This window comes from Canis lupus, chromosome 35 (assembly GCF_011100685.1).
Source record: "Canis lupus familiaris isolate Mischka breed German Shepherd chromosome 35, alternate assembly UU_Cfam_GSD_1.0, whole genome shotgun sequence".
Lineage (NCBI taxonomy): Eukaryota > Metazoa > Chordata > Mammalia > Carnivora > Canidae > Canis > Canis lupus.
In genome coordinates this window covers 4,807,034-5,091,862 of record NC_049256.1, presented here as the reverse complement: position 1 = coordinate 5,091,862, position 284,829 = coordinate 4,807,034, and the positions used below count along the sequence as shown (strand labels likewise).

At 50.8% G+C, this 284,829-nt stretch overlaps 2 protein-coding genes, 5 long non-coding RNA genes and 1 pseudogene across 12 annotated transcripts; 2 read left to right on the top strand and 6 right to left on the bottom strand.

Annotated features, from left to right (window-relative positions):
• Positions 1-19,765: 19,765 nt before the first annotated feature.
• Positions 19,766-66,885, bottom strand: LOC119867637. Its single transcript, XR_005384219.1, has 4 exons — positions 66,608-66,885; positions 39,776-39,849; positions 21,523-21,577; positions 19,766-19,781 (listed from the first exon to the last, which is right to left on the bottom strand). It is a non-coding gene; the product is annotated as an uncharacterized LOC119867637 (long non-coding RNA).
• Positions 66,886-92,167: 25,282 nt separating this feature from the next.
• On the top strand, positions 92,168-255,551 carry SLC22A23 (solute carrier family 22 member 23). Of its 6 annotated transcripts, none has more exons than XR_005384216.1 (11): positions 92,168-92,779; positions 127,878-127,981; positions 133,908-134,062; positions 210,569-210,737; positions 230,386-230,513; positions 239,189-239,291; positions 241,067-241,299; positions 242,889-242,921; positions 243,053-243,072; positions 244,127-244,250; positions 254,528-254,553. XR_005384216.1 is itself a non-coding variant. In XM_038584042.1 (11 exons), exons 1-11 carry the CDS (start codon positions 92,168-92,170, stop codon positions 254,883-254,885), a joined length of 2,043 nt encoding a protein of 680 aa, XP_038439970.1. In that variant the 3' UTR covers positions 254,886-255,551. The 6 variants fall into 6 exon arrangements, 5 of the variants coding, with proteins under 5 accessions (XP_038439970.1, XP_038439971.1, XP_038439972.1 ...); XM_038584042.1 differs by having other exon boundaries at positions 243,053-243,076; positions 254,528-255,551; XM_038584043.1 differs by lacking the exon at positions 243,053-243,072 and having other exon boundaries at positions 254,528-254,885.
• On the bottom strand, positions 161,052-161,165 carry LOC119867762 (annotated as a pseudogene).
• On the bottom strand, positions 187,820-190,362 carry LOC119877873. The gene is made up of 3 exons (XR_005384221.1): positions 189,500-190,362; positions 188,666-188,865; positions 187,820-188,512 (listed from the first exon to the last, which is right to left on the bottom strand). It is a non-coding gene; the product is annotated as an uncharacterized LOC119877873 (long non-coding RNA).
• LOC102152505 lies at positions 199,296-200,567 on the bottom strand. The gene is made up of 2 exons (XR_005384218.1): positions 200,138-200,567; positions 199,296-199,708 (listed from the first exon to the last, which is right to left on the bottom strand). It is a non-coding gene; the product is annotated as an uncharacterized LOC102152505 (long non-coding RNA).
• A 5,171-nt stretch (positions 255,552-260,722) lies between the features above and the next one.
• On the bottom strand, positions 260,723-274,438 carry PSMG4 (proteasome assembly chaperone 4). Its single transcript, XM_038584047.1, has 3 exons — positions 274,222-274,438; positions 263,663-263,738; positions 260,723-260,927 (listed from the first exon to the last, which is right to left on the bottom strand). Exons 1-3 carry the CDS (start codon positions 274,393-274,395, stop codon positions 260,806-260,808), a joined length of 372 nt encoding a protein of 123 aa, XP_038439975.1. The 5' UTR covers positions 274,396-274,438; the 3' UTR covers positions 260,723-260,805.
• Positions 263,757-274,110, bottom strand: LOC111094031. Its single transcript, XR_005384217.1, has 3 exons — positions 273,696-274,110; positions 270,369-270,466; positions 263,757-264,029 (listed from the first exon to the last, which is right to left on the bottom strand). It is a non-coding gene; the product is annotated as an uncharacterized LOC111094031 (long non-coding RNA).
• A 4,428-nt stretch (positions 274,439-278,866) lies between the features above and the next one.
• Positions 278,867-280,173, top strand: LOC119867603. Its single transcript, XR_005384220.1, has 3 exons — positions 278,867-278,974; positions 279,120-279,236; positions 279,615-280,173. It is a non-coding gene; the product is annotated as an uncharacterized LOC119867603 (long non-coding RNA).
• The last annotated feature ends 4,656 nt before the right edge of the window (positions 280,174-284,829 follow it).

The window sequence follows — 284,829 nt, the reverse complement described above, 5'->3', positions numbered from 1 at the left end:
AACAATCAACAAAACTAAAAGGCAACCTACTGAATGGGAGAAGATATTTACAAATGACATATCCAATAGAGTTAATATCCAAAATATATTTTAAAAATTTATATAACTCAACACCCAAAAAACAACTAACCCAATTTAAAAAATGAGCAGAAGACATGAACAGACATTTCTCCAAAGAAGACATGCAGATGGCAAACAGGCACATGAAAAGATGCTCATTACCATTCATCATTCATCACCAGGGAAATGAGAATCAAAACCACAATGAGGTATCACTGCACCCCTGACAGATTGGCTAAAATCAACAGCACAAGAAACAATAGGTGTTGACGAGGATGTGGAGAAAAAGGAACCTTGTGCACTGTTGGTGGGAATGCAAACTGGTGCAGTCATTGTAGAAAACAATATGAAGGTTTCTCAAAAAATCAAAAACAGAACACCCCTACAATCCAGCAATCACACTATTGGGTATTTACCCAAAGAATACAAAAACACTAATTCAAGGGAGTACATGCACCCCTATGTTTATAGCAGCATTATTTACTATAACCAAATTGTGGAAGCAGCCATTGTATCCATCAAGAGATGAACAGATAAAGAAGAAGTGGTATATTTATACAATGGAATTTTATTCAGCTATAAAAAAATGAAGTCTTGCCATTTGCAACTATGTGGATGGGACTAGAGGATATTATGCTAAGAAATAAGTCAGAGAAAGACAAATACCATATGATTTCACTACAGGGGAAATTTAAGAAACAAAACCAATGAGCAAAGGAGAAAAAAGAGAGAGACAGAGAAACAAATTCAAGAAACAGACTGTTAACTGTAGAGAACAAAGTGATGGTCACCAAAGAGGAAGTGGCTGGGTGGATGAATAAAACAAGTTATTAAGGGAATTAAGAAGACACTTATCATGATAAGCACTGAATAATGTTAGAATTCTTGAATCTTTTGTACACTGTAAATTAATATAACACTGTAAATATACTGGAATCAAAATTAAAGACTTAAATTAAAATTTTTAATTAAAAAAAAGAGTTAATATCTAGTCTTTTCAAACTATTCCAAAAAATGGAAAAGAACAGAGAGCTTCCAAATTCATTCTATGTCACCAGTGTCACCTGATACCAAAACCAGGAAAGACACTACAAAAAAAAGAAAACTATAGACCAACATCTCTGATGAACATAGTTGCAAATATCCTCAACAAAATATAGTAAACTGAATTCAACAGACATTAAAAAAAATATTCTCCACAATCAAGTAGAATTTATGTCAGGGAGGCAAGGATGGCTCAATATTACAAACTAATCAATATGATAGATCAAATTAATAAGAAAAAAGATAAAAATCAAATGATCATCTCAATAGATGCAGAAAAAGCATTTGACAAGACGCATCTAGTTATGATAAAAACTCTCAACAAAGGAGGTTTAGAAGACACAAAAAAAGGTCCAGAAAGAGAAGTACAGCTAGGTCAGGCTACAACCAGAACAAAGTGGCATCTGAAGTTTATGTTTGAATATCTGCTTTCAAACTTTTAGGTACACCAAGGAGTGAATTTTATATTTCACTTTTTGAGGAATCACCAAACTCTTTTCCAAAGTAGCTGTAATATTTCACATCCCCACCAGTAATGTGTGAAGATTCCGGTTTCACTACATTCTGTCATTCATTCTGACAATGCTTGTTATTGTCTTTTTTATTGTAACCATCCTAGGGGTGCGAGGTATTATCTCACTGTGGTTTGAATTTGCATTTCCCTAATAACTAATGATGGTGAGTATCTTTGCATGTGCTTCTTGGCCAACTGTCTATCTCCTTTGGAGAAATAGTTATTCATGTCCTTGACCTATTTTTTAATGGGCCTTTTGAAATTTTGTTATGAAGTTGTTAGAGTTCTTTTTTTTTCCTTTTTTTTAATTTATTTTTTATTGGTGTTCAATTTACTAACATACAGAATAACCCCCAGTGCCCGTCACCCATTCACTCCCACCCCCCGCCCTTCTCCCCTTCCACCACCCCTAGTTCGTTTCCCAGAGTTAGCAGTCTTTACGTTCTGTCTCCCTTTCTGATATTTCCCACACATTTCTTCTCCCTTCCCTTATATTCCATTTCACTATTATTTATATTCCCCAAATGAATGAGAACATATAATGTTTGTCCTTCACCGACTGACTTACTTCACTCAGCATAATACCCTCCAGTTCCATCCACGTTGAAGCAAAGTTCTTGATATATTCTGGATACGAGGCCTTTGTTAGATAAAAGATTGCAAATATTTTCTCTTTTCCCTTCTTGATAATGTCCTTTACTGCACAAAATTGCTAATTTTGATAAAGTCCAACTTATCTATTTTTAAATTTTTTGCTTATGCTTTTGTTGTCTTATTTGGAAAACCATTGCCAAATCCAAACTCATAAAGATTTGTTTCTTTTTAAGAGTTTAATAGTTTCAGTTTTTATATTTTAATACCTGATACACTTGAAATTAATTTTCATAAATGGTATGAAGCAGTCCAATTTCATTCTTTTTCATGTGGATATCCAGTTGTCCTAGCACCATTTATCAGAAAGACTATTCATTCCCCTATTGAATGGTCCTGGTTCCCTGGTCAAAATCAATCGACTATAGACTTAAGTTTATCTCTGGACATATTTCTATTCCATTGATCTACATATCTGTTGTTACATCAATACCACATTATTTTGGTTACTATAGCTTTGTAGTAAGTTTTCAAGTTGGGAAGCATAAGTTTTCCAACTTTGTTTTTCTTTTTTAATATTGTTTTGGCTATTTAGAGATCCTTACAATTTCATATGAATTTGAGGGTTGGTCTTTTCTGTTTCTGCAAAAGCCTGTTGGAATTTTGGTAGAGACTGATTGAATCTGTAAATTGCTTGGGGTAGTTTTGCCATCTTGAAAATATTAAATCTTCCATTTCGTGAACATGGGATGTTTTTTCATTTTTTTAGGTCTTCTTTAATTTCTTTCAGCAATGTTGCATACTTTTCAGTGTACAATTTCTACTCTTCCTTGGTTATATTTATTCCTAAGTATTTTATTATCTTAGATGCTATGAAAAATGAAATTGTTCTCTTAATTTCTTTTGCATTGTTTATAGTTGGTGATTTCTGTGTGTTGACCTTGTGCCCTACAACTAACTCTGCAGACTTTATATGCTCAAGTAGTTGTATATACATTATTTAGCAATTTCTATATATGAGATAATGGCATCAGCCAATAGAGATTATTTTGCTTCTTCCTTTCTTATTTATATGCCTTTTGTTTGTTTCTTTCTTTCCTTCTTCATTTTCCTTACCTAATTTTTCTAGCTAGAACTTACAATACACTGTTGAATAGCAATATCTTGATTCCCAATATCTTGATCTTGGGAAATACAATTTATTCTTTTTCACTGAGTATGATGTTAGCTGTTGAGTTTTTCATAAATGTCTTGTATTATGTCAAGGAGATTTCATCCTATTCTTGATTTTTTTAATGTTTTTATCATGAAAGAGTATTGGATTTTGCTAGATGCTTTTTCTCTATCAGCTAAGATATCCATATAAGTTTTTAAATTTATTCTATTAATATGGTATATTATATTAACTATTTCCACATGCTAAGCCAGCATTGCTTTCTTAGATAAATACCACTTGGTCATGATGTATTAACCCTCTTAATAAGCTGTTGAATTTGGTTTGCTAGTATCTTACTGAGAATTTTTTGCATCTACATTCACAAAGGATATTGGTCTGTAGTTTACTTTTGTTGTCAAGTCTTTGTATGGCTTTGATATCAGGGCTATGCTGTCCTCATAGAATGAGTTAGGAAGTATTCTCTTCTATTTTTTGGAAGGGTTTAAGAAAAATTAGTATTAATTCTCCCTCAAATGCTTAGTAGAAGTCACTTGTGAAGCCATCTGGTCCTGTGCTTTCCTTTGGGGGAAATTTTAAATTACTGATTCAGTGTCTTATTTGTTGTGCATATCCTCAGATTTTATATTTCTTCTTGACTTTAACAGAAACTAGAGCCTTATAATGTAATATTCAAAATGTCCAGGATTCATCCAAAATTAAGTGACATAGAAAGAGAAAAAATGTGTCCAATTCCCTGTTGGAACTACCAAAGTATTTAAAGGCAGCTATTGTAACTGTACTTGATGAGGTAAAAAGGAACACTCTACACGAACAGGAAAATAGAAAATCTCAGCCAATAAATAAAGACCAAATAAGAACTAAATGGAATTTTTAAAACTGAAAAAATATAACATCTCCAATTAATAAATCATGGGTGGGCTCAATGGCAAAATGCAGATGACAAAGAAAAAGTCAGTGACACTGAATATAAATAGAAATTATACAGTCTGAAGAAAAGAGAATAATATTGGGGAAAAATGAACAAAGCATGAGGGATCTGGAGAACATTATTAAATGTCTTACATTTGTGTCACTGTCCTAGGGGAGAAGAGAAAAGGATTGATGAAGAAAAAAATGTTTTAAAGAAATAATAGCAAATTTTCCAAATTTGTAGAAGACATAAATTTAAAGATTTAAGAAGTGCAACAAAATGTAATATGAAGGAAACCATACCCAGACTCACCTAATCAAATTCTGAAAACCAGAGATGAGGAAAATGTCTTGAATGCAGCCAAAGGAAAACAAAGTATTACAAAAGGACAACAATTTGAATTACTCTGGATTTTTCATCAAATAACCATGGAGGCTAGAAGACATTGGAGCACATCTTTAGAGTGCTAAAAGATATTCACCAATCCAGAATTCTATATCAAGTGCAATATCTTCAGGAATTAATATGAAACATATTCTCAATGATTAAAAACTAAAAGTATTTGTCATCAAGAGACATCAACTAGAAGGATGCTGAATAAAGCTCTATAAGCTGGAGGAAAACTTGTAACTTCAAGAGTCAAGGAAAAGCAATCAGGTTGGCAAAGATCTGTATAAACATTAAATTACTTTTCTTTCAAATGTTCAACCTCCCTGGGCATCAGGGAAATACAAATCAAAATCACAATGAGATTCCACCTCACACCAGTCAGAATGGCTAAAATTAACAAGTCAGGTAAGGACATATGTTGGTGAGGATGTAGAAAAAGGGGAACCCTCTCACCTTGTTGATGGGAATGCAAACTGGTACAGCCACTGTGGAAAACAGTATGGAGGCTCCTCAAGAAGTTAAAAATAGAGCTATCTTAACACTCAGAAATTGCAGTACTAGGCATTTATCCAAAGGATATAACACAGTGATTCAAAGGGGCATATGAACCTCAAAGTTTGCAGCAGCAATGTCCACAATACTAAAATATAGAAAGAGCCCAGAAGTCCATCGACAGATGAATGGATAAAAAAGTTGTGAATATTATATATATAATGGAATATTAGCCATCAAAAAGAATGAAATCTTTCCATTTGCAATGACATGTTTGGAACTAGAGGGTATTATGCTAAGTAAAATAAGTCAGTCAGAGAAAGATACCATGTGATTTCACTCATATGTGGAATTTAAGATACGAAACCGATGAACATAGGGGAAGGGAAGGGAAAATACAATAAGGTGAAAACAGAGAGGGAGACAAGCCATAAGAGGCTCTTAACTTTAGGAAACAAACCAAGGGTTGCTGGAGGGGAGGTGGGTGGGGGGAATGGGAGAACTGGGTAATGGGCATTAAGGAGGGCATGTGATGTAATGAGCATTGGGTATTGTATGCAACTGATAAATCAATAAATTCTACCCTTAAACTAATTTTTAAAAAATAAAATAAGATAAAATAGCTTCCTGGGTGCCTGGCTGGCTCAATCAATAGAACATGCAACTCTTAATCTTAGGGTTGTGAGTTTGAGCTCACATTGGGGGCAGAGATTACAAAAACTATAAAATAGTATAAATAAATAAATAAATCATCAAAATAACCCAACTAGATACATTAAATAAATAAATAACTTTTCTTCCCTTACATTCTTAAAATATTTATGACTATTGAAAACAAAACAAAACAAAATAAAACAGTACAATGTCTGGTGGCATTTCCAATATATATACAGGATTATATGAACTACATAGTTGTATAGCTTCTATGTTATATTTTTATTTATTTATTTATTTTTATTTTTTTTATTTATGATAGGCACACCGTGAGAGAGAGAGAGAGGCAGAGACACAGGCAGAGGGAGAAGCAGGCTCCATGCACCGGAAGCCCGACGTGGGATTGGATCCCAGGTCTCCAGGATCGCGCTCTGGGCCAAAGGCAGGCGCTAAACCGCTGCCACCCAGGGATCCCTATGTTATATTTTTAATGGTAAAAGTTGATAAGTTGACTATATTTTTAAAAAGCATGTATATTGTACATGCTCTAGAACATGGATCTAGAACAAAGGATCTAGAACAATACTTTAAAAATTCAAAGATTGGGGCACCTGGGTGGCTGAGTTGGTTAAGCACCCGACTCTTGATTTTAGCTCGGGTCACGATCTCAGGGTCATGAGATCGAGCCCTGCCTCCGAATCCATGGTGAGTTTGGACAAAGCTTGCTTAGGATTCTCTCTCCCTCTCTCTGACCCTCCCCTTCCTCTTTCTCTCTTTATCTCTCTCTCTCTTTCTCAGAAAAAAAAAAAAAACAATAAAAATGCAAAGATCTATAGACAAAAAACGCAAGAGCTAAACAAAAATAGAATGCTGAAAAAATTTTCCAAGAGTCCAAAGACCGGGAAAAAGAGAATAGAACAAAACATGGCAGAGAAACGAAAAACCAAAAACAAATAATATACTAAATAAAATAAAATGACTCTCAAGTACATTATGCTAAATGTAGAAAGCCTGACTAATGAGGTTACATAGTACATAATTCCATTTACACGACATTCCGGAAAAGGCAAAACCATAGGTGTGGAGAATAGATCGGTGGTTGCCAGCAACAGGGGTAGAGTTTGGTTTGATTACAAAATGGCAAAACAAGGAATGTCTTTGGTGTGATGTGCTTGGCATCTTCTTTGCATGCTTCTTTCCTATCCTGGGTGTCTCCACCAGAGTCTGGCTTGAGAGCTCAAGTCAGCTTGAGCTACTTAAAAGTCAGCTACTTAAAAATTGTAAGTCAGCTACTTAAAAATTCGAGCATTGTAATAAGCAGACATTATGTAAATAGGATAGGCTATTTGAGAGGGAAAAAAATCTGTTTAGCCCATTAATTAGCAGGACTGCATTACTAATTATTCCAGAAAACCAAATCACTCTTTCTAAACATTGTTTTGAAAAGCCACTATCATTCCGACCTGGGATGCCAGGAATACACTTATCCTAGTGCAGTCTTGGCCGTCAACCTACCCTCCTACCCCCTGCCCTCCTGGGAACCCAGAGCGGGAGGCGTCCTAGGAGTTGCCAAGAGGGGAAGAGATTTGCACTGATCGGGCAGTTCCTCCTAAGTGGAAGCAGTTTGTTCCAAATGCCTCCAGAATACTTGGGGGAGCCAACATGAGGTAAGCATGGTAACAAAATAGAGTAGAAAAACCATAGGAGGGGAAAGTAAGATGTGTTTATTTTCTAGATGGAGTGAGACAGCTCATTGGAGACTGTGTACATAGTATAATAGCTTATTTTCAACAGTATCCACAGTGTGTACTTACTCTATGATAGAATGTCATCCTCCTGCCTGTCTTGCTGTGAGTGTTCCCTAAATGAGTCTGTGCCTCAACTTTAATACTCCCCCTGCCTGGGCAGGACTCCACGTGAAACACAGTGGAACTACTCAATTGGCACTGCTTGGAAATATTGTTCCGTTTGCATAATTAGAAATACTTACATGACAATTGGCTTCTGAAGGCCAATGTGTTATCTATAGGAGTCTGCTCCATTTTCAGTGGACAATTTTTAACTCAAGGGCTATTCATTGGTAGAGCTTTGTAGATGCGATTGCCACCAATTGCTAATGGGGAGTCAGCAGGAGTGTCCATGACATGACCGGAAGAGGACAGGGCGATCACTCAGGCTGATGAAAGGCAGCCACAAGCAGGCTGCCATTAATTTAGAATGACTGCTTGGACGTGCCATCAACCTAATTAAAATATCTATTGTGCCTTTAAGTGTAAATATCATACTTATGATGACTTATTAAGCAGGAATTCTTGCCAGTCACTGGCTTCTCTCTGTCTTCATGTTGGAAAACAGCCCAGCCTATTGTGACAGTGATAGCTAAGGCCAACTGACCCTACATTCCTTATCATCCCCATTATCCTCTCCCTATGCTGGGAGCCCTGTGGGCCACCTATTCTCTTGGTACTGCCATCCCCAAGCAACTATCCCAACTTCTTTCCACTTGATATAACAATATTTCCATATTCCCTACCCTCTCTTTGGCACCCTCTGGATTTTTGTCTCCTGAGATGTTTTAAACTCTCATCAAATGTTCCTGCACCTATGAAAATCTAGCTCCGTCCTGCGGATTTTGCCTCTCCAGCCCCTCCATCCAAGTGTGCACGTCCTTTTCCCACGTCTCCTCATCCTCAGGACAGTCCACCCAGTCCCATTACTCTTCTACAAACCAATAATCTTCCCCTCATGGTTCATGCCACCAGGTCTGCTGTACGCCTCCCAAATAAGTTCTAACATTCCTTTCCTGGGCTCCAGATGGTCCCCAGCAGTGTCCCACAGCCCTTCATCCTTAGCAGGTCTCAGAGGCTCCTCACCCGTGCCCCAGACCCACTGCCCCTCCTAGCCTCTCCTTACCCAGTCTCCAGCCAACTGGCTCATGCTGGTCCTTCCTCCTGGCTGTTCACTTATCCCTGTGACAAACTCCTGGTCAGCCTTTGAACTCAAGTTGGAGTCACCTCTATAATAGAAATCCTAACTATTCTCTAACTTCCAGGAGGTGTGAAGATCTCACTCCTCTCTTAAACACTATGCATTGTTGTAGTATAACAGTTATTGAATGGGTTAATGTCGTCTCTCCTGATTGACCCAGGACATACTGAGGGCACTCTTTTCCTCCTCCTCTTCCTCCTGTTCTTCCTCTTCCTCTACCTCCTTCTTTTCCTCCTTAATTTTCTTCCCTTTTAATATTTTATTTTTGTGCATAGTTCCCTATCTGGCTATGAGTCCTTACTGAATGAAGATATGAATAATTTTGGTAGGATTCACGATGTCTGAAATATCTACCTTCATTTAATGGATGAGAAAATTGAAAGAGAAGCCCAAGGAGCAGATGTGATTTCTCAGTCACACAGCTTGTGTCAAACCAGTGCTGGAACCCAGATGTTCTGAATCCTAGCCCTAGGGAAACTTCATAGTGCGCTACACTTCCATTCTGTATTTAGAGGCAGTTCAGGTTATTAATTAATGCTTTCAATCATTAAAAATTATAAAAAATATATACATAAAACATTCACTCTATTGAAATATTTTGGAAGACTTCTCGGAATGGTAATTATATCTATAACTTTTAAGAAAAGAAAAGAAAAAAAACTACCAAACACATAAAAATGAATCATAGGAATTATAACTACACTGAAACTAAGGAAATCTGTCATTTTTACCAACTTGAAAGACTATTAGCCAAAGGAAACACAGTTTGGATTCAATTAAATGCCATCTTTATTCACTGGAATACAATGTAATATGTTGAATGAATCATCTGTCAGGGAGGCAGGGTAGGCAGGGAGCCACTAGGACACCTCACAGGCTCTCAAGCAAAGTAACTGGTTGCCCTCTTTGAGTCTAGAACATTCTCCAGTTAGCATCTTCACAAGGGTGGGAGGGCTGGTGTAGATCAGCATGCTCTTGAGAGAGAATTACGTATTAACCTCTTCTAGGTGCTAAGAGAGTCCTACGAGCCCGAACTATAATTTAAAAATATGAAAAAGCCAAGGTAATTTACTAGACTCTTGAGGAGAATGAGCAACCAGAAAGGACAGTAAGCCAGGCAACCAGCACAAATGGCTCCCAATTAAAAAGATTTAATGTGAAGAACAGAAGATAATCTTTAATAAATTCTGAATAGTATTCACAGTAACATCCGAAGCCTCCTCTGAAAAAGAACCCACCAGAGACATAAAAAATAATTGTAGAAAGAACAATAATCAAATAAATATAACATTTAATCAAGGAACTGAGCAGCAGAAAGAACATTGTTTCTTTTTTTTTAAGATTTTATTTATTTATTCATGAGAGACACAAAGAGAGAGAGAGAGAGAGGCAGAGACACAGGCAGAGGGAGAAGCAGGCAGGGAGCCCGACGCGGGACTTGATCCCAGGTCTCCAGGATCAGGCCCTGGGCCGAAGGCGGCGCTAAACCACTGAGCCAGGCACCTGGGCTGCCCCAGAAAGAACATTGTTAAAAATAAAATTTTACAATTGGTAAATCAGTGGAACAAAGTACCCCCTCAACATGATGAAAGAGGAAAAGAGATAGAAATTACAGCGAAGAAAGGTAAAGAACTCAGAAGAAGTTGTGAGAGAGTCAATACCAACATCTTCTTAATAGCAGTCCCATAAATTGAAAATGTACACACATGATAGCAAAACAATTATTAAGAAATACTAGATTATTGACAGTAAAAACTTTTATTTTCTTCCGAGTTGCCCTAACCCAACCCAACACAAAACATTAAGTCCTATTCTCATGGGCCAGTGAAGATAATTCTAACCACCCACAATACTCTCTCCCAAACACTTGGGCATTCCCTCCTGAACAACCCGCACTGGGACACCACTGGATCAAAACAGCCAGATCTGTGCAAAACCCACTCATTCCTTCTACATGAGGTGGAGAAAAATCAGCCTTGCATAAAACCCAGGTTATAGACCAAACTGTTCCTGGATAAATGACTTGTAAGACGTACACACCACTTAAGAATAGTGATTTCCACCATAGATGAGTCTTAATGCAGTTTAACAAATATCTACTGAACAAAACACTTCACATCTCAGTCTGAGTCAGCTCCATGTGGGCTGACTCAAACTTTCCCCTAATGAGTACTTTCTTACGTGACCAAAGGAGTTCACCAAATTGTTCTTTGTAAAATGAAGAGTGGTATACACTCCAAAATGATTTTCTTCTCCATCCTAAAAATATTAAAACTACTGCAACTTCCAATCCTCATAATTATGCACAACATTGCAAATTAATGAGTTTTAAACTATTTTCTGAGGAATGAATGGGAGGAGAAATATGAATAAAATTCCAGATTATTTAATAAAAAACAGGTGATAAGGGAAAGAAAAGGGAAGTAAGTGCATGTTGAATTCTTGGCTATATGAAGGCTGCTGGTTATAAATAATGTTTAATTCTTAACTTTGATAGAAGAATGTAGGAAAAAATATGTTTGTAATAATTTAAGAGTAACCATAGTTAGACTAATATTTAGGTATAATATTTCATATCCCTAGAGCAGGAAAAAAGCCAAAAAAATGATCAAACAAAGAAGAGACAGGGAAGATGAAAAAAGGAAGCAATAAGAAATCACAAAGAACATAAAACATAAAATAAGATGGCAAGAGAAAGATTAAGTATATCATTCATCACAATAAATAATAGTGCTCATGGATAAAATTATTCTCCTTGCCATGTCTTATATTCAAAGAAAAAAAACAGATTAAATAAAACAGCAAAAGAACGGCTAAATGCTACTTTTAAGGTACTTATCTATTAAAAAAATGTTAAAGGAAAAAGGTAAAAAATAAAAGTGAGCAAGAATATATCAGAATACTGCTAACAATTCAAATGGCAAAAATAGTAACCCCGCATAGAGTACATTTTAAGGTCAAAACATCAAATAAGGCTGAGAAGAACTTTATTGATAAAACATACTATCTCTAAATAAACTGTAACAGACAAACACTAAATTATATTGCATGGCAGTACTTACAACAAAAAAAATTAGGAATTCAAGTTTATTCAAATAAGATCATGATGAGATTTATAAATTTATGTCAAATCCAGTAGAAAAAGAACTAATATGATGAGAGCATATGAGTCGCACAATATGCTTTATTTAATAGTTATACTATTAAAATTAAGATTATAAAATTATAAAAAAGAAAATTATACAATTATAAAAAAGAAAATCTTTTCAAAATATTCATCTACTATTTAAAGAAATTGCTTATAAACTGTGCCATAAAGAAAATCTTAACAAGTTCATGTAGACAGATACATAGATGGCAATCAGACATATGCTATTTTCTGATAACATAGCTAAGGTAAACCACCAAAATATAGCCCCCAATCCACCTACTTAGAAACTTGAAAGCACTCATAAGTGCTTTGCGAAAATGAAATGAGGTGGGACGCCCAGGTGGCTCAGCGGTTGAGCATCCCAGGTGCAGGGATCCAGTCCCACATCGGCCTCCCTGCAGGGAGCCCGCTTCTCCCTCTGCCTATGTCTCTGCCTGTCTCTCAGTGTCTCTCATGAACAAATAAATAAAATCTTTTAAAAAAAATGAAATGAGGTACTCCATGTGGTGTCCTTCCATAGGGGTCTCTGGGGAGATAGAGATAGATAGATGATGATAGATGATAGATAGATAGATAGATAGATAGATAGATAGATAGATAGATAGATAATAGAGATGGAGAGGAAGAGAAGGTTGAGATTGATTGATTGATTGCCTGATTGATTGCCTGATTGATTGATTGACAGAGATTTCAACAGTGTTATGGGCTGGGTTTCATCCCACTTCCTAAAACTTACATGTTGAAGTCCTAATTCCTAAGTATCTCAGAATGTGGCGGTATTTGGAGATTGGGCCTGTAAGTGATAATGAAAGCTAAACAGGATCATGAGGCTGGGCCCTAATCCAATCTGACTGGGGCCTTATAAGAAGAGGAAACTGAACACACACAGAAACTCCCTAGGATAGACCAGGTGACACTCAGCATCAAGAAGTCCATCCAGGGGCACGTCAGTTAAGCATCTGCCTTCGGCTCAGGTCATGATCCTGGAGCCCCAAATCGGGGGCTCTTCCTCTTCCCCTGACTCTCACTCTTCCTCTGCCTGCTACTTACCCTGCCTGTGCAATGTTTCTCCGTCAAATAAGTACTTTTTTTAAATCTTAAAAAAAAAAAAAAAAGGCCATCTATAAGCTGAGGAGAGAAGCCACAGAAGAAATCAACCTGCTGACCTCTCGATCTTGGATTTCTAGCCCCAGAACAGCAAGGAAGCAAATCTGTGTTGGGTCAGCCCCCCAGCCCGTGGGACTGGGCTATGGCCACCCTATCAGATCAATGCAGCCAGTGCCAGCCAGCAAGCCTGCCCACTGTGGCGGTGTGAAGGGGCAGGAGCCGGAGTTCTGCGGTTCCCCTCAAGTCTCCATGGCTGGGTTTCTGGTGATGTGAGCCTCTCGCTGGGCCGTGTGTGGGCCTAATGCTGTAGGTGTGTGTCTACGCAACACCGCTCCTAAAGAAACCCATCCTCCTCACCGCCCCCCTCGCCCCCCTCACCCAAGTGGAAGAACAGAAATTAGATCCAGCAATGGAGGGAAAACCGTCTGTGCTGAGCATTTGTTTGCTGAGCCCAGCGCTCTGTCCACTGCACTTTATGGTCAATTTAAGAGATTTTCAGCAGCAATTTTGCCTATGTGCCACATTAGCCCTATACGCTACTTTAGAGCTTAACCTTTAGCCAAGCGTCACTCTGCAGGCTAGCATGGTATCTAGTTTGATGCTGCCAGACAAATGCACAAGATCACCAGAAACAGAAACCCACACACACACATTTAGTTGGTCACTATCTGACCAACTAAAAATATTTGCAACCTACGCGAATGTGCACACGTGCATTCACTGCTTGGAATGGGAGTTCCTAGCCCACAACTCAACCCTCCTACTTGGAGTTTCCTCCCCGAAGAAGTTTCCGTGCAACAGCTAAAGAGGCAACAAAAAATAACTCTCAGTAAGTGAGCAGGCATGGAGTTGCCCCTTCTTGCCAGGGCGCCATCAGTTGAATCTCCGGGATGGAGTCTACACAGCCAGGGTCCACTTCAGTGCCTCACAGACCTCGACCCCTGAGGACCACCTTCGAACTGTTGACTCCTCTTCAGCCTTCCTGACCTGCCTGGTCAGAGTGGAGGCAGGGAGGGGAGGAGAAGAGAGAAAAGGCTGGTTCAGCCCAGCCCACTGCCCACAGGAGGAAGGAAGCCCAGAAGAGGAGGTGGGTCTGCCGAATGGGCCGATCCCGGCAACAGAGCGAAGAGATGACCACATGTAAGCTCAAACGTCACCTCATCAGTATTTCAGGTGTCAAAGCCTGTCCAATCACAAAACATGACTTTTCCTCTTTGGAGGAAGAGCTACCAAAGGGAGTGAGGAGTGGGAAGAAAGAATGGAAATGAAGATTTCACCCATAGGAGTCTGCGGGAATCCAGTCGTGTATAGACTTGGCGTTTCACGTAAGTGAGGGAAAGGTAGGGGCCTCATAAATGATGCTGGCACAATGGGGAAGGTGGGAGGAAGAAATGTTAGATGGTCCCCCTCCACCGCCTAACTTGCTGCCATGAGGAAAATAAATTCCAGATAGCCACAGTATTAAATATTACAAAACAATATGTAAAATTATTTAAAATACAGAAAGCAAAATAAATAAATTAATTAAATAAAATAATAAAATAAAATAATAAAATAAAATAAAATAAAATAAATAAAAAAATATAAAATAAAATAAAATAAAATAAAATAAAATAAAATAAAATAAAATAAAATAAAATAAAATACAGAAAGCTCTTGGGACACCTGGGTAGCTCAGCCAGTTGAGTCTGACTTGTGATTTCAGCTCTGGTCATATTCTCATGGGTTATTGGATCAAGCCTCATATCTGGCTCTGCACTCAGCAGAGATTCTGTTCGAGATTCTCTCCCTCTGTGCCTCCCTCCATGTGCTCGTGCACATTCTCTCTCTCTCCCAAATACATAAATCTTAAAAAAAAAGAAAAGGAAAGAAAATACAAACAACTCTTTGTGTAGGGGGAAATTCTTTTTAAGCATGAAACAAAACCCATAAGTCATAAAAAATTAAATTCATGAATAAAAACTGCATAGCTACTTAAATATTGAAGATTTAGAAATGAAATTAAATACTATCTGAACAACTAAAAATATTTGCAACCTACATGACAGATGGAGGTAAAACAGTATTTTCAATATGTAAAAAATTCTTGCAAATCTATAGTGAAAAGACAAAATAATTGTTTTAATGAACAGGTGATGGGAACAGAAAATCCACAGTAGAAGCAGAAATGGCCAAAGCAGCTCTTTCTGCCCACAGGTCCTGTCCCTATCCTTTAATAAAAATACCTTAAAAAAAAAAAAAAGAAATGAAGTGACCAAAAAGCATATGAAAAGAGACTTCACTCTAAACGAGAAAAGACAAATTATCGCAGCAGTGAAGTTCATTTGTCTAAATTGCTAGACAACATTAAGCGTCTGTGACGGTGTCGAGACAGGCCTTTCACTCCTGGTGGGAGGTCAACCAAGTACAAGAACAATTTGTCAGGATGTATTAAAATTTAAAAGAAACTCCATGAGGACACAGCTAGCCCAGGTGGAAGGCTCAGGTTGACAGGTGTCAGAGACACCCCCAGACACCCTAGGACCTGGTCTTGAATCCCTGGACCTTTCACCCTGGGCCTAGGTGGAGGCAGCAGCCACTGGAGGCTTGTAGGGTGGTAGTGGCTTCCCAGGGGTGGGATTCCGTGTGTGCACCAGGTGATACACTTGAGGGGAAGGAGCCAACTCCTCACTCCCCTGGCTCCTCCCTGGGCTTTGGGAATACTGGCAAGTCTCAGGGCCTGCATCTTCATTTCCCTCCTGCCCTGTACCCCCCAAACTAGGCCCATCAGACTTAAGGCCCCTTCAAACAGGCCCTCAGCCTCCCACCGTGCCAAGCCACCCATGTAGGGAAGCCATCCTGACTCTGCCAACCCACAGTCCACACCTTTGGGAGCCCTGCCCTCCCACTTCCACACCCCACACTGTGGACAGGCATGGCCAAGCATCCTTGATGGGTCTTGATCTGGACTCCTCAGTAGCTCCTGCATTGCAAGGTCCCAGCACCGTCAGCCTCAAGTCACCCAGTTATGTCCTAAGACCTCTACGCTCCATCCAGAGGCAGGCAGTCTTGGCGTGCAAGCATCTGTGCCAAAGTAAGCAATTAGTGTTTTGCTGAATTTATTAAAAATGTTATTAAAGTTCAAGCAGATGAACCCCCTTTGGGGTACCTACCCCAGAAAAAGCCAACACATGTGCCAAAAAGGGAGTGTGTTCATCTAAGCATTGATTGTAATCATGATCTTCCATAAACAACCCCAAATAGTCATCTTCAAGGGGTGATGTGCTGTGTCCATATTATAAAGTGGCACATTGTGTTTTAAAAGAACAAAGCAACAATATATGCACTGATATGAAAAATAACCATGTGTTTGAGTTAATCAATGGCCTTCAGAAAAATACCTATAATAGCATTCGTTTACAAGTATACGGATACACAGATACACGCACGTACGTGTATTTGTGTCTGCATGCCTGTGTGTGTGTGTCTGTGTGTGTGGGGGGGAAGCCACAAAACCATGTACTTTTATAGAAACATATGACTATGCAAGGGCATAGCTTAAAAATCCAAAAGAACAAAAACCAAATAAGAAGAGTAGTTCCCTCTGAGGAAGGGGTGGGTGGTCACAATCATATCTTAATTTTTCACAAGAAGGGAGTCTTTAATTAATTTATATATATGTATGCATATGCATACCTATATGTATACATGATTATATATATATTAAATCCACAGAACAAATAAAATTGGCCAATAAGCTTTTTAGCCATATCAACAAATAAACGCAATTTTTTCTTTTTTTAAAAAAAAAGATTTTATTTATTTATTTGAGAGAGAGAGAGAGTGTGTGAGCACAAATGGGGTAAGGGGCAGAGGGAGAAGCAGGCTCCTCGCTCAGCAGGGAGCCCCATGTGGGGCTCATCCCAGGACCCCGGGATCGTGACCTGAGCTGAAGGCAGATGCTTAACCGACTGAGGACCCCCGCCCCCCCCCCGCCCCGGGGCCCCAAGACATGCACATTTTTCACATGGCAAGGGTCCTCCTTTCATTTGTCAGTCCGGCAAGAAGTAAGCAGCATGAGGATTTCAGCTGTGAGCCAAGGTCCGGGTGACAGGAGCGCATGGGTCACCCATCATCACCACCACCACCACCACCCCACCCCCGCCCCGCTACCCACCGGTGCGGTCCAGCCGTTGTCGTAGCAACCAGCTGTGAGGTGCGGCCCGTGGCCCTCTCCTCTGTGGGCTCCAGTCTCTTGCCCTCTGTCCTGTCCCCCACCCCAGCTTCCTGGGCCCCTCTGGGCATGCGAGCCACACACTAGAAGTCAGAGGCAACACATTCTGGGGGCGACACCTTGACGGGAGCTGAGACCCCGTGCTCTCCCCTCCATCCCTCGGAGAGCAACTCCACGCACATGCTCCACAGCTCCTGGGCGCCCGGAGAGGGATGCAGCAGTGGCCAGCTCAGTAACCACACCCCCCCCCCGCTCCCCCTCCTTCCCTGCTGGTCCTCCCTCCTCCCCTCCCACTCCTCGGAATCGCTTTCCGAGGGAAGCCACCTGCACACCAGGCCCGACAGGCTCGAGCCTCTGAGGAAATCTAGGTCGGTCTAGGATGTGCTGGAGGCCGGGCGGGTTAGCACCACACGCTCGGAGCACAGCTTGGCGACTCGGAGTCCGGGGACGTGCGCATAGCCCCGGCTTACAGTTCCACTTCTAGAAATGCACACTGCGGCCAACGTGCAGCAGGAGCCAGGGGATACCTTCACCCATCCAGGCACGACGAAGCCACCTGCTGCACGTTCATCGATCTCCGTCCACCTGCTCGTTCTGTTGGGCCCCAGGCACAGGGTGACCGACGCAGACCCTTACTCCCCTGCCGTTAGGAAGAGCCAATGGACCTTCCCCTCCACTGTTCTTGATAGGAAAGAAGAAAGATCACAGGAAAGGGCTTAAGTGCACTCCCCTGCCTCCACCCATAGAGCAGGTTAGCCTGGTGCCATTCAAAGAAAGGGCCCGTGGGTCCTGACAGGTGAGATGCAAAACACCTGCTGCGTGAACAAAGCAGGACACGCATGCAGGGCCGCATGTCCGGTCGGATTCTATTTTTTAAGAGTTATTTTATTCACACACTCATGCTCGCACACACACCAGGATTACATCCCCACTATCACTAAGGACTTTCCACGCTTCCCTAAGCGCACCATGCATTAGGGTCCCATCTGCCCGGGGGTGATCGGGGTTTGCTGCGGGGGAGATCAAACCAGAAAGGGCGGCTCGGGAGGACAAGGACAAGGACGGCTCTCTGCGGCAGGACGGCTCTCAACCAGGGTGTGGTGGTGAAAGAGGACCTTCCACGAGGTTTCCTTCCCTTTGGAGTTCTCGCTCGGGGGGCACAAGGGGTATCTTTCCACCCCTCCGAGGGCCCGAGTCGGCGTCAGAGAAGCAGTGGCTGTAGCAGAGGGGACGGGCGGCCGGGGATGGAGGGGAGGAGGCCCCGGGCGGGCAGGGCGGGTGGCGGCGTCTCTTCTCCTCTGACTTGGCCCAGGCCCAAGGAGCCTCCGCGGGCCTGGGCCTCCGGGCTCGTGTCAGGCCTCGAGGAGCCCTCGCTGCCCCGCTGCCCCCCACAGCCTCCGGAGGGCCCATCCGCTGGCGGAGGAGCCGGGCCCGCGTGGGCCTGTCACAGCAGACGCCAGGCTGGGCGGGCCCCGGAGGGAGGACAGGCCGGGGACATGTGGCAGGACACGCCCTCTGCAGGGGCAGCCGCGCTGGAGACCAGCCTGTGAGTGTCACGAAGCTCGGCGTCCGCCGCAGAGGCCCGAGGGCAGCCACCGAGGCGGCATGGGCCACCCCGAGCCGACGACGACGCAGCCCAGACGGCCAGGTCGCCCGTGGGGGCCGGCCGCTGCCCCCGCGACAGCTGCAGAAAGCGCGGCCACCCTGACCGTGTGGACACACTGGCCCAGAGAAAGTGAAACGATCTCCACAAACCTCACGTCTTCCGATCGGAATGCGAGTCACCTTGGACACTCATTTATGTTTTTGTTAAGTAAAAAGTAAAGCTTGATCAAAACTTCCCCGTGCGGACCGGCAGGCAGGACTCAGAAGGAGGCCAGAGGCGTGTCCATACAGCCCAGAACCTCTGCACCTCGGGGTGGCGGCGGGGGTGCCGAGTCGGGGCACATGCCCCCACCTGTTTGGGGAAGGGCCCCGGAGGGAGGGCAGGCCGGGCCGGGGCGGGCTCTGCGGACAGCGGGCAGGGGCTCCGGGCTGGCGCAGCCTTGCCCTCCAACCTCGCCGACCTTACACTTTTTAGGTAATTTCGCAAATCGGGAGAGGTTGAACTAGAAACACCCAACAAGTATTTGGAGAGACGATTGCTCTTTGGTAGGACGCCGCGTGCGCACCTGCGGGAGGGCCCTGACTGTCCTGCCCTCCGCGCACTTTCATCGCCAAGAGTCCGCTTCTAGGTTTTCCTCTCTCAGTGACCGGTCAGACCAGAAACTGCCACTTTAGTGTGCCTCTCGCTCTCCTTAGACTCTGGTCTCCCTTCTTTTAAAGTTGCAAAGCTTCTTTGGCACAAGAACCGCGATGTTAGCTCTCTTTCCCCACCACGTTTCCCAGGCCCGTCTGGCACCCCAGATCGGCGGCCGAGGCCCAGGCACCAGGGTAGCATCATTGCCTTGCTTGCCTCACCCCAGTTTTTTTGGTCCTGGCAATCGTTCCCTGGAGAGAAATCATATTTAAAGGACAATCCGAGAAAAGGACAAAAATAACTAAGCAGGCCTCCCGACCCCCGGCTCCCTGCCCGGCCACCCCGTCCTTCCCAGCATCAGCAGCCCGCCGTGGGGTTGAGCATCCAATCCCTCACTGCAGCTTTCAGCCACGTCCCCAGTCGCTGCTCCTCTGGGGGTTTTGGGGATCCGGGGGACGTTCCCCTGCCACCGCTCGCAGCTGCGGGCACCTGGCTCAGGGCTCTGCACTCCCCAGGGGCCGCTAAGGGGAAAGCCTTTCTGGAACACCCACCTAACAGTACAGGTCACCCGTCCGTGGAGGCTGGGCTCAGGAGCCCCGTTCTTGACAAGAGTCGTAAAAAGCTCATGTTGCAAGTAAGAAAATGTAATTCAGGGTGACCGGGTGATGGGCCCTGAGGGGGGCACTTGACGGGATGAGCACTGGGTGTTATGCTATGTGTTGGCAAATCGACCTCCCATAAAAAAATATATAAATAATATAAATAAATAAACTTTAAAAATAAAATTTAATAAATAATATATTATAATTATAATAATATAATTATTATAATATAAACAAAATAAATTGTAAAAATAATAGATAGATAGATAAATGAATGAATGAATGAATGAATGAATGAATAAATAAATAAATAAATAAATAAATAAATACAAGTACTGTAGTGGCCCTAAAAGCATGCAATATAGGAACCTTGGGGAGTACTCACTGTGGTGGCCACGTTCTGTGTGATACTTTATAATATGTGAGTCATTGCAGGATGCAAATGTGGGGGCCATGGCAGGCCACCTGAAATGTGTCACTTAGGCATATTGATTATTTAAAATAGACGTTTTTTAAGAGACAGCCTGTGCACGGAGGACACTCTGACCCTCCCATGTCCCCCTGAAAACAGGAATGAAATCTCCCATGTGAAAGGTACCACCAGGGGGTAGAGACACCAGATGCAGGACATTCAGAGCCTTAGAAGGCTGTATAAATAACTCTTATTACATTTTACTAATTTGCTGTCATGGACCAAATTCTGTTTGGAATTTCTTAATTAAAACTTGAGAGTCCAAAAAAAAAAAAAAAAAAAAGACAAGAAAATGTAATTCAGGTAGCCCAGCAGCTCCAGGGCACGGTCTGGTTGGACAGCTGTCGAGTGTCACGGGTGATGCTATCTCAGGCAGCTCCCCTGATCTCAGGACACCTCCCCCCCCCAGACAGGAGGGAGACAGTACTAACTTTGTGGCCTTCTTACCATCTGCGGGTCGCTAAGTACTCAGCACCCGTTCACTCCCGGGCCTGAGGCCCCTGGTAGGGCCCTCTCTGTGCCCCTGTCAGGTGTGAAGCCAGGTGAGTGACAGAGCAGTGGTGGTGGGAGGAGGGGATGTTTTCCAATTCAACCTGTCGCGCTGACCTAAGAATTCAGAGCAGGTGTTTTTTCCTTAAATTCACTGCCCAGCTACGTGGAGCCAACTTTCTTGTAACGCTACGACTTTGGTCGTTTATTCTGACGAATGACGTATAATCTCTTACGATCGTACGGCTTGAAATATGGGTTTTATCCTCCCTACGCTCAAGACATACAACACCGTCACTGGCGACATAGGCTTTTCCGGTTCCTTTCTGGGGTCTCTGGAAAGCTGGGCAATTTCTGGGGACACTGCTGATGGGCCTATGTTTTGGGATCTCCTACACCGACGCAAGGTGGAGAAACCCTCCGGGATACCTCAGTCATCCCCTTCACGGTTCTCCTTCATGTCCATTTGTCAAGTTGATTTAATCTGAAAAAAAAAAAAAATGACGGTGCAGCATAGTATATCTACAGGCTGACTGTCCCCGGATTGGGGACAGAGCGGGCGGGGGGATGGGATGACTGGGTGACGGCATGGACGGGGGCACCTGGCAGGATGAGCACCGGGTGTTGTACTATATGTTGGCAAATCGAACTTCAATAAAAGAATAATAACAAAGAAAAAGAAAGAGAAAGAGAGCGGGGCCTGTGGGCGGCTGCAGGTGCACCCAGCGCAGGCCGGAGCCGGAGGGCGGTCCGGTGTGTGCTCGAGGCCCCAGGTCCCGGCGGGCGGCTCCCCCGGCCTGGGCCTCCTGCAGCTGGGCCAAGCGAGCTTCGAAGTTTGGTTCTTTCCACTCGAAACGGCAGTTGGCTTTTCTTCCGGGATTAGAATCATCATAAAAGAAACCGTCCACACTGAGCTCCGCATTCATCCCCGTACAATGAAAGCTGAAAACAAAGCAAAACAGAACAAAACAAGCGCCTTTCCTGCCATTAGTGTCTGGGCAGAACCCAGGTCGCTGCCCTAACGTCCGGACGACCAGTGAGATCCCGCAAGACGACCAAAGGCCAGCAATGGGGGGTGGCCTCTCCCATCCTGTTACTAGACTAACCGCCCCCCTCCCTGGGGCCTGTGTCAGAGCCTCCCCGTGGGCGAGTGGGACGCCCTGGGCTCTCGTCGCCTCCCTCAGTCCTTGCTGGAGTGAGGGAGATTCAGAACTGGGGCTGCGAAGGCCAAGTTAGTCTTAAGTCAAACAAAGGAAGGCCCTAAATGGGACATGAAGCCGCGTGGTGGGAGCACCGGGGCCCCCAGATGGGGAGGGCGAACCCACAGCGTCCTCGGCAGCCCAGCGAACGCACCGCTGCTCCCTCGCCTTCTGCATCTTCCTTCTGCACCTTCTGTGCCTCCGCGGGCCTTCCGACCCCGTCAGCAGGGACAGAATAAGGAGCTAAGTCGTGAGACCTCTCAGCTGCAACCTCTTGGGAACCCTAGGGGTGTCAGCGCTTGCCCCTGGGCCGCAGGAATGGGCTTCTCACGCTGCAGACCCCCACCCTGTCTGAGCCTTGGGCACCGGCCCTGCTGGTGGCGGGGAGCGTGGCAGCTGAGAGCTGGGACCTGCAGGTCACAGGCAGCACGTCCAGGCCCGGTCACAGAGCAGCGCCGGTGGCCTCTCCTCCGAGGGCCGCGCCTCTGCAGGGCCACCCCGCTCTAGACGTCCCGGTTGGAACCAGGCATTTTGCTGACCACACTAGCCAGGCTCCTCCGAGCCCACTTCTCAACTAGGCACCCACTGTGGCCTTGAACAAAACACCGACGTGGTTCCTGGCAGCTCAAGGCCACATCCCTCTGATGATCTAGTGCCCCCCAGAGCACCCACCGGAGAAAACCTGAGGCTGCCGAAGGAACTGAATCGTTGGCTCCAGCCAACACCTGAAGAGAGGGTCCCCGCTCCTGGCCTCTGTGGGAGGGTAGGAACCTGACTTCAATAAGCAACAAGGAGCAAACCCAAATGGGTTTCACGCGGACCAGAGCCCACCAACCTGCCTCTTGGAACTCTGCTCTCCCCTGACTAGTGAGCCCCACTCATCCCTTCCCTCTCCCCTCATCCTCCCTTTGAAACACCTGAATGCCTCCGTATATCTCTCTACAAGCTAAAGTTGAGTGCATTCTGGACCTTTCTCAAGATCCAGGAAGAGCTGATCTTTCAGTGCAAGTCTGAAGGCAGGAAGAAAGCTGATGTCCCACATCAAAGGCAGTCAGGTAGGAGGAATCGTCTCTTGCTCAGGGGAGGCCAGTCCTCTTGCTCTATTCAGGCCTTCGACTGATTGGACGAGGCCCACCCACATGAGAGTAGACAATCTTCTTTATTTGGTTTACCAGTGTAAACGGCAACCTCACCTACCATGGTGGTCCTTCAGAATAACGTGTGACCACATATCTGGGAATCCCGTGGCCCAGTGTCAAAGTGACACAGAAAATAATCCACCACAGACGATTAAGACTAATTAACTCAGACTGTTGTTTGGGCTGCCCAGTCTGTGGTAAGCACAAGGCAGCTCTAGCGAACTAATATGGGTTTTGTTTTTGTTTTGTTTTGTTTTGTTTTCTAATATGGATTTTGGTACTGGGAAATGGGGTGCTACTCTAATAAATACCTAAAAATCTGGAAGTATCTTTAGGATGGGGTGATGGGGAGCGTCCCAGAGAAGGTTTGAGGTACGTGTTAGAAGAACCGAGATTGCCTTGAGAAATTCTTGGTAGAAATAGGGACGTTAAAGACGATTCTGGTAAGGGTCTAGAAAGAAAAAAAGGAGAGCTGCAGAGGAGATGCCCATTGTCTTGGGGAATACGCACAGCATCCTGAACAGGATGTTGCTGGAAACATGAACGTCCCAGTGCTCCTGCTGAGCGCTCAGCCAGAAATGAGAGAGAGACGATGAGAGATGGTTAGAGAGGTGGTCCTTACTCCACGGCTCCGGTCACGGCCACGCACCCTGAGCTCCCCACAGACCCGGGCCTCTGTGCAGGAGGAGCACTTGCCGGAGGAAGAGGATGGATGCAGCCAAGCCAGGCTGCCTTCCACTTCCCTCCCCCTCCCGAGCCAGCAGCTCCCCCAAGAAGGCAATGGGGCAGCCGTGCAAAGAGGCCACGCTGTTGGCTGGCGGGTAGCAACGTCGAGTGGCCAGGACCCCCCGGGAGCAAGTACCTCATCCAGAGCTCCGGCCCCGAGGAAGGAAGGGAAGATGTGCGGGGCAGGTTTGCCAGGGAGCCTTGCCCGGGCGGCGAGGAGGGCCACGGGGCCTGACCCCCTGCCTCCCTCACCGGCCGGGATGAACGCGGGGCTCCCTCGGGCCCGTCACCCACTCAGCCACTCGAGCAGCTCCCTTCATCTCGCCCAAGGTCTTAGAGCCTGGCTCGGGCGACAACTGTCACGTTGGCCGCCGCTGCCGGCCTCCCTGCCAGGCTCTCAGAGCCACTCTCTCCACTTCGGGTTCCCCAGGGGCATTTGACCCTACATCCAAGTTTGGCTCCATGCCCACGGCTGCATCCTCACAGACCTCCAACCTGCTCATTCGTCCTCTGAGAAAGAGGACCGATCATCAACGTAGACTTATTAGTGTCTGCCTGTGTGGCCTCCTGCGCAGCCCTAATGCACTCGAATGCAGGTGCTTCTCCCACATCTGCTGGCATCACCTCATCTGGCCACCAACACCAGTCCCCGTCTGGATCACTGCACAAGTGTCCCTAACCGGGGATGCCTGGGGGGCTCAGTGGTTGAGCATCTGCCTTGGGGTCAGGGCATGACCCTGGGGTCCTGGGATGAAATCCCACATCGGGCTCCCCACACGGAGCCTGCTTCTCCGTCTGCCCGTGTCTCTGCCTCTCTCTCTCTCTCTCTCTCTCTCTCTCTGTGCATCTCTCATGAATAAATAAATAAAATCTTAAAAAAAAAATTCCCTAACCACATCCTCCCGGTCCTTCCCTGCAGCACGGAGGTAGGACTGCAGCCCAGAGGTAGATGCCTTTCTCTTTACGTGCAATCTTTTCTCCATCATCCTGTTGAAAAGAGAATCACAAAAAAGCAGACTCTTGACTATAGAGAACTGGTGGTTGCCAGAAGGAAGGTGGCGGGGGGGCGGGGGTGCGTGAAATAGGTGGTGGGAATTAGGGGACGCTCATTTTGATGAGCACGGCGAAATGCAGAGGACAACCGAATCACTATCTAGTACGCCTGACCCTGAGAGAACACTGTGTGTTGACTCTACTGGAATTTAAAAAAGAAAAGAACACCACCGGCTCAAAACGGTATTGCTTTTATCTCACGACCGCTTCAACCACCCTGAGCAACGTGGTTCCCCACCAGTCCGTCAGGAATCTTCACCAATGATAGAATCTCATCGCCAGGGCCCTCTCCACCGCCCAGAGGAAGGCCCCCACCTAGGAAGACCCCTGCCATCTCCCCAAGGGAAGGTGACCTTGCCTGAAACAATTCTCTCTGTCCCTTTTTTTTTTTTTTTTTTTTTGCTAACGACCTTCTGGCCCCATCCACCTTTCTACAAAACCTTTCTTTTTGTACCACTCCTCAGAGCTCCCTAATATCTGCTAGAGGGGGATGAGGTGTTGCCTGGTTCATGAATTGCTTCATAAAGCCCATTAGATCTTCAGGTTTACTCAATCGAATGTTGGTTTGGTTTGGTTTGGTTCCACGGCTCCCTGGATCCTGCGTGGTTCGGCCTCCCCGATCCCTCCGGCTAACCGCTCACGGCTTGCCCCAGAATTCGATGCTTCGGGACTCGGCACCTTTCCTTCTGTTTCTCAGGTTCAGTGTTTCCCCTTCATCAGGACGATCCCTTTTGTCCTTTCCCAGATCCGGATGCCCCTGGACAGCCTGGCCAATTCGTAGTCTTCCTTCCAGCGACAGCTCTGGGGCCACCGCCTCCAGGACCTCTCAAGTCTAGCAGGGAGAGTCCTTCTCTGCTCTCGAAACTTAAATGACCCCACCCAGGGTTCTTCATGCAGCAGTGTCAAGGCCTGTTCATTTTTCTGTAACCTCCACTAGACCTGATTATAAGCTTTATGAAGAGAGGGACTGTGCCTTTTATTAACTGTTGGCTGGCACCTTCCCCAGCGCTCAGCACATAGTAGATTCTCAACAAAAATCTACCAAACCCTAAAATATTTACCACCTAGCCTTTTATGGAAAAGGTTTGCTGCCCCCAGTGTCGATTTCAGTATAAACAGGTCTGACTCCAAAATCAGAAAAACGTGTTTATTAGCCAGGGCTCCATGGTGGGGTATTGAAGCATCGTCCAGCTAATTCACTCCCCGAGCAAGGATTTCTTTGATCTTTATTATCCAGATAATCTTATCAACTATCACCTGGCCTGAGATCCTTAGCAGTAAATACCTCACTAAGTGGAGTTAATGAACTCTTTCAGGCTCTACAAGGACATTTCTGAGAATCCCCTTGTCTGGGAATCTAACTGCCCTCTGGGGGTCCTAAGAGGTTTAATCCACCCTTAAAACAAACTTGACCATCTCCACCGTCAGCAGGGCTGAATCACCAGGCCGGGTGAATAAACGCACAGTCCTTTCCCTGGGGATCCCTGGAGGCCTTGGGAGCAGGAGCCTGGGGTGAACTCACCGCTGAGGGCAGGTTCGCAGACAGTTGCCGTGGCCCCTGGCCTTTCGGGAGGAGCTGAGCAAGTCTCTGCATCAGGAGCTGCAGGTGCACTGTGCTTCTAGATTCATGGCTGTCCCCACCCACGGAACACTAGGGAAGCCCTGTTCCCAGTCAAAGCCCTGGGAGCATATCCAGATTCCCCTCTACAGAAGAAAAGTCATGGGATCCCTGGGAGGCTCAGCAGTTGAGCATCAGCCTCCAGCCCAGGGCACGATCCTGGGGTCCTGGGATCGAGTCCCACATCGGGCTCCCTGCATGGAGCCTGCTTCTCCCTCTGCCTGTGTCTCTGCCTCTCTCTCTGTCTCTCTGTGTCTTCTCATGAATAAATAAATAAAATCTTTAAAAAAAATTTTTAATAAAATAAAATTGAAAAAAAAAGAAAGAAAGAAGTCTGTCCTCTGGAAGTTTTGCTTAATAACGTGACCAAGCCCTTTCTAGCAGGACAGTGACGGCCTGGGCTAGGATTGTTGAAATAGGCTGCCACGAGCTGAGTAAATGTCACAGGCAAAGCATGGCATTCGCGTCCCCTTCCTGCATACCTGCCCAGGGTGGGGTGAGGTCTTTGCGGACGGCAAGGACACCGTGGATGCAAAGAGGAAGGAGTTCCTGTGTGACCTCTAGGCACAAAAAGGACAAATACTTTGGTGCAATTCCACTGTTACTGCAGCTCAGGAAGACCGGTTGCCCCAAGTCTGAAGCAGGGGGCATCATGCACTGGTGCCAAAAGCAGTTATGCTCGATTCTGGGTGGGGAGAGAGAATTAATGTCGAAGTACCCACCAGTCCCTGGAAGGATGCCTTTTGTTTGTTGGTCTTACTGTTGGCCGAGTTCCCATTTACCAAGACTGCCTCACAGATGAAATGATCAGCCTAAAAATATTCAGAGACCTTACAGATGTTCACTTTCACGTAGAAGGATAGTCGCTCATTTACCCCCCAAAGGCCAGGCACCGTCCCGACGCAAAAGTGAAGAGATGCAATTCCCATCCTGAGAGTCTCACACCTGGAAGCAGAAGACGAGTGATACATGAGCGTCCCTACACGAGGAGCCCATGCACTATATAGCACTATAAGCGCTAGAGTAGAAGAGAGTTTTCTTTCTGTTTTAAGGGCAGAAGTCCAGAAGGGGGGCCGCAGTAATGCAAATCAGGAAAAGAATGTGTCATAGAGGGAATTTTCAGGTGGGTTTTGAGGGCTGAGTAGGAGTTTCCCAGAGGCAGGGGGATGCAGTAGAAGGCATCTGTCCAACCAGCGCAGGAGGCATATGCAGCTCTGTAGGGGTTCAGAACATTGCAGCATAGTCCACGGGCTTAGTCTCTGCCTGGAACATGGGTACAGGAGCAGGGCTGCGGGGACCGAGCTGGAAAACTTTGTCAGGACCCTCTTCCAACGATAGCTTCAGGCTGCCACTCCCGGTGACTCTGGCAGCTGCATTCCCTATTCTGCAGAAACCAAAATTAAACTAAATGAAATGCTTGGATTAACCAAAAACGCAGCCTTTGCCTCCTTAGCCATAAAGGAAGGCAGCGGTCTCTCACTTGATGAAACCCGAAAACCAGGCACCCTTTGCCCTAAACATCCCCTCTGCCCGCCTGACCCGACACGCAAGGGCCTACGTCCCGAGATCACGCACGTTCTCCCGCTTACTGGTCTGATGGCATCTCCTCATTTCGTCACCGGCCACTCGCGCTTCCATTTCCGTGAAACGCGCACTCTGCGCGGCGTGGCCTAGTTTTTCTGTTGGGTTATCTCTTCCCGATTCGGAGCACTTCTCCATGGTCTCTGGCCCTGATCCTTTATGGGTTACACACGTGGCAAATGCCCCTCCCCGCCCAGAGGCTCGTCTCTGATGTGGGAGCACCTGCAGCTCTCTGCTAGCCCCTCACCTGGGGTCATCGAGCTTCGTGCCTGTCAGGTGCTCAAGAGCTCGGGCGGGACCCGAGACGGCATCGCTGGCCTGCAAAGGAAAGGCCAGACACAGCCAAGGGGAGACACACGTCCAAGGGCCTGACCAGCGCGCAGCCGGCAGGACCTCAGCCGTGACACCTGCTTAGCTCTCGGGCCACGCTTGCCTCCTCTGCCCAGATGTTCCGGTGACAGGAAATTGTTCCAGCCTCTGAAAGCACCACACTCTCTCTGCCTCGGGTCTTCCCCCCACGCTATTCCCCTATAAGAGCTCCGTTCCTGCCTCCTCCCCCAACCCACTCTGCTGGAAAGTTCTACTGCCCGGTCAGTTCTCACCTACTTGTCCTTTCCCAGTCATACAAGGATCCAGGTAGGGTCTCTCCAAGATGTTCCTAAAAGACCCTGACTCACCCCTGCTGAGACGCTCACTTTTTCTTTTCAATCTGATAGTTTGCATATTAAGATTAAAGTAAACAGTAATGTTTTCCTCCAAAAAACATGTAAGCCACACCATCTCTTAGCGTTACCAACAAGGAGGCAGACAAAAAAAGTAAACGTGTGGCTGAAATTATCTCTTTTCCTCTGTGGCTGTTGTCCTGCTTCTAGTTTACACAAAAATTATACCTTTAGCTGAAGTAGTGCTAATACTGTCATATAGAATGAAGTTCTGGCCATTATACAAATGCACATATTTTCTTTTTCCTTTTTTTTTATTATTAAGAACCATCAGCACATGATTTCTGCAAAACACAGTACACAGAAAAATGAATTTTTGGCCAAGCCAAAAAAAACCCCAAAAATATCCAAATAAACACAGAGGGACCCACTTAACACACCACCACCTGCCTGTCTGGCCCCACCCACAAAAACGTTACCCTAGTAACTGTGTCTTTCACATCTCATAAATGTTAATTTCTTAAGCCTGCACCTTCTTCTGTGACCACTTATTGTCACATTACCAAAAAAAAAAAAATGTCAATCAAATACATTGTTAAGGAGATGGTTTTAAATCTGCTCTCTGAGTCAGCAAACTGCTTGGTACAGCACCATTTCATGCCTCCATGTGCCCACTTCCAACAAAACTAATGGCATGTACATGGTCTCCAGCTTCAGATACCCATTAGACAGGGCACTCTCACTTTTTACTTCCTTCCAAACTATCCGTTTATCCCCCCAAGATAGATTCTTAACTTGTATGGGCAACGCATTCTACTTCTTTTGCATTCTGCTCATTGTATAGCACCATTACCTATTTAATACATTTGTTTAAAGAACAAAATAACTTGATAAAACTAATTGGGAATGTAATGACACTTTCTAATTAGGCTTTCCTGACCACTAGCATAAATACAGTTGTTGTTTTTTTTTTTTTAAATCAGTATTTGTGGGACAGCTGGGTGGCTCAGTGGTTGAGCATCTGCCTTCAGCTTAGGGCATGACCCCAGGGTCCTAGGAGCAAGTCCCGCATCGGGCTCCCTGCAGGGAACCTGCTTCTATTTCTGTCTATGTCTCTGCCTCTCTGTCTCTCATGAATAAATAAATAAAATCTTTAAAAATAAGTAAAATCAGTATTTGGGTTGTAAGTCTAGCATTTTGTAGAGACAGAGGACAGTTTCGATTGAAGTTAGAACTTTCATCATCCGTATTTGGCTCAGAAGCTGGACTCTCTGTAGGAATTACCTGCAGGTAGGACAGGGACAGAAGAGCCCAGACCCTGGGGGAGAGGTGCCCCAAACCTACCCTGGACTAGCATGTAGTGGCAAAATAAACCATTGTTGCGTTAAGCCTTTACAGTAGCCGATGTTCCTTTATTTAATTTCCCTGACACCCCGCCCCCCTGCAAGGTGTCCTTTTGGTATTGCCTCTGAAATCTATTTGGAATATCCTCAGTGTTACCAAACCATTATTCCTTGAATATGAATAGATTCATTGATGTAAGTCAGTTCAACAAATATGTGTTGAGCACCTAGTATGCTCAGGATAGAATGACCAGGCCTGGGACAGATAGCAAGCTAAGTGATACCCTAGGGCACACAGGAACACCTCTGCAGCCACCTATGCCTCTGAAGCCGAGTGGAAGGCATGGCTGGGAAGACACCAAGAAGACTTGAGTCTTAAGTCATAAAGTTGTTTCCTTGGAAACCACCGTACTGAAATGAAAGTACCTGCTATCCTGGTGACTGGAACCACATGTAAAATCCATGGCCAAACCATGTCAATGAGCCTTATTTTCTGCCTGAGGAGTCCCACTCCCTAGCTGTGGATGGGGGGGTGGGGGGGTGATGAGACCACCTGAGAGGTGGTGTGGTCTGCAAGGAGACACGATGGGCTTGAGACTTCCTGTCTCAGGAGGTGATCTTCAGGTTGAGTTGTTCAGTTGTTGAGTGTCTCTTGATAAGCAAGTGCCCCAGACCAACCCTGGACCCTTGTGTGCCTCCATTTCCCAGGAAAGACCCAAAGAAGAGGAAAAACCCCTTTCTTTTGCATCCCCAGGTTGCATAAGGATAAGGAAGGATTGCCTGGTGAGGGCCTTGTGCTCAGAAGTTTTGTTGTGATAAATAAATCATGCTGAGTATTGACACCATTATTGATGATGGCTGGGCTCCCATAGCACTCACCTAATTGCTTTTCTAAAATTCCTCCCCAAAAGGGCATATTTGGTAAAAAGCAAAAAGATAAAGCTAATGGAGAAATGGAGGAATATGAAGACCGCCCCATTGGGATAAATCCAGGAGTTTACACCAGTAATCTGATAGTAAGGGCCCAAATACCTGATTGATTTTAGATCCTGTTCCAGACACTGCCCACGGCAGCCCCTGCAGCCCTGACAGCTGGACTCATCAATGCAGCTAAACAAATACACTGCCTGGTACGGTATGATCTATAATCTCGCTTTATATCTCTTATTTCCATTCTGGACACTACACACAAATTCCATTACCTTACGCTCTCCTCAGAGATAGACTGAGTTTGTCTGGAGTCCAGTTTCATCATTCCTATATAATATACAAGAAAGGATCAGATGGACTTTACAATACGTTCCAGCCCAAGTATTCTTCATAAAGCCAATCATAAAGCTCATGGCTTTCATGCCTTATCACCTTCCATCCTCACAACTACCCTTGATCACAAGCACTCTTTTCATTCCCGTCTTACAGATGGGGGATCTATGGTGCGGAAAGGTGAAGTCAAATCCTGTGTCTTTCTGATTCCAGGGTTCGAATTCTTAGCTATCATGCTGAATATTGCCTGTGATAGTTCATTTTATGTGTCCATGTGACTGGGTCACAAGACGGCCAGACTCTGGTTAAGTGTTGCCTGGGCTGTCCCTGTGAAGGTTTTTCCAGAAGACATTAGCATCTGAATCCATAGCCTCATGGAAGCAGATTGCCCTCCCCAGTGTGGGTGGGCCTCATCCATCTGCTGGATTAGATAGAACAAATAGATCAACTGTTGTCCCAAATAGAACAAAAAGGTGGAGGAACAGGGAGCTCTCCATCTCTCCCTGTCTGACTCTTAAGCTTGATCTTCTCCTGTCTTGGGACTTGGACCAGAACTGACACCACTGGTTTCTCTCATTGTCAGGCCTCTGGACTCACACTGGAGTTGCACTCTCAACTCTCCTGGGTCTCTGCTCTTGCACATGGACTGTGAAACTTCTCAGCCCCCATAATCACATGAACCGATTCTTTATAATAAATCTCTAATTAGATACACATACAGATGTAAATTGATCCTGTTGGTTCTGTGTCTCTGGAGAACCCTGACTAATACACTGCCTCTCAAGCAAAACTCATCCTTTGTGGTTCTTTTTTCTAAGATGAGGATGTCTTAATAAATGGATAAAAGCTTTTTAAAAAGAGAGAGAGAATTGGGAAAAGAAATTCCCTAGGCTGAGGATGATGAAATGAGGGGCACCTGGGTGGCTCAGTTGGTTAGGCATCTGCCTTTGGCTCAGGTCATCATCCTGGGGTCCTGGGTTCGAGCCCTGTGTCAGTCTCCATGCTCAGCTGAGCGTCAGCTTCTCCAGAGCTCTGCCCCTTCCCATCACTTGTACTCTCTCTTTTTTCTTTCTCAAATAAATAAATAGAAGCTTTAAAAAAAAGGCGGGGAGGGTGATGAAATTAGAAGTTGGATTGACAGTAGTGTCACCACTGACCTAGTCAACATCAGCTGCTACGATGTTAAACAGCTTCAACATAAGTTCATAACTTTTAGCAGTGAAATTCTGAGTTAAGATGGCTTTACAGAATTTCTCTTCCCAATTCTCTCTCTCTTTTTAAAAAGATTTTATCCATTTATTTGAGAGAGAGAATGAGCATGAGAGAGAGCACAGGAACGGGGACCAAGGGAGAGGGCCAAGCAGACTCCCCCATGAGCAGGGACCCTGAGTCAGGGCTCAATCTCAGGACCCTGGGATCATGACCTGAGCCAAAGGCAGATGCTTAGGTGATTGAGCCACCCAGGACCCCTCTCTTCCCAATTTTCCCAATTCTCAACACAAGCAAGGGAAAAAAATTAAACTGGCAAAAAAAAAAAAAAAAAAAAAAGGAATATTCCAAATAGCAACCAAGGAGGAAATGAGTATAACTCAAAAAAAAAAAAAAAAAAAAAAACCACATCTCAAAAATTGGAAGCCAAGGCAAGGAAGAATGTAGCATGGATCACAGAGCAGAGACCCAGCAGAGCCAGGTGGTCAAGCAGGCGCCACACGGCTCCCAGAGCCACAATTGTGGGTCCCCCAAATCCTGAGAGCCAGGTTAGAAAAAGAGCTGTCTCTGTCCTCTTCTGACAGAGGAGTAGAGGAGTCAGTTGTGGATGAAAATGGGCAAAACAGGGAAGTGGGTGAAGTAGGGCCTGACCTAAAGCGCTGGGGAGCGCACATTGCTTTAGGGCAATAACCTGAAACCCTCAGCACAGTTCCCACAGAGCAGGTATGCCCTAACCATGTGCAGTAGAGCCTGTCGCCACGTGGTGAACGCAACTTCCTCTCATGAAAGAAAGTCTAGGTAGTCCAACACGTATACCGGCTCACGTCCATTGAATGGACCTTCCCTCCACACCTGCAATTCTCTGAGGCAACAGACAGGGAAGTCCTCAGGCCTCAAATTGCTCATAGAGAGAAACAACTTGGTCTCAGAGAAGGAAGGAGAAATGTCAAGTTATCTTCTTTAGTTCAGAGCAAACAGAAGGTCTGTGGAGAGCTGCCGGGGCACGCGGCTGATGAGAGAATGGCTGGGCAGCCAAGCAGATACATAGCACAAAGAACAGGGTGAAGGACAGGGGGTGGGGGGTGGAGAGGGGGTGGGGGGAAGTCACCAAGACTTCCACGACGGGAAGATAAAAAAACCAGGCAAGAGGAAAGGGAGACCGCATGCCTCAGGAAACGGCAGGTGAACAGTGACTCCGTGGAAGGGTCCAACACACATCACACACCAACGAGAGCTGTGGTTCCCAACCAGGACGCGACGGACAGACAGACAATGCAAACTGGGACGATGTAAAAATAGCTCTCTGGTTGCTGGGGCTGCCCTAACAAGGCATCACCGACCGGGGGGGGCTTACGCAGCACGAACCTGTTCTCCCACAGTTCTGGAGGCTGGAGGTACAAATCAGGGTGGTGACCGGGTTGATTCCTTCTGGAGGCTCAAAGGAAGAATCCTTTCCAGGCCCCGGGGGTTGCCAGCAACACTGGGCCTTCCACCGTCGACGGTTATACGACTCCAACGTCTGCCTCTCCACGGCCCTCTCTCCTCTGCGTGTCGGTGCCGAAACTTCCCGCACCTTACGAGGACACCGCGCCCTGCGTTAGGGCCCAGCGTAACCCACCGTGACCTCATTAACTTCACTCCATCTGCAAAGACCCCAATTCCAAATAGAGTCACATCCACCGGGGGGCTAGGACAAGGGCCTCTCTTTTTAGGGAACTCCATTCAACTAGAAATAACAATATAACTGGACAGAATGAAGAGGAAGAGGAAGAGAAATGGAAGCACTAGGAGAATGCCAACATCCTCATCTTCATTCGGGAAGAGACGACCAGGGATGTCCTGAAATCCAGACATAGGGTTCCGGTGCGCACACACGTGTGTGTGTGTGTGTGTGTGTGTGGACAGCTCTAAAACCCCAAACTGTGAGTTTTCCCATAAACTCTTCTATTTAGAGAATATGTACTCAAGAAACACTTACTTAGGGTTCAAGCACTTCAGTTTATTTTTGTTCTTTTATAAAATAAGTAAAATTTAAATGCAATGATTTTTGTTCTTTTCCCTTTCATTAGTCTCAGGTGTATTTTTCAATAATCCATCAGCTGCATGTAGCACCCGGTGCTCACCCCATCACGTGCCCTCCTTAATGCCCATCACCCCGTTACCCCATCCTCTCACCCTCCTTCCTTCCGGCGACCCTCAGTGTGTTCCCCAGAGTCAGGAGTCTCTTGTGGTTTGTCTCCCTCTCTGATTTTTTCCCACTCAGCATCCCTCCACCCCTTAGGATCCTCTGCACTATTTCTCATATTCCACATATGAGTGAAACCATATCATTGTCTTTCTCCGATTGACTTATTTCACTCAGCATAAGACCCTCTGGTTCCATCCCCATTGATGTAAATAAAAAGTAGCCGTCCTTTCTGATGGCTGAGGAATATTCCACTGCACATGCAGACCACCCCGTCTTCGTCCATTCTTTCCAACATTCTAGTGACCACTCACGAGGTTGCTGCAGTAAGCACTTCTATCACGACCTTCCTCCCTGACAACCTCCAAGACCACGAGAAAGCGTCTAAGTCGGAGTCTGAGTCATATTTGAGCCACCGCAGCCAGCAGCGTGCCTGGTACACAGTTGCTAGTTAGTAAGTGCTCGCTGCATTGGATTGCCGTGCTGTTAACTATGCAGAGTGTTGCACCAGATGTCGTCCAACCAAACCAAGACGGACGTGCCCCCTGGAATCTTGCACCTGTACAAGTGCATGGTGCCCGGTCTTCAAAGACTACATTTTCATTTCTCTTTTCTCCCCAACACCCTAGCTCTGGGAGGTTTATCCCAGACACAGCCGTGGGGGGGTGCAGGAGCGGGGGAAGATGGCCCTGTTGTCCTAGATGGGCTGACCCCGTACGGGAAGGGAAACGTGAATCCCTTCTTTCTGTCTGGAATGTATTTTGTGTCCCCTGCTCCAGGCTCCTATTCTCTGGCAACGTGGCCACCCCGTCCACGACAAGAGAATCCGCCGGGAAAGAGGCAAGGGTGAGCCGGGAGCTCCTTGGGCTCAGCACCTTCCCCGAGGCACTGCTACCGCTGCAGAACCGGGCCCGGGCCTGGGATGAGCAGCCGCTGCTGCGGCCAGAGGTGGCCAGCTGTGCAGACCGATGGGCAGGTGGCAGCAGGCCTGGGCCTCCAGGGTCCGCCCTCCCCTCCACGCCAGCCCACCTCCCACTTATGTGGCGGCACCTGAGGCTGCTCGGGGCTTAGTACAGACACGGCCTGCACGCGTGGCACTGGCATTCGCGGTCACGAACGGCTTTTGGAAGGAAAACCGGGGCTGAATGCCTCTTGCTTCTTTATCTGTGTCCGTCTGGCATCCATGGCTCCCTCCTTCCCTCTCTCCCTCCCTCCCTCCCTCGCTCTCTCTCACTTGCACCCCAGCACCATCAATATCCTGCTCCATCACAGATTCGGGGCCTGACAGGCTGTGCTTGCCTGGCCGGTGCTAACTCATCCGGGGGCCCGGGACGGGCCAAGGCTCCCTCTGGCCGGAAATGCCCTTTGGTCGAATCTCGGACTCTGGCTTATCTCTGCTCCCATCAGTTTCCTTTTTCCTTGCCCCCAAATGTCATGTCGTCGGTCTCCTGTGCCCCGCCACCCCGGGGTCCCAGAGAGGCATTAACACAGGCGTGGGTGCGGGAACAGCGCTGTCCCTGGCCAGCATCAAGAAGCAGCTGCTGAAAAGGAGGAAGCACAAACCCTGCTGACCGAGGGCGAGCTCTGGAGCCCAAGAACACACTAGAAATAGCTGCCACCCGGAAGGGCATATTCTGTGTCCAGCTTTGCTTTGACTTCCTAATTTTGTGACCTAAGAAGCACTACGGGGGTGCAGAACAGTAAACGCTCATTTAAATTCCTTCCTAGAATGCCAGCTGTCAGGCGATGGAGGTTTCCAGCTGGCTGAGCCTGGGAGATGACCGCTTTCGACGACCTCTAGCCACGGAGGAGGAGACAGAGGAGGAGACAGAGGGATGCCCGGTGGGCCGCGTCTCCAAGGTCAGCCAGGGCACAGGGTCCCGCGTGTCAGTGCAGGGCCATTTTCCCGCCTCCTCAAGGTGTGAGCACTTTGTGCACCACCATCCGAACGTGAACGCGGCCACGCACCTTCCTGGGCGAGCCCTGCGGTCTGGCACAGCTGGCCGACGGTGATGCCCACAGGGAGCCCTGCTTGGGGACAGCGGGCCAGCCACCACGCTGCAGCCCGCAGCCTCTGGGGATGACGGGCCGAGGCTCCCACCTGCCTCTCTGTGCCAGTTCAGGGGCAGGGGACAGACAGGACGGCCTTACCCTGGAACCCTGGGGGAGGCCACGAGCAGTCTGGCCTTCTGCATCTTTAGGCCACCGAGCAGCATGGTCTCCTGGGAAGAGTCCTCCTCCTAGCCTTGTGGCCATCTCTGCAGAGACAGTGCTTGGCTCCCATCGGCTCTGCTCCCTTGTCAGTGACGTGAGGGCGGGGGGCGGGAGTGAAGGGTGACGAGGTGGGGAGATAGGAGAGGAGGGGGTGGCTGTGTGATGGGGCAAGGAGCCGATGTGAGGGCAAGAGGCCGAGTCTGGCTGATGTGAGGGCTGTGACTGTGGAAGCCGCAGGTTCCTGGAGCTCAGGGCAGGGCTTTGGGGGGCGCCGGCCCACAGACCAGGGGGAGAAAGGAGGGACCAGCAGGGACTCCAGGCCCGTGTGCCCAAGGTCTCCCGAAGGAGACTGTGCATAGGGGCCCCTGATTTGACGCAACTGTGGACAGGAAGTAGTCACCTGGGGGAGTAAGAGAAGACCCCAAGGTCCCTTCTGTAAGGCTGCAAGGGCCCAGGACCGTAGACTCGGGGTTGAGAGCCACCTTTGTGGCCATCTGCCCGTTCGTGCACATGTCAGACTGTGTCCTCGATCAGGGCTCTTCGAACCACGGCAGGAGGGTGCCCCTCTCCCTGCAAATGAGCTCGTCCACGCGCGTCGCCCTAACTGCTGAGACGTTCATCACACGGAGTCAGAAGGGGCCCCCGTGTCCTCTAGCCTTTTTTTTTTTTAAACCTCTAGTCTTTATTCTAATCCTTCCACATGATTCTCAGAAGTCAGATCACTAGACCTTTGTAACGCATTCACGGGCTGTGTGCGTGCGTGTGATGAGCGGGAACTCCCACATCGTCCATATGTATGATCCTGGCGACTACAAGCAATTAGCAAGCAAGCCAGTGGTTTGTTCAGTTAGAGGGTATCCGTGACTAATTCAAAAACCGTGTTTTTGTTTCATCAGTCTATTTGAACGTATGAATCCTGAAACAAGCCAAAAACACAAGCTCAGCCAACTCTTCCAAAGCTGATGCTAGAAATATTAAAACAAGCTCAGCCTTTTCCCAAGATGCATCCCCCATCTTCAAGAACGATGGATTTTGTTCAGGTCACTAAGCCCAGAACCTTCCAGTCTCCCTTGATGCCTCCTTCTCTTGCACCCCGGCGCCAGGTGCGCAGGACCCCTCAGCACTGAGCCCCTGTTCTGGCTTCGGTGAGCCCTCCAGGTCTTCCTCAGCCTCCAGGCCCCAGCTCCGGTGCAAGGCTGCCTCTCCGGCCACAGCACAGGGCCCTGACTCCCTGAGCTACCGCTTGGCATCACCCACCCAGGGGCCCCCCCTACGCACCTCAGAGGAGCTGGCTTTGGGTATGAGACTTTCTTTGTGCACCAGCCAGCCCTTCTCTTCACCATTCACCTACCTAACTCCTTGTGCCGGAGCCCAGGCCTCTTTGAGACCCCTCCCCGTAGCTGTCGGGCCTCAGCCCCTCCTCACTCCACGTTGGGGCACCCTGGGCCTCTCTTCTCTTTCTCAGGTTGACCCCCTCCCAGGTCTCCTTGGACTCCCTCTGTGCACTGATGGCCTCCACCAGGGAGAGACCCCACCTATGTCATTTGTGGCTGCTTCTCCCATAGCTAGCACAGTGCCTGGCCTGCACGAAGCGCTCAGGGCATGCTTGTGAGGGAGTGAGCGTCCCCTGGTCTTTACTGAGTGCAGCTCAGATCCCCGCGGAGCCATGACACAGGAATCCTAAAATCCCCTTCCATCCTTCCCTCCCACTCTGTGTCCTGGAACAGGCTACACCTAGCAGACTGACGCCTCTTCTCTCCTCAGGCTGGAACATTCCCAGCATGAGACCCTTGCCCACAATAATATGCACTGTGTATACGTACTCTGCATATATAACATCCTAGTACACAATACTGTTCGATTTTATACATTAACTAAATATATAAAATTAAATGGTAGTGTTATTTAATATATAATGCTTCATAATAAATTACTGAACTGTAGGCTATTACACATGATATGTTAATATAACAACATAGCAATATATCGTACATAGCATATTAACATAAAGCATGATCGTATATGTAACCATTGAAATAATAATGCATCACACATATCATATAAAAATGAGCTATAACCTAATCATTTATTATTACCCATTACTGAGTGCTCATATATCACAATTTAACAAAGTATGCACAACTACACGTGTGTACGTGTGCGTACATAAGAACAATACCCTCTACATCCTTTCTGGGCCAGCTACTCTCCCAGACACTCTGCGTGGAGCGTGCACCACTCCACTGACTGTCCACCACAGCTCTATGAGCTCAGCTGGTCTGCACCTCGCCCGCCCACCCCGGCTACTCAGGGAGACTGAATCTAGCCTGAGCCTTCCCTTCATGACACCAGTCCTTTCGTTGTGCCCCTTTGCTGCTGAGCAAGCCACGGAGTCTGTCCCCTCGTATATCAATTAGGACACAAGTCATAACTCCCAGGTACTTGGGAAGCACATCAAAAGCCAGAGGGAGGCCTGTTCCTTTTGTTTACCTGCAGCACAGGAGCTGGTCCATAGCTGGTCGGGTTGGATGACACGGGGCTCCCACAGCAAGCTAACACTCCATCTGGAGAGTTGATACGTAAACATGTGAGTGATTCATACATTTCCTGATTGTGTTGTGCTGCAGACGTTAGCTTGGCTAAACCTCAGGTATAGTCACTGGATCCATTAGCTGGTAGGATGGTCATCTAGCCTGTTAATTTGCTCATAACACGGAAGTTCCACCCAAATTCAGACTTAAAGTACAGGTCTGATGGGTTGTTGACATGGAAGGGGCCGGCTCCTCTCTCTCTCTCTACCTTGTAGAGAATGTTCCTACGCTAACAGATGAGATGTCATTGCCCAGGACTGCACCAGACCCCCTCCCCCAACTGTGACTGGTCCCACAGTCACGGAGGGTCCCCACTGGTCCCGCTGACTCCCTCAGGCCACTGGGATGGGCAGCAGACCTTCGAGGACTGCAGTGCCACAGATGGGCCTCCATGCACATCACTCCCCGCCCTGGCAGCCTGTGTCTTTCTTAGTTCCTCTTCAGAGAGCTCAGAGAAAACTCGCCTCTTTCTCACCAGGAAGCAAGGGCAGCTGGAGGCATGAAGGTGCTCCAAGAAAACTAACGTTTTAATGGAATTTAATACCATTCAATATCTACATCGAGGAGGAGCTCAGCGCCGCTCCAGCCTCTTCCTTCCTGTCCCCTCCCGGCAAAGCTCAATCTCCACACCATCATCCCAAGCAATTCTGCTCAGCCCACCCCCTCCAATTTATGTATCAAGCCCAGAAAACACACCAACAAAAAGCCCACAGGGACTGGATCTGCATTCTCTAGAAAACACTTGAGCCAGCACATTGGAGAGGGTGGGGCTCACCCCTCACACCCAAGTAAATAATCGGGAAATCTTTCCAAGCACATTGGGCAATAACCCTGAGTCAAGTTCTATAGGCAAATGTCATTTTTCTCTTCCTCGTTACATTTCTCCAACGGTGATAGTGGTTGTTGGAGGCCAGACTCCCTCAAAGCAGAGCCTGAGGCCAGGGTTTGTGTGCTTGTGATTTATTCAGGGTGGGGAGAGTGGAACAGGAAATGGGAGGCGGCCACAGTGGGCTGTAACACTGCCTCAGCCTGTTCTTCAGATCGATCTAGAGTGAAAATTACTCCTTGGACTTTGCCCTCTGTCAAAGCAGGGGACCTGGGTTTTCATACTCCTTCCCTAGAGAGCTGTTGCTAAAGCCGCACCCCCCCCCCCACCGCCACCACCACACATTAGTGGGACTGCACATGCAGGCAAACCTCTCTAGTCCCCCCGTGGGTTGTCCAGGCACAGGGGCCAGAAGCAAAGCACAGGGAGGCCGGGGCTTGGGCACTCAAGAACAAGTGGGCCTCTGGGGACTTGGGCAGAGACCAAGAGTGGCCGCTGCTGTGGCCCATGTGGAGTGGCACTTCGGGCAATTGCTGCCCAGCTGGGCCACTCCTTAATCTGGCTCTGCCAAGAATTGGGGATTAATAGTTTACAAGAATCCAGTTAACCCCGGCATCCTCAGGTAACCCAGATGAGCCTCCATGCAATCTGTGTGTGTGTGCGTGTGTGTGTTATGGGGATGGAACATGTGCACACACACGCTCCCGACTGCCTTCAGAGCGCAGCAGAAGAGCGGCCAGTAAATGCTGGATTTCATCTGCCAACGGCTTTGAGAAGCGTCGCCCAGGTGGGAGTCGGCTCCTTCCTGCTCCACATCCAGTGTCTCACCGTGCGGCATCACTGTCCCTCACGCTGCTTTTTCCTGTGCCCACCCCTTAGAGCTTCTGTGTCTGTTTGCAAAAGAGCATCTGTTTTCTGAATCCTGTTTCCTTTTGTCACTGGCCTTGTTTCTTCCTTTGCATCCAGAGGATTTATTTCTGAATCCTTTCCTGGAGCATGCACAATTTGTATACAAACCGTTCTCAAACCCTTCTCACAGGTTCCTGGAGGCCGTGTTCTTGGCCAACAAGGATTCTGATCCTCTGGAGCAGTGGTCCACACTTTATAAGGCAATGAGCTATCTGTTTCTAGTGATTATTACAGCTTCTCTCAATTTCACTGTGGCCAGCCCAGCGCCTGCTGGCTGGGAGGTGGATTCCTACCTCTGAGACTGCATCTGACATTGGGCATTGTGAAGATGCCACAGAGAATATAAGGAGCATATTCTAGAAGCAGATGGCCAGCTTTGAGTCCCAATCCTACCACTTGTTAGAGGGGGGAGTTAGCTCACTTTGCCCATCTGTCAAATGGGGGTAATAATAGTAACTACCCACCAGGTTCTTCTAAGAAAACAAGATCATGCGAGATTAAGTGAACAACACAAAGTCTGGAACACAGTTAGCATTCCAGAAATTAGTCGTGGTGGGCGCAGTCACGGAGGCCACTGTTCTTATTATTGTGGGGATTGGCCCAAAGAAGAACATCAGAGAGATTCCCTCTGGTTTTGTGAACCAAAATCAAATACATTTGCTGGTCATCGGCACTGGGAGCACTCAAATCCCAAGGGCAAGCTTGGCTCCCTTGCATGTTCTCTTGGTCCTGTGAGCAGGAGGCATTCAGTGCATGGCAATGCCCAATAACAACTCACTAGTTGGAGCTGCTTCAGGTGGAAGCAGATGTGTGTGTGTGGCTGTGTGTGTTGCAGTCAGAGTTGTGATTAGCTATGGGAATTGAAAATAAGATTTCAGGGGCACCCGGCTGGTTCAGTTAATTAAGCATCTGGTCATGATCCCAGGGTTCTGGGATCCAGCCCCATGTCTGTTGGTCCACTGGGCTCCCTGCTCAGTGGAGCACCTGCTTCTCCCTCTCCCTCTGCCCTTCCCCCTCACTTGTGCTCTCCCTCCCTCTCTCTCTCAAAACAAATAAAATCTTTAAAAAAAAGAAAGAAAGAAAGAAAGAAAGAAAGCTTGACTAATATTGATTAATTTGATATTCCTCTGGGTTTTAAGACAACGGGTTACAAGACAGAATCAAGCTCAAATTGGCTAAAAGCAGGAAGGAGTTCATACCTTTCAGCATTATCTTCTCTCTATCCGCTCACCCAAACTTTCTTTTGTTTTAACTTTTTACTTTTGAGTAATTTTAAATTTACCAAGGAGTCTTAAGAATAAAGCCAAGAGTTCTTATATATTTTCATCCAGTTATCAATTATTTACATTTTTTCCGTATTTACCTTATTACTCTTATCTAAGTGCATATGTGTATCATTTTTTTCTGAGTGTTTTGAAAGTGAGTAGCAAACACCATTTGCCCCTAAATATTTCATCATGCATTTTGTAAGAACAAGAATATCCTCTTACATAACCACAGTACATTTATCAAATTCAAATAATTTGACATTGATACCAATGTACTATGACCTGAGCGGCAGCACATATTCAATTTTTGTCACTTCTTCCATTAACATCCTTTACGGATATTTTTCCCTTGATCCAGGATCCAAACAGGACCACATAGTGCCTGTAGTTGTCATGTCCTTTGTCTCTTTTTATCTAGAACAACGTTCTTATCCCTTTTTGTCCTTCAAGATACTGATTGTTTTTCAGCTTAATTGAGTCGTAACTGACAATACTGATATTTTTGAATAGTATAGACCATCTCTTTCAGGAAATGCCCCCAGTTTGATTCTATATAATATGTTCTCAAGATGAGTTGTAGGTTAGACATTTTTGGCAGGAACATTATTCTGAGTGGTGTGTTCTCAATGCATCCCATAGGGAGGGACCTGATATCAGTCCCATTATTGTATATCGTAACTTTCTCATTGGTAGGGTAGCACCTGCCAGGTTTCTTGACAAATCGCTGTTTCAAAGAAGAAATCTACTGTGGTTTAGAGATGTGCGGCATCCATCCATAAATTTATAGATTTAACATAATCCTCCAAAATGTGCTAATAACTTTCCTTCCTTCAGAAATAGACAAGCAGGTTCAGCCAAAACAAACCAGTGAGCAGAGCCCAGGAAAAACCTAAAACAGAAAAATGAGGAAGGATTGGTCTCCCCAGATTTTAGAACCCATCATAAAGCCTTGGTAGTTAATACAGAATGGTACGTGAATAGACGAGGGTCCAATGCAACAGAAGAGAAAATCCAGAAATAGACCCAAATCTACATGAGATGTTCCATTTGACATCATGTGACAAATATGGTTACTCTAATCAGTGGGTAAAGGCGAACTTTGTAACAAACAGGGTTGGGACAAGTGGATAGCCATTAGGGAAAATATAAAGTTGGAACCATGCCACACCTAGTAAAGTATATCAAGGCAAACTCCAATGGGTCAGTTTTAAAGGTAAAAAATAAAACTGTGGAGGTATTACGAGCAGGCATTCTCTGACTGTGCTGGGTCTCCTCCACTTCCCACCCCCACCCCGCAGAGTTCCGATCCACTCACCATCCCTATTGTCCGCTGTGAAAGGCTGCTCGCATGGATGATTCCAGTAGGATCCTGCACCCTCTGGCCAATGGGGAGCCATGGCAGGACACAGGAGGGCCCGAGGGAAATAAGGGTAGGGTGTTCACTTCTTGGCTTCCTCTTGTAGGCCACTGTTTCCCCAACAGACACAAATGTTCTTCTCTAGCTGGCCTGGTCTACACAGCTATCTCTCCCTCTGGGCTGTAATAACCCCTCTGCTCATTGCCCCCTGAAGCCCAGGGGTAATGACACCTCTATTGCTCCTAGGCCCTGATTCTTGTACTGCCCTTGAGGGGTGGAGGCCTAAATCTTGCCCACACCCCTTGTAACTAATTCCTTTGTACATAAACTCTTCTGGAATTATCATAATTGGGACTCTGATTAGGACTCTGATTGATCCAATAACCTTGGAGTAGATTGGCATATCTGTGTCTCAAACTCCAGAAGCAACGGGGAAAAAAGCTCATAATCGTGACTGGAACCAAGAACAATCACCTCTATATAGAAAATGTCATCAGAGCACAACACAGAGAAAAAAGACAACTAGGGGAAGCATTTGTAGCTCATGACACAGAAAAGGATTTTTCTCTGAAAGATGTGACGAGCTGCGAGAAATAAAGAGTAAAGCCATAAGACCAGTAGGAAAATGGGCAAAGGTCGTGAGCAGTTCACAGGAGGAGAAAGTCCAATGGTCCTAAATATGTGTGAGCACTCATAATCACAGACATGAAAATTAAAACTCCACGAGGGCACAAGTTGTCCTTGGTCAAATTGGAAAACTTCCAAAAGTTTGACAAAACACCCCACTGGCCAAATGCTAGGGAAGCAGATGCTGTTCGTCCTCAGTGGAAGCCAGGAAGGGTACAACTCTCCCTGGAGGTGTCGCCATGGAAACTTCAAATACGCTTCCCCTTTGACCCAGCGACCCTGCTTCTGGAGCTACGCTGTATCTGATCGGTATGGACTACATCTGACAAGACCAGTCCTTGCAGCATCGTTTATGATAGTAAAACACCTGGAAACCACCCAAGTGCATGCCTGAGGAATTGGCTAAATAAACCTACGATTTATTCACACCCTAGAATAGCCTGCCCCTGTAATATACATGCAATTTAAAAAAAAAAAAAAAAAGGAGGAAGCTCCATGTGATCTAAAATAAAAATATCGCCTGGACACATTAATAAGTGAAAACAGAAAAATGCAAAAGTATGTAATAACGTGGTATGCTAACTTTGCGGTAAGAAAGTAGGAAACAGGAACATCATTTCTGTCTTCTTGTGTTGGCGGAAAGATGCCCTGAAAGGATACCCAAGAAACCAACGACGGCAGAGCCTCGGAGTGGAGGCAGGAGTGGGTGGTTGGGTGGCAGAGGAGGAGCAGGATTTCTCAGCGCCTACCTTCCTTGTTGGTTCCATTTTTGAACAATATGAATGCGGTGCCTGTTCCAAAAGATGAAGAAGATAAAAGAGGAGGGGGGAGGAGGCAGAGAAGGCTCAGATGGAGAAAATGAAAAGGAAGACCAGGAAGTAGACAAAGACAAAGAGGATGGGGATGGGGATGGAGATGGAGAAGTGGGAGAAGTTAGGAGAGCTGCAGGGGTGGGGGGGGGAGAGGTTAGGAACATGGCTTGGGAATAAAAGAGACCTTGGCTTGACCCTCGGGGCTTCTGCCCTCTTGCTGGCCGCATGGGCCCACCTCTGGGAGCCGCAGCGCACCTGCTGGGTGAGTGCGGAGAGTAGTAGGACTTCGCGATGGTGCCGCGAGGGCCCAGTCCGGTACCGTGGGTCCAGAGAGTGCTGACTCATGGGAAATACGAGACATTCTTATTTTTATAGCTCTCAGGCAGCTATGCTGAAAGGTAAGAATTTAATTGCCCGTGTAAACTCTTTTTACCGAAAATTCTCCCTGGAAAATGAAATTACTGTCTTCCAAATAAATACCGAGCCTTCTATTTCCAGATGCTTTGCTGAGGGCTCTTTGCTCTGCTGCGCTCCCATCATTTAATTAGTCTCCATTAAGGATACAGGATGTCGAGGCACAGGCTTCACTCTCAAGAATGCAGGGTGTCGGGGGTTTCCTCTCTCTTTCCATTCTCCCTCCCCCTGGCTCCTCTCTCTTCCTGTCACCTCTCCTCCTCCTCTTTATTGTCTCTCCGTTTTGGCTTCTACTTTCGCCTCCCTTGCTCTGGGCCCCTGTAGTCACAGATGACCTGGATCTTAGAGACAGAAGCGACCTTAGGAGACACCAGCCCAACCCCCTCTTGTAGCAAATCTAAGGTTAGAGAGAACAAGGGTTGACCCACGGGCCGCAAAGTAGAAAGAGGGGAGGGGGCGAGGAGGCATCCCCCCCCCCCACCGCACCGGGCCTGCTGGGAGGGCTCCCTCTCCAGCACCTTGCCCCAGCCACCCCCCAGCCACCCATCCAGCTCCGAGGAGCCACCCATCCAGCCTGGGTCATTGGCTCCCTTTGCAGCGCACCGTTTGTGGCATTCACTGCACCCTCGGAGCGCTACCTTTTCTAAGTCCCCGAGCACCTGCTCTTGCAAATCAGAAGCCATTTCTCCCAACACTACCGTCTCCGAACTTCCTTTCTCTTTGCCATGTCCTTTTAAAAGTCATCAAAGTGATAAAGTTCACAATTAAAATCAAAGAGAATAAGCCTTGTGATGAAAGATGGTACCTTGAACTCTTCGCTCTTCCGGTATTTGCAGCCCTAATTCTAAATAATATCATTGGATCATTATTTCTTGGTTTATTGATTTTAGACATTGTCTGCTGATCCCCTGCCATGAAAACTGCGTATTACATCACCTTGGCACTCTGTCTCCTGTCCCACACGCTCCCACCTTCCCTTATTGGTCACATCAATCATCTGCACTTACAATATCATGACCAGGAACTGTGATTTAATTCATTCCTTACACATATTTTTACATTTATTCCCCTGGATCTAATGATAGCTATCATTTCTAGAGCCAATCATATTTTTTGTTTGCTTTCTTTGTCAATTCTTCCCAAAATCCTCAACAAATTATGAAAACCTTCTGAATATTGTTACCCACGTGGCCAGGCATATCAGATATCTAACTTAACGATCCCATTTTTTTTTTCTAGGCTACATCTCTCCCAGACCCTCAGTCCTCCTGCCTCCGTCAGGGCCGGGAGCATCAGTCTGGCTTCAAATTCTCTGGTCTGGAGTCGGCCACCTCTTCCTTGGTGCACCCTGTTTCAAGAGCACATCCTCTAATAACTCTCATGAAATTGCTCATGAGACATCAACATTTTTCCACCACGCACATCTGACAAGTGTCTTTCTCCACCCCACCTCTGGACTGATCATCGGTAAGTTGAGAATCATTTCTCCCTGGTCCTCTGGCTTCTACTACAGTTTTTGAGAGGCCCCCATAACATTTGGATTCTCTTGGCTTTGCATGTGACCATTTTTTTTTCCTCTCTGGAAGCTTTCAGGGCCTTCTCTTCTTACTGGTGTCTACGCATTTTGGCAATGTGCTTTCTTCATTCATCGTGCTGGCCATTTCATGGATTTTCTGTCCAGAAAGTTATGTATTTTATAGATGACCTCTACGCTTAAGATTTGCATACTTTATTTTTCTTTAAGATTTTATTTATTTATTCACGAGAGACACAGAGAGAGAAGCAGAGACACAGGCACAGGGAGAAGCAGGCTCCCTGTGGGGAGCCGGATGCGGGACTCGATCCCAGGACCCCGGGGTCACGCCCTGAGCCACCCTTACTGCTGAGGTGTAACTGATGTAGTAGGTTATATTAGTCAGGTGTAGGACTCCGTGATTCAGATCACGTATGCAGGATGAAATGCTCACCGCAAGGTCCAGTTAACGTTCATCACCATAGAGTGACAGTGCTTTTTTCTTGCGATGAGAACTTTCAATGTCTACTGTTTTACAAACTTTCAAATCTACAGTACTGTGTTACTGTGTATGTATAGTCACAATGCTGGACATTATCTCCCCAGCACTGATTTACTTTATAAGCAGAAGCTTGTACCTTTTGACCACTTTTGCACTTTTCCCCCACCCCTGCGGCCCTCACCTCTGGCAACCACCAGTCTGTTCTCTGTAGTTATGAGCTCAGTTTCTTTTTTTTTACTTTTCCTTTTCTTTTCTTTTTTTTTTTTTTTAAGATTCCATATATAAATGAGATCATACAGTATTTGTCCTTTTCTGTCTGGTTGACTTCACTTAGCACGATGCTCTCTAGGTCTATCCATGCTCCTGCAAATGGCAAGATTTCCTTCTTTTTTATGACTGAATAATATTCTGTTGTGTGAATATATATGACAGTTTCTTTATTCAGCCATTGATTAATTAAAAGCTCATGTTCTTAATTAAGATTCTGGAGTGGTCCCCTGGAGAATTATAAAAGGGGTCAGAGAGGAAAGAAGGAAGGATAGGCCACCAGCTGCTAGAACGAGATGTCTGCGTGCCCTTGGTGTCACACCCCCAGACTTGAGATTATTTTGCTTTCCATTCTCACTCTTTCTGCGCCCATAGGGAGACGGTTAGTTTCAATCTCCCTGGTAGACGCAAATGAAAATCTAGGCTCCTGGATGCTAGAAAAAAGTATTTTAAGATTCGACGTTTCTCCACAGAATACAGCAAAGATTCGTAATCCATAGAATACCTTCTTAATGGGCAAAAGTATTGCGTTCTCCTGCACATTTGATTCTAAAACGTCATTTTTCCGGAACTGACCGCTTCTCCAACAACCACAGAGGCAACCCCGTGGGTTCTCTTTCCCTTTTGGGGGTGACATGGCACTCCTTCGTGTAAACATGAAGAGTAAACAACAGCCAACTGGGTCCCTGTGGATTTTCCCCACCAGGTGAACTTGATCCTTCTAGCTGATTCCCACTTAAGCTACCTATTTCTTTTTCCAATTCGGTGCTACAAAAGTGAAATAAGCATTCTGGTTTCTCGAGTGACACAAAGGCCTCAAATGAAGAAGGACTACTCTTGCTGTAATAGAAATGTGGAGAAAATGGAGGTAAATATTTCCCTGATAAATGAAACCTTCAACTGGATTCTCCTTCCACAATTAAATTTGCTAGCTTAGCCTCCTTGTTTTGCAATGCAGTGATTAATGCATTAAACCAATTAAACTCTAAGTAACTCTTCACATTTGTTTGCCTATTTTTTAGAAGCGCACACACAGAATTAGTCTGAACCAGAGGTGTAATTTATTTGTCTACAATGTTGAGTCACCGAGTTCCCTCGGGGTATCTTTCCACTGGTTCTTTCTCAATCTCAATGGACTATTTTTTTTTTCAAAGCATGTGGTTTATTTAGAAACAGGTTACTCAGCAAGAACTCAAGGCATCCCATGTTTTTTTTTTGTTTCAGAATGTGCTCATATGACTTAAGAAACGTCAAAACTATGCACTCTGTGCCTTTGCAGCTCTGCATTGGTGTGCAGCGGTGCATGATATTGCTGGCTTTGCTTCATCAGAGAAATCAGAAATGGCCACCCTCTCTGGATGTGCCTGTTCATACTGGAAAGGTAAAGTGAGAATACAGGGGTGAGAGTCTACACACACCATTTCAAGTCCATTAAACTTCGTTTTAAAGTTTTATTTTAATTCCGGTTAACATACGGTGTTCCATGAGTTTCAGGTGTACAATATAGCTATTCAACAGGTCCATGCAACACCCAGTGCTCATCACAGCACGTGTCCTCCTTAGTCCCCATCACCTATTTCATCCATCACCCATCCACCTCCCCCCATACCTCTGGTGACCATCAGATTGTTCTCTATCATTAAGAGTCTGTTTCTTGCTTTGCTTTCTCTTTCTTACTTTCCCTTTGCCTGTTTTGTTTTTTAAATTCCACATATGAATGAAATCATATGGTATTTATCTTTCTTCGTCTGACATATTTCACTTAGCATAATACTCTCTAGCCCCATCCATGTTCTTGCAAATGGCAAGGTGTCTTTTTTATGGCTGAGTAATATTCCTGTGTGTGTGTGTGTGTGTGTGTGTGTGTGTGTACATAGCACACCTTCTTAGTCCATTGATCATTCAATGGGCATTTGGGCTGCTTCCATACCTTGGCTATTGTAAATGATGCTTCTATAAACACAGGAGTGCGTGCATCCCTTTGAGTTGATGTTCTACATTCTTTGGGTAATACCCAGTAGTTCAATTGCTGGATCATAAGGTAGTTTCATTAACTTTTTTGACAAACCTCCACACTATTTTCCACAGTAGCTGCACCAGTTTGCATTCTCACCAATAATGCACGGAGGTCCCCTTTTCTCCACATCCTCACCAACACTTGCGTTTCTTGCATTGTTGATCTTAGCCATTCTGACAGTTGTGAAGTGGTATCTCATTGGAGTTTTGATTTCCATTTCCCTGGTGATCAGTGATGATGAGCACCTTTTCATGTGACTGTTGGCCTCTCCTATGTCTTTTTTAGAAAAATATCTATTTGTATCTTCTGCACATTTTTTAGCTGGATTTAGGATTATTTGGTTTTGGGGTGTTGAGTTGTATCAGTTCTTTATGTATTTTGGATACTAACCCTTTATCAGATATGTCATCTGCAAATATTTTCTCCCTTTCCATAGGCTGCCTTTTAGTTTTATTGGTTGTTTCCTTCAATGTGCAGAAGCTTTTTATTTTGATGTAGTTCCAATAGTTCATTTTGCTTTTGTTTTCCTTGTCTCAGAAGACATTATTTAGGAAAAAGTTGCTACAGCCCATGTCAAAAAAGTTACTGCCTGTGCTCTCTTCTAGGATTTTTATGGCTTCAGGTCTCACATTTAAGTCTTTCATCCATTTTGAATTTATTTTTGTGTCTGGTGTGAGAAAGGGGTCTAATTTCATTCTTTTGCATGTGGTGTCCAGTTTTCACAGTATCATTTGTTGACAAGACTTTTCCCCATTGGATATTCTTTTCTGTTTGTCAAAGATTAGTTGACTATATAATTGTGGGTTTATTTCTGGGTTTTCTATTCTGTTCTATTGATCTATGTCTCCATTTTTGTGCCAGTTTGTGCCTGTTTTGATCACTACAGCTTTGTAAGAGAGCTTGAAGTCTGGAATTGTGATGCCTCCAGCCTGCTTTTCTCCATCAAGATTACTTTCGCTACTCGGGGTCTTTTGTGGTTCCGTATAAACTTTAAGATTATTTGTTCCAGTTCTATAGAAAATACTTTTGGTATTTTGATAGGGATTGCATTAAATGTGTAGATTTCTTTGGGTAGTACAGATATTTTAGCAGTATTTGTTCTTCTGATCCATAAGCATGGAATGTCTTTCCATTTCTTTGTGTCATTTTCAATTGCTTCCACCAATGTTTTATGGTTTTCAGAGTACAGATCTTTCACCTCTTTGGTTAGGTTTATTCCTAGGTATCTTATTATTTGGAGTGTAACTGTACATGGGATTGTTTTCTTAATTTCTCTTTCTGCTGCTTCATTATTGGTGTGTAGAAATGCAACAGATTTCTGTGCATTGATTCTGTATCCTGTGACTTTACTGAATTTGTTTATCTGTTCTAGCAATTTTAGGGGGGAGTCTTTGGGTTTTATCTGTATAGTGTCATATCATCTGCAAATAGTGAAAGTTTTACTTCTTCCTTACTAATTTGGATGCATTTTATTTCTTTTTGTTGTCTGATTGCTGTGGCTAGGATTTCCAGTACTATGTCGAATAAAACTCGTGAGAATGGACGTCCTTGTCTTATTCCTGACCTTAGGAAAAAAGGTTTCAGGTTTTCTTCATTAAGGATAATGTTAGCTGTGGATTTTAAAGCTATTAAACTTTATGGCAGTGCATCATTAGATAATATGTTATCTGAAGTTCAAATGAAGGGTTTTTTTTCCCTAAACATTTACTTAGCTTTTGGCCTTAAGCTAAAAGAAAATCAAAGATATACATAATTATTAGAACCCAGATACCAAGATCAGTTTTTTTCTAGACTGACAACTCTTCTCGAATATTCATGAAACTCTATGGTGCACGGCCAAGAAGACATCAGAACTCAAGCCTCTGGTCTGCTACTATTTACGATATAATGGCGGATGAGTGACTTACCATTCTGGGCCTCAGTTTCCTGATCTATAAAATAGGGGTAATACCTGATTGGCTTACCTCACAATGTTGTGTTTGGATTCAAATGATTTCAAGCCTGTGGGGCCCTTTGCAGTGGGTGAGGTCATCCTGCCATGGAGCATTGTCATGTGGCTTTTTAGTATTGTTCTTTAAAGTCTCCTTAGAGAGGTCTGCAAAAGGACCCTGTGGTGCAGGGAGAAATTATCAGAGTGCCTAAAACTTAACTCTCAACTTTTAATTTCTCTTTTTTCCGCATATTTGTGGAGTGTGCTGTGTGTGTGTGTGTGTGTGTGTGTGTGAGTGTGTGTGTGTGAGTGTGTGAGTTTGTGTTTGACGAGAGACTGGCTAGCTCAGCATCAGTTCCAAGCTTCTGCTGGTTTGTCTTCCTGATTGCAAAGCGTAGAAAGCTGAAAAACGCTTGCTGGATCCCTCATGGCTAAGGTTCCACAGGTATTTGAGCTTCGTGTATGGACCATGTTTCTCATTTCTATAAACTTTCACATCTACCCTATGTGCACAAACTGAATGAGCCATATCCTGGACAGCCCAGTGATATGCCTGAGCCACCTTGTCTCGGCCTCCTACCTCGCTTGCCCATCCTCCACATGCACACCAGGAGGAGTCTTCCTGGGGTGGGGAGCACTTTCCAAACACAAACCATCTAATCAGAGCCTGCACCCCAACTGCCCGCCTCCCCTGTGGGCTCTCCCACTCCAGCCACAGTGCACCTGCTCTCATCACCCCAGGGCCAGGTGCCAGACAAGCAGGGACAGCCAGTGGGCCCCAGAGCCTGCAGAAAATTTCTAACCTAACCAATCCCAAGCCTGCTTACCCCACCTCATCCACTCTATGCTGCAGAAACCACAAGAAAGACTCTCTTATTTATGTTTCCCACTCTCTTCCTCTGCCTTCTGGATGACCCTGTTGCCTCCCTTGTGGTCCTGCATGGTTCGTGCTTCTCTTGGGATCTATGAGAAATAAGCTATCCTTCCAATGGCAATCATTTCCTGATGTGTTGGCCTCAATCTACCTCTAATTTTGTATTAATGCTCTGTATTGTAAAACATCTGCAATCAGCTGCAATCACAGGAGACTTGGATTTGGAAGGTTAAGCGAGGGAATAAGTGGGACATCCACTTCCTGGGCCACCCAGGTGCAGCATGGCAGCGACTTTCTGCTTTCTGCTTTGCTGCTAAGGCGCCCTGTTCCCAGAGCCCAGGGATCCCCTGTTCATGCTTCCTGACCCCACAATGCCCTGAGTGGCAAAGGTAGCAGCTCCCTTGTGAGCCTTGGTCTGCAGTGCATTCCTGGAGGCCTTGCCCATGTTCCAGCCTAGACTATCTTCCTCCAGCTTTTTTAAGCACCTGATTCTCTGGATTATATCTCTGCTTGGCCTTCCTGTTATGCACAAGCAACCCTGCCAGATACGATATTTCATAGTAAATGTATCTTGCAGGATCCCATCAGGAGACAGAAGCCACAGGAGTCATTGGAACAGAGAAAGTTTAATATGTAGAATTATTAAGTGGATTCACACAGAATTCACTCTTAAGAGGGGTAGAAAAAACACTGAAAAAAACAGAAGTAGCGAATGTAAGTGGCAGCCACTACTTCTATGGCTGAGGACTCAAATCCCAGGAAGCAGCGCAGTCGCACAGGGTTTCCCTCGCCCCACCATGGCTGAGATTCAGACCTCATTGCAAGGTGGGGTGAGGCTTACTGGAAGGTGGAAGAGCTCACCAAGGGCCACAGGCTGGGGCCGGACGCTGCTGGCCGTGGTGCCAGCAAAAGTGGCTAGAGAGGCTCCCTGGGGAGCACCCTCCGGATGTCAGGAAGACCTTCCAGGAGGTCACCTGGGCCACCACCAATGAAACCCCTCACAGGGAATGTGCTCTGCCTTGTGCCACTGGGGGGGGGAAGCTTTCCGAGGAGAGCCAGGGCACAGGTACAAGAGGAAAAGACCCTGAGTCCAGGCAGAGAAGCCCCTTCTTGCAATGTTATCCCTCTGGGCCCAATCAAGAGAGAGAAACCACCCAGTAATTTTAAACAGGCAAATTTCCACAAAGAGAATCATTAGCCATCATGGGGGAGGGAATGATGAGGGGTGGCTATGAGAAGCAAAGAGAACTCTAAGAACTCCAGGAAGCGCAGATGTGAGAGGGAGCCATAGCTGTCGGGCTGACCAGTGCGCTGGAGAAGGCCAGCGCGCCCCCTCCCCGAGCTGGGATCTGCACCCTGCCCCTGAGGTCATGGCTGCGGCCAGGCCGATAGCAGACAAGTTGCTAGGGTGCCTCTGCCAGCAGACTTTGCTGGAACTTTGGTCTCTAAAGTACCTCAGAAAGCTCCCAGACATCCTGGGAGATGCCTCGGTGGACTTCCTCCACTCCAAAGCCACCTGAAGCAGCACCGGTGGGGATTTGCTGACCTTCCGGCTGCCAGGCACTGCAGGACACAGATCCAGCTCCAGAATCAAGAAGAAGCTCAGAGAAGGGAAGATTTGGTGATACAAAGTACTAAATTGATCACTGACAACACTCGGCCCCTTTGGCTACTAGGCTTCCAGATGCATTCTTTTATACACATTTGAAGTGTCGTACTCAGCCCTTCCCTTCATGAGGAGGTGCCATAGCCATGGTCCCCATCACTGGATGTGGTCATTGCTCCTCCAAGTCAGTCACAGTCCCACCAAATGTTCTGTAGCCTAAGGACTAAATGATAAAGTTAATTCACTTATAAAATAACAATGGAAGGAGAAGGGAGAAGACACAGGTAAAGAGACATCTAAGCAAAGAGAAAAGAGGCAGAGCCACCTCAGGCCTCCTTCACGTCCCTGGTCCCAAGCCTGTAACTGGTGCCTATGGTTTCCTTCTTCCACCTCCCATCCCGTAGTTCCCTCGCCCTCAGCCAGAACTGCAACTGCTCGTCTACATCATAACCTGGTAAAATGACCCGAAACCTCATCGGCAAAATGGTCTGAATCTCAACGAGTTCTTCTTCCTTTTTTTGTGAGGGAGGGGGAGAGGTCTATAGTTCCCTAATAACCTCCACTACAAGCATGGAAACATTTAGAGTCACCCAAGGAACCCCCTGGCTTCCAGACATAGTCCCTGTTGCCCTATTGGGCAACAGCAACACGATCCCCCCTTGGTTATTGGGATTGATTACTCCAGCCATTAGAGTGACCCCTTCTTCTACCCAGTGGCTGGTGGCATAATAAGCCCAAAACAGCCCAGTGGCAGTCTCATCACAGAACTCAGCGATGTCCAATGATGGAAGCATTAACTCTTGGACTAAGACCCCCAACGTAGCAGAGCTCAGGGATGCTGCAACAAGAAGCACGATTTCTGCGGGTGGGTTATTAGTGACAATGGAGAGAAGAGCAGCTCTACTTCCATTTCTTGATTCCTGGATCCGCGGATCTTGAGAAGCATCCTTTAAGAGAGAATCCCACCTTCAGTGTGTTGTGTCCCAGCTGGCAGCCTAAGTCTGCAGCAAGCCAGCCCGCCCTTCAGCCCGGCCCCGGCTGCTTCCAGGTGATGGAGCATGTGCCTAATGAGGAGGTGCGAGGCCCTTACCACACCTCCCTCGCCATGGGGCCGTTTCCCGGGCCAGAAGCCACGCTGTGCGGAAGCCCGCGACAGTGAATGAGGCATGCCAGGTCCACAGCGACAGCGTGGCGGAGACAACACAGATGCGGAAGGCCTAGCTACATCCAGGATTTGCTGTCTACCCTTGTGAGCAGGAATCTCTGGCCCCTCCGTGAGGGAAGAGCCCTGATGTGACCACTCCGCCCCGCGTGGCTGGCTTGTCTCCCCAGGGAATGGTGGGGACCTCAGGGGTGGTCTCTGCTGCCGGTGGATTAGGCACTCAGAAAGTCACAGGCTTCCGCAGCTGAAGCCAGGAGACCCTGACCCCACAACTGCTAGGCTGAGTGGGACATAAAAGCCCGCTTCCCAGATCCATCCTATAGGGCTGTTCTAGGAATCATTTCTTGGCTCTTACAGCCTGTTCCTCCCCACCTCTTTCTAAGCATCTGATTTCTTGTATTAAATTCTTCCTGCTTAAATTTTCTCCTATCTGCAAGGAAACCCTGTGTGTTATGATGTTTGATAATTAATATATTTGTACAATCACATATGAATACATTTGATAAGACCGATTAGTTTCTTCAACTAATGGATACGCATGATTTAAGGTTTTTTGGAGACTTTTAACTGGAGAGCATGCAGTGGCCCCTCGTGGACATGAAGCTTTACAGGACTCCTGGAACACTGTAATAGTCATCATGGGTTATTTGAACTCATTTTAAGCTCAAATTTGCTTTAGGCTGATGAAGCACATAGCCTGGCCCTCTTCCACGGCCACGTGCTCGTGTGCCACCTGACACAGGCATGAGCAGTTGTTGGAACAAGCTGCCCCACTAGGGACACACCTCAAAATGCCTCCCCCTCCCCCTCCCGCCCTTCCCCCCCCCCCTCCTTTTTCTTTCTCTTGTTCCCCCAAATCACCCTCAGGTCAAATTCCTTTTCCCCTGCCTAGACTATATATCTCAGAAGCCTTGACCTTTGTGATTTTAATGAATGGTCTTCTGGTACAAAAAGTTCCGTGGGATCCAAATCAAGCCTTTAATGTTAGCTTAAGCCTTTTGCTGCTTTCCAGCTTCACCTGAGGCAGGCTCCGGGGCACACAGGGTGGGCAAGGGAGCCAGGTGGCTGCTTGGCCATTTCTCTGCCTCGAAGCTCCACTCCACTCCCCTCTCCATGTCACCTCTGGCCTGCAGGGTGGCCAGAGGGGAGAGAGGAGACCCAGGAAAATGGCACATTGGTGGCTTCTCTTTCTCCCACAGGTGGCCTTGTGGCTCCCTAGAGACCTCTCCTCCTAGGACTCTCCCAACGCCCCACCACTGGGTGTGGGCTGTGCCCCCCTCCGCCCGGCCACGCCAGCATCCTCTCAGCTGCCACTCGACTCTGTCTCTCCCGGAGGCAGGTCCCAGGCCATGGTCCCATCGGAAGAGATGGCACCGGCCACTCTCCACCATCCATTCACCCGCACTCCCCAGGTCCTGCCTCTGCAGATGCCGGCTCCCTGCGCTCTGCCGTTGGGGCAGCTCCAGCCAGGCCTGCCTCGGGCTCCCCCAGGCACCGGGGCCTTCACAGACTCTCTGAAAGTTCCCCTCACCCGCCCCAGTGTGGACCGGAGGCTCCCCCCTTCCGTGGCACCCGGCGTCCAACAGCTCCTCCTCGGAAGCCTTCTTTCCCCACCAGGCTCCTGGGTTCCGTACGAAGACCTGCAGGAAACAGGAGGTGGCCCACGCTGGCAGCCTCAGAAAACATCCGTCCTCTCTCCGGGGTTGGCTCTTCTCATAAGAACCTGTCCCTCTTTTTTGTTGTTATGTTTGCATTTGTTGGTTTTGGTTTGGGTTGTGCTTTTATTGTGTTGTTCTGGTCTGGGTCCAGAAAACAAGAAAATAGGAAGAGAGGCAGCATTCCAACACAGGGTCACGTTAGAATCTTCCTCTCCTGGCTCAAAACACATTCAGGTCCTTCACATGTGTATTGTTCTAATAATTCTCAGAGGAAAGTAGGCTCACATGTTACTATTAGACCTGTTTTTCCACTAAGAAAACCCTGACAAAGTGAACTAAGGGTCTTGCAGGGGTCACATAGGGAGTTACCACCTAAGGCTCATTTGAATTCAATTATTTTAATCTATACCCACAAAATAGCATTGTTCTTCCGCAGAATGTCTATCTGTAGAGCGACAGGAGCCAGACGGGAAACCGCTCACCAACCACCGTCGTTCACAGACGTGGTGTAAGGTGCGACAGGTGCGACATTCCTCACTCATTTGTAACCCACATCAGCGGTGGCACCATCGCCCTCAACGCCTCGAGTGCCCTTCGTGCCCGGCCTGCACCCCTGCTGCAGAGCGTGTCCAAGTTCAGTGCCATCGCCAGGCTTTCCCCGGTTCCCTCTGGCCCTGGGCCCACGCCTGCTCCGGGTGATGTCAGTCCACAGGGGGCCCGCGCAGCATCCCCGGGGCCCGACGTGGGTGCCGGGCCCCTCCTGGATCTCTGCCAGAGAAACCGCCCTGGCGCAGGGCCTGTGCGTGCCCAGCACACTTCCCGAAGATGGGAGGACACGGAGGAAGGTTTTACAGAACAAGGTCAATGCTCTGTTCCTGATGTTAGCTCAGCTCCTCTGCGGGCCAGCCGCGCCCTCCCGGGCCCAACCCAGGCCTGTACCCGCGCCCGGGTCAGCCCAACTCTTCATCCCCCTTTGCCTCATTCCTTCCCCCGCAATTGCTGCCAGGAACCACGAGTGCCTCCCGCCCTGGTTTGTAGAGCAACTCTTCAGCTCCCGCAGCCCTTATGCCCAGATCAGCCCTGGACTCTCCTCCTGTACAAATCCAAATCAAGAGGCTTGGCTGAAATGGGGGGGGGGGCTCCTCATTAATAGCACAACATCCCGTGTTTACTCCTAACACGTCCTTTCAGAGAATCCAATCTCTTAAAAAAAAAAAACAAAAAAAAACAGATGGATTTGATTTCAAACAGCAATTTGTTTCTTTTCTTAATATACTATATTTATTGAAGTAGGTCCAGGGAGACCTCCACTTGGAAAGACTTTGCATTTCAGCTGGTTAGATTTATGAGAGAGAGTATTTGAAATCAGGCGCATGGAGATTTCCAATCCAGCTGACCCCTACTCCCAGCAATGAATACAAAGTAGTGGAATCTGCTTGACTACTCTACAGGCGTCTTTCTCTTTGCCAAGAGGGAAGGGCTACAATCAAACGATCTTGAAGGGGCTATGAAGATTCTCAGGACGGATATAATAAAAGAAGGACTGAAAGAAAGCAAATTTCCTGCTCCTCCATCTCGCACGTGCGGCGGGGTCTTCCTCCCAGCTGATTGGGGCCCTGCAGACTCATTCCTCACCTCGCCCCCTGTCTCTCAGTAGGCTTCCTGAATACTTCCCGCTGGGGCATCCCTCTCTCACAATCCAGAAACAATTTCCTTAGTGTTGTCGTGAGTCAGTCTGTTCCCGGAAGCCCCCAAATGGGTTTCTCAGGTCTGCACACTTTAGCTGTCAGCTCTCCCAACAGACCCCAGAGCTCACTAATCTGCAATGGTCATTCCACAGGGCAGCTTCGCTTTCCTGCGTGACTCATAAAGGATCCCTTCTTCCTTCATCAAAAAGAAAAGGTAAAGTCAAATCCCATCTAAATCAACTAGTACGCTGCTCCTTCTTTCCGCTCCTGGTTTCTTTGCTCCTCTCGGTCAAGCTCTTATCTCTGCTCTTGAGGCTGATGCTCTAAATTAGTGCCAAAGACCCTATTTAAGTCACTTTTAAAATAGCAATGATGGAATTGGATTGTACCTTTTACTAGGAGGAGGAGGAGGAGGAGGAAGAGGAGGAGGAGGAGGAGGAGGAGGAGGGGAAAAAGGAGGAGAGGGGGAGGGGGAGAGGGAAGAGAGGAAGAGGAAGGAAAGGAAGGGAACAAATGGCAAGGAACCAGGCATGAAGGCAGGCCAGCTTTGAGTGTCTCCCCACCTCGTCACACCAGAGTCCTTTTTTCTCTCCCACAGACATGATTTCCATCCCGAAAGCCTTTCTCCATCAGTGATCTATTGCTTTCAGGCTAGCTTGGTGTGGAAAAGAAGTAATTTAGGGGCACCATAAAAGCTTATTGATTACCAATGGTCCACTCTGTGGTAGGTACTTAGGCAAGGGGAAAGAAGGAAAAGTATAAATAAGCCCCAAGTTTACTTCTGCAGAAATAAATGGACGAAATACCAATATGGCACCTTCCCAGCCCAGATCATTTCTTACACTCATTAAAATTCAAAAGCAGTGATCCAAGTGTGTCCTGGAGGAAACTTCCCAGAGCCTCCCTAATGGATCCCTCTAGCCTCCCGCTCCACCTCCAGCACAGGCCCTCGGAGGGAAGAGGGGAGAGAAAGGCAGAGGCTCTCCACCTGGGGCCCAGGTCAGAGCCCCCGCACAGCCTGTGAAAGCACAGCTCGCTGACCCCCCACAACCCCACCCCCACCCCCACCCCCACCCCCACCCCGGGGCCAGCCCAGCGACTTGCATCCTCCACAAGCTACTGCTGATGCAGGCGCTGCTCGCCCAGAGCCCCTGGGAGCCACGGCCCCGGAGCAGGAAACCACAGGGGTGAAGAACACACACCCGGCAGACGAGACCGCCTGGCTCCAAGTCCTCGCTCCACCTCCGTCACGGGGTGGCCCTGGGTGATTCCTGGTTGGTGCCTCAGTGTCCTCACCTGTAAAATGGGAATGAGGGCTACACCCCCTATGACAGGGCACCGTCAAGAGAACTGAATGCATTTACATGGGTAAAGCACTCGGAACAACACCTGGCCCGTGGTAAAAACCATGCACAAGTATTAGCTAAGATGATCAATTCTTAAATTTAGAGGATGGCCTTGTTTGCTTCGGTGACCCCAGTCTGGCCCAGTGAGCCAACCTGCCCTGCTGTGTCTTGCATGCGAACCCGCGTTCTCTCCTCAGCTGTTTGCTGTTACACTGAGACTGGTCAATCCATACCGGGCCTCAGTTTCCTCAACCATAAAATGGGGCGGTGGATAGCTGGTTTTGAGGTTCCTTTTTTAAAAGAAAAAAATTTTTATTTATTTATTCGTGGGAGACACAGAGAGAGAGAGAGAGGCAGAGACACAGGCAGAGGGAGAAGCAGGCTCCCTGTGGAGACCCGGACGTGGGACTCGATCCCGGGACCCCGGGGTCACGACCTGAGCCAAAGGCAGAGACTCAACCACTGAGTCCCCCGGGCATCCCTTAAGGTTCCTTTTAACGTAAACACGTAGCACCTGGAATGTGCCTAGGCTGTGAACTACACCCTGTCACACCTTCCTCTCCAACTTTCAGATGCAACAGGTGTCGGCACCGCAGCAGGTGGAGCGTGTGACGGCGTGCACTTGCCCTGGTGCTTCCCTTCTCTTTGCCAGCCAGGTCTCCTGCGTCCCCGCTGCGCTATAGCAGAAGGAAGGGAAGGAGCCGAGGCGGACGCTGTACCCCAGCATCCTCAGGGCAGCTCTAGGGGGCACTTGGCATCACCCCATGCTCCGGTGAGGGCCGGGAGCTGAGGAAGACAGCAACCAGCGCGGAGTCACCCAGCTGCCAGGCGACGAGGCTGCAGTCCGAGCCTGTTCAGAGACCCGAGGAGGGGGGCGGCCCGCAGAGGCAGGGGCACGAAGGACACAGACGAACAAACCAGAAGGCCCCCAAGGGTCCAGCGGGAGAGTGGGCGCTCTCTTCACATGGCTGCCAAACCAGCTCTCAGAGTCAATTTGACACAATCATCCCAGATTCAGCCATTCAACGAGGCGGGGGGCTGGGGGGTCACACCCCTCATCTCTGCCCTAAAAAGCTTGCCAGGAGAGCAAGGGGTAACCAGCTGCCCCTCCTCGTTGCTCCTTCTGCACAGCTGTCGCCCTGTGGTCAGGAAACCCGCGCCTCCTCCCTCCAAGCCTGTGCCCCCTGGGTAATTAGTCATCCTGAAGGCCTGGCCCCCACCCCTCTATGGGGTTTCTGCGCCCTCACCCTGCACTGACCCTTCCTCCCTCTAAGTAGTGTCCCTCCCATCTCCACCCCACACACACAAGTCACCTCTGAAGCCCTAACCCCAAGAGGTAATTAGGGTTGAGATCACTAGCACGGGCACCATTCCAGCGTGACTGGGGTTCCCATAAGAAGGGGAGATCAGGACACAGACTCACACCGAGGGAAGACCACGTGAGGACACAGGCGAGCGGCATCTACAAGCCAAGGAGAGAGGCCACAGAGGGAACGAACCCTGCTGACACCGTGGTGTTGGACTTCAGCCTCGAGAACTTGAAGAACTGAATTTTTGTTGTCGAAGCCACCCAGCTCATGGCATTTGCTACAGCAGCCGCAGGAGACTCATGCACCCACCTCCAACAAGCGTAATAAACCCCTTGTCATCTGGGAGATCAGTACTGTTCATCCCGGAAGCCCTCATGCTCGGGTCAGTCCCTGGCTCCTAGGAGGCCTTCGGTAAGTGGATGTGGACTAGATCAATAGACGTGTCCATATATACACTGTCCTGACGTTTCATTAAAAAAGCCCTGATGTAAGAGACACATGAGATCAACAGGCCTCGCACCCCTGCTCAGAGCTATGTTTGAAAAAAACCAACAGACAAACGGGATGGGCTGAAAACACACAGGTTTTACTTTTGCTGAATGTGGAGACAATTTTAACAGAGCAGCCCCTGACAGCCAGGTGCCGGCCTGGCCATGCTATCCTCCTCTCAAACGTAGCCCCCCATAGCGTTGGTTGGCACAGAACCCCAACCCCAGATATCACTCTGAAACCACAATTAGATGAGACAAAGCAAGGCCACCTCATAATTTCATCCAAGCGCAGACAAAAACGAGGTTGCTATACCACCCACAAAAATATTCCCCCGACAGGCCTCTCTTTGGGCTAAAATGAGCAACTGCTACTTTGCCAATCAGAGCTTTATGTTGTTCTAGTCTCCCCTCCTCGTAACGATTGACTGAGGAGCCCAAAGAATTGCTCCCACTTTCTGACAGCATCCAACCTCCAACCAGTCCATCTTAGAGCCAACCCCGGCTTCCTTATCATGCCGCCACATCCCCAATCCTATAACAGGTCCTTTCGAGCACCCTCCTACTGAGATCCCCAGGTTCCTCACAGGGAGGTTCTCACTGCAGCTAGTAATGAACCCCGCTTGCCCACGTGCAAGTGCACACCAAGTGTGCCCCCCGTGATCGTGGCCCGAGCCCCTCGACAATGCTGTTCAATTGGCTTTTGTTCGATGGGGTGGGACATGTTAAAAAGCCAAAATTTTAAGAAGAGGTGTCAAGAAGAAGATGAAGTGGAGCCATTAAAGATTAAGAAGGGAAGTTTGGTAATGTCCAAAGGGAGAGACAGGTTTGGAAGATATATTGAAGACGGTTGCCTCCGTGGGAGCAACCCTTTCCTCCGCCTCCCAACAAAACCTGTATTTTGCTAAATTCTTGAAATTGGGTCTGGGGTTGGGGCAGAGAGGGGCTGAGTCTTACAACACCTGGCTGAAGACACTGGACTATAAGCAGATGCCTCGAGAGAGGTGAGTGGCCCCCAAAACTATCTATTGGGTTACCAAGACTTCCTCCCAACCAGTCTGCAAATACTTTGGGCAGTTTGATAATGATAAGAATAATTTAGTCCCCACAGTGTCCTATAGAGTGTGCTGGCCATGGTGGGTGCTCAAGACTGATTAGGGGACTTGGTGACAGCAACATCTCTCTGACCATTCCAGGAAACCCTTCAGCCTTCTGAGAAAGCTGGTCATGGGTCCCACCACTACGCTACCCACAGCTGATGGAATTTTCCCTGGGCTTCGAGACCCTGGGCAGCCAATCTAAAAGCTGGCTAGTGGTCCATGAACTGTCCTGACCTGAAGGTTCTGGGGACCAGGAATGACAGTGGTGGATGGAGAGATTTTGGTCCTTTTGTGGGCAGTTTGTATATAAAATAGATAGGAGACAGCATGGGTGAATTTGTTTGTTTGTTGTTTGTTTGTTATGGCTGCTGTAATAAAGTACCACAAACTGGGAGACTTAGCAAGAAATTATTGTCTCTTAGTTACGGAGACCAGAAATCTGAGAGCAAGGTACTGGTAGAGCTGGTTCTTCCTGAGGGCTGTGAGGAAGAATTTGCCCCAGGCTTCTCTCCTGGCCTGTAGAAGGGCATCCCCATGTTCATATGATGCTGTCTCTATATGTATTTCTCTGGGTCCAAATTTCCCCTTTTTATAAGGACATCAGCCATACTGGATTAGCACTCACCTTGATGATGTGGGAGGTCACCCAATTTAATTGGACTTCCTCTGTAAAGGCCCTAATCTCCAAATAAGTTCACACTCTGAAGTATTGGAGGAGAATGATTTTGACATAGGAATTTGAGGGGATGCAATTCAGCCATGACAGTGAGTAACTGAGTGGATACCAAAGTAGACTTTGAAAGACATCACTTTGGGGGCACCCGGGTGGCTCAGGCAGGTAAGCGCCCGACTCTTGATTTCAGCTCAGGTCATGATCTCAGGGTCATGAGATCCAGCCCCAGGACAGGCTCTGCGCTCCGCAGGGACTCGGCTTCTCTCCCTCTTCCTCTCCCGCTGCCCCTCCCTTGCTCATACACATGCACTCACTCTCTCCATAATAAATAAATAAGTCTTTGAAAGACATCATCTTGTACAGCCCCCTTCAAACTGGAATATGCCCAGGAGTCATCTGAAGACCTCCTTAAATACAGATTCTTGATCCAGTCAATCTTGGGTGGGCCCTAGACTCCGTATTTTTAAAACAAATGGTAAGATGATGCTGATGCTGAAGCTGGTGGTCTATGAACAATAGTTTGAGTGTGGAAGGAATAGGACCTCTCCTAGGATCACTATTCTCTTTTTGAAGAGGATTTGCTGATGTGTGAGTAAGACTGGCCAATTCTCAACAGTTCCTTGTGTTCTGTGAACTCAGGGCAGCAGCCCCTTAACCTTCACAGCACATTAGACCCACCTAGGGAGCCTGAGCAAGGTCCTTATGGTCCCACCTTCCAGAGATCCAGATTAGTCTGGGATGGGCCTCAGAATTTTTAAAAAGTCCCCCAGGCATTTCCATCATTGCTTTCAGGTACCCTTCCCATGGGTCATATGTTTGCATTTTAACAGGTGTTCTTGTTCAATAATTGACCTTAATTGTGGGAATTTCAACCACCGATTTTAATGGTGAGAAAATATCTGTGGACAGACAAATCATTTGTTCTTCCAATAACAGAATGAGGTCATTTTAGTGCTTTATGAGGTCATCCTTGCCTGAAAGTACTGAGACATAGGCTATCATGTCAGTTCCCTTATTTAGAACAGAGACATTTACTCATTTTCCAAGAATGCACTGAGTTGTGCTCTAGCTCTCACCCTATATACAACACCTGTAATCCTCAAAGGACAGGAAATAGTCTTTCCGTTGCTGGAGGTGCTTTAACAGAAGGAGGATGTCTGGATGGAAGTGTGCCTTCTGCCACCAGTTCTCCAGGGACCATGACCCAGGAGGACAGTCCCGAGATCAGGTGCTTGAAAATCATCAAGATATTGGCCTATGTAGGCCTGGTAGTGTTGACAGGGAGGCAAGAGGCTGAGATCTGAGGAAACTGGAGAATGGTGTTCCAAAGAAAGGTGGTTTTGAAAAATCATATGGAATTTGAAAAAGCAAAACAAGCAAAGATGAAATGTGGCCCTACTGGCCTCTTTGACCAAGTGTAGGACACATGAGCACTAAGTCCCAAACAAGTCCCTGAACAAGGACTTTATTTAGAATGCATAGCACTCACTGCTGTAACTGCCTGCTGACAACTGTCTCTTCGGCTGACCATATTTCTTGTAAGGCCACCTTATGTGCCCCAGAGTCTCCAGGATCTAGCACAGTGCCTACCACACGGCAACATCACAGGAGGACAGGGTCTTTGCAGAATTGCTGCTCTATTCTAGCCCCTGGCACATAGAGGGGTCCAGCAAGTATTTGAGGAACGAGTATCAGGGCACTGAGGTCTCAAAAGTCAAGTTCTCACTATCCAGAGACATGCCCTACCCTCTAACACTTCTGATTATTTCATTTACGCAGATGGATGCAGCTTCAGCAGGAGAGAGAATGGAAAGGATGGGAGGTGGTTGCTGTGCGAGGCAGGGATGGTGAGTCATCTTCGACCTTGACCTTCCCTTTTCCCCTGAAGACAGTCTAGGCTCCGACAGCCTGGCCACCTTGTTTCCTGCCCACCACTGAGATCTGAGAGTCTGGAATCTAAGCTGCCTTTCCATAAAGTGGTGTTTCTGTACAAGATGACTGAAGAGTCCTTGTTGACGGCTCCTCCGTCTTACATTTCAACTGCTTCCCACGCAATGCTGCCCTGATGCTCTCAGCCTTGCCCTCAAGTGACTCTGCAAGCTGTCTTTTTCCAAATGAGGACCCAGCACATTTCTGCCACCGGCAGGTACCCTCAGGCCAGGACAGTGCATCCTAAATAAAATCAAAACAGCTCAGCTGATATTTTGGAAACTGATTAGCAACCTGATGTTCTTGTTCAGCTCAGCTCTTACGCTGATACCTATTCATATCAATCAACCAGCAGCTATGGAATATCAATTGCGAGTTCAGGACTCTGCTAGGTCCAAAGAAAGCAGAAAAGCATTTTACTGGTGGTCCACACCAGGAAGCATTCTCTCCCTTACCTGGGGAGGCCGGGTAATGCCGAGGACAGCAGCCAGGTGCTTCACTGTGCAGCGTAGGTGCTGAAGGTAAAAGCAGCTGAAGGACAGGGAGATGACTGGGAACAGCGGCAGGTGGAGGAGGAGGATTGGGACTTGAGCAAAGGAAGCACTGAGAGGGGGGATTGTGGGGTGTGAGGATGACATGGACACAAAGCACAGAGACAGGAAAGGCATTGTCTCGGGGACCTCTGGGAGGCCGGCCTGCCTGCACAGCAGGTGTGTGCTGGGACAACTGGTCAACAGGGTTACCCAGCTGGGCGAGGCCAGCTGACTGTGGGTGTGCAAAGCCTTGATGTACGAAGCAAGGCGGGTAATTCAGACTGGTCAGGAAGCAGAATAGGAGCAACCAGAGGTCACAGGGACACTAACCAGAGAGGAGTCGGGCAGGCATTAGGAGCCGCCGGCCTGGCCTGGCCTGGGGTAGCAGGATGGGGATGGAAAAGAAAGGACAACTCCAAGGTAAAAATGGCAGGATCTGGTGCAAAGGATGGAGAAAAGAGAGGCTCTAGGTAAGAGAGATTAAAACGTTTTGACTCTTCTGGGTCAAAAGTTTAGGGCAAATTCTTGTGACCTAAAAATTAGATGAAGAGTTATTTTCTTCCTTTAAAAAAAATATTTAAAAAATATTTTTCTTATTTTGAAAAATTGTGCTAAAAATACATAACATAAAATTTACTGTTTTAGCCATTAAGTATACAGTCCAGTGGCATCAAGTATAGTCACGATGTTGTAGAACCATCACCTCCACGCATCACCAGAACCTTTTCATCTTTCCAAATGTACCTCTCTACCTATTAATCACTAACTTCCCACCCCTTCTCCCCAAGCCCCTGGCAACCACCCTTCTAACTTTCTGTCTCTGTGAATTTGATTACCCTGGGAACCTCATATGAAGGGAACTATCCAGTATTAGTCTTTTTCTGTCTGGCTTAGTTCACTTAGGCCAATGTCTTCACATTGTAGCACGTGTCACAACGCCCTTTCTTCTTAAAGCTGAATCATATTCCATTGTGCGTCTAGAACGCGTTTTCTTTGTCCATTCAACCCCTGATTGACATTTGGGTTGCTTCCACCTCTTGGCTATCGTGAAGAGTGCTGCTATAACCCTGGGCATACAAATATAGCTGTTCGAGTCCCTGTTCCCAATTTCTCTCCCCTCATGCTTTACTGTAAGCGAACCAAATCATTTCTTCAGCAGTTTGGCTAGGAATCTCTTCAGCAAAATATCCAATTTTATTGCTTGCGAGTTTTACCTTCCACAGAACGCAAGAACACAGCTGAGCCCAGGATCATCTTTCCTCCAGTTTCCAATAACACATTCCTCATTCCTGTCCGTATTTCTGCCCACATTCTGTCCATGGTGATATACACATCCTCTAAGATGACAGAGTCTCTCTCTCCAGCTCTTCTCCTTCCTTCCTGACACCTCACCAGATTCACCATAACATCCTCACCTTTAACATTCACCTTTAACATCCATCTACCAACAGTCATGCCTGGCAACCTAGGCTGTTTTCTGTTACGCATCTTGAGACTCCTCCAGCCCCTCCCCATTACCCAGTTTCGAGGCCACTCCAGTCCTGGGGAATTTGTTGCAGCAGTACACCAATTCTTGGTACCAAAATCTGTATTAGTCTGCTCTGGCTACCATACTAAATGCCATAGACTATGTGGCTTAAGCAATAGAAATGTTATTTCCTTACAGGTCTGGAGGCTACAAGTCCAAGATCAAGGTGCTGGCAAATTCAGCTCCTGGCAAGGGCTCTCTTCCTGACTTGTGAACAGCCACCTTCTTGCTACATCCTCATGTGGCCTCTTCTCTGCACACATGTGGAGAGAGAGAAAGAGATCTGGTGTCTCTTCCTCTTATAGGGACACCAGTTCTGTCACATTTCATATTAGGGTCCTACCTTATGACCCCATTTAGCTTTAATTATCTTCTTAAATACCCCATCTCCAAACACAGTCACACTGGGGGTTGGGGCTTCAGCATAGGAAACTCGTCCCGCAACTAAGTCCATAACAGCATATATCTGTTTAGATGACATCGTGGAAGGAGCGTGGACTTCATTCAGGTCAACTTCTGCTCTCATCCTGGCCCTTCTTCCAGGAGGAAGCCATTTAACCACAATAGGTCTCAGTTTTGTTGTGGGAGGGGAAATGTAACTTTATCCTAGAGTATAAAGGGATAAATCCCATCGTGAACGTGGAGGCATGTTAGTACCCTGCACACCTAAGGAATCCCTAGTCACGGCTTTCCAAGATCCCATAAGTCTAACGGTCGAACAGCCAAAGTCCATCTCTATCCTCGTCCCTGGGGACACACCCTTCACAATGACCTCTTGCCTGATGCTGAGTTCAAAAAGGGCGGCATCCTCTTTTGTGTACTCTGTTTTTGGTTTTGTTTTTAAGATTTTATTTATTCCAGAGAGAGGGAGAGAGAGAGAGAGAATATGAGCGGGGAAGGGGAGGAGCGGGGAGGGAGAAGCAGACTCCCCACTGAGCAGGGAACCCAATGCATGGCTCAACCCCAGGGTCCCAGGACATGACCTGAGCCAAAGGCAGACGCTCAATGACTGAGCCACCCAGGCGTCCCCTGGGGACACGGTTTTAGAACAGAGACCAAGGAGAGCAAATACTGTGTTGTAAAGGAGTCTCGGCAGTGTTCAGTCTCAGCATGGCCTGGCTGGGTCATGGGGCCTGCCTGGGGCATTCGGGGAGGGCGACCTAGCTCAGAGTACCTGAGGCTTTGGCTATCAGTCACTGGGCTCTCGTGTTCTTAATTTTCTAGGTTCTCAGTCACCCTGCTAACACTCTCTGGTGTGGGGATTTGTTGTCTAGGGACATGGAACCATAATATCGGTTGGTAGTAAGCACTGTTTAATAATTAAACCACAAACTAACATCCCGTGGATTCTCCGTATTCCCAGAAACGAGCATAGAGCCTTCCACTAGGTGAAGGCTTGATGAGTGAATTCCCGCACACACGCACACAACACAGCATTGCTAAGGAAGCATTGCTAGATTTCATGCCTCAAGCATCATACCGTGAATTAGAAAGCAAACAGAAAACTGCCACACATCAACCCCAACAAGACAAATCCTTAAGATAATCAAACCAATAAATAGTTGCAAGCAGATTCACCTATGTTTACACGCACCTCACCTCTCTATGCTCTAAGAGTACTTCGGTCATTCCGTCATTTAGGATTTCCCATGGAGTATTAGAGTCACTAATTCTGTTTTGTCTCTCCCATTAAACAGCAAACTCCTGAGGGCCAAAGTCCCTCTTAATCTCTGCTGCCATAGCCTGGTCCACCATCTCCCACATCAGTGGGGTTGTGTGTAGGACGGACAACTCAGCAGATATACGGGAGGGGTGCTATCAAGCTCCCGGAGCTGGATATGCCAGCCGTGACTTCCTTTTCTCATTTCTTTCCCCTGTATCCCATCACTAAAGGAACCAAAGTGGCACCATGTGATTTATTTTGGTCTCTGTGTCTGCAAACGCATACATTAGCTGGGTTTTTAAAAAAGAGGTGGCTATTCAAAAGACTGGAATTAGATATTATTTTGGATGCTCACAGAGCTAATTATGGGATTAGAAAAAAAATGCCCTTATCCCGAACAAGAATTGTGATGCTTCCTATTTTTTTACTGTAAAACATGAAGTAAACATAATTCACCGTCATTTTTAATGTCCTGGAACGTTTCAGAGACCCACTTAAGATAAATGATTTTCAAATGCATGATCAGTCTGGTTTGAAAGCCTCTATGGAATTAATGTTCTATAATATATTCAAATCATTTTAAATCCGGGCCCCGCTTTGATATTTGTTTTTCTTTGCCATCATTGATAGAAGTACAAGTTCACATAAATAGGACATTGCCAATGGGATGTGTTCTGCGCCCGCCATTAATGCCAGTGCTCATTTTCTAGCTCAACCCCGATGAGTAGAGAAGTTGCAAGACAAGCCCCTGGAGATGTTTATTGTGAAGTAGTCAGGCAGGGAGGAGGTGGAGGAGTGCAAAAGTGTGTGCGTGTGTGTGCATGTTCAGCTTCAGATACTCATAGATACATACAGAGGAAAGACTTTGAAATCTGTCAGGTATAACAGAAAAGAGTTTTTAAAATAGATATTCATGGTTAAAACTCAGAACAAGTGAAAACGTTGATTTAACAATTTGTGTATTAAAAAATCATTCTCCTACCTCTTATTTAGTGGTTGCTGATATGTCTCTCCAGCGTTCCTTTGTACACATGGAGATATATTTTATTTCCTCCCAGAAAGGATGGTTATAAAGGAGAAGCGCTAGTTGCAGATGACATTTATTAGGTATTTATAACATGCTCTAAGTGTTCATTTAATCCTTAAATTAATTCTAAGGGATAAGTATTATTATCATCCCTATTTTATTGATGTGGAAACTGAGGCAAGTACAAACTGAATGAAGCACCTTGCCCAAGTGAGTAGAGAGGCAGGATTTGAACCAGGCGGGGTTGAGATCCTAACCTCTCCCCTCTTTCCATTCAGGCAGAGAGAAAAATCTGCAGAGTTTCTGTTCTCTCCAAGAGGAGAAACCATTTCAGAGTCAAATAAACCATTGATCCTCAGGTATTAGAAGAGAGGCCATTGAGGTCCCTGTAATATGAGGGTACGGGAGCAACGACTGTCCCCCAGCCAGAGAGCCACAGAGGGGTCATCACTGCCACAGGTAGTCTCTATATCTGTGTAGGAGACCTATGTTCCTTTTGAGGCATGTCCAAGGTGTGGTAGAAACAGAGATCAACCTGGTCAGTCCTTCTGTCTACTCCAAGATGAAGTCCAAGCCCACGGGAGCATCAGGACTCAGCTAGCAGTGACTCTGTAACCAGCACGTAGGGCAGTCTCTCACATATGAGATGCTGAATGAATGAATGCCCAGAATGAGAAATGGAATAATTCACTAATCCATTAGAAGAATGAGTGACAACCATTATGGGCAAGATGCTGGGCTGGAGTGATGAGAATACAGGGGTGCGTAGAACATGTTTCTGTCTCCAGGTGTCTACAATTTAGAGAAGAGCAAGCGTAGGCACTCAGGATGCTGTGATGTGGCGTTACAAATGTTGTGGTGATGGTACGTACACATGGAGGAACGAAGGATGGCCATTGTGTCTGCAGGAGGTCGCAGGTATGTAGTTGGGAAACAAATTCCCCCCAGATGATTCATCAGAAGGTGTGGGTAGGATTAAGGGAAACAACTTGGGGTTGTGGTATAATAAAAAAAATGTATTTTCTGGCACGGATCTTCTAAAATACTTGGCTTTTCCTGAGTGATGGGCATATCTTTCGTTATTCACAATGAACCTTTTGTGACCATACCTGAGTTTATGCTAATGAGGCAACTACTGGTGGGTCCCTAAACATCTTTAAGATGGTGGTGGTCCACAGAGAAACCACCATGTGACTAGAGGACTAGCACTTACAACCCCACTCTCTGACCTCTAAGGAGAGAGTTTGGAGGTTGAGTTCAACCATCAATGGCCAATCAATCATGTCGAGGTAATGAAACCTCCACAAAAACTCTGAACAACAAGGTTTGGGGGAGCATCCTGGTTGGTGAGCGTAGTGGTGTGCTGGGAGGCTGATGCCCCTCAACTCCTTGGGAACACAAGTGCTCGCACTCAGGGCCTCTGCAGACCTGGTCCTACACATCTCTTCCATTAGGCTGTTTCTGGGTTGTATACTTCATAATTAAACTTTAATTGTAAGTATAGTGCTTTCCTGAGTTCTGTGAGTCATTTTAGGAAGTTATCAAATCTGAAGATGCATTCTGGGGACCCCTGAATTTGTAGCCAAGCTGGACAGAAGTATGGGTCACCTGGAGACCTGGGACCTGCAACCGGCATCTGAAGCAGGGGTTGTCTTGTGGGGCTGAGTCCCTTAGTCGAAGCTAACTCTGGGCAGTTAGTGTCAAGATTGAACTGAATTATGGGACATCGAGTTGGTGTCAGAAAAATGGAGAATTATTGAAAGGATGGAAGAGAGAAGGTGTCCACCCCAGACCTGGACAAACAAGAAATAGGAGTGGAAACCAGGGAAAGAGAAGGCATGAGGAGAGACCATGCAGGCAGGAGAAGTCACTGTGTGCGGGGCTGGGCTGAAGATTTTGAAGGAGTAGGGGATTTTCCCACCTACCAGTGAGTAGCAGCCAAAGACCCCAGCAGTGGGCAACACACTTAAAAACTAAGAGAAAGATCTGCCCTACGACCCAGCAATTGCACTGCTGGGGATTTACCCAAAGATACAGATGCAGTAAAACACCGGGACACCTGCACCCCGATGTTTCTAGCAGCAATGTCCACAATAGCCAGACTGTGGAAGGAGCCTCGGTGTCCATCGAAAGATGAATGGATAAAGAAGACGTGGTCTATGTATACAATGGGATATCCCTCAACCATTAGAAACAACAAATACCCACCATTTGCTTCTATGTGGATGGACCTGGAGGGTATGATGCTGAGTGAATAAGTCAATCAGAGAAGGACAAACATTATATTGTCTCATTCATTTGGTGAATATAGAAATAGTGAAAGGGAATAAAGGGGAAGGAGAAAAAAATGAGTGGGAAATATCAGAAAGGGAGACAGAACGTGAAAGACTCCTAAGTCTGGGAAATGAACTAGGGGTGGTGGAAGGGGAGGAGGGCGGGGGTGGGGGTGAATGGGTGACGGGCACTGAGGTGGGCACTTGATGGAATGAGCACTGGGTATTATTCTATATGTTGACAAATTGAACACCAATAAAAAATAAATTTATATAAAAAAAACTAAGAGAAGATTAAGAAATAAAAAGTGTGGGACTCCAGGTGGCTCTGCAGTTTAGCGCCAGCCTTCGGCCCAGGACATGATCCTGAGGTCCCGGGATCGAGTCCCACATCGGGCTCCCTGCATGGGGCCTGCTTCTCCCTCTGCCTGTGTCTCTGCCTGTTTCTGTGTGTGTCTTATGGATAGATAAATAAAATCTTTAAAGAAGAAAAAAAAAGAAATAAAAAGTGTAAGACTTACCTTTATATCTATTGAGAAGAACTTACCAGCCTTTTTTGAGAAGAAGATCAAATAAGACCGCCTCTGTGCAGTAACTATTGTAAAGAGACATCGTTGTACTAACAATTCAGAAAATAGTTAAGAAAACCACAGTCAAGTTCACCCAAAACACTGTATCAACTCTTCTCAACCGACTCCTATTGTTTGCAAAATACTGAGTTAGCACAATTTCATTTCTTAAATAATATCTAAAAAGCACCAACAATAGAAGAAGATTGACAAATTGGACTACATCAAAATTTAATACTTCCATCTAACAAAAGGCCCCGTAAGTGAAGTTAAAGCCAATACGGACAAGGAAATCAGCCGGAGCCTGGGAGAAGGTACTCACAACGCACGTGAGCGATCGGGGATTAGTACCCAGGGTACTAAGTCATCGCTCTTAAGAATGAACAGTTGGAAAGGAACCAAATCTTCACCAGTAGTGAAATGAATGTATGAATTGTAATACATTTATAGAAATAATACTAAAATAGGGGCACCTGTGTGGCTCAGTGGTTGAGCATCTGCCTTCGGCTCAGGCCGTGATCCCGGGGTCCTGAGATCAAGTTCTGCATCGGGGTCCCCTCGAGGAGCCTCCTCCTTCCTCTGCCTGTGTCTCTGCCCCTCTCTCTCTGTGTCTCTCATGAATGAATAAACAAAAATAATTTTTAAGAAAAGAAAGAATACTAAAATAGCCGTTCAAAATAAATCTACTAGATCTTCAAGTGTCAACCGGGACAAATTTGGAAAACATAGAATTGAGTAAAAATGTAAGGTGCAGAAAGCTTATAAAGTGTTACTTACCTAAAATCCAAACACCACTAAATATTGATTATTCACATATTTTACATACGTAAAAGCATGGATGGAAGAGAGAGACCAGGATCAGAAGAGGGGGCTGCTGAGGGCAGGATAAGGGGAAGATGAAGGAGGGTGTGAAAGGAGTTTCAAAGGTTCCTCTAAAAAACATCAAGCCGAGGCACGTGGGTGGCTCAATCACTTACGTGTCTGCCTTCAGCTCAGGTCGTGATCCCAGGGTCCTGGGACAGAGCCCCACGTCAGCTCTCTGCTCAGCAGGGAGCCTGCTTCTCCCTCTCCCTCTGCCTGCTGCTCCCCCTGCCTGTGCTCTATCAAATAAATATGTAAACTTTACAAAATAAAACACATGAAACGGTTACGTTCACATTTGTAAAGTCTGTATGGTACATGCTTATATCACTCTCTGTACTTTTCTGTGTGTTTGAAACATTTCAGAGAGAGAGAAAGGCTCTTCCAGGCGTCTGAAGCAAAGCTACCCTGAGCCCTCTTTGAGGTCCAGCCACCCCAGGCTACTTGCTGGTTGGTCCCTACACGGCCTGTGTACACCTCTTCTCCTCCCCTTGAGACACAATGTGGGGGTGCCCAGCAGCGATCACTAGCAGCTTCTTAAAAAGGCAGATTTCAGGTGCAACCCAGACCTGAAGATTCAGAATCTGCATTTTAACAAGCCTCAGGTTATTCCTAATGTACAGACTTTAGTCTGAGCAGCCTCCATGAAACTGCTCCTGCTGCCTCCATACCTCCTGCCCATCGTCCCCGGTTCTGGCCAACTCCGAAAACTCTGATCTGGATATACTTCAACAGTCACCTGTCCTAAGGTTTCTCTGAACCCCTGTCTAGGTCGAGAGTTGTCTGTGTATGCAATACATCTATTTTTCTCAAAACAAACAGCCTTATCCTCATTTGCTAACTGGACTATGGATTCTTTGGGGCAGTCGTTCTTATCACAATATATGGTGAATGACATGAACTCAAAGAAAGTTATATGAATCAACTAGAATCACATTTGTTGACACCTTGCTCAAAGAGTTCATCAGGGAATAGATGGTTCTAAAGCGCTTTAATATATGTAATCACATCCAACCCCCTTTTTAAGTTCTAAATCTAAAATAAATTTACTTATAAAGTTTCAGCATTTAAGAAAATGTGCCTGCTTAAAATTTCGTAGCAAAGTGCTATGTGTGTGTTTTAATGGCACACCTTAGTAAATTGGTGTAAAAAAGTTCTCCACTTCAGAAACTCTTAGTCTTTCCAGAAGTCTGGGCCCCATTTAAAGCCTGATGAAAAATGTGGATCTTCCCCCCCACACACACACACACACAAACACAATAATTTAATTTAATTCCAGTATCTACAAACTCTAAGTCAAGTCTAAAAGATGGTGCAGGCCTTGCCTTGCATTGTTCTAGAGTTTTCCACAATGTCCTGGAAACAAAAATGTGTCTGTGACCATATGACACCTTTCACAGCAACCTCATTTCTCTTGCTACGGAAACAATCCCAGCAACCCACTGAAAATCATGAACACTTTAAAAACTTTTACCATCACTGGCTAAAAAAGTGTTGTTTTTTTTTTAAAAAAAAAGATTTATTTATTTGAGAGAGTGTGCACATGCACATGCACGTGAGTGGGGCCAGGGGCGAGGGAGAGGGAGAGAATCTCAAGAAGACTCCCAACTCAACAGGGAGTCTGAGGTCATGACCTGAGCCAAAACCAAGAGTTGGATGCTCAACTGACTGAGCCCCCCAGGTACCCCTAATAAAGTGTTTTAAATTCGGATTAATCCCACAGTTCCTACCTATGAGTCTAGAAGACAGGAAGTCAGCACTAGAATCAACACATTTGGGGCAGTCACAAAGAAGACACATGGGCCCAAGCAAGGAGTGAGTCCTGTCCTCAGTTGCCTGATCCAAACAGTATTTTATCAAGCAGCTTCCCCACCACCCCTTAAGGTCCTTGGTAGCAATCAGAAAAGCACCCTTTGGGAATCTTTTAGTCTGTTTACAAGCACCCTCTAAGTACTACATGGTGTAAGCATAAAAAACATGTAATGCCCAAAGGAATCAAGAGATGGGAGGAGCCATCTGCCTAAGACTCCGGTGATGTAAGAAGTCCTGATCCTAAGGTTTAACTCCTCCAGGTTGGTGCTTATTTGCCTCAAAGAAGAGTGCAATGCCCACGCCTCTCGGTGAGTGGCCCTCAAGCCCTTGGGGAAGAACACCACCTTCCAGAAGTACTCACTTCCCCTGACATTGAGTCTTTGTAGTAGAATAACAGTACTAATATAATAATGAGCATTTGCATTGTGTTTAGCTTTGCAAAGCTCTTTCACTTTGTGTCGGTCTAGCATTTTAATTCTGTTGCCAGAAAGAAAGAGGACCCTCTTTCTCCACCGAGGCCCTGGGCCCCCCTAACAAGCCGTTAGAGGAACCCCCAACCTGTGTAGCTCTAGATTAGTGCTGAGTCATGGGAGCCTGGGCTGTTTGTGGCCTTGTTTGTGTGGAGCTCTCAGATATTTGTGAAATGATTCCCTGGGGACATAAGTCAGCTCTTCCTAGAATCAGAGTGAGGTCAGAGGTTGATTGAAAAAGAGAAATTTTTAAAAGAGCAGAAATTTCAAGCAGGGCAGAATTCAGGAAAGAGGGTAGCCTTTTCAGAAGAACAACCTTTCTCTCTGGGACTCATATAATTAAAAAATCTGGAAATAAAGTGAAACTTTGAATGAGTAACATTTCATTTTGGATTTTGATTTATTGTAAGTATTGCATTGATGTTTTAAAAATAAGCCAACTTCATCAAAATAATAGAGGTAAACGATGGTGGCGGAACTTGCTTTCACGTGTGGCCAGTTAACTAAATTCGTTGACACTAACGGAAGAGTCCATGCCGTCCTTTGTGGGTTAGCTGGTTTCACCCTGTGTTATCCATCCCTCCACTCGCTATTCACTGAGCCCCTACCAGGCACAGAATATGAAGGATACACAGTTGGGTCTTCAGAGATTTTGAAGTCTCTGGGAGGAAGCCCATTTTAATTCATGTAAGCTATTTATTTTCAGAGAGATAACGTAGGAGAATCATCAGAGGTAAATGAAAATCCATCATTTCTGCTAAAGGGGAACATGAATGATTGTATATCAATGGTTTGGCTATTGATCAAGAGGTATTCGACACAAATTCAGTTTCCAGGGAGGCAAGCATCAAGGATGTCTTACTGGGAATCCGAAGAACTGAGCCCTAGTCCCTGGCTGACGTCTGATGGACTCTTTGATTTAGGTCAAAGGATTCCATTTCTCTGGGGCCTCAGTTTCCTCTCCCAGAAGAGGAGGCTTCAGGTAGGTGATGAGAGGTTCCATTTACCTTCCTTATCTGTTATCATTCAACAACTGTATTTCCTGCCTGAGAAAGGGAGCAGTCATATTTTGTTATCCTGCAAGCAAACCAGGTGTGGTGCATTAGCAAATCAGTAACAAGCCCAACCCGGAACAAGCTGCTCCTTCCCCTCTTATATTTTGATCAGCCACCAATGGTGGCCACCTACAGGCAGCTCTTGAAACAAATGAAAAGAATGTCCTCCTTGCCCTGGGCAAAAGTGCAAGTGGCTCTTTGCAAAGCTACATAGAGGCCTTAATTAGCGTGAGTTCACACTTGGGTCTACAGCAGAACAGCATCTCTTAGCAACAGAGAACTTGAAACAGTGAAGCTCAATGCCAGTGTAGACACTTCCAGAAGGGAGTGAGGAATCAAAGTTGAAGGGGAAAATGAGAGCCATCTGATGGAGTCCAGAAACCGTGGTAGCTGGAAGAGGAAGGGGGGCCACCTGAATCATTTTCCCTAAATGGCCTAAGTAGCTGATCAGCATGCTACCCGGAACCAAAGATCCCTATCAAACTACGGATAAAGGTGAGTTGCTGTTGAAACTTGCCAGCTCACCATCAGCGAGCTTGCACACCCTGGGATTTCATTAGGTGGGAATGAATGTGAACCCATCACATGTTTACTCCTTTGAGAAGGGAAACATAAAAAAGGAAGAGAGAGTGCAGAGGGAGAGGACTTTGTATGCTAACCTTTCATCTTCCCTCAGTTAGAAAGCAAGGCCCATCCGATTAGAGGCAAATATCAAACATGCCTTTATATGGAGGACACATGGGCAAGGAAAGATTTAAATTCTTCACCAATTCCTCCTGGGGCTCAGACACTCCTCACTCTCGTTAAATGAAAATGTGAATGATAAACACTCGGCAAAGATCAAAAAGGGGTGGTATTGTATAGTGGAGACGGAGAAGAAAGCAAGCTCTGGAGCAGCTAGCCAGAGCCTGATCTCAAATTGCCTTGTCACAGGGTGAGGGTTTCTCTCCCGAAAAGCTTTTGTGTGCCTCAGAAGAAAATCATTACCGTCAGAGCCACCGTAAGGACAACAAAAGACATTCTTCCTCTTTATTTTACACTCACACATCATTTTTAGCCTCAAATACTATTTTTCAGTTTAATAGGTAAACTTGGTTTCAATTGACTTTTAGCTACTTTTTCTTAAAGTCGAGAGCGTAAAAAAAAAAAAAATCACAAGAGAGACTATTCAAAAGGTTGTGCCACAGACTCCAAATGCAATTTCCAGAAGGGAGGGCCAACAAACGTTTGAACAATGGCTGCACTTTTTTATAAGACTATTGTCCTCCGTTGAAGAGGAGAGAGATTCGTATGTACACATTCAGGCCTGCTCGTTGGAAAATATCTATTTTTCTACGTCAAAGTCTCATCTGATGCAAGGCATTTTTAAATGAATGAGGTGGGGGGAAAGGGCAAAAACAAAAAATAGGATCATTGGTCGTGGAATTTAGTTTCTCCTTTCTTGGATCTTTCCAGTAGGAAGCATCCCCCAGGATCTTGAGATGTATGCTCGAGGACTCAAACCAGCTCTGGCTCCAGCCGAGGTGGTGAATCCCCAAGGCCTGGTGAGAAAGGTGAGGGATTGAGGTGCTTCACCTGTGCTTCTGGTTAGTTCTGTTTGCAACAGTGGGATTTTCTGAGCATCTCACACAATGAAGACAGAGAGGGAGACACAGAATTTTGTATCCTAGAGTCTTTTCAGTGGGAGAATGTTCAGAATGTTTCTGAACCTAAACAAAAGGGAATCAGGCAAATGTATAAGAAACTCTCATTGGATAGAGTTCTGTTTTGTTGACTGGCTAAAGGTTAATGCCGAAATCACCCCCTTGACTAGGTAAACAATTCCAGGAGAGCTCAAAGGGCTCAGAGATGTCTCCCGGGTGGGCAGTGGGTGACAGTAACGGCGTGAGGATCTATCTGTAAGTGGACATTTTCCTGTAGGGAAGCACTTTGGGGTTTTCCAAGGCCACTGGTGTTAGAGCAGAGAGGAAGCTGGTTCCAGAAGCAAGGGCACTCACAGGGGCCAAGGAAGCCCAGTAGGTGAGACTTGCTGCTGGGAGGATGCGGAGAGAGAGGGGCAGCAGCCTTCTGGCTGGGGATGAGCCCTGTGAGATCTGGACATTCATCCAATTGAATCACAGAGACCTGGGGGTGGGGGAGCTCCCTCCTACCAAAGTTTGGGGCGGGGGCCTGTAGTGGACTAGGATCCTGAGCTCTGCCACAGGGCTGCTCTGAATTTCGGGCCTGAGTCCTGGTTCTGCTACTGTGTGAACTTGGGCAACTTACCTAACATCTTTAAAACTAGGCCTCCTCATTCCCAAATGGCCCAGTGGTGTGCACCTCCATAGACGTGCTGGGTCCTTTAAGTGAGGGAACACACGTATGGTAGCTACGATCATTATTCAGGTTATTGGGAATGGCTCAGATTTCTGGTTCTGTCAAAGATGCAGAGCAATGCGTTTGCAGCAAGATAAGGCAAGCAGGATGAGGTAAGGCCAGGACCTAGTATCAGATCTGCCCAGTGGATAAAATCAGGGGCAGGGAGCAGGAAATGCTGGGCCGGATGGACGAGACACGGTGTCCCGATTCTCCACCCCTCATGATGTTTATTTAGTCTAGAAGACAAGATGGAGGACCGGCTCCTCTGCTGCTGGCCGAAGAGAGCCAACCGGGCATTCAGGACAATACACAAAGGTCTGGGCCAGCAAACGTTCGCTACCAGGAAGTCTGACCACAGGCAGCAAACTCAAGCTCTGTGTCTGTCTGACTCTACTGTAGAATTATTTAGCAGAGCTAATGGAATGAAATGTCTGCTGGGGATTCCAACCTCCTTCTCTATTTGATTGCTATTGAAATCTGACCTTGGGCTTGTGGTGATGAAGCGTCAGATACACTCAGTAGAGCTATCTCAGGTGGTTGGGGTCAAGATGACTGCTTCTGATAGCACCTAAATAATGCTGGGTGTTTGTGCCACTGTTTACATTCGCAAGTCCCTTGGTTCACATGATCTCATTCGCTCCCAGAGCAGCACTGCGTGATAGGCGGGTGAGGCAGATGTTACGATTGTTCCCATTTTACAGTTGAAGAATGTGATATGGCTTGTTCCAGCTCACATCACCAGACGGTTATAAGGTCTGGACAAACAGTCAGGAAGTCTGGCTTCAGATGTTCTGTTTTCCTACCAAGCATTTCTTGGGCTTGAGACTTTTATCCTCACGTACTTGGGCTTTGATGACTAAAAGTCGACCCTGAAATGAGGCTTCTTGCACCAGGAAGCAAGCAAGGGAATTGGGGTTTTTGTTGTTCCACACTCACCTGTCACAGGACAAGGGGGAACTAACTCCCAGAGACTTCCTCTTTCCTTGGCAAGTCAGCTTCAATAATCCAAGAGTGATGCTTTGGGGGAAAAAAAGTCTGAGTTGTGGGATGATGGAATTAAAAGCCCCTGAGAGCTGGCCTCCCTCTCTCCAACCCCCAGACCTCCAAAAATAGTTGAGAGGTGCCTGAGGGATCCGAGCAAAGTTCTGACGTCATCCCCCACCGTCATCCTAGCCGGGAGGGCCTTGGAAGTCCCTTTCCATCCCTTTCACCTAACGATGGGCCGTGTTAATAGTGTTCTCATATTTGCTTTAGATGAAAGATAGGGTTTAACTTGGAGTCCTTGGGGTTTTTATGGTAACAGTTCCCTCTAATTTCTTCACTGTGTTATCCTGAAAAGGAGGATGCTTTCCTGACACAGTTTGTAACTAACACCTCACCTACTTTCTGCTTTAGCCTGGAGGCCCACAATGATTTCTAAATATTTAGAAATCTAGAATTTGCACATAATCTCTAACAGGAACGATGGAAATGGCCATCGTTGTTTCTCCTTCCCGTACTGTGCCTGGGCTAGTCTACTATTCCACTTCAATCCTCATGGTTCGCACTAGGCTACGGCCACCTCTGTGACATGTTGGCTAAGCCTGCCCAACCAGAGCATCGTAGGCTGGGGACCACAGTGATAGTGTCAAAAATAGTAATGACCCAACTAGCCATAAATCAGAGCTAATGAGATTGGCTGTGATATCGTTGGAGCTTTTAGGAGAGAGGCATTCTCTTCCTGTTGGAACTGCCAAGCGTGAGCAGGGGAAACACAGCAGCGAGCCCAAGAATGAAGGTCACAGAGAAGAAAATAAATCCAAGAGGTGGAAACAGACCAGAACTCGGCCATGTCTAAAGCCACGCAAGCCTTGGTCTTCCCGGTTACATTAGCTAACGTGTTTGCCCTTGTTTGCATAAGTCAGTTTGCCTTGGGTTTTCTATAGTTTGGGTATGAAAAAGAATACTAATGCTCATCCAGTATTGGTAATTTCCTATACCTTTTTTTGCTATGTAAGAAAGTATGATGAGACCCTCGCATGGCACCTAAAAGAAATCAATTTTCAGATACTGACACGTAAAGAATTCACTTTAGCTTTAGACTCACTCGCCAGCATATCCTGTGGCATCTCTTCATTGTTACTTGCGTCCTCAAAGAATACAAGCATTTTTCTGATTTCTTAGACGTGTAAGCTGTTCCATGCTGGCTCAGATGATGCCCTCGCCAGCCCTGGGTTCTTTGTTTAATAGTGGTCATAAGGACAGTTTTTGTGAGTTGGTGACCTCCCAGGTATCATTTTCAAAAAGTGAGATAGGACTTTCTATACAATGCACAGTCTTACTCCTGGATCTACGCCCAGGAGAAATTTAAATATATGTCTACATGAAGAACCACATACGAAGGTTCTTAGAAGCTTTATTCAAAGTGGCCCCAAACTGGAAACAACCCAAACACCCATTAACAAAATGGATAACAAGTTCTAGCATAGTCACGCAAAGGAACAATTCTCAGCAATGAATAAAAAAGAATAAAATACTGGGACATGCAACAACACGTGGGTGAATTCCATAAGCGTCATGCTGAGTAAAAGAAGTAGACACAAGAGAGCACATGCTGCCCAGTTCCTCGTATTGTAAGTTCTAGAACAGGAAAAACGTATCTATAGGGAGAGAAAGCAGATCAGTAGTTGCCTAAGGACGTGTGTGGGGTTGGGGAATTTGTTGCAAAGAGGCACAACAGAACTTTTTTGGGTGAGTGAAATATTTTATATCTTGATTGGGGTGATGGTCTCACAGGTGTGTACACACCATAAAACTGCACAGTTAAAATGTGCCTATGTAAGATCTAGCTCAACAAAATTTTTTTTAAAGTGAGGTATTTCCCTAGGATTTTCTTAACTTCAAGGCTCATAATGTTTATGTTTAAAATAGTATCATCAAATTTCAGTCCATCAAGTATAACTAAATCATATTATAGAAATGCGTGAGGTCCATAAAATTTTCCAAACATGCAATTCTTGCTACTACTTTTATATTTTTATTCCTGCTGCCGCTTCAACTTGGAATACACTGACAAAATTTTGTCTCCCTGACAAAATCTTTTTTTTTTAAGATTTTATTTATTTATTCATGAGAGACACACACACAGAGAGAGAGAGAGAGAGGCAGAGACACAGGCAGAGGGAGAAGCAGGCTCCATGCAGGGAGCCCAACGTGGGACTCGATCCCAGGTCTCCAGGATCACACCCTGGGCTGAAGGCAGGCGCTAAACCGCTGAGCCACCCGGGCTGCCCTCCCTGACAAAATCTTATCTATTATCCCATTCTTCATTTATTCATTCATTCATTCCCCAAATATTTATTGAGTGCCAGGCCCTGTGACAGGCAGTGGGGCTGTCGAGGCATATAAATCAGGGACCGGGACCTTTAGGGACATATACTAGAAAATGGAGTTTTACTTGAATGCCCTTAGATTTATATTCCCAGCATTTTCTGGCTGATAAAAAGACTCTGTCAAAGACCGTTAACCTGGAGGCCACAGGCTTCTCTATTACATTTCCTAAAAGTGTGCTGGTTATCCCATACCCACGTATTTTGCAGGCTCCCTTAAGGTTCTATGTTAACTTTAAAGAAATGGAATCTTTGAGGAGGTTAACATGACAGGAGGAAAACATCTCTGAGAAGTTAAAGGGAAATTTGAGTGCATTTCTAGGTGTACGGAGAAAACATAGCAAACTATGGACGTGAACTCAAATGAAAGGGGAATCGAAACAAAATTATAGTTGCCGACTTTCTCAGATGGGGCTTGAGGCTCACCCCGGCTTGGTGGCCTTTCAGACAGACCAGAGCCTGGACCACAGCTGACAATGTTTTCTGGTGGCATCTTTTAACATTTTGGAGTATTTTTTAAAAAATCAGTCACTATAACAAGACTTTATTAACATTTTTCAATTATTTACATTTTCTTCTGCTCCCCCATCAACTCTGGGTTACAAACCATTAGATGTTTACTCGATTCAAAAGATCATCACACACACACAAAAAGATCATCATAGGGCAAAATTACTGATTTACACTTAAATGAAATATTGATGCTTGAAAAGACTGTTAAATCCTCTTTAAAAAAAAACCAGGTGTTTATTTCAGAATAGTTTTAGATTTATAGAAAAAGTTTCAAAGACAGGACAGGCAGTTCCTATATGCCACTTACCTCATTTGCCCTATTGTCATCTTACATTTGTCACAAGTAATGAACCACCACTGATACATTTTTATTAACTGAAGTTTATAGTTCACTCAGATTTTCTTAGTGTTTACCTAATGTCCTCTTTCTGTTCCAGGATCTCATGCAGAAGCCACTTGACACTTTGATCATCTTGGCTGGGATAGTTTCTCAAACTCTCCTTGTTCTTTAGTACTGGTCATGGTCAGGTATTTCATAGAACATTCTGGATTTGGGACTCATCTGATGTTCTCATGGTTAAACTGCGGTTATGGGTTTCAGGAAGGAAGATCACAGAGGTAAAGAGCCATTCTCATCACATCATGTGGAGGCTACATGCTATCAACATGTCTTATCACTACTGATGTTGATCTTGCTCGCCTGGCTCAGGTAGTGATTATCAGGTTTCTCCACTGAGCTTTTCTCTTTCCCGTCCCTCCCCTTCCATACTTTCTGCACTGGAAAGAAATACCCTGTACAGCCCACACTTGAGAGTTATGTCTGACCTCCTCGAGGGCCATGCATCTACTCACATTCTTTGGAACTCTTCTGCATGGGAAATATGTCTCCTCCTCCCATTTCTTTCTTTATTCAATCATTTATTTATATCCATATGTATTCATTAGTAGTTGTTTTATACTTTGGGTTACTATACAACACTATTTTGTTGTTAAATTAGGAGCTCCATAGGCTCCTGTGACACAACCCTGTCACAGTGGGGGGTAGAGGGGCGCTCAGCAATTTCTCACTTTGAGGCATCACCAGGTGCCCTGGGCTCAGCTTATATATTTCCCGGCCCAGTCCTAGAATCAACCATTTCTCTCAAGGAGCCTTGGTTCCTTTTATTGGAGAATGGTATTAGAAACCAAGAACCAGTACTAGGTATGCTCATTGCTACTGGGTTGTTTGACCTTTTGAAATAGCGAGGGTATTTTGCTCAAGTTTAAAAGCTTAGTTTCGTGTTTAAAATATTGTTAACAAAAAAGATGCTTCAGTGACTTTATATATTTATATATTACTTTGCTCTAGAAGCACTACATTTCTATTCAAAGCCCTATTCGGTGACCCACAATGTACAGTGACAATCCTATGCATATATGGCTAATTCTTTACAAATAAAGGTCCTTCAGGACCAGAGCCATAAATTCAAACTAATTCAATTCTAACCTTATTAGAGACCAAAAAAATTAATCTAAAAAAATTTTTTTTCAGTCAAAAGCTCTTGCCTCAGAAAGCATCTTCTGGGTCTATAATTTACCCCATTAAATTATTCCTTACTCTCATACTCTTGTAGCCTCTAGTCATTGAAGGGAATAAGCTTAATAGATTTAGATTTGGCTAGGACACCTAAACCATGCAGTTGAGAATTTTTCTTCATCTTCATTTAGAATTAGTAGGGAAAGAGTTGTTGTTTTAAGATTTTATTTATTTATTCACGAGAGAGGGGCAGAGATACAGGCAGAAGGAGAAGCAGACTTCCTGCGGGGAGCCCAATGTGGGACTTGGACTCAATCACAGGATCCTGGGATCACATCCTGAGCCAAAGGCAGAAGCTCAACCGCTGAGCCACCCAGGAGTCCCAGGGAAAGAGTTGTTTAAAGAGCATCATTTTACCTGTTTTAGGAAGTGGCAGTCTCTTTCTCTAAATCTTTGTTATTTGATTGTTCCCACACACCCTCCTGACAATGATGATCTTCAGATTGCCCATTCATTGCTGAGAGCCCCAATCCATACTTGACAGCTGAAGTTCATTTGCAAATTTTGGGAGGATTCTCCCAAGCAACAGAGGCTGTTTCCATGCGGGAATGAAACATAATGCTCACCTGTCAGTCCCGCGTTCTATCCTTTTTCTGTGTGTGTGAGAGAGACAAAGAACATTGTGAAGTACAATAAAGCAAATGTAAGTAAAAAAAAAAAAAAAAAAGTAAAAATCTGTGATTTTTTAGCAAACAGAAGCCAACATCAAATTCTAGATCAATTTGTTATACTAATTGTTTTTTTAATTCAATTAAAAGAGTTCACACTTAAATTTTGACCAAGCTTTTAAAAGTAATTTGGATTTATCAATCACATTTACAATTGAATAGCCTTTTGTGTGGAAGTCTTATCTTCATTTTGTTATTTATTTTACTTGGTCTTTTGATCAGGAAGGATGAATTTGGCTGTACTCACTGAGTAAGTTCTTAAGATATTACCTGTAGTTTTATTTTGGATAGGTTATGTGACATTTTTATTACTTCTGCCACTGAACAAAAGTAGCTTTTTCATTTTCATTTATGATAGGTCTTGTAAATGTCAACTTCCTTGTTAGAAAGTCAGAGTTAACATTCCAAAAGTCAAAGGATGATATAAGTCATGTTCAACTACACACATGTAGAGTTTGAGGTAATTTCATACCACTTTTTCCTGCCCCCCCAAATCAAGATAACCCACTTTCAAACAATTATTTGAAAGAGAGAAATCAAACTGCAGTAAGAAAAAAGAAAGACACCTGATATTCCAGACTATGGTATCTATCTAAATTTCAAGTATAAATAAAAAACATGAACATACAGAGGTGCCTGGCTGGCTCAGTCAGAGGAGTGTGTGACTATTGATCTCAGGGTCATGAGTTCAACCCCTATGTTGGGTGTAGAGATTACATAAATAAATAAACAAAAAAAAAGTGAACATACAAGTAAAATTAATGTGAAACCCATTTGCTATGACTAGTAGTATATATTCTAGGTTAATTAACCCTGACACCAACTCCTTGGAACTAACCTTTACAGAATTATGGAGGACTTAAAATTAGATCTCTATCAACTTTAGAAGGAAGCTAATTTTTTTTCCCTGCCATCATCTCCAAGGAAATAAAATTGTTCAAGTTATATTCATGACTAGGTTGTATCTTTCCTTTATTTTCTCCATTTTTAGGAAATTGCAAACTGATAGATTATCTAACATGGTTCCAAAGCAAGAGAGAAATGGCTCAGCTTCTTTACAGTGTTAAATAACAAAAGTTCAACACAGTACATTTTATTTTATTTTATTTTTAAGATTTTATTTATTTATTCTTCATAGAGACACAGAGAGAGAGAGAGAGGCAGAGACACAGGCAGAGGGAGAAGCAGGCTCCATGCAGAGAGCCCGACGTGGGACTCGATCCAGGGTCTCCAGGATCACGCCCTGGGCTGGAGGCCGTGCTCAACCGCTGTGCCACCGGGGCTGCCCCAACACAGTACATTTTAAAGATCAAATAGGCCTTCTTAATTCATTTATGAATTGGGCTACAGATTCATGCTCACAGATGAGAGCTCCAAAGGGCTATAGAAAGGAAAAGGTTTTCAAAGATGGCAATGAAGTCATAAGCAAAAAGTTTCTTCCAGGTGAAGATACCTTCTTTCGGGGACAAAAAGTCTTCATGCATGGATTATCTCATCTACCTCTGGAGGATGGAAAGGGTCCATGTGACAGATGACCTGATTGGTACTGACCAGAAAATTCTTGAGTGACCAGCTAAGACTACATTTCTGGAGGAGGCTCTAAGTGCAGGTAGGTGAGATGTTAAGCCCCAGTTTGACGACATGCCCTAGCATAAGTGACTCCATTTGGGTCTGTGGTTTTCTTTTTCATAATGGAGATGAATGAGTTCAGGACAATAATATAAATTAGGGTCAAAAACTCAAATGCTTTTGGGGGCCAGACAAATGGCATGCATGAAGGGTGTGTGCCAGGCAGGGACAAGGGGTGGCTGGGAAATACCTGCCCATCTACTATATTCAAAGGAAGCACAGCCCTGCAAAATGGGCAAAAGGGCCAGGGTTACTTCATTGCTGTTGTTGTTGTTGTTGTTGTTTTATGTTTTGTTTTTTTAAATGTTCTGTCTCCTGCTTTTCAAATGTTGACAGCTATTTTTTCTGGAAACATTGCATGTGGTCTGTGAGCTGCATTTGGCTTCCAGGTCAATTATCTGCAAGCTGATAACTGTGCACAAGAACTTCATACTGGGAGCTAATCCATTAACCACAATAACTTGTAATCAGAAATATAATTGTTCAAATGGATTCTCATGCTGGCTGATCTGAGCACCGTATATGAGAGACCAAGCAGATAGGAAAAGGTTGCTCCGTGACTTAAGAATCAAAGTAAACAGAGTTGTAGGGTCTTTGATGATACTATCAAGTGATAATAACTTAATATGCTAATGTATTCAGCAAATTGATTGTCTTGAGTGTATTGAGCATCTTGCATGTGCCAAGCACTGTTTTAGGCACCAGAAATACAGCTTAGTACAAATATAAAGGATGTATCTAGATGTAGGAAGTAGTAACTAAAGAAGTAAATGAGAAAACTACCACTTAATGACAGCTAGCACCCAGAAAAGTAATATGATAGTGGGTGCCTGATTGGCTGCCCCACACTAGCGGGTGAACATACTCACCCTGGAGGTTATCCGAGGGTCAAATTCCTCTTTCTTACTCCTTGCATTCTAGGTTCCTCTAGAAGTCATTTATGATATGTCTTAATGAATTGAAGGCCAGTTTAATTTTAATTAGTTACTTTTTTATCTTCTTGACTACATTTGGGGGGAGCATGCTGATCTGAGAGGGATTTAGGGAAACCTCTAATCTAATCAGGAACTTAATTACAAGTCAAGTCAGGGCCAGGTCAGGACGGCAGATGGCTAATTGCAAACATTTTATGTTGGTTCCTTTTAGCTTGGGTCTTATAGGGGACCATCTTCTAGTGCATCTTCTAATTTGAGGAATTTTAAAAAAAGATTTTATTTATTTATTTGAGAGAGAGAGAGAACAAGCATGGTGGGGCGGAGGGGTGGTGGCTGCAGCTAAGCAGGGAGCCTTGGTGGGGCTTGACAGCAAAGATCATGCCCTGAGCTGAAGGCAGATGCTTGACCAACTGAACCAGCCAGGCACCCTCCATCCGAGGATTACTATCACCTTTTTGGGACAAGGACTAATAACAGCTTGGCAATGAAACTTCGCCCCGGGGTTAGGGTTTCTCCCACCTAAAAATGCAAATTAACAAATATCTCTTAAAATTCTTCCTGGGGCGCCTGGTTGGCTCAGTTGGTAGTGTGTGTGACTGTTGATTTCAGGATTGTGAGTTTAAACCCCACATTGGGTATAGAGATTACTTAAAAATAAAATTTTTTAAAATTAAAAAAAAAGAAAAAAACCCCAAATTCTTCCTATAGTATTATAATCTGGCCCTGCATGTTAAAATAGAGGCACCCTGGAATGTTCAGTTAGAAGCTCTGGGTTCGAAGTCCGTTATTTGGCTCTGCTGTAGGCCAGCTCTTTGATCTGATAGGCATTTAACCTCTGGAGCCTCATCTGGGAGACCACCTCTTGGGGGTTCCATGAGGACAGAATGAGATTGTGTATCTGAATACTAACCCTGCAGAGTTTAATATTGTTTATTATTATGATTGGAATGGCCATCACGATCACTGGCAATGCTTATTTTGTGATGAGTTCTAAGAAAACAAACAGGTCCTTGTGACTTTCGGGTACAGAGGTAGAGCCCAACACAAAATAGAACTCTTCTGGAAAAACCAGCCACCAAACAGGAAATAAATATCTGTAAAGTCATATTTAAATTCGGAAATAGAATGTAGATTTTATAGAATAGTAACTGTGGTGGTAATAAGAAACAGCTAACATTTATTAAGCACTTTCTCTGTTCCAGGCATGGTAGTAAACACTTTGCATTGATTATCTCTCTCTCTCTTTTTTTTTTTTTTTTGGCTTTTTTTTTTTATCTAAGAGGGAGAGGGGAGAAAAGAAAAAAATCAAAGTAATAAATAATATGAATTTGGAATAGAAATCATTACAATGTGCCCTATCACCTCCCCCCCCCCCCCGCCCCCCTCAAAGCTCTTTAAACATGTGCAGGTTTTCACATCCATTTCTCAGAGGTTTGGCGTCTTCTGCAGCCCCGTGGGCCCCTTGCGGCCCACAGTTATCTAATCTCCCCTTGTCAGCCACTTGGGCAAGTCCATGACCTCCTCCCATCCCCAAGGCCCAACTCCCCTAACAGACTTCAGAAATAATCCTCCCCCATGTGCCAGTATTTTAGTAGTAAGCGCACGATGCCCACAAACAGGTTAAAAATATAAGCAAATGATGGAAATGCACACGAACGCGTTCAGCATTTGTAGCCCAGAGTGTGTCCCTTTGTCAAGCAAGAAAGAGCCTGTCTTCCACATTCTCCAACCGCCCCACCTCCCCCCACCCCCCCCCACCTCCCCCAATCCTACTGGAAATGGACTGCTCTAAGACTCCCATTAATAAACTTCCCAGAATGCGAAATGTCTCCAGCATGTGGGGCCGCCGGGGTGAGAGGTGCCGCGCTCTCCTCGCTCCTGCAAGGGGGAATATGCTAATGCAGCGGGTTGCCGCAGGCCTGGTGTTATTTATATAGCGAGGGCTGGGCAAGGTTCGAGCAGGAGCTCCGGAGAGGGGGGAGAGCCTCGGCTCCGTGTGCGTGTGCGTGTGTGTGTGAATGTGGATGTGCGCGCCCGTGCACTTGGCGTTGCAGACTGGAACTCGAGACCTCGGGGAGGGGGAGGGGGCGGGGGCGGGGGCGGGGGCGGGGCGGCCACCCCGGCTCGCGGCTCGGTGCGCACCGTGTAACTCGCGCTGGCGGGGTGCTTGCACCGCACGCGTTTGGGAGCGGGGGCGAAATGGCGATTTGGGGAGCCGGGGACCGGCGGCCTGAAAATTGGCCGATGCGCATTCCTGCCACGGACACACACACACACACACACACACACACACACACACAAATCAACCATCATCTGAACCCCCCCCCCAAAAAAAAAATCTAAAAAAAAAAAGAAAGTGCGAGGGTGTTGCTCCGACACGCCAGCCACTTGGGGCTCCGGGAGCAGGGCGTGGACGGCGGGGAGCGGGCCCCCCCTGGAGCGCGCCGAGGTCGCCGCCGGGACCCGGGGTGCAGGGTGCAGAGCGCAGAGCGCGGCCAAGGAGGGCGCGCGGAGGAGGCCCCCGTGTCTCCAGCGCTGCTCCCCCGCCTCGCCCCGCGCGCAGCCCGCCCGAGCCCGGGATCCTCCAGCCCGGCGGCCGCCGGGTGCCCGGTTTCCCCGCTTCCCCGCCCCCCGCCCCCCGCCGCGGAGCCCGGCCCGGCTGGAGGGGGCGCTCGCGCGCCGGAGCGGGGCGCAGCAGGTGCCGCGGTTACCTCCGCCGCGGCGGGGGGAGAGGGGGCGGGCCGGGGAGGAGGAGGAGGGGGAGGCGGAGGAGGGCGAGGCGGAGGGCGAGGAGGCGGCGGCGGCGGCGGCGGCCGGCTCCGGAGCCCGAGAGCGCGGCGGGCCGGGCAGCGGGGACCCGAGCTCGCGGCTTCCGGGAGCGCCCGAGGCCGGGCAGATCCGTCGCGGGCTCCCGGGGAGCGGCCGCGCGCCCCCGCCCCGCCCCCGCCCTCGCCCTCGCCCTCGCCTCCCGGCGGGCGCGCAGCCCCGGAGATCGCGGCGCCGATGAGCGGCGGCGGCTGAGGCCCGGGCCGCCGTCCGCCCGAGCGGGGCCGCAGGGTCCGGGCCGCGGCATGGGGGCGCACTGAGGCCCCGCGGCGGCCGAGCGCGTCCGCGGCCGGGGCCCTCCTCCCGCCCGGGCGCGTCTATGCGCGTCTGCGGGCGCCCAGGGCCCGGGCCATGGCGCTAGAGCGGCGGCGGGACGCGGCGGGCGGCGGGCCCGGGCGGCAGGCGCCCCCGGCCGAGGAGAACGGCTCGCTGCCGCCCGGGGACGCGGCGGCCTCGGCGGCGCTCGGGGGGCGCGCGGGCCCCGCCGGCGACCTGCAGCCGCTGCCCGCCCCGCACCCCGCGCCCCCGGGCTGCAGCGCGGCCGCGGCGCCCAGCCTCCTGCTGCTGGACTACGACGGCTCGGTGCTGCCGTTCCTGGGGGGCCTGGGCGGCGGCTACCAGAGGACCCTCGTGCTGCTCACCTGGATCCCCGCGCTCTTCATCGGCTTCAGCCAGTTCTCGGACTCCTTCCTGCTGGACCAGCCCAACTTCTGGTGCCGCGGGGCCGGCAAGGGCGCGGGGCCGGCGGGGGTCCCCGGCGCGGCCAACTGGACCGGGCCCGCGGCCTCGCCCCCCGCCCCCGCGCCCGCCCCGTGGGCGCCCCCGGGCAACGCGAGCCGCGGCGGGGCCGACGCGCCGCCCCTGCCGTCCCCCCCGGACAGGCCCGACAACGCCTCCCACTGCGACTGCCACGCGTGGGACTACGGCATCCGCACCGGCCTCGTCCAAAACGTGGTGAGCAAGGTAAGGGCTGCGCCCGGCCCGGCCCCCGGCCCCCGGCCCCCACCCGCACCCGCACCCGCACCCCCACCCCCACCCCACCCGGGGGCACGCAGGGTGCCCGAAGGGGACGCCACCCACGGCCAGCGCGTGCCTGCACCCGCCGAGGCTTGGCCCCTGGGTGGGGAGCGGGGCTGCTCGCTGCCTCCCCCGGGGACGCCGCCTCCCAGCCCTGCACGGGGCTCCAGCGCCCTCGCTAGTGCGCACCCCAGCTCCGGCCCCCGGTGCACGTTTGGAAGGCGAGCCCCGTCCCCCCTCCCCTGCGAGCTGTCACCCTCCCTCGCTCGCTCCCGCCGGCCCCGGGCGGCTCTGCAGAAAGGTGAGGCCGCCGACCCGCCGACCCGCCGACCCGCCGGCCTGCCCAGCGCTCGCCTGGCTCCGGGTCTGACGGCCGCGGCCCGGGCCAGCCGCCTCCTGCACACAGATACCTGCCCGGGACAGCCCTGTCGTGGCCCCAGGTGTGCTGCTCTGCGCGCGGCCTCTGCACCCAGGCTGGGTGTGCAGACTAAAGGCGGCCAAAGCCTCCCCCTAAGTTACAGCCGCAGAAGCAAAGAGCTTTTGCAAATTCTTGTTCCCTCCTCATCCCGCTCCTTGCTCTCCAAAGATGGGTATTTATCGACTTCACATTTTGCCACTCGAGTGTCCCCTCAAATGTTTCCTCGCGACTTGAGCGGCGTCTCTCTAGAGGACAGGAAGGAAACTAGGAATTTGTTTTGTCTTCCCTGACACCGAGGCTCTTACACAGCAGCTGCTTTTGTCTGAAACACTGAGCCCCTGGGAAGCTTCGGCTGAGCAACGGCCGCCGTGCCCGGAGTCCAGAGGAACCCCTCGGGCAGGGGTATCGCATTGTGTGAAAAGGAGCAGCAGTGTTTTTTGAGAGATGTGGGGCCCACAGAAAAAATGGAGACTGGGCACTGTTAGACAATCAATCCCTGACATGTCTATATTTCCCGATTTTTTTTTTAAACGTGTGAGAGCCATTTGCTAAGCAATGTGTGTTTTTTTGCCCCTTCTGTGTTTTAAATGACTGATTTGCATTTCAAAGTAAGTGTAGACCTTCCCCCTCCTTCTGGGCAGCAGCCGGGCAGAGTTTTAAGTGCTTTGTTTAAATGTGAGACTGAAATTTGACAATGTGCGTGTGCTTCCCCCCCCCTCCCCGCCGCCCCACCGCCCCAAAATGAGTGTTAGTAAACAGTTGTAGCTCATGGATGTGTAAGATGAAACTCTTACATCATCATAATCACTGTTTTAATCTTGTACCAACCTGGCAAGAAATGATCTGTCCTGTGGGAACTGACAGGATTAGCTGTTAATGGGGAAGATCCTTCAGGCTCGGTTCACCTTGACACCCCCACCCCACCCCCCCCACCCCCCAGCTCCAGAGCTTCTTTGCAAATGTGTTGCTGTGACTCTGTTTCCCATCCGCGCTGGGCAACATTTGTTTTTTGTTACCAGCATGGAAAAATTCAGAACAATGACTACAGTGACTATTTTAATACCCTTTGTATGTCTGTGAAAGTAAGGATTTGGCAACATTTTCAAATACTTTAAACCCCTTTTTAAAGGAGAGGAGGAATAATAGAGATCAAAGCCAATGTGTTTAGAGGGTGCTCTGTCCTGAGGTCAGAGGGGAAGGGAACTTGAAAGTTAGGAGGTGTGGGATAGAGCATCATTATCCTAGTGGTGGGGACCCAGGAGCAGCTATTCACACTCTGCCACGGATGGCAGGATGAGAGAACTAAAATAGTCCTTGAAAACAGGCTTTAAAGGCACAGTGGAGAGCTGGACAGTTTTTCTAAATTAGCACTCAGGAGAGTCAAAGATGGCAGTAATGGGTGCACTATGTTTTGGGGCTGCTTCGTGGCTACGTCACCGTTACCTGTAGCTGGCGGGACAAAACTGGGAGCTGAAGACCCCGGTACAACAGAGACACATTTTCTTGCAAGATAAAGGCTAGAAAGGACATATTGATTTTCACGCACAAATAAGATCTAAATAAAGGACTGTCCTTCTACAATGTTCTATTCCGTGACAAATGCCTTGAGGAGCTCGTTAGGCGCATTTGGCAGGTACTGAGGCCCATATCGCTTCAGCTGGCTGTGGGCACTGGACACTGTATCAGGTGTACAAATACGGAACGTGTACCGTGATGGGTGCAGTTCTAGAGGTCAGGTGCCCGTCAGCTTCGTTTCTAAGAGCAGAAGCAGAAAGGTTCACCTTCCGCCAGTGGATGAAAGTTCAGAGTCTGAGCCGTTGCCTTTTGTACCCTCTCTCCCCACTCCATACCACGATCGATCCACCTGCAGATAAACTCACGCAGTGTCCTTGTCATTAGGTGTCCCTCAGCCTGTATGTGCCGCTCCAGTCTGGGTCCTGTTCCTTCTGTCCCCAAGTGTGCAGTGGGCAGGGGATACAGAAAAACTGCCGGGAGTACGTTACATCGTATTATGAGTGTATGTTTTATTATGAGTACGTGTCGTATTACAAAGACAGCGTATTATAAATCCATATTATTAATGTATGCGCATGTCCTGCTATATAGTGTATATATATGTATTGCATATTATACTTTTTACGGCCCATCACCTGTAGGCTGTAAGTAGCACCTGCACAGGTGGATCTGCCAAGCCAGTTAGAATCTCCAGTTATGATAGTTCAAAGGGATCTTGGGGCCGACAAGCCTGTCTCCCCTCCTGATTACTATCCCTGACATGGGCACCCCCCTCCAGGCTGGGAGGAGAGGGCCCCGCTGGCTCGGCGGCTCACTCCGCAGTCGCTCTTCCTCGCAGGCAGGCGTGCTTTTGGGTGAATATAGCTCAGGTCACCTCACGCCTCTTTGTATGGCTTGCTCCCCTGACGGGTTCTTTTTCCTCTACATAATACATGTCCAGCTATCTGAGAATACCCAGGTTTCTTTTCCGGCTAAAAAGTCTCCAGCTACTTCAGCCGCTGCACACATGACACAGTCGGCCATACCGATCGCTGCACTTGCCATATGCGTCTCTTTAACGGGACACTGAGAACACAGCCTGGAGGACGCCGTGTCTCTAATCAAGAGCGTGGACGGACACTCGGCTTCCTCTGACGGAGCCTGCAGCTGATGCATGAAGGCTTTCAGTAAACATGACAAGCTGCTTCTATCTGGAGACCACAGGCACCAAATCTTTATGGGATTGCATCGTCCAGGATTTCTCAGGCTACACTTCTGCGACGTGGCGCACGATTTAGGCCTCATCGTAACAGTTTTGGGTTATTAGATCTCTCCTGTTAGGATCTACTTTATTTCTGTCGTGCGCCTTGGTCTTCGGTATTTCTTATCTGTTCCAAACCTTTCAGTGCCTTCAAAATAATAATGATAATAATATCACCTTTCTTTTCGTGCGACCCTATAAAGTTTTCCAAATGTTTCCTTTTATTATGTTACTTCCTTTCGTTAAGAATGCTGAATAACCCAAGGCCGGTCTGCACACAGAGCATTATCTTGGATAATCAGTTAACACATGCCTGAGTGGGCCTGGTGCTGTGTACCTTGAGCCCTGTGTTCAACTTCCTAGTGACATTCATACTTCCGCGGTTTATCTCCCTGCCGTGCCTTCCTGAAACAAATGCTAACAGAGTTCTGCAGTCAGTTAGAGGTCGGCTCTGGGAGGACCCAGGCTGGACATGGCTCCCTGTCCCCGCACCAGCATCCGCTGGCGGCTCGGATTGTCAAAGATTTTACACGAGGTTAAAAAAACAAAAAACAAAAACCATGCTGCTGACCTTGCAATATTCCTCTTAATAATTTGCATCATGACCCTGCGTTGTCCTGAGTGAACCCCCCCTTGGTTTCCAACGCTCACCACTTCCTTGAAGAGTCCTTGAAGTGTAGCCAAAAAAATCAGTGTCCGCCGCTCAACTTTCTAAGGTCCGCTCTCTTTCTGTATATATAAAGTTTGGGACGTTTGTCCCCAATCTTCTGTTCCTTCTTCTGTTCTCCATGAGGTCTCAAAGATTGCTGGCTTTCATCCTGTAAGTACATCTGAGGGTTGTTTAAATATCCTGGGAAGTAATTTGTATTCTTTTTCTGGGGCTCAAGTCTAAAAGTATTTAAAGCGATTCGGTACAATTTAATTAGGATTAAAAATAATTACAATTTCATTGCAATAGTAATATCTTAAAAATAACCCAGTGTCAGGTCATCCTAGGGGTGTTTTACTTATTTTGTCTGGTGTATGCAACACAACGGTGAACATCTTTATGCCTGTTTTTAGAAACTGATAGAGAATGCATGCACGTGGTGCAGAAAGCAGACCGTAGAAGTGGCGTTGCCTGCCATCTCTGCCTCCGGCTTCCCTCTTGAGAAGCAACCATGGTTACCAGTTTCTTATGTATCCTTCTAGAAATAGCCCAAGTATATTTTCATTTGTATATTTTTCTCTCACAAACAATGACATGATCTGCGCATTGTTCTGTGCCTGTCGCCACCAGTGTTGGGGATGCGCACCTGTCACTACGTGGAGAGCCCCTCCGTCCGCGTCGGTGACACGGTGTCCGAGCAGCAGTCCTCCACGGCGTGGGCAGGCCGTAATTGACCCCATTAGGCACCTAATAAGGGGGCGCTGAGGTGGTTTCCCCCCTCTTTGCCGTTGTGTACTATATAATGAAATCTGGCATGCGTGAAATTCTTCGAAGTGGAGGGTCAAAGTTGCGACATTTTAATTTTGATAGATGTTGTTCGGTGCTGTCCCTAGAGATCTTACCAATTTACACTTCCATCAGTAATCCTGGAGCTCCTGTTCCCCACACCCTCCCCAACCAAGGACTTAGCACACTTTTCAGTGTCTCCTAGTTTGACCTGGGAAGTGTGTTCGGTTGTTGTTATAATTTGCATTCCTCTTGTGAGGAAGGAGGTTAAACACGTCTCTGAAGTTTTTTGAGCCATTTGCTTCCATTTCTTTAAACTGGCTCCTGAGGTCCTTTGCCTGTGTATGTTTTTTTGTTTTTTTTTTTTTTTGGAGGGGGAGGAGTACACAAACGTTTCTGTGGAAGTACTTCAGGCATAAAGTAAATTAACTCTCTGGATGTCTGGTAAATGTTTTTGTCCTGGCTTTTTGTTTGTCTTTTTATTTTATTTATGGTGGTGGTGTTACACAGAAACTTTTGGTTTCTTTAGAGTCAAATGAATCTTATCCGTTACAGTTTCTGGGTTTTGCGTTAGATGTAGGGCTTCCATCATCCTGGGATATTGGGGGGGGAACCCCTACTTTCTCCCAATACTTTTTGATCTTGGTACTTCTGTGATTTGGTGTCGCAGATGCCCATTTTGCTTTTATTGAGCCAGTAGGATAAATTGCTAGAAAGGGAAATAAATATTAGGTCCCTGGATATAACCAGCATTTCATGCAGCTTTTGACTTGCTACAACAATGTCCTCGGCGCTGCATTTGGCAGCGGCGCCAGTGGGAAGACCAGAAGCTAAATGGTTGTTGGGCAGCCCTTGTCATCTTTGGGAGCCAGCACAGCAGTCTTCCTGCCCAGGCAGCGGGGCTCACCTTTCTGCATCTTCTCATTCTGATCTAGCTGTGAAACCTCTTTTTTCTTCTTCTTTTTTTTTTTTTTTACCCCCTCTTTTGTCTGTAGCATTCTTTCGCAGGCCTCAATTCATTTTGGTCTTCAGTCCAAAGTAGGATTGAGTCAAAAGTTGATGTCATTTAAAAACATGATGGGCTTTCTGAATGTCAGCCGTGGCGTCACCACAAGCCAGCAGTGTGCTAGAGCCAGCTTGGCCTCTGCTGACTCCGAGCCAGCGCGTCTCTATCCAACTGCGCACTCAGGGATGTCTCGTCGGTGGCTCCCGCTCCGCCATGGCGGGAACATTTACACCATGCAAGTGGCAAACACTACACATCAAGGTTTTGCAGACAATCCAGTCGTTACAATGATTCTTATGCCACTAAGTGAGACCCAGGCCACTCCTTTCCTTTCCTTTCCATTTTTTTTTATAGACTTTTTTCTTTCCTTCCTTTCATAGATGAGTCCCTCTGTTGGGCCAAGCTTTGTGCTATGTGTTCGAGATACAATGATAGAGACAGCTCCACTCCCATAGAGCTTCTAGACTAATGAGGGGGGACACACCTTAACTAATTAATAATAATCCTTTAATTACACACGGAGCTAAGTATGTGGAAAGAAAGGGAAATGAAGGAACAAAAAGCCCGGCCTACACCGCCTGGTCTCTGAGTGCAACTGACATCTGAGTTGAGATCAGAGGGCTGAGCTGGAGAGAGAGGAGAGGGAATGGCAGTTGCAAGGGCCCTGTGGTATGTGAGAGCTTAGAACTGGTAGGAGGCAGTGAAGGTGGGAACGTGGGGAGGGTGGCCGGGAGTCACGTTCAGAACACCAGCCATGAGGTGAACCAACTCAGCTAGGAGGATGAGTCGGGATGGAGGGCCGCAAGGCAGACCGGCGAAGTGAGGAGGCCTAGGATGGGGAATGGGGCCCTGTGGAGAAGCAGAGGGCAGGGGGGACAGCATTTGATGGGGAGACACAGCCTCATCAAAGGTCCCGGGGAAACTGGGTGGTTGGGGCTGTGGGAAGCAGGCCGGCCAGCCCAAGGAGAGGTTCTGGCGGGGAGCTGTGGGAAATCGCAAGGCAGCTGCAGGTCCAGGCCCGACCTGGGGTAAGTGGGCCTGGAGCCTCTTTCCAGGGCTATCGAGAGGAAGCAGCACTGGCCCATTGGAGTGTTCTAGAATTTTCTCCTGCCCTCCTGCTTGAAGGGGGAGAGTGCTGATGGACTTTGCACCAGGCCGAAAGACCCTGATATGGGAAACCATCAGTCTAGAGAGTTTACTTTGACTCAACCAGCTTTCCCTGTACCGAATGCCAGGTGAAAAATCGTCCCAGGCATGACTAGGGAATAATATTACCTCCTAGTCCAACATCCTCAGCTTACAGATGAGGAGACTGAGGCTGGAGTGAGTGTGGGGGGTGTCACTGACCCATCCAGAGCCACCAGCTCTTGGGGGGCTAGAACCTAGTTCCCCTCACCCTGCAGGGTCTTCTTGCCCAGGAGCAGCCCCCACCAGGGACAGGGGCCGGGAAGTGCCGGTGGGTGCTCCTGCCCATTCGCTTGGGCTCGTTCCTTGTAACTGGTCTGTCCAGGAAGGTCCTCCTGTCGCCACCTGAGAAGGGTCACACCCGTTAGGAGCTGCCCAGCAGGGTGGGCTTGGCTGTGCTGTGGCTTTGTGCCGACGGCCTCTCGGGCCGCCTTCCCTGACCTCTGTTGCATCTGCCTCATTGGCCCACTCACCTGGGACGCCCTTTCCTCCCTCCTCCAGCCAGCCAATCCCTGTTCCTCCTTCAGGTCTCTCATCCTCATTTCATGCCCCGAGCACGTGGCTGTGTCTCTGTCCTGACACGAGCCGTGTGGTGGCCAGAGTGGCACCTGCCCCTTTCCCCACTGGGGCTGTGTCGTCCTCGTCTTTGACCCACAAAAGCCTTCACCATAAATGTCTGAGCTCACCTGCATTTGATACCATGTAGAGAGGAGAAAGGGCTTTGCAGTTTGGCGGGAGTGTGTTCCGGTCCGGGCTGCTGCTTGGGACCAGTAGATATTACCGGCAGTGGGAGGTACAACTCCATCAGCTTTGTCTTTGGGAGCAGCAGGACGCTCATCAGGAAAGTGGGTCATCGCTCACCTGCCCTCCGGGGCCGTCGTGAGGCCAGAATGAGGACAGCTGGGGAGAGCCCACCACCCTCCCTCCAGGTGCCTGGGAAACCCTGAGGAGCCTGGGAATCTCGGGTCCCTTTGTCCCTCCTGTCTGCGGGGTGAGGACCAGCTGAGTGAGTCATCTGAGAAACACTTAGGTGGGGAGGAGCTGATAGGCCACACCTGAGGGTGATTTATTCCTTGGGCTCTCCAAGGCGCCTGTCCCCTCCTCTCGCCCCGAAACTGATAACGTGGCCAGCCAGGTGTGCCCTTCACACAGGACACCAGAATCCAGGGTGGCCTCAGGAATCTGACCAAAGAGGACCTCCAGTCGGGTGAAAAAAAAAAAAAGACCATTTAATGGCTTGGTTTGTTTTCAGGTCACTGGTCACAGGGCTCCAGAGGACCTGAAAAGGAAAATGCTTTCCTGGCCGACCTCGAGGAACGGGGAGCAGGGCTCTGCTGGGGGCTTCACACCCCCACGGAGGCCTTGGCTCAGAAACCTGAGATGATGCCATTAAATGGAGAGCGAGCTAAACGTGTTAACAAGTCCGGGCTAGCCGTGCTGGTGAAAGCGGGTGGGAGAAACTGGAGCTTTAGGGGAGTGGATGGTAACTCTGGACCTCACGGCAGGGAGGTTGAGGCACAGAGCCAACCCCAGGAGCAGGTGCCCCCGGAGGGCAGGTCCCCCCACCCCGAATGCTGTCCTTGCTGACTGCTCACGGGAGGGCCGGGACCGGCCTCAGCAGCCTTCAGACTTTGGTCATCTGTGACTTGAGGCTTGTCCCTTACATGCTCAAGGCTGCTCAGTGCTGCTCGTTATGTATGGGCAGACCTTCCTCCGAACAAGTGACCCGGAGATTGGCAAGGCCTATATCTCTAGGAGAGAGAGGCGATGGGTATTGACTGATTTAACTGGATTTCCCCTAAAATACACCATTGCTGGAATAGAACACGGCCCGAGGGCTCTCCAGGCCGCTCTGTTTGCGTAGCGTTATATTCCGCAGGACCTCTTGTGTGACTCTTGGTTGCAAATAATGAAAAAAATTTCACATTACATTAAGAAAATAGGGAAAGATGCAGGAATGGCTCAGGGAAGCTAAGGTGGGATCTGAAACCAGAGAATTGGGGTGGCGGTGGGGGCTGCGTGTAAGTCTTCCGGGAACTCTGTTGCCACCGCCCTTCTGTCAGAAGCCACATGTGCTCCCAGCCCTATCTCCAGAAGTCAGCTTGTTCCCCTACAGACTGACTTTGTCCAGGCTTTTGCTTACCTGGTCGGGCAGCGGTCGGCACAGAGGCCAGCATTCCTCTGTGAGTTCCAGATTCCTGGGGGCAAATCAGATGTCCAGGCAGGTTGCAGAGCAGGGGATGCAGTTACCCCGCGCTGGGGGTCTCCTCCAGACCATGTGATGGGGGTGGTAGGAGCTATTCTTCACTGGCGTGGAAGGGATTAGAAACGAATCTTTTTGCCAATGAATCGAGAATAATCGAATCTCGAGAATTTAGCCATTAAATGCTTTAAACAAAGCATTCTTTTTCTTCCCAAAGACTCGGAATGTAACTTAACTGGCCACTTAAGCTTAGTATGGAACTGGCAAGGATACTCTTTCTGAGGCTTCTTTTCTAGAAATAATGATAAACGGTCTCAGTTATTAGCTCCAGATCACAGAGAGAGCTTGGAACGAGACTGCAGCAGGCTTACAAATCGTTGCCCCCACCCTCGCCCTACCCACCCCCCACCCCCAAAGAGTGAGTATCTTTGCTTTTCCAAACCCTTCTGCTGGTCAGGACCAGCTACATAATTTGCAGGGCCCAGTGCAAAATGCAGAAAATGCAGAACCCCTTGTTCAAAAAATTATGAAGATCAACACATGACAGCCTAGCATTAGGCCAGACGTGGGCCCTTCTGAGTCGCGGTGCTTCTGGTGACCTCTAGCCTGTCATCTTTCACCAAGCCAGCTGTTATCTGCTGCAGAGCTAAGCAAGTATCCCCGAGCTCTTGCAAGTCTTTCTTCCTGATTTTTTTTTTTTTCAGTGTCTTCTCTGCTTCTCTATTCTTAGGTTGTGCTTTGTATCTTTTTTCTAGATTTCTTGTAGTAAAAGTGCAACATAATTCTTGTGGGTCTCTTTTTCCCAGGGAACAGCTTCACAAAGCCCTAGCCAATTTAGTTTTGAACGTTTAGTTCGCTCAAGGTGTGCAACAGCAAGAAGGATCCATGGAGCCTTCTTATATTTGAAAACACTGCCCCAGAAGTGAGACAGTTGGTTTACTTATCTGAGCAGTGAACCAAACAGCTGAGTCATAGGAATGTGTGGTAAAGAATGTTAAGTCATAGGAATGCTAGTTAAGTGTCTATCGGCCATTTTTGTTTTTTTGTTTTTTGGTTTTTGTTTTTTAAGTGGAGAGGAAGGTCAGTCCTTCCTCTAATTTAATTCTGCTAGCTAACCGCCACACTTTATTTCTTAGTATCATTTAAACCAGAAGAGCAAAGAAGATGATGCTGGCGTACAAGAGCCACAAGCGTCCCAGTGGTCATATTAAATTATGGATGGGTTATGCACTCCGCATACTAATTTGCACTACAGAGTGTTTCCTCCCAGATTAGATTAAAAGCTGCTTTTTTTCTGTGTGTTTAAAAGATGCTTTACAAATTGGGCACCCTTGATTGTTACATACTGAGGAACTCCACGGTTCGCCAATGAATATACATGAGCGTTTGCAGTGAACACAAAGTTTCTGTCCTACTTTTTTAAAAGTTTTTTTTTTTAATTGTGGTAAAATACACGTAACATAAAACTTGGCATTTTAACCATGTTTAAGTGTGCAGTTGAATGGGATTAAGTACAGTCACAGTGTGTACAACCATCACCATCATCCGTCTCCGGGACTTTGTCATCTTTCCAAACTGAAACTCTTCCTGCATTCACCACTAAGTGCCCTCCTCTCCCCCGGCCCCTGCCAACCACCACTCACTCCACTCTCTGTCTCTGGATCAGACCAGTCCAGGGACCTCACATAAGTGGAACCATTATAGTACTTGTTCTTTTGCGACTGGCTGATTTTACTTAGCGTAACGTTCTCAGCGTTCGTCTGCGCTGTAGCATGTGCCAGAATTTCCTTCCTTCTGAAGGCTGAACAATACTCCATTGTATATATAGACCACGTTTTGTTTATCCTTTCATCTACTGATGGACTCTTGGGTTGCTTCCACCTTTTGGCTCTTGGAAATAACATTGCTATGCACATAGGTATTGTCCTATTTTTGGAAGACAGTTACATACAACCCCTTCGTCCCTCCCCTCCCCGCTTTTAGAGGTGATTTCTGCAGCCACTTGTGTGGTGCCTGGCCCTGGTCCTTCGGCCAGAACATCTGCTCTGTAGGCAGGCCTCCTGCTCCGCCTTAGGTGGGTGACACAGATGGGCAGAAGATGGTCGCTGCCCTGGAACAGGAGCTCCTGGTGGAGCCAAGGCACTTGGTATATGGAGGATTCTAGGCCCAGCATGGGAGCAACTGGGACAAGTATGTGAGGGCCGGGAGCTGAGGGTGTGTGATGCAGAGGTGAGCATGCCCGAGAAAGCCCTCAAGATATGTGCTTAGCCCTGGAAATGCCCATCGTAGGCAGGGAGAGCCGGGTGCTGTGGAAGTTTAGCTGGGCCCTGAAGGCGGGCTGGGGTCTTGAAAGATAGAAAGGGCCTCATCTGCAGAGGAGCTGACAAAGGCTAGGAAGAGAGTAGTGCAGGGCCAGGGCTGGGGTACACATGCAGCAGAACATGGGGCCCAAGCGCACAGGCCCCCAGAATCAGTCCTTGGGGATTTGTTTGATTTTTTACCCCAGTAGACAGTGAATTATCTGAGGTTGTGGAGAGAGACAGTAGAGAACCAGGGCAGAAGTATGCCCAGGCCCAGGGTGGGTCTGTGCGTCACCGTGCCCTCCTGGCCTCTGTCTGGCTGCCACATGCTACCCCTGTAGCACACATACTAGTTTGGGCCTCTGTGAAGAACCATCACCAAGCCCCCATCACAGGTGTGGCCACATCCTAGGGATTGGTGCTCTTGGAAAGTGCTGGCTTTGTCCAGCATCCCTGCCTTGCCCGCTGGCCCTCATGGTCTCTGTGGCACAGATAGGGTCAGCTAGCAGCCTGCTTTGGTGATCTCCATCAGCCTCTTCATGGTATGGCCAGTGACTATTCAGTCCTTGACGCTCCCTCCTTATGATGGGGGAAGGCTGCTTGTCCTGATTTTTCTCCTCCGCTGGCTGCTCTTCTCCTTTGGGAATCCTTTCCACCACCCACTCCCTTCAGATGGTTCCCTAGAGTCTCAGTCAGCTCGGGCTGCATAACAAGTACCACAGACGGGGTGGTGGTGGTGGTGGGGCTTAACTAACAGACATTTAGTTCCTTTCAATCCCAAAGCCTGGAAGTCTGAGATCAAGTGTAGGCAAAGCTGGTTCCTTCTGAGGCCTCTCTCCTTGGCTTTTGCATGCCGTCTTCTCCCTGTGACCTTCCACGGACTTCCCTCTGTGTGCATCTGTGTTTTAGTGTCTTTTTACAAGGACACCAGTCCTGTTGGATTAAGGCCAATCCCAATGACCTCATTTTAAGTTAATTACCTTTGTAAAGCTCCCATCTCCAACTACAGTCACATTCTGAGGTCCTCAGGGTCAGGACTCAACATTTGAGGGTTTGGAGGGGGTTTTTTGTTTATCTTGGGAGAGCGGGCACAGGAGGATGTAGTTCAGCTCATACCATCCGAGTTCCAGCACACACCCTGAGTAGGGCAGCACCAGATCTTTATCCATAACCCAGATGTTTCCTTAGAGCCCTGGCTCTGTGTATTTGGTTACCCACCAGACTGGACTTCTCATCTGGCCCCTGATCTTATCTACCCCCCTCCCAACCTTGCATCAAATCCCAGTGTTTTGGTCCTAAATTGATGATGATAAGCTGTTTTTACTTCTGTGCTTCAAATCCATGACCTTCAGGATGAGTTTGGGCTTGGTTGGCTGGTTTTCAAGGTCCTTGATTGTCTGTACCCTCCATGCTTCTCCGGTGCTGCCCTCATCATGGCTATGCAGGGACCCTGTTCCAGACCTCAGTTTCTCAAGCAACCTGACCTTTGCAGGTGGAACTCCTTCAGTCTAGAATCCACCTCGCCTCCCCATCATACTCTCACCTTCTTAAAACCTTTCCTGGCTCCCTATTCCAATCCCCCTCCAGTCTTCTGCCCCTGCTTTCCTGGCCCAGATCTGTATCCCCAGAACGTGGACCTAGTAGGTGCTCAATTAACATTTGTTGAATGGCAAAGGTAAAGCGATAGTTGAGGGGTCCTTACTCTCATCTGGGCAAGGTAAGGTGATTTAATTCTAGGATGACAAGAAGAAGAAGAGGACAGGTGTCACATGGGTCAACTTAGACCTCAAGTCAAATTTCATGAGTTACTGAAAACTAAGAAACAGCAGCTAATCAAACTTGAATTCCTACTGGGCTGTGGAATGGGTTATTATGTTTACACCAAGTCACTGTTTTTCAGGACTTTAAGTTCCAGAGCCTTGTCTTCTCATGAAAGTGATATAGTGAACTGGTCTGAGTCTAGGATCACAGTGGTGGTGGCTGGAGCTCTTAGAGTCACCTGGGAGCTTTTGGAACTACCCATGGGACCCAGGCATCAGTTGTTTCGAAAGTTCTCTGGATGATTTCCAAGTGGTAAAGTCCCCACCCCCACCCCCCACTAGGGGACATTTGGCAGTGTCTGGAAACATTTGTGGTTGTCACAGCTGAGAAAGGGGATGCTACTGGCATCCAGCGGGTAGAGACCAGGGATGCTGCTGAATATCCGACAATGCACAGGATGGCCCCCGCAGCAAAGAATGATCCGGTTAGGCATGCCAAGTTTGAGAAACCCTGGTCTAGGCTAATACAAAAGTTCATTGTATTTCCTGACCTTACCCAACAGATGGCCGGGGTCAGCCCGGGTGAGACCTTGGCTCCTCTGTAACCCACAAGGGAAGCGTTGGTATGAAGGCTCGGGAGCTATAGAAGGGCGATTCATCGCACCAGGAATGATCACAGGGCAGCCAGGGCCCCTTTGCCCTCTGCAAAGAAAGGGTTTGCTAAGTGGTGTAACTGCGCGTCAGCGGGCAGGTGGAGCCTACCTAGGGAAGCACGTTATGAAACACTGCCTTAGCGTATTTATGTACAAATGCATGTTGCCAATGACCAAGTCACTCATTAAAGTAGGTCCTTTGAACCTCTGCTCGGAATAATGGTTAATTACTTGAAAAGGAAACATTTATTTGGAAGTAAAAGGTATTTATTTTCAAAATGTCTCTAATTCAGACTAGCCTTTTCCATAATTAATTCCCATTAAGGTGGTTTGATAATGTTTTCAGCAGCAGGAAACAAGAACTCCCCCAGGGGACGCAGACACCAAGTACTAGAGTCCAGAGTCGAACACAAACGCTATTTACATTCCCTGAGTAACAGATCGGGCTTGACCTCTCCCTTGGGCACAGGCAGTGAACGTGAAGTGGTCCTGGCGTGACACCCACCTGTGCTCAGGGCCAGCACCTGTGAAAGTAAGAGTGAGAGGTGTTAGCCGGGCTGCCGGGGAGATGCTCGCCTTCATTCACCGAAGCCAACCGTCCCACGTCATGGAGGTCCAGACCCCGGCAGCCTCGGCACCTTCCCCAGCGAGATCTTTCCTTCCTTGGGTGCTCATGGTATCGTCTGTCTGTCCTGCTCATTTGTGTTACTTTTTGGGAGTTTGTGCTTGTGGTGCTGGGTATCCCTACTAAAGAACCGTCGAGGGCCACAGATGGTGAGACAGCCTAGTGCCCTGGGGCTGCACAGAGGGTCTGCTCTGGCTCTCAGAAGGAACTTGCAAGTAGTAAATAAAGATTCTTCAGCTAGAGGTCAGCCAGCAAGAGGTGGTAACGTGCAGGAGGGTGATGTGGCTTCATAGGGGCCTGGCTGTTTCTGCAGCCAGATTGCTTGGTGAGTCATGAAACCTTCTGTGTTCCCAGGTGAGGCTTTTATTATTTCATTTTAATAGAAGTTTTATGTTTAGTCTTTTTCCAGGAAGTCCCATAAGAAGCAGCTTTGGAAATCTGTGCATCATCTAGGCGATGAGGGTGTTTGGGGTTTGTTTTTGTTTTATTTTTGGTTTTGTGTATCTGCTGATAACACGTTTGAGTTGTGGTTTAAGTAGAAGCGGTGGTTTCGCTCTGTAATTCATTTCTCATCTGCCGTCGGATTCTTCCCCATTTATGATTCTAGTTCTTTTTCGACAGAGTCTCAGATAAGCGGCTAACGGGAGGGATGGTGAAAGGGAAAACCGTGACCTCCATTATGAATCTCATCTCCAAAAGCAATTTTGGGGGAAACGGAAATGACCTTGAACAGGCAAGGAGGTTACCGGGGAATTTAGAGCCTCATAGTGTATCACACTGCAAAATCTGCAAAAGGCATTTTCTCCTTTCGTGTGGGGAGGCAGTGACGCACGGCCACCTCTTCTTGAGTGATGCGTGTGAGTCTACAGGGTCTATACAGTGGCCTAATCTCGTACAGTGCAAAGCAGATGCAGGGAAAATACTCCACAAGGAAAGCCCGGAGTCGTGTGTGATGTCCAGGCTCTGGGGGCAGGAGCCTGCGAGTCGTGCCTTGAAGAGCGGCCGTCCCCGTGGGCAGAGGTGGGCAGCAGGGGAGCGGTCTGCGCGCAGGGGAGCGTGGAGCAAAAGAATGGCGAAGACGAGGGCGGGAATGAGTGGGGAATAACCAGAATGTGCGTCCCTTGGAAGGACGGGGAGGGAGCACTGCTCTTCCGTTAGGAGGGGACACGTACAGTATTGGCGAGGCCTTGGAAGCTTGGCGGGGTCGTTAGGGTGCTGTCTGCTGCGCATCGTGGAAAACCTCAGATCAGACAAGCTTAAAACACATACAGAGAAACACCTGTGATGTTTCTAGAAGTCCAGAGATAGGAGAGGCTCCCCTGCATGCTTCCAGGCCTTGTGCGGTCTAATGCTAGAGGAGTCTGTACCACAGACCGAGTGGCTTCAACAACAGAATTTATTCTTCATGGTTCCGGAGGCTGGGAGTCCAAGACCAGGGTGTTGGCAGGTTGGTTCGTTCAAAGGCCTCTGTCTTTGGCTTGCAGATGGCCTTCTCTCTGTGTCCTCACACGGGCCGTCCCCTGCATGTGTCTGTGTCCTAATCTCTTCTTATAAGGACGCTGGTCAGTGACCTCATTTTAACTTAAACCACAGTACAAGCCCTTTCTCCAAATACAGCTACGTCCTGAGAAACCAGGGGGTTAGGACTTCCAACAGATGTATTTTGAGGGGATGCAATGCTAAGCTCCTGGTAGTGGCAAGGTGGCTTCCCCTGGTGGCAGCCGATTTGATGCCTCACCCCCAACCCCCAGTGACTTGGAAAAGAGGAAACAGCAGCCTTCTCCTCGAGCATCGAGCACGGTGCCCGAATCCTTCTCTGTCGTCTGCCCTCCGTCACCGCATACCCACCCCCGGAACCAGCACCGCTCACCAGGGGATGCCATCTGTGCCCTCGGATGGGCCACTCACCCCGAGTTACATGGGAGGAGGCTACCCACGCAGTTCGGTTCTGCAGAGAATGGCGCTGGCGGGAAGAGGCGTGTAAATGACCACACAGCCCGTCGCTCTCTGCAGAGCAGTCCGGACTTGGGCAGGAGATGGAGGGCACGGAAGGACTTCAAGCAGGGCCACGGTGGTGCCCTTCCCGGGCGCCCTTCCTCCCCCCGCCGTGCACCGGCTGCTGTGAGCAGGCCGCTCGTTTCCCCGTGAAACGAGCCAGTGGAGCGGCCCGTGCGCCGCATCTGCCAGGGGAGGACCCTGAGGTGGAGCCGCGAGGGAGCTCGGCCAAGGAACGCGTTAGCGAGAACTGGGGGTCATCACCCCAGCTCCAGCGTCTACGTGTGCCTTCCAGCGCCCCAGTGCCACGTTTTCAGAAGACAAGGCTGGCCACGCTGGGGGAGGCGAGTGGATGGTGGCAGCTGGTCCTGGAGACCCAAGCAGGTGCGCTGGAGAAGGAGGAGCCAGGCCCACTGGAGTATCAGCGAAGGCAAGGGCCACACGAAGCATCCAGGGGCTGTGAAATCAAGGGGTCGGTGGTGTGTTATGTGTGCTGTTGGGACCCTGGTGGGGACAAGGGGGCAGGTACAGAGAAGGGGTGGCTTCAAACAGGGTGGGAGTGCCTGTGGAGCACCTCTCGGCGGGGGAGATGGGGGGGCGGCCAGGGCAGGTTTCCTGGGCCGGGGGTCTTTCACGTGCCACCACAGAGTCCTGACAGTAGCCCTCCTGAGAAGTGGGCCTGGCTCCCGCTTACTCGTAAGGAACTTGGGTCCAGGGAGGCTAGGAGCACGTGGCTAAGCAGCCCCGGTAGGCCAAGTGGCAGGGGCGGCCTTGGGTCCCGGAGCATCTGCGGTCCAGCTCCTGCCCGGGCCCACGGCCTGTGTGAGCGGGGTGGGCTCCGCGGCTCCTTCCTGGGGTGCCTCTAGGCCTGGGGCTCTAGGGAGCAGCGGACGCCCAGGGTAGGGCTCTGGATTTGCTTGCCTTTGATATGCTTACAATCACGCTCTTGTTTGGGGCGGATGGACAACCTGTAACCGCACTGGTTAAGAACCACAGGCCTTGAAAAAGCAACTGAGAGAGTCGTGCGCCCTCTGTTCCCCGAGTGCCCGGCCTGGGGACCTGCGGGGACAGAGGGAAAGTGCAAACAGATGCTTCCTCTCCTTGCGGTTAATCCAGCTCTTGGAGCTAATCTGGCAGCGAGCGGTCGACGCACCTGCAGCCCCTTGCCCTTTGCCGCCCCCTCCGAGAGCCGCCAGGGAGGGAGAAGCCGGGAGGCCCCAGTCGGGTGGGTATTGCGGTCTCGTCTTTGAGGACCCATTTAAGACAATTGCCCAGATTTTGGGAAATGGGAGTGTAATTCACATGCCGGTCAAAGGCACAGATTTTCAGTGTCTGGCGGCTTTCGCCCCTGTTCCACCCATGAGCCCCCGGGGTGGGGGGAGATGGAGAGCGTGGCCTCCAGCCCGGCGGAGGCCCCCACGGGCCGCTGCTGCTTCACGGGCCCACAGCGGAGTCGAGCTGAGCCGAGCGTAGGGCATCGCAGAAGCGGAGCCACGCGGTGCGCAGGCCGCTGCGTCTGCCCCTTGCTCCAGCGCCACCTCTGAGCATAGGGACAGCAGTCACACTGGGTTTTGTGGCGGGAACCCGCAGCTGTCCCCTCCGCGGCCCAGCGGAGACCCTCAGCTTCTCGCCTCGCCTGTTGGCGAACCCCGTGCGTGCCCCACCCCCCCCCGTCTGTGCTGTCACACGGGGATGCCATGAGCACCGTGACCCGAATTGTGTACGTCCCTTCCGGTCCTCACTACCTCGCAGCTCTCATGTTGGAAAGTCGATTGACAGAATCAGAGCAGCTAGTGAGAAATCTGGTTTATCATCGAGGTAAGTGTCCTCCTTTGTCTTTTCTTTTTAGGGGTAGACGCTGGAGTGACAGGGAACCTGGGCGGAGGTTCTCTGTGGGGCGGGGACCTCAGGACGGTTTCCCGGCCCTTGAGAGCTGGGGCACCAGGGCTCCGGAGACTCGCTCCCCGGGTGGAGAAGGAGGCCCTAGGAATGAACGGGCCGGGGGGCGGGGGTGACAGCCCAGGAGTCAGGGCAGGCGGGGCGAGCCCAGGCCCGGGAGTGATGTGGCCAGCCAGCTGCTGTCCTGTCACCCAAAGGGCGAGTTCCCGGCTCTTGTGACGCACGGCTGACCCGTGAGCAACAGAGCTTTGAGCTACAAGGGTCTCCTTGTATGTGGAGTGTTTTTCAAGAAATACAGAACAGTGGGGCGCCCGGGTGGCTCAGCGGTTGAGCCTCTGCCTTCGGCCCAGGGCATGACCCCGGGGTCCCGGGATCGAGGCCCACATCAGGGTCCCTGCATGGAGCCTGCTCCTCCCTCTGCCTGTGTCTCTGCCTCTGCCTCTCTCTGTGTCTCTCATGAATAAATACATAAAATCTTAAAAAAAGAAAGGAAATACAGAATAGTAGCTGTATTTTCCTTATGATTTCGCTTGCACTCCTTTCCCCTGGCTTGCTGAATTCCAAGAATGCGGTTCACGGTGCGTTTGCGAAGGACGGTTCATCGGCCGTCTAATCCCCAAGCTTCTGGTCAGCAGTAGGGCTGGGGGGAGTTAGAGGCGAGGCAAGGGTTTTCGGCTGCATGGGGTGGGGCGCGGTCAGTACCCCACGACCCTCGCGCTGTTCAAAGGTCGGCTGTGGTGTCATCCCATCCCCTGTGACACACATAGCCCTTCCGAGCAGCCGGGGCTCCCTGGCCGTTTCGGGGCCACCTCCTGCTGGTGGGGACCTTGCCGCCACCTCCTTCCCGTCTGTGCACAGGGAGGCCCCGTAAGGCCCGTGAGGGCAGGTCGCTGCAGGGTCAGAGGACCTCGGGGCAAAGCCAGGCCCGGTGTGTGGGGACCCCAGGCAAGGGGATCCCCTCCCACAGAATCCTGTCGGCTCCCTTCCTCAGATCAAAGGGGGGGGTTCTCGGCGGCCCGAGGGAATGCGAGCAGGAGAACGGAGTCCCCCCAGTGGTCGCCGCTGTCTGGATCTTCCGGGAAGCCAGGACCTGTAGGCAGACACCCCCGCGCTTCAACACACGACAGTGTGGCGGGTTCACAGGGTCTTCACGTCGCTGTGTTCGCGAAGCGGTCGGCACGTGGTCGGGACGCCCGGCGGCGCTCGCACACCCGTGTCACCCACGCGCACCGCATTTGCTTGAGCAGGCAGGTGAGGCGACCGTGGGGCCCGGCGGTGTGGCTGTGCGGGGACCGGGAGCCCGAGCAGAGGTGGCAGCCCTTCGCACCCACACTGTCGCGCAGAGGAGCGCAGGCCGCGGTCCTGCGACGTGAAAAGAGACATTTGTAAGACGTGATTTTAAACGTGGGCTCACTCACGGGCTCCGCCCCCCCCATCTCCCCGGGGCCGTGAGGCGGGAGCGCTGCGGCACCACGCGGGCCCCAGGCCTCCTCGGGGGGCTGTGCGGGGTCGGGGGAGCCGGGGGGCAGGTGGAGAGCTGGCGCTGCCCGTCCCCTCGGCCGAGTGCCGGGCTGGGGGGGGACCCTCCAGGCACCGATCGCCGGGCAGAGAGGCCGCCCCGTGCGGGACTTCAGCGCATCTCCGGCCCGTGGGCCTCGCGGCCCTCGCGGCCGCTCCCACATGGAGCCCGCACTGCAGCCCAGGGGCCAGGCGGCCCGGTGGCCCATGGGGACCTGCACAGCCTCGAGCCGGCGTCTGGACGGCCAGCAGCCTCCGGGGCAGGGCCGCCCGCTGTCTCGCCGTGAGGGGCGTCTTGCCTCGCCCGGGCCCCCCTCTTGCTACCTGCCAAACTGCGCCACTCTGTAGCGGGCACAGGAGCGCCGGTTACGCCACAGGATAAATGACTGCTGGGGCTAGTCCTCCTCCACGCCTTTTTTTTTTTTCTTTTTAAAGATTTTATGTATTTATTCCTGAGAGACACAGAGAGGGAGAGGCAGAGACCCAGGCCGAGGGAGAAGCAGGCCCCATGCAGGGAGCCCGACGTGGGACTCCATCCCGGAACCCTGGGGTCACACCCTGTTATTTCCATGGGGTGTGGCACTCGGTAGATGAGTAATAAAGAGTCATTAACTACTGAGGCCGTGCCACCCTCTGTGACCTGCCAAGGAGCTCCCCGTGGGCCTGGGCCAGCCGCCGGCCGTGGGGCCAAGGCTCGAAAGGAGAAGGAAAACCAACTTGCGTGAGGACAGGACCCAAGCACTTGGGGTCACCTGCCTTGAATGTCCTGTGAGCTGAAGGCAAAGGTTGAGGGGCGCGGGTGACTATATGACATAGGAAGGTACAGTCATGCTTCCTTTCTTGAGAGGGACTTTCCTTTCCACTCCTCCACTCACAGGCATGTTTGAGGAGAACGTCTGTCTCGCTATGAGGTTTGGTCACTGTGGTGACAAGAGGATGCCACACCAGGGGTCTGGACCTTGCAGATTTTCTTGCGATTATTACCCATAGGACTGAGAATATGCAGGAAGGAAGAGAGGGCACCGTTACTTCCCGCTAAGACCTTAATTTGGGGTTCTCTTGAAAGTGGTAGTGCCATCTGTGTCCGAGTGATGAGCCCGTTTCCCCGGTTGCACATCTTGGGTTTGTCATTGATAGAACTGGAATACAGCTCAATGGTTCAAGCTAAGACTCAAAGATCCATTAAAAAAAAAAAAAGTTTTGGGGATCCCTGGGTGGCACAGTGGTTTGGCGCCTGCCTTTGGCCCAGGGCGCGATCCTGGAGACCTGGGATCGAATCCCACGTCGGGCTCCCGGTGCATGGAGCCTGCTTCTCCCTCTGCCTGTGTCTCTGCCTCTCTCGCTCTCACTGTGTGACTATCATAAATAAATAAATAAATAAATAAATAAATAAATAAATAAATAAATAAATAAATATTTTTAAAAATCCTGTTAAAATATACGTAAAATAAAAATTAGCATTTTAACCACGTTCAAGTATATAGGTCAGTGGCATTGTTCACGTCATTGTGCAGCCATTACCACCACACGTCTCCAGAACTTTTGCATCTTGCCCGACGGAAACGCTGCTCCTTTGGGGAACATAGACTCCTTTGTAAAGGACGAGGGAGGGTTTGTAGTTTCCCTGAGTACGTAAGTGCCGCTGCACCTGGGCTGCTGCTGAAGGGCCTCCCGCAAGAAAGGCAGAGATGTGCGGGGCAGTCACACTGCTTTTCGAGGAGGCTGAATTTTTACACAGCTGAGTGCCTCTTGTTGTGGTTGACCTTTTGCCTATCATTTCCTAAGAGTGTTTAATGTTTGTCCATCTGTTACCAATTAGCCTTTATAATCTCTTGCAAAGACAGAGGAAAATAGTTATCATTTTTATTTCCTCTAAAAAAATTTACTTATTTATTTGAGAGAGACAGAGCATGATGGGGAGTGCAGAGAGGCAGAGGGAGAAGCCGACTCCCCGCGGAGCAGGGAGCCATATGGGGGACTCGATCCCAGGACCCTGAGATCATGACCTGAGCCGAAGGCAGGCGCTTAACTGACCGAGCCACCTAGGTGGCCCTCCCCGTGCTTACTTTCAATGTCCTTGATTCCCCCCGGCTAGCACCCTGCCTCCCCTCGTGTGGATTGCCAGGGGTGACAGGACCGTCTCACTCCAGCCTTAAAAATCCCAGAATTGTCACGTGTTGTGATTTGCATTGCGATGAGATAGTAGGTCGTGAAGGGCAAACAAAATATACAATGCAACGTCTCTGATATCCAACAATCCAAAAATATGCCCTCTAAAGGACAAGAAGGTTTCCCAAGTCAAATAAGTCGGGGAAGTGCCACCTTCGGATCCCCCCTCCGCAGAATTCATGAAGCGTGTTACCAGAGTCAAGGCTCTGAGACCTCCTGCAAATGAGACCCCCGCTTCACCTTGTTTAGCTGGATGTCACATTATTTGGCCATCCCTTCGGGAAACGAACACCTGCTGGTGCCCTTTGAGGCCTGCTGCCTCCAGAAGATGCTTCAGCTGCTGACTCAGAGGTGACTGTGCTTCAAAGATGCAGTTACACAGGGGAGCACAGTCCAGGGGCAGGGTTTCACTTACGAACCATTCACCCTGTCATCTTTTTCTTCCTATTTGCCATGGAGAGAGGAAGAAGGAGGCACACCTAATAAGTGGACTTGGTTGACGCGTGACAAGCTTCGTAAAGGCAGCTCTGTTGCATCAGCAGTTTGCGGAGGATATTAATTTGGGTTGTCGGAGTCATGCCTTTTCAAAGCACACCGTAGGGGTGGGATGGAGTTCAGGTGCCCCGGCTTTTCAGGTAAGCAAGGCCACGTTCATGACACTGCAACTACCCAGTGGTCAGTGCTATCGCACAAAGACCACAGGGTCCCCAGAAGCAGAACAGCTGCTTATTGTGGTCACCGGAAGGGGCCTCTCATGACAAGCTCCTAGGTCCTGTCATTCCAGTCCATTAGCAGCAGGATGGTGACCTCTCCGCAGCTGGCCATCCCAGGCCTGCCGCCAGCCTTCAATCTTGCATAATCTTGTGACCTCGCGGCGGTGGGAAGAGGGAAGAGGGCTGAGGACATCCACCAAAGCCACACTGGGGCGCCACTGGTCACTTCGCACAGCCCGGTCACGGTGCAGCTACCTTGGCTTGGAAGGGCCCCGGTGCCCACTTTCTCCTCCTGCTGAGGTTCAGACTGTCTAGCACACTCTCCGTTTCCCTCTCCCACACACGTGGCCAGGCCCACGTGGGCTTGTGCCAGGTGTCCTGGGGAGAATTGATCCACGGTGGGGAGCAGGACCCCCCGGGAGGTGAGCCCAGCTTGGACTTGAGGATGCTTTGGAGTTTTGTTTGAGGCCGGAGCTTGGAGAACCGCCTGCCCGGGGTATCCGAGGCCCCCGCAGTGGAAGGCGAGGGACCCCTTGCTGGCTGCCCGTCCCCGCTGGTCCCCCTGGGCTCTATCTGCATGCTCGTGCTCCCCGCCGGGCTCCAGGCAGCTGAGGAGACAAACTGCACAGTCACACTGTGCTGTCACGTTGCCAGTTCGGCACAGTGGTTTTAGCAGATTAATAGTTCAAGGGGAAAAAAAATGTAAACACTGTTTTGGGTAGGATAGCATCGTCTGCTATCTTCCCCCCCCACCTTTGGTCAGAGGAACAGTGTATCTAAATAAATGATCGTGGGGTCTGGGAACCGGAGTGGTGTTGCTGCGCCGCTGACGAGGTCATAGTGAAGGGCACCGTGCCCGGAGGCCTGGTGCCCCCTGCACCCGCGTGCCCCCCTGCACCCATCCCTGGGGGCTCTGCCTGCCCCCTGGGGGCAGCTTCTACACCGGCCACTCCTACTTTGTGTGCAGGTGCCGCCTACGCAGATGGGACGGACACCCCTTCGTGCAGATCGGGTGGGGAGAGGCTGCAGGATAAGCAGACACGAAATATCGGAGCCCCTTGAGAAAGTAGCTGCTTGATTTCGCCCACGTTCAGATGTCACTGGCCAACAGAGGGGGCCCCCAAGGAGCTGCCAGAATGACAGGCAAAATTAACGAGTGACGACCACCTTGTGCCCGTTACTGCACGAGGTCCGCTCTTTGTAGGAGTCTGGTTCCTAAGGAGGCTACGTTACAGGTCTTGTGACGCCCACATCACAGACACTGCAGCCCAGGCCCCAAGAGGTGAAAGGACCTACCCAGGGTCCCACGAATGTCAGAGGGCGAAACTGGAATCTCACCTCAGGTGCCCCTGACCCGGAATCTGGGCTGTCAGCCCCACCACCAGCCGCTGGCAGGCCCATTTGGGGCCTGGGCTCAGCCCTGCCATTGGGTCCTAAGTCTCAAACTCCCTCCAAGGCTCTTCCTCGGATGGTGGCCGGCAGCCCTGCCCGAGTGCTGGGAAGACAAAGGTCAGATTGGTAAAAATTTTAAAAAGTCGTACTTTCCTCTCATCACACCATTTGTGGGTTCAGTAGGCTGGGCCAGGGCATGGGGCAGGTGCGGCCCCGACCTGTATGAGGTAGCTGGACGTGGGAAAGGGGATCATGTAGATTCACAGCTGTCCTGCCTTCCAGTCTGAGCTGGACAAAGCAAAAACACCCTTGTTTGAAGAGACCTTCACCTAACGTTCATGTCCGCTCAAGATGGTGAGAGCAGTGTTGAAACAGGGGAAAGGCCGGGTTAGCTTCTCAACTCCTCTGATTCATATATTATGAAAACAGATGACTGTGACAGGAAGGACAAGATTTGGTCTCAGTTAAGATGTTGACCTTGGCTTTTCCTAGCATTTTGGTGCTAACATTTCCTAAGAAAAATAAAGACACCGGGATATTTTTATTTTTAACTGCTGCCGTTTATGAAACACCTGCTATTCACAGGCTCTTTACAGGTTATTTTTGTTTAGTCACCGTAATGACAAAATAACACCAAAGCCTGTCCTACTTCCGCTATGGTACCGTGCTTCCGTATGGCAAGTGGTGTAGCCCCGGCAAGACGAATGCTGTGTAGCCCATGGCAATGTAATAGAAACCTGGGGATTGTTTTTATTTGCATGAACCAGAGCCATTTCTTTAAATTTATGGAGGGGAAAGAATGCAAGTTTTCATCAGACGAGGATTTGTAATCTCCTATGGAAGAGCCACTTGACCTTTGACTAGTTGCTTCACCTCTCTTGGCCTTGGTTTCTTCGTCTGTAAAATGGGCACATGGGTGATAGAATCATTTTGATGCCTGAATGTGAGAGTCTAGTCAGAGCAGCTAGCAGAATGCTAGACCATGGCAGGTACTTAACAAATGTTAGTTCCTTTCTTCTTAAAACAATGCTGAATTCGTATAATAGATTAGTTCTATTAAGAGAACTATTCGTTGTTTTAAACAGATTTCTCACATACCCACTATTCTGTTGGCTTTTATAATAAAACTAGAACGATCTCTCTCCCTGGAGGAAAATCGCTAATAGTGGAAAGGTAAGTGGAAACGTTTAAACAATATTGCCTACGTGAATTTTGTATAATAATTATGTATTAATTATTTAAGTTATAGTCAAAGAAATAATCACAGGGGAAAAAAAGAAGGTGCATGGCACAGTGAGCACAAGCAAACACAAGGAATGTTTCGACTTCTGGGAGTGGGAGCTCCTACACAAGATATACCTTTGTACCTCCTGCCACATGAGCTTGGGGACTAGGGCCCCTTTCTTCCAGGGACTTACAGTCTAGTTCCAGGGTTTGCAAGCTTTAACTATGAAGGGCCAAGTAATAAATACTTTAAGCTTTGCAGGCCATATGGTCCCTGTTGTAACTACTCAACTCTACACAAGCAGTGGTAGTGCCAGAGCAGCCAAAGGCAAATATGTAAATGAATGAGTGTGGCTGTGTTCCAATAAAACTTTATTTACAAAACAGGTGGTCTGGCCATATTGGGCCTACAGGCTGTAGTTTGCTGACCCCCCCGCCCCCCCAAGCCAGCGAGGAGAAACTTATAAACAATAGGCAATTACAAGGTATCGTGATCCATATTCTGGGTCTTTATCATGATCCAGGATGCCATAGAAGTACAGAGGAGGGGATCCCTGGGTGGCGCAGCGGTTTGGCGCCCACCTTTGGCCCAGGGCGCGATCCTGGAGACCCGAGATCGAATCCCACGTCGGGCTCCCGGTGCATGGAGCCTGCTTCTCCCTCTGCCTGTGTCTCTGCCTCTCTCTCTCTCTCTCTCTCTCTGTGACTATCATAAATAAATAAAAATTTTAAAAAAAAGAAGTACAGAGTAGGGGTACCGGACCTGTTTAGGAAGAAGACTCTCTCCGTTGAGTTTATTAAACTTGATAGAGATACGGAAATGTGTTCATTTGAATCTTTGTGACTTTGTACCCTTTTGCCTCTTCATTGTTTACAGAGGTAATATATGCTCATTGAAAGGAAAAAAACGCAAGCCGTACAGGGAGTCAGTGTACTGTGACCCACAGGTGATCTACAATGCTAAATTATTTCGGTTGAAATGAGTCTTGTCCTTGGAATAGGCATTAAGCCAGAAAAATTGGGGTATATGTGGATATTGTGGGGCAGGTGCAGAAGAGCAATGCAGGCAAAGAGCGTGAGGCTTTTTAGGGGCTGGAGGGGGCTTTGGTGTAGCCGGATCATGGCAAAGGTTGGCTAGCAGGTGGGACAGGTATGTGAATCGGGGGTGGGGGCAACTTGGCTCATAAAGGGAACTTCAGGGGGCTGTGTCAAGTCAGAGCATAGCCCACCAGGCAGGGGGAAGGGATGGAGGCGTTTGTTCTCAGCCAGTGAAAGATGGTTTTCCTTCTGCCTCGGAATTCTTCTGTGATCGATCACCTGGTCATCAAATTCTCATTCCAAAGCTTCCCTGGTCCCATGGTGCAAAGTTTCCCATGCTTGGCTCCTTCTGGAATTAGTGGCGCTATTTTCAATGTTAATGTTACAGTCCAGTTTTGCTCATGCATTATGTCACACCAAAAGATACCCTCTGGTAACATAGGAGGCAACTTCTTAATTTTGCAAGTCCAAGTTTTCCAGTTACTTAGTATAATTAGTGAGCTAGAAGCCCGTGTTGATTTCACTCGGGGCATTAATAGTTCCTCCTGTTTAGTGCTTAGGACTGTGGGGGCCTGCCTTATTTCCTTCCTTTCGGCCTTCCTTCCTTCCTGGTTTTGCAACAGGCCTCTTTAATTTGTAGGGCTTACTCTTAATTTCCCTTTTTAGAGGTAGTTGGTGAGGGCCATTAGTAGAGTATGCGTTGCAGAATTTGGAAAGACTCTCCATGGTTTTGGATGATAGAAGGACATTACTTATTTATGATCTTTGCTGCCTTATGGGATATATTCAGTTTCCCCAAATGCCATAGGGGGCATTACACCAAATGAATAAGAACACTCAATCATGTAAACCTCCTCTTAGAATACATATCTTTATTTCCTTTAAGAAAAAGTCAAGGAGAAAGCATGTCTCCCGTAGATGATGCTACATCAGTTACAAAGGGCCTGTTCGGGTGGTTCTTTTTCTGGTTCCTTTTAAAATCCTCTTCAACAGAGATTTTATATTTCTAGCCCTTTAAAAATAGTTGAATTCAGGAAGAATTGGGGAAGTCCCCAGTATCAACAGCTGAAGCATTGTAGCTTTTGTTTCTCTTCCAGGGAAGGTGACAGCCAAAGGGCAGCCGGCAGTAACAGGTGTCATTAGAAAAAGCAAATAAACAAGACTGACATCACCGCATGAAAGATAAAATGAGTCTAAATTACTGTATTAGTCAGAAATGGGACTATGTCAAGTTTAAGAAGTGTAAGCAACTTCAGTGCTGTGGTTTGAGTTTCTTGCAAATAATTGGAAATGCGGGATTTCGAGGCAAAGTGTGCCTCACCTCTAGCATGAACGGGCTTGCAATCGATTTTCAGCGCAGCTGTTTCCTTTCACAGGCCACATTTGGTTTTTCGGAATGAAAGTGAAGAAAAAAAGTTGAAAAGCAATTTGAGTAGCAATTAATGAAAAACAGAGAAACAAAACTAAAAAAAAAAAAAATTCTCCCAGAGTACCTGGCAAGGGCATCCATTATGTCATTTAAGGAAGTTTGCAAGGATGCCAGCTTTAATTGGCAGTGGTGTTGGCTACTGTTGACAGTGAATCTCCTAAAATTGGAGGATGAGCTTAGAGGCAAAAAGCAGAGAGCAGTTCAGGGTTTTCAAAACATGCAGTGTATCTTGAATTTTGCTGGAATCTTTTAGGAAAAAAAAAATCCACGTACTGCTAGATTAAAAAATATTTATGTTTAAAAACACAGGATGGCCTAGGCTGCCTCAACATGGAAAAGTTCATTGTAGCTGCTGTGCTTTATCAGTCTAGCTCACGCGGGCTGTTTTCTTCTGTCCATCCCTGCTAATCTTGTGAGTGGATGTGTGTGTGTGCGTGTGTGTGTGTTTGTGTACCATTTCTGTGGTTTCCAGTGAAGAAATGTGGAGATGGCCAGTCCGTGGTAAAGAAAACAGTGGTTCATGAGAGGCCGCTGAAATGCCACCTTGCAGGGAGCAACTGTGGCAGATGAATGCTCACCCTATATTTCTCTAATTCCTATAACTCAGGAGGTTTGTTTAAGCTTCTGAAATTTTAAGTGGCATTATCCCCTTTGCAGTGCTGAGCAGAAATGTTTCCTTTTATCTCAAATGACTGTCCTCAGGTTTAGAACAGAGGCCTGATGGGAGGATTGGTGAAAGCATGTGATTTCCAACAGAGTCAGCTCAAAGGGGGATCTCCACTACAAGAGATGACACTTGGGGGGAAATTTTCTTTTTTTCCCATTTCTAAGAAATGTTTTTTGCTTTAGTCAATGAGCGTTAACATGAGTAAACTTCAGAGTCTGAAGATCTGGTTTGCTTCAAGTCAGGTTCCAAACAAGCTTCCTCTAAGGCTCCAGTTCTTAGGTTGTGTTAAAATGCATATTCCTGAAAAGGTGGCAAGGTTTTTTGGGTGTTAATTTTAATCTTTAATGATTTTTGTCTTACCCTCACTACCTCCAGTTCCACTTTTCACCATGGGAGTTTACAGCATATTTACCCATATATTTTCTCTCATTATAAGATACATAGGTCAATTGTAGAAAATTTGAAAAAATCCAGAAAAATATGAAATCAAAAGATAAAACTCCAGTCTTGGGGTGCCTGGGTAGCTCTGTCAGTTAGTGGCTGAATCTTGCTTTTGGTTCAGGTCATGATCTCAAGGTCATGAGCTCGAGCCGCACGTCAGGCTCCTCGTTTAGTGGGGAGTCTGCTTGAGATTGTCCCTTTCCCTCTCCATCTGCCTCCCTCGTGTCTCTCTCTCTCTCTCTCTCTCTGTCAAATAAATTAATTAAAAAGAAAAAGAAAATACCTCTCTTTAAAAAATAAATAAGTAAAAATAAAACTCAGTTTTAATTCAACCCTCCAGAAAATGATCACTTTGAAGAGTTTGGAATACTTTCTAATAATTTCCCCTGTGTACCTAAATGTCTCTTCTATTCACTGGAGGTTTTTTAATTCTGAGGTTTTCTCATACCATTAACATCATGAGCGTTTTTCTCAGTCATTAATTTCCAAAGGCAAATTTTGTTTTAATTGAAGTATAGTTGACATACAGTGTTATATTGGCTTCAGAGTGCAACGTGGTGATTCAGCAAGTCTGTACATTACTCAGTGCTCATCACCATGAGTAAAGTTACCATCATCATACACCATTATTATGATATTATTGGCTCTATTCCTTATGCTGTACTTATCATTTACGTGACTTATTTATTGTCTACCTGGAAGTCTGTACCTCTGAATCCCTGTTCCCTAGTTTTACGCATTCCCCCACCCACGTCCCCTCTGGCAACCACCACTTTGTTCTCTGTACTTATGGGTCTGTTTTTGCATGTGTCTGTTTGTTCATTCATCTGTTTTGTATTTAGATTCCACATATAAGTGAAATTATATGGTATTTGTCTTTCTTTGGTCTGACTTATTTCACTTGATATGAGATCCTCTAGGTCCATCTCTGTTGTCACAAATGGCAAGAGCTCATTCTTTTTTATAGTGGAGTAATATTTCATTGTGTATATCAAAAGCAGGAATTTTAATGGCTGTACAGTATCACTACACATTTAGTCAAATTCCTGCTTTTTATTCTTATAAGTTAACAACCAGTGAACATCATTGGCACTGGGATCTCTGTGGGGCATCTCTGATCATGTCCTTGGGGAAAGTTCCAAGAAAGGGAGTTGTTGGGATAAAGAGTGTACACTGTTTGAAGTAATGTGATGTGTATTGTTAAATTGCCTTCCAGAAACACAGTGTCTAGTTTACACTCCCAGTATGGATTTGTGCCTCTGTGGGTCTCCTACATCTTTGGCCAATTTAGGGAAAAAAAACATTTTTTTTTCTTTTTGGAAAACAAAATATTGTGCTTTGATTTTCATTAGTAGAACTGAGTTAGACATTTCACTGACTGCGCCACTGACATGTCCCTAATGCATGGAAGTCTTAAACAATAAGTTAAATAAATAATTTAAGCAAAATTCACATAATTTAAATAATAATTTAAATGAATAGTCATTAAATAGTAAGAGGTAAACTGTTTCTCCCCTTAGTTCTTATCTTTAGGGATTTTATCTCTGCGTCAAAATTGGATAAGTTATCTGTTTTCTTCCAATATTGTTATGTTCCTGTTTTACATTTGCTTTATCATAGGATTTATTACTGAAAATGGGATTGTTTTCCTTATGTCCCATTTATTTTGCATCTTCTTTAGAAATTTCATTAGTTTCCTTGAGGAGTGTTTCTCTACTCTGGCAAGTCAAGCAGTTAGATCATTCCTTGGAAAATAATGTAAATTTTATTTCTTTTAGCTTATCCTTGAAATGTATAGGTAAAAAAAAAAAAAGTCTGCCAGATTTTCCATAACTTCTGCCTTTTTTTTTTGGAAACAACATGTGCAGCTAAAATTGAGACCACTTTTTAGGGTCATCTGTCTCACCATTTAGTCATGGCTAGCAAGTGTCACGTGGCCTCACCATAGAATGTCGCTGGTCTTGGGACAATGGCAAAGAAAGCAAGCCTAAGATTATGAAATGGGGCCATGACTTTAGCACTTTTGTGGTTGTGTTAAACCTGCTGATGAAGTGTTAACATGTTTAATTAGAGGATTGTTTTCATTGTTCTGTGGGGAATGGATTTGAGGGAAGCCAGAGTTAATGCACAGAGATGCTTGTATTAGTTCTGGAAGAGAGGATGGTGGCGTGGCCTACATCCTGTTCTTACCCTGCAAACTCCATCCCAAGGAAGTTTCATCAGAAACTAGGGTTTAACTTGCAGATAACAGAAACTAAGTGTTTAAGGAGACAGGAATTGAATATGGGGAAACAGTATTCCCTGAAGTGCAGGAGCAGCTATAGGCTGGGCCTCCAGAAGATTTCCTAGAACAACTCTGTAGAACTAGCCTGCCCAGGGGGCCAGGTCACAGGGAGGAAGCTAGGGAGTCAGGAGGTCACTGTCCAACTGCTGGTTCAAGATCACACCTGAGCCTCCTCCAGACCAACCACCGCCAGCTCCGAACGGCAAAGTGGATGTCCCGTGTATTCCTCACTGAACACTGTGATTCAAGTCATCCCCAAAACTAAGATCTAGCTTGTGTACTACAAGTTGTTTTGGGCTGTGCAACTGATTGACGGAACCTAAGTCACATTCAAATCCTTAGCTGGAAGGGAGTCCGGAAGTGGTTTGTTTTTAGCCTTCCAGCTCACCCTGTGGAACATGCACCAGGATGGTGAGTGCCTCCCTGGCGTGTCCAGATAAGTCAGATCGCCTGTAGTCAAGATGGAGTATGGGGACAGGTGCAGGATATGTTTGAAAGGGAGAACCCTCTGGACTTGATGATTGATTTGATGGTGTGCAAAGGGTGGAGAGGCAGGCGTGGTGTCCTGGTTTTGTACACTTTAGATTTTTTTTAAGTCTCTCAGTCTTGGTTAGCAAAATGACCAGTAGCTGTATCTTATCAAGAGTGGCGGGAACAAATTTCAAGAGCGAGGGTGATCTCAAAGCTTCCTCATACTTCTGAAATTCTTTTGGAGATATTACCATGTCTGAACATATTTTGTCTTCCCAGTTCGTTTTTGATCAATACATGAAGTGGAAGTCAAAGGGATGTCATCACAGTGGATCGCTCTGGCCCCACTCTCCCCAGCTTCTAGAATGTGCCTCAGGGCACGTTGAGGGTGTACAATGTGTACCTTGGGTGTAACACCAAGGGTGGTGTTACAGACAGATCCCCAGGCACGAGGAACCTTATCTTGCAGAGTCTAGAGTTAGTTTGTTAGCTTGTTGAGTCGGAGATGTTTTCTCTTCTTGTGCCCGATTGAGACGCTGGAGCCCCCACTGGCTGCCCCGTCCTGGGCCCCCCTCCCCGCCGGCTGAGGACAACAGTGCCCGCAGATACTTCTGGCCCAGCTTCCTTTCCTCACCAGCCGTGAGAACAGTGCTGTCTGTCTCTCTCATCTGTTTTCTCAGCATTGTTAATTTTTTTTTATTGGAGTTCAATTTGCCAACATATAGCATAACACCCAGTGCTCAGCATTGTTAATTGATAGAAGTTGTGCATTGAGGTGACCGCAGGACGTCTTATTAGGTAGCAACTAAATTGAGTCGTGGCTGCCCAAGGTCAGGTATGGTTATCGCTCACGTGGCTGAGTTCACAGCAGCATCAGCATTTCCCCCGTCTCCCTGAATGCTTTTATTAAAATCTCTTTTGTCTCCTGGCCATCGAATCTCAGCATAATGTGCTCTTTTGCATCTCTTAACCTCAAATAAACTCATCAATGGGAAGTCTGGGGTGGAGATGAGAGAGGGTGGTGGTTCGCCGCAACGGAGCCAGCAGCTGGTGCCCTCCTCCTCGGCAGCAGCCAGGGGACCAGGTCACTCTCCTGCCAAGAATGTGCCAGGCGGAGGCGCGGGACCGTGTGATGTGATTGGGGTACTAATGATTACAGGTGTTGGTGTTGTCAGCACCTCTTCTTCAGATTAGCCAGATGCGCTTAGAGACGTAGCTCTTACTTTTGGAACTGATTACTTTGTGGGCAGGGTCCTGGGCTGGGCAGAGAGGAGAGAAATCGATTCCGAAATGGCTTCAGAATGTATGAACCTGGCAGGGGAAGCAGGATATTACACATGCAGTTAGTTATGATGCTGTAACTCACACGAGAAAGCAGGGCCTGCGTTTCTGAAGCCGGGCTGTACCTTGCAGGGTGGTATTTTTTTATTATTAAAAATATATTTACTCCTAGAAAACAATATATATGAATGTTGGTTTTCCAGACTTGCCTCCAAAAGCGCACGTACAGTCTGGTTTTTCAGTCCTGCCTCTGCAGTACAAAATAACGGACAGGCCTGTTGTGCATGCTTCGTGCAGCATCTGGCCGCACCCGACTCTTGGTGGGTTGGTTGAACCCCAGCCCAGGACTGCAAAGCTCATTCATCGTCTTCAAAATGAGAGGGAAACGACGGGACAGGGCTGGCCACTGGTTCTCAGACTTGAGCAGGCCTCAGAATGGCCTAGAAGGCTTGCAAATTACATTCACTCCAGCGGGTCTGGGACGCAGCCCAAGAATTTGTATTTCCGACCTGTTCCCAGGTGATGCCGAGGCTGCTGGCCGCTGAAGCACATTTTGAGAACCACTGGAATAGACCCAGGAGGACGTTCACCTCCTAAAGAGCTCCTGTCTCTGAATTCTTAACGATGAGATCTGTGCAACCGGCAGCGCCCGTCCCCAAACACATGATCTTGACAAGAACCAAACCCAAACCGCCCATTGTTGACCAGGCCCCGTGGGGTCTGTGCTTCCCTTTCTTCCTGAGCCTGGCATTGGACATCACTCTGGAAGCAGATCAGTAGAGGAGTCATTTCCCCAAGTCTCTGGAATCTGGAAAGTCAAATGTGCCTTGGGGGCATCAGTGAGCAAATGTGTGTCCCGAGGAGTCCAGGGAGCGGTGAGACAGGCGGCTGCCTTCCTGCTGCGCCCAGGCCAGGCACTTCAGTCCCCAACGGCAGGTGCAGAAGCCTGGCGTTTCCCAAAGCCCGTGAAGTGGAGACCCACACACAGCTAAGGGCACCCCTTCCCAGGGTGGGGGGCTCCATCACCCTGACCAGAAGTTTGGAAATGGGGCAGGACCAGAGCTTCAATGCCTTGTAAGGACCCCCTTGCATTCTACTGTGGGTCCCAAGATGGGCAGACAAGGGCGCAGGGGGACATAGTGAGTAAGACAAAGCTAAGATCAGGTTTCACCCCAACAAATCCCGCTTCTGCTTCCAGAACTTCTGACATTTCCAACTCCCCTACCTCCTGGTGCGTCTCTCCACCTCCCCTGACCTGAGGTTCTTTAGCCACTTCTTTCAGCCAGAAGGAGGGCGTCCAGCGGGGCGACGTGGGGTGGGGGGTGCAGTCTTCATGGCATCACCAGCCGAGGCACTGCCGGTTTGCTCCTGAAGCCCACATAGAAGCTGCATGTAGACATGAGCGCCACGTCCTCACATGTCTTCCACTTGGACACACATCGCTTCCAGGGAACAAACGTGGGTTTGTCTCCTGCTTCTGCAGAAGGACAAAAAAATTTGGAGACTTGTTTTATTTTTTTTTTATTGAATAATAAAACAGAATTGTAAAAAGAGTCTCAGTGTTGTATTTACTAATCGATTGGCTTCCCCTCCAGGTGGAGCAGGTCCCTTTGGAATGGAATGGGGGACACGGAAGGGATATTTCCAAGGGGGAAAAATAAGAATGCTTTATTAGGTGATATTTCGACATTAACTATTAGCTCTATTTTTAAGACTACTTACGAAGCATGGGGGAGGTCTTGGGGATGCAAACACAGAGGTTGCTTTGAATTGCCTCGTGTCATGGTGCCCTGTTTGAGAAGTTGGCGGGGCCTTCCCTTCTGCGGGCGTGTGACAGCTCCGCGGGTGGGATGGGGTGCCGGCGATGAGGATCGCCCGGCCTCCTTACGGTCCCCGTGGTGGCTGGTGCAGAGGGACGCACGCCCCCACATTTCCTGGGCTACTCCCTCAGACTTTTATAAAACTGTCCCAGACTACAACGGTATGCTGCCTTTTGTGGGCAAATTCTCTCTCTTGTTGTTGGATTTCCAAACACACTGAAGGGAATCTTAATGGTGTGTGTGACTTGGTGCCACAGACGGCGTCCTGCACCTTACCGTAGTGACTGTATTATCCTTGTGATTAACTACAACTGGCATCTGTATATGTTTCTCTCTGATTTATTTTCTATTTGCCCCCTCTAGTGGGATCTTGTGTGTGATAATGCCTGGAAGGTCCATATCGCTAAGTTCTCCTTACTGGTTGGATTAATCTTTGGCTACCTAATAACTGGATGCATTGCCGACTGGTGAGTACCAACGTGCCCAGTGCACGAACCTTTGGAAGCCACAGCAAGCCTTTGCTGGCTGCAGAAGAGTGGTCAGTGTTAGCTTACTGTTACCGAGTCTTTTCTCAGCCCCGGTGTTGGTGCTGGCACAGAGGGCCGAAGCTGTCACCTGGACAATTCAGAACTAAAAGGATTGGCCAGTGCAGATAACAGAATAACAGAATATTTGAAGTGAGAATTTAAATTCATTGCAATGTTCCAGCTGCTAGAATCTAGCAAAACCTGCACGTGACCTACAGTCCCATCTGCTCCTGATGTTTGTTGTTTAGTCGGGAAGAGCTGGAGGGCAGAGGTTCAGGGCTCTGTGGGCTGGGCCCCAGGAGGTAGAGGTACGAGATGCATCCAAAATCAGGAAGAGGAGGAGCTAGGGATCCTACCCACATGAACTGAACGGGTAGGGCTGTGCCGATGGGCATCTCAGAACTCCACAGATTTCAGAGAGGCACAGTCCCGTAGCTGGCTTGGCCAGGAGATGCCTCTGCAGGGTCCGTGGGGAGCTAGACCTCGGCAAGTGGGCAGCATTTGAATAGCGGATGCTTGCTGCAGGCAGAGGATGGGTGGTGGCCAGAGGGGAGAATGAAGACGCGGGTGTTCAGACGTGGGTGGGTAAGGAGTTCCTAGACCTTCGCTTCCTGGAGCGAAGTGTGTGGTTCATGATAAAGCCACAAGGTTAGAAAGACGGAGAGAGGCCCTGGAGAGAATCATAGCAATAATAATCATGATGGCAACGATATCAGCCCCTAACTCACACTGATGGACTGTGGCTGCCAAGCACCGTGCTGACCATTGCCCCACATCAGCATGCCCCACCCTCCCAGCACCCCGTTAGGTAGGTACTGTTTAGTATCTGTTTACGGTAGAAAAGCAGAAACCCAGATGTCTAAGTAAAATCCCCAAGTTGACTCAGCTTTACGTTGGCGAGTCCACATTTGAACCCAAGCCCGGTGGCTCCAGAGCCTGCCTCCTCACGAGTGACTGCGTCACAGCACTTTTATTCAAGGGGCCCTGTGGTCACAAGGTCACAGCTCACATCTGAGCAGGGAGCCCAGTGCCCCGGTGTGGACGTGGTTTTCTAGTACCAGGGCTGCCAAGTTGAGAGGTGTGTGGGGTAGTTGCCCGCCCCACCCCCCCCCAGACACACACACCGTGGTGTTCTTTTATCTTTAAGGAAACTTTTTGTGAATAAGAACATCTTGACCCAATGTCATAAGAGCCAAGAGTGATATGGAGCAAACTCCTTCCATCTGTGGCTTTGCTCTGCGTTGCCCGCTGTCCCCTGGTTAGCTGACAAAGCTGGTCGAGGCACTCCAGCAAGAGCCTGGGGGCGGCAGGCAGGGGGGCCCAGAGGGGTTCTGAAACCACTTTCAAGTTCTGGAAATTTCTTCCCGAAAGCAAACATCTATGTGCGAGTTGCTTTGTATTCACGCGTAAGTGATTTCCTGCGTGTTCAGAATTTGCTTAATCATCCTTTGTAAAGGCTTCTTCTTAAGGACACATTCCCTGGGAGCAGTGATGGAGAAGCTGTCAGTGACCCCTGAAAACCTATACCAGGGCCCCCTTGAGGGTTTTTTGGTGTTTCTTTTGTTTGTTTTTGTTTTTGTTTTTTTTTTGCAGGGAGCCAGGGAGTGAAGTGGGGAAGTAGGGAGAGTGTAGCGTTTTTTTTAAACAAAGTGCTTGAGCTTATATAGGTTTTCAGAGTAAACTACACTAATCTGAAATATACTGGAATCCCAATATTTTAACCACGAGGACTTTGGTTTCCCAGTATTCTACACTGGAATAGGTTGTGAGGATATAATCATATAATCCATGTCACTTCTTTCTTTAAAAAAAAAAAAAAAAAAAAGGCAGACTTGGGTGAGGTTTTTAGGGTCCTTATTCAGAGACACAATCAGGAAAGTAAATCTGGCCTTCGGTGAATAGATCAGTCTGTAATGGCTTCAAGTGCTTAGAAGCTGCTTTTTGTAATTTCTTGCTTCTTGCACATACCTGGTCACCCCCCAGGTCTGGGGACAAAAGACAGAGGAGCTCGGAGGGCTTCCTCAGCAAGTGCCCAGAGCCTGGTGTTGGAAAGCCACAGCTCTGCGGCTGCTTTTCCACGGTCCGCGGTGCGTGGGCAGGGGCACCCAGGGAGGCAGGCCAGGCCGCCCTGTGCCTTGGTTTTTGAACCTCTTAAGTGGACCTCAGTTCTAGTTTGAAAGTTTGGTGTTTTCCACCCTGGATTTATTCATTTATTTTTGACCCTTTCTCCTTGCTAGAGCCTTGCTGAAAGGGAAATAAGCACATGGAGGGAACTCCAAACTTCACAGCTGTTTGCACCCATTTCAAGGCTGCATGGGGAAGTTGATCAAGTCACAGGTTGAGCTTTTTATTTTTTTTTTAAAGATTATTTATTTATTTATTTATTCATGAGAGACAGAGACAGACACAGGAGGAGGGAGAAGCAGGTTCCATGCAGGGAGCCCGACGTGGGACTCGATCCCGGGTCTCCAGGATCAGGCCCTGGGCCGAAGGCAGGCGCTAAACTGCTGAGCCACCCAGGGATCCCCTAGGTTGAGCTTTTTAAAACCGAAGTCAGCGTATAATGAAACTTTAGCAATAACACTTTTTTATTTAATTTTTAAAAACTAATGTCTGCACCAGCATGGGGCTCAAACTCATGGCCCTGAGATCCACATTCATGCTCTATTGGCTGAGCCAGCCAGGTGCCCCGGGACATTTTTTTCTTTAAAAAAAATCACCTTTCTTCCACACAAGCCCTGTTTGGGGATATACATTATGTCCTGCCCTGTGACATGTTAGTTGAGATGTTTGAGAGGGAGCAGCCCAGGGAGCGCTCTGGCGGGATGAGCTCCCTTGCCTCGGTGTTGGTTCTGTTCTGGATGGTGTGTGCTGCTCCCTCCAGAACCCCTCTGCACCCTCTCCAGCTGGCCCTGGGCCCTGGCCTTTCTAGACTGCCCCAGAGGACCCCTTGCCCTCTCGCTCCTGGCCAAGCCCGGGCCCGGGGACAGAGCACCAGCTGGAGGTCTAAGAGAGAGACCAGAGTAAGGGGGTCGGGGTTTTGTCCCAAGCTGGGCCTCCGCAGGGCCTCCAGGGGCTGGCTGCCTCCCTCCCGCTAGGGGCCCCTCCACACAGCGCCTCTCTCCCTGGGTTCCCAGACCGTCCTCCCTCCAACACCCCTCCTGTGGCCAGTCCCACGGTTTCTCTCACAGCCTGCCCAGCCTTTTGCAATCAATCCCTTTATTAAAATCTCCTCAAATCACTCTTTCTGAGCGGGCCATCTGTTTCCTGCTGAGACCCTGTGTTATTTCTCTATGGCTGCCGTGACGAATTAACACACACTCAGTGGCTTGAGTTAATGAACTTGCAGTTGTGCAGTTCACACTAGGCTAGAGTCAAGGTGCGGGCAGGGTGGTCTTTCTGGAGGCTTCAGGAAGGGATCCTTTCCTGTGCTATTTCCAGCTTCCAGCAACCGCCCGTATTCCTTGGCTCGCGGCCCCTCTCCTAGCCTCAAAGCCAGCAGTGGCATTTGGGTCCTGCTCACACCGCCTCTCTCTGCCCCCTGCAGTCAGAAGAGGGTCTCCAGGTACTTAGATTGGATCCACCTGAATCATCACCTGGTCTCAGGGTCTTTAACCTTAATCGCATCTGCAGAGCCCCCTTTGCCCATAAAAGGTGACATACTCCCAGGTTCTGAGGAGTAGGACGTGGACAACCCTGAGGGCCACTACTCCACCCACTTTAGATCCAAGCTCTGTGTTACGGGTTTAGGAGTGTGGTTTTGTCAGTCATCTCCGAGGGCATTCTGCTCTGGAGGAAGCCAGTTCGCACTAAAACTCCGATGATCATCGCACTGGTTGAACACTTGCTACATCACCTGCACATATTCACACCTGCCAACAACCCCGCTCGGCCAGCATTAGCCGGTACTCCTCCAAAGAAGACTCCAGGCTCGCCTGAACAAGCATACTCTTTCCCAAGAGCTTGCGTTCAAGACCAAGGTGTCCGCTCTTACGTGGTGAGCCTGTATTCAAGACTGCGCTGGCTGCTTTTAAAGGCCACATCTGCCCCATAGGGGCTAAAAATAATTTTTACTTACTGATCTTAGCAGCCATTTGGGAGGGAGAGATTTAGAATAGTTTCTTCGAGTTAAAAATAAAAAATCAAGGATCTTTTCTAAAGTATCAGAACAGGGCAAACCCTGCTTGGTGGGCATCCAAACTGTAGAGAGATGTAAGAAGGAGTCATGCGAGCTAGACATTTAACCATTCGCTCTGTGGCAGGCATCGTGCCCACATCCATCATCTCCCATAGTGATCTCAGTAATGCTGTGAAGTCAGACAGTTATCCCCATTTTACAGACGAGGAAGGGGAAATAACAACGGAGAAGTTAGATCTCATCTTTGTTTCTCCTCATTTCAGGAGGCCAGCCAAGCCATATCCTAAATTTATTTCTTTAAGTGAATTGGGTTCGGATGAAACTACCTATAGGGTCCTAAGTGACCAGGGCTTAATGGCCCCAGCACCAGTCGGGAGAAGCAGTGCCTAGTAAAAGCACAGATGAGAGTGGATTCGCATTGGCGTTGAGTTCATAGTCCTGGCCTCATTTCATTAAACCAGCGTGACTAAGAATTTATGAAAGAAATTGTGCTCTGCAGTTTCCTCCCCCAAATTTTCTTGAAATTGCATCCATTCCTTTCACAGGACACAGAGATGCGTTACTAATTGCTTTTTTCTTAACAGCTTTATTGAGAGAGAATTTACATGCCCTAAAGCTCACCCATTTCAAGCATGTAATTCAGTGAGTTTTAGTATATTTAGAGTCCTACAACCATCACCACACTCTACGTTTACAATATTTCCATCACCTGAGACGGAAGTCTCTCGTTCGCTTCCAGGCATTCTCTATTCTTATTCTCAGCCGTAGGCCACGAATCTACTTTCTGTTTTTGTCACGAGAATGTCACAAGGATGTCTGGGCCACTCTGAGCCATTGAGCTGCTCTGTAGGCGTTTGGGGTACCAGGTGTAGAGGTTTTTCCCTTGGCAGAGAGTCCCCTGTTCCCATTTTTCTGTGAGCTATCCTTCCAGTTCAAACTGAATTTGTAATGTTAATTTGTGTGATGGAGAGTTGGGGTTGTTTTTTTTCCCCCTACTGAGTTGATGAAGCAAGAGATGATAAGATACCTCTGGAAGGATGGAGAACTAGTGACACCCCTTGCCCTAGGACCCCCCCCTTCTGTCCTGCCTGCCATGCTCGAAGCGCATCGCCCCCTAAACATCACCAGTCTTGCACCAGCCCCTCTGTAACCCCCGCCAACCTAGCATGCGCGCTGCCCTTTCCAGAAACACAGTAGGCCGGGTCCTTTCCAACCCCATGGCTACCTGCCGGGGCGGGGCATGGGTGGGGGCTTCACTTTGAGGCCCATGCTCCTTAGTTATTGTTCAAACTCTCTTGGTTTAGTCTGCGATCCCTTAAAAAGCATTTCTTATCATGTAGTTGGAAGAGACCAGGAGCCATCAGGGCCCCGACTGGCGGGCCGCACTGAGCTCAGGTAGGACTGGTTAGCGGCCCAGAGAAAGGACGCGAGGCGACTTGGCTCCCCCAGCTGACTTTGGAGCAGATTCCAAGGTCTGGGCTTGGGGAGCTGTTATGATGCTGTCACTCTTGCCTTGAATCACCCCCTTATCCACACTGTTTTGACCTGTGCCCCCTTGAATGCAAAGCGAGGTGTTGGGGCTGAACTTGCTCCGAGGGCCCTTCCCGGGCTCCGCGTCGCTGGGCCTGGAGGCCGCAGAGCCTGCTGGGCTGCTCGTCCCGCGGGGTGGGCGCCGGGGCGAGCGTGTCCGCGGCGACCACCCCTAACTGTCGCCCTCTCCGTGTGCAGGGTCGGCCGGCGGCCTGTGCTGCTCTTCTCCATCATCTTCATTCTGATCTTTGGACTCACCGTGGCCCTGTCCGTGAACGTGACCATGTTCAGCACCCTCAGGTTCTTCGAAGGGTTCTGTCTGGCTGGAATAATCCTCACCTTGTACGCACTACGTAAGTCGGAGCCCCCCTGCAGGACGCTCCGGGCCGCGAGGTCACGGGAGGGGCCGCGGGCTTTGGGAGGCGCCAGCTCCAGGGGCCCCGGGGCGCCGCCCGCACCCCGGCCCAGGTGCAGCCGGGGCTCGCGTGGACGGGCCTCTGCGTTCCCCGGGGTGCTCGGTGCTCCCCCGACCCCGCGCTTCCAGGCCCGGCTGCTGCGGCCTGGCCCGGCTCGGGGTCCGCCGCTCCCACAGGTTGTCCTGTTTCCTTTCCCTGCGGTCACGCCGAGTCGAGTCCACGCTGGCTGCGCTCACGTGCCACCTGCTGCGCTCTGCGCGGGAGCCTCTGCCCCGTTCCCGGAGAGCAGCGGGCAGCGTGCGTTAGCGTCTGCCCTTTTTAGGGGAAAGAGAAGTTTCCTCCACTGATCGAACGTGTTTGTTGGCTGTATTAATGCCCTCATCAGGTGTGCTTGTATCTCATTTCTTGGTCGTTGGTGTTGACCAAAATAGCCACAAACCCACGGTGAGGACAGAGGTTTTAGGCTCTGATGTTTTACTGATTTTTCTGGTTTTTTTATTTGTTTTGGGGTTTTTTTTTCTAGATTTTTAAAAATCTATTCATGAGAGAAGTTTTAGGCACTGAAGTTTTACTTATTTTCTGTTTATTTTTATTTTTTTATTTTTTTAGATTTTTTTTTAAACTCTATTTATTCGTGAGAGATGCAGAGGGGGAGGCAGAGACCCAGGCAGAGGGAGAAGCAGGCTCCATGCAATGAGCCCCAAGAGGGACTCAATCCCAGGACCCTGGGGTCACGCCCTGGGCCGAAGTTAGACACTCAACCATTGAGCCACCCAGCGTCCCTTAATTTCTGGTTTTATACTTTTTCACTACTGGGTGGAAATGTCTGTTAGGAATAACATAAAATGATTTACAATGTATTTTGCCTGCTTCTTCCTCTTTGACAACAGGGGTAAGAGTCACACACAGAGACAGTGCCCAGTCGCTCTGATTCTCGGACATGTGCCTGTTTGAGACTCAGAATCAATTTATAACATCGTTTCAGAGTCACAAACCAGGAACGAGCTTGGGAACATGACAGATGTGTCCTTTCACATCTACAATTGGTGGTTGTGTCTTCTTCTTCCAACCTGGAACCGAATCGTACTTTCTTATAAATCACCATTTCCACTTTACTAGTGTTTGAGGACCCTTGTGTCCAGCAGGGAGGGATTCCTGAGGATTATGTGAGTTCAAGGTCATTGGGTCCGGGTGATGGCTGTTTGCAGGCTTTGTTTCTCTGAACAAACAACACGGGCAATGAGCTTGAAGGTTCCCAATGCCAGTGCCATTGTTTGGCCTTGCACGCCCTGTGTCCTTGCGTGCAGAGGAGCAGTTTCCATGCTCTTTTCTGGAGGAGAGCTGACTTGCCCTACACATGTACAAGGCCTGATGGGTTTGCTCCTCAGGCAGCTGTCCTCACGAGGCTCCTGGTTCCCACAGGATGGCAGGGGGCCAGCACATCCTTGCAGATGCCACTCATGGAGATGGCTCTGCACATTGAATGAGTAGAAGAGCTGCGCTCAGGAATGTAGCAGGAGCATTACCTCCTTGTCACCAGCTCGGTGCTTCTCAGACTCAGGGTGTTGATGGAAAACTGCCTCAGAGCAGTCCTGTCTTGCATGCCAGCCGCTAGCAGTTGGCCACGGCTGCCAGGGAATGTAGAGAACACTAAGGAGGACGCTTCAGGGCTCCCTGGGAGAGGGCACCCAGAGTCCTTGGCCGTGTCTGCTGTGCGTAAAGGAGGGGGTGATGGCACTTGCCACCTCTGCAACTCTCCCTGAATTAAGCCAGAGCTGGAGAGAATTGCCCCTCGCCCGTATTGTTCTAGCCTCACGTAGGGCTGTTTTGCTGGCAGGTGTTGTGACATCATGCCATCGGCCCCGTGAAACCCCTTGCTGGGTTGACTGCGGAAAACGAAGCTTCGGATGTGTTTTCACAGGATTGCACAGTGAGTGCTTTATCCTAGAGCGTTCTCTGTCAAAGAGTGTGCTTATCCTCGGAAGGTGCTTTGCTCTGCTCCCGTGTGCACAGAATCACAGAACCTGGTCATCTGCAAACGTTAGTGCAAACTAAACACTTTAGACTTTGCAGGTCTCCGTAGCAGCCGCGGACTCCGCCGCCATATGGCAAAAGCAACCATAAGTCATACCTAAATGAACAGGCGTGGCTGTGTGCCAATAAAACTTTACTTAACCGAAACAGAAAGTGGGCCTGGTTGGACCTGTGAGCCATAATATTTCAGCCACCGATAGGAGTGAGTCTCTGTCCTTCACTGGCCTCTAGGAAGCTCAAGAGCTTAGAATCTAATCCAGGCATGTGTGTGATGAGCCTGACGAGCTGAGCTTTAAATTCTGGCTTCTCTCCTAATTTCACCTGAACTTTCCTCCTTTCATTTTTCCTTTGTCCCATTTTCCTGTTTCCATAATGCAAGGGCTACTCTGTCCCCCGTGTGTGTGCAAGGAGCCTTAGGTTTCTTTCTGAAATAGACTAGGGCATAAATAAATAATTATGTTTCCTTAAGTTGGGGTTACCAGCCAACCATCATGACCACCATCACGGCAATGAGGATTCCCGGGTACCAACCAGCAACCTACGGCCTGAACAGATGCAGTACGTGATAGAGCAAAGTTAGAATAAAGCGAGAGGGAGCCAGTGAGGACTCGGGGTTCACTGAGGGGATACTGAAGCTCAAGTGTAAATTAGGGAGAGGTTGGCCGATGGCAGGAGAGCTGAGACTGGCAAGGGCAATCAAAACTGGAAATGAAGTTGTAGCGGGCACTGCGATTCGGGCAGGGTGCGGGGCGTGCTGGGCGAGAGGAGCCCACCTCTCTGGCAGCGTTAGGCAAAGACAGAGGCTGGTGCTGAGAAGCGAAGAGGCCGGCTCCAGGTCTAGGGCGCAGGCTGGGTCTGGATTTCCAAACTAGCGTGCACACTGATGTCCCATACGCGGGTAGTATATGCGCTTAGTTAGAGCTCGGGAACTGGTTTGGCTTAAAGGAAATTACTGAGAACCCGGTCACGGGGTCCAAGTATTTATTGACTCTAAAGAAAAGTTTTTTAAATTGGGGGCATTGATTATTTGGAAAATACATTTTTAATGGTCCTGCCGTTCCCCAACCCCTTCAACCATAAGGTTTTTTTGTTGCTGCTGCTGTTTTAATCTCACTTAATGCATCTGCTGGAAAGGCCTGTATTTTCTCAGGAGAGAAACTGAGTATCCTTCTTTGAGTCCTGCAGGTGCTTGGCAATGGAAGTAGGGGAAGTAATGATTTGTGCAGATTTTGTTCCTTGTGTAGCTTGCCGAGAGGGTGGACTCTTCGTCTTGCGAAATGCTGCTGACTTGTGAAAGTTTTCAGCTTTATGTGCAAGGCTGCCGGAGGGGTTTTTTTTTTTTTCCTGCTTTGGAATTTTTCTAAGGTACATTGCAGTTAAATACGCTCTCCTTTAAACTTTTGTCTCCTTCGAGTCATCAAAGGGAGACGTGGTCGTGTAATTAGGACATAAAATAGAGATTATTGGCATCTTCCCCAGGAGCCTTTACATGGGAGCAGAGTGCACGCTGGCGCGAACAAGAAGAACCCGTGAAGGCGGATGGCGTGGTGTAGGGATGCCGTCGTGCTTCCCATCTGCCCGCGAAGCCGTCGGGAGACACCGAAATAATTAAACACACTCGGGCTACATCAGTGGCTTAATTGCATCCGTTTACCTTGGGACTAGGGAGAAAAAAAGTGGGGGAGAAAATGTTGACTCTGCTGGGCAAAAGGTGGGGAACCACAGGTGGAGAAAAGAAGCAGTGGGTCATGTCTCCTTATTTGTTTATGAAAAGGAAGCCTTATCAGCCACTAAAGAAATAGTCGCTTTTCGGTACAGGCTGACATGATACCTAACATCAGAGGGTATGTTCTTCTTCAAAAGAAGCGCATGAGAGATTATTGCCTTTTAAGTTAACTTCATGTTGGATGTACTAAGTCCTATGGGAGACCGATTTTTCCAATATAAATACTTTTTCTAGTTTCTCTCTTCATTTGATCTATCTTCCCCCTTCCCCATCATTGACAACCTCCCCTAGTCGCTGCCCCCCTCTCCACCGCCACCCAAATTTGAAATAATGAACTCTGATCTACTTTTTGCTGGGGGCAGAGACCATATCTTACTTTGGGCAAATGAACAATCCTTTAATTTTGTTTTGGGACCTAACAACAGTGAACAATCTTTTTTTTTTTTTAAACTTTTCTCAAAGCTTCATGTTCTCATTATAATGACCCTCCTTAAGCCCCCACTGGCTTCACTGGATGAATTTTCACACATAATCAAGCAGTGACCAGAAATGTCACCGATGACTAAGTCACTGAGTATTTTGCAAAATCAGAAGCCAAGTCTAATTGGCAACGAGACTCAGGAAGGTCTTGAGTTTGCTCTGGGTGGGGTGATGTTCTATGCCCCGCACGGCACTGATGGCTTTAGCCTCTCACCCAAGTGCTTGAGTAATTCCTAACATGCTGATGCAGGGTGACTCTTCCTCACTACTGCACGTGTTTCTATGACTTGATGTCTTTCTGAAATATTACTCCTCAGAACATATTTCCGTCAACTGGGTTGTAAAGCATCAACGCCATGCTGTACATTAAAAAAAAAAAAAAAAAAGGACTAAACCAGAACTCTTCACATAACGAGCAGCTGAGCTATGGAATGAATAGAATGGTGATTACCACCGTCAAGTACAAGTGGCTTCCAGTGGCTTCTGGTTCACTTCTTCTGAGGAATAAATATTTGCACTGCATTTGGGTGAAGGGACAGTTTTGCACAGAATGCGTGCTTGGTCACTATGGCCTTCGTCTTTCCTCTCTCAGTCCTCCCCGTCTTCAGATTCCTGAGCCCTCCCCAGAGCAGCATGACGGAGCCAGAACCCCGTTCTTCTGGTGGGACCGGCTCTACTGACATAGCTTTTTTTCAACCAAGGAAATGAGTCAGAGTTTACCAAAAGCCTTTGACAAAGCCTCTTTTTTTTTTTTTTTTTTTTTTTTAAGATTGTATTTATTTACTCATGGGAGACATAGAGAGGGAGGCAGAGACACAGGCAGAGGGAGAAGCAGGCTCTGTGTGGGGAGCCCGATGCGGGTCTCGATCCCAGGACCCCGGGATCACGCCCTGGGCTAAAGGCAGATGCTTAACCACTGAGGCCCCCCCACCCCCCGGCGTCAAGATGGAACATGGGGTCTTACTCAGAGGAAGAGTGAGGGGCAGGATGCCATCCTTGTAACCCATGCACCCGTGTTCCTCTGTCCAGATGTTAGGGCAAGACAGCAGGTATACATTGCCAACGGGTATAAGTACGCCTCAGAGCACTTTTTTTTTTTTAATGTTTTAAATTTGCTGAAGATAATCTTGTCTCCAAATTGGAGGGGAAAACAACAGATACTTTGATATCTGGCATTTTGAAATGAGACTATTTGGATGCCTTTTCCACATAGTGGACGGTGTTACAAAAGCCATGCGCATCCTTCAGGACCGGGTTTTTCCCAGAATAGAATTTCAGTGGTGCTTCCGTTGAAACAAAGCAGTTCACCACACTAGCAGGAGAGATAAAAAGATCTGGAAATCAGGAGATCTGAGCAACGGCGGACCATATGCCGTGGACCTACTCCACGTCAGTGACAAATTGCTTTATCTGAAAGCTTCTGTCTCCCTTGTCTCTTAAGTCAAGGCACATGGGCCTTCAAATTACATCCTATGGAGCTGTGAGATCCCTTCCTGGAACTGTTTGTGGGGAAGATGGATGGAAAGCAACAACAAAAACCCCCAATGGATCCTATATGACAACATTTAATACTGCTGTAACAGTAAGGACAAAACCACATGAAAATCCACTGGTCTCTACTGCAGCTTCTATAGCTTTTTTTTTTTTTTTTTTTTTTTTTAAGATTTTATTCATTCATGAGAGACACAGAAAGAGGCAGAGACACAGGCAGAGGGAGAAGCAGGCTCCATGCACCGGGAGCCCGACGTGGGATTCGATCCCGGGTCTCCGGGATCACGCCCTGGGCCAAAGGCAGGTGCCAAACCACTGCGCCATCCAGGGATCCCTGGCTTTTGAGTTCTAAGCTTAACTTCAGCATTGGAGGGACATGAAACCAGGTGTACTCAGCCCTGAATCATGTGACTGTGCCATGCCAGATAAACTCTGCTTTAGATAGTTTATGTTTTGGGTTTTGGTGACGTTGGCGGAAACACAAGACTGCTTTCTCCTTCACACATTCACTCGGGAGACATGCTAGGGCCTACTCCGTGCCGGGGGGGAGAATGGCCTGAGCACTTACGGGGCACTGTCGGGTGCTGAGCTCACAGAGGCACACATACTTCTTGCCCTCCAGGACACTCAGATGTTAGTGAGTAAAGATGCAGGGACAGGCCTGGTTGAAGGGAGAGTGTCAGAAGGCAACCCCTGAGCTGTGAGCCTGGTGAGGTCAGGGAGAGTGGGTGTTTGCTATTTGCAGTGGGTGCTCAGACGCCAAAGAGCCTAGTATATTCTGGGCCCCGTGCTTGGGGCGGAGGCTGGGACAGCGCCCAGAGGTCCTGTCCTCCACAACCCTGGGACAACGCCAGGCTAGCCAAGGGTCTCAAGCAAGACAGGCGAACCATTGTATGCCTTGGGGGATCACTCAGGCTGTGGCAGAGGAGAGCAGACCAAGGAGGAAGGCCAGGCTCAAGGCTGGGAGGCTGCTGCAGGATGCAGGTGAGGGAGGAGAAGAGCCTCAAGACACCGTGGCCACAGCCTAGCTGACCGAAGAACGGGGGTGGGGGGAGGGCAGGTGACCAGCTTGGACAGCTGGATGGATTCCCCTCCAACTGGAGGGCAAAGGGATGCAGCCCTGGCACTGATTCCAAATCCTGTAGATTTGGAAGCTCCTGACCACTGCCTTCCTCTGGCAGGCTTGGCGGGAGCAGATATGATGACTTGGTGGTGCCTTCAGGACATCCGAGGGCTGATTTAGCAAGTGGTTGGCTACTCAGAAGTTCAGGAGCAGGATCCGTGGGTCCTGAGCATACAGGTAGCAGTCAAGGGCCGGGGAATAATAACTGACATCACCCAGGGACCGTGTAACACGAGGACTAAACGGGTGGAGGTAGAAGAACCAGTTGGGGAAGATGGGAGGTGATAGCCTGACTAGTCGGCAGAGAGTCCGAATAGGCTGGTACCTGGGGAGCTAGGGAAGGGCCCACAGGGTGGGACATGATGCAAGACCGGGCTTGGGAAACGCCCATTAGATGTAGCAATGACCGCCTGGTAGGTCGGAGGCGACTGGGCAAAGGCAAGCACCGCTCAACTTAGTGAGGAACCTAATCTAGTGACTCCAGTACAGGCTTCACTCTATGTATTCTGCACAGAATCCTGTCCTGCCCCCATGTCAAAGAAAATGGCTTTTTTATTGTGATTAAATGTATATAGCATACAATTTACCATTTTAGCCGTTAAGGGTCCCATTCAGTGGCTTAAGTACATCCTTGCTGTGCAAGAACACACCTTTTTAACAGTGGCAAATGTTCATTATAATTGGGTAGAAAAATTGAATCAGGGGGCAAATCCGTAATGACTATTCTTCCTTGAAGTCACCCAAAACAGTACATTTTCACGGCCCAACAACGGGGCCTTCCGAGCCCGGTGAATCAGAGATACGGTCTTGCTCTCTCCGAGATGTTTCGTGGCCCGCCCGGAAGGCCAGCTCGGAGGAGCGCACCCCAGCCTCTCAGCACCAACACACGTGTGCGCGAGCACGTGTCAGCAACGGAAAAGCTCCTGGGAGGGACCCCAAGGTGGGGTGCAAGCCGTGCCCCCACTCACCCACTGTGGTCTTGGCCACAGGGGACCTCACAGCCTGATCCATTGTCTCACCCGTGAAGGATCATGCACAGAAGGTGGATGTGATCACCATTGGCAAACCATGGTCCAGAGAAATGGGGGGCATGTTGCTTGGGTGTGAGCTTTTTTTTTTTTAAAGATTTTATTTATTTATTCATGAGAGACACAGAAGACAGAGAGAGGCAGAGACACAGGCAGAGGGAGATGCAGGCTCCATGTAGGGAGCCCAATGTGGGACTCGATCCCCTGACCCTGGGATCATGCCCTGAGCCAACGGCAGATGCTCCACCGCTGAGCCCCCAGGTGCCCCTAAACCTGTGACTTTTGAAAGTCTATCTGCCCTCCTCTATGTCGGGACGATGGCAGCTCTTGTTCTTGATGTGATTGGTGTGAAAAACGTACGCACCCAGGACAGGGGTGAGTGGGGCATGAAGAAGAGCTTTACTTCGAAATGGCACAGGGTTTTCTGTTGTTCTTTTCAAATGACTCTTTGGGAGGAAAAGCTGTCAGAGCCACCTTCCAGTTACTGGTCCAAGAGCGTGTAAGACCTGCCCCATATTTGGGGTGAGATGATGGACGGCACCGTGTTTAATTTTGGTTTTGCTGCCCCGTCTGGAGAAGTGTTCCTTCCACAAGAGCTAGCCCCCCAGCCCAGCATCCAGGCTCTCTTTTGGGTTGCGGGGACCCATTCAGCTCTTCTCCCTGGAGCCCCCCAAACCTGTGACAGGTGGGCCCTCCCTTGGCCAGGTTTGCGGCTCCTGCTGACCGAGACTGGATGTGGCACTTCTCTGTGACATTGGACTCCCAGGGTCTCTGAGCATCATTAAAGCTGTGCCCTCGACCCTGAGAGAAACCAATCTCGGGGGGGGGGGGGGGGGGTCCAAGGAACCAGGAAGCATCACAGCTGGGCCCCTGCGGGCAGCGTTCTCTGGTGGCCCGAGAGGGACAGCTCAGAGGCCAGCTGTGGGGCTCCTTTGGGCCTGCTGTGTGGAACACAGCACCTGGAGAGTCACGGGTCTCCCAACCACAGCTGCTGTTCTGTTCAAGGTCCCTTCCTCCTCCCCTGGGATGATTCTTGGAGATTTGATGATTTGATGATTCTTGGATGATTCTTGGAGAAAGGGGTACTGTGTGTCCAACCAGAGCTGGTCTCGCCCGCCCTTCTTTGAAAGCTGAAAGGTGCCTGTGTCCCTCCCAACCTGTGCCTTTTGAAAGCCTCAGGGCTTGATCTTTTGTTTTGTGCAAGTTCTGGGAAAGGGCTCAGAACTCTCTGGAAACCTTTGTCAGAGTGGGGGCAGGGCAGGAATTAGGGCCCCTTCTTCCGGCCCAGCCCACCACCCTTCTGCCATCGCAGCAGTTTTGCATAAGAAAGAGAGGACGGTTGCCGATCCTGGTGTGACTTGGAATTTCTGACTATTCTTCCCTGACATCTCTGTCATTTGTCAAGCTGGCATTGCTGTCTGCACATATGAGGCCCTGGGCTGCAACCACAGAGGCTCCTGAGATGGAGCAGCAGGTGAGGGTACAAATGATTTGTCTTGTTGATAAATATTATCGGCCTCTTTGTGGAGGGGGGCACCTGTGACTGCTTTTCCTTGGTATATGGGAGGTGGTGCCGGGAGGCCACCTGGCCCTCTGTCCCTGGTCACTGGCTCACTGTTTAGCTGGCCTCAGTGCTTGAAGCATGATTTTGTCTGCTATCTCATGATACCTCACTTGGTTGGATGGATGGATGGATGGATGGATGGATGGATGGATGGATGGATGGATGGATGGACAGATGGATGGGTGGGTGGATGGTTGGGTCGGTGGGTGGGTGGGTAGGTGGATGGATGGATGGATGGATGGATGGATGGATGGATGGATGGGAGGGTAGGTGAATGGATGGATGGGTGGATGGGTGGATGGATGATGGACGGACAGATGGACAGGTGGGTGGATGGATGGATGGATGGATGGATGGACGGATAGATGGGTGGGTAGATAGATGGGTGGATGGGTGAGTGGATGGTGGATAGATGGATGGGTGGGTGGGTGGATGGGTCGATGGATGGATGGATGGGAGGGTAGGTGAATGGATGGATGGGTGGATGGATGGACGGACAGATGGACAGGTGGATGGATGGGTGGGTGAATGGATGGGTGGGTGGGTGGGTAGAGAATCTCTTCTTTCCTTTTAGAAAGAATCACAGGCAGCCCTGACGAGCAAAGGTTAAACAGAATAGTTGAGGGAAACCTTGTGTGCTGACCTCCCTCCTCGTGTGCTCCAGCACATGCCTAGTGTGTATAGAGCACGGTGAGTAGGCCTCTGATGTGAAGGAATGAAAAGGAGAAACTGAAGAGTCATGACTATAGTTGTTTGGGGACAATCATAAGGTATTTATTGAACGTTTTCTAATTTCAGATACTACGCCAAGTTATTCATACACACGCATACCCCTCCACATGTATATTTTAAATTTTATAGCAACTATATAAAGTAGAGCCTACTCATGGCCCCATTTTGCAGATAAGGAAACTGAAACCTCTAGTCCCTAGACCTTGTCTAGTTCACTAGGGGGTCCTTTAAGCAAGAGCTAATACTGGCCTTTGCACTGCACACTGATGCCGTGCTAATGCAACATAAATCCTTCATTTCACCCACCCCACAAGTCTATGTGTGGGCACCATTACTTTCCCCATTTGACAAATGGAAACCTGACTTGTAGGTGAGGTAACCTGTCCAAGGTCCTACACCAGAGTTAAAGGAGCCAGGTCTGTGTGGCTCCGGGGTCTGTGATCGTTGCTGTTGGGTTGTTTCCAACAGTCCTTTTTCTTCGTCTTAAAATATGTTATTATAAGCTTATTTAAATGTGTACAGAGTAAGGAGTTTGCGTTAGTGTCTATAACTTCTAACCAACTGTAACATCAAAATGTTAACAACATCTGATTTGGAAGCCAATACAGTCCAAATTAATAGCAGTACTTTAATGTGATGGATGAAGGGCTTTCCATGAAACAGAATCACCGCTCGCCCTTGTTGGGTTAAATAGCAGAAAGACCTAGCTTCAGCTGCAATTCCGTATTTAATCTCCTTTGGCCTCCGGACTTGAAAAATTCCAGCGTACATGATGCCTCTCCACAGAATTTTGCTGTCTAAAGTGATGTTACCCGTGCTAAGGCTTTGCCGGCTCCCCCTGCTGCCCGATGCCTCACTCGCTCACACTGATGGGGTGCCTCCTTGATGCTCTGCTCACCTGCCTCCTCCTCTTGAAGATAAAGGTAGATTCATCATTATTGAAACATTCATTAAATTGGTATTTAATCCATTTATGACTGGCATCGAGACTAGAAACCTTCACACCTGCCTGTTCCTGGTACTCCAGTGCCGACGAAGTTGGCCTTCACAGAGGCGGCAGGTGCAAAACTCCCATCCTCTGCCTGACGCCAGGCCCCGCCGAGGTCCTTATGCCTGTGCCGTCGTACACGTGCGGCCACGCAGTTCTCCTGCCACTGTATGCAGACCACTTGCAGCCAGCGTTCATGCAGCCTTCGGGAGTGGACCTCTAGATGCGACGTGGGCTTGAGCATCTCAGGCCCACCCTGGGTTACAGGCAGCTCATCCGCATGAGCCAGGTTACACCTAATGTTAACATAGACTAACATTTTCACTGACAGTAGGACATAAAATTTAGAAATTCTTGTAGACTGCCAAGAATGCATCCACAGATGACCACGGTCTTCCCACCCCACTTCTGAAGCCGGTGTCCTAGAGGGTGGCCCCACCTGGGTGACCCACTCTCCCTGGTCCTCTCTCCTCCTGCTCCCTTTCCCACTTCATGATGGTGCAGACGACGTGCTCAGGTCTGCTCCGTGCTCCCCTGTCTCTTTCACAGGTCAGGTTCCGCCATGGCTCTCTGGCCTTGCTCCCAACATGCTGAGGGGAAGGCACCTTCTCAATGCTGACCTCGCCCCTCTCACTGGGGAGCCCGGCCAGCCCGGATCTGCCCTCTTGACGGTGGGAGCCATGCAGAGATGCCACAGAGGAGGGGCTGGGAAGGCTTTCCCAGAGAGCTCAGGCCAAGGAAGCAGGATGTTTGGGCTTTCTCTGTGGGCAGTGGGGAGCCATCGCCAGGTTTTTGTTCTCTGTTTTGCGGAGAGAACTCTAGGGGTCCTTCCCTTCTTGTGCCACGGGCTGCCAGAAAGCAATACTAGTTTGTGCAGTTTAACAAGTTTGACAGAACAATTCCCCCCCTTGAAGTCTATGGCATCCCGGGCGAAAGTTGACTGCAGAACACATCTTCTTAATCTGTGGTTCCCATAAACGAGATTTACCAAAACCACTCCTCTTCTTGACATTTTGTCACTGGATGGTCTTTGGAATCATCACACAGCTTCCTCATGTTCTAGGTGGTTTCTCGAGGCTCACACACTAGAGCCTGCTAGCCACATAGAAGGATTATTGTTAGAACTTTCACGTGAGCTCGGAATTGGTGGAGAGAAGCAAGTTACTCTAGGATACGTGAATCTTGCTCTTTAAAAAGGTTTAATTGAATTACGGAAGGCGCCACCCAGGGAGTCCCAAGCTGAAGTCCCAGGGTATCACGGTGCCCAAATCCCATTTTTCCCTTTGTAATCATTACCCAAGGACACAGTGGTGTTCTCTGACCTGTTCGTGGTTGGATCTTATTTTCCATTTCCTTTGTGAGGTCACTGGAGGGTCTTATTTCATGTTCTCTTCAGGGGATAATTGCTCTTTTGCTGTTTTTCCAGATTCTCCTTTTTGGCATTTTTCCTTTTGGTCTTGTGACAGTGGAAGCAAATGTTTGCACAGTTGGCTCTTCCACTCCATCACGGCTGCTCTGGCGTCGGTGTGGAGTGCAGAGAGGGGGCCGCGAGAAGGCCAGGCGAGGCCACTTCCAGTACCCTACGGCAACTCAGAATGAAAGAACAAATGAAAACCTAAAGTTGTGCAGCCCTATGATTTCCTCAAATATTGAAAATTATGACGAACAGTTTATAAAGCTGAACCAGAAGCATTTGGGCAAAAGAGGAGGAACGATAGCTGTTGCACGTCCGTTATAAAAGAAAAAAGCCAAACGGGAAAATGCATGCTCCTTTTTTTTCTGTCTAGTTCTCTTTCACACATAATCCCATGAGGCAAGGCAAATAGATCGTAATACTATTTCTTTTTTTTTTTTTTTTTTTTTTTAAGATTTATTTTAGAGGAAGAGAGAAAGAGCGAGCAGGGGCAGGGCCAGCAGGAAAGGGAGAGCGAGTCCCAAGCAGACTCCAAGCTGAGCAGGAGCCTGATGCAGGGCCCGGTCTCATGATACCGAAATCACAACCTGGGCAGAAACCAACAGTCGGGTGCTTAGCTGACTGAGCCACCCAGGCGCCCCATAAACTATCTCTGAAGAGGTTCGGACCAGTGCTTCCCAAACCAGCCTCTCATTGCTGTAATGAGGGAAGCGTTGTCTCTGTGCGCTGGCCAGGGCTCTAACCACTGGTCACCTTAGAGATGTGGCTCATGCGACTGAAGAGCTGAGTCTGTAATTGTTAATTAAAATCTTGTTCATTTTAATTAGTTGGATTTAAGTAGCTGCAAGTGGCTGGAGATCTACTCTATTGGTAGATCTGCTAGAAACACGACATTAAATCATCTCCGTATGATTTATATCATCTGTTTTGACCTCCCCACCAAGTTCTTTTTTTTTTTAAGATTTATTTATTTATTTATTTATGATAGACACAGAGAGAGAGAGAGAGAGAGAGAGAGAGGCAGAGACACAGGAGGAGGGAGAAGCAGGCTCCATGCAGGGAGCCCGACATGGGACTCGATCCCAGACTCCAGAATCGCGCCCTGGGCCAAAGGCAGGCACCAAACTGCTGTGCCGCCCAGGGATCCCTCCCCACCAAGTCCTAAACTCACATATCCAGCTGCCTGGTGGCTATTCCGGAGGCATTTGGTTCCACCGTGGCCAGCATAGACCCCTCACCCTCCCACATCCTCGGGCCTCCTGCTGCCTGGTCTTTCCTCATCGCAGTGAGGAGAACCACCACCCATGCAGGTGCTCAGGCAGAGATGTTCGAGTCCCCCTTTCCTCCCTCTTCTGTGGTCAGCCTGTCCCCTGAGCTCTTCCTCCAGATTGTATTCTGAGTCTCTCGATTTCTCTCCACCTCCACAGCAGCCCCCTGAGGCAAAGCCTTTCTTGCCTGGCGAATCACAGTAGCTTCCTGACCCATCTGTCTGCCTCCTGCCCGCACCTCTTCAATGGATTCTCCCCTTTGTCACCCAGGGTGACACTTCTACAGCGTGAATCACACCTCATGCTCGCCTGCTTCAAGCACTGCATGTTGGTTCACAGTGGCTTCACGGTAAAAGACTGAAAACCAGAACAACGGGGATTTAAACAGAGTAGAAGTTTATTTCTGCCACCAACGTAGTCTGTCCGGGGCTGCCAGGGGTCATCTCGTGACACTAGGGCTGCAGACTCTCCTTGTTTGCTAATCCGGCCGCCACGTGCATCCATGTCCAGGCAGCAGAGGGGTGGCCAAGAAGAGGAGGGAGCACTCCTTCCCATTAAGGTCACTTCCCAGAACTGGCAGGTGCCACTTCCTACATCCGTCTAGCCATAGCTCAGTGACCTGCCCAGGCCCAACTGCAAGCTGGAAAATGCTGTCTTGTTTTGTACAGACATATGCCTGCAGGAAAGGGGGGCGGTCAGGGATGGCTGGTGGTCTTTGCCACTCCCTCCAACAGCTTTTATCATGCCGTGTAAACTCCGGACCATGGCCCGAGAGGTTCTGTGTGGTCTGACCCCTGCTGCTCTCATACCATATTCCAAATTGGCCGCCTTTTGTTTCTTTACATGCTAGCTCTCACTTGTCCCCTAGGTCATTTATACGACCCTTTCCCTCTGCCAGAAATGCTGCCTCCCTGACCTCTGCGGGCCCAGCCATGTCTTGTCACCCTGATTCTGCTCATATGACATCTGCAGAGCTTTCTCAGACCATCTGTCCAATCAGCAGGCCACAGTTCCTTTAGAATCATCTGCCTTGTTCTCAACACCTACCACTCCTTGAAAATACACCTATTTATTTGCATTTCCGTGCATACCGCTCGCCCACTCTATAGAGTGAGCTGCACAAAAGCAGCCCCTCACCATTCTTTTTCTCTACTACGTCTTGTGTACCTGGTACAGAAAGGTTATTTCAATATGAGTTGGATGCATTGAATGAATTCATGGAACATGATGGAAATCTATGCGCAGTACAGAATAGATGTAGGTGTGTGATCGTAAAAAAGTAACGCCGGACGGGCCGGAGCTTGTTAGTTCAATTCCCACGTAGTAAGCGTAAGGGTGAAGGACAACTGAAGTTGTCGTTTGGCGGTTGTAAATAGTAGAGATAATGTGCTCGGATTTCTCGTGACCCCCTCGTGGGCTAGATTGATTTGGGCAGGACACCGAAAGAGTTGGTTGGATTTAAAAATGAGCTCAACCATGCCCCACCACCATTGATGAAGGAACTGGTAGCAGTCACAATGAGGTCTCGGTGACTTGGTGAGGACATTGGTGTGCAGATAATGTTTTAACGGGCGTAAAACTAGGGACTGGTCAAGAATGAGGATGTTGGGTCACCATCGTCCCTTTCCTCACCATTCTTAGTCGATTTCTCCGTGGTTCATTAGCAGTCTCTTCATTTTCCACAAGACAGGGGACAGAGCTGATCTCACATCCTCTATGTGTCCCATGGTGCCTGCCCAGTAGACCAATAACCCAACGGGAACTTTGGAGGGATGAGTAATACATCTCACGTAAAAGATGGGAAAAGACATTTCATCAGGGGTTTCTCGTAAGTTTGAGGAACTCTTCATCATTATAAAGAGTCAGGGTATTGTTCCTCCATATTCCATCCATGCAGTTCAGCAAATTCATTTAAGGAGTGGAACCAACATCAACGGCAAGTATTCTGGTTCACTCGTACTGGCGTGTGGGGCTTTTAGGCAGGACTCCAGCTTCTTGGCTCTAATGTTGTCCAGCCAGTGGTTTGACCCACAGCCAGCATTTAATTTAAGCCCATAGAACCCGAAACTAATGTTTTGAAAATAAAGAAAGCAGAATTCTATATATCCTGCCTCAGGGTCCGGTGATGTATCCCAGACTCGGGAATGCCAAGTGTCCAGTGTGTGGGGGGGGGGACATGCCAGCTCCCCGGTTTTTATCCAGCCTTTGTATAGAACACAGGTTGATCATGAATTGGAGACAGGGTGGCTGCAGGGGATGTCTCTTCGGCTCCGGCTCTCCTTTGCAGATATTTAAACCTGCAGGTGAGCGTGAGGTAGACCCCATCACTCTGGCTCTGGGGGAGAAATAGGTTTGCTCTGGGCTCTGAGGACATTTCCTCATGGAGGGCCTGTGGACTGAGGTCACTGCAGATGTGAATGGGATTCTGGGCCTGCCCATGGAGGGTTGGTTGGTTGGTTGGTTGGTTTTAAAGATTTTATTTATTTATTCATGAAAGACACAGAGAGAGAGAGAGAAGGAGAAGCAAGCTCCATGCAGGGAGCCCGATGCAGGACTCGGTCCCAGGACCCCAGGATCAGGCCATGGGTCGAAGGCAGATGCTCAACCGCTGAGCCCCCCAGGTGTCCCCCATGTAGGGTTTGAATGGGGACTTGGCTAGGCTTCGGGCCTGGAGGAAAGAGGCAGCGAGGCGGATGGAGGAATGTAGGATGTGCCTCGATCCCTCTCCGCTCTCCTGGAGGGGAAGCTTTACAAGTCTGGTTAGTGCCTCCTGTGATTTGAAGCCAGTTGAGATGGCTGAGCGTGTGTGAATTTTCCAGGCAGTCACGCGTTTTCCTTCCAGGCCTCTTCTTCCTCAGCGCCCCTGGATGCAGGATTGAGTTTAGGCCAAGAGGTTGTGGAGGGAGCCCTGTTCCCTGGTGCCTGGCTGTGGCTTCCAGGCTGGTCGCCGTTCCAAGTGAGCCACCAGACAGACGGTGGCAGCTGGCCTGGTAAAGCCGTGCCAGCCGAAGTCGGATCATTTCATCCCAAACTGGGCACAAAATAACGACGTCACTCTCGTATATTAGCTCCCCCTTCGACTGGCTGAGTGTCCTCTTCTGAAGACAAATGACCACACGTTCGCAGAGTTAGGAAAAACGCCACCGGCAGGGCAGATCTCCGCCACCGGTTCCGGCGGGTACTTGTTCCTCGCAGCTGCTAACGGGGGGTTCCCAGCGGTGGCCAGGACTTCGGTGCGCGCCTTCCCGCGAGGCTGGTGTGCACGGCGTGTGCGATGCTCTCACCAGTCACCCCCCGCACCCCGGGACCAGTGAGGTGCCTTAACTCTTGTCACCCTGATGAGTTTAGTCCTTCCTGAGGTTGGAGGCGGAGGCGGTTGCCCGAAAACAGCCTGAAGAGGTAAACCTGTGGGGAGTGGCCGGGGAGTCGTGGAAATGAGAGGGGCCGGAGCCCTGCATGGACACCTGCCCCCCCCCCCCGCCCTCCGCAGGGAGGCCTTCCCTGAGGTTCACCTGGACGCCCCTGGGTCGGTTCTCTGTTCGCACTCTCATTCTTTGCCTATGCCCTAAAAAAATTTTTTTAATTGTGGTGGAAAAAGAAAACGCGTACGATGGACGCTCTCAACCGTGTCTAAGTGTGTCACGTACGTTCACATTGTGCAACTGTCACCACCATCCATTTGCGACGGGGCCTCTGTCCCCTGCGGACACGGACTCCCCTGCTCGGCTGCCGCCCTTTTATTTCCCGTCCCCATGACCCTGACGACCCGAGGGCCCTCCGGGAGGACTCCTGCAGCGAGCGGCCTTTGGTGACCGGCCTGTCGCACTCAGCACGACATCCTCAGGGCTCCCCCGGGTCGCAGCCTGCGCCGCACTGCTCCTTCCCGTGCCTCGGCTGTGCTCCAGCACATGTGCACACCGCCGTGTGCGTGTCCTGCCATCCGGCCTGGCCCCCGGGGGCTGCCCGCTCCAGGGTGAGTCACGCCGCGGTGAACGTGGCTGCACACGTTCTGGGGGTTTCGGTCCCTTGGCCTTCCCCCCAGAAGCGGGCTTGCTGGGTCCTGTGGACACCCTTTCTTCACCTGAGCCCTGGGGCCACCTCCAGCCACGCTTGGCCTGCCTGTGGGGGGCCCGGGCCGCGGGGGGCGGGGGGGGGCTTGAGGCCCTGCCAGCCCCTCTGGGGCCCTGAGAACGAGGCTCTCACATGGACCTCGAGCCTCCCACGCCTGCTTTGTCCTGAGCCCCTCCCCCGACCTTCCGAAGAAGCCAACTTTTCCAGGAGGAATAGGGAGAAAGCAGTTACAAGGGGCCCCTCGCAGAGTTCATACATGTTGGCCCTATTTATGGTTTCTGGGGAACAAGTGAGTTTTTCCTTTTTTCTTCTCTCTCTCCAGCTGGGAGGCCTGTCTGCCCCCGACCTCCGAGGTGCCTGCGAGGGCCGCCTCCTCCAGGCAGCCCTTCCTGCCTCCCCCCTCACCTTCCTTCCAGCCCCTTTCTAAACCCCTACCATGCTTTCTGAGCCTTGGTGGCATCGGTCTCACACTTCCACTAATGTTGAGTTGGGTCATTTAAGAATTCATCTTGCCAGTAATTACAGATCTAGGAAAGGTATTTTCCTTAAAGACTTTTTATTTATTCATTTGAGAGAGAACTAGAGAGGAAGTGAGAGCATGAGCAGGGGGCAGGGTTAGTGGGAGAGGGAGAAGCGGACTCCGACTGAGCGGGGAGCCCGACAACGTGGGGCTCGACCCCAGGACCCTGGGATCAAGACCTAAACCCAAAGCAGATGCTCAACCGACTGGGCCGCCCAGGTGCCCCTAGGAAAGATACTTTTAAAAACGTATTGACGTCTCTTCTCCGTGTCCAGCAGGGACTGATGTTTCGTGGGCAGCTTGCTTGCCATGTCGGTGAGAGGGCGATGCGTTTAGTTTGGCAGCAGGCTGCTTGAGCTCAGAGCAGGGCCACTTGTTGCTGTGGTTTGGCAGCCTAGTGGATTCTTCTGCGGATGTTCTCTAGAGAAGAAATAAAAAAAAAAAAAAATTGGCGACCAGATTTGCCCTCACAACATCCCACCTCGAGTGCATCCTGGCAACTAAGTGTTCTCGGAAGACAGAGGTTTCTGTTTCCCATGTGGGCCGGTAGCAGGTGCGCGCGTGGGAACCATCACTAGGTGGATCGGGAGGCCCTGACCCCTGGCCGAGCACTTGCCGTGACCTTGGGAGACTCCCCCGAGGAGCCCACAGACTTCTAAGGGCACCAAGACAATGAGGTCCAGCAATGAGGGACAAGGCTAGCCTGTAACAACCTCAGCAGTTGTGTGGTTCGTTCAGGCATCCGTATTTTGGAACTCTTCGCTTTATTGTGATAAAACACACATAACGCAAGATTTAGCACTCTCACCGTTTTGAAGTGTACAGCTCGGTGACGTTAGGTGCGCTCTCACCGTCGTGCACCGTCACCACCGTCTCTCTCCTACACCCACGAAACACTAACGCCCCCTCCGCGCCCACCCCCCTAGTCTGATGACCACCCTTCTACCTCCTGCATGAGCTTGACCAACCCTAGGGACCTCACGGAAGTGGAATCATCCAGCATTTGTCCTTTTGTGACTGACTTATTTCACTTGGCAAAATGTCTTCAGGGTCCAACCCGTGTGTGAAGTTCCTTCCTTGTTGAGGCTGAATAATGTTCCATTGTACGTCCACACCACGTTTTGTTTATCCGCTTACCTGTTGGCGGACACTTAGCATGCGTCTGCCTCTTGGCTGTGATGAGTGACGCTGCCGTCAACGTGGCTGTCCACCTTGGAGGCCCTGCTCTCAGTTCTTTTGCATCCTCTGGACCAGAGTCGCCGGTCGTACAGTGTTGAGAACTCCTCTTCGGAGACGATCTTTGGAGACCTGGCCTAAATTACTGTCCGCGTTAACAAATAAGAGATGATTTTGACTTTTTTTTTTTTTTTCCAAATAGAAGTAACAGGAGGCAAAAAAACACAGTCATTATTTAGTAATTAAGGTACAAGTTTGGACGGAGTGGTGTGATGATGAAACCAGGAGTCAGGGCTGGTCTTCTGTTTTGTTTTCTTTGTAGCATCCTGTATACCCATGTTTGTTCTTGCTGCTAGAGAACCGTGGCTGTTAACTGATTTTCCTTTGCTATGACTTAAGAGCACTTGGAGTGCTTATAGTCTTCACTTAGCTATAGTTTCAAAGATTCGAGCTTTTTAAAAATATTTATTTACTTATTTATTAGAATTAGGCATTTGAGACAGAATGCTTGTTAAAAATGAGAATGATAGGGACACCTGGGGGGCTCAGCGGTTGAGCGTCTGTCTTTGGCTCAGGTCGTGACCCCGGGGTCCTGGGATCGAGTCCCCCGTCGGGCTCCCTGCATGGAGCCTGCTTCTCCCTCTGCCTGTGTCTCTGCCTCTCTCTCTCTCTCTCTCTCTGTGTGTGTCTCTCATGAATAAATTAAATCGTTAAAAAATAAATAAAATGAGAATGATAGATTTAAAAATCTATTATTATAAAGTTGACATATGGTAGGAGATTATTTTAGGGAGGGATCATCTGCTTTGAAAGAGATTCTCCATGGCGCTTCTTCTCCGTTGTAAGCTAGTTTACTGATCCTTACTTACCTATACTAGTGCACTAGTATTTATTTCAAAGTACAAAAAATTGACCTACCGCAAACTTCTACATTTCTGCTTATCGTGGTCTATAGTCAATAAGCATCTGCTATATTAATGAAGCACCTGGTCATTTTGGCCTCGACACCGTCTTGGTTTTGCTCATTTAAGTAGTAGGGGTGCAGGTCATTGCTACACACACACACACACACACACACACACACACACATCCAGGAACGGGCATTGTCCTCAGCCCAGCAGACACCGGAGGGGACTTGAGGGCAGCAGAGTAACCTGATGGTGCCCCAGCCAGAACAGTCTTTTCAAAAGACAGCTCCGATCATGTCTCTACACTCTCTGGCTTAAATCTTTCAAAGGTTCTAGTTGCTTTTGGAATAAAGTGCACACTTTTCCTCCGTGGCTGGCAAAGCTCACTAGAGTGGGCCCCGGGGACCCCTGCCAGCCTGCTTTCCCTACGCAGCACTTGGTTTGCTGGTTTCAGTTCCTTGAGAACTTTGTAATCTGTTGCATCTCTGGACTCTTGCACGGGCTAGTCTTTGCTAGAACACGCTTTCCAGACTTTTTCTCAGGGTGAAATTTGCTCCAGTCCTCAAGGGGCATGTACTGTTTTCTCTAGGGATTCCCCTACCAGCCACAGCATCCGAGTGAGTGGTCCCTCCTCTGTGTGCCCACAGCACTCCCCAGGGTCTTTCTTACCGAACGCTAGCGCTCATCACATTGATTCTCCTTGTAAAACTTAGTCCGCTTCAGTATCTAGAAGATACAAGAGAGCGAGCGAAGTACAGATCAGACGTGAAGGATTCTGACACCATGCACACTTGCTTGCTCATCACTCAGTTCTAGGAAAGGAATATGGTCGTGTCTTATGAAATACCCTGTATGCCCCTCCGGGCCACCTCTGTCTCCCTGCCACCCTCCCGCTAACCCTGAGCCTGGCTTTGGTGTTAACTCCTTACCTTGCTTTTCCTTACAATTTGCTTCATCTTTTAGGATCCATAAGCAGTATATCATTTCATTTTGCATGGCTTGGGGCTTTTAGTAAGTCGAATCATACAGCACTGTTTTGCACTCTGCATTATTCCCCAGATGCATGTGTGTTGACCTTTATAGCTACAATTCATTCGTTTCACTTCCCTGTGAATATACCAGCGTTATTTGGCCTGTAATTGCCTTTTTACATATTTCTGTGCCTTCTCTTTCCCTCATGCCCCATCTTTATCCTGACACACAATTTTAAATTCCTGAAGGGCAGAGATTGAGTTTATCTTGCCTGCTGTGATGTCCTAATAACTGGCATGGAAGAAACATTTGTTTCTTAAGTGAGCCCTGTGCCCTTTGGTGTGAGGGTTTGCCCATGAATGGAAATCCATGCAATCCCATCCTTTTGTTTTGTTTTATAGATAGATTGATATTTATTTATTTATTTATTTATTTATTTATTTATTTATTTATTTGAAAGAGAAAGAGAGCGTGGACACTCACGCACACAAGAACAAGACAGGGGAGGGCAGAGGGGGAGGGAGAGAAAGAATCCCAATCAGATTCCCTGCTGAGTGCTGAGCCTGATGTGTGGCTCGATCTCAGGATCCTGAGATCACGACCTGAGACAAAACCAAGAGTCAGATGCGACCACCTGGGCCAGCCATGGGGGTGCCAGCACAACCCCATGCTTGCTTGGCAGAGGCCTTTGCTCCCTGCACCTCCCTTACTGCAGCACTCTTTTTCTGTACCAGGCCAGGTGGTAACTGTTTTAGGCTTTGGGGCCGTATGGTTTCTCACATAACTACTCAGCTCTGCCGTTGTAGCATGAAAGCAGCCACAGATGATACATAAACAGATGGGTGGTCCAGTAACACTGTATTTACAAAATAAACATTGGACCGAATTTGGTCCACAGCCTACGGTGTGCCAACCTCTGCTCTAAAGGATTTCCTTGGTTCCATGTGTCTAGTTCTGGTCCATGAGTTGTGAGCAGAAGTGACACATCACTACTGGCCCGGAGCACTTAATTACCTATCGATCGGTACTGCTACTTGATCATCCTGCACCTTCCAGAGGGGACCCCCCCAAGTCTGGTACAGAGAAGGACAAACAGAGTGGGCTTATGGCACCTTATCAGGCCCTAAGGCAAAATGATATGGCTGTCATCAAGGTGGAAAAGTAGCACCTTTCAGAGTAGGACCAAAATGCCCCTTTTAGGTTGTCATGTGTGCGTATAACATATAGACTATGTATATGCATAAGACATAGACTAAAGGCACGCATGAAAATACTCCTGTAATATTTGAGTTGTAGGCTGGGACAGAGTTTGCATCTCTACGTTAGCATCTTTCATCCCAACTCTCTCCTTCCTGGTTCATTGCTGGCGATGGAGGCTTGAGCCTGCCTGGCTCTGCACAGAGAGTGAGGGTGGGCGTCCTAACTCTACCAAGCACACTGCATATAGCCTGATGGAGAAAATGGTGGGTTGAGCAGAAAAGCTTCTTTGGGGAGGTCCAGGTACAAGTGGAGAAATAACACATGCCGGGTCATCTTCCATACGTTGACGTGGACGCCACGCCCTTGAGTTCATGATACGGGAGCAAACCAGGTAGGACGTTGCAGTGAAACAAGGCAGCTTCAGACAGATTTGAAACCTGAGTCAGTTTTGGTTTTCTCATGATTTAAACGGGGCTACTTACACCGACCTCGCAGGATGATTGTGAGGAATGCAACTTGCTTGTTGTGGTAGCCAGTTATTTTGCAAGAAAGATGGCTGAAGGGAGGTGCAAATGATGAGGTTAAGAAAAAGAACAGGATTGACAAAAGCGAGTGCTTACCGTGCACTGCCAGGTACTGTTCTAGCTCTTGGCTCCTCATTCCACTCTTACATCGACCCTGGGGGGAAGGTACTATTACCCCCTTCACAGATGCTGAATAAAGCACGGAGAAGGAAGGTCACTTGGCCAAGGTCGCTTGGCTAGTAAGCGGTAGAACCAGGATTGCTGTACATGTGTGTAGCTGGAGAGTCCCCACCCTTCGCCGGGACACTGCTTCTCCTGGTATTGGCACTGACCCTTTTTTAAGTGTGGCTGTCGTTACCTTCTATTGGGGAATGCCCCTGATACCCCTCACCACCGAGGTGACTTGGTCAGCCCCGTTCTGCTCTCCTGTGTTGACACACAAAGTGGCCTAGAGATGCCAGCCATTTCTCTAAGGACAGAACAGCCAGGAAATCACCTCGGCGTCTTCACATACGATGTGTATATGAAACATCTTAAAAGAGTCAGCTGCACATCACAAAGTGTGGATGTCATTGGTGCCTTTTGGCAGAATTTCCCTTGAGATCAGTCAGGTCCGTGTGTCTACTTCTGCCCAATGAGCTATAAGCGGAACTGACATGTCCCTTCTGGTCCGGAGCATTTAATTACCAATGAGACAGCCTCTAGGCCTGTAACACGTCAACCAGGAACATTCAAGATGGTCTGATCTTTGAACCCATGTCCCGAGTGACCGTGATCAGCAGAGCCCCCTACCAACCCTCAGTGGGCATGTAGTGTGAGCAAGAAATAAACTAACGATGTTGGAAGCCTCTGAAATTGTTAAGAGCTGATTTTCGCTGCACCATGACATAGCCCGTGACTACTACACAAACCTGCTGCAGTTTTCTGTCCTGGCAAACAACTCGTTTGTACAATTTTTTTTTAATTATTGTTATTACTCGACGTGAGTTCGGACTAGCATGAAAGAGTATTAGCATTAACCTTGGGTGTATGGAATTTTATAGAGAGTAAATAAGTTCCAAAATTGGGGTCCAGCTCCATAAGACACTACAAAGTCTTATCCCAAAATAGCTGACTTCCTGATATGGTCAAGAAGTGTTTGTTTCATTGGCAGGCGGTCGTCCGGGGGCTCCAGTGTATAGAAATACTGTTCCCTGATATGTGCAAGCTATTCCCTTGATAGTCTTTCTATCCATTCCTTATTATTGTGGTTTGAGAATTATTTCAAACTGAAATAATTTTGAAATGATTCTCTATAGGAAGACCTTCCACTCACCTCTCACCCAGCTGTGTCAGACAGTACAGGGTAGGCCGGCACAGGTGTGTGTTCAACAACGTCACTTCCATTTGCCCAAACTGGGCAGCTTCCACCTAAATTCTTTTTTCATTTGCAACTCCCACCTAAATATTTCCCAAACCTGCTTAACTTGTCAAGTTTGGGCAAACCATTCACCCCCGTTAGCCCTGTAGAGTTAGTACATTGTTGGCATATCAAGCATTGTCCCAGCCCAGAACCTGTTTTCTTATCAGCGGTGTCTTAGACATTTAGGATTTCTGTGTCTCTCACCTTCTCTCCTCCTTATCCATCATCATGTTCTTTATAGTCTTCTCTTTCTCTTGCTCACACACAGGCATTCTCTCTCCCTTTTGCTTGCCCCCTCCCCAAAGATTTAAATCGATCCTGTTCTAAGTTCCCTGACCCTGGGGAAAGGTGTGCACGTTGTTCATCAACCCTAATGAGCAAAACGGCAGGAACCCTCTGAAACGCGTCTGCTGGGAACTGAGGGAGGCTGGAGCAGTCATCAGTAATCCGAGCCCACCCAGCTGCATGACTTCAGGTGCGAATTGCATGAGTTTCTGCCTTAAACACAAACCCCAGAGGTTTAGGTTTTCTTTTCTTTTTTTTTTTTTTTTTGGTTTAGGTTTTCAACTTGTGTTCAAGGTGATACGTAGCAGGGGTAAAATTAGTGGGAGAAATTTAATATTGAGGGAAAAGAAACATGGCAGCGTTCCAGTCCCCACGAGGTATGTTTGCCTTTCTCTTTCACAGAAGCTAAAATTTCCAAAAAAGCAAGTAGAACTGCTGTCTGTCCTCCCCATCTCCCACCCCACGCCAAGCCAAATGGGACACCTTGAGCTTGGTGCACGGGGTCCTCGGCTTCCCTGACAGCGTCCCAGAGCAGGAGATAAAAATTTCATCCTTGAAAATAAGAAGCACCAGCCTGAGCTTCCTCAGAGAGCATTTGATGATCTTTTAAGATTTAGAGATTATCATTAAAAAGTGGGCCTTCCCCTCAGAGAGCTTCTAATCTAGCAGATTAGAAGACGTTTGCCCAGAGGAGAAAGAGCATCTCTGGGGGGAAAGATGCTCAGGCCCCTTGGGTAGAAGAGCAAGATGTTTTAGCTTTCTGCTCTAGTCTGCACACAGCACTGGAGAGTGGAACTTGTCTCAGAGGCAGGCCAGGTATAGGACGGACTCTCCAGGGAGCTCATTAGGGGACTCAGGCTTACATCATGGAGGAAACAGCGCAGTCAGGGACGGGCTGGCGGGGAGGCCCAGGCCAGGCTGTCCTGTAAAGACGGGCTTGCTGGAGCTGCAGCAGCGTGGGGCCAGACCGCAGCCCTGCTTGTCCTTCCTGCTAAAATCTGGCGCCCCAAGAGCTTAAGAGAGGTACCCACGGCCCGAGTTAGAAGGGAGACCTCTGAGTAACTCTGATGGCCGCCCAGACGGTGAAGGGGGATTGGAGCTGTCTAGGAGAGTGCAAAGGGGAGGAGCTGTTGGCTTCTCCAGGAGGATGGAGGCCTGCGGCCTGGGGGGTAATGACAGCAGTGGCAGTTTGTAGGAGGTCCTGTTCCAGTGCCGCTTGAGTCTTGCCGGATGCTGCTGCTCACGGGCTGAGGGTCTCATGTCCTAGGAGAACTGCCCGGCTACTCCCTGTGCACAGCGATGCAGACAGACCCCGTGGCGGTGTCACCTAGCCCTGACCTGTGTGTGCTAACAGTGGCAGAGGCAGGCCATGTCCCCTGCTCTCGGAGTGGCCACCGGCCCGGGCCGCGGGAGGGCCTCGCTGTGCTCTCGGAGCACGGGTTCCCTGGAGGAGACGGGACCCCAGCTGTGAGGCACCCACACCTCCAGCTCGCCTCCCTGGCCTCCTGACTCTTCCCCCGCCCCAGCCTCTTCCTTGGCCACTATGGCTCTGGGCGCCCGTGGTCTTTCTGGAGCACGGCGTGACCGCTCCAACTCTGCAGCTGAACCAGTTTGCTGCAACCCACAGTTGGAGGAGCAGCCTGACCTCTGGTACCGTGGGCTGCCTTGAACGTGACCCACACGAGAGCCAGGGACGCGGGCACCTGCCCATCCTCGTGTTGCTTACAGACCAGAGGGAGGGAGAGGCATCCGCACCTGGTCTCTGCAAAGTGTGTACCCTGTGGGGGCAACTGGAGGAGGTGCCGTCTGAGCAGCGGGAGGGCCCTCTCACCCCATCCCCGGGCTCTCCTTCCTGCGGACTCCCCCTTTACTCTGCTCCCCACCCTCTTCTCCACACCCTCATTTTTGTGCCATTGCTTCTACCTGAAATGCCTTCTCCTTCATTAACCATTTGCATTTCAAAATCCTGCCAGTTTCTCATTGAGTCAAGTCAAAAGGCCTTTTTATCTTTTCTCTCTCTTAAAATATGGATTGCTTCATGAATTTGCCTGTTATCTTGTGCAGGGGCCGTGCTAATCTTCTGCTCATCTTCTCTGTGCCACAGTTTTAGTACACATGCTGCCCGGGCGAGCACAAGACCCCCTCTTCCCAAACGGGTCCTCCATCTCCCCACCCCCCATGCCAAGGTGCGGTCCCCGACTCTCGGAGCCCCTGCCCCACCTGACTTTGCCTTTTGCAGGATCAGCGGCCCTTCCCTCTCCAGCCAGGCTGCAGGGTGAATGTGCGTCCTATCGGGTTTTGTCCGACGGACCCAACACGGTGTTTGCGCAGTGAACTGCACCTAAATACACTGAGCCGCATTTTGCAGACACTCAGATGTTTGTAATACAAGTGCATGAACTAAAGATTGATGCAGGGTGGCTAAAAGTCATTGGAAATTTAGGAGCAGGGAAGGACATAAGCATTGAGAGCTGGGAAGGCCTTCCTGCAGGGGAAGGAGGGCTGGAGGTGTTTCATGGCAGGGACAAGAAGGCACATTCTAGAGCGAAAAAGGATGCATGGTGACAGTATCAAATGCAAGCTGGAGCGTGAGCACAGAGGCGGTGGCAGGTGGCGGGGCTTAGAGGGGCTCGTTCGTGGCTCAGAAGGGTCGGCCGAAGAGGAGAGCTCTGGGGGGATTCACTTAGCAGCACGATTTGGTGTCACCTCGTTTGGCCAAGGCACGGCAGTGCTGATATGAATTGCTCAGGTTGGGCCGTGGAAGGAAGAGGGAAGGGAGGAGGCTGGTGTCCAGTGTTTGGTCTGGCTTCTCACTGGCGGGTGCCACTCTGAGAGGATCACACAGTAAGCATTTGTATTCTGAAGCCAGCCAGTAGTATTTACGGCTGTGCTCTTACTGGCACGATTGTTTAATGAAATCTGCAGCATCTTCAGTTCCCCAAATGCCGTGTGTTTCCCTAGAGAAACATATATGGCTATAAGGCATTCAAAGACAAAATATAGAAAAAAACTTCCCAATGTCTGCTAGAAATGGAATTGAAATGCACACAGCACCAAATGAAGTCATCTCCACTCTTAAAATTCCTGGTCTACCAACTACTTAAAGGGCAAATTCAAGTAAACAGAAGAGGCATGTGCTTTCCTCTAAGGGGAATATTATAATCAGAAGAGAGACGTTGATAGACATTTATGTCTGGATCTCTTCTTTCTGCCCCAGGAAACCAGAAATTGGTCTTTGCCAGTAGTGACCTACTGTGTGTGTACAGGGCAAGGTAATTAGCCGGCAGGGGGCCATTGTGCAGAAATGCTCGTCCTGTCCTATTTAATGCCAGCCTTGTATATTGATGCAGATGCACACATCAGAGGCTTTACGTGCCCTCCCCAGGGAGAGAGACCGTACGCGTGGCCGTAGCTACAAGTGCCGACCGGTGATTGCACCGTAGGACGCAGCCGGTCCTGCCCTGAGCTCCTCTGTCTGCCACACTCGGGGCCTCAGCCCCGGCCCGCGGGCCCGTGATGCTCCCCCGGCGATCAAGTTCACTATCGTGCAGCGCCACCGTCGTGGCGAGTGGCTGAGCTGGATGCGTCACCGGGCAGGATATGTGGAAAAGCAATTAGCTTCCTGAGGGTCAGTAACTGATATTCTATTTCCAAACACAGAATGTGCTCAGATATAATCATGAGAATTAATCAGACCCAACTGCAGTTGTATAAGCAATATTTTGACAGGGGGTGGTTTGTTTTGAAGCTGGGCGTACTGGAGACGTGACATGATGAATAGGGGTGGATAAAGCAACTACCAACTAATACATTTCCTCTTGGGCTTGATTTTACATTTTTTTTCTGCTTTTTTTCTTGAAGCTTATTGTCATTTAAAGTCTCACTTCTTACAGCTCTTAAGACGGTTCGTATAAACATATTTTGTGTGTGCAATAGAGAACGTCTGTATTTTATTCCCAGGCTTCCCTACGGGTGTCCGTGTCACCATGACTCGCTCGGTTGCCCGCACCCACTTTGACACCCCTGCCGCTGTAATTAGCTATCAGAGTCCACCATTCTCTCTTCAGAAACGGTCCTTAAAACCCCACAGTTCCCATCCTAATTCCAACCCAAATCGATTGGGATCCTAAAGGGTCAGAGCGGGAAGGAATGTCTGAGATGGTCAAGGACCAGCAGGGCACGTTTTCTGGGACCCTGCTCGTCTTCCCAGCAGACCTGGCCCTGGCCCTGCCCTCGGGCTCAGGCCTCGCCTCCTGCGGGGTGGCATCACATCGTCCAGAAGATTCTCACCTCCTTACCTGGCTCCAGGGCCCTGGCCCATCAAGCCATCCATCTCTTCTTCCCCAGCTTCGTCTTACCGAATGGGCCCTTTGAATGCTGTCACTCTCTTCCTCACTGGCTGCCCCTAGGTTTGCATCTCCAACTTCTCATACGAGGTTGTCATCACTGGATTTCACTCCGTTTTACCAAGGCACACCCCTCACTCCAGCCAGTCTTCTCTTGGTCCTTGCACTATGCCCTGGTCATTGCTGGGTCCACCTCTCTGCTCACACTGCTACCGCCACGTGGATTACCTGTTTTCTCTTCTGACTCTTCAGAGCTCACCTTTGAGATCCCCCTCAGTGCTCCCTGAGACCTAGCTCTAGGCTGTGCTGACCCCCCACTCCTGAAGGGTTGTCCTCTACCTTCTGTGTGCCCCTGAGTGCTTACCATATGCCGGGTGTGGTGCCCTGGAGGAGACCCAGACATGCACCGGGCAGGAGCCCGGCCACGCACCTTAGAGTCTAGCACAGGCATTAACACATGCATACAAATAATTTTACTGCTGGGGAGTGTATAGTAAACACTATGGTTGTTAAAGATGTAGGTACAACTGAGCCTGTTTATGTTTGTTCAGATTTCTCTCGTGTCCAGAGAGCAAGACGGTGCAGCATAATAGTTAAGTCAGATTCTGAAGCCAGAGGATGTGTTGCCAGTGACTAGCTGTGGGACCTGGGGCGGTGCTTCCCCCTATGTGCTCGGCTTCCTCATCTGTAAGGATGGAGGTAGTAGGAGCACCCAGCTCCCAGGGCTGCTGTCAGAATTATGTGAGTTGACACTGAAAGTGCTCAGAAGAGGGCCTGGCATGTGGTAAGCACCCGGGAAGCATTAGCTGTCACCTCCCCTACTTACCATCACCTCATTCTTGTCGTCCTCCCCATCGTTGTCTCTTACACTTGCCTGCAGATTTCAAGGGCAGGGATCACAAGGTTAGTATCTCCCTGAGCATGTGATGGGTGCTTGGTCAACACTGAATGGAACAGGAGGTCATCTGATACCTGGTTTCTCATGCCTCGTGCTTCAAGATCAGGAGAGTACGTGGCTGTGTCCCTCCCCCAGGCCTTCCTGTGCCTGGCGCAGCACCGTTGCCTCAATGAATTGGCTGAGGATGGTTGTGTCCAGAGTCCCCAGGACCACCCCTGGGATTGATGGGGGAGTGAGTAGACCTCACAGGACTCAGCATCTCAGCGTCTCGTTTGGCTGTGATTTATCACAGCAAACGGGTACAGAGCAAAATCAGCAAAGGGAAAAAGTGCAGGGGGCAGAGTCTGGAGGAAACCAGGCTCAAGCCTTCCGGAGGCCCCCGGAGGCTGAGTCAGGCAGGATGCACTTCATTGCTCGCGCCATGAATTGTGACAGCACGTGATAAATGCTCGTCTACCGGGGAAGCTCATCAGAGACCAGCACCCAAGGTCTTTGCTGGAGGCCGGTCACACCGGCACCTTCTGCTCAGCACGTCCCAGATCCCAGACTCGCAGAAGGCAAGCAGGTGGTCAGCAGAGAGCGCACCGTCTGCACGCCCGGCGTGGCCGCAGCGAGCCACGCTCGGCAGTTAGGGAACTGCGGGACTCGCCCCGTCCAGGTTCCCAGACGCCGGCCAAGGGCTGGCCACGCGAGGAGCCCTTCCTAGGCAGAGCGGCGTCAGGTCTGCTGTGCGGACTCCTTTGTGCACAGCAAGTTGGACTGAAGATACGTGTTGGGGAGGCTTTTGACTAATTGGAATTTTACAGGAGAAAGAGAAATCGCATCCCCTTGAGCATATTTTAAGCACTTCATTAATACTTGGTGATGAAATAATAATAGGGAGAAAGAGATGTAAAGCTCAAATGCGGAGAGAAAAAACAATTCACAACTTGAAAGAGAATTTTGGCCTAAATTGTTCGTAATTTCTGCGTCCCCCAGACGTGCACCTGTGTCGTGCTTCCAGCGACCAGCGGAGGTGGGAGGCCCGCACGCCCTGAGCACGCCCCCCAAGGCTGGTCCTCCTCCCAGGAGAGCCGCTGTCAGGCCTTCGGGCTCTACCCCCAAGCATTCCTTCCACGCAGGAAAACACAGCCAAGAGTAGGAAATGTGTCCCCATCCTCCTCTGCCCTGCTCCGTCCATGACCTGGACGGATTCCCATTACGCAAGCTCAGATGCTGGCCTGCCTTGCCACTTTATTCTGCATTTCAGGGGCGCTGTTTCCCGTCACCTCCTGCTGCATTAACACCCTACTCTGGGATACCGGACGGATGTGACCGACTGGCCTGATCAGTGTCCCCTCACCGAGGAGAGAGTTCGATTGTGCCAGAGTCCTCAACCTGGATTTCATATTTATTTTTCTTTAAGATTTTATGTATTTATTCATGAGAGATAGAGAGAGGCAGAAACACAGGCAGAGGGAGAAGCAGGCTCCACGCAGGGAGCCCGACGTGGGACTCGATCCCGGGACCCCGGGGTCACGCCCCAAGCCGAAGGTGGCACTAAACCGCTGAGCCACCCGGCCTGCCCTGGATTTCATATTTAAAGTGCCAGCTGTCTTCCTTCGCCTTCTTCCCTGTGTTCAGGCCCACACAGCGGAGCTTCCAACTCTGGGCCAGCAGAGACCGAAACCGTTTCTCGGTCTCCCCGATAGGAACGATAGGTACTACCTAGGTCCTAGGTAGTACCTGGCCCGCCAGATAGTTCGGGGCTGAACAGAGATGCCGTTGTTATTGGTTCTAAAATGCATCCCGCTCCGTGCTGCATACACACACTGGGGCATGGGTGAAGCCAGAACGCATCACATTCTCGGTGCTGTGTCAGAGGTTCGCCGGCAGCTTTTCCTTTCTTGGTGGGACATTGGGTAAGGGATGGCACCGCAGAGGAGATGAAATGCTCTACAAGCTGGTAGCACTTAACACACGCCTCGCAGGAAACAAATGTTCAGGGTCGTTCATTGTCGTTGCCATGGTCAGTGTCATTGTCATCAAACAGGACACCCCTCCAGGAGGGAGATCAGTTTTTTCTGTTCAGGTATCTGATTTTATTTTAAAGATTTTTATTTATTTATTCATGAGAGACATAGAGAGAGAGAGACAGAGAGACTGATTGAGAGAGAGGCAGAGACACAGGCAGAGGGAGAAGCAGGCTCCACGCAGGGAGCCTGACGTGGGACTCGATCCGGGGTCTCCAGGATCAGGCCTCGGGCTGAAGGCGGCGCTAAACCGCTGAGCCACCCAGGCTGCCCGGTATCTGATTTTTTAATACAAGACAAAGACTCTTATCCCCACTTGGGAGATGAGCAAAGTGAGGCTCGGGAAGTCCGGGCAACGTTCCTCCCCCCCACAGAGCTGGCCAGGCACAGACCTGGAGTCTGCAAGCCATAGGCCCGCCGGCCAGCTCTGGCCAGCTGCCTTCTCAATGTGGCCTGTGAGCCATGAGTGGCTTTTACATTTTTTATGAGTTGTAAAACATCAGAAGAAGGTGAATATTTTGTGACACATGGAAATTATGAGAAGCTTAAGTTTCAGGGTCTGTTCAATAAAGTTTTATCGGAACACAGCCCTGCTCATACGTTTATCATCCGCGGTGGCCTTTGCACGAGAGCAGCAGAGGGGATGCATCAGAAACTGCATGGCCACACGACACCTGAAATAGTTGGCTTTTTAAGGGGAAAATCTGCCAGCTCCCTGTCTAGCTCTTTGCACTCTGATGCGTGTCCTCCATTGTGGGAAGAGAGTGCCTCGTCGCTGTGTCTTGCATACTTGGTAAGTAAGTGCTTGCTACGCTGTCTGTAATCGGTCCTCCGTCTAGGAAGTCAACCTCCAGACACGCCGGTTACCACGGCACCAGATAAACATCAAAATAAAATGCTCATAAGCTCCAGGAGAGGAAAACCAGTTACAGAGATGCTCCCAGACACCTTTTCCAACTTTCATATTGTGCTTCATATTTGTGCAGCATCTCCGAGAGAATAAATAAAATCAAGTGATTTCCTAAGAATGAGGCCACATTCCAGGAGCAGCTGAGCAGGTAAATAAGTCTCAGGTAGGAGGTGTTTTCAGAAAACTGAGCGCTTAGCAGTTGGCTGCTTGTCGGCCCTCGGAAGGCCTACTGCACAGCTGCCCTAGGACCAAGTGCGGACCTCAGGGGGTTCGGCGGTCAGGAGACCCTTCAGCAGGCGTGTGGAGGAGTGAATCCGTGCCGTCCTGGCTTTGAAGGCCCTGTTGATTTCAGGAGATCAATCAGATTATTGAAACTAAACCAGGATCGATGTCCCCTCCTCATTAAATGTTGACAGGGTAGGTGAGCATCAGCACAACAAGGTCACGGTCAGGGCTTGCTCAACTTGGACTTTGAGTCAACTGTTGGGCACGTGGGCGCATAGTCAGGTGATGGGTGCCGAGGTGAGCGAGGGGCTCCCCTGCCTCTGACCGTGGACAGCAAGAGGCACAGGGCACCCCGGGAGCTTCCCCTGGCCGCAGGGGCAGCCGCAGGCCGACACGGGGGGCCGATGCCCTGAGCAGCTCCACCAGGTACGGCCCTCCTTCCTCGGCCACTGGACACTCATCTCCGGAGCTCAGGGGTCTTAGGAGAGAGCATCAGTCTTTACACCCGCGTGGAGAAAGCGCCCTACCGAGTCAGAACCAAGAGCCAGGGCCACCTGCCCTCGGAAGTCTGCGAGGACGCCCCACCCCCCGGGCCCTCGGGAAGACTTGAAGCTCCTCCAGGACCAATTCAAGAGCCTTCACAACTTGTTTTAAGGATTTACAATTGTTTATTAAAATAATTTTCCTTCAAGTCGTTTCTTCCCCCAAAACATAATTTTTTAAAGAATTTTTGTGCCTAAAGACCTTCAGTTTTGTATAGAAGATCAATGGAAAAATAAGCTTAGGAGGAAAAAAAAAAACCAAGGCTTTTTTTTTTTTTTTTTGAATGGAAGCATGCATTCCATTAAGTGAGGTTCAGCGCACCGTAATCCACCCTCAAACCGTCGTCCTCGCAAAACCGGATCTATTTTCGTATCATTTGCCCCTTTCTCCTAAAAGAAAAGTGGGATGCACCACACCTATCCATTGTAGTTGCGGTGTACTGAGTTTTTCTTTTTCTTTTTTCTCGTGAATATGGAAGTGTCCCTGGGTGGAAGGGAAATTTTCACAGGAAAAGAGTTGTGCTTAAGATACATTGAAAACCAGTTCTGGGGATCCCTGGGTGGCGCAGCGGTTTAGCGCCTGCCTTTGGCCCAGGGCGTGATCCTGGAAACCCGGGATTGAATCCCACGTTGGGCTCCCTGCATGGAGCCTGCTTCTTCCTCTGCCTGTGTCTCTGCCTCTCTCTCTCTCTCTGTGTGTGTGTGTGACTATCATAAATAAATAAAATTTAAAAAAATTTAAGAAGGTATTTAAAAAAAAAAAACAGTTCTGATATTGAAGCCGTGTGATTTCAACACATACGCATATGGAGGATGAGGCATTTCAGCAGTCTGTGTGTTAAAATCCTCCTGTGGACTAGGCCAGGGCCTCTGAAAAAAAGCACGTCACATTGGGAACCTAAAAACACGTTATTACTACACCGTTCTTTCTAATAAGCAAGTTACACGTGAACTTTGGGGAAGCATTGGCGAGGTGGAGACTGCCTTGAACGTAGGGTTGGAGGAGAATTAGAGGGAGCTGATGACTCTTGTCCTTGCTTGTGGTGATTTTTTGGTCCTTGTATCTTTTTTTTTAATGATTTTGTTTATTCATGAGACACAGAGGAGAGGCAGAGACCCAGGCAGAGGGAGAAGCAGGTTCCATGCAGGGAGCCCGATGCAGGACTCAATCCGGGAAACCCGGGGTCATGCCCTGGGCCGAAGGCAGACGCTCAACCGCTGAGCCACCCGGGTGTCCCTGGTCCTTGTATTTGTAATGACAGGTCCTGCGGGGTGGGACACGGGATCCAGCTGCTCTCATTAGCCCCCTCTGGCTGGAGTGTCCCTTTCTGTCTTGTAAAGAAATGCTTGAGGGAGTCGGGAGGAATGATCAGCTAAGCTAAATGATTCATGGGAATATCAAGAAGGGAAAAAGAAAGTATTTTCTTAAAAAAAAAAAAAAAGTAAACCTCACACTTTAAGTGACAGAATTAGGTCAAAAATAGAGCCATCTCTGGGAAAGACCATAGAATTTTAATTAGCTCATCACTCGGAGCCATCCTGACGTGTCAGCAGCGTGGGCCTGGAGGGATGCCAGGACTGGTGTGCTGTATACACATTTTTGTTTCAGTACGTGTAAGTAAAAATAGGAGCGCACCCTCGTCGCACCGCCCGAGGGCCCACCTGAGGAGCTGCACCCATCTCAGGCCACCGTGGAGCCCCGCGCAGAGCTTCCTCTCCGTCTGCTGTTGCCCCTGCTCCTGGCTCCCCTTGCCTGGCTCCTGTTCTTGCGCCGCCCATGGCTCCCCCTTCTCTTGGAATCCTTTTGCCTCAATCATAGCATCGGAGGGCTTGTTTTAATTTCCCCACAATCTTACAGATTGAATCGCCCATCTTTGACTTTCTTCAGCTTTTAATCGCTCTGACCCACTTTATGTTGAAATTTGGCCAATTTGATGGAAACGAAAGCTCCTTTTAAAGCAGTGATTTTGAGGCCTCTGAATCTTTTTTGGGTCAGAGACCCCTATGAGAACTTGATGAAAACTGTGGGCCCTTCCCCTGGAAAAATGCGTATCACACAGACCCACACACCCATGTCGTCTTACATAAAAGTACAGAATATTCATGGGTATCCCTGAAACACATCTGTGGATCCTACGATGAAAAGTGCATGGCTCTGGTTGAGCGCCAGGGCCAGGGCCAGGCATAGGGTGGGGAGCCTGACCTGTGTCCCAAATGCCGGGATCATGTGAAGGTGCATTAGGTGAAGGACCAGAGCAGGAAGCAGATTTCCAAGAGGGACGTGCTCTCAAGTATTTTTATCACATAGAACCAAGGAGTCAAAGTTCGGTTGAAAACCCCGGTACCAGAAAACACCTTTTGTCCTTTTGAAGACCTAGTGGCCGTGACTTCCTGCCCCTTCTCCACATTCTCAGTCTCCTTGACCTCGCTGGAACCCAGTGATGGGCTGTCCACGTGATGAATACTGATGTTTTCCTGTCCAGGTGGTGCTTAAGCCATGTAGTGACTACCTGGCTCCTCCTCTCACTCTCTGTGACCCAGATGGGGCTCAGTCCTGGCTGGGGTGGCCGTGGACCTGCGCTGCTCTGGGGACACACATAGGGAGTGACCACAGAGCTCTCGGCAAGTGCTGCTGAGGCCTGGACAGGGAGCCCCAGGATGGCCCTGCAGGTGCCATCAGGCCTGGCTCACTAACGCCTGTGGTGACGGCGTAGAGAAATAGACATTTTCAATGATGACCAAAGGACAGGCTTTGAGTAGCCAACCAACTGCACCTGCCTGGACCCTCCACCTGCCTCAAAAGTTTGATTTCCAGACTACGTAAGAAATGTGCTTGGAATTTCCGAAACCTCTGAGAATAATGCACCTGTGACCTCCAAGAAGCCCGGGAAAGCAGGAAGCTCCGTGGAAAAGAGCATTTCCCTCAAGCTACACGTGCACTTTCTCTAAAGGTTTGCGGACACCAACGTCTGGTGAGGGAAAACAGGTCGTATCAAGGTCCGTGGATTGAAAGGATTGAACGGCTTGACCGAGACTGTGTCTGCGTGGACTTAGGACCCTCTCGTGTGCTCACTGCCTGAGACTTGAGACCATCGCCTGCCCTTTCCTTCCACAGGAAATACCTGGGGCGATTGCCGCAACATTGACAAATCTCAATGAAATTGTATATTTAAGTAGAGGATGGGGTGGGACCCAGAGGCCGCTTGCTCAGGCTAGATTTGGCTGCCAGGGGTGCTCTGGGGTTTAGTGCTCTTCTACGATGGATATTCTGGGCAGGCGTTTCGCTCGTGGAGCAGGTCGAAGTGAGTCTGGTCACCTTCAGCTTAATGCTTGTCTTATGGTAACAACAGAAAACAAGTTTTTTTTAACAGACGTATTCTAGAAAACCCATAATGGATGGTTTCTATAATTATAGGTTTAGTCTGTATTCTTTAGTGTTGAGTTCTTTGCCAGCAAACACTCTCAGATAGAAAGTGGGTGCGCTCCAGGGGCAGGCCTCCCTGCCAGCTTTGTTCCCTGCCGCAGCTGCGGGACGGGCACACGGTGGGGGCTCAGCGAAGACTTGGTGACTGGCTGGGCTGGTCAGAAGCCGGTATGTCAGGTAGTCCTCCCCTTCTCCAAGCTTTGTGCCGAGCGAGGACGATTGCAGCGTCTTCCCGTGTCTTCCCAGCCCAGAGTACAGGACGGGGGACCGGTGCATGTGCACCACAGCCGTTTACCACCTTAGCGATGCAGCCGACCCCCCCACCTTTTCTCTCGTTCCTTTCATCTCCACTTGGCTCCCAAGGACTCAGAGCAGCTTCACCCTCCTTCGGATCCACTCTCCGCTCCACAGCCAGTGACCACTCTGAACCCATCCCATCATCCGTGAGGCTGAGAATCCTTTCAGCGACCTGAGCCCCAGGCTTATCGGCCACACATCTCCTGCCACCCCCTGCACTGGACTTCCCAGCCGGGCGCATCCCGAGCGGCAGGCCCAGGGATGGGTACGGGGCATGTGTCCTCCTGCCCTGGTGGTTTCCGTGGCCTGGAGAACTTCTCCCTCTCCCGCTGCTCCTTCGCATACGCACTTCGTGAACTGACCCTGAAATGTGGCAGTGGGGACACTGTCCCCTAGGTCTGTGTTGAGTTAAGCCCTGTAGGACCTCATCCCATGGTGTGAGCAGGGCACGTGGGACAGGTGTGGCCTCATCCTGTAGTATGACAAGCTGCCTAGACCCAGGCGTGTCCTCACACGGTGTGAGCAGAGCATGGGAGACAGGTGTAGCTTCATCCCACGGTGCTTTACCAGCTCTGACCCCAACTATTATTTGTTTGTTTGTTGTTGTTCTTTAAAGATTTTACTTATTTATGCATGAGAGACACAGAGAGGCAGAGACACAGGCAGAGGGAGAAGCAGGCTCCCTGTGGGGAGCCCGATGTGGGACTCCATCCCGGGTCTCCAGGATCATGACCTGAGCCAAAGGCAGATGCTCAACCACTGAGCCACCAGGTGCCCCTTGTTTCTTGTTTTCAGAAAGGAATTAAATATGAAAGAGTCTTAACCTAGGAGTCTGAAAACATGGATTCTGGTCCTCAAGTGAGGCCTTCATTCACTCTGTGCCCAGGCAGCTTACTACAGAGAGCTGACCCTCAGGTTGGTAAAACATAAAATGAGAATTGTACGTGTTTCACCTCCCCCCGTGATGCAGGATCAAATGCGCTCGTTATGTGGAAAGGCTCTTCCAGACCAGGAAACTGTGCAGGTGTTCAGTGGCCTTGTCAAGACACTTGTTGCTCATCTTCAAGTGAGATCATTTTGCACGTTTGTTTGCAGATTGGCTGGTGGGCTTTTCCCCTCTGTATATGCTTTACCTCCTCTATCCTGAAGGGACTGAGAAAAGCACCCCGGGAGAGCTGGACAAGGGAGGCCTGATGTGGTAAGGTGTGTGCATGTTGGGCCACGCCACGGTCCTGTGCCTCCTGGGCCCGTGGGTCAGGCCAGGTGAGGTCGGCACCCATCTGTGCCACCAACTAGACCAGACTCAGGTCTTGTAGCCTAAAGTTTAAACACACCCTTTGGCTGCACCTAGTAGGTGGCTGATGACTCGTGGGGTCGGGCAGGCTGTGGCTCTATCCCATGTCCCTGTGTCGTCTCGGGAATGTAAAGCTAGTGCCCCTGAGTGTGCCAGGATAAGAGGGGCGGGGGCAGGTGGAAGGGAGTGGGCAACAGATTACCTGCTGACGTGCAGCCTGAGCAGAGGCTGAGATGGGCTTCCCCCCACCCCTGCCCCTGGAAAAGCCTATTTCTTTCTCCCCAGGGCAGGGCAGTGGCTGGAGCAAGGAGGGGCCAGGCGCAGTGCTAGGTTTGCATTTTCGGAGTGCCGCTGGCCTGGGAGAGTCGTCGGCAGGCCCCTCCACGCTGGGTGCCGAGTCCTAGTCTAGGTGTGGCTGCTGGGCCCCTGATGAGACCATCCAGGTGACCCCTGGACAGCCAGGCAGCGAGTGAGGAAGCGAGCCCATGAGCCATGATCTGACCTCCTCCCTCTTCCTGACCACCACCCCACCGCCACCCCCCTACTTCCCTCCCAGCCTCTCTTCAGTCTCTGCCCCCTGGGGCATCACTGTTCTCTGCTGAGCCTGCAGCATCCCAGTGGGGCCATGTCTTATGTCCTGTTTTGGCTGGTGGCCTGGCCCCTGGGACAGAGCCCCACAGGCCCCTGCTGGCCATCAGCCCGACATGACATGGCTCTCTGCGCTGTCTGAGCGTCTCCCCTGCTGCTGTGCGTGGGGACAGACGAGCCAGGGCTACAGGAAGAAGCACCTGACTGGTGGAGGCAAGAACCAACTGCTCGTGGTTGTTTATTCATTTTAAAACAATGTGAAGCTGAGTCACAGGAGAAAATTGCCACTGCTTAGGTGGTCACAGTCATTTAAAAAAAAAAACAAACAAACAAAAACAAAACAAAACAAAGAGAAAGGGTCCTAAAGGAGAAAAAAAAAAACAACAACAACTGAGGCCAGTTGTTAGATTTCAAATACTGAAATTGCAATTCTAATGATCCCATCTTAGAAGAACCGCAGAAGTTAAGGTTCTCCTGGTCTGGCCCAACCATCAGCTCATGGTAATGTGAAGCAAAATAAATATTCTCTGAACAACGCCTTCCAAATTGAAAAAGAATGTGGCGTTCTGGCCTCTATTTGCAGCCCCTGGATCGGGTCCTCATCTCGCCATCTCCCACCACCCACCACACCCTGTTCCCTGCAATTGTCTGCTAATGATGACCCCATTCACGGCTGCCTCTGGAGCAGAGCTCGGCAAACTATGGCCCACCACTTGTTTTTGTAAATAAAGTTTTATTGGAGCACAGCCACACACACACACACACACACACACACACACACACACAAGACACCTCTTGTCCTCAGCTGAGTGGAAAGCCCATTTCTGACCTTTCCAGAAGTTGTGGGCGGGCAGGCCCTGGGGTAGCGGTGAAAGGCCCTCGTTAGGCTTCTTCGGGCAGGAACGGCACCTGCTTTAGGCACCAGGACCAGGCTGCCGGGGCTGGCCCTGCCCTTCCAGAAGCCGTGGTGGGCACAGGTCCCACCGAGCGCTGCCAGCTTGGTGGGAAGGGGGGTGAGCAGAATGCTAACAGCAGAACAGGAGACTGCTTCCGGCCGACTGCTGAGCCATCAAGTGCAAATGTGGATCAAAACTCAGTTCCTCGGCCTCTGAGCATCCATCATTGAAAGGCCATTAATTGGCTGAGCCCGTTTAATATTTCATTCACACCCGTGGCAATGGAGAGGCCGGCCCGTGGCAGAGGCTGGCACAGAGCTTCCCCGCCACCCTGCTCCCTTTGCCCTCAGAAATCTTGATCTGACCGTACTCTGACATCTACACTTAATTAAGATTTCCTCTCCTGGTTAACGGGAGTGCTGCAGGCTTCTGGGACCTACAGCTGGGCCACCGTTTTCTGCGGCTCAGTGTGAGCACTGGAGAGACAGACCACGTTCGTGGACGACAGACTGAGGATCTCCTCCTGGCCCCAGAGCTCTGGCCCTGCGCTATCTTTTTTAAAAAGATGGGTCTGGAGCTTTGTGAGGCTCATCAGTCCTAATCCTACAGAGTCTGGCTCCGTGGAGAGACCCTACGAGCGAGCACCCCAGCAGGCCCTTGCCCCTGGAACACCCATTTGGGTCAAGGAGGGCTTCCCTCAGTAGGTGTTTCAATGCCTGGTTGAAATGTGTACTAATGGACTTTGTATGTACCTTACGATGATGATGTGTGTGTGCGTGCGTGTGTGCGCACATGCATACCTGATAAGGGTTCGCAGAGCCTTTGATTTCACTCGTACCCATATGAACCTCTGAAGAACGTGTGTTATGGTCTCTGCGTGGCAGCCCGAGGCAGCACGATATTGGGATTTGGGGTGTGTTCTGGATCTGATTGTAGTTCCCCCAGGGTAGGGACTGCGTCCACACGCTCCTAACTGTTAGCATGGGAATTGGCTCCTGTGTCACACTTCGCTAGCGCTTACTGCACGGATGGCTTGTGCGTCCATTGAGGTGTCCTTGTGTTTCTTACTGTCCAACGCGATTCAACAGAAAGCATGTTGGCAAAGAACGCGGTTGTTGTCAAGCCTGTGCTTCACAGATAGGATGTTCCTGGCCCTTCCGGAGGAGAGTGAGGGGTTGGTGGTACGGAGAGACCTCGCCAGGGCATCAGCCCTGTCCCTGGCCCTCTAGGAAACTGGGGTCGAAAGTACAAACCTGGAGACCCAAACCCCAGAATTTTGGAGATGGAACTGGTAACAGGTAGGGTCCCCGTTCCCTCTCAGGATCTTGGCCCCCAGCTGCTACCTTTTAGACGTCTCCATCACCGCGACGGGCTGGTCCTTACCTGGCCAACAGTGATGCTGTTTGAGGTGACACAAGGCACTTGAGGTTGTGACAGAGAAAGACAGGACGTGGGCTAAAGCACCCATTGGCCAGATTTAATTCATTCTAGTTTTTTTTTTTTTAAAGATGAAAAGTGATGTAGGAACCATCGTAAAACTTGTTTTAAAAAGGGAGGGCTTGGGGGACCCAGCGTCCTCCCTCTCAAGGTGCCGTTTGGTTGTGGGTCATTGTTTTGGTAGAAAGGCGATGCAGAGGGTATGTACGCCTTGTGAGGTGCAGCTCCGGGGCTTCTGGAGGGGAAGGAAGCCCTGGTCTGAATCCCAGCTGGTCCAGGTCCTACGTCAGCTGAGCCATTTCACTTGGGGGCAAGCCTAAAATACATAGAAACAGAAAATACGTGAACCGTGGACGTGTAAAATGCGGGGTGCTCTCTGTAGCCCGGACGTGGGGTCCCTCCGGCCTTGCGCTCCTCTTCCTGACTGCCCCCCGCAGCTCGTGGCGCCCCTCGCCCCCATCCCGGGGAAGCCCCCCTCAGCTCGCCCTCCCCGGCCTGCTCTTGGCCCAGGCAGGATGCCCACCTCCCTGGCGTCTGTCTGGGGGAGCCTGTCCGTGGCACAGAGGGCTCAGCTCCTGCCCTCCGTTCCCTGACGACCTGGGACAGCGTCCGAGGCTCAGGTGAGCAAGCAGGTCCGGACAAGCCAAGCACGGGGATGCGTGGAGTGAGATTGTCAGGGCCGACCCCAGGGGTGAAAAGGCCCCAAACCAACCACCCCCTGCGCCTGGGCCCGTGCCAAAAGCTCACCACTCGAAGGTAATCCTCTGTTTTAAGCCACACCGGACTGAGAACTGAGCACAGCAGGCTCTGTGGATCGTTCCACCTCGTGGTGATTGAGTTTTTCCGATCCTCCCGAAGGAGAAGAGGGGCCTGCGCGAGGATCCTTCTTGCGTGGGTAGCATAGGGCTGGGCCGGGCACAGACCGCGGGGGGCCCAGTTCCCAAGGGCAAATACACCTACTTTAAATTTTGGTCTTTTGTTTGTTTGAGGGGAGGATTTATTATTATTATTATTATTATTATTATTATTATTATTATTATCATTATGGTAAAATACACATAACATAAAATTTACCATTTTAACCATTCTAGAGTGCTTCACGTTGTTGCCCTTCATCTCCAGAACCTTTTCATCTTGCAACACTGAACTTGTACCCGTTAAACCGACCTCTTGCGTCTCGGTACCCCCGGCCCCGGGCAGCCGCCCTTGTGCTTTCTGTCTCTGTGATTGGGGTGACTCTGGGGACCTCCTGTAAGCGGGATCATACGGCATTAATCCTTTTCGTGACTGGCTTATTCCTCTGAGCCTAACTTCCTTTTTAAGACGGAACGCTGTCCTGTTCCAGGCGTGTTCCCTGTTTTATCTAACGTGCGTTCGTGGGTGGACATTCGGGTTGTCCCCACATTTTGGCCACCGTGAGTAACGCTGTTCGTGCCGAACACGAGTACACAAGTATCTTTTGGAGTCCCCGCTCCCGGTTATTTGGGGTATGTTTCCAGGGTACCCACGGAATTGCTGGGTCGTATGGTAATCCTGCGTTTAACTTGCTGAGGCTCCAGCCTTCTGTTTTCCGCCGCCGCTGTGCCATGTCGCGTTGCCACCAGCGGTGCCCAGAGGCTCCAACTTCCCCACCTTGGTGCCATCCTAGCAGGTGCAAAGTGGCGTCTCCTGGCGGACTGGCTCCTGCCGCAGAGGCATCTCCCCTAGGGAGGGCCTTGTTTCCCGGCCTTGAGCCGCCTCCATCCGACTGCCAGCCCCCGAGGCCAGGGGCTCCTCCTGCCTCTCCCCTGCACGGCACTGCTGCGTCCTCCTGGCTCCGCAAGCAGACGGAATGCACTTATTATGCACAGCTGTCATTCCGTTTTCCCTTATTCACCATTATTCAGTGTTTTCTCCGGGTCAGGAGCCGGGCATGGGGCGTCCAATGGTCTTTAACTGAAGGAGATTTTAATCTGATCTAAAAGAAAAAAGAAAGAAAGGCAGCAAGAATGACTGTCCATTTCTATTTATGACATGCTTTTAATTATTATTATTATTATTATTTTTGATATTTAGAAAGGCATCACCAGCACAGTATATGGAGCTGAGTTTTTGAAAGAGTTGGGACCATGGCTAGCGCAACGTGTGACGAGCTAGGGAACGCGCGCCTGCCGTGTGCCCGAAGTCCCTGCCTCCTGCTGCTTGATGAGGGACTGACCCGGGGCCCACGGCCGGGCCGCGCGTGTTCGCAGGTGAAAGCCGGGGGTGATCATTAGCAAAGCCTTGCCCCGGGCCCTGACCGGTCCTGCAGCTGGTTGTTGGCAGTAGGGGTTTTACGGTGCATGTGACCTTTGTTTGAGGTAAGGGAGGGTTTATTTGGCCAAAGCAGTGATCAGCGCTCCCGTGGCATTTCGGTGCTGCTGGATCTTTGACGCGGGCATGTTCTGTGGGCGCTGCCCGACGTGTGAGCGCTTCCTCGGTGCCTGCGCTGTCACCTGTTCTGCGTGGCTTCCTCTTCTGAGCCACAGTCCTGGGTTGTGCGCTGCCCGGCCGCGTGGTCTGGGCTGCCGCGGCCCGAGGCTGGCGTCCCGAACCCGCGCCCCTCGGAGGTGCCGCCTGGCATCACTGTGCCCACGCCCTGACCTTCCGGGGGCCACTCCCCATGTCGGAGGTGGGGGTGATGTTCATAGTCCTATTTATAGGACTGAGAGGGCTCTGCAGGGCTCGGGCGTAACCGGACACCCGCCGTATTTGGGGGGGTGGTTGCTCTGCAGAGCCCGCGGCCGCGCCACGGGCGGGAGGGCCTGCGTGGCCCCAGCTGCCCCAGCAGCTCCTGGCCCCAGGAAACCCAGCCCCGGGGGCCGAACCGGCCAAGGGGGAGGCGCTGCGGGGACCCCCGCCCGGAGGCCGGCCCTTCCCGCGGCCTGGCTCCCACACCCCGTGGGGTGCTGGCAGCTGGGCCAGAGGCGCGTGTGGGCTTGGGTTTCTCCCTGTACGATGACTGTGGAGCAGGGCAGGCGTCAGTACCGCGCACCCACCTCCCGGACCCAGAAATGAGGCATTTGTAGTTCAGTCCTCCTCCTCCCGCTGTTCCCAGAGGTTCGCGTTGCCGGCTCCCGTCCCCGGGAATCCCCTTCGGTTTTACCACGTCTCTCCTCATCCCTCACCGGTGTCTCGAACCCGTGGGTGCCGTTTCACCTGTTTAAAAGGCTCAAAATAAGTGGCACCCTACTTTGTTCTTGTTGAACTTCCTTTCTTCTTCTTTCTCCCCCTCCTCTCCCTTCTCCCCCCTTCACCTCCTCCTCCTCCCTCTCCTCCTCCCCCTCCTTTTCCTCCTCCCTCTCCTTCTTCTCCTCCTTCTTCGTCTTTCTTCTTCTTTCTCCTCCTCCTCCTCCTCTTTCTCCCCCTCCTCCCCCTCCTCCTCCTCCCCCTCCTTTTCCTCCTTCCTCTCCTTCTTCTCCTCCTTCTTCTTTCTTCTTTCTCCATCTTTCTTCTTTCTCCTCCTCCTCCTCCTCTTTCTTTCTTAAAACTCAGCTTCATGTTCGGGAGGCTCCTACCTGTTGACAGGTATAGAAGGAATGAACCGGAATGACGTCAATCTTGATCGTTAGGGTTTGCTCAGGATTGAACAACATGGTTCTATTTCGTCTGTGTTAAAGTTTGGAAATTTGTCTTCTCCGGTTTTTTATTTTAAGTTCAAAGGCTTAAGCCGTACGGAACACATTCATCTCTTTCCTCTGGTGCTCTCACTTCAGATTTTCAGCGCGGAGATAAGGAAACGGATGGTGCTACGGCCTCCCCCGTTCATCTTATTTCACAACATAAAGATGAAGAGATTCCACCCGGTATCGGGGAGTGAGATTATTCTGTTGATTGGCGAGGGCAGCGACCACAAAGGGAGGAGACCATTTCCAAGCTGCTGGAGGATAAGAACCCGAAGATAAGGATTTAAATACTAACATGCTGTACAGGCAGAGGCAGTGTTTTGTTTCGGGCTCTTTGTTATGTTGTTTTGTTTTCATTTTTGTGAGCTCAATAACAGAAGCCTGGGTATTTTTCCTGTTTCCAATTTAAATGAAAATGTGCAGCCCAGATGCACGCAAACACATCGTGCTTTTAGAGACAGAATCAACGATCTAACCCCTCCAGCCCTCAGATCATTACTTTTTCTACTACGCTATCTTGCCTACCCATGAACCAACAAAGCTACTCTCTTAATTGATGTGGAAGGATGAGTATTAATTGAAGAAGATGACATTGAATTATGAGATTCAGCAACCAATTACATGGTAACATGGCCCAGCACAGTACCTTCCCCATTGTAGACATTCACTAATTATTTGATTGATTAGTAGGAAATTAGAGGTGGTGTGAATAATTGAAATCTGAGCAACCCCTGCAACTCCTTGTCTTTCCCCTAAGACTCTGAATGGGCATCTCCTAAAACCCAGAGACCGTGTTTTGATTTATGGATGTAGTTCATCCACTAACAAATGGTGTGTCACCATTTATTGAGCGCTGGCTGGATGCTGGGACTCTGAAGATAAAAAGACATTGTCCTGCCATTATTGAGGCACAGGCTCTAGTCGGACGCTAGCATCTGACCGCACTACGGTATTCGCTACGATGGAGGCACACACTGAATGCAGTGGGGACAGGGGAGAAGGAGGATGTCAAGCTTTCTGGGATTTTCTTTCCTTCACCTTTAGGTAAAGGTGCCATTAAACCAAAGGCAGGAGAAGGGACAGTGTCAGAGTGCCCTTATTTCCTGGCTTCTTGGCAAATGTACATCTTCTGTTGAATCTACCACTAAGTCCTCTTGAAAGGAGTATCTTTGCCTCTAGGGGGAAAGGATCAGTTCCATCCCGTCACGCTAAGCGGTCTGTGTGTTTCTGGGTTGGAAGTTTTCCCTGACCCTTTCATGGGGCTCTTGCCTTGGACTTGCCAACTCTGAGGAATAAATAGGTGTGATTATCATTGAAATCCCCACGAGCCATTCAAGTCGGCCAACGAGCTTTACCTGATCGGAAGATGCTTTTGCCGCTTGTCACTCTAGGGAACACATTCGAGGAGTCAAGCTGCCCAAGGAACGGTATTTTTCACCCTTGTCTTCTTAGAAAAAGCAAAACAGTCCACGCACAGGAGATCTAGAAAAATCACTGGCTAGGATGTGCAAGGAGTCCTTGCGTGTGGTTTCTTCGGTGCTGTTATGCTCGGGGCCAGAGCTGGGATCCTGGAGACGTTCACTGGTGGAGAAGAGGGGTCCACCCCTACTAAGAAAGGGGCTGCAGGGGCTCCCTGCATCGGGGCCCTTGGGTACAGCAGTCCTGGGAGCAAGACTGACATGAGCGCATTGGGGTGGCAGTTGGAGGAACAGAAGGAACTTGTCAGAAGCTTCCGTAAGAGGAGGCCATCCCTGCCCTGGGAGAGCAACACTTGACCCATTTGGTGATTTGAGGACCAAAATCCTAGTAGTTCTAGGGGTGCTTGGGTGGCTCAGTAAGCATCGGCCTCTTGACTTCAGCTCATGTCATGATCTCAGGGTGTGAGATCAAGTCCCACATGGGGTCCTCACTGGGGGGGGGGTGGGTCTGCTTAACATTCTCTCCCTCACCACCACCTCCAAACCCCAGTACTTCTAGTCTTTATGTTTTCAGCTGGACTTTTTTTCTGGTAACTATATCTATGTGATTTTTTTTTTTTAAAAAAAAGGGTAGCAAGACACCTCAATCACAGCAGTAGGATGCCTCAAAGCCCAGGGTCTCTGCATTCTCGGTTGGGGACAATCCAGGCTGCTTTGGCCACGTGACATGACAGATTCTGAGGTTCTGAGGAGATGCAGGCAGTTGTTTAAACTAAAACAGCCACAGGGGCACCTGGGTGGCCAGCAGTAGAGCGCCTGCCTCGGGCTCAGGTCATGACCCCGGGGTCCCGGGATCGAGTCCCACATCAGGCTCCCTGCAGGGAGCCTGCTCCTCCCTCCGCCTGTGTCTCTGCCTCGTTCTCTGTCTCTCATGAATAAATAAATAAAATCTTAAAGAAAAAAAAGCAGACTAAAACAGCCCCAGAGAAGGGTGAATTTGGCAACTGGGGGGCTCGGGGGACGGAAGCCCCTCGTAATTGGAGTTCTGGCTGTGGTGTGGGGAATCTAACAGAGCTTCTCTGTTTCTGTGCACTTATTGGAGAACCAGGTTTCAACGCAGGCAGCCAGGGGAAGCCCCCAGTCATGTGTGCTTGGCCACCCTCTGCCATCCCTTCTTCCAGGAGATAAAGGTTATTCCTTTGGACCTTAGCAAGTCATGTCTGATTTTAGATTAAGCAGAGTGTTGGCAAGTCTTAGCTCCGTCCAATGTGTTGTGGGACAGTCAATATTTGTACAGTAATTATATTTACTTACCGCCTTCACTTTTAAGTAAGACTTTCCGCCCGCCCTGTTCCCAGCAACAGAGTTCTGTTGAAGCACAGCCGGTGGGCAGCGGTTGGTTGTCAGCAGCAGGGAGGTCGGGGGGCTATCTGATACCCGCACAGATGTTTGCAGTGCTCTCAACTTGAGTGCCTGGCGAACCCGGGGGTGTTTCCAAACTCTTGTGCAAACTGGGCTTTCACTACATGCTTTCCCGTCTCAGCAAAAAGCCCTCACTGAGATTCATAACAGAATTGCAGTCCTTTTTAAAAAAAAAAAAATACTGGTAAGCAGCACTAATCGTTCTTAGAACTCCAACTTGCTGCTGAGACATTGGCAATTTTCACATGATGTGAGAATGTGACTTAAGGACCCAAGTGATTCCGTTTTCCATGATTCGGGGGAGTCCCGGTGGAGGTTTCTGATACCCAGGTGGAAAAATGAGGCTGAGGTAGAGACAAAGAGCAGGACCTGGAGAGACTGGACCCTTGCAATGAGCTTTCTTTCCCTTTTGTCGTACACCGCTGTTAGAGTTGAAGCTTGGCGTGTCCACCGTGTCACTGTGCGTGTGCGCGCTTCCCTGTCAGAACAGGACAAGAGGCACTTCTCCTTTCATGACCTACCCTTCCCTGCGGTCCCCATAGGCCCAGGTTTGCTCTCCACCTCTGTTGCCCACCTTCCAGCAGCGGGGGGTTGGGAAAGCTTTCATCTCAACTCTCGTCTCACATATGTCGGGAGAAGCAGCAGCCCTGCCAGTTGGGCCTTGGGTGAGCATCAACCCTGAGCGCTCCTTCCTGCTCTCCTACTTGCTGCTGCCCCAAGGGAACTAGGGCTGCCTCAGGAGGGTCCCACCATCTGCAGAGAGAGACACAGGCCTTGGCATTGTCTTCCTTCACCCTGCCCGTGTGGGGGTAAGCATATCTGATGAGAATATCTCAGAGCCTTGGCCTCCTGACTGCCCACAAGGAAGCACCAAGGCTCCTTGGCTACCACTTTGGTACCAAACAACAAATTATGGCCTCCATGAGGCCAACTGCTGCGGGGGGCAGGGGAGGACTTGGGGGGCTACGTGGGGAGTCTTCCAAGTAGCCAGTGGCACATTCCTGAGCTGAAGCTGGGGCAGGCAAAGAGGAGAGGTTCCTAGAGCTGCTGGGGTTGGGTGGCAATGGAGGTGGGGGAAGAAAGGGCCATTTATCCCGCCACAGTGGCTGCTCCTTAGTTCCGACCGTGCACACGCGGTGACGGCTCCGCCTGGCGCGGCATTCCCAGACGGAACCCCGGGTGGGGAGCCCTGGGCCCGCGCGGCCCGCCCACCCCCGTAAACCTTGAGATTTGTCTTTCTGCCAGCGTGAGCCATAACATCAGATTACTTTTCCCCTTACCTTTTCCTTCTCCCCTCCCCCCCCCCCCAAGAGGCTAAATCCCCCGCATTTTCCACCGTACTCCGATTACACTGCACAAAGAACTCTGGGCTGCGATGCTAACAGGGAGATTGCTTTTCTATGCAGTGTGAGCCTCACAAAAGCCGGGCTTTAGCTTCGGGGCCTCTCCGGCTCTCACTTTCTTTCCTGAAATTCTATACAAATGGCATTAGCCTTTTCCGAGGCCTTTGTTTGCAGCCACTCTGAGAGTACTTTTCAGCTGATGTTGGTTCCTTGAATTTTAAGTGAAATTCGTTCTGATCCGCCTGGTGTAACTTCTTGTAGAGGAAATGCAGGCTCAGGATTGCCAGTTACTAAACGCAAAAGGGATGGCTTTTTAAAAATCTTCCTCTTCCACCAACGAATCGAATGCCTCAGAAAGAGAAGAGCGTGAAAAATTAAAATGCCCTTTGCCGATGCTAACTGACGGCCCTCGGAGCTCCTGAGTGAGAAGGGCTGTCTCCCCGAGGCCCTGAGAAATTCCACTTGCGTCCTCTCCCCGATAGGAAGGTGGCTCAGCCCCCTTGAGGGCTCTGCTCCCCAAATAAAAATCATGATTTGCTTTCTTTAAGTGATACCACTGATTTTGCTGTTACAAACTGGAGTAGAACCGTGACCTCCTAGGTCTGGCAACCAATTTGACCAATTACCCAGATAATCCCGTCTGCACCTGGCCTAGCCTTAGAGCACACGCCGGCGCGCTTCTTCCGTAAAGGGTCAGAAACTCCGTGTTTCAGGCCACGTGGGCCACGCAGCTGGTGTCACACAGCTCGGCACCGGCATTCTGGGCGCACGGCAGCCGCGCACACTCTGGAGTGAATGAGCGTGGCCGAGTTCCAGTGAAACGTTGTTGGCAGACGCTGAAATGTGAATTTCACATAAATTTCACACAAGAAATATTATTCTTCTTTGGGTTGTTTGGAGCCATTTAAAAATGTAAAAACCATTCTTAGCTCACACGCCAAATAAAAATAGGCAGCAGGAGGTGCAAAACAGGCCTCGGGTGGGATTTGGCCCGCGGGTCATAGTTTTCTGAGCTCTGCATTACCCTTGCTCTCAGCCAAAAAGGCTGAGAAATGATTCCAAACTTGATCGTAAAGCAGCATTTTCAAGCCGCACTTCTTAACACATTAGTCAGTAATAAGACCCATTTGGGGGATCCTTCTTAGCATCTTAAAAGAAAAAAAATATAATTTAGTATATGGCACACAGTAAGAGTGTCAGGGGTTGTATCGTGAAACTTTTGTTGCTGGAATGTGTGTACTGGGTCCCCATGTGGAGTACTTGGAAAAAATGTCATGTCAGCCCTGCCCTCCCCGGGCTTTTGTCTACCCCAGGGAACACGGACTCAGAATCAACGGAGTGTTAGGGTTGTTAGCCGACGAGGAGGGTCGGAGGTGAGTGTGCTCGTCTTCTGGCAGGTGTCAGAGGTGTCAAGACTCAGCACAGGTTGACTCTCCTCGGTCTATAGCTGGAGAGAAGTGGGAGCAACAAGCAAATATGTGTCCTGGTGGTATTAGGTTGCACCGCCCACTGAAAATGAGTTTCCTACTTCCATGTTCTGCTTATTTCTAAGTAGTTCTAAGAATCCTTCTTCATCTCTGTCCTCTTCTGCCTCCCCAGACTCAGGGATATTTAAAGTACTCGGTTGGGTGTTCAGTATTCTTCACCAAACAGAAACACAATTGTGTGTGGGAAGAGGGATGATGCATTTTAATCTGATACAAACACCTTATGTCAAACATAACTGTTAGCCTAACTGCAAGCCAGGCTGTGAGGAGGTGGAGGAGGAGGAAGGAAGGACTATTTGGGCCCTATAATAATTCAGGGCCCACGGGGGATGCCTCGTAGGCCATCCACATCCTAGAGAGGGTTCCAGGGCTCTCCTGCGGCTTTGGCTTTGTGTTCTGGTGCTCAGAGCCAGTTGGGCTGAAGAGTGTTCTAGTAGGTAGGATAGGGAGGCAGGAGGCGGGGAGACAGATCCTCAGTTTCCTGCCTTGGGCCAGTTCTAGAAAATGGGAATGGGGAGGAAGAAGGAAAAGCGAGGGATAGAAACCTGTTTGGAGGTTCCCACTGAACAGTGTGAAGCTCCAACTCAGCCCTGTGCTTCCTGGTGCTTGCGGGCAGCCTCCCTGGAGGGCTCTGGGCTTCCTCAGCTCTGAAGGCCTCCACTGAGAGGAAGAAAGGAACAGAGAGTAGCCCTGAGGCCAGCTGGATGCTAGTGCCCGAGAAGTGGGGAATGTTCCACGTAAGAGCCGTGGGGAGAAAAGGAGCACTAGCAGAGCCAGAGGGAGCGTCATGCTTCCGTGTCTCTGGCTCAGATGTTGCTTTGTGGCTTCCGTGTTTACGCAGAGGGAGAAATGTTTACTCTTCTGAAGGGATAATGAAAGATTAGCTTCTATTTCCAGGGTGGTGATGAAGGTTGAAGTGAAGGGTGGAAGGGAAGAGAGCATTAGTGGCTTCCCCTCCAGAACAAAGAATCTAAGGGACACCAGACATCCTCTCCCCTGCCCTGGTCCTGACCTAACTGCTTCTGCCCTGTAGGCTGGTTGGGAGGTCCGCATGGTCAAGGACCCTGACACAGTTACCCTTATGCAGGTGGAAGATTGGGAGCCCTATTTCCCCCGGGGCAGGTGCTCAGTTGGTTTTGGAGGGGACATTGTGGTGAGGTGCCTAGCCTCAGGGGTTTGGCAGGTGGGTCCTGGAAGTAGAGAAAGCACCACACCCAGCTCAGTCTCTGAAACAAGGTGGACACTCAAGGAATTGCTGAGCTGGTAAATGCACAATGGCAGGATGCGTCTTCTGTCAACAGGACCAGTGCCCTATGTGTGTGCTCACTTAGATGCACAGATGGGAGCCAGGAACCAGGCAGTGGCCTAGCGAAATACAGAATCGTGAGAGGAAAATGAGTAAGATACAGACTGCTGTTGTCATTCTAAGCCAATGGCCACAAGTCCACCAGAGCACAGCCTTGCAGATGCAAGAGGGTAAAACAGAAGCTCGCGGAAAATGTGGCCCCTGCTCCAGGGAAGATGGTAGTTGGGCTTGGGTGTAAAGTTAGGGCTCCACCCCATAAATGGGAGTCATTGTAGCAGGCAATGCTCAGGAAGCAGCTCTGTCCCTCCCTTCTCCACTTCCTTCCTGCCTTCCGCGAGTGCAGAACACCTACGTGTTATAGGCACTGAGGCTCAGAGACACGGTATTGAAGATGTAGGACGGTGTCCCCGTAGGTCTAGGGCAGAAGAGCTACGTCCCATTACGCAGATAATCAGTTACGTCCCCCAGGTGTGACAGGTGCTATGTATGAAAGAATGTGGGAAGACCTGATCTAGATCATGAGGCGGAGAGAAAAAGGCTACAGGGACATGGAGGGTTAGCGATGGGGAAGGACAGGAGAAGCGCATCTGGGCAGAGGCTTCGGCCACAAACGTCCTGAGGCTGGGCAAGCAGACCAGCTCAGCATGGGGACAGGCAGAGAGGGAGAGGACATGGGCCAGGGATGGCTTGGGAGGAAGAAGACAGGGTCCGGAAGAATCACTAGGTGTCCAGCATGAGCTGTGAGTGGGAGCAGGTGCTTCTTACTAAGGAGGGGGAGCTGGAAGAGAAACAGTGTGAGAGCTCCAAGAGACCCAAACAGAGATCCAAGCCGCTGGGAAATTCATGGGGTGGTTGAGTCCGGCTTCCGGTTTCCCAGGGAAATGAGCAGGTGTTGCTGTTGCAGTTGGATTCCATACTCTATATCCAGCTCTGCTATTAGACATAAGCTCTGGGGCAGCTCACGAGTTAGCAGGTACAATCCTCAAGTCCCTCATCCAGCTGGCATGTACCCGGGGCCCATTCTGGGTCGGTTGTACCTAGATCTTGGGGTCTTCCTGGGAGGACCTGACCCTGAAGCAAGTCAGGGTTCATCTGAGGAGATAAATACCTACGCATTTTAGATAAAGTGACTGTACACAATGGGAAGAAGCCAAATGTGTGGCGGTGAAGCAGGGGGGAAGGTAACTCATGGTGTAGCTGAGTCCCACCTCATGCCCTCGAGAAATATCACACTTTAAAGGTTTTATTTATTTGTGTTAGAGAGAATGCAAGTGGAGGGAGGGGCAGAGGGAGAGAGAGACTCTCACGCAGGCTCCGACGTGGGGCTCGATCCTATGATCCTGAGATCGTGACCTGAGCCAAAATCAGAGTTGGTCGCTCAACAGACTGAGCCACCCAGATGCCCCAAAACATCACATTTTAAGAGCATATTTAATGCTTGAGGAAATGTTTGCAGTGTTGTGCTAAATAAGGAGAGCAAGCTGATAACCAGTTTTGTTTTTTAAATAACTCTAACAGATCAGGAGGGAATACTCTGGAATATGAACACTGGGCATTTGGATTATTGGTGATTCACTTAATGTAGACTTACCTATATTTTCAAAATGTCCTACAGTGCTGTGTGTCTTAATGTTTAAAGTTAAAATGTGTGTGTTGCTCTTTAAATGCTACAAGGGGGTGGACGCTGTATGTCAGATGAGTGTCCTGACCCCAATCAGTTGTACCAGGTCCTAGGATCCCTGAGCTGGATGTTGCAAGGTGGGTAACATTTGTTACCAGGAGGATTAGGATTAGCAAAGGCATCATAGAAAATAGACCGGAAGGCAGTCAGCAGGATGGCAAGGGAAGGAGCGCAGCTCAGGTGCAGCGCCTGGGTGGTGGTGGGAAGGTGGAGCGAGAAGAGTCGCTGCAGATGCTGGAATTCTAGTGACCGTAGGAGTGAGATGCCAGTCTGAATAGCAACCTCATCGTTGACGAATGATCTTGTAAGCTCTGTGACAAAAGATTTGGATGAGGTGAAGGACCCCACCTGAGCTGGAGCCGTATGATAGAAATAAGGTGGATCTAAGAGGATCTGTAGGGAGAAAGCTTGTGCGATCTAAAGACTGGGTCCAGGTAGGGAGAGGAAGAGGCCCCAGCTCTTACCTGGGTCATTAAGTGGTGCATATGCCATCAACACACAGAAGAAGAGGTCAGTAGAGGGGTTGACTTCTATGCGGGGGGCAGCAGGCAGCGGGGAGGGTGGCCATGGTGAATTTAGTTCCAGATGTTCAGTACTGGGTTTTCAGTGTGGCAGAGACTTACAAGCAGAAATGCAGAGCTGGAACTTGGAAGACAGTTGTGACCTATGGCAGGGCAAGGCGGCCTCACTCACATACCAGAGGGGAGCCCGTGCCTCTAAGCGAGAGCAGCCCGTCTCTGGCTTCGAGCAGGTAACAGTGGGGAAGAGGTTCAGAGGGACCAGGGTGAACTGGTTATAAATGGAATATTTTATTTATTTTATTTTATTTTATTTGTTTTTATTTGTTTTGTTTTATTTTATATTTTATTTTATTTTTTTTTTTTATTTTATTTGGTTAAAGATTTTATTAAGTAATCTCTACACCCAACACGGGGCTTGAATATACAACTCTTGAAGATCAAGGGTCCCATGTTCTACCGACTGAGCCAGCCCGGCGCCCCTGGAACATTTTAACTACTGGCATGGAAGCTCCTTGTAGCATAGGACAGCTGACAGTGAGCGTCGGTTCCATGTCACTTCTGGGTCATGTGGTGTATTCTCCAAAATCAAAGAAGCATATAGCAAACTACATGCTGTAGAGACTAGGAAACCCCCAAATAAGGGAGAGGCTCAGCTGTATATACAGCAGGTTATATGTGTAAAACCAAGAACTGAAATCTGTTTAGCATCAGGGAGGCCGGTTCTGTTACAGTGATCATCTGGGGCAGAACCGTTTCTAAACAATGGAAGGGTATTACCGTAGTCAGCTGCTCTGACCGTGTGGACCATGCCGCCTCGCATCTGGGTGCGTACAAGTCCCACTCCCCATCCTGGGAAAGACGGCGTGTACGTGTACTTTCTTTATGAGTTAGAAGTGAGTGGCGTCCTGCTAAGAAACTATTTTCCCAGGATGAGTAAAGATGGATTGCATGAAACCCAAACATGTGTCTTCGCTTTTGTTTCTCAAACGCTGCAATCTCTGTGGCCATTGAAACACCTCTGTGCTCATTCCCCAAATGCTGATGCCTGGACTCTTCTGGATTTGAGGGCATAATAGAAGTGACATTAATGTGGAAGAGAATAAAGAATTCTGACAAAGCCATAGATTCTTCACATTTGGATTGGGTCATATTTATTACAGACTTAGCAATGGATCTTTGTCAGGCATTGGGTGATAAATAGCCATTTTCTTTGTATAATGGAAGGTTGCTCAGGGAGGGGTCCCCTTGTTTCCTGGCACTTAAAACGTATGGAATGATTTACCGAGAGTAGAGAGATGGTTGCCTCAGCTCAGGTTCCCAGAGCTGCCAGAAAAACTCATGTTTCCTGTGCATTTGCTTCGAGCTACCCAAGCCCCTTTATTCTGTTCTAAGGAGACAGTGGGCTGATAGCTTGCGAGAAGCTTGTTCCTGAAGCTAGAAAGACCGAAGGTTGTGATATTGAAGAGTGTGTCCAATTACTTTAATACGCTTTAAGTTTGAAATTGGTTCTTCTAAGATGTGTGGTCCATTTCTACCTCTAGAAGAAGGATCTTTCTGAATCACTTTTTGGCATCCAAATTAGTTTTGCTTTAACCTTCAATGGAACTCCAAACATTCTAGGATTGTTCTTGGTTGTCCAGGGAACTTAGAACCCATGCTGTCTGCTTCCAGAGCCCAGGATCTTAACCACATGGTTTGGTTGAACACCATTTCTTATAGGCTTTGAACTTCTCAGTAGAGCATTTATTGGATTTGTTAAAATGGGGGCTTCTATATATATGTTGTGTTTTATTTCTCACTGAAAGCAAAGGCAGAGAGAGAAAAGATGGCAAATGGAAAGATTTGACCAAGCCCAGTGTTGGGGACCCACATGTTTTCTGTTATTTCTTACACTTTTTTACTATACAGTTGATCCTTGCACAACACAGGTTGGAACTGCATCAGTCTACCTATACATGCTTGTTGGGTTTTGTTTTTTTTTTTTTTTTTTAAGAAAATACAGAGCAGTACTATAAATGTATTTTCTCTTATGATTTTTAATAACACTCTTTCTCTATACTTTATTGTAAGAAAACTATGCATAAAACATATACAAAATGTAAATGCGAATTTACCATTTATGTTACCAGTCAACAGTAAGCTATTGGTAGTTAAGTTTGGCGGAGAAAGTCAAGAATTGTATCTGGATTTTCAACTGCATTGGAGTGTCCGTGCCCCTTAACGCCTCATTGTTCAAGAGTCAACAGTACTTGAAATATTTCATGATTTAAAAAAATTTTTGAGTTCAATTTTAACCTCCTTTGTATTTACATTTTCTCAAGAATGTTTGCAAAGTGTCCTTATTTCAACACTTTAACATCAGAGTTTAGATCAGTGCTTCCGATAGAACACTTGGAATGTGACTAGTGCCACCGAACCACTACATTTTTTAAATTTTATTTAATTTTAATTAAGTTAAAATTTAAATAGTCGTATGTGGTCACCATATTGGACAGGTGCAATTCTGGAAGAAAAAGCTGCAGCAACTAGGCTATTTCTTCAATGCTATCAGACACCAGGCTGTATATTCTAATTTGTGTGTCATTCCTCAGCAAAAAAAAAAAAAAATCCTCTTAAAAGATTGTAGGAATTAACGAACCAAGTCTAAAATGTACTAAAGGAAATAATGTCCTAAATATTTATAGAGTATGAGTTCCTTCCTGTTCCCTCTTGTATTTCTACTTGTCCTTTTCCAAACGAAACCTTTTTCTCCCTTCCTGTTGTGTAAGAGCTGCTCGCTTAGCAGGTACTAGTGTTTGACAATGATTAGCTCTTCACTAGGTTTAACGACATCCTAGTCCCTGTGGTCATCAGTCAGTGTCATTAGGTTTGGAAGCAGATGGACAATTCAAGAGCAACCTATGGTCCTTAGACATTTGGCTGGTTGCTGAGTGTGTAATTATGTCTCAGCAAACACTGGATAGAGGCCTCGTCGATAAGTGTAGTTTACTAAGGGCTGATCTCGTTAACAGTCATGGTGATAACTTGTGCTAGTCTTACTGAAAAGAGATGACTAAAAGGAAGCTAGTGTGTTTGGAAGGTGGGGTTGTTTGCTTTGTTGTTAAAGGATAAATATGGTGTTTAAAATCAAAAGGTGTGAGTTCAAGTTCTAAATATTATAAACCATATGACTGGAGCCTGTTTGATAACCAGCCTCCTGGGGGCCACCCTGTGAAATGAGAACGACTCTTGTTTCTGTGACAAGAATGTAGTTAGTTAGGCATAAATGCAGTGATGCAGGTGACTGCATTTGCTAATGAAGGATCCAGACTATACCACTGTGGCATAAGGATTATTTTGTGATGAAGGCATTTGAGAATGGACAGATGCAGGAAGAAGCTTTCTCCGCACTCTGCTGACAGCCTCGAAGCAGATCCTTCCAAAAGAATTCAACGGTCAGAAATCCTCCTTTAAGAGAAGCTTCCCTTCCAGACAAAAAGCATGACTCCTGTCCCCCGAGATGAGAAATTGCTCAGACTTTACTAAGACAAACCTTACATTCCAGTACTTTCACTCATCTATCTTGCGGTCATTTCCTACCATTTATCGTTCCTTAAAACCCTAACTCCCTCCCCATGTTAAGACGGTATATAATCCCTAAATTCTAACCACTTCTCTAAGCCACCTTCTTTACGAGCCCTTGCATACTCACCTTCACCAGTAAACTTTGTCTTTTCTCTTGCTAACCTATTGTTAGTTTAATTCACCAGCCCTGATGATTGAACCTAAGAGGATATAGAAAAGTTTTTCCTCCCCAACAGTAACAGGTGTTCCTCATGCAGTGGTGGTTTGAGGTAGATGGAAAATCCCGGCAATTTTGCTGACACTTAAGGACAAAAGTTCGTAACCTTGAAGGTACATCAGAATCTCTTGGATCCCCCTGTTAAACTCTGGCCTCAGGGGGCTCTATCCTATAAGTGTCTTGGTTCCATAGGTCTGGGCATAGGGCCCCACGGAAATCTGATGCAGAGGGTTAAAGAAGCCGCACTTGGAGGATGCTTTCAGGGACCTCTGTACATAGGAAGACCAGAAAGTATAGGGGATGACCTGGGGTGGCCTCCCTTGCATGGCTTCTGAGGCTCATTGTACTTCATTCTGCATTTCAAGTTTAGTATTCGGTTGCCTAAATGAAATGAGATATTCTTTTTAGTTTTGCTTTATCTCCATTTGTTAGCTACTGTGAAATAACAAAAATTCAACTGCGTAGGTTTTAAAGATCTAAGTGGCCTTATTGATTGATTCATGATGCAGGCAGCACCCGTGTAGCAAGTACCGGGGAGCTTCAAGGAGTTGGACACAAATAAAGGTTTTGTAGGAAGGAAGAAGGAAGACAGGACAGGGAAGTAATTGGCAAAACAAAGGACTGTTTTAGGCCAGGTCACCTCCTTTAGGGGAAAGAGCAAGGGGTCTTATTAGTAGATTACTTCAGCCTCCTTTGGGAGGACAGAGAGGGCCCTGGAGACAGATGACCTGATTGGTGGTGACCAGAAAATTCCTGACTGGCTGGTGAGGAACCACATTCCTGGGAGAGGTTGAAACTACAATCAGATTAGATACTAAGCCCCAGTTTGGTGATGTGGCCTGGCAAGAGTGACTCCATTTTGGGCCTCTGGTTTTCTCTCCGACAGTACACAAAGGCTTCTTGAAAGAGCGATGTTATGTCAAGGAGACATATATCCGTAAAATATCAAGCCGTAACAGGTTTGATTTGAAATTCAAGTTCCACTGGAACCAGGACGCAGGGATGCAAGGGCTCCTGGCTCCGAGGTCCCCAGCGGGCCGCCAACAAAATCCAAAATCCACAGGCAGAGAGATGAGGGTATGTCCCAGAGAAAACTTAGTTTTTGTCAGCATTTTGTTTTAAGCTGGTGAATCAGGACCTCAGCTCCCTGCATTTTGACCTCAGTCTGTGCTTTCCAATTAAGTTCTTCTCTCTGATGTTAGGCAGAGGACCGGGACTCATCTAGAATTTAAACCAATACCATCTACCTAGAAGGACAAAAGGCTCCTAGCGTAGGAGTTTTTGAGCTTAGATTATCTTCCTAACTCTGCAAGGCACATTGCGTCCTCTCCCCGAGAATTGAAATACGTTTAATCACTTGAGCCCTAGGAGTTGTTAGGAAATGACAGAAGGACATGGAGCTTGGTTATATGGCTTTGCAAAAAAAAAAAAAAAAAACTGTTAACTTTTCTTTTTAAAGACTTGATTTGGGTGGTTTATTTGCATAACGCACATCACACAGGTTGGATTTGGTTCTTCTAAGACCAGATGCGGGGGAGGCAAGGCCTGGGCTGGGAGGTTTCTCCCCTTGTGCTTTCCCCTCGGCTTCTTCTCGCCCCCTGCCCCCACCCCGCCCCACCCCCAATGCAGGCGGGAAAGCTTTGGTCACACATGGAGATGATAAATGAATTGTTCATTTGGTTTCTGCTCTTTTGCCTCCTCCTCTTCTGTCAACTTGGTCAAAGGCAACCCAGCGTGAATCAGAAGTGCTGGCTGAACATTTACCCCCAGACGTCTGGGATCGTTTTGTGTGACAACATTTACATTTGAATGTCGCCTGATACCGCAGAAATGATTAACCAGTGCCCACTGCACTCCCATCCAAAGTGCAGTAATGGAATGGCTTTTTCTGTGTTTTTATGTTCTGGACCAAAGAGAGAGGGGGTGAGAGGACAAAACAAATCCACTAAGAAATTTTCCAGTGAGGCCTGACAGTTGTCTTGCTAAACATGAGCTTCACGTGTGCCCTCAAGACTTCGTCTTGCACCATGTGAGAAGTAGGCTTTTAGAATAAAATCTTTTGAACAAAAAAAAAAAAAAAAAAAAAAGAATTTCTGTGGCGTAACCTTTCTAGACTTTAAATCCTTTGTGTTGACTATTTTCCTCTCAACTTGATAGGAAAGAATGGTTTCTGGGAGGCTCTTTCCACTGTGCCTCGTCAGGGCATCTATGAGTCGGGTCAGGCTGTCCGCGGCCTTGGTGTATACTTCACAAAGTACTGTGTGTTCTCAACATTTTTTTCCTTCAGAACCAAGAACTCGAAGGAGCCGTATAACCCCTGACTTCACAGCAGGCCATTTTTAATAGTATGAACCGATCGGAAGGCATCGTTGCATGCAAAATGTGATGTTAATGACCGTGTGTCTACAGAACATGAAAGATGGGGCTCCTTACCCTTCAGCTTTCTCCCTAAAGAAGGAATGCAGTGTGAAAACACTACTCTTTTAAACATAAATACTCTAAACTTAAATGACTTCCATTCTCCAAATGCTAAATGTGTCCATTCCAAATGGATCTCCATCAAAATCCACAGATACCTTGGGAAGGTCTGTGTTCGGTACATTGTGGGGCTGTGCTTTCCCCATCAACCCCGTCTGTTTTCCATAAGAATTGTGCTCTGTTGCTCTGTAAATTTGCTATGGCAATTGTCCCATCCTTTTTCACAAGAGACCGTGGAAATCTCCCCCCCACCTCCCCTTTACACAGTAGGTCATTCAGCAAGGCCTTTATACTGTGGTTAGAAATCCAGTCATTTTGGAAGTTGCCATTCTTATGCAAAAAGTCCCCAAGTTTTGCAAGAGTTAGAAACTTCTACAAAAGTTCTTTTATGTCATGGTTACCTGGAACTAAAGGGGCATTTTGGTCACAGCCTCTGTTATGGTTGTGAGCGGACCCCCTGGCCAGCACACAGTTGGTTAGTGTCCTTGAATTACACTGATGTGCTGTTTCAAGGCGTTAGAGCGGACATTCCAGGCATGCTGCCGAATGTCATCATTTTCTTTCATTCCTGCTCTAGTTCTTGCAGACAGTACCTACGATCCTTTTATAAGAGAGACATGCGTATGTTAAGTACCCTGCTTAATGCCATGTACCTGTTACTTGGAAGATGGAAAGTCCAACCAGCTTCAAAGCTTCCATTCTCTCCACTGCCTTCCCCACCCAGCCTGTCTCTCTTGGATAAAACTCTTTTTGTAGGCGAGCCTGTGGGAAAGCAAGAGAAAGAAGGTAGCTTCTCGTGGATATAGTCGTATTTAATCCCGTACATCTGCATCAGGAACCTGGCCTTTGGGCAGATGCTCTGAGGCATGATGAGTTGGAAAGCTGAGGCTCTCACCCCAGGAGGGATGGGGCCAGGGCTGGGAACTCAGCTGCACCTGGGGAGTGGGCAGGAAACACAAAGCTTTATAGCGAAGCTTGACACAGTCTTTGAAGATAGACCATCATCTGTCTCCATCAAAGGCCTCCGTGCATGGTGCTCGGTTGTTGGAGTGGGGGTAGGGTGGGGAGGCCAGGGGAAAGCCTACCAGTTTTACTTTTAATCAGAATTGGCGGGGAGTTTTAAGGGATGTGAAACCCCCATCGGCAGGCAACAAGCTGGCATGGATTTTAGTTGTGGTGGGTATAATAGCCACAAAGCCATCGTGTGGGCTAAGGAATGACTGCCTACCCTCTCCTTTGACCCCACTGTTCTCTCTTGTGTTCTCTCCCCAGCCCACCATCTGGCACCACCACCACGTCTCTTAGATTTCAGCTTAGGGATTTCTGTTCTCTGTTAAGCCCTCCTGGATCCCCCAATCCGCTTCCTGAGGCCCCTTCCTTGGTATCTCTGTTGCCTCTTACTCTCCATCTCAGCATTCTTAATGGCGTAGCACTCTGGGCTGGAAAGAGCCAACATTCTCAGACAAAAGGAAGAAATCCAAAAGTCTGCCGTCTTCTCATATAACTGAGCACTTTTGACTTTGCACAGGCTTTCCTTTCTCGAACAGCATTGTTCCTTTTCAATAAAAATCACCAAAAATTATCACACAATCTTTAAAAAATGTTACGATTTTAGGAGTGCAACTGTAGGGGAGGAAAGATCTTTTTCCTCTACCCTCTTAGGTCCAGTGTCTGGGGCCGTGTAAGTTAAACTGACAAAAGGCATACAGATTTTATTTGATGGTAATATTTTAATTTTCGTGTGTACACAAAGTCTCACAGAAAAGAAAGTAAAACCCCAAAGAAGGGGTTAGCCTTCTCACTTAGGCCTGAGAGCTTATTATATAATTTTAACGAAGAGCGGTAATATAGGGGGAGGTTGCCTTCAAAAGGAAAGAGGTTCAGACCTCTAGGGCTGGCACTTTGTGGAGATATAACTCTGTAGGGGAAGTAGTAGGAGATAAGGCCGTGTTATGAGGACTCAAGTCGGTGTCACCTCCGGTGACAAGAGTCATCTCGTTTCCTCTTCCTGGGACAAGAGAGGGAAAGGGACACCTTCACAAAGAAAAATGTATCGCCCTGCCTTTAGGCAGAAAGGAGGAGGAGGGCAGAGACGCTTTGCCTGTATCTGCTGTTTCTCAGCTGCTTGAGCTCAAAACCAGTGCTTTTACCAAAGTGGCATGTCCTGGGGTGGCATCCTCACATGGCCAACCTTCCTCTTCCAGATGAGAAAACTTAGTCCCCGGGGGACTATCCCACACTGGCTGTCTACACCCTTCACACACCCCATGCACAGCAGCACGCAGGGAGTACGGACCCGGGAGTCCTGCCTTCCCTCCTGCTACCTCCCCCGCGGGGCTCACAGAGACCTGGGCTTCAAATCTGCCCCTTCCCTCTAGCAGCTGCTGTGTGAGGAGCCCGTCGGGGGCCTTTGCTGGACTTCACGTGAGGACATTCCCGCCTCCCAAAGCGGGGGGGGGGGGGTCCTGCAGATGCCGTGTAAGCAGGACGTGGGTGAGGTCCCTCTCCCCGCTGCACGTGAACCTGGCTGCGTCACCGAGCCTGGCCAAGCCCGCTTCATCCCATCCATACAGAACAGACCTAATAGCTGCCCTGCAGGGGTGAAGAGAAAAGAAGAATAAAAAGAAAAGGGGCCGAGCGCAGTGACTGACAGGTGCCTGCCCTGTGTAAGGGCCAGGTGCCATCACCGCGGCCCGGCCCCACTGGAGCAGCTCCGTGAACGCTCCACCTTAAGCAGCAGATACGGCGGGGGGCCCGAGTGGGGGCCCGAGTGGGGGCCGAGGTGCCCTCTAATGATGGGCCCGCGGCCTCTTACATTGTAGAGGGGCTTTGGGGAGCTCGCTGCATTCGTGTCCGGTGCAGAGAGCCCTCAGAGGTTCCATTCACGACAGATGCCGGTGGCCTCACGTCAACCTGTTTAATGCAACCTGCGGTCCTTTCTCAATTAACCAGATTTTCTGGCTCCCGTGGAAAATCGTGCCTCTCTCACTTTTGCTGTTTGCATTCAGCAAACATTTGTGGAGCATCTGGCAGCTGCTGAGCGCAATGCTAGGCAGTACGAAGGACGCAGAGAAGAGCGAGCAGGGCTCTCGTGGTCGCGGAGGCCACGGCTGCACGGGCCAAGGCAGAGGAAGAGATTCCGGAACGCGTGGCGCCGCCCCTGGGGTCCAGAGGGAGGGTGTCACATCTGGCAGGGTGGCCTGGGAATTGGCGAGGGAAGGTGCAGGGACAGCTGGGCCGCGGGGGCTGGGAGGGGATTTGAGGGGGCAGGGGGCCGGGAGCGGCGGGGACCGGTGTCGTGGGAGAGCCGCGGGCTGGGCAGGCGGGTGCGGAGGCCGCGTTCCGGGTGGACGTGACCCGGCCTCGCTAGCCACCCTGCGGTGTAACAGCTGTGCGCAGCTGTGCGGTGGGGTCCGCGATCCGCCACAGGCTCGGACATGTCCCGGGGCCAGCTCCTTGGGGAGCTCAGGGAGCGGCCCAGGTAACCGGCCACACGCCGGAGGAGGAAGCATGCCGGCACACACACACACACACACACACACACACACACACACACACACCAGCACCTGAGCTTGGTGCCCCGGGGTCGGGACCTGAGCCTGCAGCCGGAGGGCGCGCTCCCCCCTGCGCAGGCCAGGCCCCTGCTCGGCTGGGCCCGGACAGACAGCTGCCTCGAGGCCACACTGCGGTGCGTCACCGTAGGCTTCGCCCGGCGGAGCAGGAGCTTGGCAAACACGGGGCCCTCGGCTGCGGAGGGCCCTAAGCCTCACTTGAAGCTTATAACGAGCCACTCAGCCTGTACCGGCCGAGCCCACACTGTACAAGCCGCAGGGCGTGGCTGTGACCAACACGGTACGGCCTGTGCGGGTCCCCGGGGGCGACCTCAGAGCTGTGCCCGCGGAGGCTCTTCTCCCACTTGGGAGGAGACACTTGGCCACAGAGGACGCGTCGTCTCCTCGTCTCCCCACCCGCACCCCACGCGCAGGAAGTTCAAAGTCCAGCAGCAAGTCAGACAAACTGGAAACAAGACGGCCCGCGGGCAAGACGGCGCCGGATGCAAGGGCCTCTCGGAACCTCCTGCTCACTTCTGCCGAGAACCCTCCACTTCACTTGGGTTGAGAGGAAACCACTCGTGCTCCTTCTGGCCCGCGGATCCCCTCCCCGCAGACCTAGTTCTCGTGAATCCCTCCCCAGCTGTTGGCCTGATGTGACCTTTTCTTTATTGGGTGATGCTCTTAAGGCTAAATATAGTGCCAAGGGGTTTTCCACTCTGGTGGAGGAGGAGAGAGCTCATTTTAATGGACATATGTCACATCAAGTTTGATCTTTGCTTTTATTGCAATCTCCATTTAAAAATAAACCAGAAGCAATCCAGGGGACATGTGTTGTCCAGAGGCCACGTAGTAAAGCCCAGCGAGCCCCGGGCTTGGAACACCCGCTTGCTCTTGCTGCTGCCAAGTAACCCCGCGACCTTACGTTCCCCTTGAGTGGAATGAGCAGTTTGGGCAAGGCTCAGTGGCTGCAGGCCGGCAACGCGTGGCCGGACCCTGACCCTGGGCATGTTTTGTGTGACCCAGACAGTGTTGTCTTGTCTAATGGAATTTAAAGGTCTGTAATCCAGGCAAGCACTGGGTGGTTCGCCTCAGGCCCCACCCCTCACACCAGGTTCTTACCCACGGGGCATTTGACTCCACCAGCCCTGGTGGATGTTCTCTGAGTTTCCTTTCCTGTGAAATAGACGGAGAAAATAGATTTCTTTGCAATTCCAGGTCTTTTATGCCCCTGCCTGCCTTGCCTATCAGGCAGTTTTCCTATCCTAGTGATAGGGAAAAAAAAGCAAGCATCCAGCCCCTCCAAGGCCAGTCAGCCAACAGGTGTTAGGAGCTGTAACTAGCTTTGTTTTGTTCTATTATCCATATGCTAATGCTTTGGAGGGAGAGTTAATCCTGGTGTATACAACTGCCTGCAGGGTTCAGAGCAATGATTTTCAAAGTGCGGCCCCTGAACCTGCAGCATCTGCATCACCCGGGAACTTGTTAGAAATGCAGATTCTGAGACCCTGCCTTGGCCCCCCCCTGAATCCAAATCCCCACAGGCCTAGGGCCTGGAAACTTATGTTTTGTCACCTTGAAAATGCAACGATGAACCCTACCTACCTCATAGGGTGAGAGGAGGATGAAGTGATCCAGTATGGGTAAAGTCCACTGCAGTGGGTCTGAACTTTGAAGATCATCGGAATCACTGCAGGGCTGGCGAACACGGCTTGCTGGACTCAACCCCAGATGCTGATTTGGTAGATCTGGAGAAAGGCCCTCAAATTTGTATTTCCATCATGCTCCCGGGTGATGCCTATGCTGCTGGTGTTGGTGGTCCACGCTTGAGAAGCAGTGTTCTAAGATCACCCGTGTGATAAGTCATCGGGGGAAACTCAGGGAGTGAGAAGGGGTAAGGATTACTATTCGGCATAGACTGAGCTTCCCTGATGCAGTGCCACTTGGGCAGAGACCCTACGGAAGGGAGGAGAGACCCATGTGACTCTGGGGACGGTGTCCCAGGCACAGGGATGGCCAATAAGGGCAACAAGGAGGCCACTGTAGCCAGAGTGGCCTGAAGGAGGGGAAGGGAGGCAGATGACGATGTCGGAGTGGGGGGGGGTGGGGGGTGGAGATCACCTGAGGTCTTGAGTAATCGCAGAAGGCTCTGTTTTGCTGAGTGCAGTGGAAGGGTGACGTGACATGTGAAATTATCCATCACCCGGAGTGATCATGATTATATACTGCGGCCTCTTCCAAATTAACTACATTTCTAGGTAAAGAAATCACACTCGTTGGTGAATAAAAGTCCTTTACAAGATAATTCAAGGTGAGAAAATGAATACTGGAATCAGAAAACCAAATCAGCATTTCGAGGCCCCCAATGAAATCATGGATGTGGGCATTGATCATCAGAGGATCAAAACCAGCAGCAAGAATATTAGTGAATGATTCCAGGACGGGAGGCTGAGATGCGCCCCCGCCCCCCATGGCTGATTAATCTTCACATCATTTGAAGCAGATGTGCCTCCTGGGTGCTGCGACAGGAAGTGCAGGCCCACCCAGGAACCCTTCTTACCTACAACGTTGAACTGGAGTCCAACCAGATCTTTAGGTCTAGCCTCCAGTTTCGGGTATGAAAGAACCACGGGAAGGTAATCCCATAAACCCAGAACCCGTCTGGCTTCTTCGACAGGACAGTGCCATGGAGGAGAAGGAGATGGGGAGAGGCTTCCCTAGCTTGAAAGAAGCCTAAGAGATGTGCAACATATAGACCCGATTTGGACCTGATTTTTAAAAGTACAACCAGATGGAGACTTTTTTGAGGAAATTGAATAATGTGGACACAGACTGGATATGAAATAATATTAAAGAATTATGGTTGATTTTGTTGGATGTGATGATGTCTTTATGTAAGGAAGCGTCCCCTTTTTATAAAGAGCCATCCATACATTCGTATTTAGAAATGGAAAGACCTGATATCAAGCGTTTGACTTAAAATATTTTTTTAAAGACTTTATTTATTTATTCATGAGAGACACACAGAGAGGTCTAGAGACACAGGCAGAAGGAGAAGCAGGCTCCATGCAGGGAGCCTGACATGGGACTCGATCCCGGGTCTCCAGGATCACGCCCTGGGCTGAAGGCAGCGCTAAACCGCTGCCCTTGATTTAAAATATTACAGGAAAGATTGAAAGAGAGAAAAGAAACAGAAGAACCAAGAGAAGCAAAGCATTGATCGTTGCTGACCCTAGCAGATGGTATATGGGGATTGATTACACTCTTCTCTCTTCTTCTCGAATATGCAAACTTTCAAAAGTTTTTTTACAAAGTACAGATACAAGAGAAGATGGGAAGATGAGAAAATAAGGAAAGAGGAAGGCCTCGTTTAGAAGGACTAAGTCACTAATAATTCTTCCCTATTTAGAAATGTTATTCCAAAGAATGAAATGCATTTACTGTGGCTACACGTTACGAGTGATGATCCTATGAACTCCTATCGAGATATATTCTAGTCACCATAAACTCAGCCCCAAGTTCTGGATTGCTTGCTGGTCTCATAAAATAACGACACTATTGGCAATGATGGTGGTGGGGAGAAATGAAAATTGGGTAATCTCTGCCCTCTGACATTTGGGGAGCTCAGTGCATGCTGCTGGAAGTCAGGGCTGGAACTAATTTAGGACTCTTTTATTTGGCCACACCTGCTGTTTCAAATCGCAAGGCCTGGGAGGCTTCCTTTGGCCCCCGTGCATAATCTAATTATGCAAACAGGATCAATCAGCAAGTGTGTTCTTGATCCATAGCATGGACAGTACCAGGGAAAATGAGGACTGAGGATGGTTACTTTGGAACTGGCAGCTGCAGAATCTGGACAGTAATTTCTTTTTTTTTTTTTTTTTTTTTTTTTTTATTTATGATAGTTACAGAGAGAGAGAGAGGGAGGCAGAGGGAGAAGGGAGAAGCAGGCTCCATGCACCGGGAGCCCGATGTGGGATTCGATCCCGGGTCTCCGGGATCACACCCTGGGCCAAAGGCAGGCGCCAAACCGCTGCGCCACCCAGGGATCCCCTGGACAGTAATTTCTAAAGTGTGTTCTTGACCCTAAAATCACCCACTCTCTGTCTCTGTGAGTTCTCTGAGCTTGAAAAGGAGCCGCAGATCTGAACTGCAGGGATTTCAGTGGGCTTGAGGCTGTTCTGGTGTTTGAAGTCATTTCTCTCCTTGGATTTTTCTTCTCATTAAATACCAGGAGACCAAAAAAAAAAAAAAAAAAAACACAGTGGTATTCATTTAAATTCTTAAGGATGTGCTGCCGAACATCAGTAGCTGTTTTTAAATAGTGTTTCTGGGCAGAAACAGTGAGCATTTAAATCCCCATTCCTTATTTTGAGGAATTGTAATGTTATTTAAAAAAAAAAAACAGTGAAGTAATAGAAATAATTTTATTATTAGAAAGGAAACTGAACTTTATGGTTCACATTGGGCAGCTGGGGTTTACGGTTGATGTTTCCCCAAATGTTGATCAGCCTAAGACTGTGTGGACCATCCTGGACTCACATGGAAGACGAGCTTCTACAGATTTACTGTGCCAGGCAATGTCCTAGGCCCTTGGGAGGGCGGTGAGCGAAGGCAGAGGAGCCTCTGGCAGGAACGCAGCACGGTGGCTGTGCCTCCGGGGCTCTGTTGGGAGACAGCTCCTGCCTGCAGCAGGTGGAGGAAGGGTGCGCGGGGGGGGGGGGGGGGGGGGGGGGGGGGGGGGGGGAGCACCTGGCTTCACCGCCTCCCTAGTGCCTTCCCCAGCTCTGTGATCTTCCATGAGTCACATAATCCCTCTGAGCTTCAGGGGCCTCTTGTGTCAAATGAGCATCAAAAAAAAAAAAAAAAAATACTTAGATCATAGAGTCGTTGTGCGGATTGAGTTTAACGTGTGACAAATGCCACCCGCAGTGTTTGACCCCCGATACGTGGGAGCTGTTACCCAGGCCGGCAGTGGAGACACCATAGTAGGTCGCCCAACTGGTAATGAACGCGGCACTTCCACTCGGGCTTCACGTGCTCTGTCCGCATGTCTGGCAGACGCGGGAGCGGGATTTGTAGGCAGCAGCTCCATCTCTGTGTTTGTTTCCTCTGTCTCTAAATAGAGCCAACAGCCTTTCAGACGCTCGCGACCACTGCCCTGTGTTGGCAGGTCCTAAATGAAGAGGAAAAGGGAGCTTTGCACGGGGAAGGGAGGATTTGCAGCCTTCCGTCTGATAACAGCAGCCCTTTACAGTCTTACCCTTGAAGGCTGTTGGAGTCCACCCGACTGGCAGTCCCGGGCCCTGTCGCTATAAGGAACTCCACAGTCACAGGCCCGGAGGTCTGGTTTTCGGGATCCCGGGGGCCCTGTGTCCCCCACCAGGGCTCTAATCACGGAGTGGCACGTGGGCGGCCAGGCCCGGCTGGGTAAGCGGCCGGAAGGGCGGCTGAGGGGAAGCGGGGAGGGACTCGCAGGTGCCAGGCGGCGGGAGGCCGGGAGGCCCGGAGAGATTGGACGGGAGTGCTCCTTGCTGGCAGGGAAGTGAGGGGGAGCCCACAGGGACCCGGGAGCTGCTTGGGGGCCCCCTGGGCCGAGCCTGAGCGCGGCAGGTGGTGTGGCCGACGCCTGGTCTCCCCGAGGAGGTGGGAGGACGGCCCGGAGATAGCAGGGCCTCCCCCTACAGCCTGCGGTGCTTCCGAGCTCCTGGATTGGCCTGGAGGAAGGTTGGCAGAGGAGAGGGAGAGTGGGCGCCCTCCGTGAGGACCGCGAGTCTGGACACGCGGCCTGTGTGAAGGGCATGTGTCCTTGCCGTGCGGTGTGGACGCACGGGCCCAGGCACCGTCCTGTGGGCTCGCCCCCCGTGTGGCCGGCCGGAGCGCACGTGCTTCCATGGGTCTCTCCATCCCCCCAGCACCCCAGGCATCATGTTTTGGTGCTTGACTGAGGTTTGGGGAGGCACTGTCCTTCCCTGAGTGGGCCTCGCCTCCCTCTCCCGAGACTTGTGAGGTCTCAGCCTGTGTGCACGGGTGTTTTGGGTCTAGTCTGAGTGACCCGGGGCAGGGCAGCAAGGGCAGCTGCAAGGGCCACTTGTCTCGTAAGGTAGGGCGTACACTGAAAGCGCGCTGAACCCGTTAGGAGGAGGGTGTGCTTTTTTTAACTTAATCATTTTTATTTATTTATCTGAGAAAAAGAGCGAGCATGAGTGGCAGGCAGGGGCAGAGGGAGAAGCAGGCTTCCTGCTGAGTGGGGAGCTGGATACGGGACTCGAACCCAGGACCCCAGGATCACACCTCGAGCCGAAGGCAGATGCTCACCCACTGAGCCGCCCAGGCGTCCCCCATAGACTCATTTTAGAAGAGGCTAGGAGCATTGGACAATCCCAAGAACATAGAGCCGTCCGCAAGCATACACAGAGTTTTTGAAATATGTATTTTAAGAAAGAATTAGGACTATGTTTCATTCACTTAGATATTCTAGAAGGATGGGACATGTCTTTTTAAGCCTGGTTCCACTTTTTTTAAACCAAACCATCGTAATTCCTGAATCCAGCGAACAGTTAGGTAATCCAGCGGGGGTGGGGAAGGTGGGAGGAGAATATTTCCTGCTGGCAGATCCCTTAGACACCAAGCACAGATGAGCTTCCTCTGATGCTGGTGCAGAGCTTTGTCTCTCACCCAGTGCTCCTTGCCTGGAAGCTTCTCGGCCCGTGGAGCGCCGCTGGTCCAACACCCCCAGAGGGGCCCGAGGGGGGGTCAGGTGCACCTGCTGGTGCTGAGGGTGCAGATCTGCAGACACTCTGCTCTGTCTGAACAGGGCATCTTTTTTTTTTTTTTTTCCTAATTGAATTGTATCAGCAAGGAGCTTCCAAAGTTACTATTTGGCATTGAATACCAGCTAAACCGTAGGCTTTTAAACCCCATTAGGCTAAACGTGACGACGCAGAGTGCATAAACGAGAAGCCAGAGCCTTTGGTGTGAGCTAAGGATGTTCCACAGGGTGAGGTTCTTGGTGGACATTCAGGGGGTTCTCTGGGGGAACTTCACTTTTCTCTGTAATTGTCCCCTGAATCCTAGGCTCTGCCTGTAGCACCTCCAAGTGGGTCAGGTTCCCCCAGAGGTGCCCTGTCACCAGCCGTGGAGTTGAGGCCACAGTAGAGAGCCCCTGGGTCGGAGGTCACCATGGAGCTGGATGTGACTGTTGGAGCCACCTGGACCCACCTGGGGGCTCTGCACCCTTAACGCCATTCAGACCTTGGGGCTGATTTCATCTGGTTCTGCTAGTCTCGTGGGGGCTCTGTGTGACCCCATGTGGTGTAAGAAGCCTGACCTCTCTATCGAGGCTCAGCCAGAGAAACAGAACCCGGAGGAGACATAGAGGAAGAGATCTTCCACAAGGAATGGGCTTCCACAGCTATGGGGGCAGGTTAGGCAGGTCTGAAATCCGGAGGGCAGGCGGGCAGGAAGGACAGGCTGGACCTCGGGCGTGGGGTCCATGGGCAGGATGCTCTGTTTTTCCTTGGGGAAGCCTCAGCTCTGTTTTGTAAGGCCTGGCTACGGAGCGAGTCAGGCTCACCCAGATTCTTTTGGATAATCGCTCTTACTTCAGGTCAACTGATTATGGACTTCAATCACATCTATTAAAAATACCTTGATAGCAACACCTAGATGACGGTTGATTGAATCCCTGAGAACCTAGCCTCATCACGTTGACCCATCACACTGATCCTCATACCCTCCTCCCAAGGAGGAGCCAGGTGGGCCGGCTCGTGACCCCCTCACACTTGGAGGACCAGCTCCATCACCTAGACCAACTGATCTGGGTAGCACACTTCTTGTCCTCCAGGAAATTTGTAGGAACCCAAAGGCTTCTGAAAAGCAAAGCTCCCCAGGGTTACAGCCCCTGGAAAGATCTCCCGCCCCAGAGCCATGCTTCTGCACACGTCCCCAGAGGGGCGTGGGGCTGCCCCTGTACCAGGCATGCTCAGACTGCTGTGGTTGTGTCCCTCGTTCTTCTACAGGCCGAATGCCTCCGCTAAGATGCAGTCCCATGCTGCTTGATTCTCATAAGGTTCTGCGATTCCTCTGCCTACCGTCAGTCTGTCAAGCTTGGAAGAGTAGCTTTTCAGCCTTCTCTGTTACGGCGTTAGGGGAAAAGTAATTTAAAAGTACAGGTTTCTGATATGGTTTTCTTGGATTCTTTTGGTTCTGTTTTTTAATTGATGGATTGTTGCTGGGCCTGAACAGTGAAATAAAATACATGGAGAAGAACAAGTGTAGACTGTCATCGTAGGTTCTCTTGTTGAGTCTCCTTGAACAAAATTTAGTCCAACCCTGAATTGATCCATCCATTCATTCGTTCATTTATATTTTTTTAAGTAATCTCTGCACCCAGTGTGGGGCTCGAACTCATAACCCCGAGATGAAGGGTTGTGTGCTCTACCAACTGAGCCAGGCAGGTGCCCCTTCCATCCTACCCTGAAGTTCACCAGATCAGGTAAATAGTAAAAAGATCTAATGAGACCAAAGAGCGACTTGGCAATAATTATCTTATTACGTGTGGTCATAATCCATAGTATTGCTAAGAAAAGCCGCTGTACCACATTTTCTATACGCAGGCACTCTATGCTTATTTAGTGCTCGCAATAGCCCATATTGCAGATGACCAGCCTGAGGCACGGAGCTCGCAGATGGCTGATCCAAGCTCTAAGGTCCCAAGCTCTAAGTGCTGAGCACGGATTCCAGCCCAGGCCGTCTGGTGCCAGAATCTGGGCTTTTTATACTTGAATCTGCAGTCCCTCACCTAAGATGATTTTTGTGCGTGTGACCTTTATTATTTTACAAAATGAAGGAAGACAGTTGCTACCCGTAAGTGAAACCCTGCTAAGATGACTTCGGGGCCGACCTACCACCCAGGTGCTGCCGGTGGCCTGTTCTCCACGATCCCCGGGTCCTAGGGAGGCGGCGGCACCGGAGACGCCAGTCCCTGCTGCTGGCAGGTTTCCCTGCCTTTCAAACCCAAGGCCCATGGCCCTGGCCTGGTGGCCGTAGGTGTCTCCAAGGTGTGTCAGCCTCTGCACCAAGTGTTCCTGTTGCCAGAGCTGGGAGCAGACCCTTGGTGGGCAGGAACCATCCACCGGCCTTCCGTGCCCCCTGCTGCCAATGCCACGACCTAAGGCCTTAATGCCCTGATGTATTTCTTCCTCTCTTCCACTTCAGGAAAACTGATTTCTCATCATCCAAAAGGAACCTGTGATTAATGGCAAGCCTGAAGCGCCTGTGGTTCTTTGATAATTGCTTTTTTTTTTTTTTAACATCTTTATAGCCACCTTCAGAACACAGTTGATCTCAGGCAGTTTGGAAAGAATTCCTGGTGAGCCAAGGCAGAGAGGTCATTATGTGCAAGTGTCATACCTGCGTCCTTACATCAGATTGTCGTGTTTCTCCATTGCCCTGGCAGGAATGCTAAAGTGCACGTATCAGCTAGGGTGCTCTTCCATTTTTCTACCTGGCGAAATAGAGCATGAGGTCTCTGCTAAGATTCCTTGCAAAAACAGGAGCAGAGAGGTCAGCAAAGGATGCTGCTTACTCATCTCTGTGACGCTGCGTCTGGGAGGCAAGAACGCCTGCCGCGCTGTGGGGGAGGGTAACCGTGTTTGGGGGAAGTGCGGTTAGCCTCTTGCTAAAATGCAGACACTGATTCTGGAGGTCTGGGTGGGGCCTGAGGTCTGCGTCTCCAGGGAGCTCTCGGGTGGCGTAGATCCTTCGGGACCTCCCAAGGAGTAAGAGCATCCATTCGCAGCCCACCTGCAGAGGACGGACGGGAGACAGGCTATGCGGGTTAGTCATTGTCATGTGAACAGTAAGGCTCACGTATGGGTCGGTCACAGCGTGACATTTGCCGCAGGGGGTGGGGCATCACTTGCCCACCAAGGGGCAGACTTCCTTGGGCCGCCACAAGCCTGCACCCTAGTCGGGGAAGCTGCCTTATGATCCTCCGTGTGATAGCCGGAGTGTAGACGGGCGTGTGGGATTGCACGTGCTCAGGTGCCGGAGCTGCGGACAGGGTCAGACCCGCCCGGTGCACACAGCCCTGGAGGGAGCGCAGCGAGAGATCGCACAGGCCCTGGGCCATGCCCGCTGCACCAGCACGCCCCGGACATGGAGCCACGTGCGGTTGCGACGGCGTCTCCGACTTTGATGCTCACCCGAGGGGCCAAGGGCCGAGTCCCCTTATCTGAGATGAGCCTGCGCCGAGCCCGGAGCGGGTCCACTGCTCACGCCTGCGAAGTGCGAGCTGGCACCTGCACCGGTGTGGCTTTTCTGGAAAGACCCCGATCCGTTACTTTCAGGAGCAGAAACGCCAGGTCTGGCGTGAAAACCCCAGTCCCGCTAGGAAGTGATCATTTAAAGGAACCCCCCGCCCGTGCCTATTGAACAGCATCTCTGTAAGTGGCCGGGAGAGGCCTGCTGAGTCCCGTGTCCTCAGTTAACCGGTAGAAAGTCCTGGATAGGCTCTGTGCGGCGAGGCCCGCTCGCCCTGGCTGTGAGGATCATCTGTGTGTCTGTGGCAGTGTAGCAGGGGACGTTTTGGTGACTTTATTATCCTTTCCCTGTGGTCAAGCCGGGGTAGACACCAGCTGTCTTGGTGCCCTCTCCTCGTTAGGGCAGACAGTGGCCTTGTGGCCAAGTGCAGTTTGTCTGCCTGCCCCCCCCGCCCCCAAACCTGCTCCCCTCCAACCTGCTACCTCTGCTCCATCCCTGCACAACCAGCAGATGGACTAGAGCCACGGATCTGCAGTCTCTGGTAACAGGGGCAGAAAAAGTATTGTCTCCCAAGGGTCTCTCCTCTTTTTTTTTTCCTCTCCTCTTTTTTTAAAGAGTCATTTTAACTATACTTTGAAAAAAAAAATCCCCACTAGCTTTAGAGAATACTGCGTGCTGTAGAAGGAGACTGGCCAACAAATGATGGGCTCCATGCGGGGGGAAACACATAAAGCGAGCTTGTGTTCCAGTGCCTGGGGACCTTGATTCCAGGACTTCACGTCCTGGATGTGCCCTGGCTGCCACGCAGGGGCTCCAGCCGAAGGCTCTGTGACCATCGTTTTTACTCGAGGTCAAATCAAAAGCATAGATTCTTGCCAACAAGGGGGCCCGTGGTGTCCCTCCATTCAGGAGACGTTCATCGAGGGCAGACAGTGGTGTTGTTCTGAAGCCCTGCAGATGAGTCAGGCTTGGCTCTGCCGGAAGAGCTGTCTGTCCATCTAGTAGGGACAGAGAAAGGGCCGCGTGACACCCCCGTTCGCAGTGGCCCGCAGAGTCCCAGCATGGAGGAGGAGTTCACCACGCAGTCCACATCTGCTTTACTGATTGTTTTCTGCAGGGTTTTTTTTTTGTTTTTTTTTGTTTTTTTTGTCTTATCCAGATAGATTACCTGTGATGCCCTTGGTCTGTCTTAGTCTCACAGTGTAAAATAGGTTGCCTGGAACTTGGTTCCAAAGGAGCACCGGCATCGGGACCAGGAGGAGGGATGGTGCAGGTGGCGAGAGAGAGCAGATGGGCGCTCCTGGTGCTCCATCCGGGGGTTCCGGGGGCCCCTGATACAGCATCGTCATGGGAAGGAATGCACACGGGCATGAGAGAGATCCTGCCCTACAGCAAGCTCAGGAACATCCCGAAAGCAGAGGAAGAGCAATTGCGTGGTGCAAATACTATGTATCCCTGCACAAAGCAGCGCTTCTTAGTTTCTGGGCTCGGCAACTCTGAATCACAATGTTCTTTTGCCACTGACTTGCTCTGTGACCCTGAGCAACCGACGATCGCTCCCTTCCCAGTTCAGGCCTCGGCCCATCCAGCTGTAAAAACAAGGATTTCAACATTGACGTGCGATGTAGGGCTCTCGTGGCGGCCGGCAAATAAATGTGATTTTATGGTTCTCGGGGTTGCTTGAGAAGTGCACTGACCCTGGTGTACCCGTGGCCCCTCCGGGCTATGGGGCAGGGCGCTCACGTCTCTCTTGTCCCTTCTGTGTTCCAGGAATAGAGCTGTGCCCCCCTGGGAAACGGTTCATGATCACAATGGTGGCGAGCTTCGTGGCCATGGCGGGGCAGTTCCTCATGCCGGGGCTGGCCGCCCTGTGCCGGGACTGGCAGGTCCTGCAGGCCCTCATCATCTGCCCCTTCCTGCTCATGCTGCTCTATTGGTCGTGAGTATCGTCCCCACAGGCTTCACCGCCTGTGCATCTGCCAACGCTTTCTGCAGGGCACATCCCCCGGGGAGGAGACGCGTGACATCGCCGACTTGGGTCCCAGGTCCCCCAGCTTCTTGCTGGCTTCTGCTTGTGCTTTTTGTGTGTGTGTGAAGGGATTTCCCTCTTCTATAAAATTTCATGTTTTAAACCTCGTATCTTGGGAAGTGTTGAAACATGCATGTTGGGTGCCCTGCATCCAACTCCAGGAACCTGCCCCCCGCCCATCTGGTTGGACACCTGCCTGCTGGCTCATTTTGATATGAATTTTATGAATGGATTTGCAAAAGGAGGGTTCTTGCGTTGGGAGGGGGAAATACAGAGGTGTTCAAGGAGTGACTTAGGAAAGCTCCCCCCTTCTCTCCTCTAGGGTAGGGATGGGCAGGGACTATAGTCCACGGACCGAATCCCGTCACCATCTGTTGGGGTAAATAAAGTTTTATTGCAGCACAGCCATGCCCACGTGTTTGCATAGGTGTCAGCCCTGGCTGTTTTCACGCTATAGTTGCACACGTAGAACAGTCCCATTGGCCTACAAAGCTGAATATTTACTCTCCGGTCCTTTACAGGAAAAGTTTGTCCACCCCCGCTCCTGAGGAGTCCGCCAGGACTTTGAGAACCATGTGTAACTTTGGCTTTCGGCTGGTTGACTATAGGGAAAAAACAACTGAACACACTGGGCTGGGCCGTGTGACCTGGGCAACCAGATGGCGACCAGACTTTTTTTTTTTTTTTTAACTCCCCAGAGGATTTAATGTTTAGCCAAGGTTGAAAAACCCTGCTCTTGGATAGAGAGATGTTTAGGGAAATAAACGAGCGTTTGACCTTTTTTATAAATAAGTTCTTTCTTTCCCTGCCCCTCCCCGCCCCTCTTTGTGCCAGCACTCACGTCACACGTGAGTGTGAGACACTGTAGTGTGGATAATACATACTACACTGTGTTGCTTTTATTCGGTCACTAATGAAAACCAAATTTCTGGCGAGAGGTCAGGTCTGTCCGGCTATGATTGTGACCTGACCAGCTTTAAGCATCCACTGGAGCAGAGAGGGCTATTCATTGGGCTTCCTCTTCTGAGGTGCCAGGGAGGAGGAACGAGGCCCTGCCTCGTAGCTTCATGATGCTGGGCCCTGACCCCACCCTGGCAGGAGGTCCTCCAGCAGAGAGGCAGCGGTGCACGAGGGTGCAGGTGTGTCTTGCTCCAGCGCTGCTCATCACCCCCCTCCTGCGGGAGCCATGCATATGTCAAGACATCCTGCTCCCTCCTGCAAGGTCTTAAGAGGCAAAGAATGAAACCATTTCCCAAAGCGGGGTGGGATGGGCAGCTCTTCCTTCTGTCTTCCAGGCAAGTCCCTCCTTTTCCTTCGCTCGCTGCACCTCGAGCTGGGCCCTGCTTGTTTCAGAATTCAAGGGCATTTATTTATTCAACAAATCCTTATTCTGTGTTTATGTCAAACACAAATTGCAAGCACTGTACAAATAGGAGATTATTCAAATCTTTGTATTTCGTCACCCCACTATACGGATGACAAAACTGAGGCCGTCAGCTGGCCCCTGAACCCGGGCCACTCTTACCATACGTAGTGCTGTCTCCTGCCTTCCCTGAGCAGCTGATTCTTGTCTCTGACCACTGGAGACCCTTGTTCTGGGAGAAAAGCACTGTCGCCCCGGAGGAGCCTCTGTGAGGCCTGGCATCCGCACGCACTTCAGTGTCCAAGGGCCCCCAGGGCTGTCTGCTGGCCCCCGGGGTGGGGGATGCTGGAGGCCTGGGGAGGGAGTGGCACAGCCTCTGAGAGGCTCATACTCCTATAAGGCTCAGCTGGGCGCTGTTCCCACCTGCCCCAAGTAGGAGGACACCTGGCAGGGAGAGACGTCAGGGAAGGGTTTGGGGTGGCTCTGGGGGACTGGCCCACATGGTTAAAGGACTGGGGTTTTTGTTAATCTTATTTCATTTTCTTATTTAAACTTAAAAAGTATATCAGACTTTGTCTATCAGGGTTTCATGGCAGGTAAGACATTCGTGCATTTAAATATACCATAAAAGCTAAAAAAAAAAAAATTCCTTGAAATTCCTGAAAGTAAAAACAGAACTTTCTAGTACAAAAGGGCACTCGGGTACTTTGATACGTAAGACTCGTACGCAGACGAACAGATGGACGGCCGTTCCAAGTCACTGACACCGTGTGGTCACAGCTCTGGCGCTGCCCAAATATGGCAACTGCCGTGATCATCGTGGTAATTATTTATTATTTATGTTATTCTCTAAGGCGCCTGACACGTGTCTGACCTATAAGGGCTGGCAAAGGTCAGCGGCTTTATGGCTATGATTGTGTTGCCCCTTAACATGCATGGGAACCAGGGTGAAGCTGGGGGCCGGCTAAAGAAATCAGTGCTGAGAGATGCATTCCACCTTTGCCTAGGAATCCTGGGCTTTTTCTCGCCCGCCACCCCTCCTCCCATCTGCTGCGGTAGGAAGTTCCTCCCTCCTGCAGGCTCCATAGTTTGCCAGGATGGGGGCGGGGGGGGGGGGGGATGCCCTAGGCCAGCTGTGGATGACAAAATACTGAAACTCTCTTTCCTTTAATGAGCAAGTACTTATGGTGGGTGCCCGGCAGTGGGCTTTGTACTTTGGAGCACCTCTGAGAGTGGACGAGGACGCAGGTGTGTTGACAAGGACCAAAGGCCAAACTGTGCAATGCAGAGTCCCCGGCCTGTAGGGTCTTGGCAAGGGGCAATAAGACAAGGGGTGAAGACTGACCGGGAGGGATTCTCTGGTCCATATGGTGGGCTGCACACCCAGTGCTGGATGAGATATCACGTCAACCAGATATGTACACAATGCTCAGCTCCAGTGCCAGACGGGGGCACGCGAGGGCCCGGACCAAGGAGAACATTCAAGCAGGAGTGGACGCGGGAGCGGCCTGCGGGGCATCTGAACTGAGCTGGAGTCTCAACACCTGCACCGAGGGCTGGAGCTAAGATCCCAGGCCCTTCGTGCACTTCTAACTGAGCTCCATGCATGACGCCAGGACTCTGATAACTGCTCTAATAACAGGATTAGAAAACCTTTGCCCACCGCAGGGACCCACCTCCGAAGCTGGCTGATGCCTCGGACTGTGGGCGAAATGATCCACCCGGGAGACAGTGGAGCCGTGAAGTCTGCGCCGCACGTGGCCGTGTATTCCACGCTCCCACCGCATTGTGAGGCTGGGAAATTATCATAAGAGCCAGAGGAGCTCGTTGGACCCTCGGGGTCAAGAAGGAAACCTCAGGGGAGGGTTGCTGCAGCCAGGCCCTTGAGACTCGCGGGGAAGCAAGTTCTCACCAAAGATGAACTCCGAGCCAAAATTCACAGAGTCCGTGGGAATCCATGGTGGCGAGGGCCTGAGACTATAAATTGAGAAATTTGCGTCTCAGGAACTCTAGAAAGTAGAGCAACCTGAAAAAGAAGGTGGTTCAGTTTGTTAAGGTTGTTACCACAACCGCGTGCCGAGTGCCGTCCTTGACACCAAGTATCCCGGACACCACACAGGCGCGTGGGCGAAAATTTCTCCGCATTTGGGACCTACGTGGGCCAAAATGGGCATGTGGGGCCGGGGGGCCCAGAGACCGTGATCTCCTAAGGGAGCAAATAATATTCTTCCGAATAACCAGCACTAGGAAGACATGGACTCAAGCGGTGGGACCGAGAGCGACTGGGCGCTCGGGAAAGGCATCTCTGCGGGACTGGCGTTCAGGCTGACGCCTCAAGGAATGACCAAAAAGAAGTCACACGAAGTTCTGGGTGAAAAAGTAAGCAAAGGGGACTGAAGGTGGCCTCCCCATGGCTGCTCCTGGAGGAGGAGGACGATCAGCAGGGCCAAGGGCCAAGGACACACTCAGACGCCCAGGTGGGTCGGACCCCGGGGGCCTCAGCGCCATGAGCTGGTCCTAAAAGCCCTGAAAACACATGGAGGCTGGAGCAGGGGAGGAATGTGCCCTGGGGCGCTCTGACTAGGTGGCTGGGTGCCCGGGTGGCCCCAGGGTGGCCCGGGGTGGGCCCAGAGGCAGGGTGGATGCTCACCTGCAAAGGCTGGGCCCAGGTGCGCGAGGAGCCAGGACCCGGAGTCTCCTGGGGCGGCGGGACAGGGCCATCGGGGGCCCGGAGCATCGAGTCCTGACCTGGGGGAAGCCCGAAGAGTAGCAGAAAGGGGGTGACTGGCGGGGAGAGGGAGGGTCCGATTACGCAGGCAACAGAGACGCCCCTGCCGAGGGGAGCCAGGAGCCCTGAGGGCAACCCAGCCCATTTGGAAGCGTAGACGGGTGAGGCCAGAGGGTCAGGAGATGCTGGCCACCGGCTGTGGAGAAGACAGGGTGCTGCTCTCAGTCCCCAAGAGAAGGGGGCGCATCACATCCCAGGGCCTCCCCGCAGGGAAGCATCAGCTGGTCCGCAGGCAGGAGGAGGAGGAGGGAGGGGAACGGGGCAAGAGCCCTCACTGCAGTTCTGGCTGGAAATAAACGGGGTGAGGCCGGGTAAGCCGGCTCTGGGTTGGCGAGGGTGAGTAATTTCTGCAGATTCTGGGGCCCAGGGGCCGTCCCTGCTGTCTGGCACCTGGTCCTGGGGCGCTGAGAGCAGGTGCCCAGTGGCTGGAACGTGAGAGCCCGTGGAGGAGGTGGGCAATTGGGGTGCGGGCACTGATTGGTCGGTTTGTACTCGAAAGGTGAAATCATAAAAGAGAAAAGAAAAGAAAGGTGAAGTGTTGCCTGTCCCCAAGAATTGGCTAACCGGAGGTGGGGGCAGTCTTCCAGAAACATCGGGAAGTACAGGAAATAAGGCATGAGTAATACGCAGCCCCGCAGCAGCTCCCAGGGTTGCAGAATGCTCTGGAATGAAGAGGCCAGTCAGGGAAGGGGCGTGAGGGGCCCACGGACTGGACGGGGTTTGACGGGGGGTGTGGTGAGTACAGGTGCATCCCGGGGAGGACGTGGCTTGTGAACGACGACGAGGGGGACGCTTCTCCCTCCCGGGGCCCGGCAGGAGCAGCTGCTGTTGTCCAGCGGGGCCGGGGGGAGGGACGAGCCGCAGAGGCTGAGCGGCCCAGCAGAACCGAAGGCTGTGCTTGCTTGGGAGCTGGATGCTTCGCGGAGTCCAATTCAGGCACAGCGTCACGAGGCAGGAACAGGAGGAGAGATTCCCACCCACCCCGCCACCCCCCGCACGGAAATCCTGGCGAGGCCGTGGGTGATCCCCACTGGTGCCCGCGGCCGCGGGCCGCACTCTTTTTGGGACACCAGAACCTAACAGAAGTACTCGCTTAGTCATCTTGCCCGGGTCTGCATTATCACTTAAGAAAAGGCAGCGGAGCATCCGGAATGATCTAGAAGGAACTCCCACTGACTTTTTTTCCAGAATAAATGTGGATTTCTTCCAGGGCCGCAGAAAACAAGTGGGGTTGGGTGGGGGGCGTGCAGATTCAGAACCCCGAATACAGGTGAAGGGAGACTGGAAGGGAACCTCTGCTCAGACGTGCTGCTACCTGCTACGTGCGGATGAGCCCAGATGGAAAAAGGAAGAAGCAGTGGTTGGAGGGCTGCTGCTCTCCAGTTGCGCCGAGTGCGGAGCCGGTGTCCCTTCCCGCTGCAGCCGCTCCAGGGCGCGGCTCAGTGACACTGTGCCCTTCTCGGCCAGGAGCCCTCGTGCAAGGCGCAGCCCGGGCCGGTGTGTTTGGGGATCCAGGTCTGCGCCGAGGGACAGCATCTTAGAGAACTGCCGGCTGGAGCATCGGGAGGCTGACCCCCAGACCGGGCGGCGCCGGGTCAGCTCTCCGGGCGGATCTCCCTGCTGAAGGATGGCCCTGGGCGAGAGGCTGTGGGGGAGGCACCCACAGGGCATCTCCTTAAAGCGTTTTCAGGGAGCGACGCAGAGCAGGACTCGCAAGACATGAAGGTGGCAGTGCCACTCTTCCAAAACGTTGGCGCGTGACATCACCGTGCCTTAACATGTGAATTAATGACGCTGAGTACAGGTGATCGTTCCTAAATCCCAAGTGCATGCGCGCGTCAGCTCCGGGCCTGGCGTGGGCTGGGGGACCACTACGGCGTCGATCCCGTAAGGTCCTCAACGAACGCTGGCACTGCGACATGAGAACACCCGGCCTCCATCAGCAGCATGTGCCGGTGTCGGGGTGTCATCGTGGCACAGCTCGGCGAGGAAGGGAAGCATCACGCGCCTCACATCTTGTGCCTCCTTCGGGGCAAAGGCCCTGTAGCATATGCTGGTTTAAACGTGCCTTAAAATTTGAGAGACCCACTTTCCCCGAGATCAGCTGCTAGCCTCTGTGTGTGACACTCTACCGGCCACTAACCCCTGGATCAGGCTGGTGGGACTAGTGCTGTTTTTAGCTGGGAAACCAGGGCTTCCGGAAGCTTCTCCAGGACACTCCAGCATGAGGAAGTCACCAGAAGCTGCTTTTCGGACATCAGTAGTTCTCCTTGTGGGGTCCCTGGACCCGCAGCCCCATTCCCACCTGGGAACTGGTCAGAAACACACATTCCCAGGGTCCACCCCAAGCCCCTGCCCTGGGAGCAGCTCTGTGGCTTCAGAGGCCCTCCTGGGGGTGCTGAGCGCTCAAGTTCGAGAAGGAGGATGGGTACAGAGGAAAAAGCCAGACGTCCTGGCGTGGACCGAGGGACCGAAACCCCCGCCCCAAATAAAAGATGGTGTCAAGGCCCAAGGGAAGATCCGAGTCAGCTGGGAGGAGCCACGCTTCTCACCAGAAGACAGTTCTCGGTTCTTTTTTTTTTTTTTTTAAGATTTTATTTATTTAAAAAAAAAAGATTTTATTTATTTATTCATGAGAGACACAGAGAGAGGCAGAGACACAGAGACACAGGCAGAGGGAGAAGCAGGCTCCCTGCGGGACTCGATCCCGGGACCCCGGGGTCACGCCTTGAGCCAAAGGCAGATGCTCATCCCCAAGCCCCCCGGGCGCCCCGGTTTCTCAGTTCTGTAGGGAAAGGAGCCAGATGCCAAGCTTGAGGAGGGATGAGCTGTCCCGCAAGGCCCCGCTGTGCAACCCAGATCCGTGCAGAGAGCGAGTGTGACTTATCCTCGCAGAGCAGCAGAGGCCATAGGTATTCTCCACACTGATGAAAGAAGGCAAAAAAAAAAAAAAAAAAAAATTCCAGATCCTGGGTCTAATAATTTTATCCGCACTATGAGGACTTGAACCTCCACACGCCCGTGGTTCGGAGTCTTAGATCGCAGCCTGTGATGAAGGGTCACGAGGGCCAGGTTTCTCCCCCTGGCTCCCCTGTCCTCTGAGCACTGCCTCCCACCCCCACGGAGAACGCTGGCCACAGTTTTCCTCCAACGCCTTTAGCCAAGGACCCAGCCAGGGAGGCCTCTCATCGCAGACTCCCCTAGCGTGTGGTCTGCATGCGCTGCTTCGAGAGACCACAGGCCTGGTGGAGATCTGGGAAGATGGTGAATCATGAACCGCACTTTGTTCAGTTGCAGTTTCTTTTTTTTTTTCTTTTTTTTTTTTAATTTATTTATGATAGGCACACAGTGAGAGAGAGAGAGTGAGGCAGAGGGAGAAGCAGGCTCCATGCACCGGGAGCCTGACATGGGATTTGATCCCGGGTCTCCAGGATCGCGCCCTGGGCCAAAGGCAGGCGCTAAACCGCTGCGCTACCCAGGGATCCCCTTCAGTTGCAGTTTCATCCTGATGGGAGAAAAAGTGCTGCTGGCGGGCAGCGAGATCGTCAGAAGCATCTGGGGAGGCAGTAAGAAGGAGATAATAAACCATATGGGAAATAATGAGGAAATTAGAGGAAGATCAAGCTGCACTGCATAGCACCGAGAATAAGTAATAGTATCAGTTCCCCAAATGAAAGCAAACCCTTGAAACGGGGGAAATTAGAGCTCGCTGTCGTAAGAAGCTCACAGGGTGGAGGAGTGAAACCATTAAAACCCTTAGGGAAAAGGTATGTGCTGAAAGGGATTTTAATTTTTAAAAAATTCAAGGAAAAAAAGCCATTGTAAAACACTTAAATGGCCTCAGATTCGATAAATATCTAGCGTAAAAATATTACCAACAGTTCCAACATGTAAATGGTCCAACATAACACTGGCTCTTTTTAAGTATCAGCAGAAATATTTTAGCCAGAATAATACTAAATTTTCACATTTCTGGAGGGTTTGCCCTGAGCCAGGCACCGCCAAGCACTTTCAATAATTTGGATCCTCCCAGTGACTCTCTGAAGTAGGTACTAGGAAGGCCTCTAGTACAGAGGGGGAAACTGAGGCATGGGGGTATTTGACAGCTTGCTTTGCTGTCCTAGACCTGGCACCTGGAGCCGAGGAGTGAAAGCCAGCAGGGAATGAGGACTGCCCGCCTCTGGGCTCTGCCCCACGGGGAGTGGTGCTGCTGGGCGCCGGGGGCAGGAGCCAGCTCCCCAGGCAGGTGCGGAGGGCTCTGGCCCGCCAAGAGCAGCCCCGTGCCGGCACAGAGCGATGCTTCTCACCAGTGCTCTCTCTTCCAATTCCCTTTATTTTATTTTATTTTATTATTTTATTTTATTCATGAGACACACACACACAGAGAGAGAGAGAGAGAGAGAGAGAGAAGCAGGCTCCATGCAGGGAACTGGACGTGGGACTTGATCCCGGGACTCCAGGATCACACCCTGGGCTGAAGGCGGTGCTAAACCGCTGAGCCACCCAGGCTGCCCCTAGTTCCTCTTTTGATTCAGCATTCGCTTAACATTTACAAAAACATTTCTTAAAAAAAAAAAAAAAAAAAAAATTCTTAAAATCACTGAGTTTTCAGTACCTTCCCTAATGGGGACTCAATTAAAAAAAAATTGTTAAATGGATGAATTAATTTTGCTTTTGTCATTGTAATGGTTTTAAAAGACCCTTTAAAACGTTATATATATGTGTGTGTGTGTGTGTGTGTGTGTGTGTATTATCAGTTTTTTTTTTTCTTGCCCACACACCACTGAGGGACATAATACCTTCTTCCATCAAAAACGGTTTTATTTCAGAAGCGGGTCAAAGTACCACATGCTGCAAAGTCTATTACTGGTCCAAGAAGGGCTGCAGGAGCTCCCAGCACAGCAGGAGGGAGACTCAATTCACTTAGACCAACAGTAAAGTCACACGAGAAAATGTTTTCCTCAAAGGAAAGTAGAAGAGGTGAATCATAAAAAGCATATAGTCTCCGGGAGCCAGAAAATCTGCAATAATTATTTTTACAGGTTATCCGACAGGTAATTTGGAAAGACTTCTAGGAAATTTAAAGCAAAAAAAAAAAAAAAAACTTAAATCCTATTTGTCTGCCAATTATCTACATGGCGGTGGTGTGGGGGAGGTTAATACTGACCAAGGCAAATGTATAAAATAAAAACGGGAGCCCACATTTCAGTCGGAACAATTGAATGAGCAATTAAAAGTGAGATCAAAATGTTCTCTGACTTGGTGGTTGGGGATTTGCTAGTGGCATGGAATTTGAGGGAACCCTCGGGCAGGAGGCTGCCCCATTTTTGACTTTTGCGTCGGCAGAGATTATGTAAGATGACAGGAACCCCTGCGGCCCACAAGACTGCTTCCAAATCGAAGTGGAGAAAGACCGCGAAGGTAGGAGCATGTGGCCCTTATATACCTTGTAGCCTCTGCTCTAACGGCCAGCATCACCGTCCTCCCGTCCTCACTGTCCCCACGCCTAGGCTGCGCCCCAACATTCCACTCACTACTCCCTTTTGGAAACTGGGGATGCTTCAGGCCATGTGCAGGATCACAGAGTCTTGAAACCAGGCCGAGCTCAGGGGCCAGTGTGCGCACACGTGTGCAAGTGTGCACCTGTGTCCGGTGGGAGTGGTGGGGATGGGCTGCCGGAAAGCAGGTATATGGCCCTCTGGTGACAGGTGTCTAACGATAGCTGCTGAGTGGATGCCCCGCTGGCCGCTGGTGAAAGTCCACGCGGATGGAAACGGGGAGGCCAAGGGCGCCCAGCCCCGTCAGCTGGGGACCCTGGCACGTGCTCGTCTGGTGCTACGAGAAGCGGGGGTCCTGGATGAGACGGGGCTGACCTCGCTCCGTCAAGTTCCTGTTGAGGTTGGGAGGGGTGGGCGTGCCAATGGCAAGAAGCTGCTTCCCAGAGCCAGGTCCGAGGTCAGGGTGGAAGCAGCAGAGGCCCCTCGGGGACAAGTCAGTGAATTTGTGGCCTCCATGGGCTCCTTTATCATCAAGACGGGAGCCAACGGGTCCGGAGAAGCTGGCTCCCCGGACAACCTGCTAAGTCAGAGGAGCCGATACCATTCCAGCTAGAGGCAGAAGGGGCGCAAAGCCTGCATTTCCTTCTGCCCACTTCTCCCCTCCAGTTCTTTTTCGACATTACATTTTCTTATTTATCAGCTGCAAAAATGCCTGCCAAAGTAATTCCCCCCACAGCATTATTGTTTGAATGCCCTGGGTGCCTTATACTTTCTGCAGCCTGATAATTGCTTACGGGGATTAACTAGTAAGAGGAGCAGGAGAAAGAGGATGTAAACAGAAGGGGGAGAAAACGAACCCAGGGACACTCAAGGCTACAGGACATTTTGGGGCAAATTCGAAACCTTCATGTTTAGCATGGGAACTGAGGAAGATTTTAAATTTATCTTAAGATTTTATTTATCAATTGTTAAATGTTCTGGGTTGCTTATCTAAAAGGCTAGCTTCTAGAGACATTTTCAGTACTGACTTCTCTCTGCCGGCAAAGACCTAAAGCAGCGTTAGAATATTCCTACAGTGCGCTGCTGTGATCAGCATCTTTTTTACCTTTCTTTTTTTTTTTTTTTAACGATTTATTTATTTATTTAATCATGAGAGACACACAGAGAGAGGCAGAGACCCAGGCAGAGGGAGAAGCAGGCTCCATGCTGGGAGCCTGATGTGAGCCTCGATCCCAGGACTCCAGGATCACGCCCCGGGCCAAAGGCAGGCGCAAAACCGCTGGGCCACCCAGGGATCCCCTTTTTTAACCTTTCAGAAGAAGGCAGCAGTTGACATTAGCTTCTCGATAGAAGTCTACGTGGAGAATGTTGGTGCCGGGTGAGGTGCCTTCCACACCCCATACCCTGTCCTACAGATGTGGGGAAACTGAGTCCCAATGGGTTAAGTGATTGGCTCAAGGTCACAAAACTGGTGTATAAAGCCGGAGCCCCGGGTGCATTCCCTGTATAATTTTTCTATGATGGAAGAATTGTGGCAGTTAGGTGTATACCATTTTGGGAAACATCAGAGACACAAAGTTTTGAGTTTATGTGACAAATAAATGGATGGCCATTTAATTAGGAAAGTACTTTATATTCTATAAAGAAATTTGCAAAGAGTTCATTTGCCTCAGGAAAACTTTGGGGCCTAACTATCCCAAAAGCCAATTTTTATTTGATCCTATGATACTCATCCTTTCCCCCTAAATTACTAAGTTTAGCCCAAACCATGAATTTGAATTTTTGCTAAAAAAAAAAAAAGACCTAATTTGTATTCACTTGCTCTCCCCTGAACTAAACCGCCGTACCTTTTTTTTATAGACATGCCAGACAGAACTAAAGTTTAACAAGAATCCAAGTGAAAGCTTATCTACGGGAACCAAGCCTATATTTTTGTAAGAGCTTTGGGCCAGAAACTTCAGACATCCTCCCAACTTGTATTTCATTCAATTCTAGGCGTTGATTTCATTTTTTTTTTTTTAACTCTGAGACCCTTTTCAGCATTTCATAGCATTGTAATACTTGGTAATACCCTGAAGTATCAACAGCTAGAACCAGAAAGACCCTTAGAGTAGCCAGAGATTTTTTTTTTCCCATATGCATATTCAGGGAAGCTTCACTTCTACAAAGACTTTCATGAGTCTGCTCTACCAACACCCCACCCCCCACCCCCGTGTCCTTCCCTCTACATTGGATGACCTCCTTAAGGAAGGCTCTTACCCTGTAAAAAGCATCAATTAATTGACATGTTTTTCTCTGCTGGTAGGTTGATCCATGCCCCATATACATTTATTCCATGAACGATGTAATGGTGCATTGACAGCGTGAAGGCATATCTGTCCACACACAGATCACCCTAAAATTAATACTTCAGAAAAACAAATGAGGATGAAATGAATAGAGTATTATCTGTTAATCTTAACTTCCTTTCTGTTTTTTTCTTTATGAATAAATATTCTACGACAGTAATTTAAAGAGTACAGACACTCTTTTAATGTAGAGAATTGCCAAGTTGGCGTCTTATCAGAGCAGGTGTTAAATGAATTAGCAAGAAGACGGCCCAGATAGTATTGTCTGTGTCTAGTTCTCCAGTTGAGTAGAAGGAGTACTTGATTTTTATCTTTAAATGTCAAGGAAAAAATACTGACTTCATAGTATCATGAAAGGGTCACAGTATTGAGGGTTTTTTGTTTGTTTTTTGTTTGTTTTTTAGTATTGAGTTTTAATTCCTCATTCTACTAAGTGACTACCTAGGTTTTAGACCCCAAGGTGTGAAACGGATCCATGGATGGAAATGACATGGGCTTAAGACTTAGCCAAGTAACAGAAAAAGCAGGAATGAAGGCAAAGACGGGGAAGAGTATTAGAAGCAACACATTACTATCAAATCATAGAGTGTTGTGATCTGAAAAGCAGGTGGTGAATCAGGGAGCGCTGGAGAGGAGGAGCAGACAGTGTTCACCTTGTCTGAATGGCACCCAGACACACAGCTTTGAAGGACAACCATCAAGTGGTAGCAATTAGGAGAACGCGGAAGACTTATCAGCCCTGACGTGGTAACATCATTTACGTGATACCATTGGGAAAATGGTTCCATGTAAATAAGTTTTCCACATCACCCTTTAAGAGTCAACATTTTATTGTAGCTATTTGGTGGGCGTCTTTCTGAAATAGACTGTCCTGCTTTTTAAGCAATGCTATAAACAGAGTGCGGCATGGAGAAAATTCTATGGTCTAGAGGTCTAGAGGAAGACCAAGGTCCAGGTGTGACTCTGCCGCTGGTACCCCCACCATGAGAGGCATGGGGAGGGGGGGCAGCCCGTGTGCTTTCCCCTGTGATGCTGGCCTAAGTGCAAGTCAGACACCACTCTTGACTCTGAAGTTCATTTTTGTAACTTTGCCTTTTCTCGTGGGCGATTAGAGGGCTTGCACTATGGTGCGAGGCGCGTGTGTTCTAGTAGTGTGAGCCTTCGTGATGTGTGAAGCCCTGTGCCACTGATGGAGGTTGGAACATCAGTGCTTCCCCACGTTGGCGGCTGGCCTGCTGTCCGCCCGAGCCGGTGTGCCCCCTCCGCTCCAAACAGCCTCTCCCCCGCTCCTGTTTGTCCTGGGGCCTTCAAACCTAGAACACGGCTGTCCGAGCGGGAACCTCGCTCTGCCTTCTGGAGGATGGCCTTTGAAAGCTCCATGGGATTGATGAGTCAGAGGCCCTTTTCACTTGATTGCGGGTTCTTGGCTTTTTGTAGAGTAATTGAAGCCACGGGGTAAGTGACCTCTATAGATTGGTGGTTTTATGATGCTCCAAGTGCATGCTGGGAAATGATGCTGCTCAGGTGGTTCTGAAGTTGGGTGAGCCTTGTGTCAGGTGTTCCCAGCTCACAAGTAGGAAGTTAGTGTGGGTTTTATCCAGGACCTCAAGAGAGAAGCCCCTGTGCACACATTTATGAGTCATGGTCTCTGGTCCACCAGTGGGCAGACATGCGCCAGTCTGGAAGGAAGGGAATTTTTGAGGGCGAAACTGGCATTTTGCGCTGAAAGTGGGGGCAGTGCCATGCAGCAAAAGAAGCACCAAGATATTGTAAGAGTACAATGCCCAGAGCGGGATTGGAAGGATCGCCGCCACCAGGCAGGTGTTAGCCCCTAGAAGGAGGACAGGGGCCACGTAAGGACACCAGGATTGGGGCAAGGGGTCTGAGAGGGCTGGAATATTTTTTATTTTTTTAAAAAAGATTTTATTTATTTATTCATGAGAGACACAGAGAGAGAGACAGAGACACAGGCAGAGGGGGAAGCAGCCTCCATGGAGGGAGCCTGATGTGGGACTCGATCCTGGGTCTCCAGGATCAAGGCCTGGGCTGAAGGCAGTGCTAAACTGCTGAGCCACCCGGGCTGCCCTATTTTGATTTTTTTTTAAGATTTTATTTATTTACTTGAGAGAGAGAGCAGGGAGGGGCAGAGGAAGAGAGAGAAAGAATCTGAAGCAGACTCCACACTGAGCACAGAGCCTGACATGGGGCTCCGTCCCACGACTGCGGGATCACGACCTGAGCTGAAACCAAGAGTCGGATGCTTAAAGTCCTGAGCTACCCAGGCGCCCTTATTTTAATTTTTAAGTAGAGCCTGGATTTATCTGTGATTTGCTAATGAAAAATTAATTTCATGGCTGCTTCAGCCCAGTGTCCCCGGACGTAGCTCAGTGCAGGTGGTGGCTCGCCTCTGAGGGCTGCCGGGAGGCCATCGGGGAGCCAGACAGGACGCCGCCCGCCTCACAGATGCCCCCTGCGCCATCCGCGTGCAGCTCCACCCTCTCCTGCCCCAAATTCTGAGGTGTCCAGCCCGCATCACGCCCTCAGCTACTCCACATCAGAGTCAGTACTCCTGCAGGGAATTGTCTGCACTGAGGAGGAGCGGAGCCTGAAGACGCAGGTGCTCACGAACAGTAGGTCTGGCTCTGCCTCCGGTGAGGTCAGGCCACTTCCCGTCTCATTGCCAAGCAAGTTAAACAGTAAGGTTTTGGGATTTCAGAACCTTTTGGATTCTGGAATTATGACGACGGGATCATGAACCTTCTGACCATCCCCAGCGTAGCTTGGAGAAGGCCTCGGAACAACCCATTTGCGTTGGAGCAATAGGCACATCCAACCCACGATCACGGGCGGAGGAGAGACGGGGCACCTGCCTGGCAGTGCTCCTCATCCACCCTTGCTGTGCTCCGTGCTCGCTCTCTGTGTGGGGGGTGGGACCAGAGCAGATGGAGCACAGTTGTGCCCGCATCCTTCTGGCAGAAGCCCTGGGGCTCATGGAACCACCTGGCCTGAAAATCTCCATAGTCACGGGTTCAAATCCAGCTCTGCCACTTACTAGCTGTGTCATCTGGGCCAGGTACTTGTACTTTCTTTGCCTCAGTTTCCCCATCTGAAAAAGTAGGATAATAATAATACTGCCACATAATGAGCTTGAAAGAATTAAATAGTTCCAGCTTTTGAGACTTGCTCCTGTGGGTTGAGGCGAGCCATTGGCTCCTTGGACACTCCCTTCTCCCGGAGCCACGGCCGCTTTCAGCAGCCCACTGCAGAGCGACCTGCCAGAGAAGCCACTGTGGCTCCTACGCCCGGGTCCCTGTCAAGGTCACCAGAAGTCCCCCTCAAGGTCACTTTGCTACCATCCGCACGGGAGGCTGCGCCAGGCAGACACGGCCTCCCGCTGCCCACCACGCTCTTTTATTTTCGCTGAAAATGATCGATTTCTCGGAGGTTCAGCTACGTTTCTCCTGCTTCCTGGGCTGTCGGCTGGCTTTTTAATTTGCATGGCGTTAGTATTCCATTCGGCACTTGCCGGAAGAGATTTCATTAAGCTCCCGTAACGGGGCCCCACTGCACAGTATCCAAACTAGAAAGCCGCCTCTGGGCGTTCTCATAGTCCAGCGAGTTCTTACGACTTTGCAGTAAATTTAAGGATGTGGTGGGCATCCTAGAACCCAACCTCTCCGTGCCTACACCCTCTGGGCTCTTGGCGCCCTGGAACACCTGGGGAAGCCGCGCTGGAGCAGCGCCTCCCGAGCCCCGTCACCTGCGCGCCATCTGGGCATGCGGGGGCTCCTTTGCCACTTCCACCCAAGTGAAGGAGGTCGGCTCCTGAATCACCGCCTGGGCGCAGATCAAGCTGTGCCCCTCACCAGCTCTGGAGTCTAGGCGGTGAACTCGAACCTTCTGTGCCTGACTGTTCTCATCGGTGAAAGGAGGGTAACGTTGCTGTTGCTGCCCCATCACAAGCTTGAAAGCGTTCAGTATGTGGGAACCGTGCGGAAGAGTGCCCGCTGGTTGTAAGTCCAGTCCTAGGGCAGACGGTTGGCGCTGCCGTTGGCCACAGAAGCGGGGTTGGGTGGCTAAGGGGACTCGGCCCTGCTCTCATGTCCCCATCTTCTGAGAGGCACCGTTTCTTCATTTCCTTTCCTTCTGGCCAGATGGCTGCCGCCCATGGGACACCGTGGCGCTCAGGCCTCCGCTGCCTGGGTCCTGCCCCTCTCCGCCTCCTCATCCTTCTCATCTGACACCCAGTGTTCCTGTTTTACGAGCTTGCAGCCCCCCTTGGCCCTGCACCTCTTCTCGGGATCCTGCCCCCACACGCGGCCACAGCATGCTGCACCTGCTCGTCTCCCTGGGAGCCCAACGCAGTGCACCCTGCAAAGCCTTCCCCACACCCCGCTTCTGTAACTGCCCACCTTCATCCTCGGCCCCAGCTGTGCCCCATACACAGACTTCTGTCCGCACCACTTGTAAATCGTGTGTGTGTGTGTCTATGTGTGTTTACGTACTTTGTCTATCTACCTATTTATTTATAGAGTCTTCCTTCTATAGGACCCTTAGGTTGAGGCCAGAGATGTATCCGTTTGGGATGTATCAACACATATCAGAAAAAAATAACTTGGTGACTGAATGTTTGAGCTCCAAGAGAGGCCCACACCACTTTTTTAAATTATTTATTTAAAAATAAATAAATAAAATTATTTATTCATGAGAGACACACACACAGAGAGGCAGAAGGAGACGCAGGCTCCACACAGGGAGCCCGATGCGGGACTCAATCCCGGGTCCCCAGGGTCACACCCTGGGCTGAAGGCAGATGCTCAACCGCTGAGCCACGCAGCTGCCCCCACATCCACTTCCTAAATCGGAAGACTATGCCATGCATTTGCAAATGGTGCTATCCTTGAAACCTCTTCTACAAGCTTCGCGATTCTCAAAGATTTTCTAGGAAGAAACTTGCTCACTGTCATTTCCCGTAAGGGCATTTATTTTTTTCTTATCAATTTTAGCTATTCAAAGTCGGTTGCCTTTAGGCATGATTTAGGGGTGATAAAAATGAGTGATAGAGGGTGACCGGGCAGTCAGGAGTAGCGCAGCATCCCTGAGACCCCTGAGTCCATGCGCCACCAGAGCGCACATGAGGCCTCCCCCCGCCCCGCACCCTCCCCCCCCCCCCCAGGACCCTGGCCTCTGCAGCTTTGCAAACTGGGAAGAGGAGCCTCTTCCCCTGAAGGGCCAGGGCTCTGTGGGTCCTGGTAAGAGGTGGGCATCTGCCCTCACTGGGGTTTAATGCCTCGACTGATGGAAATGTTGGCTCTTTATGCATAATCCAGGGCTTTCCGTGGAAGACAAGTGACATCAAATAGACATCGCTTTGTAGTGTCCTGCGGCTGTCACTCACCTCCCATTCAGGGATCAGAATTGCTGACAGTGAACATCTCACGAGGGTTCTCCCCACCTGTCGGCAAAGCCTTAGGGCAAACGGGAAGAGGGCCCCAGCGCCACTGGGTGGGTGCGTCCCTTGCTTGTTTACTTGCAGCCTCTGGGCCTGGGGATCCCGGCCTCCCCTCCCCGGGGAGGGCTGAGCTGTGCTCCTCCCCCTGCCTCCTCCTTCCCTCTGGGCCTTGTTCTTCGGCATCGTGTTCCTCTGTGCTCTTGATTTTCAAATTCCGTTCCCTGCTGCAGAGTTTGTTTCATCAACATTTGATGTAAATTACTTTGAATTATTTTAAAAGGACTCGAAACTTTCTCATTTTGTTGTAGACCATATTCCACACTTCAGAGACCACCCGCAAAGCAACTTGTGATGTCAGAGCAATCTGTGAGCTGGTTTTCTGAGATGCCTTATATTTTGTTGTGGTGGCGGTGGTGGTTTTTAAAGATTTATTTATTGATTTGTGAGACACAGAGAGAGAGAGGCAGAGACTCAGGCAGCAGGAGAAGCAGGCTCCCTGCGGGGAGCCCGGTGTGGGACTCGATCCCGGGACCCCGGGATCATGCCCTGGGCCGAAGGCAGATGCTCAACCGCTGAGCCACCAGGTGCCCCTGAGATGCCTTGTACCACGATTCTCCCGAAGCGGCTGAGCAGATTGCAGCAGGTGCACACGTGCACGGCGAGGACGGCAGCAGGGGCCTGCACCCCCACCCTGCCGAGCCGCACCCTGCAGTCCAAGCAGCTCCGGGTCCGGGATTCGAGGAGGCCCCACTTCGTCCCTGTGCCCGGCGCCAAGCGCCTGGGCAGGTGGTGGGCCGCCGTCCGGGACACCTGGAGACCGGGAGGCCTCAGGCTGTCCATCCAGCCTCCCCAGCGTTGCTTCCAGAAGCACCTGCGATCCACGCAGCCCCCCGCCCCCGAGGAAGGGCTCTACCCAAACCAGGAGCCGAGATCTACACTCGGAGGAGCCGCTTAGTGCTTCCCTGGGCGCTACGGCTTGACCAGACACATTGGAGAAAGTACAACACAGAAAACACGCTTGATTCAATGGGATCCGGTGCGAACAAATGGCAGCTTTGCCACCCGGCCGCTGGTTTGCTCCAGGGAGCGGCTCCTCCGAGCTCGCGTGGCCCGGGGAGCAGGTGCAGCCGTGACTTGGTAGCGACGGCAGCCCCGGGCGCCGTAGGACGAGCCGCGGCGGGAGCCGGAGCCCAGGCCCCATTTCCAGCTTTTGCTTTTTCTCTCTCTCCCGGGTAGAGATGCCGCGTGTTCCGCAGTCAAGTCCCGAGGGCACGCGGCCACACCTCTTCCTGCGCGTGACATCGTGGCCGCGTGCCCTCGTGGCAGAGTCGAGGGCTTAACCGCGGGACCGCGTCGGCCCACAAAGCCTAGAATATCGCCTAATATTGTACAGAAAACGTGAGCCGACCCCCGTTCCAAACAGGCGCCCCGTTCTCTTTGATCGACGTGCAAATACTGTCGTAAAAGTAAACTTACAAAATGCATCGATAGTAAAACACTAGTGGGGTTTTGGGGTTTTTTTGGTTTTTGGGGACTCCTCACAAGGTCTCCGCCTAAAAACAAACAAGGAATCTGTTGCTGATGAAACCCGAAGCGCGGCACCACCGCAGCGAGATGCAAGCAGTCGTCTAGGGACGCCCGGTGGCAGCCTCCCAGTGTTCAAAACCTGAAAAGAACTGTCCGGGGGCTCACGTGGTGCATTTTCTTAGACGTAAAGCCGTTCCGTTCATATTTGGGTTTTGTGACAAAATACAACAAAGGCAGCCCTTCCACGAACCGTTTAAACCTGCTCTAGAAATCCATAGTTATTTTTGAAAAGTTTACACTGGTTTCTTGTTCTTGTCTGCCACACCTTAAAAATCCTATTTCTTACACCTGCTCAAACAAAAAAAAAAAAAAGAAAGAAAGAAAAAAAAAACGTAGATACCTTTCCCTGCCCACGGTGTCCGCTTCTCTGACTCGGCTCCTGAGAGTCCCGAGCATTCACGGCCACGGGTGCAGGTGGGTGGGAAGTGAGTGCCGCCCACCCCCCAGGGCGGAGGCTGCGTGCAGGATGCCCCCCTCCCCCAGAACTGAAGACCTTCACCGGTTCCCTTTGTCTCTTTGAAGGATATTCCCCGAGTCCCTGCGGTGGCTGATGGCCACCCAGCAGTTTGAGTCTGCGAAGAAGCTGATCCTGCACTTCACGCAGAAGAACTGCATGAACCCGGAGAGTGACATCAAAGGTGTGATGCCCGGTGAGTACTGCTCAGGTCAGCCGGCAGCCCCACCCCGACCCGGAGGGGCGCCCCCCGACCTGGGCCCAGACTCCCCGCCGTCTTACCAAGCCGCCGTCTTCCCCGTGTCATTTCCCAACCTCGGTGGTGGGTCTGCAACTAGACTAGGAATGCAAGTGGATCGAAATCCTCTCCACCTCCGAGGTGTTGGCTTCTTTCCTGAGCGAGTCCAGTGCCCTGCGGCGTCCCCACAGGGCCTGTCCTGAACCAGAAGTGAGGCGCGAGCCCAATGCGCGCCCCGTCGTCCAGGAGTACTTGGGAGGGGCCTGGGACAGGCCTGGGACTCAGCCTTGCCTGCCACCCAGGTGTATACACCTGCAGAGCCCGGGCGTGGGGTGGCGCTGGTCCACGCTGCCTCTCTCCCCGAGTATCACCTTCGTGGATGCCACTGTCTGTTTCTGACCTATTTGTTGGGCATCTGAAGTAGAGAAGCGAAGTCTTTTCATTTAGTAGTTCAGATCCATAGAATTTTTTTTTTTTAACATTTTCTTTATATCCAAGTTAGTTGACATGTAGCGTATTAGGTTCGGGGGTCAGATCTTTTTTTTTTTTTAAGTTCTTTTTTTTTTTTTTAATTCATTCATGAGAGATGTAGAGAGAGGGGCAGAGACACAGGCAGAGGGAGAAGCAGGCTCCATGCAGGGAGCCCGACGTGGGACTCGATCCCGGGTCTCCAGGATCAGGCCCTGGGCTGAAGGCGGCGCTAAACCGCTGAGCCACCCGGGCGTCCCTCGGGAGTCAGATCTATAGAATTTGTGTGTATCAGGAGCATCACGACGCACTAGATCGCAGTTTTCAGGCTGGGGATCCATAAGTGCCACCAGGGAATTGTTAAAAGTCCATGTTCCTGGTTCCCTGCCTTGTACCCAGAGGTTCTGACCCAGCAGAAGAACTTCTGAGAAGTTGCATTTTTAATAAGCACTGGAAGAGACTCTGGTGTACACGATGCACAGACCCTCTGAGAGTCCCAGCAAAACCGATGCCAAGCTCCAGCCCCTGCAACAACAACCTGCCGACCTGAAGCAGGTGGTACTGCCGTTATAGATTTCCCAGGAGAATAACCTGCAGGCTCTAATCCCCCTCCCCATGATGTGAAATTCTGTCCAACGGGTACGTACTTAGTGCCCGCTGTGGACCAGGCACTGTTCTAGAACAGGGGGAACCAGGCAAAGCCTTGCCGTGTGGGTGGAGTGTACAGGTGAGCAGGGGACAGCCTAGCGACAGTGCAAGGTGTGACGCATCAGGACGCTGGATGCTGTCGGAAAACTCCACGGGGCGGAGAGGCACAGGGTGTGATGAAGGGTCGCAGGTGTGTGGGGGAGCCTGGCTCCAAGGGAGCAGGGGAGCAGAGACCTAAGCGAGGTAGGAGAACGTTGGCTTCATGTCTCTTTTCACAATGAGGAAGGAACACGTGAGAAATTGGCGTCTCACTGGCCAGGAAGGGCTTCTGGAAGCATCTCCGTGGTTCCTAGGCTGGCTTTTGGTTAGACTCCTGATTCAGACGTAGGGTTCCCGGTCAGTAGAAGTTCCCCAGATGCTGCTGCTTGAGCGGGATGACGTCCATGCCTTGGCCTGTCCCCTGACCTGGGAGGGGGCTGCGTCCCTCTGTGGGGCTGCCTGGGTCGGCCTGGCGATCCAGCACAAGCAGCGGGGTTCCGGAAGCCTGCGGCCCTTGCTTTAGCGGCCTAGACAAGGACACGAGGAGCCAGGTCTGCTTCACACGGACGGGACGCAGGCCTGGTGCTTTGCCGAGGCTCATCCGCGGCCCCTTCCTAGCCCGTGACGACGACGATAAACGGGATGACGTTCGCAGAGTGCTTGTCCGTCAGATTTCCGAACGGTTTGCGAGTACTGACGTCCGCTTAAGTGCTCCCCGTGCCCGGCCTTAGAGTCCCTGGCGCGGTCCTGTGGGGAAGGTACGGGCAGATGAGGACGCCCAGGTGCAGAGGCCAAGCGTCGCGCCGGAGGTCGCCCAGCCTCGCTCTGCTGCCTCCCAGGGGTGACCGCTCGCGGACGGGGACCCGTGTGACCGCGCACGAGTGCCGCGCTGACTTGCCCTCAGGGCCACATCTGCTCGTTCAGGATGCCCGAGCCGTCTCCCCGAGTTCACTAGCAGCCCGCTGCCCTTGGGTCCCGCGGTATAATCTGCTTCTGGCGTCTCCCTGACGAAACCACCACATCCCATTTCTTTCTGGGTAAAATACTGTCTGGGAAAAGCTTGTTTTCTCGATCCTAATTATACTGATTCATTCTCCTCCCATTTTTAGAAAGCGGTGTTCAATCCTTTTTTTCCTTTCTTTGCTTATGAGTTTTGCCGCCGCCCCCGCAGGAGGCTGGGGGTGGGGAGGGGGCGACCCACGTGACCTCGGTGACCTCAGCTATCCCCCCCCCATTCTTACCTGCATGCCCCATACTCACCTGGCCATCCCCTACCCTGGTTCTTCCCTGCATGCCCCATACTCACCTGGCCATCCCCCACCCTGGTTCTTCCCTGCATGCCCCATACTCACCTGGCCATCCCCCCACCCCAATTCCTACCTGCGTGCTCCACGCTCACCTGGCCAGCTCCTCAGGGGCCCGGTCACCCTCCAGTTAGGACAGTGGCTCACCTGTCGCTGTGGCAGGCTGGTTGGTGTGGCTCCTTATTAGGCCCATCGCCCTGCCCTGCCCCGAGGCCTGGCGTGGCAGGCCGTGAGTGCGGAGCTGCGTCCCTCTGCATCCCAGCCCCAGGGGACACCTGCCGCAGAGCAGGCTTTCCCTGTTACCTGTTGAATGAGTGCATGAGGTGTCCGCAGGCCAGACGGGGGTTGGGCAGTGTCTCATGGGACCAGCGGGGTGGCTGGGGATGAGAATCTTGGGCCTGGAGGGGTCTGGGGGGCCGGGCGGGGCCCACACCCCGGCCGTTGCCTCCTCCCCTTGTGTTCGCGCCAGGAAACCTGATGTTCCTACATCGTCCCGTCCTTTCCCCTGTGGGCGCCGTCTCGGGTGGATCTCTGAGCGTGCCAGGTTTCCCCTGCGGAGCCTCTAGCCGAGCGCGGGTAGATGTTGGGATGCGCTCGGAGCGGCGTTCCTATAACCACTGGGTCACAGGAGGTGTCGGGTCCGGGCGCCTCTCCTTGTCTCATCCTAATGCCCGGGACTCTCAGCACTGAGTGCAGGAGAACAGGCCTGCGGGCCCCACAGTGGCCGTGCCCTTGCGGCCCACCCGAGAGGACCCTGTGTCGGGGCCCCGCGCACGCCCTGCCTGAGCCGTGGTGCGCTGGGCAGTCACCGGGCAGTGGCTGCAGGCGGGGGTGACACACTTCACCTGCGTTTGCTTCTTGCCAGAGCCTCAGCGAGGTCCGTCATCGCATCACCCCCACCCCCTGCTTGACACGTGGGGAAGCGGGGCCGCAGAGGCTAAGCATTGGGGGCCCCGTAGCCCACGGCCCACGGACCCCATGTGGCAGCAGCGAGCCCCGCGCAGGGGCAGGTGTCCTCTGTCCTCCTGCATCAGGCCGTCCCTGCAGCGTGCCCTCGGAGACTGGCCCCCGGACAGTGGGCGAGTCCCGGCTTCAGGCCCAGGTGGGCCTTCCCCGGCCCTTCGCGGCGTCGGGCCTCGGTTCTGCGCCCTCCTGGCCGCTCTGGCTCGTCTGTCTTGTCGGTTCAGAGTGAGGTGCGGAGCTGAGGGTCCCCGGGGCCAGGTCCCCTGCCCAGAGTCCCAGCATAGCAAGCGAGGAGCCTGCAGCTGGCCCCCGCTAGCGCCCCGCCCTCGGCACCCTAGGGGACACCTCCTCCTCCTCCAGGCCGGGACCTGGGCAGCCACGTGCCCCGAGGGGGAGTCACGGGGTCAGCGTGCCGGCCACTTGTCCCACCCGTGGGTAGATGTTGGGAGTGGGCTCTGCCCAGGGACCTCGCGGAGATCCCCGCAGCCTTCCCACCCGCTTGCTTCTGAAGCGCTTGTTCAAATGGCCACGTGCCATCCTGCCCAGCCCTTACCTGAGGCCTGAGGGGCGCGTGGAACACACGGCAGGTGCTTCCTCCGCTTCCGGCCCTCGGAGCCTCTGCCCAGAGCTTTTATTTTATTTTATTTTTTTAAGATTGACTGATTGATTGATTTATGAGAGAGAGAGAGGCAGAGACACAGGCAGAGGGAGAAGCAGGCTCCCTGCGGGGAGCCCGATGTGAGACTCGATCCGGGGACCCCAGGATCATGCCCTGGGGCCGGCGCTAAACCGCTGAACCACCCAGGGATCCCCTGCCCGGAGCTTTTATGCACATGTTTTACAGTGGCTCCCAGTAGGGGTGGCTGCTGCTGCTCCTCCTGCTGCTGCTGCTCCTCCTTCTGCTGCTGCTCCTCCTCCTGCTGCTGCTCCTCCTCCTGCTGCTGCTCCTCCTCCTGCTGCTGCTGCTGCTCCTCCTGCTGCTCCTCCTCCTGCTCCTTCTGCTCCTTCTCCTGCTGCTCCTTCTCCTGCTTTTCCTGCTCCTCCTCCTCTTCCTGCTGCTCCTCCTCCTGTTCCTCCTCCTCCTCCTGCTGCTCCTCCTCCTCCTCCTGTTCCTCTTCTTCCTACTGCTCGTCCTCTTCCTACTGCTCCTCCTCCTCCTCCTGCTGCTCCTTCTCTTCCTGGTCTTCCTCCTCCTGCTGCTGCTCCTCCTCCTGCTGCTCCTCCTCCTCCTGCTCCTCCTGCTGCTGCTGCTCCTCCTCCTGCTACTCTTCCTCCTGCTGCTCCTCCTCCTCCTGCTCCTCCTCCTCCTCCTGCTGCTCTTCCTGCTGCTCCTCCTACTACTACTCCTCCTCCTGCTTTTCCTGTTCCTCCTCTTCTTCCTGCTGCTCCTCCTCCTCCTGTTGCTGCTTCTCCTCCTCCTGCCACTGCTCCTCCTCCTCCTGCTGCCGCTGCTCCTCCTCCTGCTGCTTCTCCTCCTCCTGCTGCTGTTCCTCCTGCTGCTCCTCCTGCTGCTCCTTCTCCTCCTGCTGCTCTTCCTGCTGCTGCTCCTCCTCCTCCTGCTCCTCCTTCTCCTGTTCCTCCTCCTCCTCCTGCTACTCTTCCTCCTGCTGCTCCTCCTCCTCCTGCTCCTCCTCCTGCTTTTCCTGCTCCTCCTCCTCTTCCTGCTGCTCCTCCTCCTGTTCCTCCTCTTCCTCCTGCTCCTCCTCCTCCTGCTCTTCCTCCTCCTGCTCCTCCTCCTCCTGCTGCTTCTCCTCCTGCTGCTCCTCTACCTGCTGTTCCTCCTCCTCCTGCTACTCTTCCTCCTGCTGATCCTTCTCCTCCTCCCGCTCCTCCTCCTGCTGCTGCTCCTCCTCCTGCTGCTGCTCTTCTTCCCACCTCCTTTCCCCCCATTTCTCTTTTTGTCTCTTTTTTCCCATTTCTATAACTGATGCTTTTCCAGTTTCACCAGGAATACGTTAGCAGTGTACGAGTATAAAAGCAAGGCCAGTTAATCCCTCCGTTACATCCAAACAAATGCAAGTTATCATCTGTGTGTTTCCCCACAGGCGTGAGCCTTGAGTGCCCTGCTACCACCTTGTCCCCGTGCTGTCCTGGGGAAGCGTGCTTTGGCTCCTCACCTGGACCTCTTCGCCATGCAGAGGCCGTGCCGCCTGCTGTGTGTCTGCAGGGACACCCCTCCCTTCTGCAGCTGGTTGGGGAGGCCAGCGCAGTCTTGGCCAGCCAAAGCACTGGCTAGGAGGGCACCTGCTCGCTGAGGCCCACGTGGGGCTTCTTTGGCTTCCTTCCTTTGGGCCTCATAGCAATGCTCCAAGAGAGGGGCACTGTCCCACTTAACAGCTGAGAAACTGAGGCACAGAGCAGCTTTCCCAAGGAAGCTCAATAAAAAGAATGATGACGGGTTCTGCTAGGTCTGTGGGACCCTTCGCGGCATCCCAAGTTAGGTTGTGACCTGACAAGGATCAGCGGAAATGCAGAGGAGAGGGGATGGGGCCGGGGGGGGGGGGGGGGGGGGGGCTACAGGATGGAGCCGGCTGGCCAAAACTCAGGAAGCCTGGCTTGGTTTTATTTTGAAATATTTCTAATGGCAGTAAATCCAGAGGGTGGGAGAGCTTGGGAGGAGGGACAGGGAGAGGAAATGCCTTTAACAGTCATTTCCTCGGTGCTCAGGCTCTGATCAGCTCACACGGCCCGTCCGTACCGCCACACAGCCACGTGCAAGGACTTGAGGACATCCCGGGTTTCCCTCTGATGACAAGAGACGTATTCGGTTCCCTTAGGGTGTCTCAAAAGCCGTCTGATGGTTCTTATAGCTCAGAGCTGGGAGATTTTTGTCCCAGAGAAATAGACCTAGTGCTGAGGACGGTTTGTATTGTTGTTAATAGGCTGGTGATGTGTGTAATAGAGACAACATATCAATAGCCCCAGACAGGTTAATTTAATTCTGTTTAGAATAATGCAGTTACCTCTGTAGACTACAGTAAGTTCCTTAGACCTTGGGCTCTACAGTTTCATGTTATTTAAAAAAAAATCACTCAGGTCACAATTGCAAGTGCTGCAGCTTCTTTATAAACATCTGTTTCATATACAATAATATGTTAACAGGTAGGGTTTGGGCCACATTACAAAAAAAAATTAAACTTATATAAACATTCTAATAGCCATTTTCTTCTTGGATGATTTCCATGGTGAGTAAATGCGACTGCTATAGTTGATTCCTGATGAGTTTTATTTTATTTTTTTAAGATTTTATTAATTTATTTTAGAGAGAGCCAGAGAGAGCGTGAGCTGGGGTGGGGTGGGGGGGAGAGGGAGAAGCAGGCTCCCCACTGAGGAAGGAGCTGGACATGGGGCTCCATCCTAGGACCCTGGGATCATGACCTGAGCCGAAGGCAGAGGCTTGACCAACTCAGCCACCCAGGTGTTCCCTCCTGATGAATTTTGTAACAATGAAGATACTCAGAATTGGATCCAGTAGTATCCATTAACCATAATATTTCCATGTTCTTTAAAAGGTTGTTCGTGTTTTAACCAAGGGAAAAGGATGTTTGTAAATCAAATTAGCTTATGTTTGCAGAGGGGAAAATAAAGGTTCAGAAGACCCCAGGAGTTGGGGGGAATCCGTGGATAGACAGCCGAAGTGCTAGCTGTTTGGACTTGTGCATAGACCTCAATTTTGCACCTAAATATGGGAAAGATGAAAATTCTGGAAATGCAGGTGGCATGGCATGCCTCAGACATTGGAAAGACCTCTCCTTCACCCTTCAATGCCCAAGCCGGGGACATTGATCCAAAAAAAAAAAAAAAATTGTTTAAATAAGGAACTCCTAAACCCTCATGGTTAAGCAACATATTTTCCTTCAAACTATAACTAATAAGGTTTGTGACCCTCCTGCCATAGGTGGCAGGAAGGAGAGAGGAGAGGAGAGCTGAACTGGGGACGTCGGGGTGGGAACGGCCCTCGGAAATACCAGAGAGCATCTCGGTAGCACAGTCCGCTCAGTAGGTGGCCGCTCTGGAGTCCCTCCTGAGGAAATTCTCTTTCTTCCAAGCTCCGAAGCCTTTCTCAGTACCCTGGGCCTCCCCACCCATGCTGCTTGCTTTTGTTTGCTTGTTTGTTTTGTTTGTTTTTTAATAAACTTATTTTGGAATAATTTTTGGTTTACATAAAAGTTGCAAAACTAATACATAATTTCCGAGGACCCTGCCCTGTGTCTCCCCCTTGTTAACATATGACCACAGGACCTTTGTCACAGTCGAGATGCTGCCACGGGTGCAGTACTGTTAGCCGAACCCCGGCCTGCACCCGGATGTCACCAGGCTCTCCAGTAGTGACTGCCTGTCTCGGGACCCCATCCGGGATTGCGCCTAGTTGTCGCACCTCCCTTGCTTCCTCCGACCCGTGGCCTCATGTCTCGTGGGCTGGACGGCCCTGGGGAGCCCCGGCTGCCCACTCGATGGGTTAGGTCCTTTGCCTTTGGGAGCGCGTGGGCAGAGTCGCTCCCCGGAGCCGTGCTTGGCCGGAGGAGCAAGGAGGGACCGAGGAGGCTGAAGGTGGGACATCGTGCCCCCAAACGCACAGGGAGACCCCGAAGGCTGGAGCGCTCCCTGTTGGGACCTCCCCGTCCCTTGTGCCAGCTGCACCGGCAGCCTCCGGCGGATGCCTTCCCTGTGCCCGGCGGTCGGAGGCCCCTGCGCCCTGGAGGGCGACAGCACAAGGGGCGCTGCGGCCACAGAACTTGCTGCCCACGAACCCGAGGAGCGCAGGAGCAGGTGCTTCTCCCTCCCTGAGCCAGCGGCCCTGCAGCCGGATGGGACTCGCCCCGGGAGAAACCGCTGGCTCCTGCCACGGCCTGGGCCTGAGCCTGGTTAGCGCCTCCATAACCCAGAGTGGCTTTGTTCTCGCACAACGTGGAGCGAGTCCCTGCTGATGGCTTCTCTGTGGGTAACCTGCCTCACTGGTGAGAAAGCTTCTTGGTGGCAGGGTGCCCTGGCACCTGCCCTGCCTCCCTTCAGGCCCCACGGGGACGTTTGAGCTGCAAAGCTAGTGTCTCTGTGGACATGTTTCTATCCTGAGAGCCGGATTCTATCCCGAGGCTTAAAGAAAAAAGAAAAAAAAAAGCTCCCCTTGTCGTGATGCCCAGACTGGGGAGCGCATGTGAGGCCGCGTGTCCGGGGCCTTGCCGGGAGGTCACAGGCTCTCTTTCCCTGCAGAGCTGGAGAAGGAGCTTTCCCGGAGGCCCAAGAAGGTCTGCATCGTCAAAGTGGTGGGGACTCGGAACCTGTGGAAAAACATCGTGGTCCTGTGTGTGAACTCGTGAGTCACAAGAGGGCGTAGAGGGCGGGAAGAGGCTAGAAAAGAGAGGGGGTAGAGGAGAGGCCCGTGGGGCCCGCCCCCTCCCACGGCCACACGGGGGCTGCTGGCCAGAGCTTCGCCCTCGGCCAAGGGGCCCTGGGTTAGGGCCCAGCACCCCGTACCAAGGAGGTCTTTCTCATCTTCACTCATAGTCCTGCCCTCCCCTGACCGCACAGGTGACCTCCGCTCAGGGAAAGGGTGTGTTAACTCTCGTTCGGTGTTAGAGGCCCTGGGGGGAAGCTTACACCCCTCTGGGAAGGGCCTCAGGACTGCTGTCCTGGAAGGAGAGAGACCCAGGGCTCTGGCCCACCGTGCCCCACAGCTGCACCGAAGCAGCTCTCGATACTGGGGTCCTCTTTACGCCCTTGTCCTATACACGAGGACAGGGAGGCCCAAACCCTCAGGCCTCAGCCTCCCGACCCAGCGCTGGCCCCGGGCCCGGCCACCATGCCGCGGTCCAGGCTCAGATGCGAGCCAGGCTAATGGGACCATTAGAAATGGAATGACAAAAAAAAAAAAAAAAATGGAATGACTTTTCCAACGTTTACTTCTGGGGAAGAAAGAAACACAAACTGTGACATGGAAGAGATGCCAAGTTTCCATTTGAGTGCTGCTTGTTTGCGGGGAGGGAATCCATCCCTCTGACCTCCGTACCTGTGGCGCTCGGACTTCCTGCCTAACGGAACACAGAGGGAGGAGATTTTCCTGAGAGCCCAGTAGGCTGAGAAGCGGGGACAGTCATTTGGGGTCCCCAGAGATGGACCGAATCTCACCAGTTGCCGAGGATTTCCCGAGTGGAAATGAGTTCATTTGGCAAAGGGCAGCTTCCTCCTGCGGGGACAGGGGTCTCCTGCCATTGACCTTGACGCGTCCTCGCGGGTGACAGAAGCACTCTGATTTCCCCAGAGCAGGGAGGGGCGCGGAGGGGCGGGTGGAGAGAAGGAAATTTATAGCTGCGAATGAGCTCTCCGAGCACCGCCCTCGTGGTGCACGTGCACCTGCAGCCTCCCTCGGGGGCCCGGGTGCACTAGGGTCCCCAGTTCCCAGACTGGACATCTGTCTCCAGCAGTTGGGACACACGTTTCCCAGCGGGTTTCTGTGATCCTCTGGGGGAGGCAGGAAAGAGCCTGGCCCCGGGGCAAAGGGAGGGAAACTGTAGTAAGCTTTAGGAATTGAAACAAAGGGTCCAAGGCCAGATGACCTCACTTGGCCTGACGTCCTAGGCTTCCCCAGGGGCGTTCGTCAATAGCAGCAGGAATGTGGGAGGTAGGGAGTTCTCTGGAAGGACCCCCGTGTTTCCAGAATCCTGAGCGTGGGAGGAAGAGGGAGAGGCCCAGGTAGGCAGCCTAAGTAACCGGTGCAGGCCGCTTAGCCTCCTGGAGCCTCCTGAAGCCCATCTGTAAAATAGGTCTGATGGGAGCTCTTAGGGTGCGGACGTGGGATTAGGTGAGTCGATGTGTGGAGAGTGCTTTTAACAGCAGGCCTCCTGCTTCTAGGCTCCCACTCTTCTGCTAAGGCAAGAGGAATGCGGAGCGAGCACCCCGGGGGCGGGGGCGGGGGCACGCGCCCCTCGCTGCCCTGAGGTCTCCCTCCAGGCACTGCACCCACCCCGCAGGCTCGCGGCAAGGCCCCCTGTGATGGCTGAGCTGCCCGTGTGCATCCCGGGCGCGGACCCCTCCTGCCTTTGCACCCCTGCCCACTGCCCGCCCCCCACCCCGGGTCCGTGTCTCCCACAGGCTGACCGGCTACGGGATTCACCACTGCTTTGCGAGGAGCATGATGGGCCACGAGGTGAAGGTGCCGCTCCTCGAGAACTTCTATGCCGACTACTACACGGTGGCCAGCATCGCCCTGGCGTCCTGCCTGGCCATGTGCGTCGTGGTCAGGTTCCTGGGGCGCAGGGGCGGGCTGCTGCTCTTCATGATCCTCACCGCCCTGGCCTCGCTCCTGCAGCTCGGCCTCCTCAACCGTGAGTGGGGCCCAGGGATTGAATGGGCCGCGGGGGGCGGGGGGTGCAGAGCCCAGGGGACGTGAGCTGGCCTTGCACCAAAGGAAGTTGGGCAAGAGCTGGGTGAGACTTTAGGGTACAGTTCCCTGCTACCTGCGCTGTTATCCCAAAAGCCACAGCCCGAGGAAGGTGCCCTGGGAAGCACGGGTTTTAACTGCAAGGTCCACGGGGGCTACCCTGGGCGGAGGGCGTCGTGCCTGCCCCCACCCCCCGCCCCGTACCCCCCACCCGCACCCAGCGCTGGGGCCTTCCTGGCCACACCGTCATCCCCCGCACGTGAGGCCCCGGCCCCGTGGACGTGACCTCCCCCCGGAGGGCCACACTGTTTCTTTGTGCTGCAATCACGTGACCAGAAGAACAAAGCGCCCTTTCATGGGAAATACGGGGAAACTTTGACACCCTTGTATTGGGACACTGCTCTCCAGCAGCTGTTCCCAAGTTCATCGGCTTGTCTTTGGGCCAAAGAGTTCCTCAGTGAATGTTAAAAATAATTCACGGACGAACTAGAGCATCCACGCAGCCCCTGCAGCTGTAAGACGCGGGCCTGGAGAGAGCGCCAGGCATCCCCCCACCCCCGCGCCCCTGCACCCAGAGAGGGACGTGGGAAAGCTCGGGGCCCCCCAGGACGGCTCGGGGCCGCAGGACACAGGTGCCCCCCGCCGCTCCCCTCCTCCACAAGGGGAGCCCCCGAGGGCAGGACCGGGGCTCTGGGCCGGCGCAGGTGCGGCGGGGGTCAGAGCGGCGGGGAGACGGAAAGCCCGCCGTCGTCGGGGGGCGAGCGTCCGCGTCGGAGCAGAAGGAAAAGGGAAGAACTGGGAACCGCCTGGCCTCGTGGCGCCCGCCGAGCCGGTTCCGGATTCCGGCCCGGCCACTGCTGAGCTGCCCCCCTCCCGTGCCTTCCGGGCCTTGGGGGGAGCGGCCTTGCATTCCGCTGTGACAGATCGGGGAACAGAGGAGGGGTGTCTGTCCCCGGGCCCTACCCTTCCAGGGAGCCTCGGGCGGACGTGCAGGGAGGCGGTGGTCCCTGGGGGTGTCACGGGGCCGCTCTGACCCCGGGCGCGTGGTGCACACGAGTGGCCGGGCACCCCCGGGCTCAGAGCCTGCAGACACGCCGCAGGCCGGGCTGCCCCCCCCCACCCCCGCAGCACGTGCTGCTTCCCCCAGCACAGACCTGCAGTGGCTCCCGAAGGATTTTATTCAGGAGGAAACTAACCCTTCAGCGTGAGTTCTAGAAGCGGTGCTGGGGCCTCCGCTCTGCAGGGGTCCATTTTCTCCCCGCCCAGCAGAAAACTGCTTCGAGGGGGCACCGATCCCGTGTCCCGGGACGCCCTCACCCACAGGCGTCTGCTTCCCTGTAGCACCCGGCCCCCCGGCAGGTGTCGATCCTGCTCCCCCACGGGCCCAGCCCCGAGCTGGCGGGGAGGTGGCTTGGGAGCCAGTCTCATGTAAGAGCCCTGTAGTGGCTCCTCCCTAACGTGCTTCCTCTCTCCCCTCTTTACCTACCGTCTCCGTCCTCGTCCACGTGGGGGCCGTCATTTCCGGGGGCCCAGTGATCGGGAAATACAGCCAGCATCCTGACTCAGGTGAGCCCCCAATGCCCGTGCGGTGCACCCGGCCACTGTTTGTTGCACCCCAATGGGCGTTTTCATGAAGACTCACAGACCTGTGGTTTCCCTCCCTGTCTCTCTCCTCCTCTCTCCTGTTATCCTTCAAGAGTTGCAGCTGAAGTTGGCCGTAGGTTGGACACTATGAGCATACATTTGTATTCTCTACTTCCTCTCACCTCTAGAAAGAGCACCTCGTTGCCCCGTCTGTGCCCGGCTTGCACGCATGGCCTCACCTCCTCCCCTGGCATCGGCAGTCAGCCCGGGGCCCTGCTGGCGCCAGGACGCCGCTGCAGCATGTCTCGGGGGCAGCGCCTGGGTGACACCAGAAACCCCCGGGGAACCCCCGGGGAGCGCTGGAGGCCGGCTGACCGTGCCGCCAGGGGAGGCCGCTGTCCGCCTTTGCCCGTGGCCGCGGGGACAGCAGAGCTGCCGCTGCACCCGCTGGCCACACACGCCTGGCCTGACCCGCCCCCGTGCTGTCGAGACTCCCTGCAGTGGCATCCCTGCATTCAGGATGCAGCTTTGCAGGGAACTGGGCCGTGCCCCGAATGTGTGACCCCAGCAGCATGCCAGTGCTCTGTGCTAGACCTGCCTGGGTGTGCAGTCAGACTCTGCTGCCGTTTGCAAGGTGCTTGGACCGGTCGAGCACTGTCCCTCCAGGCCGTAAAGTCTTCTGCTTGGGTTACTTGAGTTTTTGTTCCCTTAAATGCAACCTGGCATACCCTGTCCTGTGTGCTGGGCGGGTCACACCTGAGCCCGGAAGAGCCAGGGCTCTCTGGGGTGCAGAGGCCTTGTTTCCCTGAAGGCTGGGGTAGGAGGGACACTGCTAGGACCCCCGGGGGGGCCACCAGCCTTCCCCCCGGCCCAGGCCAGGCTTGTGGCCTCAGGAATCTGGCAGTCAGCATGGGCTCCAGCATCAAGCCCACGGGGAATCACGGGAACCCTAACAAAGTCTGCTGCCCAGAGGGTCTGACCTAGTACACCCAGAGGTGCTCCTCGGTCTCCAGACAGAACTGAGCGTGCCAGGCTGCGCCCCCACCTGGGGAGGGGGAAGGGGAAGGCGCCCCGTGTCCCCCGTCCCTTGCCCGGCTGCTGTCTCGCACGGCCCCCACCTGCCTGGCCAGCCTCCTTTCCCTTCCCTCAGGCGCCCCCTCACCGCCCCCCCTCTGATTCTCCTTCAGGTATGAGCGATAGCGTCAAGGACAAATTCTCCATCGCGTTTTCCATCGTGGGCATGTTTGCCTCCCACGCCGTGGGAAGCCTGAGCGTGTTCTTCTGTGCGGAGATCACCCCCACGGTAATCAGGTAGGTCCCGGGAGGCGCCCCACCCTGCGGCCTCTTCCTAGGACTTCGGGGGGCCGGGGGCGCAGCAAGGCTCCCGCGGAATGAACCCGAGTGTCCCTTGTCCCGCCCCGGCCTCCAGGCAGGGGCGCAGCGTGCGTCCTGAGCCGTCAGGGCTTCAGATGGGGGGAGCTTGGCCCTGACTCCCAGGCCCGCGAGGGTCCGCTGGCACCTGACCGGGGCATCCCTCCTGGCGCGAGCCCGGGGAGCAGGGAGCGGGGAGTGGGGCACTCTCCGAGGTGCAGGACGCTCTGCGCCGTTCCCCTGGAGGGCCACTGGCTGGGGTTTCAGTTCCTGAGGGAAGGTTGGCTCCGTCCTTGCCAGTCCGGGGAGTGGCACCAGGTGCCACGCGCCCTCCGATGCTGTGACGATAACAGCGTAATAGAAGGGTTTGCCTCCATGGAGAAAGGCGGCCCCCACCGCAGGACCGGGCCCCTTCCCTGGCGATTGCTGTTGCGGCTCAGGGCAGGGTTCATCCCGGCTGGTGCCACACTGGACCTCGCCTGGGCACTGCCGACCCGCGGGCTTCTCGAGCGTAGACATTATGGGTCCGGGTGCTGCGGGGGACGTGGGCGGGGGCAGGCGGGGACTTGCCTCCGCACCTCCGGAATCATGCCCACGAGGGGAGTGTCACGTGACCTCATTTTGCTTCATTCTCCCGGATTTTCACGATACATGCCAAGTCTGGGCGCCCGTGGGACATGATGGCACGGGATTGTCGGTGTAGGAGGGAAAAAGCAATTAGACGCCCGGTGGCGCACCGTGTTCCGACCTCCTGCGGCCAAGCGAAGAGGACGCCTGAGCTTAGTTCATGCTGAGGTTGCAAGATGCCCCAGGCGGACAGCATCTCCCTCCGTGTCTTTCCTTTGCCGGTGAAAATCTCCTTCCCTGACCAAGGAACACGGCGAGGAGGGCCCTCCCGTAGAGCAGAGGTCACGCACGGCCCGCTGGCCTCTCCGCAGCGCCGAGGGACCGGGGGCCGCCACCCCGTAACTGCCGCTGCTGAGACTCGCTTCACAAGCTCCGCCGAAGGCAGTACCGTAGCCTCTTCCTCTCTGAGGCAGACCCGCAGAGACTGGCTGGCGCTAGACATTCAACAAATGCGCTCTTGGATCCGGCCTGCCACGATGACACGCGAGAAGAAATATTTGACCTTTGGTGCTGTTTTTGTTCTTGCAGAGGGATGAAAGGAAGTCGAGTCCAAAGGGGGTCTCTGGCCGGGAAGGAAGGGGTCCTGGTGTCGCCCCCGCGCCCCTCCCCGTCAGAGGCCTGGCTCTTTCCCGCGTCCACGCTCGGCGACAATTCCCACCGAGTCCCTGGGACAGAAGTTGACCTCCCCCCGCCCCCCGCCGCCGCCCTCACCACCCCACTTCACACGTCACAGAGCCAAATCCCAGATAAACTAGGGTGGGTGGCTTGGGGCCGGTGAGCTTTTTCTTTTACTCATTGAAGCATAATCAACCTACGGCGTTACACGGCGCTTCATTTTCCTGAATACAGAACGAACCTTTTTCTGCAAGGCTGTTCGTACCCAGCACGGCAGCCGGGGTTGAGATGCCAGGATTAACCAGCTAGAAGCCAACTGGAGGACAAGAAGGGTTTTGCACAGAGGCTTGTAGAAACCCTTCGTCCCAGAATGAGAGACTCACTGGAGTCTAAGGAACTTAGGATTTACTGCTGTTTCATGAGACCCCACCCAGACTTTACATTGCAGAGAAGTGCTTCCCTCCCGCCGGGGCCTGGCCTAGATGCTGTCCACCTGCAGCACACTCTTCCTCGGTTCGCTTCGTGGCCTCAGGAGCTGGCGCCTCTGCAGGCACCTGGGGAAGGCCCATGTCTGCAGCACCCTCTCCCCTTTGGCTTGGTGACGAGTAGCCCGGGGCCTGGTTGACCTGCAAGCAGTTGGTGGCTTTTTGGTGCAGGATCATCTTCTCTATGCCGTGTCCATCTGGGAGCCCCTGAGGCCTTCACTGTCATCCTCACCCCTCACCAAAGGGGTCGCTCAGAGAGGAGGCAGGCCCTGGTCACAATAAGCCCATCACATTTTCCAGAGCCCCTGGGCCTTGGCTGTTAGTTCTCTGTTCTACATGAGCTCAGCCACTCCTTCCTGTACCTTCTGCTTTCCTCCCCTTCGGGCTGACCCACCCCTTTTTCTAGAAGCTTCTTTCTTGGAACTGGCCCTCTCTCAGAAATTCCTTCGGAGTAACTACTCCCCGTTCCCACCTCCGGACTGAGAACCTGATGCCTGATGTCTTCTGCTCTGAACCTGTCTCAAAAAGAGGCATCAAGGACAGGATGGAGTTGTGTAATGGGACACCTGGAGTCTGTTTAACATCTTTTAAAAATTCATGTCTTAATGAATGCGTGTCTTGAGTACACAACCTACACATGCAGAGGACGGATGCTAAAGGCCAAGGAGCCAAGGCACACAGGCCAGGAGTTCGGCAGCAGGATGAACAACCAAAGTGCACATGCTGTGGCCCAGAGCCCCAGATTCGGATCTTCGGCATGAGAGCGTGGATGGAGCTGTGGGTGGTGCCAGAGGCCACGTTTCTCCGTGTGGCCTCGGGCAAGTCCTATTGCCAGCCTGCATCTCTTTGCCCTAAAACGAGACTATTTATGACTGTCTTGTTCTATGGAAGTGATACTGAGGAAGAACAAGTAGATATAGATATATATGTATATATAAGGGTGCAGCCTCAGTAGATGACAACTGATATTATTCATGATTCCTACCCGAATATTTTTGGCAGTTATATTGATTCCTGTAAAACCAGCACAAATATTTGCTTATCCTTGACTTCAAAGAAATGTAGTCAAGACAAATTAAGCAATACAAAAGAGGAAGTGAGAAATGGGAGGTTTGCTTGTTCTGTTTAAACAGAAGATGCTTGGTATTCATGTGTTTAAAAGAATGATTTGAAGATCCTAGATTTTTTTTTCCTGTTTTAGATTTTTTTTTTTTTTTATTCATTGGAGACACAGAGAGAGGCAGAGACACAGGCAGAGGGAAACGCAGGCTCCCTGCAGGGAGCCTGATGTGGGACTCGTTCCCAGGACCCCAGGATCATGCCCTGAGCCGAAGGCCCAACCGCTGAGCCACCTGGGCGTCCCAAATTCTAGAATTCTTAATTTCATGCTAATAGTAAGCAGCCTGTGTATCAGTCTTTATATCCTTAATTTAGATATTATTACTAGTGAAATAACAATATCCAGTCCAGATATTAAAAACTTTTGTGCCCCTACAGCACAGGGAGACAAAATTCTCCCCCTGGTTATTTTGTCTATGAATTGAGGCGGCTGGGGCTCTGATATTCAAACATGGGCATATGCTGCCGTCTAGTGACGACCTGAAGAAAAGCAGAAATGCACCAAGTCCGCATTTTAGGGGAGGAAAATGAAGGTAAAGCACCTGGAAGCCAAGCCTGTAATAATGGCCCCATTCTCTAAACCAAGATTTCAAAAAGACAACACAAAGCCAAGAATGGTATACCGAATTCAGAAATGTTCCCAAATTAATCCTGAATGATTGCAAGATATCCTTGATAGAAAAGCAAACAGAAAAAAGAAAAAAAAAAGAAAAGCAAACAGAAAATTGCTTTCACGGAAAAAAAAAAGTACATAAAAATATGTATAATATCACATACGATGCATGCACGTGGACAGTCTGCATTTTATATATATGCACACGCACATAGACGTGGCTACTTGAGCGAGCTGTCCAATCCTACCGTAAACCAAATATACTTGACATGATTTATTTTTTTTTTTTAAGATTTTATTTATTCATTCATGATAGAGAGAGAGAGAGAGCCAGAGGCACAGGCAGAGGGAGAAGCAGGCTCCATATGCAGGGAGCCTGACGTGGGACTCGATCCCGGGACTCCAGGATCAGCCCCTGGGCCGAAGGCAGACGCTAAACCACTGAGCCACCCAAGGATCCCCCTTGACATGATTTATTAATGTCAGATATCAATATGTGTTTTGGCACATGTAGCAAGCTTGTCGCACGCGGACCTCTGCCCCCTCGACGGCGGGTCTGTGTGCAGCCTTCCCTGCGGCTCAGGTGCTCTACCCCCTGTGGCGTAACGCGCACGTGGACTTGTAAGCACTGAGCAAGCTACGTCTCCCCGCTCATCAGGGCCATCCACGCTTTGTGACAAGGAGGTCCACAGAAACCCAGACGGTCTCAGGGAAAGTGATGTCTTACTGGTCCTGAAGACCCCTGAGGAAACACATCCATTCTCCCTGGCGCCCCTCTGTCCCTTGGAACATCCTGGGGTTTCCAGAGTGGCCCGGAATGCCCAGAAAGACTAACCAGCTATTTTAGGTGTTTGTATTCATCTTAGACGGGACTCCCATCACAGTGCTCTTCCCGGGGGTCATCTGTTTTTAACCCGCCCCATTCATCTGGGCGAGCTGACCTTCCCACCCAGGAAGCCAGTATAATCCGCAGCATCCAGTATTTATTGAGCATAAATAACACATGCCAGCTGACACCCTAGAAAATAATCCTTGCCCTTGACAAGCTCACAGAGCAAACAGACACCAGGCATCTGAAGAAATGCCAACAGAGAGGCGCAGAGCGTCTGTAAAAGGTGGTCCGGGACCCTGTGCCTGGGAAGGGGGCTGGTATCTCTGGAAGATGCCCCCCCCCCAAATATTGCTATTCCTGATTTGTGTCTCCTTGGGGGCCCAGTAGCACGATGGCGTGACTCTTCCCCCCACACTTTGTCTCTGCCTTGGTGAAAGGCTTTCTACCAGTACCTGGTACTGGCGACGCACCACCGCCTGGGCGAGAGGCCGTGACGGTCTCTCTTCTTGCATAGCTAAAGCCAGGAAATTCCGTCGCTCACTGAGCCTACCAGTTACCTGTTGCCGTGTAAAAAATTATCCCGCAAAGTTAGTGGTTTAAAACGGCTCAGGTTGGTTGTCTCGCGGGGTCTGTGGGCAGGACTTGGCGAGGCCGTGCTGGGCCCCCCGCTTCAGGGTCTCCCACAGGCTACAATCCACGGCCTTCACGCTCACCCCGTGGTTGCTGGCTGCCTCGGGTGTCCGTGCCGCTGTAGCAGAACAGCACAGACTGCGTGGCTCATGAACAACAGTGGCTTATTTCTTAGTGTCTCGGAGGATGGAAGTCTCAGATCCAGGTGTCCACAGACTTGGGGTTTGGTTAGTCTGCTTCCCGGCTCGCTGGCAGCCGTCTTCCCTCTGTGTCCTCGCACGCGGAGGGGTGAGGGAGCTCTCTGGGGTGCCTCTTCCATTCAGGAGTGCCCCTCCCTCAGGACCCAATCACCCGGGGATCCCTGGGTGGCTCAGCAGTTTAGCGCCTGCCTTTAGCCCAGGGCGCGATCCTGGGGTCCCGGGCTCAAGTCCCACTTCGGGCTCCGGGCATGGAGCCTGCTTCTCCCTTTGCCTGTGTCTCTGCCTCTCTCTCTCTCTCTCTATGTCTATCATGAATACATTTTTTTAAAAAATCAAAAAAAAAAAAAAAAAGGACCTAATCAGCCCCCAGAGGCCTCACCTCCTAACACGGTCACACTGGGCGTTCAACATATGAAGGGGGCAGACAGTGGATCAGAGCAGCAGAATTCAGCTCCTCGCTGGCTCTTGCACCCAGAGCCTCAGTCCAGTTCCGGGCTGACCGGAGGCGGCCTTCGTTCCTGCTATGACGACCTAACAGCTTGCCTCATCAAAGCCAGCAAGAAAATCTGCTAGGAGGCGGTCTTTGGTAACCTGATCACGGGGAGGGACGTCTCATTACCTTTCCCATATTTTATTGGTGGAAAGTAAATTACTAGGCCCAGCTCACAATCCAGATGCAAGGGTCTGAACGCTGGGAGGTGTGAGGTTTCAGGAAGCTGCCTCCCGTGCACAGGGACACCGGGCTGGGCTGACCTGGTCCTGCCCCTGAAAACCTCTGAAGTCTGTTAGACACACAGAGACGCAAACGCAACCGGGGTCCCTGGGCTACACCGAGGGGCGCGGGCGGCGGGCGGGCAGCGGGGCCGGGGCACTTCTGCAGCTCCGGCGGCCCAGGTGAGGCGTGTGTGTATAGACGGAGCCTGAGCCAGGGTCCCTGGAAGGAAGAGGGCGGGCGGTGGACGTGAGGCAGCTGCAGAGGCATCCTGCCCTACGCGGGCTGCGGGTGGCAGGACAAAGGAGCAGAGTGGTGCCAGCACGCTCCGCCAACCGACTTTGGGTCTCCGTCCTCCCGGGAGGCTCTGGACTGGCGGGAAGGGCTCATCTGCTCTTCATCCTCTTAGTTCTCGAACTTGCTCAGCCCCGGGCCCTGCCATCAGGCTTCTCCCCAGCACCTACGGAGGGACACCACCCTCCCACCCCAAGCCAGTCCATGGACCTGCCTGCTGTCCCTTCCTGCTCTTTGCCACTCCCGTATTAGCGCAGCAACCAGGACGTTAGAAATCCATCAGCGTTTCTGCTGGGTGAGGCCAAGGACGGAGGGAGAAGGAGCGAGACAAGCGGGAAGAGCAGCAGCCCCGGCCCCGGGGACCCCGGCGTCCCAGATCCTCCCTGAGGCTCCCAGGGCTCTCACCCAGGCCCCTGGCTCCCAAGCTGTGCTCGGAGCCCGTCGCCGAGGAGCAGGAGCCTCCCCGGCCTCCCCCACAGCAAACCCCGGTGGGCCTCCCTGCTGGCTGAGCAGAGGCCAGAGCTTCGCGGAGGGGCCGGGGCCGAGGGGCCGGGCGCGGGGTGCACGTCGGGCGGGGGCCCTCGGGAGACCGAGAAGGGGAGGGGTGTGCTCCACTCCACCTTCTGGAAAAGTCACTTCGTCAGCGGTGAGGAAAGGGCCCGAGGGACGCGGGCTGCAGGCTAGGCCCGTGCAGGGAGGGCGGCCCGGAGGAGCCTGAGCGGGGAGCCGGCTGGGGCTCGGTCACGGGTGGGGCAGAGGAGGCTGCGGGACGCAGGAGTCTGGCAACTGCCGGGCCGCGACCCTGTCCCGAGGGCCCTGTGCCTGGTCGGCCTGCAGGCCGTGCCCTCCATGCCCCCCCCCCCCATGCACCAGGGCTGTGAGGAGCCCCGTCCTGTGGCAGAGAAAGGCCTTTCTCCTTTGGGGCTGAGAGAAAGGGGGAGTGTCTTGCTGTTGTTCTGAAACAGGACAGGGGCGCCCCGGGGCTCAGGGGGGTAGGCGGCTGCCTCAGCTCAGGTCATGACCCCGGGGCCCTGGGACCAAGCCCCGCATCATCGGGCTCCCTGCCCAGGGGGGAGCCTGCTTCTCCCCCAGCCCTGCTAATGGGCTCTCTCTCTCTCTCTCTCTCACTCGCTCTCAAATTAAAAAAAAAAAAAAAAATGACAGAATGAGGAAGGGAGGCTCCCCACGTTGTCCACCCACGCACCCACGATTGTCATTCTGTTCCATTCTTTGTGAGAAAGCGTTTCTTCCCTGTGCCCCCCTCTGTCTTGACCATGAACTCTCTGTGTCCACGTTAAGGTGGCCCTAAGGTACCCCTGTCCCCCTGGGGAGCCCCCGCTCCTGTCACACCTGTCCACCTAGGACCTGCAGGCCAGAGGGCCGGCTCTCCGGTCAGTGCTGACAGCAGAGCCCCAGGAAGGCCCCCCGCCCCCCACAGGGAGCCGCTGCTCAGCCACAAGGGGGGCAAAGCAAAGCAGAAGGGGTGAGCAGCTCGGGGTGACAGGAGGAGGCCTGGGTGGCCACCCCACCCTGGAAGCATGGGGGTTCGTGTCAGCGGGAGGCCCCAGTCCCCGGGCTGGCACAGTTCTGGGGCTTGTAACAGCTTTACCGAGCTCTGATTCGCATACCGTCTAATACACGCATTTTAAATCTACGATCCAGTCATCTTTAGTGTAATCGCCACCATAGATCCAGCTCCAGGACATTCCCACTCAGAAAGCTCCGTCCTGGCCATCTGCATCTGCGTCTGTCCCCATTCGCAGCCCCAGGCCATCACAGTCTCTGTAGATTTGCTAACCCCCTGCTTTTCCAAAATTTTATTTGAATAGTCACACAGGGACACCTGGGTGGCTCAGCGGTGGAGCGTCTGCCTTCCACCCAGGGCGTGACCCTGGAGTCCCAGGATCGAGTCCCACGTTGGGCTCCCTGCGCGGAGCCGGCTTCTCCCTCTGCCCATGTCTCTGCCTCTCTCTGTGCCTTTCATGAATAAATACATAAAATCCTTTTAAAAAAAAAGAAAATAGAGTCACACAGTCACATAGTGTAGTATCTTAAACTGCCCCACATCCTGGCCTGTGTCAGCGCTCCACTCTCTTCCGACTGCAGAATGCTGTCCCATTGGACGTGATGTGCCATGTTTGCTGTATCCATCACCAGGTGACGGGCTTTGAGGTCCTTTCGGAGGTTTGGCTGTTAGGAATAATGCTGCGGCGAACACTGGCTTCCGAGTCTTCATGGGGTCTGTGTCTCCTGTGTCTCCAAGAGTGGAGTCGCTGGGTCACACACAAGTTTGCATGTCACTACTTCAGAAACTGCCAGGCTTTTCCACGGCCACTCCCGCTTTGCCTTCCCAGCTGCGGTGGTTGTGGGTGGCGTTCTCAGCTCAGCCTCACCAACAGCTGCCACTCCACCTTTTTTATAAAAGATTTATTTATCTCTTTGAGAGCAAGAGCATACAAGCAGGGGGAGCGGCAGAGGGAAAGGGAATAGCAGGCTCCCCGCTGAGCAGGGAGCATGATGCGGGGATCGGTCCCGGGGCCCCAGGATCATGACCTGTGCCGAAGACAAAGCCCAGGCTCCCCGTCGCTCTCTGCCTTTTTGACTGTTGCTGTCCGAGCGCGTGTGAGGCAGCACCTTACTGCGGCTGGGGCGCGCATCTCTCCGATGGCCGGTGTCACTACTGTACATCTGCTTGGGTGCTTTGAATGTTGTGCAGTTTGTACAGTGTCTTTGAAGTAATGTCTACTCAGATGTCTGGCTCATATTTTAAATTGCTTGTCTTCTTACTAAGTGTTCTTTATATACTCTGGATACAAGTCCTTTATCAGACGTGCTCAGTATCCATGTTCTCCCAGTCTGTGGCTTCGCTTTTCATTTTCTTGAGAAATTAAAAAAAAAAAACCTTCTGCCCACAAAAAAAAAAAAAAAAAAAAAAAAAAAAAAAAAAAAAAAAAAAACCTTCTACCCTTCACAAGGGACGAGGAAGTCCTAGTGATCATCTTCTCTTCTAGATCCTGCTTTTAGTGTCATATGTAGGAAATCTTTGCCTCACCTAAGATCACAACAATTTCCCCTTATGTTTTCTTCTTAAAAGCGTTACAGGTTCAGCACTTACGTTTTGAGTCCGTAATCCATTTTCGGTTCACTTTCCTGTGTGATGTTACCCAACTTCGTTCTTTTAAATGTTGCATTTCATTTCTGTCTCGGAACTTTGGAACTCTGGTAGGTTCCCTCAAATGGCAGAGGAGTGGCGATACGCAGCACCTGCTCCAGGCTCGCACTTCGTACTTCCTGAACTCAGTGTGCTGTGACTTTCGGTCACCAGGCACAGCTTCTGGCATGACAGCTCTCAGACACAGGGCAGCTTGCTTTCAGGAAAGACACGGGGCACAGCAATAAACAAGAACTCACAGTGAGAAACACGGTTGTGTTTTAAAGTATCTTCCAGCCTCTCTAGTCATGGCCAGAGAAAAATCTGTTAGTGCTGGTATGTCCGTAAGACCCTCTATGACCCTTGTGAACCCACCCCCACCGCCCCGCTAACCCGTTTCTAAGCGGAGAGCGAACCTTGGGAGATAGCATAATTTAATAATACTTTGTCGTGGCCTGTCTACGGCGAGTACTGCTGCTTTTCCATTCACGGCAGTATTATAAAATTGCCCTTCTTGGGATCCCTGGGTGGCGCAGCGGTTTGGCGCCTGCCTTTGGCCCAGGGCGCGATCCTGGAGACCCAGGATCGATTCCCACATCGGGCTCCCGGTGCATGGAGCCTGCTTCTCTCTGCCTGTGTCTCTGCCTCTCTTTCTCTCTCTGTGACTATCATAAATAAATAAAAATTTTAAAAAAAAATTGCCCTTCTAAAATAAAGTAAAAAAAAAAAAATTCTGAGCTGGGGAGAAAAAGTGCTACTCAGAGGTGGTACAAAGACAGCCAAGGTGAGGGTGGTCTGGGGGATCCCACACGCGGACGCACTGGGGTGATGCCTGGGATCCTGCTCAGGCGTGTCCCTACCCCAGAGTCACCGTGGCCCCCCGCGGCGCCCGGGCTCTGACCGCAGACGCTAACGGTGTGCGCTCGTGCTCTCCCGCAGGTGCGGCGGGCTGGGGCTGGTGCTGGCCAGCGCGGGCTTCGGCATGCTGACGGCGCCCATCATCGACCTGCACAACCAGAAAGGCTACTTCCTGCACCACATCATCTTCGCCTGCTGCACGCTCATCTGCATCATCTGCATCCTCCTGCTGCCCGAGAGCAGGAACCAGAACCTGCCCGAGAACATCTCCAATGGGGAGCACTACACTCGGCAGCCGCTCCTGTCGCACAGGAAGGGGGAGCAGCCCCTCCTGCTCACCAACGCCGAGCTCAAGGACTACTCCGGCCTCCACGACGCGGCCACCGCAGGGGACGGGCTGCCCGAGAATGCCACGGCCAACGGCATGAAGTCCATGTAGCTCTGGGCACAGGCGTCCCCGAAGGGGGTACTGTGGGCCGCCCGGCCCGGGGCGTTGGGGGCTGCCTGGGCGCAGGCCTACAGACCAGGGACCCGACGTAGGGCTGGGGGGCGGGGGGCAGGAGAACCCAGTTCTCTGCTGCTGCAGCCCTGCGGATGCCAAGACTGTCAGCGGTGTGGGGAAATTCTCTTTCCAAAACTCTAAGGATCGTGTGTTGTGTTGGGGAAGCCAATTCTTGGAAGATAACCCTTCAGACTTTCTTTTCTGCCATGAGATGTTTGTATTTATTTTGGTCATTTTTACGAGAAGCACTTTATTCCCTTTCCTCTAACTGATCTCAAAACAGAACCACCTCCTTCAGAAGCGGGTCGCGGCTGCGAGGAGGACGCTGTGGGACAGCGGCGGCCCCGAAGGTCACAGCCACGGAGGTGGCACCGCGCAGGGACCGGGCCCTGCTCTGGGCCCCACCTGCCAGCGGCGCTCAGACCTGTCCCCGTGACCGCCTTGCAGACAGAGTGAAATGTAATCGATTGGGTTTTTGCGAGGGAGTCTGTGTCTGGTTTTTAAAGGGGTTTCTGTGTGCGTGTCTGTGAGGGGAGCGCTTGTGCTCCGCGCTGGGGGAAAGCAGCTCCCAAATACCATTAAAACCAGCTCCGTCTTCTCCTTCGAGAGCATCCATTCGTACTTGAGGCTGGAAGCTCCTGGGGGAACCGCCGAAACCTTCCACCGAAGTCCTGAGTGGCCAGTGGTCCCGGTTGGCGAGCTGCCTGGAGCAGGGGGGAGCAGGCCGGAGCCCAGCCCCCGCCTTGCCTCGGCTCCCGCAGGGTCACACCCCCACCGCGGGCCACTGTGCCACCGAAAGCCCTCGGGACCCAGCTGACCTGCCTGTGGGGTCCCCAGGTGCCCAGCCCAGATGACCGTCCCCTGCTGACTTGGCCCAACGGCAGTGCCTGGGGGAGCCGCGTCCCCCCTCCCCGCCACCTCTGGCCGCACAGGGGCCCCCGGGCCAGGAGTGGGGCTCTGGGGCGTGTCCCCCTGGGCCCCGGATCCCAGACTCTGCAAGCACCAGAACTGGGGCTCTCGGGTGAGACCCCCCAGGACCCCGGCCTCTGCAAGCATCAGAACCTGGGCTCTTGGGCGAGCCCCCCCCGGCCTCTGCAAGCACCAGGATGAGGCTCTTGGGTGAGACCCTCGGCCTCTGCAAGCACCAGGACCCGGGCTCTCAGGCGACCCCCCCAACCTCTGCAAGCACCAGGACTCGGGCTCTCGGGCAAGCCCCCCTGGCCTCTGCAAGCACCAGGACCCGGGCTCTCAGGCGAGCCCCCCTCCAACTCTGCAAGCACCAGGACCCGGGCTCTCGGGCGAGCCCCCCGCCCCAACTCTGCAAGCACCAGGACCGGGTCTCCCGGGTGAGCCTCCCCCCAACTCTGCAAGCACCAGGACCTGGGCTCTCGAGTGAGCACCCCCCAACTCTGCAAGCACCAGGACTCGGGCTCTCCGGCGAGCCCCCCCGGCCTCTGCAAGCACCAGGATGAGGCTCTTGGGTGAGACCCTCGGCCTCTGCAAGCACCAGGACTCGGGCTCTCGGGCAAGCCCCCCCGGCCTCTGCAAGCACCAGGACCCGGGCTCTCAGGCGAGCCCCCCCCCAAGTCTGCAAGCACCAGGACCCGGGCTCTTGGGCGAGCCCCCCCCAACTCTGCAAGCACCAGGACCGGGTCTCCCGGGCAAGCCCCACCCCAAGTCTGCAAGCACCAGGGCCCGGGCTCTCTGTCGAGCCCCCCTCAACCTCTGCAAGCACCAGGACCCGGGCTCTCGGGCGAGCCCCCCCCCCCAAGTCTGCAAGCACCAGGACTCAGGCTCTCGGCGAGCCCCCCCGCACCCCGCCTCAGCAAGCACCAGGACCCGGGCTCCCGGGCGAGCCCCCGCACCCCGCCTCCGCAAGCACCAGGAGCGGTTGCGAGACAGCAATAAGTCACCCACGTTCCGCAGCCGCCGCCCGCCCGGGAGCCCGGGGCTCTCCCCGCGCCCCTCCCGGCGCCCCCTCGCCGTCGCGGGGCCCGACCGGGGCGGCCTCCTCGGGGCCCCGCGCCACCAGCCAACGAGCTCCGAGCTCCGAGGTGCGGGCGGACAGCCTGGTTCCTTTCTAGAATCTTCCCCCCCCCCCCCCCCCCCGCACTTTGCGACGCGCCTTCGCCGTGAGCCACGTTCCTCCAGGGCCACCGCGGCCTCGAGCCGGGAGCCGGGAGCCGGGACGCCCGCGGCGGGTGCTGGGCCGGGCGGGGAGATGCGGAGAGGAAGGCCGCGCGGTGGGCCCAGCTCGCCCCGCCCTCGGCCTCCTCGGTCCTCCCGCGCCCGCCGGGACCCCCTGCGTCTGTGCCACCTCGCCCAGGCCTCTAGCCCGTGCGGACCCCCGGCGGCGGGACAGAGGGACACACGGACGGCCGCACGGGCTCGCGTAGGGCAAGCCGGCTCCGAGCCCCGAGGAAGGCGCAAGGCCCGGGGGCTCTGGCCGGCCCGGAGACAAGCGAGCGCAGGCCTGGCCCCCGGGACCGCGCCCTGCCCGACGCACGAGGTCTCGGTCTCGGCGGGGCCACGGCCCGTCCCCCACGCCCCGCGCCCCGAGCACCTGCCCCGAAGCCCGCGCCCCAGGCCCCGGGAGGGCGGACCGAGCGGAGGAGCTCCCGGCCGCGGGGCCCACGGGTACCCCGGCCGCCCAGCCCGTCTGCCCCTGCCCGTCCGCCCCTGCCCCGCCCTCCCTACCCCGCCCCTGCCCCGCCTGGGCCCGCCCCGCCCTGCCCTCCCTGCCCCACCCCCCCCGCCCTGCCCCGCCCTCCCTACCCCACCCCCCCCCTACCCCGACCCTGCCCCGCCTGGGCCCGCCCCGCCCCGCCCTCCCTACCCCACCCCCGCCCCGCCCTGCCCTCCCTACCCCGCCCCGACCAGGCCCGCCCCGCCCTCCCTACCCCGCCCTGCCCCGCCCTCCCTACCCCACCCCCGCCCCGCCCTCCCTACCCCGCCCTCCCTACCCCACCCCTGCCCCGCCCTGCCCTCCCTACCCTGCCCCGCCCAGGCCCGCCCCGCCCTCCCTACCCCGCCCCCGCCCCGCCCTGCCCCGCCCTGCCCCGCCCTCCCTACCCCACCCCTGCCCCGCCCAACCCGCCCCGCCCTCCCTACCCCGCCCTGCCCCGCCCTCCCTACCCCACCCCCGCCCCGCCCTGCCCTGCCCCGCGTGGGAGGCGGCCGCAGCCTCCAGCGCCCTGCCAGGCCTCAGCGCGCGGACTCCCGGGTCCCGCCTGCCCCGCGGCCAGGGAGCACACACTTCTCAGGCACCTGCTCTCCCAAGTCCGCCTTCCCCGCCGCACGCCCCAACCCCCCATCCCGCTGCCCGGGGAGACGCCCCAAGACGTGCCCAGCAGCCCCCTCGGCCACCCCCGTACCCCGCTGGCCTACCAGGGAGCTGCGAGCCCCTTCCAACAACACTTATGCACAAATGTGAACACCTGAGACAGGGCTGGACACCTCTTCGTTTATTTTTTGTCCTTTTCCAGAAGTCGGCAGTTCAGGCCGCATCCCCTGAGCGTCCGCGCCCGAGACACTGGGAAGGTTTTCGGGGCTGTTTTCTGGAACCGTAGACGCCCTCGCAAGGAGCGGGGAGGGAGGGGCTGGTAAGTTGGTTTGGCCACAGAACAGAAAAAAAGAGCAAAACTCCACCTCGTAAAGGAAGTCATTGCACTCAAACATAATTACCGCTTCCTAGAGCCAAACAAGAAATGACTGAAGTGCCATTAAATGACCCGTGTGACCATCGCATCGCCAGCCCCTCGGTGGCGCGGTGCACGCTCGTGCTGGGGGAGCCCACGCTTCAACTCTTTTAAAGAACACCTCACGTTAATGTATTGTGTGTTTTGGAAAAGCAGTACGGTGTGTTATGTCTCGTGGGGGACACCTCCCTCCCTCTGTCCTTTCTGCGAACCCCAACACTGGAGGTCTCTGTGTACGAACCGTGTTACTGTACGCGTCGACCCGGATGACTCTGGAGGTGCTCGTTCACAGCACAAGCCTCAGCTGAGTTCTGAGCTGTCGTTCAAAGCTAAACGTCTGCATGATGTCACATCTGTTGTACCTTTGGGGGGAAATTTGTATGTAAATGTACAGAAATAAAAGATGTTGCCCCATTAACAAATTTCCACTGGAATGTCTTCCCTACCTCATCCGATGGTATCCACTGAAGGGCATTTCACGACCATTGACTACAAGTAATAAAAACTCTACCTGTCGATGCGGCTCTCGCTGTCCGTACTTCAGCGCCTGGGTAAAGCGAGTCTGCTCTCACCCCGCGGGGACGGCAGGGCTCTAGGCCTCCAGGCAGGCAGAGGCAGAGAGTGGATCGAACAGACTGTCCACTCAGTGATGCTCTCAGACCCCCCGAGGGGTGCGGGCCGGCGGCCAACTGCAGTGCTTTCCGCGTGTGTACTGGTGTCCCGCTGACCCATGGCCCGGCCGTTCCGAGAGCTCAACAGATGACGCTCCTACACTGTGACTCTGTGAGGAAGTTCTGATAACCCCAAACTCTCTTCTTTAATGTAGTATTTTTTAACAAGAAAACACTATTTCTTTAATAAAGTATTTATACCAAACTCTTCTCTCCATAGCCCTGGTTTTGTGTCACTTGCTCTTCTTAGAGAGGCGCCCACCACGCTTCCACGCTACGATTGTGGTGGCCGCGACCTCGGAGGTTAGCACAGGAAGTCTGCGAGGGAGGCAAGTTCTTGAACCCCAGGCCTGATCCTCTCTGTCTTGGCCAGGGCGTAGCCACCCCTGGTTGCCACTCCACTGCATGAAACGTGTTACAGGGCCGTGGACCATCCGCCTCTGGCAACAAAAGGGGTCCAGGTGGACCCTGAGAACTGGAAGGTTCTTTGCCAGTGGTCCCCAACCTCACCTGTACGGAGCAGCACACAGAGAGCTTTTCGCATCCGCCAAAGCCTGGGTTCCGGGGCCTCTGCGCCTCTGGGGAAGGGCCAGGCCTGGGCTATGGGGGAGGGCCACCCGCGGGGATTTGGATGTGAAGCTGCAGTTAGGAGCCCCTGGCCCACGAAATACTGGATTTTGGAAAAGGGTGTGAACGGAAACGTGTAGCATGTGGAACTAGAGAGATTGGAATCCACTGCAAGTGGCAGGTGGGAAGAGGCTAAGCGTTAAAGTAACCAAAGCAGGTGCTTGGGACTTGGGGGAAAAGACAGACAATGGGAACGGGAGGAGCAAGGAGCTAAATAAAGCATCTGGATCCATAAAAACAAAGTAGGTAAACACGGTCACTGACCGAAGTACCATGACGCTTACGTGATCTGCGGAGTGTGTGTGTTTAGTCCTAATAACCCAGCCAGGTAGAGATTATTCCCGATTTGCAGGTGAGGAAACAGGGCTCAGCGAACTTACAGACTTCACCGAGTCCGTAAATCCAGCGAGCGGCGTGGAGCAGGAGTCGAACCCAGGCCCGAGGGAGAAGACAGCGGGAACAGCCGAGCCAGGGAAGGGCTCAGCCGGAGCGGGACGTAAGGAGACACCCCAGCACGTGTTTTATAAAGACTTGTTGCCTGAATTCTAATTGGGAGCGGCCACGGCAGGGTCCGGAGGATTTACTTCCTCCCGTCAGAGCAAGGAAGCCTCCTCTGAGCCCCTGCCCCTCTTCCTGAGGGGCCGCACGGGGACTCGGGCCGCCCTTTCGCCCCTCTCCTCCCCCAGACCGACCAACGCGGCCTCGGGCCCACGCTCTGCTGAGCGGAAGAGGCAAGTCAGTAGGACGAAGGCTTAGAAACAGAACAGAAACACACTGACCCAGTGGCAGGGCAACGCCGTCCGTTTATTTAAACGTGTATCGTACAAAAGTTACAAATCCTCACTGCGGCCACTCTGCGTTCTAGAACTTCTCCGGAAAAGCGTCCATTTCTTCCTTGATCCTGTTTTCTACCAGTAACGCGAAGTTACTGTCCGTGTTTTGAAGGTTATAGCTGACAAACACCTGTTTGTTGGTCTTCCGGGCTAAAAAGAGAAGACACATCAGCGCCGCGAGACCGAAAGGCCGGGAGGCCGTGGGTGCCTCTGCGGAGCGCACGGGGGAGACCAGTGGGGTCGTGGGAGAGAACAGGGCGCTCCGGGCAGGCCCCCTCACTCCACGACAGTGGTTCTGCCACCGGGGCCCCGGCAGCCCCTGCACCTTCGCAGGCCCCACCTGGACCACCCGAGCCAGAGCTGTGGGGTGGGGGCTGCAGGGGGTGGGGAGTGGGGGGCGGCGGGGGAGCTACAGTCACAAGCCCCCCTGGGGGATCCAAGCACTAATGGTCAAATGTCACCATTCTACCTAAAAAGCTGGTTTCTTTTTTTCCTTTTTTAAAATATTTAGGTAAAGTATTTAAGTTCTCCTTCACTACCACCCTCTCTGCCGACCGCACTCCCTTCCCGGAGATGATCCTACAACACTTACCAACATCTACATTTCTATGACACACAAACCCACACACAAGTGTACGACTTTCAATGACAATGGAGACACGCGTGAGCCCCTTCCCGCACAACCCGTAACAGCTGAAGCAGACGCTGTAGCACCGATCACACGGGTGCTGGGGCCTCCCCCCACACAGGGCAAGTGCAAACTCCCGACTCCCCACGGGGTCCCCCGCCCCAGCCCACACACATCAGAGGACCGTGCCAGCCCTGCCACGCGGAGAGGACAGGGGAGATGGCACCTGTCATGCTACAGCCCGCCTGGCCTCCTGCTGTTCAGTGGCAGGAAATTCCTCGTCCCCCAGTGGGGGCCACTCTGACTCCCACGTACTTGCAAGACAGGGCCCTACAGGGAGCGCAACTGTGCCCGGCCGCACCGGCCGCACCGTCCACCCACAGACCCAGCTCTGCCCTCTGGTCTGTGGAGAAAGGTCGTCCCCGTGCATCCAAAGCCCTCCAATGCTGCCGGGGTTACTCTGAACCCACTAGATGGTCTCTGTCCCTACTTCCTTTCATCCTCCATAGACCATCCTGTCTCGGGACTCCGCTCTCTTCCCGTTACCCCTCTAGGCAAGTCATTCATTTCCAGCTGCAGGGTCAAGACCTAAGCTCGAGAGGACCAGCACAGGACAGGGTGGCACTGGGCGGCCCCTCCACCATCCCAGCACCCGCGCATTACCAGTCCCTTGGTGCTGCCAGCAGCTCTATCACACCGCTGACTTTTCCGCCTTTTCTGTGTGCCCGTCCTTGCTGGGCAATGGCTAAGGGCTGCGGCTGCTGGGTTTGGTTGATACAGGCAGGAGGTGACCCTCCGCTAATCTCTGAGTTTAATAAGCTGGTGAAGACGTATTTGTCTATGTTCTGTTTCAATTTATACAGATTATGATAAACTGATGTAAACCACACGAGAAGAAACATTAATTTAAAAAAACATCCTTTGCACAAAACTAAGCACACACACATACACACACACAAACTAGCGTGTTGCACGCAAAGTGCTACTCGGCTTCCATTGCTAGGACTCCCCCGAGCCCACCTGAATGGTGGCACAGCGAACAAGCTCCGCCAGCCTTCTTTAGCGGGAGCCGTCCCCCCAGTTCCCCGGCTCTATAAACGCGAGCACGCCCACGGCTCCCCCGGGCCAGGCAGGGCAGGGCGCAGGGAGGAGCAAAGGGGCATCTTGTCTTCCACTCACTTTCACGTGGTTCAGAACAAATCAACAGTATCAACGCAGGGAGTGGGAACAACCGGGAATGCAGGTGGAGGCAAAGGCAGGAACTCCTGTATCTGTGCCACAAGTTTCCTTTAAATCTAAAATTACTTCCTAGGAAGAGGTTACCAAGTACCTACTAGGGGGGTAACTAGTGCACACTAGAGACCAGCCAGGTTTCTCTCACCGGAGGTTAGGTTCCTGCGCGGCCATGGCCACCCGTGTGGTCTCTGCCCTGCTCACGCCCAGGGCTCAGGGTGACACGTCCAGGGCGCCCAGCCCTCACCCTGCCCACCACGCCCCATCCCCGCTCCACCGTGTGGCCGTGTTCCCGCGGGTGCTCCCCGGAGTCACTGGCACACAAACGCCCACCTGGCCAGGATCAGGTTGACAGAACCGACCGGCACATGCACGTGCAGGGAGCCAGCGGGGACCCCCGGTGAGTATGGAGACCCAGGGGGAGGCCCAGGCTGCCCTGTTGTCCCGAGTCTCCGGGCGCCCCGTGGCACTGGCAGAGGGCAGCACACACCACATCCGTCCCTGGACTACCCAGGTAGTTACAGACAGTATGTGTGTGAGGCACGTCCTTCCTCACAGTGCTGCTCACCACCGTCCACACCGCACTCACGTCAGGCCAGCCTCCTCTCCCGCAAGCTCTGAACGACACCACACGGAGAGCAGAGGACAGTCCCTCCTGCACGGTACAGGCACCCTGCTCCACGGGCTCCCCCGATCATGCAGAGGTGACCCGGAGCCACCGCCCGATGGGCACCGTGGGCATCACTCACTCTCCTCTCATGCGGAGTCACCTTGTCACTTACTGACCTGGACAGCAGCCAAGGCATGACATGGGAGTCCCCTGGAACGTTCTGGCCCTGACACAGTGCTCAGGGACGTGGGCACAGATAAGCCCTCCTTAGAGGAGGCCCAACATACAGAGGCCTGCGCTCCTCTCTCGGGAGAAGGATTCTCTCCTTCTGAAGTGACCAGCCTCGTGGTTCCATCGAACAGTAAGGTCCCTCCCCATCGGGCTGCGTCTGCAGCACCGGCCCCGGGTACATACCTAAGCGCTGCGCAAGGCCAGTGGAGGTCGTGTCAGAAGTGTCTCCGAGGAGGGAGGTAGACACGGGGATGGAATCCTAAAGGGAAAACAGAGAACACAATGCTGCTTCTCCATCAGCCAAGCATCTGCGGCTTCTGATTCTTCATGAGGGTGGGCAAGCGGCAGGTCCCGGGAGGTCAGACATTCACCATGAGAAGGTCTGGCACCTGTGCCAACAGCCAGGTGGGCTGACCCTCTACCGCAGGAGAACAGACAGCCGGGACGGATGAAGACGGTCACTGAAGCTGGCATCACAGTGCTGACAGTAAGTTGGAAGGTTTGTTTTACATAAAAGGCTTCTTTGAGTGTTGGAAACTCCAAAGCAATGCTGTAGGGCAACATTACGACTAAGACGGGAGCAAACAAGATCATTAAGGGCACAGCCTGAAGAAAGCTCATCACAGAGTCTGGGTGCCAGGTGCCTCCAGGTCCCTCTGGCCGCCAAGTTAGCCATCAGCTGAGAAGGCAGGGTGCCTATCTCCTTGTCTCCCCTGAAGGTGTCTGGGCCCTTCAAGGTCAACAAGGGCCCTAGGACTCCGCCAAAGGGCATCAGCCATCAGTGTCCAAGTAATGAAAATAGAAAGCTCAGAGTATGTCAGACCAATCCTCATTTCAGGTAAGAAGCAGTAAAACTAAAGAAATAAATGTGGCCCTTCTGAAATATAGAACTCTAACCTCCAATTACTATGGAAGTAATCCCCCTTACCATTAAAATTCCTAGCTTAAAAGAAAAAAACTAACTTATAATATAGTCAAAATTACCTTTATCAAAATACTAGTCTTCTAAAAGAAACAGCCTCAGCAAAGACTTTTTTTTTTTTTTTTTGCCTTTTTCTCTCCTTTTTAATTTTTAGTTAACACACAGTGCAATACGGGTTTCAGGAACAGAATTTGGTGACCCATCACTTACATGCAACACCCAGTTGCTCATCACATGCACCCTCCTTAATCCCCATTCCCCACCCACCTCCCTCCATCAACCCTGTTTGTTCTCTATCTTTAAGACTTTCATGGTTTGTTTCCTCCCCTTCTTTTCCCCACTTCCCATAATGTATGTTCCTCTGTTTTCTTTCATCTATCCCACCTATAAGTAAGATCATATGGCATTTGCCTTTCTCTGACTTATTTCACTTAGCATAATACACTCTAGCTCAATCCACGTCATTGCAAATGGTAAGATTTCATTCTTTTTGATGGCTGAGTAATATCCATTGTATACATACCACATCTTCTTTATGCGGTCATCTGTTGACGGACATTTGGGCTCTCTCTATAGTTTGGCTGTTGGTGATGCTGCTGTGAACATCGGGGTGCATGTATCACTTCAGATCAGTATTTCTGTATCCTTTGGGTAAATACCTAGTATTGCAATTGCTGGCTCCGAGGGTATTTTGAACTTCTTGGGGAACCCCCACACTGTTTTCCACACTGGCTGCACCAGTTTGCATTCCCACCAACAGGGTAAGAGGGTTCCCCCTTCTCCGCATCCTCACCATGTAGCATTTCCTGGGTTGTTATCTTTAGCCATTCTGACTGATGTGAGGCGGTATCTCATCATGGTTTTGATTTGTATTTCCCTGATGATGAGTAACGCTGAGCATCCTTTCACGGGTCTGTTGGCCTTCTGGATGTCTTCTTTGGTAAAATGTCTGTTCATGTCTTCTGCCCATTTCTTAACTGGATTATTTGTTTTTTAGGTGTTGAGTTTAATAAGTTCTTTCTAGAATTTGGATACTAACCCTTTATCGGATGTGTCATCTGCAAATACCTTGTCCCATTCCACAGGCTGCCTTTTAGTTTTGTTGACTGTTTCCTTCACTGTGTAAAAGCTTTTTATCTTGATGAGGTCCCAATAGTTCATTTTTGCTTGTTTCACTGGCCTCCAGCAATGTGTCTACTAAAAAGTTGCTGCGGCCAAGGTCAAGGTCAAAGAGGTTACCGCCTGTGTTCTCCTCTAGGATGTTGATGGTTGCCTGTCTCACATTTAGGTCTTTCATCCATTTTGACTTTGTGTGTCTGGTTTAAGAAAGTGGTCCAGCTTCATTCTTCTGCAGTTTCCCAACACTATTTCTTGAAGAGACTATCTTTTTCCCATTGGATATTCTTTCCTGCTTTGTTAAAGGTTACTTGACCATAGAGTTGTGGGTCCATTTCTGGGTTCTCTATTCTGTTCTATTGATCAGTGTGTCTGTTTTTCTACCAGTACCGTGTTGTCTTAATGATTATAGCTTTGTAATAGATCTTGAAACCCAGAATTGTGATCCTTCCAGCTGTTTTTTTCAGGATTCTTTTCGCTATTTGGGGTCTTTTGTACTTCCATACAAATTTTAGTATTACATGTTCTAGCTCTGTGAATAATACTTGTCATATTTTGACACAGACCACATAAAATGTGTAGATTGCTTTGGGTAGTATAGACTTTTTAACAATGTTTGTTCTTCCAATCCATGAGCATGGAATGCTTTTCCATTTCTTTGTCTCCTCTTTCAATTTCTTTCTTAAGTGTTCTACAGTTTCCACAGTACAGATCTTTCACCTCTTAAGTTAGGTTTATTCCTAGGTATCTTATTGTTTTTGATGCATTTGCAAATGGGATAACATCTTTTATTTCTTTTGCTGCTGTTTCAACGTTGGTATATAGAAATGCAACAGATTTCTCCACACTGATTTTATATCCTGCAACTTTGCTGAATTCACACATCACTTCTAGCAATTTTTTGATGGAATTGTTTGCATCTTCTAGAGTATCATGCTCTCTGCAAATAGTGACAGTTTAACTTCTTCCTTGCCGATCTGGATACCTTTATTTTTGTTGTCTGATTGCTGAGGCTGACTTCCAGTACTATATTAAATAGTAATGGTGAGAGTGGACTGGCTGCTCCTTTTCTAGCTCCTTTAGGTATAAGGTTAAGTTTTGTATTTAAGACTTTTGTTGTTTCTTGAAGTAGGCCTTGCTGTATCCCAAAGGTTTGTGACCACTGTGCATTCATTTCCATTTGCTTCATTTTTTTTTAATTTCTTCTTTAATTTCCTGGTTGACCCATTCATTCTTTAGTAGGCTATTCTTTAACCTCCATGTATTTGAGGTCTTTCCAAATTTTTTCTTGTTGTTGACTTCAAGTTTCAGAGTTGTGGTCTGAAAACACACATGGTATGATCTCGATCTTTTTGTACTTGTTGAGGGTTGTTTCTGACCCGGTACATGATCTATTCTGGAGAATGTTCCATTTTTACTACGAATCCTATTATGCATGCTAATCATAAAAAGATGTTAGATCAAGAGTTTGATAGTGCACTTGAAAACATGTATTCTGCTGCTTTACGATGAAATGTTCTGAATATATCTGGTAAGTCCATCTGGCCCAGTGTATCATTCAAAGCCACTACTTTCTTGTTGACTTTCTGTCCATTGCTGTGAGTGGGATGTTAAAGTCCCCTACTATTATTGTACTATTATTAAAGACTTTATGTTTATAATTGATTTACATATTTGGGTGCTCCCAAGATGGGGGTATAAATACTTACAATTATTAGGTCTTCTTGATGGACAGACCCCTTAATTATGATATAATGCCCTTCTTTTATCTCTTATTACAGTCTTTGTTTTAAAATCTAGTTTTTCTGATATTAAGTATGGCTACCCTGGCTTTCTTTTGATATCCATTAGCATGATAGATGGTTCTCCATCCCCTCACTTTTTATCGGAGCTGTCTTTAGGTCTAAAATGAGTGTCTTCTAGTCAACATATGGATGGGGATCTTGTTTTTTTAATCCATTCTGATACCCTGTATCTTTTGATTGGAGCATTTAGTCCATTTACATTCAGAGTGATTCCTGAAAGACATTAATTTACTGCCATTGCCTTACTTGTAAAATTGGTGTTCCCGGTGAGGTTCTCTGTCCTTTCTAGTCTTTGTTGCTTTTGATTTTTTTTTTTCTCCACTTGAAGAGTCCCCCTTAAAATTTCATGCAGGGCTGGTTTAGTGGGCATGAACTCTTTAGTTTTTGTTTGTCTGGGACTCTTTATCTCTCCTCCAGTTCTGAATGACTGCCTTGCTGGATAAAAAAATTCTTGGCTGCATAGTTTTCCCATTCAATACGTTGAATATAACCTGCCACTACCTTCCGGCCTGCCAAGTTTCTGTGGATAGATCTGCTGCGAACCTCATCTGTCTTCCTTTGCAGGTTAAGGACTTTTTTTCCCTTGTTGCTTTCAGGATTCTTTCCTTATCTGTGTATTTTCTGAATTTGACTGATATCCCTTGGCAATGGTCAGCTTTTGCTGAATTTACTGGCAGTTCTTTGTGCTTCTTGGATTTTGATGTCTGTGTCCTTCCCCAGATTAGGAAAGTTTTTAGCTATAATTTATTCAAATAAACCTTCTCTTTCTCTTCATCTTCTGGGACTCCTATGATATGAATGTTATTATATTTTAATAAGTCGCTGAGTTCCCTACGTCTACCTTCATGATCCATTACCTTTTTTCCCTCTTCTTTTCAACTTCATTATTTTCCATAATTTTATCTTCTATATCACTGATTCACTCCTCTGATTTGTCCATCCTCATTTTTATGGCTTCCACTTGGGATTGCATCTCGGTTATAGCATTTTTAGTTTCACCCTGACTAAATTTTAGTTCTTCTATCTCTGTAGTAAGGGATTCTCTAGTGTCTTCTATGCTTTTTTCAAGCCCCACTAGTCTCCTTATCATTGTTTGAAATTCTAGTTCAGGAACAGGTAGGTGGCTCAGTCGGTTAACCATCTGCCTTTGGCTCAGGTCATGATCTCATGGTCCTGGGACCAAGCCCTGTGTTGGGCTCCCTGCTCAGTGGGAAGTCTACGTTTTCTTCTCCCTCTGCCCCTCTGCCCACCACTCCCTCCCCAGCTCGTGCACTTGCTCCTTCTCTCTTTCTCTCCCAAATATATAAATAAAATTTTTTAGAAATAAATAAGTATATTCTAGTTCAGACATCTTACTTTTAACGGTATTGATTAAGTCCCTCGCCATGAGTTCTACTTCTTGTTATTTCTTTCAGGGTGAATTTCTGTATCTCATCATTTTGTCCACAAAAGAAGACATAAAACAAACAAAAAACACACTCAAAAAAAAAGAAAAGAAAAAGTACCAAAAAACACAAAAAAAAACTAGATCCTGGTGTGTTTTGGTCTGCTTATTAAAGGAAAATTTAAAAAATAGGGACTCCTGGGTGGCTCAGCGGTTGAGCGTCTGCTTTTGGCTCAGGGCATGATCCTGGGGTCCCAGGATCAAGTCTCACATTGGGCTCCCTGCATGAAGCCTGTTTCTACCTCTGCCTGTGTCTCTGCTTCTCTCTTTCTGCGTCTTTCAAGAATAAATAAAATCTTTAAAAATACATAAATACAATGAAAATAAATCAAAAAATAAAAAATATGTCTAAAATACATAAATAAAATTCTAAAATATTAATTAAAAAAGGAATTGATAAAAGAGAATGAATAATAATAAATAAAGAATACAAACAAAAAGGAAGCTAGATCCTATTTCCCCCTAGAGCTGAAACTCTGTAGCACTCTATGATTAGTAGACTTGGTGCCAGCCAGTTGTGTGTGCTGGTGTTCTATGCATAGGGGCCTGCTGGGCTGATTCGCAGGTGGACTGGCCATAGTGGAAACAGGCCTCCTGGACACCAGGGAGCATGGCTTGTTGTAAGCGACCCGGCCTCCACTAGGTGGTGCTGTTTTGTTCCCTGAAGGCCTTGGGTGCTGACGGACAGGATAGGCCACCACAGGCTCTCCAGCCCTGGAGTGGAAAGTTCACTCCCCCCAACTCTTCACTGAGCCCTCATGGAAGAGCAATCAATCACCCCTCCAGTTCCCAGTTTCCATCAGAAACTGATGTTCCTGAGGTTTTTTTTTTTATCTCAGGCACATGACTTAGTTTCAAAACTACAAATTTTAGGGACTCCCACAGCATGGACCCATATTGTTCCTCTGGGAGAGGGTCTCTCTGCACTTCTGCCATTTTCTGTCCATCCCAGGAAAGCAGTCTCACCACCACACAGCAGTTCACAGTTACAGCAAGTCAGAGCAGAAAGCCAGCACCAAGACCCACTGCTCTCAGCCAGCATCCCCACTCCTATGCCTGGGAACAGCCCAGCACCTTGGCGCCACCCATTCTTCCTGCGACCCAGGGAATCCTTAGACCACCCTGTCACTTCTGGCACTCTGCCCTGCTTCACCACCTAAGCACCTTCAAGCCAGGCACAACCCCCACAACAGTAGACTGCTACAAGTTCAGATTTTGCACTCCATTGCTCAAATACTTTGTGGCAGCCTCCATAAGCAGGCTCCCTCCCCACCTCTGTACCCACAGCTTTACCTCCCCTAAGTGAACTCTACATACCTCCCACCATCCAAAAGGTGGTCACTTTTCTACTGGTAGACTTGCAGTTTTTGTTCTCTGAGACCTATTGTTGATTCTTTTAGTGTTCAGAATGATTTGATCACTAACTGTGTTCAAGGGATGAGACAAGCTTAGGGTCCCCCTACTCCTCCACCATCTTAACTCCTCCCTCACCACAGGGCAAGATTTTTGGAGGAACTAGCCTGTGCAACCAGAGGCTCTGGGGTGGGCACCCATTCCCCCACATTGTCCAGGTAGAGACAAGTAAACTGAATAAACACCTACTATGTGCCAGATACTGTGAGCAGGGCACAGATCAGAGACTGCTCCTTGTCTCCTAGGGGTTCAAAGTCACTTCAAAAGGAGAAAGAACTTGTTGAGGTCTATAAGAGATGATCAAAAAACAGAGGATAAGAATGAAAGCATTTACTGCAAGCTTTTTTGTTGAAAAGATAACAAAATCGTGAACTCAATTAATGAATTTGCTGTTTACAAGTTTCAAGTTCAATATTCAGCTGTATGCTAACAGTATTTACAGTTAAACTTTTAGAAACAGAAAATCTACCTTAAGGTGATCGTTTCCCACCAAAAACAAAACTAAAAACCACATATTGTTACCCTACTCAGTACTTTATTATTTTCAAAATCATACTATGCCCAGCTGGTCTCCCAGGCACATACATGCTCAGTTTTACTATGGCTGGAGCACCACTGTCCACTCAAAGTGTGCTCACCACATCCTAAATCATCTGAGCAGACAGGGCCCCAGTGTCCCTTCTTCCCAGGTCACGGGCCTCCACCATGTTGAGGGACTCTATATCATCCTTGTTCTAATGCCTCTCAGTGCCGTAAATAGACCACTCGATGCAAGGCAGGCTAGCTGGAAGAGCAGCAGAGTAGTATGGTTTTGTTCTACATGGTCTTACATGTGGGGATCGAGGGGGAAGGGAGGAGGAGGAGACGTCAGCGACCCTTTGGTCTCACTCTCCATGCATGGTCCAAAACCCTTTTTCTAAGAAGGGCCAGAGGATAAATCACTTAGTTTTTATTTTAACTGTTCGACTCTGCCATCAATATACAAAAGTTGCAACAGACATTACGGAATAGATGGGCAGAACTATGTTCCAAAACCTTGGTTATAAAAGTAGAAGGCAGGCCATCCCCTAGGCAATGGTTTGCCAAGCCCTGTTCCACAGGAATCTTGTGTTTCCTGCCTTAAGTTATGGTTTATACCTCTTCTCTCCAGCTGGAGAGTGGGTTCTCTGCCCCAGAAGACAACATACAAGTACACAACGAGGCCAATGAGTAGGACTGAAGTTCTGACAGGTCTGGTAACAGAGACTGGCCCCTTTTCCTTTTCCTACCTGATCTTGGTTTAGTGTGACCTTCCAGTTGAGAAAATAAACCCTAGTAGGAGCTATAACTCCCAAATGGTCAGATTGCTAGTGTGCCAAAGCAGCCCACAGGAGGAATCTTGAAATTGACTCAAGGAAGCAATGCCTGGTCTTACCAATGAGCAGTCCTGGGCCCCATGTGACCCACAGCCTTAGCCACTGTCTATCACTACAGTCTAAGGACTAGAAAAGAGAGATGGTGAGGTGGCTCCAGGGCACCACAACCTCCAAACACACAACCCCACCCATCACCCCATGCCCCTGCAGGCCCTTTACCTCTCCTCCAATGAAAGAAGGAATTGCCAGCTGCCCAAAGGCCCAGCTGCCGGTACCCACTAGAAAAGAAATAAAAGAAAACCTGCCCAGGAAAAAGAACAGCAAGAAGGACAAAGGCAGAAGTGGGATATTGTATGAAGCTATCCAGAAGTCCCATTCAGAGGCTATCTCCTTCCCGAAACTTTGCCCAGGTCCTGCCTGATGGCTCACTCCTCTGATTTCCCACCACCCCAAGGCCCCTCAGAGATTACAATCCCTACTGCCTACCAGGATGCAGATTACTGGTAGCCTTCCCTAGCAAACCTGGAGTTCCCCGAGGGGGGCCTCATTCATTCCTTCAAAAACAATTTAATGAGTGGCTTGTCAAGCATTCAGGTTACAAAGACCATAAAAAGACAAACCTCACCACCACCACTATGGATACTGATGGCAATCTGCAGAGGGAGCAATACCTGGGGACAAGCCCATGCACTAGAGCAGCCAAGAGGCCTGTGAGTGGGCTGGGAGGAGGGCGAGGGCGGGAGCAGGGGAGCCCCACCAGGTAACAGAGCTTAAGGGTCACTGTCAAGTCTCTGAACTGTGCTCCGAGTGTACCTCCTGAAAGGCCTGGAGCCAGGGAATGACAATATCTGATTGCTGTCTGCTGCCCTATAAATGGCCATAAGGCAGCATTGTGGGCTGAATCGTGTCCCCCAAAAAGACAAGCGCACATGCTAACCCCTAGCACCTGTGAATGTGACTTTTTTAAATTGGAAATAGGGTCTCTGCAGATGTAATTAAGCTGTCATTGAAGATGCCGTCGTACTGGAATAGGGTAGACTCTCAATTTATTATGACTGGCGTCTTTACATGAAAAGACACACAGAAAAGAAGGCCAGTGGCACTGCAGAGTCTTGAGTGGTGAAGCTGCAAGCCAAGGAATGCCAAGGACTGCCAGCACCCCCAAAAGATGGGAGAGCCATAGGAAGAGTTCTCCCTCCGAGCCTCCCAAAGGACCAGCCCTGCCGACACCTCGATTTCAGACCTCCAGCCTTCTAACCCGCGAGAGGATCAATCTTGGTTGGTTTAAACCACCCAGCTTGGGATCCCTGGGTGGCGCAGCGGTTTGGCGCCTGCCTTTGGCCCAGGGCGCGATCCTGGAGACCCGGGATCGAATCCACGTCGGGCTTCCGGTGCATGGAGCCTGCTTCTCCCTCTGCCTGTGTCTCTGCCTCTCTCTCTCTCTCTCTCTGTGACTATCATAAATAAATAAAAATTTTAAAAAAATAAATAAATAAATAAACCGCCCAGCTTGTGGCACTTGGCTGCAGCAGCTCTAATAAATTAACAGAGGCAGCAAAGGGGGAATCAGGCCAGGAGCCAAGGGGATGCTGCAGGCTTGGCCCAGGGGGACAAGCCCAAAAGGAGGGAATGGGTGTGCAGAGATCCCTTTGAGGTCGTCACCTTGAACACTGGAAACCGAAGTAAGGTAGAAGGGCCCACAGTGACCTCCAGCCCCAAACAGGCCCCTGAGGTGACCCGCCTAAGCCCTAGCTAACCCCCCAACACAGGTACCAGAGAAGGAGGAGAACGCCTTATGTTCCCATACCTCCTCCCCTGCCACCACTGCCTCCTGGGGGACAGCCTCTCCCTTGTGGGGCATCCAATAAACCTGTCTCCTTTGTTCTGCGGTGGGTGAACTCTTTCCCTGACCCTGCCTCCCGGCCTCCAGGCCTCTACCCTTTGGGGTCGCCCCCCCCGGCTGGATGGACTCCCCCTCAGGTCTGATGGAAGGCAGGGCCCACAGATGCGGGGACACAGGCCAGGCGGAGCACGGAAGAGAGGAGTCAAGGTTCAGGTGGGGCTTCCGCGGCTCGGACGGGCTGCCCTGCCCTGCAAGCAGCAGGTCGGGAAGGCTAGGCGGTGCCACCCCACCCCGGGGCGGCTAGTGGGAGGTGCCTACCGGGCTTCCAGGCCGGGGCACAGGAGTCCACAACTGGGCAGAGGGCTGGCCTAGAAACATACGCACGATTCGGTGTGGTCAGTATAGAGGGGGCATCAAACCCGGAGGTGGGTGCCCTCGCCCAGGGCGAGAGTGTGACGGGAGAGCAGGGGGCCCACCACGAGGCCCTGAGGCCTGAGCACCGCAACCACAGGGAGGCGCGCCTTGACGGGCGGGCGGCCGCCTGGGCCTGACCTCACTCCGCCCCCGGGTGCTGCAGGCCCAGCCCGACCCGTTCCCCAGGGCATCACAGGAAGGGGTCCCTGGGCGCAGAGAGGCCTGAGGGCAGCCCGCGGACCCAGGGGGCCGGCACCGCGGCTACTCTCCCTCCCTCCAGGCCCGGCCCGGGCCCACACCGGCCTGACCCCCGGGACCCCGCCTTCCACCAACCGCCGCCCCCCCCCCCCCGCCGCGACCCTGACCCCCTCCGACCCCGCCCCGCCCGGTCCCCAGGACCCCGCCCCCCCGCCCCCCCGCCGGCACTCACGTAGCGGTTGCACATGGCCACGGCGAGGTTGCGCAGGTGCGGCGTGGCCCCCACCCACAGGAAGAGCGAGTCGGTCAGCCGCATGACGTGGAAGTGCACGAGCTGCTCCCACAGCCTCGCGCTGAAGTTGTGCAGGGACACGTCCCCGCCCGCCGCGGCCCGCGGCCCCTCCATGCGCCCGGCCGCCCGCACCCCAGGCCGCCAGTCCCGCCGAGGCCCCGCCCCCGCCACCGCCCCGCCCCGCCCCCGCCAGACGCGAGCAAGCGAGCGCCGAGAGGCCGAGCGCGCCTTCGCTTCCCCGGGGCTCCGGCGGGGCGGGGCCGGGAGGCGAAGGGGCGGGGCTGTGGGCGGGGCCTGGAGGAGGATGGGCGGGGCCGGGAGGCGGAGGGGCGGGGATAGGGGCGGGGCCGGGAGGCGGGTGGGCGGTGTTGGGGAGCTAGGCCGGTAGGATGGGCGGGGCCTGGAAGAGGGGGCGGGGCCGGGAGGCGAAGGGGCGGGGCCTGGGAGGGACGTGGACGGGAGGAGGGGCTGGGGCGGGGCCGGGAGGCGGAGGGGAGGGGCTGTGGGCGGGGCCGGGAGAATGAGGGGCGGGGCCGGGAGGCGGAGGGGCGGTGTTGGGGGCGGGGCCGGGAGGGAGAATCGCCGCCCTCCCGCGCTGGGCTTTGCTGAGAACCTGCGGCGGTCAGCGGTCAGCGTCAGGGGCAGGGCAGTGACCTCAGGGGCTCTTCTCCTCAAGCCCTAACCCTCCCCAAGCTCAAGCTCACCACATAAGGTGCTTCTAATTTTACAAATAAAATGAAGGTTATTAGGCTTGATTTCCCCAACACCTTATCTTCATCTGACCCCATTCTCACCACCTTCTCCTCCCCCATCAGGGTGAGTTTCCCCTCTGCTTGCTGAAGGTTAATCTGTCCACCTGAGCTCTGCCCCTGTGCTCCTCTACATCCTCAAGAGCCTGACCCTGTCAACTTTGGTGGCTTCTCCCAAGACTGTGTGCTGGGCTCTGAGATGGGCCGCCTAGACCTGCCTTCCAGAAGGACTTGTCCCGGCTGCTAGAAATGCTGTCAGCAGAAAGGCTTCTACTGTCACTTCCTTTGGAGTCTGTCTACACACCCTGCCCAGGGCAGCTCGCACCTGGTGCTGGATGCAGGTGGCAGTACAGGGGCCAGGCCATGCGGGCCCATTGCAGGTCAACTGTGATGGGCCTTTTTTGCATCAAAGTGCCCATGGATTCCGACGGCTACAGTTGATTCACCTTACACCATCAGGAGACACTGGGGATGGATGATCAGGAGGCTGAGTGCAGTCACACCAGTGAAATCTTATGGTCCCTTGTTCAGTGCCTGGACCTGGAACCCAGTAACTAAAGACATGCCCAGGTTGCCTGCGACACCATATTAAGGATACACACTCTGACCTCCTGGTCCCTCCTCAAAGAGACCAAAGATCATTTACTCAGGTAGCACTACACAAGGGAAAGAGGAAGACCCGAACACCTCAAGAGTCGGAGTTGGAATTGAGATATGGAGACCTGGAGCGTCATCAAGGTCCTCCTGCTACAGTAGGGGCAGACAGGAACCAGACAATACGTAGAGTCCTGGCTAGGGGTTCATTTGGTCTGCACACCCGCCCAGGATCATTTGCCTAGTCCCTGAGTATATAATTGGGATAGGCATACTTGGAAGTTGGCTCAATCCCCACCGTGGGTCCTTGGCCTGTGGGGTGAGAGCTGTCATAGCAGAGAAGGCTATGTGGGAGCCTAAGAAACTGCCCCTTCCCCAGCCAAGCAATACTGCATCAAGGGGAGGATGGTGGAAATTAGTGCCGCCGCGAGGATCCAAAGGATGCGGTGGTGGTGGTCTTCATCATATTCCTACTTGACCAGGTGAATCCTGGAAGATGACATTAGACTACAACAAACTCAACCAAGAAGCAGCCCCAGTTGCAGCTGATGTGATATCTGCAAGAGCAGTATAATAAGGCCTCATAAGGGACCTGTCAAAAGGGACATAACATGTGGCCAATGATTTGGGAAATACATTTTCTTTTCCAGTCAGAAAAGAGGACAAAAACAGCTTGCATCTACACGGAATGGACCACAATATTCACAGATAGTCTTAACAATCCACTCTCTACCAGAATGTCATCTGAAGAGATGTAGACTGTCCAGACATCCCACAGAATATCACACTGATGCGCTACAGCGCTGTCACCTCTGTGTCACCCAGGCCCCGTCTTAGTTCGCACCTCTGGCTGTAAGGGGGGATCCCACAGAATTGGCTGACGAATGAGGTGAAAGCCTGAGCCTGGTTTTTGGATGGGTCAGTGTAGGGGTACATGTTACACCAGGTGCACTGGTCCTGCAGCCTTACTCAGGCAGGGTACCTGGTCATCCACGTGGTGTGGGCAGAGCAGTGGCCTGAGGTTAGAGTACTCGTAGACCAATGGGCAGAGGGCCAGGCATTGGCCCGTCTGATCGGGGAAACTCTGGGGAAAAAGATGGGAAGACAGAGGACAGGACAGGGAGGTCAGGGGAAGAGGTTGTGGCTAGAATGTCCATGAAGTGTGAAGATCATTGTGCCACCTGTTATCATCCAGCAGAGAACATGAGGAGACAAAATGACTTGGCCAGTTGATGCTGGCTAGCCTGTCTCCTGCCAGCCAGGGCTGGGCCACCAACGGAGGAACCCTGGTAGCAGAGGTGGTGGTTCTGAGGGGCCCACAGCATGGAATTCCACTTACCAAAGTTGTTCTTGCTGCTGCTGTCACCAGACATCCTACCTACCAACCGAAGCCGGGCTGAGGCTGATATGGCACCATAACCTAGCAAGCTGGTGAGGCTGGGCTCTTTCCACCCAGAAGAGCTAACAGTTTGTTCTGATAGAACACATTCCAGCTGTGGCTTTGCCCTTCCTGTCCGCAGAGCCCTCGGGCCATTACCTGAGTGCTGGACGTGTGATCCATCGTGCAGCATGACATTGCACACGTCACAAGAGACAGCCAAGAAGGCGGGGGAGCGGGCCCAGAACCGTGGGAGCCACAGGCCACATCACACCGTCTGCGTCACCCACAAGCTGCCCACGCAGGCCGAAAAGCTCAGACGTGGTAATTCACGAGGATGGAGAATCATCCTCCAAAACCCTTCATGAAGCTTGAACCAAAGTGCTGTGTATGGTGCTGCGTTCCCAGTAGGAAGACCAGGTAAGTCAGGGATCCAAGAGGGGGGCAGGAGCAGCCCCTCTTATCACGCCTGAACGGAATAGGGGATTATCCCTCCCAAACCTGCACTTAGGGACGGCGGCAGTAGAGGTTCTGCTTTGCAAACGGAGGACACTTCCTCCAGGGGACACGGCAAGAGTTCTGTTGGGTTTCGGGCTTCTTGTGTCCAGAGCCCAGGAATTCCTAAACAGTCACCATCCTGGCAGAGGAACTCCACCCTTACCATAAGGACGAGATGGGCAGCCCGGGTGGCTCAGCGGTTTAGCGCCGCCTCCAGCCCAGGGCGTGATCCTGGAGACTCGGGATCGAGTCCCACGTCGGGCTCCCTGCATGGAGCCTGCTTCTCCCTCTGCCTGTGTCTCTGCCTCTCTCTGTGTGTGTGTCTCTCATGAATAAATAAGTAAAATCTTAAAAGAAAAATACACGGACTAAACTTTCTGACATTGCCTTCTGGCGAGCCCCACCCGGGACAGGCTCCTTCTGTAGCCTGCTCTCCTCTCACCTGGCGCATACCCTGGGCCAGCTCATCATGGCCATGAATCTGCTTGTCACCGAATCTCAAAAGTATGACTGTATGGCCGTCAGGGCTCTTCCCGGAGGCGCACACAGGCCCACTGCCTGCAGGCCGTCATTTCCTAACTGTCCCCCGAGGCGCCTGGACCCTCAGTGTGTCTGCACCCAATGCACCCTCTCCCTCCTGCCCTCCCCCAGCCCTCTGCTTCCTGCATTCCCTCTGATGGTGAATGCCCCCCCCACCCCCCGACCAGGTTCCCCAACTAAAACTGAAGACCCTGCCCTATCATTGCAAACAGTGCTGCTTGTGGATCTCACCACCACCTGCTTGCCCTGGGCACCCTAATCCATGCCCCCCGCCTGGGTCTGCCCCTGACACAGCTGCTAGAAGCCCCTCGTCCTGAAGGAGCGCCCCGCGGGAAGCCGGGCCACATCTCCCCCGGCCCTGCGTGTACCGACCGCAGAGCAATCCTTTTCTTTGCTGGCCTGTCTGCGTGCTCATCGTCCTTCTCAGGAAGCTCCTCGAGGGCAGCTACGGGGTCTCCCACCTGCAGCCCCCTGCCCAGCACGGGCCCTGCACCTGGTAAAGCACAAAACAAATATTGACTGATGCTTGAGTGAGTAAACGAATAAATGCTGGAAGAAGAAGGGCCTCCCGGGCCCGGGCTCGGGTCTGGCTCCACTGCTAACCAGCCAGGTCTCTGTTACTTGGCTGCAACCCGAGGAGGTTGGCTCAGGTTGGCTCTGAGGCGCCTTCCCAGGCCACTGCCCCCTGAAGATCAGGTGCGGATGCGGAATGGTAACCAGATCCTCGCGGCGCCGGGCACCAGGGTGCAGATGCCGCAGGGACCCACTAGGTGGCAGGTGGGAAGGAAGGGGTCCAAGTGCCGCGCAGCTTTGGCTTTCAGAGAGCGGGGTGGGTCCCCGGTTCCCACTCTGAGCTCGCGACCTGTGTCCCGGGGGCCTTGTCTCCTGGCTCTGCAGTCTGAGAACGCTCGGGGGGACTGGAGGGGACAAGCAGGTCCTGTTTCTCGCCGGCCACACCCGCAGATGCAAAAGCCCCGGGCAGCACAGCTACACCGAGGAGCCTCCCAGCTTCTGCTTGAGAAGGGGGGGGGGGGGAGCACCGATGCTTTCATTCATCCCTGTCCTCTTTCCGCCACCAGCTGGGGTGATGAGACTTGGTCTGGCATGAATTTCAGTAGGAACCAAGAATGACGGGATTCTTTTAGAGGAGAAATAAGGAAACGGCTCTCTGGTCCCTCCCTTCCAGGTGAAGAAAGGTGAGTCAAACGCTGCCACATGCCGTGACTGGTGATGTGGTGCGTGGTTTCGTCACAGGCTAGGCGAGGCTATAGTGACACTTCGATCCTGCAAGGGCAATGGTAGGGGGGAGGGGAGGATGTAAGGTGGGAGGACTCGGCTCCACACAGTCCTGAGGAACCCAGATGACACCTCGGGTCACGGCAGCAGAAGAGGGGCCTGTGTGACGGGTCAGGCCCTTTGATGCTCTGACCCAGAAGCGACACATCAAAGCTTCTTGTGGCCAATAGCCAGAAATGGTCCCCTGCTGCTGCCGCCCTGTGACAGGAGGAGGGATCGTGTGCAAAATTTGGAAAGCAGACACAGCACTTGATGGGCACCAAATGTCCCTGCTCTAGGGGCCGCAGGCAACAGGCTTGAGCAATGAAAACTGGAGCAAGGCCAAAGGACCCCAGCGACTGCTCAGCTGCCGCAAAGGGCTCCTTAAGTGACTCACCTTGAAATGGCCACAGGCCCTAACTGACCAACGGGCTACTTACTACCAGGCACAGTGACCAACAAAGGGACAATCCCATGGGTTCCCCTGCCTTCTCACTCCACGCCACACGACAGCCCCGCGCCGCCTCCTGGCAGCCGCCTCTCCTCTGCTGACCTGCCCACTGCTCCCCGGCAATGTATTCAAAAAGCTTCAATCTCCTCTGACCTGGCTTGGGTAAATTCTTTCACCACCCGTGCCGATCAGAATGCCCTATACCTGCCACACTGGCAAATATATATAGGATTTATTGAGAGTCCCTACACCTGCCAGTCAGGGTTTGCCCAGGTTCTCCACTAAGGTGTCCCAGGGACCTGGGGTCAACAGGTGTAGCCTGGGGCAGCCCGGGGGGCTCATGGGTGGCCTGGGTGGCTCAGCGGTTTAGCGTCGCCTTCAGCCTGGGGCATGATCCTGGAGACCCGGGATCGAGTCCCACGTTGGGCTCCCTGCATGGAGCCTGCTTCTCCCTCTGCCTGGGTCTCGGCCTTTTGTCTCTGTATCTCCCATGAATAAATAAATAAGATCTTAAAAAAAAAAAAAAAAAAAAGAGGTGTAGCCTGTGCCTGCCCTCCCAAGTGGCCTTTCTCTAATCTAAAGAACGTACAATAATTCACATTCTGCTCCAAATCTGTTCCTCTCACCAAACCCAACAAACTGTCTACAACTGAGCCCATGAAGCCCGCTTCTGTTCCAGTTACTGCGGATGAGCCTGCTGTTGCCACCTGAAGCTAGCCCTCCACCTGTGCACCTGCCCTCCTGCCTCCTCACCGTCTCAGACACAGCACAGGTGCGATCCGTACCTGTCTCTTCTGCATCACAGATTTTCTCACCTGTGCTAGATGAGTGTCATCAACATACAGACATGATCTTACGAGATATCTTTCTTTGTGTCATGTCATTCCGCCTCCAGCCCCGTGTCTCGGCCTCCTCGTCAGCCAAACCCCTGGGAAGCGACCCTGTGATTGTCTCCAGATCCTCTTTCTCCCTCCCTGCCCCAGCCTCACTCCCATCAGGCTGTCCTCCCTTCACTACACGGCTCTTGCCAAGGTCGCTGAAGAGCTCTAGGTGGCAAGGCCTAGAGCCTCCATCAGTATCTCCCTCGGGCTGGGGCGCCGACCGCCCCCTCCAGGCCCCAGCCTCCAGCTCCTCTGTGGGTTCTCACTCAGAGTCCCATCCGGCCCCGTGGAAGTTTTCCGGTGGCTGCTGTCCTCTCCAGCTGCTCTCCCTATCAGGGACCCTCCTCCATCCCTTCTACACGCTGATGACTCCCCATTTGTGTCTCTGAGCTTTCCTGAGCCCCCGTCCCAGCGTCAGCTGTCTAACCAGCACCCCCAATTGAACGTGTATTGGAAACTCAACAACGGTCCCCAACAAAGTCCGCCTTTCCCACAGTCCTCCTCGTCTCAGAAAACGGCACCTGTGTTCTTCCAGTTGGGTCAAACACTTTGGCATCCTCCCTGGGACCCCCTCATCCTCCCCCAGCTCATGCCCGTTCCTCAGCAAATCCCGCTGGCCCCCCAAGATCCTGACAGCCCCAGCCCTTCCACCCCGACTCTCCTCTGGACTCCCCGGCACCTGCCTCCACCCTCATCCCCTTGCCACCTCCTCCCCACATGACAGTCAAAGTGATTTCTTCAAAGCAGTTTTCCTCGTGCCTCGTTTTTGAAATAAGAGGATTAGGTTCACATCCCCAAATCATCAAATACGAGCAGTCTGTTTCCACGGAAGATTTCTAGAATGGTAGACTTTCTCGGTGCTGTAAGAACCGCTTATGTGTTTAAAAATTTCCCCTGTCAGTCCTTGAATCCCCCCCTCCAAGGCCAGTATTCTCAAGCACATCCACCTCTTCCCTGCCCCGCACCCCAGGCCCGCCTGCCCCGCTCGGCTTCCCCCACACGCTCTTCCTAAGTGCAGACAAAATATTTTTGCTGGCAGCAGCTGTCCCACGCCGTTTCTTAGCACACAGAAAAACCCTTGCCCAAGTTCTGATGTCATCAGGCTCTGGCACAAAAGGAAAATAAGATAATCCTAACACTTTGCTCCAGAGGAGGAAAGAAGCAGATTTTATAGCTCAGAGTGGATTGGCCACAAGCTAAATGGTGTCACTGTGAGTCACAGGTGGAGTCAACCCCAAAGAGATTCTTGTAACTCTTTGAAAAATGTCAAATGGTGCCCTTAAGCACCTGCGCCTTGGTGTCCAGCTTTGCCCCCCCCCCCGAGGAAGGCTGGGAAGTCAGCGCGGCCTCCACCATCAGACTGGGCAGCCCACCAAGGCCCGAGCGGCCACCCCCTCTTCCCTGCAGCCACCCCACGGCCCCGAAGGCTCCCCTGGCACCGCACACCTGCCGGCAGCCCTGAGTGCCGAGTCACAGGGCTCCTGCCCCGTGGGCCAAGGCTGCCGCCTTGTCCAGGGAAGGCCACGCAGCGCAGCGGGGCTGCAGGAGAACGGGGGCAGGTCGGCCTCACCCTGCTGACCTCTGCTCCTCTCGGCGCCCTTTACGATCCTGAGCTCTGGGCAACGGAGACCTGACCTCCGCCTCCAGCACAGACGGGCCGTCGCAGGACAACCGACGACTAACAACGTGGGCAGGCCGGGCCGGAGCAGGGCCCGCTGAGTCTGGGCGGTGGGGCACCTGCCACGGGGTGGGGGCTTAGGCCTGCCAGGCTGAGAGGAGACAGGAGGGTGCAGGGCCACGGGAGACGGGTGTTGGAGGGCCTCCGGCAGCGGCGCGGGGCCTGGGGAGGCCAGTGGCCCAATGGGACAGGAGCAAAGACCTGATGCCTCACAAAATCCTGTGAGGCGGGTGCTCTGGTTCCCAAGGAAGTGGACCCTCGGGGAATAGACGAGGTGCACAGAGGTCCTTGGGCCCTGTGGTGGGGCTGGGCCTTAGATCCTGCACCTGCCCCAGAAACTCATCTCACCCCACCCCAGCCAGACCTGAGGAAGCTGAGGACGTAAGGGATGGGGGGAGGGGTTGGGGGGATGGGGGCCAGGCCAGGGAGCCACAGGCTTCCGGACAAGGGGCCTCCCCACACCAGCTGCCAAGGGCTGTTCATCCACAACAAGCCATGGAGGTGGACAGCGGCCCTGGGGCCGTGTCACCGACACCAGTGGAACCTGTGTGCTGCCTTTTGCTCTAAGTGTCTTCTCCGAATCCTGGAATTCCCCCCACACAAACCTGATTTTTAATATTTCAATCAAGTATAGGCCTCAATATGATTTCATCATGTATCTCAATTCTTTTTAGAATTCTTTTTAGATACGCCTCAATATGATTTCATCATGTATCTCAATTCATATCAAGTATAGGCCTCAATATGATTTCATCATGTATCTCCCCCACGCACAGGGAGGCATTCTTTCCATGCACAGCGTGTACCCTCATTTGGGTGGGGACATAGGGGATCGTCCATATGTGTGATGACTGTGCTGGGGACACAGGAGATCATCCATATGTGTGACTGTGCTGGGGAAATAGGGGATCGTCCATATGTGTGACTGTGCTGGGAGGTTACTTTCAGGCTCTGGAAGGCATGTAGGGTTAATAAGACACAATAAGACTCACCAGGAAGCAGAGACAGCCCTGGGGTCCCAGGAAGAGGGAACCTGTACCCCTCGTCCAAATCAGCGCCGAGGGAAAGCCCGCGCTGTCTGCCGGCTGCACCTGGCGCTGCGGTACTAGAAGGTACTAGAATCCTCGGCCTGACTTGGGAGCCCTGAGGCAGAGACAAGCGCTCATGGAGGAAGGGAGAACAAAAGACGGCTTCTCTCCATCTCTCTCTCCTCCCTCACCCGGTCCCCCTCCCTCCTGCTGAAGCAGATCACATGATGCTGAAGCAGCCTCTTTCTGCAGGGCCTGCGGCTGGGAGGGGGGGCTGGCTGGGTGGCCGGCATGGGGGGGGGGGGGCTTCCGAGAACATTGAAAGCCTTTGCCTGCAGCATCACAGCATCGGGTGAGTCAGGGCCTGTCTGCCAGCCGGGTCACTCGGCCCTTCCAATTCCCCACACATGGCCCTCTGAGTCCCCGGGGACTCTAAACACCCATCCCGTCCTTAGATGGTTCTGTTCTTGGCACAAAGGAGATCTCCTCTGCGGAGAATGCGGTGGCCCGGGAGGACCCATTTCTGCACTTGTTTTTTCCTCTTGGCACCACACACAAGCCCGACTACCCAATAAATAAAGCGGCAGCCCATGAAAGCGGCTGTTGCGAGGGGAGTCAGGGAATGCGCCAAGGGGTAAGTGAAAAGATCCAGTGACAAAATGTCCATTCATGGGGTTCGCTCAGCAAACATTTACTGAAGCCATCTGTGCTCCAGGCACCGCACTGAGTGCTGGAGGGACACAAAGACGCCCTTGAAAACCGGGGCCACACGTCCTGGGGGCCGTCGGCTCCCCGCAGCTCCCCGCAGGCACCTGCGGAGGGGGAGACACCTGGCCGGGTGAAGCTCGCCATCCAGGGCACCTGCGCACCTGCCGATGAGGATGAGCCGGCGGGAGGGGAGGGAGGGGAGGGGTGGGGGACTGTGCCCGAGGTGAAGGATCTCAGGAGGGAGGCAAGGCAGAGAACACTGGGGTCCCAGTCCGTTTCCATAAGGCCCGACGACAAACCGAGCCGGGGGGCTAGAGGTCAGGGCAGCAGCTACACTCCGCAGGAGGAGGGAGAGGCAAGGCCCCGGCTTCTGGACGGCCACACGCGCTGAGCTGCACACCTGTGACCCGAAAGGCGTTTTGAATCCAGGCTTCGGAGCTTGAGCATCTCCTTAGGCTCGTCCTCACATGCTCGCGTGCTGACCCGGGGAGCGGGAGGCCCTCAAAGGCACCTGTTCTACGGACTCCCTTCGCTCAAGGCTGTAGCTCGTTCTGGCACCTTCAGTCTTCACCCCAAACTTTAATATGTCTCCCCCTGAAAGGTCCTCTTTATGGCCAATCTCAGCCCAGAAAACGCAGCCGTCGAGCCCACTGATCACAGGGATGGCCTCTGCTTGGCACAGAAGGTCAGCCTTCTTACGCCGAGTCCCCAAGCAGCTTCTCGTTTATTCGTACACGGTTATCCTCCCAATGTTGCTGAGTTCCCACT

Bases quoted from the DNA above. Each gene is read 5' to 3' on its own strand.
- SLC22A23 (XM_038584042.1), top strand. From the start codon at position 92,168: ATGGCGCTAGAGCGGCGGCGGGACGCGGCGGGCGGCGGGCCCGGGCGG. The intron at 243,077-244,126 runs GTTGGACACTAT...ATTCTCCTTCAG, and splicing joins GCAGCTGAAGTTGGCCGTAG to GTATGAGCGATAGCGTCAAG. The intron at 244,251-254,527 runs GTAGGTCCCGGG...GCTCTCCCGCAG, and splicing joins ATCACCCCCACGGTAATCAG to GTGCGGCGGGCTGGGGCTGG.
- PSMG4 (XM_038584047.1), bottom strand. From the start codon at position 274,395: ATGGAGGGGCCGCGGGCCGCGGCGGGCGGGGACGTGTCCCTGCACAAC. The intron at 263,739-274,221 runs GTGAGTGCCGGC...TTTTCCCTTTAG, and splicing joins TGGCCATGTGCAACCGCTAC to GATTCCATCCCCGTGTCTAC. The intron at 260,928-263,662 runs GTATGTACCCGG...TTCTCTTTTTAG, and splicing joins TGGCCTTGCGCAGCGCTTAG to CCCGGAAGACCAACAAACAG.